Below are 279,894 nucleotides of genomic sequence, written 5' to 3'. Positions count from 1 at the left end.
ACCCGGCGGGCTCTCCTTGCTTCTCTTACTACCGTAGTGCACTCCGGCGTCTAGTATAGTTTAGACTATATCGTTAGTTAGGCAAGCGGAACGTAAAGTGAGGTCGCTTTTCTTATTTCGTCTATCAACCCCTAGACTGCTTCGTCTATCTCGTCTTTACTGTTATATTACTACTACGCGATCTAGACTAGCCTCTTAGAGTCATCGAGGTACGCCTAGATATTAGCCTAGTAGGCCTTTCCCTAGTTTAGCTTAGGGGTTCCCGCTAGTATACGTTATATCTATATCGTAATAGAGGTCCTAACTAGTATGTGGTCTAACGACGCCTCGAGTTTATGTTCGATCCTATAGTAGGTTACCGTATAGTAGTAGCTATCTAAGATCTAGGAGAGGTCGATCGTGCCTTGGAGTCCCCCTCTCTTCTAGGTGCCTAGGTCCTTCGGGGTATTAAGGGCAATTACGTTACTCGCTATTAAGTCGAGTACTTCGTCGGCTATAGGGTGCGGCTATATAAGGCTTTCCTAGGAAGGGTAGTATATGTTGAAGTCTCCTACTACGATGTGGCACCCTTGTCTCTTAAGCGCACTGTCTAGGTGTCTATAGACCCCTAGGTCGCGGCTAGACCTCGAGGCTAGCGGTTGTATATATAGGTTATGTATCTAGGTGCTACCTACGTAGAGGGAGGTAATATCGCCCCCGCCTTCTTCGTCTACGTAGTACACTACCTCCTAGTCGGATTCTAGTATATCCTTGCTGACATAGAAGTACGTACGGGGTCTGCCGTCGCCTCGTAGGTATATCGTATAGCCTAGTAACTTATAGGTCGTTAGTCTCTTATAGTACGGGCTAATCTATAGCTCCTAGATTACTAGGACGTAGTAGACGTACCGGTCCGCCTCGTATAGGAAATGGTTCTAGACTATATCCTTACTATAGTTAATGTTATACTAGATAATACTAAGCGTGTCGAGGCTAGTTATCGTTATCGACAATTATTTCCTCTATAATATTGAATATCCTACTACCTTATACGTCCTAGTCTACGCCTATCGGCTATATACTAAAGGGGAGCCGGGCCTAGTTAGATTCCCTCGCCGTAGCTAGTAGAGTACGTAGCCTCCCGTACACCCTAGGCTACGTATCCTTAATATTATTCTCGGCCCTAGGGCGCTTATACCCGACCGCCGCTAGCTAGTTCCGATATAGACTAGCCTTACGGTCGCCGTAGAATCTTAGGGCGACGGTTCTATTTATAATTGCCTTGTTTTTCGCTAGTTTCCGCTATAGGCATTCCGTACTATACGATAGGTAGTACCCCGGACAGTTCGCGTACCGTCTCGTAGTCGATGTATAGTCCCTAGATATATAGTCTCCTATACAGTTCGAGTAGGCCTGCTTGTTTGTGTACGTATAGGTTTGGTGTCTATACTGTTAGCATTTGAAGTATTAGAGGACACGAAAGGATAAGGAGTGCTTTTCTACTATCTTGAGGCTATATTACTAGACTAGGCCTTGTTCTATTACTAGATCCGCCGCTTTCGCGTCTTATAGCTATACTATTAGCGCCGAGGCCTTCTTGCCTTCTAGCCATTTCCTATAGAGCCAAGTCGCCTTCTAGATTAGAGAGTTAAGAGTGACCGGGTTGTCCTCTTAGAGAGCGCGTAGGTGACCCTAGTTAGTTAGGTCAAACTCCTTAGGCATATCGTGGACTAGGATCGTGAATTGTTTCGTTAAGACCTTCGCTAATACCGTAACCTTAGATGCCTACTATAGCTATACCTCTAGGTGCCTCCTAGTAGTAGTAGAGCTAGTATAGATCTATAGAGTGCCGTTAGACTATTAGTTCACTACGACCACCCCTAGTTAGTTAATTTGTTAGGCGAGCTCCTTGTTTGATAGCTTCGTAACTTCGGCCTAGTCTTCCTTTGCTATAATACGGATCGTAACTATATCGTACGTTAGGCGGGGGCCTAGTATCGATGCCGCGACCGATACCTAGCTATAGGGGTGTTGATTCCGGGTGGCCTTACTAATCGCCTAGGACGTCGTCCTCATTTCTTGTTGCCCTCGGTAATACGATAGTATAAGCGCCGTACGTAGCTAAGTGATTATTACCTATAGAGACCGGTAAGGGAGCTGATCGTTAGTTTCTATACTTTTTACGTCCTCTATAAGTTGCTACTAGTTGTCTTAGGGGGGCTTCGCCTATAGGGCCGTAGGCGCCGTTAGTACCGTAGCCTAGGCTACTATTGCCTAGGAGTTGCCTAATGTAGCTAGGCACCTCCGCGGCGTTTGGAGCTGAAGAAACAGGGTGAAGAGAGCTTCAAGCTGTCCAGATTAAATAAGGTAGAACTCCCTTAGTCCTAGGGGCAGTGGCCTGCTTTATATATCGTTAGAATGGCCTTAATAAGAGCTTTCGAATGTGTCTTGTTTTGGCGTAGAGATCGATAGCACCTATACTTATATATAGATAGATAGATTTGTCATTCCCCTGTTCTAGGACCCTATCCGGCCTATATAGGTATATATCTATTGTTATGTACAAAGGGAAACCCGAATAGGTGAAAACCCTTCCCGCCCCCGACTACTCCTTGTCTAGATTAGCTTTCCCTCTGAACGTACGTAGTCCATGTCACTACCCCGTTAGCCCCCGCTCCTAGCCGGTCTCGTCGCGCTGCGTCGTGTCCTCTCTTCCTGCACTACTCCTACTAGGCGGTACTGTTCTAGCCAGCCCTTCTCTAGTATCTAGTTCGTAATGCGCCGTAGGTCTTCAGCGTTGTTAAGAAGTGCCCTAATCGTCCGGTTCCTCGCCTTTGCCATCTACTCCCCCCTTCCTAGCGACCACCTCGGACAGACGAGGAGTGCGTACCGTACGTTCTAGGAGCGATAGCCGTAGGGGTAGCTAGTATTCGTGTATCCTAGGACCTTCCTCTATGATAGGTACCCCTGGAGGCCGATGTGTTCGCTTCGCAGTTGGGTTGCTATGCTACTCTATGCCCTCGTAAGGCGGTAGTAGATGAGCTTCGGGGGGTGCTTGACCGCGGATTTTGTAGCTGACCATTCCTTAGGTTGTCCCGCTGGCTAAGGGCGTCCACTATGCCCTACAACCTAGTTGTTCCACCTCTCTTTCCATAGTTGCTCTACAAACGATTTCTCACCTTCCTATTGTGTTACTAGCTGTTCGTCCCTTGCCCGGTAGTTCGGCTCGTTTCCGGGTCGAATGCCCTTATACGCTAGTACTGATTCGCGGGCCCTTGCGACTGCACTAGCGATGACCTTCTATACTAGGTACTGTGCCGACTTGCCTAAGTAGGAGGTCCGTAGTCCCTGGATGTATAGGTCGATCGGCGGTATAGCGGTCTCGTGCTTAAGCATCCTCGTTAGTGTCGACTTATATGCCCCGGTGACCTTCCTTAGGCATTGGTTTTTGATCTTCGCTAGCGGCGCGACGAGTCCCTTCGATAGGCAGGCCCTCTCGCCTAAGGACCACACTTGGCTGCTATAGGTAAGGACTGGCCGTACAATAGCCGTATATAGAAGTCGTGACTGCCGGAAGTCCGCCCCCTATATAGACGTAGTGAGCCTCTGGCATAATGCTATATTCTGTTCAGCTTTCCGTAATATTGCCTATACGTACTTCCTCCACCGTAGCGCCGGGTCCACCTATAGTCCGAGGATCCTGAGCTGATTTGCCGGGTTAGTCGTGTGCCCCTATATCTAGATAGAAGCTTGCATATTGTGGAACCGTAGCCGGCGCGTAAAGTGTATCAGATTGTACTTTTCTAGGGCAAACCGAGCCCCGTGCCTCCTAGCCCAGTCCTCGCAGATCTTGTGCTTCTCTTCTAGTAGCCTATAGTTCTCCTCAGTCGAGGAAGACCACGCTAGGATGTTTGTGTCGTCTACGAAGCCGCTCGCAGCGGTGTTCTGGGATTCTAGGGCTAGGAGCAGCGTCGCTATAAAGAAGAGGAACAGAATAGGTGCTAGCGTTGAGCCTTGCGGGATTCTAGTATAGACTGCTTGAAATGGGCTTCTGTACTGGCCGACTAGGATCGACGTACTGCGGTTTTGGAGGTAGGACCGTACGAAGTTGACAAGCCACTTAGGGAGTCCTTTCGACCTTAGGATGTAGAGAAGCCGCGGGTGTGACACGTAGTCGAAGGCTCCCGATATGTCTAGGCTAAGTAAGGAAGCCACCTTGTCCCTATTCTTATACCAGATGGCCTTTACCTGAGAGGTGATAAGTTCCATCGCGGATAGCGTCGATCGCTATAGGCGCGCACCTATCTAGGTGTCCGGGAGTAGGGAGTGTTCCTCTGCCGCCTCGGAGAGTCTCGTTGCAACCAGCTTCTCAAGCGCCTTCCTAAGAGTGTTAAGGAGCGCAATTGGGCGGTACGACTTCACCTGCGTATAGTCTTCCTTCTGCGGCTTGCGTAGGACCACTGTCGTCGATTGTTTAAAAGCTATCGGGTGGTATCCGGTCTGTAGGCAGGCGTTGAAGATCTATACTTATATATACTTAAGCTAGTTAATACAATGTGTGTATATATAGCTTATATAAGTTACGAAAGCGTCTATATCTTACTAGCTAATTTTCTACGTAGCTAGTAGTACGTCTATACGGGTAGGTCTACTAAGAACTTCTATTCTTAGGTTTCTTCCTAAGGTTACGAAGAACGATAACACGCCGGTAGTACTTTTTATATTATTTAAAGCAAACTCCAATATTAGTAGCTAGTCGTACTAGTTGTCTTAGGCGTAATTAATATATATACGTAGGTACTACTCTATAATTTAGTTCGTACGTTTAGACTAACTATCGGTCTAAGGGTACTATACCGTCGACATCTTATACTTAATGCCTAGGCGTTCGTAAAGCGTCTTCTAGAAGCGACTCACCTACTACGAGCCGCGGTCTAAGTAGATAGAGCGGAATAGGCCTTGATCCTTAATAACGTAGCGGATAATTATATCTATAGCTATCTCGGGCTCTATGTCGACGACTAGTATAAGGTACTTACGCTTTATAAGACGATATATTAAGGTAAGGATGTTGTTATACTTAACGCCCTCCGGGCTATAGCTGTCTAGAAGTGCTATAATATAGTCTAGGGCCACTTTGTTACGGTCTGAAAGGTGGGAGAAGCTCATTTGTCAGACAAGCGAAGAACGAGGGGAGATCACTAGGCAGCCAGTGTATTGGAGTCACTTGGGTCACTCGTGAACGAGGTGACTCAGGGTCACTTAGGTCACTCGTGAGCGAGGTGACCGCGCCAAGACATAGTACTATATAGACGACGCTCCTTTGCAAGTAGATAGGAGCCTCGTGCTCAACTCATTTTAAGTATACACCATATACTGTTTGGGACCACTACCTTCTCAACGAGTCAGAGACATCACTGCAAAGATCCAAGCCCGGTTGGGATAACGTACAGCGGTTCCTAACAACTTTGAGCACCACCACCAGGGCCCTTTGCATATGTCTGGGAGAGACGCTACCCGGAGTCCGTCAAGACAAGGAACGCCACAGTCAACTGGCATTACGGAACGAATGAGCGAAATGTCGATTACAGGAAGCAGCAAGAACAACAACGCTCCTATGAGTATGCTGAACTCACAGGACCACCACCGTGCACCTAAGGTGTCTACGCCGGAGACGTTCGACGGGACCAAGGACAAACTGGAGGCTTTTCAACTGCAGGTTCAGTTGTACCTTCACTTCAACGCACACCAGTTTCAAGGCGAGGCCAGCAAGGTCTTGTACGCCGCATCCTTCCTACGAGGAAAAGCAGCTAGAGGATTCCGACCATACCTCAAGGACTGGCTCCACAACCAGGGTGAGGGGGGGACACCGAAGACGGAAACTCGAAAAATTTTCCACGACTACGACGAGTTTGAGACGAAACTCGATGATCTATACGGGATACCGAATGAGGAGGTATACGCCGACCGACATATCCGACAACTTCGACAGACCACTTCTGTAGCGCTGTACGCCTCAGAATTCCAAGGATATGCCGCCGACCTAGAATGGAACGACGCAGCATTGCGATCGCAGTTCTACCTCGGGCTGGAGGACAACGTTAAAGCCGAACTATCCCGAAACGCCAGCGTTGTGACGCTAGGGGCGATGATCAAGGCAGCAAAGGAGATCGACGAAAGGCTCCAGGATTTGAGGTACGACCGACACGTACAGCCTGGATACCAGAGACCCGCCGCGAGCGGAAGAGGGGGCTTCAAGGCCAGAAGTCAGGACCCTAGTTACGGAGACCCAATGGAATTGGACGTAACGGATCGTAGGACAGGAAGGGGGCTGAAGAGCAAAGGTTCCACCTGCTACGTATGTGGCGAGCAAGGCCACTTTGCAAAAAACTGCAAGAAGAAGAATATGGTTAGCCGCGAGTTCAACGCAATAATTCGCGAAGAGAAGACATACCAGGAATGCGAGAACTTCTTCTCGAAATCTGCTTAGCAGAAACGACCTGACGACAAGGCATCAAACAGCGGCTTCTTGATTTGATGACCTAAGGACTAGAAGTCAACACAACGACACGGATAAACGACTACTGGAACACGACTTACGAAGGCGCCTCGGGAGGAGGATCAGAACAAAAACCAGACCAGGAGAAAGGGGACGCTACACCGACGCTTTGGAGGCTCTTCTCCAGCTCGGATGCGGACAGGTGGACGACCCGAGTATCGTCTCCCTCGGCGGCGAGCTCACGATCCAAGCAACGGAGTTTTTCTTCTTCACGGGCACGGTTCTGCTCGAGTACTTGGCGCTTCCTGGTGAGGATCGCCCGGACCTGCTCCAGTTGCTGCAGGAGCGATTCCTGTTGTTGCTCCGCCAGCTCGATTTCTCTTTTTATGGATGCTTCGGTCCGATCTATGGCGGCCCACGACGTACGGACACAGGCGCGACCTCTACGGACACACTCGGAACACCGCGAGTCGGAGCCAGGCATGACGAAACACAGACGCAACTTCGAACAACAGTTCTCGCAGGGGGACTCGGCCAGGTGATTCTGTCGCTCGATGCGGGAGGCACGAAGTTCGCGTTTCTGTGACGAGGAGGAAGACATTTTGGACAAGCTGAGGAATGAAAATGATGGGACATTCGCTTATATCATCATGACACGTGATCGTTGGGACACCGATCCTGGGGAGGGGGATGGTGTTACGGTCTGAAAGGTGGGAGAAGCTCATTTGTCAGACAAGCGAAGAACGAGGGGAGATCACTAGGCAGCCAGTGTATTGGAGTCACTTGGGTCACTCGTGAACGAGGTGACTCAGGGTCACTTAGGTCACTCGTGAGCGAGGTGACCGCGCCAAGACATAGTACTATATAGACGACGCTCCTTTGCAAGTAGATAGGAGCCTCGTGCTCAACTCATTTTAAGTATACACCATATACTGTTTGGGACCACTACCTTCTCAACGAGTCAGAGACATCACTGCAAAGATCCAAGCCCGGTTAGGATAACGTACAGCGGTTCCTAACACACTTCCTCGAATATACCGTTAGGTATTAGGATTTGCTTAAGGTTGCCCTAGTACGTATTATAGAAAGCCTTGGTTCTAGTATATATATAACAGTTCTTTATATATCGTGCGATGTTAGCCTATATACTAGGCTAATAGTACGTACGAGTTATTAGCTTATATATCTTCTCGCGCCCCGGGTAGCCGGCTATAGGGGCATTATAATAAGCGGCTATAAGTTCTTCGCGGATATTACTACTATTAGGTACGTAGAGGCGGCCTTAAATATAAATCAGGTCGTGCTCTAGTTCGTACTCGCTTAGATTAATATACGTATTTAATTTCTACGGTAGCCGACTATCGCTAGCTTATAGGCCTTTCTTAATTACTACTACGAGCTCGTCCTAATCGTAGGCGTTCTAGATCTCTTCCTTAATAGACGCCTCGTTCGCGTTAAGTACGGTAAGCGCAAGCTAACATTAGTCGCGAGCGTTCGTATACGTTATTATTACTAATACTCTAAGAGACTCCTATACTTTAGGGGCGAGGTTGCGTTCCTTTAAGACCGTTTATTATCTGTTCTTAATATCGTCTATTACGTCTATGTCCTAAGTACGGCGTGTTAGGGTATTAGGCTTACCGCCTAGCTTACCTAGTCGGTATTCGATCTAGAAATCGAACCCGGACAAGAATTTACTCTATCGTGCTTATCGGCGATTTAGCTACTTAGTAGTTATAAAGTATTATAGACCGCGGTAATTAGACAACACCCTAGTCTTACTACCTATTAGCTCTAGCCGCTATTCCTTAAAAGCTCGAACGATAGCTATAAGCTCCTTGTCGTAGATCTTATAGTTATACTCGGCTAGATCTATCTTCTACGAATAGTATATAACTAGGTAAAGCTGTCCGTCTTCTCCGATCTATAAAAGAACGCTACCGGTATATCTATTAGAGGCGTCGTATTCGACAACGTAAGGCTTACTTAGGTCAAAGTACTATAGTACTAGTTGCTTCGTAAACTCCGCCTTAAGCCTATTAAAAGCTTACTAGTACTCTAGTATCTAGTTCTAAGTATATTTCGTAGGTCGCTTTGACTTGTCCTTACTACCGACCCCCTTCGTAAGAGTAGTTATAGGTAGTACGATGTTCGAGAAGCCTTCTACGAACCTTCGTTAGAAGTTCGCGAGGCCGAGGAAGGAAAGGACGTCCTTTACGCTTCTAGGTGTCTTATACTCGAGGATCGTCTTAATCTTCTTTAGGTCTATCTTAATACCTTCGGTAGTAATAATTAGACTAAGGTACTTGACTTCCTTCTAGAAAAACTTGCTCTTCGCGATGTCTAATAGTAGTTTAGTATCGATGAAGTAGTCTAGTACCTTAAGTATATATTCTATATACTCCTCTCTTATACTGCTAAAGACGATCGTATTATTAAGGTATACGGTAACGAAGTCGTTAAGGTAAGGCCTTAGGGCTTTATTAATGTAGGCCTAGAAGACGCTAGGAGCGTTATATAATCCGAAGGGCACTACTAGGTACTTAAAGGTCCTATACCGTAAGGTGAATATAGTCTTCTATTCGTCGCCTACTCGGATACGTAGTTCATTAAAGGTAGTAACGATATCGAGTACGGTAAAGTATTAATACCCGCTTATTCGCTATAGTGTCTCTCGACCTACGGGATAGGGTATCGGTTCTTAATCGTAATAGCGTTAACTACTCTATAGTCTACGTAGACGCGTAGTCCACTACCTAGCTTTCTAATAATAATGACTAGCGATATAATACGTGACGTACTTTCTCTAATTTTACCTTTCGTCTTTAAGTCGTCGATATACTTCTTTACGACTTCGAGCTCCTATAGGCTCATTAGATATAGTCGAGCGAAAGGCAGCTTAGTCCCTAGGTCAAAGTCGATAGCGAGGTCGTCTCCTTTACGATAAGGAGGTAAGGTATCGTCTCCTATACGTAGAACGAAGGCCTTACGTCGCGACTTAAATTTACGCGGAAGTGATATATCTAGGTCTACTTCGTCTTTGCCTTTTATATATTATTAGAAGTCGGACGCTACTATAGCGCTGAGCTATACACTAACTTCTTCTATAGCCTCCTCCTTAGTTATAGGTAGCGCGTCGTTATTCTACTCCTAAATTAGGTAGCCTTCTTATAGTTATTAGCCCTCTTTAAGCTAATCTTCTAGACATTCTACGGCCTCCGTAGTACTTATAGACGAGATGTTAATGCCTATAATTGCCGCTACGTCTGTCCGATCGGTACGCTATTACTACCGAGCTTGTTTTTCTAGTTAATAGCGTACCGTCGTTAGTATTCTTTCGTAATAGTCTCTATAGTAAGACGTGAACGTAACGGTGTTCGTCTAGTTCCTAAAGTCTAGTAGGTGCTTCTATACCTACGGTATACTAAGAATAAAGTTATACTTAATGCCGGTAACAAAGTAGTTCAATTCTTCGACGTAACCGTTTAGGTCTAGAGTCGCTTTTACGTACTCCGTAGCTTCGTTCTTCTTAGACGGGTCTACTATACCGATTCTAAATAGAGTAGGTAGCTTTGTCTAATCACAATCCTTTATAAACTTCGTACTACAAAAGATCGACTATACGCCTAGATCTACTAGGCATCTAGTAGGCTTGCCTTTAACGGTACCGTATATAATAAGACGATTACTACGTAGCGGGATATCGACTTTAATTACTCCGACCTTTATAGTCTCGATATCTATAACCTTAGGCATATCTACCTCCGAAGTCTACCGCTATAGTAGGTTGACCTTTTTGTTTCGTTACTAGGGTATCGGCGTAGGTTCTAATATCCTTAGCGGGCCTTTACCTAACGGATATATACTCGGTTCTTCTAATATAAGGTACTCGTAGATATTCTTAGGAGGATCCTTACTAGGCGTAATATTAGGTATAGTAATAATAGCTACACTCTGAACTATACGCCTTAGTCTAGAGTTACCCCGTTTCCCTATTATTAGGGTTTAAAGTCGATAAGGTTCTAGTCGACCGTAGTAGCTACGTTACCTCTAGTATTACCCTTACGGAACTAGAACTATTCGTAAGATCGGTACTACTAGTTATAGTCCGGGCTCTTATATACGTAGTAGAACGTCTTATCCTTCTAGTACGCCGCTTTATCCTTCGTAAGCTTACGATATGTTAAGCCAGTACGCTTAGCGGCTACTATGTCGTACTATTAGTACACCTTCTCGTCTATACGCTCGCTACGCGGCTTACCTATAGGTCCTCGACCGCCGCCGCCGCCTCTAGTACTACCGGAGGAACCTAGTCGCGCGTTGCCTTAGCTACCGGTCTGGCCTCCTCTACTTAGCTTCTTACCGGGTGGTTACTACTACTAGCGCGGTATATCGTCGAGGTCGATCTCGATATTACGGAGAGTATCTTCTATCTCAATTAGGCTCCTAAACTATATACCCGCGATCTTCGCGCGTAGACGTAGAAGAATCTTCTCCTTAAGGTTCTCTATTAGTTCTTCGCGCCCGTCCTTAGTAGTATACTTCCTAAGGTAGTACGTATACTCGGAAAACTTCGTATAGAAGAGGTTAAACTTCTTACCCTACTTCTATTCGAGTTCGTAAAAGGCCTTACGGTAACGACGCTTCTCGAAGTAGTCGCTATACGATAAGTCGAGGATCTCGAGAGCCTTATTCCAATGCTTAATAGTAGGCTTATAAGGTCGAATACGGCCGAGAGCGTTCGTACCTACTAGGCCGTAGAACATAATATACAATTTAGTATCCGATCGATTAGGTTCTATAAGTAGGTACTTACTAACCTTCTTACGCTACTTAATATAGCTGACCTTGTCTTCCTTTAGGTCGGCGTAGAAGACAGGTAGAACCTTAATAGGGTTCTTCTAAGATATATTAATAGACTTTATAGACTACGTACCTAGAGTTAGGGTAGGGGTAAAAGGACGCGCGTATAGATTAGGCGTATTATTAGCGTCGCCGAACCTACCGAGACCCCCTAATATAAACTAGTATAGAGTCGATATACGTATATTACGGATGCTATCGTCGTAAGCGGTCTCGAAGTTATTAATACCTATAAATTCGACTTCTTACCTACGCCCGCCTAGCGCGCTAGCCGTACGTTATAGTAGCGTAGTTCCGAGCCCTCGTAGTAGGACTTTCTCTATATATATATTGACGCGAACACCTAGAGTGTTTCCTACGTCCTTCTTTTATAAATCTAGGAGGGCGCGTAGCTTAGAGGGCTAGCAAGCTAGTGTCGTTAGTCTCTCCGGCTATTACTATTACTTCTAAAGTACTTCGAGCTCCTTAATACGCTACTTTAGACTCTCGACCAATCTACGCTAAGTGTTATTATCCTCTTATAGGCTCTCGATTTCTACTATAGCATCTTCCGTATCGCCGTCCTTAGTCTATACCTTAGCTTCTAGTTCTTAAATTCGCCTATCCTTTTCCTCGTTCTAAACGGTTAGACCTTTAATAATGCCCGCCGCTTCTTCCGAGTCCTCCTTTTCTTACTAAAGGGCTACCTCGAGGTTGACTTTCTTACCCGTTAGGTTAATAACTCGGTCGCGAGAGTTCTTAAGTAAGGCCTTACTATAAGTATATATCTATATCCTAAAGTCGAGGACATTAAGCTAAGCTTTAGGTCTCTTCTTAAGTAACGCCGCTAACTCTTCGTAGGTATATAGCTTGAATGCTTATAGATCGTATCGGAACTAAGCGCCTTTACTATCTTCTATAGGATCTAGGGGTATAGTATACGATAGGTCGAGCGGCGCGTACTAGCCTCCCTACCTATCTACTCTCGACGATGTACCCTATCCTCTATCTTATTAGTAAATACGCTTACGCCGGTCGTACTTAGTCTTAAGAGTCGTATACGTAATTTCCGTCTTCTACTATTAACCCGCCGTCGCTTATCGTATCTAGTAGGTCTAATCTTAGCTATCGACTATAGTCTAACTTCTATTATTCTATTAGGTCTACTACGGTTACGGTTCGTGATTATCGGTAGCTATAGTCGCGGCTATCTTAAATCCTCGACGGTTCGGCGGATATTAATATTAATCCTACGTATCTCGACGAACTCCTACGAAAGTGTCTACGACTAACTATGTCGTATCCTCCTCTTCTATATACTTCCTACGTATATAGGACACCCGATTATACTACTATAATCCGCCTCGAACTCGGGGTCTTGTTCGCTAACTTCTACTAAAGTGTTATAAACCGGTCGGTAATATCGCCGATAATACGCGTACTTACTATAGAGGGATTTAGAGTAGTAGAACTTAATAATACGGGTCTAGGCTACTCTCGGTAGGTAAAAGGGTATCGTAGCTAAGTAATTAAATAAGTTCTACGGAGGAGAGAAGTTCTAGCTAAGGCGCGTATCGAAGATAAGCGCGACGTTCGCCGAGCCGAGGCGTTACGTTATGTTCACGAAGTCACGTGACCCGAAGGCCGTAGGCCGTAGGGCTGTACCGTAATACTAGCGACTACCTCGGATAGACGAGGAGTACGTACCGTACGTTCTAGGAGTAATAGCCGTAGGGGTAGCTAGTATTTATATATTCTAGAACCTTCCTCTCTAATAGGTACCCCTAGAGGCCAATATATTCGCTTCGTAGTTAGGTTACTATACTACTCTATACCCTTATAAGGCGGTAGTAGATAAGCTTCGGGGGTTACTTAACCGCGGATTTCGTAGGTAACTATTCCTTAGGTTGTCCCGCTAGCTAAGGGCGTCTACTATACCCTATAACCTAGTTGATCTGCCTCTCTTTCTATAGTTACTCTATAAACGATTTCTTACCCTCCTATTAAATTACTAGCTATTCGTCCCTTACCCGGTAGTTCGGCTCGTTTCCGGGTCGAATGCCCTTATACGCTAGTACTGATTCGCGGGCCCTTACGACTATACTAGCGATAACCTTCTATACTAGGTACTATACCGACTTGCCTAAGTAGGAGGTCCGTAGTCCCTAGATATATAGGTCGATCGGCGGTATAGCGGTCTCGTACTTAAGTATCCTCGTTAGTATCGACTTATATACCCCGGTAACCTTCCTTAGGCATTAGTTTTAGATCTTCGCTAGCGGCGCGACGAGTCCCTTCGATAGGTAGGCCCTCTCGCCTAAGGACTATACTTGGCTACTATAGGTAAGGACTAGCCGTATAATAGCCGTATATAGAAGTCGTAACTACCGGAGGTCCGCCCCCTATATAGACGTAGTAAGCCTCTAGTATAATACTATATTCTGTTTAGCTTTCCGTAATATTACCTATACGTACTTCCTCTACCGTAGCGCCGGGTCTACCTATAGTACGAGGATCCTAAGCTAATTTGCCGGGTTAGTCGTATACTCCTATATCTAGATAGAAGCTTATATATTATAGAACCGTGGCCGGCGCGTAAAGTATATTAGATTGTACTTTTCTAGGGCAAACCGAGCCCTATACCTCCTAGCCTAGTCCTCGTAGATCTTGTACTTCTCTTCTAGTAGCCTATAGTTCTCCTTAGTCGAGGAAGACTTCGCTAGGATATTCGTATCGTCTACGAAGCCGCTCGTAGCGGTGTTCTAGGATTCTAGGGCTAGGAGTAGCGTCGCTATAAAGAAGAGGAATAGGATAGGTACTAGCGTTAAGCCTTATAGGATTCTAGTATAGACTACTTAAAATAGGCTTATGTACTAACCGACTAGGATCGACGTACTACGGTCTTAGAGGTAGGACTATACGAAGTTAATAAGCTACTTAGGGAGTCCTTTCGACCTTAGGATATAGAGTAGCCGCGGGTATAATACGTAGTCGAAGGCTCCCGATATACCTAGACTAAGTAAGGATACTACCTTGTCCCTATTCTTATACTAGATAGCCTTTACCTAAGAGGTAATAAGTTCTATCGCGGATAGCGTCGATCGCTATAGGCGCGTACCTATCTAGGTGTCCGGGAGTAGGGAGTATTCCTCTACCGCCTCGGAGAGTCTCGTTATAACTAGCTTCTTAAGTGCCTTCCTAAGAGTATTAAAGAGCGCAATTAGGCGGTACGACTTTACCTACGTATAGTCTTCCTTCTACGGCTTACGTAGGACCACTGTCGTCGATTGTTTAAAAGCTATCGGGTAGTACCCGGTCTATAGGTAGGCGTTAAAGATCGCTATAACTGCTAGGGCTAGTTGATCTCTACACTTCTTTAGTAGCTCGTTTAGGATCCTATCCGGCCCCGGGGCTTTCTTCGCCGGCAACTTCCTTAGTATAGCGGTAACTTCTCCCTCGGACACCTCCTATCGGACCGCGATACTAGGGGCTAGGGGAGTAGAGCTGTTTATATCGCTTAGATTAGCCTCGACTAGGGGCGGGAAGAACTTGCTAGCTAGTAGACGCGCCTTAGCCTCGGGGTCGCTAACCGGGCTACTAGGCGATTATAGCGCTAGGATAGAGAAGGAGAGGCCCTATATAGGGTCCTATCGGGCCCATTTCGCTAGCTTCTATATCCTCGCTAGCTTGCTAGCAATTTCTTCTACTATAGCCCTCTAGCCGACTACTTTCTCCCTCCGTATTATAGCTTTCTTCTATTAGTATGCCTCCCTATATACGTTTTAGGCCTCCTCGCTATAGCTGCTCGTCTATACCCGGCGGGCTCTCCTTACTTCTCTTACTACCGTAGTGTACTTCGGCGTCTAGTATAGTTTAGACTATATCGTTAGTTAGGTAAGCGGAACGTAAAGTAAGGTCGCTTTTCTTATTTCGTCTATTAACCCTTAGACTGCCTCGTCTATCTCGTCTTTACTATTGTATTACTACTACGCGATCTAGACTAGCCTCTCGGAGTTATCGAGGTACGCCTAGATATTAGCCTAGTAGGCCTTTCCCTAGTTTAGCTTAGGGATTCTCGCTAGTATACGTTATATCTATATCGTAATAGAGGTCCTAACTAGTATATAGTCTAACGACGCCTCGAGTTTATATTCGATCCTATAGTAGGTTACTATATAGTAGTAGCTATCTAAGATCTAGGAGAGGTCGATCGTGCCTTAGAGTCCCCCTCTCTTCTAGGTACCTAGGTACTTTAGGGTATTAAGGGTAATTACGTTACTCGCTATTAAGTCGATTACTTCGTCGGCTATAGGGTACGGCTATATAAGGCTTTCCTAGAAAGGGTAGTATATATTAAAGTCTCCTACTACGATGTGGTACCCTTGTCTCTTAAGCGTACTATCTAGGTGTCTATAGACCCTAAGGTCGCGGCTAGACCTCGAGGCTAGCGGTTATATATATAGGTTGTGTATCTAGGTACTACCTACGTAGAGGGAGGTAATATCGCCCCCGCCTTCTTCGTCTACGTAGTATACTACCTCCTAGTCGGATCCTAGTATGTCCTTACTAATATAGAAGTACGTACGGGGTCTACCGTCGCCTCGTAGGTATATTATATAGCCTAGTAACTTATAGGTCGTTAGTCTCTTATAGTACGGGTTAATCTATAGCTCCTAGATTACTAGGACGTAGTAGACGTACCGGTCCACCTCGTATAGGAAATGGTTCTAGACTATATCCTTGCTATAGTTAATGTTATACTAGATAATACTAAGCGTGTCGAGGCTAGTTATCGTTATCGACAATTATTTCCTCTATAATATTAAATATCCTACTACCTTATACGTCCTAGTCTACGCCTATCGGCTATATACTAAAGGGGAGCCGGGCCTAGTTAGATTCCCTCGCCGTAGCTAGTAGAGTACGTAGCCTCCCGTACACTCTAGGCTACGTATCCTTAATATTATTCTCGGCCCTAGGGCGCTTATACCTAACCGCCGCTAGCTAGTTCCGATATAGACTAGCCTTACGGTCGCCGTAGAATCTTAGGGCGACGGTTCTATTTATAATTGCCTTGTTTTTCGCTAGTTTCCGCTATAGGCATTCCGCGCTATACGATAGGTAGTACCCCGGATAGTTCGCGTACCGCCTCGTAGCCGATATATAGTCCCTAGATATATAGTCTCCTATATAGTTCTAGTAGGCCTACTTGTTTATATACGTATAGGTTTAGTGTTTATACTATTAGCATTTGAAGTATTAGAGGACACGAGAGGATAGGGAGTACTTTTCTACTATCTTAAGGCTATATTACTAGATTAGGCCTTGTTCTATCGCTAGATCCGCCGCTTTCGCGTCTTATAGCTATACTATTAGCGCCGAGGCCTTCTTACCTTCTAGCCATTTCCTATAGAGCTAAGTCGCCCTCTAGATTAGAGAGTTAAGAGTGACCGGGTTGTCCTCTTAGAGAGCCCGTAGGTGACCTTAGTTAGTTAGGTCGAACTCCTTAGGTATATCGTAGACTAGGATCGTAAATTGCTTCGTTAAGACCTTCGCTAATACCGTAACCTTAGATGCCTACTATAGCTATACCTCTAGGTGCCTCCTAGTAGTAGTAGAGGTAGTATAGATCTATAGAGTACCGTTAGACTATTAGTTTACTACAACTACCCCTAGTTAATTAATTCGCTAGGCGAGCTCCTTATTCGATAGCTTCGTAGCTTCGGCCTAGTCTTCCTTTACTATAATACGGATCGTAACTATATCGTACGTTAGGCGGGGGCCTAGTATCGATACCGCGACCGATACCTAGCTATAGGGGTATTGATTCCGGGTAGCCTTATTAATCGCCTAAGACGTCGTCCTTATTTCTTATTACCCTCGGTAATACGATAGTATAAGCGCCGTACGTAGCTAAGTAATTATTACCTATAGAGACCGGTATAGGAGCTAATCGTTAGTTTCTGTCAAGATATAGTATCTTAAAGGGAGTCAATAATTAGGAAGTAATCTAGTAGCCTAAGGTATCTACGATGACTTAGCTTATAGGGAGATACCTTCTCTCCCCTTTAGCTTAGATAGACATCTAATATAATCAATATATTGGTTCCTAATATATTGCTATATACTCGTACTATTAGTTAGTTAAAGATTGATCTCTTACTCTACTCCGCTACTATCTACCCGTACCTATTTAATAGTTTCTATACTTTTTACGTCCTCTATAAGTTACTACTAGTTGTCTTAGGGGAGCTTCGCCTATAGAGCCGTAGGCGCCGGTAGTACCGTAGCCTAAGCTACTATTACCTAGGAGTTACCTAATGTAGCTAGGCACCTCCGCGGCGTTTAGAGCTAAAGAAATAGGGTAAAGAGAATTTTAAGCTATCTAAATTGAATAAGGTAGAACTCTCTTAATTCTAGGGACAGTAGCCTACTTTATAGATCGTAAGAATAGCCTTAATAAGAGCTTTCGAATATGTCGTGTTTCGAGAGACTTTAGACGATAATATAGACACCGATTCCGAGAATACGAAGGATCTTTAATAGAATATATAGATAAGCGGCGTTATAGCCTCGGGCTAAAGGTAGTACTAGAAAGTCTACTCTAGACAATATTAGTAAGCTAGTATATTTACGATCTTTCTAAAGACCTATAGGCCTATTAATTTATAGAAGCTAGTACTAGATATATTACTATAGATAATCAGGGATTACTACGTTATATTAGATAGGTAAAGTATAAGGAGGTAAAGTTAATATATCGAGAATTATAGAGTCTTAGAAGAGAGATCTAAGATATCTCTTAGTAGCGTCTATACTTAGCGTAGCCTTATAAGTTACGAGCGTATTACGCCCTAACTACTCTCTAGATATTATTAATATTACTACTATTTAACTATCCTTCTCTACTACTATATCTAATACGCTACTTACTAATAGTTCTATTAAGTACCCTTATATTATAATATCTCTTCCTCTAGGGAAGTAGTATAAGCGCGGTTTAACTAGATAATACGATAAATAATAACGTACTTTACTACCGAGCGGGCTATACTACCGAGCGGGCTACTTTTGCTAAGAACTGTACTACTTCTATAGATATAGCTATATAACTACTATTATAGCGTATATTGTCTTTAAACGAGGCCAAACTAACCTTAGCTATCTAGGCCACGAAACGCGACGCGATAATTACGAATCGACTTACTATAAAGGTATACGACGCGTCTCGAACTACACTAGGGTATCGATTGAATAGACAACCTCCTCGGGGTGACTACGAGCCTAGTTCGAAGAAGCTTATAGAGCTAGAAGAGAGGGTGATACTTAAGTATATACTCGAGCTAGATCTTAGAGGGTTCCCGCTATTAAAGGCTAGTATACGAGTAATAGCCGATTTATTACTATAAGAGAAGGGTCTTAAGCCCGCTAGTCTTAATTAGACAGACAGGTTTATTAGGCGGCATCGTGAGCTAAAGGTTCGTATAACACGTAGATACGATCGTTAGCGAGCCCTAATAGAAGATCTAGACGTTATCGAGAGGTAGTTCTTACTTATACGTAATATAAAGGAGAAGTATAGCATCCTTAACTAGGACACCTAGAACTTCAATGAGACAGGGTTTATAATAGGTGTTATTACGTCTTAGAGCGTCGTTACGGGTTTAGAAAGGCGTAGTAGAAAGAGGAAGGTCGTTTAATAGGGTAATAGAGAGGGAGTAGAGAGATAGCGTATTAGATAGCTCTTATACAAAGCGAGATTAGTAAGCTACGTAAGTCTAACGAGGCCCTTATATAGCGGAAAGCACGAAAGGGTAAGTAGATTTAGTCTAGAGGGTCTCTAACCTTCGATAAGGCGTCGTAATTAATACCTCTAGAGGATACTAGGAGGTAGGAAGTGAGTAGAGAGTCGCTAGATAGTGTTCGGCTAGTACTAAGGCTACGACGCTATAAGCGATATAGCGAGTCGGGGTATAACGTACGTACCTATTAAGTAGACTCGCTAGATAGCGAAGAATCTAAAGAGGAATTGTCCTCCTAGTAACGATTCTATAGGATGTCGTCGTGTTAAGATACCGTCGTGATTAAAGTAGAAGTAGTATAGTTCTTAGTAAAAGTAGCCCACTCGGTAGTATAGCCCGCTCGGTAGTAAAGTAAGTTAATATAGATAGATAGATATTTTATTAAGCTATTATAGTGCCCTCTAGCCTATATAGCTATACTATCTTATATATATATAGAGGGGTCGACGATGAGAATCACCTATACGTAGTGTCGGCTACGAACCTCTCGTCTAGCTACGAGAGAGCCAAGTATTCTTACGCTAGAGCGTCGTAGGCGCGACGGGCGCGTAACGTAGGCGAAGCCGTAGCGAATAGAGGACTACTAGTAAAACGGGTATAAAAACTATCCGACGAGCGTGTACTCGTGTCGGGAGCGAGTCCCTCTTCTTTCTACGTATAAGAAGGGCGCGGAACCGTGGCCTATACGCTCGATAGGACACCTCTAGTATAAGTATAGAATTTTTACCTCCGGAGACCATAAACCGAGCGGGCTAAGCGACGAACATTAGACGAGCGGACTACAGAATAATAACTAAGCGGACTATATAACGGCATCGAGCGGACTACGAAACAATCTAGTGTTTACTAGCGGGCAATACGGTAGGTAGGTGGACACGCGACGAAGCCTATAAGGGCCTATTAAACACCCGGTATAGGAACGAGGGTTTTGCCTAAGGCACTACCTATCCCGCTACATAACGTACCTAGTCTAATATAGTAGATTACGACGAGGAAAAGACGATAGCCTAAGCAAGGAAAAGACGGCTATTAGGACGGGGAAAAGACGTATAATACAAGTAGATTAGTTCTATAATCGGGGAGGATCGAGGGTAGGGCGATAAGGAACTTTATATTAGTTAGTAGGTAGAAACGTAAGGAGTACGCTACCCGGCGTAGTGTATGCCCCGAGCAAACCTACGAGGTATAGACGGCCGCTTTCTAGAGATAGGCTACGGTAACGCGAAGGGCGTCAAAACCTAGGGCGTAGTATATACTAGTAGCGACGGCTAACACTATCTATATAGCCCGAGAGGACGGATACGTATATCGGTCAATAGAGAGCACTAAAGGGCTTAGGCCTATAGAGGTGGATATTAGCTTAAGGTACAAATAGGGAGGGAGGGCGTAGAGGGAAGCTTTTGCTCCGGGCTAACCTCTCGAAACGAGGCTATACGGTAGTACTAGATAAGTAGGAAAGCGCGGTTAAGACTTGTTACCTTATCTCGTAGCTAGCTTACTAAATACGATTCCTTCCTTACCGACAGGACCCTATACAGGGCCCCTCCTTCTCTATCCTAGCGCTATAATCGCCTAGTAGCCCGGTTAGCGACCCCGAGGCCAAGGCGCGTCTACTAGCTAGCAAGTTCTTCCCGCCCCTAGTCGAGGCTAATCTAAGCAATATAAATAGCTCTACTCCCCTAGCCCCTAGTATCGCGGTCTAATAGGAGGTGTCCGAGGGAGAAGTTGCCGCTATACTAAGGAAGTTACCGGCGAAGAAAGCCCCGGGGCCGGATAGGATCCTAAACGAGCTACTAAAGAAGTGTAGAGATCAACTAGCCCTAGTAGTTATAGCGATCTTTAACGCCTACCTACAGACCGGATACCACCCGATAGCTTTTAAACAATCGACGATAGTGGTCCTACGTAAGCCGTAGAAGGAAGACTATACGTAGGTGAAGTCGTACCGCCTAATTGCGCTCCTTAATACTCTTAGGAAGGCGCTTAAGAAGCTGGTTATAACGAGACTCTCCGAGGCGGTAGAGGAACACTCCCTACTCCCGGACACCTAGATAGGTGCGCGCCTATAGCGATCGACGCTATCCGCGATAGAACTTATCACCTCTTAGGTAAAGGCTATCTAGTATAAGAATAGGGACAAGGTGGCTTCCTTACTTAGCCTAGATATATCGGGAGCCTTCGACTACGTGTTATACCCGCGGCTACTCTATATCCTAAGGTCGAAAGGACTCCCTAAGTAGCTTGTTAACTTCGTACGGTCCTACCTCTAAAACCGTAGTACGTCGATCCTAGTCGGCTAGTATAGAAGCCTATTTTAAGTAGTCTATACTAGAATCCCGTAAGGCTTAACGCTAGTACCTATTCTATTCCTCTTCTTTATAGCGACGCTACTCCTAGCCCTAGAATCCTAGAACACCGCTACGAGCGGCTTTATAGACGATATAAACATCCTAGCGTAGTCTTCCTCGACTAAGGAGAACTATAGGCTACTAGAAGAGAAGTATAAGATCTACGAGGACTAGGCTAGAAGGCACGGGGCTCGGTTTGCCCTAGAAAAGTACAATCTGATACACTTTACGCGCCGGCCACGGTTCTATAATATACAAGCTTCTATCTAGATATAAGGGTATATAACTAACTCGGCAAATTAGCTTAGGATCCTCGGACTATAGGTGGACCCGGCGCTACGGTAGAGGAAGTACGTATAGGCAATATTACGGAAAGCTGAACAGAATATAGCATTATACTAGAGGCTCACTACGTCTATATAGGGGGCGGACTTCCGGTAGTCACGACTTCTATATACGGCTATTATACGGCTAGTCCTTACCTATAGTAGCTAAGTATAGTCCTTAGGCGAGAGGGCCTACCTATCGAAGGGACTCGTCGCGCCGCTAGCAAAGATCTAAAACTAATGCCTAAGGAAGGTCACCGGGGTATATAAGTCGATACTAACGAGGATACTTAAGTACGAGACCGCTATACCGCCGATCGACCTATATATCTAGGGACTACGGACCTCCTACTTAGGCAAGTCGGCATAGTACCTAGTATAGAAGGTCATCGCTAGTACAGTCGTAAGGGCCCGCGAATTAGTACTAGCGTATAGGGGCATTCGACCCGGAAACGAGCCGAACTACCGGGTAAGGGACGAACAGCTAGTAATATAATAGGAAGGTAAGAAATCATTTGTAGAGCAACTATAGAAAGAGAGGTAGAACAACTAGGTTGTAGGGTATAGTAGACGCCCTTAGCTAGCGGGATAACCTAAGGAATAGTTAGCTACAAAATCCGCGGTTAAGCACCCCCCGAAGCTTATCTACTACCGCCTTACGAGGGCATAGAGTAGTATAGTCACCTAACTACGAAGCGAACACATCGGCCTCTAGGGGTACCTATTATAGAGGAAGGTTCTAGGATATACGAATACTAGCTACCCCTACGGCTATCGCTCCTAGAACGTACGGTATACACTCCTCGTCTATCCGAGGTAGTTACTAGGAAGGGGGGAGTAGATAGTAAAGGCGAGGAACCGGAAGATTAGGGCACTTCTTAACAACGCTAAGGACCTACGGCGTATTACAAACTAGATACTAGAGAAGGGCTGGCTAGAATAGTACCGCCTAGTAGGAGCAGTATAGAAAGAGAGGACACGACGTAGCGCGACGAGACCGGCTAGGAGCGGGGGCTAACGGGGTAGTAATATAGACTACGTACGTTTAGAGGGAAAGCTAATCTAGATAAGGAGAAGTTAGGGGCGGGAAGGGTTTTCACCTATTTGGGTTTCCCTTTATATATAACAATAGATATATACCTATATAGGCCGGATAGGGTCCTAGAATAGGGGAATAACAAATCTATCTATCTATATATATAGAGGGGAAACCGTATTAGTAAAAACCCCTCCTTCTTCCCGCCTATCTTTTCCCCCTCGTTCTCGTCTTAGATTTCCCTTATTAAGAGTACGCTAGTATTATAGGCCTACCCTAAAAACTACCCTCTCTATAGCCCCTCTAGCTTCCGCCTCTTATCTATCTACTCCTCCGTCTTACTAGCTAGGCTAAACTACTAGAGATATCCCTACTATAGTATCTACTAAAAGATTTAGCGAATGTTACCTTTGTCCCTAATAATTGACTTATAGTCTCTCCTCTCCGCTTAGTGCCTCTAACTTTCCCTACTACTCGCCTACTACGGGTATCGTAGTAGTATATATTCTAGGTTTTACGATAGATAGCTATACTAGTAGGCTAGGCTTTAGATATCTAGTACGCGTCTCCTAAATAGGTAGGCCCTTAATCTAATATATTCGGACCTAATTCAGATCGCTATACTTACTTCGGCCCTTATTAGGTCCCTATATAGCTAGTAATTATGTCTCTAGAAGGCTCGGAGTACTATCGGGCCTATTATCTTAGGGGGCTTCCTTTTCTAGTCCTACTCCTATAGGTAGCTTACTATCTATTCCGCTAGGCTTTAGGTCTTAGCCTTACTCCCGTCGGCCTAGCGAGCCCTACGCTCCTCCTCTTTTTATACTAGCTATTAAGTGCTTATTTATACGGCCGTAAAGGTAGTAAGGTTATCCTCTTTTTAACTTATCTAATGTCCGGCCCCTCTCCGGTAGCGGCTTTCTATCTTATTCTTTACCTCCTAGATCGTAGTTTGTACTAGGTAATCTATTGTCTTTACCGCGTATTAAATTCTTATTCCCCGGATATATTAGCCGATTAGTAGTGTTCCCGTCTCTATTTCTACCGTACTTATTAACGTTGTCTTATATATGCCTAGTATCCTACGTAGGTTACCTATCTATATCCTATTTAGGGGTTGCTCTATCCGTTTCGGGATCGGATTACCTACGCCTCCTATTCCCTAAATCTATGCCCTATATAATATAGCTAGTCTAACGATCGCCTTATATATTACTCTTATCTTATCGAATATTACTCCCTATATAGACGCCGTAAGGCTCTTTATCGAGGCTTTATTAACTTACGCTCGACTCTAGGCTTTCTTAATCTATATATTCTAGCTTAGCTTCGGGTCGAGCTAGATCCCTAGTACTCGTAGCTCTACTAATAGCTTAGTCTCGTAGCCTTAGATTCTTACCGCCGCCTTTATATTATAGTATGTTCTCGCTTTACTAAAGTGTATAAGTTAGTACTTTTTAGGGGCGAACCGGGCACTATACTTCTTTGCCTACTCCTCGTATTTCTTGTGCCTATCTTTAAGGAGGCGACAGTTCTCCTCTATCGAGTCTAACTAGGCTAGAATGTTTATATCGTCTACGAATCCCGATACTAAGGTTTACGGAGAGGTAAGTAGGGGTTAAGAAAGGAATCTTATTTAGTAAGCTAGCTACGAGATAAGGTAATAAGTCTTAACCGCGCTTTCCTACTTATCTAGTACTACCGTATAGCCTCGTTTCGAGAGGTTAGCCCGGAGCAAAAGCTTCCCTCTACGCCCTCCCTCCCTATTTACTCCTTAAGCTAATATCTACCTCTATAGGCCTAGGCCCTTTAGTGCTCTCTATTAACCGATATACGTATCCGTCCTCTCGGGCTATATAGATAGTATTAGCCGTCGCTACTAGTATATACTACGCCCTAGGGTTTAACGCCCTTCGCGTTACCGTAGCCTATCTCTAGAAAGCGGCCGTCTATACCTCGTAGGTTTACTCGGGGCATATACTACGCCGGGTAGCATACTCCTTACGTTTCTACCTACTAACTAATATAAAGTTCCTTATTACCCTACCCTCGATCCTCCCTAATTATAGAACTAATCTACTCGTATTATACGTCTTTTCCCCGTCCTAATAGCCGTCTTTTCCTTACTTAGGCTATCATCTTTTCCTCGTTGTAATCTACTATATTAGACTAGGTACGTTATGTAGCGGAATAGGTAGTACCTTAGGTAAAACCCTCGTTCCTATACCGGGTACTTAATAGGCCCTTATAGGCTTCGTCGCGTATCTACCTACCCTCCGTATTACCCGCTAGTAAATACTAGATTGTTTCGTAGTCCGCTCGACGCCGTCGTATAGTCCGCTTAGTTATTATTCTATAGTCCGCTCGTCTAATATTCGTCGCTCGGCCCGCTCGGTTTACGGTCTCCGGAGGTAAAAATTCTATACTTATACTAGAGGTGTCCTATCGAGCGTATAGGCTACGGTTCCGCGCCCTTCTTATACGTAGAAGGAAGAGGGACTTACTAGGAGGTAGGAAGTGAGTAGAGAGTCGCTAGATAGTGTTCGGCTAGTACTAAGGCTACGATACTATAAGCGATATAGTAAGTTAGGGCATAACGTACGTACCTATTAAGTAGACTTACTAGATAGCGAAGAATCTAAAGAGGAATTGTCCTCCTAGTAACGATTCTATAGGATGTCGTCGTGTTAAGATACCGTCGTAATTAAAGTAGAAGTAGTATAGTTCTTAGCAAAAGTAGCCCGCTCGGTAGTATAGCCCGCTCGGTAGTAAAGCAAGTTATAGAATATATAAAGAAGGTCTTTTAGAAGATTTAAGACGCGGGATTATAACTAGACTTCTCTAAGTACGAGTTCTATATATAATCTACGAAGTACCTAGGCCTTATTATTAGTAAGAACGGCGTGTCTATAGACCTAGCTAAAGTATAGGCTATATAAGACTAGGCTACGCCGTAGTCGGCTAAGGATATCCTCGCGTTTAACGGATTCGTAGGCTTTTACCGAAAATTTATTAAGAACTATAGTAAGATCGTCCTACCGCTAGTCAGGCTTACTAAGAAGGACGTAGTGTTTATTTAGTCCCTAGAATGTCAATCCGTATTCGAGGGACTTAAATAGGTACTTACGGACGCCGAAGGTGTCGTATTAGCTATATTTAAACCCGGAAGAGAGATAGTACTCGAAAGTAATATATCTAACTTCGTAACGGCTACTATACTTAGCTAGCGAGATAAAGACGGCGTACTACGGCCTGTCGCTTACCTTTCTAAGAAGATGTCCCCCTAGGAATATAATTATAATATCTACGATAAGGAACTACTTACGATCGTTAAGGCCTTCGAAGAATAGCGACCGGAGCTTATAGCCGGAGATATAGATAGCGAGGAAGGCTACTTTAAGAACCTATAAGATAGCGGCAAGCCGGTACTCGTCTACTCCGACTATAAAAACCTAGAGTAGTTTATAACTACGAAAGAGCTAAACCGACGCTAAGTACGCTAGGCCGAATTCCTCTCCTAGTTCTTCTTTAAGATTATATATCGACCGGGTAAATAAGGTAGAAAGCCCGATAGCCTAATACGACGGATATAGGACCTACCGGAGCGGTATAATACTAATGACCTACGCTAATAACACTAAAACCGCGTACTACTCGGCCCTAAACAATTCCTTAGTATAGCGGGAATAAACGTCTCCGCCTCTAAGGCTCTAAGTCTCTTAGCTAGTAGGATTATATCTATAGCTACGACTATAAATACTAGTATAGTTATCGACTAGGGCCTCGAGACCGATATCCGGAATCTATATAACTAAGACAACGCCTAAGAAGCTCTATAGTAACTCCGCGACAAATAGAAGGTAACTTTACTCCGTAGTAGTAAGCTTAACGACCGCGACGCTATTATTATTAACGATATAATCTATATAAAGAACCGGCTTAGCGGGCTTAGACTATTCGTACTACCGTCCGAAGATAAGTATTATACGGTCTATAGCCGAATTATTAAGTCCTTCTACGATATACCTACTACCGGATATCTAGGAAGAGCTAAGACGTATAAGAAGGTTACCTAATACTACGTATAGCCGAGGATAGCGCGTACCGTTCGTACTTTCTACCGTAGTTATCGAGTATATATAAATACTACGACTTTAACTAAAAAGCTATATAGCCTACTATAACTAATACTAATTCTATTCGATACCTAGGAAGACGTAGCTATAGACTTCGTAGTCGAGCTACCCGAAGGACGCTATACTACCGATAGCTAGACCTATTAGAACGTTCTAATAGTAACTAATAGACTAGGTAAGGAGAGGCACCTAATCCTAGTACTAAGTATAAAGGCCGAGTATATCGCGTATATCTATATTAAGTACGTATTTAGTAGGTACGGGCTACTAAAGTCGATTACGTCTAATCGCGGTCCGTAATAGTTATTAGTATTCTAGTAACGCCTCTACGAGTTACTATAGATTAAGCGAAAGTTATCTACTAGATACTACCCCGAGACCGATAGATAGAGCGAGAACATAAATAATGAAATAGAAAAGTACCTCCGAGCTTTTATTAACTATACCTAGGACGACTAGCCGGATTAGCTACCGCTAGTAGAATTTATAGCTAATAATAGAGTATCTAAAAGTACGGGAGTGTTACTATTTATAGCTAACTACGGTAAACTACCGCGATACGTAGACGTCGAGCTAGACCTTCCGATCTAAGCGATACCCGCTAAGTAGAAGCTTAACGTATAATCGGCCGACGCTTTTATAAAGAGAATAAGCGATATATAGGAGTATCTATACGAAGTAATATATATAGTATAAGACTTATAAGCCGACTTCGCTAATTAATATCGTACGCTAGTACCTACGTACGAGGTAGGCGATAAAGTCTACTTAAGTACCCGTAACTAGCGTATAGCTCGGCTATCTAAGAAGCTTAACTATCGCTACGTAGGCCCCTACGTAATAATAGAAGTACTGCCAAACGATACGTATTACCTAAGCCTACCGCGGTTACTAGGGAACCTATAAAACGGATTCTATACGAACCTCTTACTCCCTATATATAAAGCGTTATCTAGCTAAGTAGAACTAACCCTACCGCCGATCGAGGTAGAGAACGAAGGGGGAATTAATTAGTTCTAGTATATAGACAAGATCCTAAATATACGGAGGAAGTATAGGTAGTATAAGTATCTAGTTAGTTAGGTAGGAGACGACGAGGATCTAATATAGGAGCTAGCGGAGGATATAATAGAGATAGCCGCCGCCTCTATTATAGACTTCTACTATAACAGCCTAAGGAAACTAATACCTACCGGCTTTATAGTACTAGAAGGATAGGTAGTGAATAAAGCGAACCCCTCCGCGTTAGTATTAGTTATAGCTAAAGTAGTAACTATAGGTAGGCACTACCTTTAGGTAGAAACAGCGCCTATAGCTCTCCTATATAAGGTAGATGACTATATTAGTCTAATAGTAATAGTAGCTTTAGACAAAGACCCGTATAGTACGGACCCGAGAAAAGCGACCGATAGTAGGAATACGAGTAATATACGTTAATACGAATAGGAAGCTTCCTATAACTCTATAATCTTAACGGTACCGCTATCTTCGAATAGTATTAGGTCCTATAGCTCTTTAGATACTTATATAATAGCGCCTATAACGGAGGCCTTCGTAGACTTTATAAATCGCTACGACTCTCTCGGTATCCGATATAGCGAGGATAATAATAGTATAGTAAAGCGTAAGAGCGTAGCGATAGACGAATTAACGACTAACAACGAAGACGACGTTATAGAGGACGAAGTAATAGATAATAACGCGATAGATAATAAAGCCGATAATCTAGAGGACGATAGGACCTTCGTATAGGCCTACGTTATAAGGAAGAATAGTACTAAGGACAGGCCGATTTTTGGAGGGGGGGTAGTATTACGGGCCTAGGCGGACGTCTAGTAAATAGTAGTCGGTTACGTAACTCGGTACGGGCCGGCCCGTATACCCCGGCTTATATATTCACTTTCCGTACCTCGTACTTCTCTTAGATAGCCTATCTAACAATTTCGTTATTTACCCTATATTAAGAACGGCTCCCTTATACCTATAACGTAATAACGTAATACCGTAGCGGGTTTAGCTCTTATTATAAGTAGTACTAGACTTTGTCCCTACTTTTGTTTACGTTAAGTTATAACTACTATATAATAGTAATTAGAGTGATTTTCGCCTTATATCGCTAAATACGATATATTCGAAAGCTCTTATTAAGGCTATTCTAACGATCTATAAAGCAGGCCACTACCCCTAGAATTAAGGGAGTTCTACCTTATTTAATTTAGATAGCTTAAAGTTCTCTTTACCCTATTTCTTTAGCTCCGAACGCCGCGGAGGTGCCTAGCTTCATTAGGTAACTCCTAGGTAATAGTAGCCTAGGCTATAGTACTACCGGCGCCTACGGCTCTATAGGCGAAGCTCCCCTAAGATAACTAGTAGTAACTTATAGAAGACGTAAAAAGTATAGAAACTAATAATTAGCTCCTATACCGATCTCTATAGGTAATAATTACTTAGTTACGCACGGCGCTAGTACTATAGTATTACCGAGGGTAATAAGAAATAAGGACGACGTCTTAGGCGATTAATAAGGCTACCCGGAATCAATATCCCTATAGCTAGGTATCGGTCGCGGCTTCGATACTAGGTCCCCGCCTAACGTACGATATAGTTACGATCCGTATTATAGTAAAGGAAGACTAGGCCGAAGCTACGAAGCTATCGAATAAGGAGCTCGCCTAGCGAATTAATTAACTAGGGGTAGTTGTAGTGAACTAATAGTCTAACGGTACTCTATAGATCTATACTAGCTCTACTACTACTAGGAGGCACCTAGAGGTATAGCTATAGTAGGTATCTAAGGTTACGGTATTAGCGAAGGTCTTAACGAAGTAATTTACGATCCTAGTCTACGATATACCTAAAGAGTTCGACCTAACTAACTAAGGTCACCTACGTACTCTCTAAGAGGACAACCCGGTCACTCTTAACTCTCTAATCTAGAAGGCAACTTAGCTCTATAGGAAATAGCTAGAAGGTAAGAAGGCCTCGGCGCTAATAGTATAGCTATAAGACGTAAAAGCGGCGGATCTAGCAATAGAACAAGGCCTAATCTAGTAATATAGCCTTAAGATAGTAGAAAAGTACTCCTTATCCTTTTGTGTCCTCTAATACTTTAAATGCTAATAGTATAGACACTAAACCTATACGTATATAAACAAGTAGGCCTGCTCGAACTATATAGGAGACTATATATCTAGGGACTATATATCGGCTACGAGGCGGTACGCGAACTGTCCGGGGTACTACCTATCGTATAGCGCGGAATTCCTATAGCGGAAACTAGCGAAAAACAAGGCAATTATAAATAGAACCGTCGCCCTAAGATTCTACGGCGACCGTAAGGCTAGTCTATATCGGAACTAGCTAGCGGCGGTCGGGTATAAGCGCCCTAGGGCCGAGAATAATATTAGGGATACGTAGCCTAGGGCGTACGGGAGGCTACGTACTCTACTAGCTACGGCGAGGGAATCTAACTAGGCCCGGCTCCCCTTTAGTATATAGCCGATAGGCGTAGACTAGGACGTATAAGGTAGTAGGATATTTAATATTATAGAGGAAATAATTGTCGATAACGATAACTAGCCTCGACACGCTTAGTATTATCTAGTATAACATTAACTATAGCAAGGATATAGTCTAGAACCATTTCCTATACGAGGTGGACCGGTACGTCTACTACGTCCTAGTAATCTAGGAGCTATAGATTAACCCGTACTATAAGAGACTAACGACCTATAAGTTACTAGGCTATATAATATACCTACGAGGCGACGGTAGACCCCGTACGTACTTCTATATTAGTAAGGACATACTAGGATCCGACTAGGAGGTAGTATACTACGTAGACGAAGAAGGCGGGGGCGATATTACCTCCCTCTACGTAGGTAGTACCTAGATACACAACCTATATATATAACCGCTAGCCTCGAGGTCTAGCCGCGACCTTAGGGTCTATAGACACCTAGATAGTACGCTTAAGAGACAAGGGTACCACATCGTAGTAGGAGACTTTAATATATACTACCCTTTCTAGGAAAGCCTTATATAGCCGTACCCTATAGCCGACGAAGTAATCGACTTAATAGCGAGTAACGTAATTACCCTTAATACCCTAAAGTACCTAGGTACCTAGAAGAGAGGGGGACTCTAAGGCACGATCGACCTCTCCTAGATCTTAGATAGCTACTACTATATAGTAACCTACCTTAGCGGTCTTTATAGCTTAAGGCTATATACGCCCGATAAAAATACGGCGTATTCGATAGCGCGTATTAAGAGTAACTTAGGAACGTATAAAGTAACTGTCCGTACCGGATACCTATCGAGATATATAGCTCTAAAGCTAGTCTGTTTTGAGGTTCTAGTTACCCTATTTCTATAGCTTAGCTACGGCCCTAAGCCCTCTTCTAGACTAGCCGGAACTTAGCTAGAACATCACCTAACTTAGATTATAAGCTATACTAGTAATTTACTACAAACCTACTATATACCCTTAACGTATACAGCTCGCGTAATATATAGAATACTTACAAGACCTTACGCTATAACCTAAACGGCCGCCCGCTAGTCCTCCCGAAAAGGAGAAGGCGAACTAGAGACATAGACTCTAGACTAGAAGCCTAGCTAGCGAGTATTAAGTAACTTATAAGGGAAACCTACGCCTACTAAAAATAGATACAAAATATACTACTACTAAGCTAGTAATAGTATAGCTAGTAACAATAGCTAAACTAGTAATAGCTATAGTAACCGCGACTATAAATATAGAGTAAGCCACCCCTCCGGGTTAACTAAACCTCTATATAGAAGGACCTCTATAAAGAGGCTTAAGAGATACTTGAAGTAGATAAGCGCCTAGCTAGGGTATATAAGAACACGATCGCCTAACTCCTCGGAGCCCTTAAGGTACTCGAATACTAGATCCCGAGAGTAATCTAGTAGACAATATAGAAAGCTACTACCTAGTATACTCCTATATAGACAAACGTAGTAGCTAACTCCCCTAACCTATAGACCTAAAGGACAAACAACGCTATTAGGGTATACGTTACGGACCCGGAGGAGAAGCGAGAGCTAGAGGGCCTAATAAGTAAGGAGCTAGTAGATAGGATTAGCTAGAAGGAGATAGTAGGAGCTAAAATCGAGCCTAGAGGAGTAATACGCCTCTTTATAGTATAGGAGACAGACTAATAAAAGCTCGAGACCCTTAAGGACTAGATAGTTAAGGTAGCAAGGTCGGTAAAGGTCTCTTACTAGTAGTTTACGGTAATAGCCTATAGGGTACTAAGGACCTTTAGGGTAGAGAACGACCTTACCCTACTCTAGATATAGAACTAGAACACCTTACCGGGAGTACGCTTTACTAAAGTAGCGTAGCTAAATAAGAACGTCGAAGCTACTTAGACGTACTCCTCTCTAATTATCTAGATAGCTACCGTAGAATAAGCAAACTAGGTCCTAGAAGGAGGACTATTCTAGTAATATAAACGCCTTAATACGGAGATATACAAGAGTAGCTATAGAGTACTCTAATGCTTTAACTACTAATAATACGGCTATATCGCGCTAAAGTATACCAAGAAGACCCCTAAGTACCTATACTACGTAGGACCGTATTAGGAGAAATAATATCTACGGGAGGAATCGAGGTACGCGTACTACGGCCGTAAATACCCGGTATACTCGAACTAATACCCTATAAGGATAGTAGCGTAAGAAAAGGCCCGCTAGGCTAGGGTAATAACCCTAGCGAGGTACTCTATACTAACGCTCGGTAATTCCTAGTATAGAGGATTCGAGGCCGTAAAGAGGAAAAGGATAGACAAAGCGATACAAAATATATAGTAGAGTACTTACCCGCTACCGGGACGCCTAAGGGGGCTATAGAGGGCGGTAAATAAAGCTAGATAGATACGAATCTTCGGGTACCCCCTAACGACCGAACGCTAACTAAGTAAATAGGATAGCGCGATAAATAAAGGAGCGATATAGCTAACGAGCGCCCTAATAGACCTTATCCTAGCTAGTCCGTAATACTAACATAAGCTAACCTTACTATTATATAGTATAACGTTAATAAAAGTAAGGATAAGGTTTAGCTCTACTTCCTCTAGGAACTCGACGACTAAAGGCATTATATCGTAGCGATATAAGAGCTATAGATAAACCTATATACTCGGAGACCTACTACCTATACCGACCTACGGTACTATATAGCTATCGAGGGAGGTATAGGCTATACCCTAAGGATATATATATACGTTAGTAAAGCATTACGTACGGACGCCTAGAAGGTAATCTCGTATCCGGAAGGGAGTTAAGGAGACATTACGACAATCTAAATCACTACGAGTCAAGGACCTATCTAGATATATAACGTCTATAACCCTCCTCCTTAGGGAAGAACGAGTAGAGACCTCGGTACGCTAGCGCGACTTAACTAGGTACTCGACTAAGGGGATATAAGCTATATCCTCCTAGGCGACTTTAACCTCTACTACCTAACGTAGAGTCTAGAACTCACCCCCCCCTTACGTATATCTAGGGGGTAAGCTCCTAGAGATTACGGAAAGTAGGGATATAGAGCTCGTAACCCTAAAGGGTATAGCGGTTTATAGTCGTATTAATATAGAGTAGCTAGGTACGTAGGAAAGAGGAGCGCGAGGTACGCCGAGGCTATATACAAGCCGAGGTGTTACGCTAGTACGCGCGGTTATATAACCTACGTACTAGCTATCTATTTACTAGGCCTAGGGCCGTAATACTACCCCCCCTCTTAAATCGTACTTAGTCCCTTAAGCTCGTATTATTACCGCTACGAATACGATATTATATTCTATATCGTCCTCTATATCTTCTATCTTATCCGTCTCCTTCGTTAGTCCGGTATATAATTAATTCGCGTAGCCCTCCTATAGTTACTAGGTTAGTCGTAGTTATTAACGAAGCGTTCACGACGTCTTCGGGTATATCCTTATTAGGAATCTACCCTAGTAGCGGCGTAAAGCCGGCTAGCCTATCCTTCGTAGGATAGTTATAGTAGAAGTCCGCGATAGAGGCGGCGGTAGTATCTATTAACTCCTTAGCGGGCTCCTAAGTAGGCTTACTATAACCTACCTATTATACTAGGTATTTATATCTTCGCTCTTTCCTCCTACTACGAGGTACTAGGCCTAGCGGTAGCGAGCTCCTAATGTCTAGTACCTCGTCTAACACCTATTACGCGCTCTTATTACTATTATCGTCCTCTACTTTAATCGGGGTAGGCGGTAACTAAACTCAACTAGAGACTAGCGCGTAGGCTAGTTAGAGTAGATTAGTATAAAACCCGTTATAGAGATTACTAAGGGAGCGTAGTAGGTCTAGACGATACGTATCGTACGGTAGGACTTCTATAATCGCGTATAGCCCTACGTAGCGGTAGTCGAGCTTCTTTAATAGTCGCTTCGTTCGCTAGTTACGCGTACTAAGGTAGACTAGATCGCCGACCTCGTATCGTAGTATAATCGTACGGTAATCGTTAGTATAATCTACCTAGCTTACTTATACTATTTCTATTAAATCCCGAAGTCTATATCTTAGGTTAGTTATATAGCGAGCGAATACGTCGGTAGATTATACGTCGAGCCGTTACTTATATAGTAGTAATACTTATAGTAGGTTAAGTTTAGTATTAGCGTATTGTAGGTTCTTACCGATATTTACTATAAACGGGCTTACTCCTATAGTCTTAGAGACGTAGTCGTTAGCGGTAAACTCTACGAGAGGTAACTAATCTAGCTAATCGTCCTATATATAGCTAATAAATACGCGTAAATACTGTTCTATTATCTTATTCGTATTTTCGCTTTTACTATCGGTCTCCGGATAGTAACCCGTTAAGATCTTACGTTTAATCTATAGTAGCTTATAGAGCCGCCCCTAAAAGGCGGAGATCTACTAAGGCCCGCGGTCTAATATAATTGTCTTCGGTAGGCCGTAGCGTAGAAAGAAATACTTAATATAGATATAGGTAATATATTCGGCTATTATCTCGAGGATAGGAATGTAATATCGCTCCTTCCCTAAGCGGTCCGTAACTATAAGTACGTTCTTATAGATCTAGCTATCTACCGTATACCTCGCTAGGGGTAGATCGACTATAAAGTCTATTACGACATCGTCCTAAGTATCGAATAGAACTAGTAGCGGTATAAGTAGCCCGTATTAAGGTTTATTAATACTATAGCTATTACGGTATATCTAATAGGCGCGTACGAAGGACCTAATAAAACGAGTTATTCGAGACTATATATAGTACCGTAATACTAATCTACTCGAAGTAGTCTTCCCTAGGTATCCCGCTACTAGCGTATCGTAGAAGGCTTTAATAATATATATATAGATAGTGTTCTCTTTATTGTCTATAGGCGGGATAAAAAGGCTATATCCGCTATATCGGTTCTTAATATAGATTATACTATCGATTAGTATTATATATTTGTCGTCGATCTTGTTCTTACGAAGGAGCTTAACGGGCTTACCGGCTACTAGCTAAGTCGTAGCCTCTATTGTATCTTCTTGTTTATATAACTTACTAATATTAGTAGCTAGTTATTTATCTACGACTGCTCCTACTTCTAAGGAAGATAGTTGTTAAGATGTAGTATCTTAAAGGGAGTTAACAATTAGGAAGTGATCTAGTAGCCTAAGGTATCTACGATAACTTAGCTTATAGGGAGATACCTTCTCTCCCCTTTAGCTTAGATAGACATCCAACACAATCAACATATTGGTTCCTAATATATTGCTACATGCTCGTGCTATTAGTTAGTTGAAGATTAATTTCTTACTCCACTCCGCTACTATCCACCCGTACCTATTTAATAGGTTATAAGCCCGGGTTTATATAGGGATAAGAGCAACCTATATCAGTATAGGTTACTTATATCCCTTACTATCGTAGTAGAAAACATCTAGGAATCAGAAGTCTACCCCGTCTATCCTATTAAGGAGCTTAGTTCGATACTAAGTAATAGGTAACCTAGACAAGGACTCTATGCGGCTTACTTAAAGCCAATACCTTGAAGATACTCTATAGGCAGAACTACATCGAGATACTATCAAGAAGGACTTTAAGTAAGTCATTTGAAGCTCTACTAGGAGAGACAGACCTGTGTCCTAGCCCCGAGACCTCATACCGCTCCTTTACTTTACTAAGCGGGCCTTAGTATCCATACCTACGAACTTTCCTATTCTATACTAGAAGCCTCAGCAGGATCTGAGCCACTACTTTGGAACATACACACCTTGTTTTATTACATCCAATTTATTATGGATCTATACTAAGAGAAGACAGAGGAGAAGGGAGGCAAAATCCCAATTTTTGGGAGGGACAATTGGAAGAGATGGTTCAACCTTCAGAGATACAAGATAGAGAGCTAATCAGCATTCTTTGCAATTGATGACCTAATAGAAGTGTCTTTTGACAACATCAAGGGCAAGACTCTGAAACTCTAAGAAGAGGCTACAACCAAAGAGATCCTTAATACGCCAACATAGACAAGACACAATGCAGTATGTAACTTCAGTATCCTTAGTAGGATTACAGAAGAAGATGAATTTGAGCTTAAGGGCTCATGTGAATCTGGAAGAGCTGCTAAGAAGTGGGTGTATCTCTGGAACAAGTATAGCCAGGTGCTACCAACCTATACACATGAGCTCACAAAGCAATTTGTGACCTTTAAGATGAGTGAAGAGTTCACCATCAGATCTGTATAGACACACCTAGTTTCTCTTAGAAAAAGGATTGCTGATGTTGACCTAGAGGGTCAGCATTACAGGAAAGCTGATGTGAGGATGACCTAGCTCTTAAGCTCACTGCCACCTAACTACTATGTAGCCAGGGATACTATCATGGCTCAGCTAAAGATGGATCATGAAAGGACCTTAAAGATCCTTGAAGCTCAAGAAGCCAGGTTGGATCCCTCTAAGGCTGAGTATGGCATAGCAGCCACCTGGGTCAAGCCCTCAGGTCTAGCAAGACCACTCTCCTGCCTTCTCTGTGAGAAGGATCATCTGATCAAGGACTGCCCTAGTTTGCCTGAGGCAAGAAAGGTCCTTAGATCTCATTCCTAACCACCATCTTCCCAGAATACAACACATATCAAGAAGAAGAGAACTCCACCACCCACTTCAAGGAGGACACTAAGAGAGAAGTCCTCTATAGAAGAACTTAAGAAAATGGTGAAGAAACTCAGCTCTGACATGCTGTCACTCTAGAAGAACTAGGCCCAGTCTTATACCTCTAAAGCAAAGAAGACTGGAAAAGGTTTCTCCGCCCAAGAGTCACCATACAGCTCATCCCCAGAGACAATGTCTGATGATGATGAGTATGATGAAGTGGCTCACTCAACTGTAGAAGTCTAAGGCAAGTTCCCCTCGTCAGAGTGGTTACTTGACTCCTGTGCTTCATCCTATATGACTGACCAAAGCTGCCTCTTTAGATCTATGACTCCCTTGACAAGGAAGAAATGGATCAAAGTGGGAGGTGGGTTTTTATTGGCCACTCATATTGGGAATGCAGAGATGAGTAGGAGAGCTGGCAGAAAAGTTGTTTTAGAAGATGTCCTGCTTGTACCTAAGCTAGGAGTGAACCTGGTTTTATGGAACCAGTTTAGCAAGCAGTTTGGTGTGCAACCTCTATCATTTTCTCTTGTTTCCCCCTCTGGTGAGACTGTTGTCTAGACAAAGCTCCTTAGGGGGGTTCTATTCATTGATAAGATTTCTCCTCTCCTACAAGAACGGGCACATTACTCATCATGTGCACCACTAATAGAGAATGCCTTTGTGACTGCTTAATCAGAGACCGACCTGAAGCAGTAGGAGCTTTGGCATAGAAGATTTGCACACTTTAGGAAGAATTTGCTCCAGAATCTTTACAAGGTAATAGACTTGAAAGAACCCATTCCTATCCCTAAGGATAGCTTTCACCAGTGCAGAGTATGCTCAATAGCAAAGATGAAGAAGTACAAAGGCAAAGTTATAGAGAGAAGACCTGAAAGACTTGCCCTTGTATCTATTGACATATGTGGCCCACTACCAATCTCAAGACTAGGATTCAAATACTAGCTTGAGATTGTTGACAACTTCTCTAGGAAGAAGTGGACCTTTCCTCTTAGGAAAAGAGAAGATGCTCCAGTTGCTCTCTAGAACTAGAAGATCAAAGCAGAGAGGAAATCATCAGCGCAGCTGAAAGCAGTAAGACTTGATAATGCAAAAGAACTTATTACATTAGTGAAGCAGTGGGAGAAGGATTTAGGGATTAGGGTCGAGCCGACTGAGGCATACAACTCTCTACAGAATGGACTAGTTAAGAGGTCAATACAAACCTCAGAGGACTCTATAAGGGCAATGCTTGAAGAGGCTAAAATGCCGGTTGAATTTTGGCCTGAAGCACTAGAGGCCCAAACTTATATAAGGAACAAACTGCCAAATGGCCCAGATTACGATAGGTTCAAGGTTTCACTAGATGAGGCTTTTAATGGTATCAAACCGACCATCAACCATTTGAAAGTTTGGGGATGCAAAGCTGTTGTCTATATAGACACAAGATCCTAACCTCAATGGGCAAGAAGTGACAAGCTAATAAATAGGGGTAAAGAAGTAGTGTTTATTAGGTATGTTGAAAACATAGCTAAAGCCTAGCTCTTTTGGGAACTAGACATAAGAGCTGTTAAACAACACATATATGCAGACTTCTTTAAGGACCAGCCTAGAGGTGATATAGGTCTCAATATTCTAACATTGAATCTACTAAGCAGTATACTAGCTAGGAAGCCCTTAGGAAGGCCGAGGAAGAACGTATCCTTAGGACAATCTACCTACTATTTAGGCGTCTATTAGAGCTCCCCCGAAATAGATCAGCCAATTAAGAGCCCTAAAGTCGCTTAGCCGAGAAAGCTGTTTGTACAACTTCCCTAACCTCCGGAGAACGTAGGGGAATTTCAGAAAATCGATCAGCTAATTGAGAGAAGCTCCCTAGATCCCTAGGAAATAGACGTTACTAGGTCATAAGTGACAGTCCCTAAATCATCCCTTAGAAAGGGAAAGGCTGACTATGATATTGAGGGCTATGACATGAAACAGAAAGCCCTAAAATCTATAGTCCCTAAGCCCGAACTAACTACTGAAGTAGGAGAAGCAATAGACCTCTTAGAGAACCTTGCTACTTTTTACTAAGCTTTCTTTATAGCTATATAATCAGTAGACAGTTCAATACTATAGGATAGCGAATTCCTAGAAGAAGTTGAGGAAATGGCCTTTATAGCAACTGTAGAAGCTATTATATATAAGCAAGAGGTCCTAATTCTAAAATCCTATAAGGATGCTGTAAATAATAAGAAATGGGGACATCTTTAGAAGGAAGCAATCCAAAAGGAACTAGATGCTCTATAGAGTAACAATACCTAGGAAAATTCTGTTCTACCAAAAGGAGCAAATCTGGTTATATCAAGATAGGTCTTTGATATTAAGAGAAGCATTAGTAGAGCTATTGAAAAGTTCAAGGCTAGACTAGTTGTAAGGGGCTTCTTACAGAAGTTTGGTGTTGACTTTATAGAGACATTTGCACCTATAGTAAGACAGGACACCCTTAGGGTGTTTATGGCTATTATGTATAAGAAGGATCTTCATCTTCACCAAGTAGATGTGAACAATGTATTCATAGAAAGCACCCTCTATAAAGACATCTTTATGTTACTACTACTAGGAGTTGAGCTTCTACTAAACATAGTGTTCAAAATCCTCAAAAGCTTATATAGACTTAAGTAAGCGGCTAGAGATTGGAATTAACTCTATATATTAAAGCTTAGAGAGATTAGATTCATATAGTCAGAAGTGGATCTATTCCTACTTATCTATAAGAAGAGGGAGATTATAATCCTTATATATAGATAGATAGATTTGTCATTCCCCTATTCTAGGACCCTATCCGGCCTATATAGGTATATATCTATTATTATATATAAAGGGAAACCCGAATAGGTGAAAACCCTTCCCGCCCCCGACTACTCCTTATCTAGATTAGCTTTCCCTCTAAACGTACGTAGTCTATATCACTACCCCGTTAGCCCCCGCTCCTAGCCGGTCTCGTTACGCTACGTCGTGTCCTCTCTTCCTACACTACTCCTACTAGGCGGTACTGTTCTAGCCAGCCCTTCTCTAGTATCTAGTTCGTAATACGCCGTAGGTCCTTAGCGTTATTAAGAAGTGCCCTAATCGTCCGGTTCCTCGCCTTTACTATCTACTCCCCCCTTCCTAGCGACCACCTCGGATAGACGAGGAGTACGTGCCGTACGTTCTAGGAGCGATAGCCGTAGGGGTAGCTAGTGTTCGTGTATCCTAGAACCTTCCTCTATAATAGGTACCCCTAGAGGCCGATATGTTCGCTTTGTAGTTAGGTTGCTATACTACTCTATACCCTCGTAAGGCGGTAGTAGATAAGCTTCGGGGGGTGCTTGACCGCGGATTTCGTAGCTGACTATTCCTTAGGTTGTCCCGCTAGCTAAGGGCGTCTACTATGCCCTACAATCCTTATATATATAGATAACATTCTAATTACTACACTAAAGTCAATAGATGTTCTCTAGTTCAAAAGAGAACTTAGTAAGATCTTTAAGATTAAAGATCTAGGTGAACCTAAAAAGATCCTTAGTATAAGAGTTATAAGGGACAGGAAGAGAGGAATCCTAAAACTTGACTAAGGACACTTTGTTAGGGATAGCCTAGCTAAGATAGGAATGAACTATAAGAAGGTAGCACCTACATACTTACCTATAGATAGCTATAAGGCCCTTAAACCTTTAAGCTATATAGATGAGAGGTATGATAAGGCAGAGTACTAGAGTATTAATAGTACTTAGATGTAGCTAGTAACAATTACAAGGCTAGACATTGCTTTTGCCCTAGGAAGGATGAGCTCATTTGTAAGTAACCTATCTACCTACTATATAAAGGCTTTGAAGAAGATTACTAGGTACCTAAGATTATACCCCGATCTAGGACTTTAGTTCTTAAAGTCTAGAAAAGGACACCTTATTAGATACTATAATTCTAATTATACTATAGACAAAGTAGATAGAGTCTTAATCCTTAGGTATGTCTTCTTCCTCTATAGGGCACCAGTTTCTTAGATAAGTAAGAAGCAAAAGTCTGTAGTAACATCTATAATAGAGGCTGAATATATAGCTATAAATGTATATATAAAGTAGTCCCAATTCCTAGCTTTACTACTAAGAGAAATAGATTGTCTAGAGTTAGTAGGAGACTGTTCCTATTAACTAAGAATTACTAGAAACTAGGAGACTATATCAAATTTGAGACTAGTCTAATTAAGAGGTGACAATCAAGCTGCCCTCACCCTAGTAAAAGATATACATGTTCATAATAAGTCGAAGCACATTGACATTGCCTATAACGCTATTAGGAAACTTTAGTAGAGGAGGCTTATTACTGTTAAGTACACCCTAACCTCTAAGATAGTTATAGACGGGTTTATAAAACTAAAGACTAGTCTATACTTCTAGAGGTTTATAAGCTAGCTTAACCTGTTATAAAAAGGTCTAAGTACTATTGACAGGAAGTGAGTAGACTATAACCTCCTATACGAGATAAGTAGGAGTGTTAAGATGTAGCATCTTAAAGGGAGTCAACAATTAGGAAGTGATCTAGTAGCCTGAGGTATCCACGATGACTCAGCTTATAGGGAGATACCTTCTCTCCCCTTTAGCTTAGATAGACATCCAACATAATCAACATATTAGTTCCTGATATATTGCTATATACTTGTGCTATTAGTTAGTTAAAGATTGATCTCTTACTCTACTCCGCTACTATCCACCCGTACCTATTTAATAATAGTCGAAGAATCGTACTTATAGAGACTAAAAGGAAGTGCTCCAGTTTTAGTAGGATCCGGTCCTATTAAGTATACCTCGGGTCGGACTTATCTTATAGAATTATATCCTAAGAGCGTCGTATAAGACTATCTAGCTTTGCCCCTTATACGCCTAGTCTATACACGATCTTAAAGAAGAATTGTAATAGGAACTCGGCCTATCTCGCTTGTCGACGATTTAGCTATTTCGAACTTATAAAGTACTCGAGGTTCTTATAGTCGCTATATACGAGTATAGGGCGGCCGCTCGGGTCTTATAGGTTTTTGAAGTCGGATTCTTTATCGATGTTACCTACTATAAGCTTAGGTTTCTATTCTTCGAAAGCTTTAATAATAGTAAGTATCTCCTTATTATAGATATCGTAATTATATTCTTACGGGCTTGTTTTCTTAGATAAGTATACGATAGGTCTTAAGATATTATTCTTATCGTATTAAGACAGTACCGCCGTAGTAACGAAGTCGCTAGTATCTGTTTTAAGGACGGTTCTACGCCCTAGAACGAACATTATAAGGACAGTACCTTCTATATTAGTAAACGCTTACTTTAGCCTATCGAAGGCCTTTTAACACTCTTCGGTCTACTACTAAGGTGTATCTTTCTTAGTTAGCTTTACTATAGGTAGTACTATCTTACTATAGTCCTTAATAAAGCGCCGATAAAAACCGGAGAAGCTATTAAATGTAAGGATATCTTTAATATTAGCCGGTATACCCTATTCTCGTATCGCTTATACCTTAGCTAGATCTATTAAGACTCCGTACTTACTAATAATAAGACCTAAGTACTTAGTAGATTAGGTATAAAACTCGTACTTAGTAATGTCGAGTTGTAGGCCGGCCTCGCCGTATTTCTAGAGCACCTTCTTTATATATTCGACATGTTCTTCTAAGGTATCACTAAATATTAAGATGTCGTCGAGGTATACCGAGGCGAAGTTATCTAAGAACTCCCTTAAGGTATCGTTAATATAAGACTAAAACGTCCCTAGGGCGTTATATAGACTAAATGGTATTATAAGGCATTTAAACTACCTATATCTCGTAGTAAAAGCTATTAGCTATTCTAAGCCTTTAGTAATCTATATACGATTAAAGGCTACGATAACATCGAGTTTAGTAAAGTACTTCTTTACTACGATACGGTTAAGAGTATTCTATATAAGGGGAATCGGATATCTTGACTTAATAGTACGTTCGTTTATACTACGATAGTCGATATATACTCGTAGGCCTCTACCGGGTTTCTTGACGATAAGGATTAGTAAAGAGGCATCTACTCTACCTTAGTAACGGCGTATACCCTTCTAGGCAAGCTGTTCGTTGACCTAATAGGCGATGATCTTATCTTCTTAGTTTGATGTACGGTATAGTCTACTAAATAGAGGAGTCGCGCTAGGTTTAAGCTTAATCTCGTAATCTATACCTAGCCGGTAAGGTAGAAGCTCCTTCGCGTCTTGCTTTAAGAAGCAATACGCGAAGTTATAACAGATAGGTAGGAGGTGATCCTTTAGATCGATAACTTCCGCCTTCTTCTCTATAAACCTATCTATATTAGAGCTACGAGTACTAGGGATCTAGCTCGACCCGAAGCTAAGCTAGAACGTATAGATTAAGAAAGCCTAGAGTCGAGCGCAAGTTAACGAAGCCTCGATAAAGAGGCTTACGGCGTCTATATAGGGAGTAATATTCGATAAGGTAAGGGTAAGTATATAAGGCGATCGTTAGACTAGCTATATTATACGGGGCATAGATTTAGGGAATAGGAGGCGTAGGTAAGCCGATCCTAAAACGGATAGCGTAACCCCTAAACAGGACATAGGTAGGTAACCTACGTAGGATACTAGGCATATATAAGACAATGTTAATAAGTACGGTAGAAATAGAGACGGGAATACTACTAATTAGCTAATATATCTAGGGAATAAAAATTTAATACGCGGTAAAGACGATAGATTACCTAGTATAAACTACGATCTAGGAGGTAAAGAATAAGATAGAAAGCCGCTACCGGAGAGGGGCCGGATATAGGACAAGCTAAAAAGAGGATAACCTTACTACCTATAGGAGTAGGACTAGAAAAGGAAGCCCCCTAAGATAATAGGCCCGATAGTACTCCGAGCCTTCTAGAGACATAATTACTAGCTATATAGGGACCTAATAAGGGCCGAAGCAAGTATAGCGATCTAAATTAGGTGCGAATATATTAGATTAAGGTCCTACCTATTTAGGAGACGCGTACTAGATATCTAAAGCCTAGCCTACTAGTATAGCTACCTATCGCAAAACCTAGAATATATACTACTACAATACCCGTAGTAGGCGAGAGGTAGGGGAAATTAGAGGCACTAAGCGGGAAGGAGAGACTATAAGTGAATTATTAGGGACAAAGGTAACATTCGCTGAATCTCTTAGTAGATACTATAGTAGGGATACCTCTAGTAGTTTAGCCTCGCTAGCGAGACGGAGGAGTAGATAGATAAGAGGCGGAAGCTAGGGGGGTTGTAGATAGGGTAGTTATTAGGGCAGGCCTATAACACTAGCGTACCCTTAATAAGGGAAATCTAAGACGATAACTAGGGGGAAAAGATAGGCGAGAAGCAGGAGGGGTTTTTACTAATACGGTTTCCCCTCTATATATACGAAAACAAGATAGTATAGCTATATAGGCCAAAGGGTACTATAACAGCTTAATAAAATATCTATCTATCTATCTATATCGGACTACGTATATATCTTATAGGCGGAAAGTATCGGACTAACGCGCTACGCTACTAGTATAAACGCCGCTATACGTATATCTAGCCGCTTAGTAGTCTTGTTATTAGATAGTATCCTATAGCCGGTATTAGGTATATAGGTTACGACATTACGTATATTCCGAGTACTTATCGTATAAGCTTCTAGAGGGTCTATTATACGTAGATCCCCTAGTTACTAAGGTTTATTCTTATCGAATATAAACATTATATAGGCTTTGGCTCCCTTTCGCTTAGCTATCTTCTCGATCGCTTCCGCGCTAACTTCCTAGATATTAATATCCGGTAGTATCGGTATAGTTACTTTATTAGCGGGTAGCGTAGTCGACGGCGATATTAAGTAAGTACGTAGGCGCGGACGCGGCTTTATAATTGTACCGGAGGTCATTATCTATACTAGATCTCCTTTATTATCTTCCTCTATAGTAGCTCGGAAGGGTAGTCGTACTAGTAATATAGTCTCGAACTTCTACGTAGTAACTATAGGCTCTTATCCTCTATTATTAACACTTTAGGCCTAAAATGGCTTGCTATCCTATAGGTAATATTCCTTATAGTACTTCGAGTTAAGTATTATTATACTAGAGGCAAAGTGGATACCTAGTTAGTATTCGTCGTACTAGGGCCTTCCGAGCACGATATCGTATTTAAGATAAGTTACCTAGAAAGTTCTTATCTCTATATAACCGTTACTAAGTATAAGTTCTAGGTTTATACGGTATTCTATTATTTCTTTAGCTATTAATCTATTTACTAACTCGAGAGTTAGTAAGTTATTAAGCTTAATTAGAGGTAGATTATGTTTTTATATATAGGAGAAGTCGATATATTTATAGTTAGTACTATTATTAAGGAAAGTAAATGTATATTACCTATTAGCTATCCCTAGTATTATAAGGTATAAGCCGATAATAGGGTTATGTTCTATTTCTACTATTCTAAGAATATATAATAATAGCTCAAGCCCTTATAGTAGCTCTACTAGTAGTACTTCCTCGTATCGTATCTTCTCCTCTTTATGTCTACTACTTATTACGCTTAAATAGCGGACTAGGCATTTTCCGCCGGTAGTATAACGGTAGTACCGCTAGCGTTAGTACTAGGACGTACTAGTATCTCGTATTTAAAGAGTTCTTAAGTATGCTACTATAGACGGTAACCGGGCTTACGACATTTCTTATAGAGGTTCTTACGTATATAACGAGTATTCTTAGCTTCGTCTATAGTCTCGCCGAGATTACTCTTAAAAGGTTTAGGACGGGTAGACTAGGCCTTATAGGTTAGCTTATTAGAGTCTAAGCCCGAGCCTAGGCCTACTAGCTTATCGTCCTTATTCTTATTATCCTTCTTATCGTCCTTTAGCTTCTCGGAGCGCGGGTATAGGGCGTCGAGAATCTTGAAGTCTTCGTCTACTTAATAGAGGTTATCGATTATCTAAGTTATCGATAAGGGTCGGAAGTTAAGATACTTATTAAGGTAGCGGACAGTTAGCTTACGTTATAGATTATCTATTACATCTTTACCCTTAAGGCCTAGGATGTTAGCATTCTAGCGCTACTTAGAGAAGAAGGTCTAGAAGCTATCCTTATTATCTATCTTAAGATAGTTTAGGCGGTTACGAGCCCTACCGACTAGGTTACGGTCTCTATATTGCTTAGCAAGTTCCTAAATTAGGACGTTAAGGCCCTTATACGTCTTCTTACTACTAGTTAGGCTTCCTAAGATAGTAGGGATCTTAGGTCTAACTAAATCCTAGGCGTTACCTAGCGAGGCTAGTAAGTCGTATATAAACTTAAGTACTACCTTCTTATTACGGAAGACTATATAGTCGATAATAGTCTCTAACTCAGAGAAGAACTTCTTAAGGGAGGGTCTAGATAGCTTACTATTAATAGTACCGATAAACTTCTTAGGCTTATCTATACTACGCTAAGTCTTAAAGGGCTAGCTAAGGTCCGGATTATACTTAACTAGAGACTCGAAGTCGTAGACTAGCTTCTTCTTAGAAGAGCGGCGATAAGTACGAGTATTACTATCCGACTCCGAGGCCTCCTCTAACTCGTTAGATAATAGATCGGAGTCGTTACTATTATCTAGCTTACGTATAGACTTCTTAGCTTTCTTTCTAGTAGTACGGCGAGCTACCTTATCCTCGTACTTATTACCGCGGTCCTTATTACTAGCTCTACTAGCTCTACTATTATCATTCTTGTCCTTAGATAGGGTCCGGCCGTTTTATAGGGCACGGCGCTATAATATAGCGCGATATAGTAAGGATCGTACTCGAGAGCGGCCTCGGCAATCGTCGAGTTACTTCTTAAGGTTATCTACCTAAGTTTACTACGACTTATTAAGCTACTCGATATCGCTCTAATAGGTCTAGGCTTCTGTCTTATATATATTAAGGAAGACGAGGAGGTTTTTATCCGTTAATTAGGTTTCCTACCTATATAAATAGACCTAAATAGCGAGAGACCTATATAGGCTATAGGGTACTAAAACAGGCGAATAAATAATCTATCTATCTATATATATTAAGGTCAGATTCGAGGGCCTTGATCTTCGAGTCGTTATTAGACAACTACTAAAGTGCCTCCTTCGCTTACTTCTTTAGGGTGTCGTTCTTTATAGTAAGTAACCTAATCTCGGCGGTCATTACTATACTTAAGGATACTCTAGGTTAGGCCTTTAGGTTATCGAGTTCCTACTAGACCTAAGTAAGCTATTACTTAGCCTAATCTATTTCTCCTCGTACCGTACCTAGGTCCTTCTAGAAAGTGTCGCAGTACTTTATAGCATCCTCCTTCTATATCTTCTATATATTGCGATTCTTAACTAGTATATCGTACTCGTTACGTATCTACTAATTGTGACTCTTCTATCTCCTAAGCTCTTACCCTACTTTATCTAATTACTCGTAGAGTATAGTCGCTATTTATACTATATTCCTATACTCTTACTCGGTACGTCGTAGGATAAAGTAGATAGCCGCGGCCCTCTTAGGCTCCTATACGAGCTTAACGAGTCAATCGGTATCGAGTTATAGGAGGTCGTTAACGGGGATTTAGAGGGTCTTCGCGACTTGTTATTATGTCTTACCTTCCTCTCCTTTGCCTTCTTTAGTAGCGCCGTCGTCGTCGTAGTTAACTACCGCCGTAGCTATACTATCGACATTCTAGATCTCGTTATCGGAAAGAAGGTCGTATAGGTTAAACTTAGGCGGTAGTAAAGTAACTAGTCGCTATAAGCTCTCGAGTTTATACTATAAGGCGTTGTCGGTAGTTTACTACTACTACTATATCTATCCTAGAGTCTATATATTATATATAGACTCGCGCTATACTACTAGTCGTATAGCTAGTAGTAAGCCTCGTTATCCTTAAGGGCGTACTACGTTAGGTACTACTTAGCCTAAGATAGTAGTCTCTTATACCGAGTCGTACGTTTTCTCTAACGTACGCTATAATGTCATATTATGGTTATTAATAATCTATATACTTATAGATCCCGTCGTAGCTCTTCTACGGATATAGAGACCTAGCTAAGTATAGCGGTTTATAGCCGTATTAATATAGAGTAGCTAGGTACGTAGGAACGAGGAGCGCGAGGTACGCCGAGGCTATATATAAGCCGATTATATATTACTAGAAAGTAATCAAGACTTCGAATAGATTTTCGCCTTATATCGCTAAACACGACATATTCGAAAGCTCTTATCAAGGCTATTCTAACGATCTATAAAGTAGGCCACTGCCCCTAGAATTAGGGGAGTTCTACCTTATTTAATTTAGATAGCTTAAAGTTCTCTTCACCCTATTTCTTTAGCTCTAAACGCCGCGGAGGTGCCTAGCTACATTAGGTAACTCCTAGGCAATAGTAGCCTAGGCTACGGTACTACCGGCGCCTACGGCTCTATAGGCGAAGCTCCCCTAAGACAACTAGTAGTAACTTATAGAGGACGTAAAAAGTATAGAAACTATTAAATAGGTACGGGTAGATAGTAGCGGAGTAGAGTAAGAGATCAATCTTTAACCAACTAATAGCACGAGTATATAGCAATATATTAGGAACCAATATATTGATTATATTAGATGTCTATCTAAGCTAAAGGGGAGAGAAGGTATCTCCCTATAAGCTAAGTTATCGTAGATACCTTAGGCTACTAGATTACTTCCTAATTATTGACTCCCTTTAAGATACTATATCTTAACAGAAACTAACGATTAGCTCCTATACCGGTCTCTATAGGTAATAATTACTTAGCTACGTACGGCGCTTATACTGTCGTATTATAGAGGGTAATAAGAAATAAGGACGACGTCTTAGGCGATTAATAAGGCTACCCGGAATCAATACCCCTATAGCTAGGTATCGGTCGCGGTATCGATACTAGGCCCCCGCCTAACGTACGATATAGTTACGATCCGTATTATAGTAAAGGAAGACTAGGCCGAAGCTACGAAGCTATCGAATAAGGAGCTCGCCTAGCGAATTAATTAACTAGGGGTAGTTGTAGTGAACTAATAGTCTAACGGTACTCTATAGATCTATACTAGCTCTACTACTACTAGGAGGCACCTAGAGGTATAGCTATAGTAGGCATCTAAGGTTGCGGTATTAGCGAAGGTCTTAACGAAGTAATTTACGATCCTAGTCTACGATATACCTAAAGAGTTCGACCTAACTAACTAAGGTCACCTACGGGCTCTCTAAGAGGACAACCCGGTCACTCTTAACTCTCTAATCTAGAAGGCGACTTAGCTCTATAGGAAATGGCTAGAAGGTAAGAAGGCCTCGGCGCTAATAGTATAGCTATAAGACGCGAAAGCGGCGGATCTAGCGATAGAACAAGGCCTGATCTAGTAATATAGCCTTAAGATAGTAGAAAAGTACTCCCTATCCTTTCGTGTCCTCTAATACTTCAAATGCTAATAGTATAAACACTAAACCTATACGTATATAAACAAGTAGGCCTACTAGAACTATATAGGAGACTATATATCTAGGGACTATATATTGGCTACGAGGCGGTACGCGAACTATCCGGGGTACTACCTATCGTATAGCCCGGAATGCCTATAGCGGAAACTAGCGAAAAACAAGGCAATCATAAATAGAACCGTCGCCCTAAGATTCTACGGCGACCGTAAGGCTAGTCTATATCGGAACTAGCTAGCGGCGGTCGGGTATAAGCGCCCTAGGGCCGAGAATAATATTAAGGATACGTAGCCTAGGGTGTACGGGAGGCTACGTACTCTACTAGCTACGGCGAGGGAATCTAACTAGGCCCGGCTCCCCTTTAGTATATAGCTAATAGGCGTAGACTAGGACGTATAAGGTAGTAGGATATTCAATATTATAGAGGAAATAATTGTTAATAACGATAACTAGCCTCGACACGCTTAGTATTATCTAGTATAACATTAACTATAGCAAGGATATAGTCTAGAACCATTTCCTATACGAGGCGGACCGGTACGTCTACTACGTCCTAGTAATCTAGGAGCTATAGATTAGCCCGTACTATAAGAGACTAACGACCTATAAGTTACTAGGCTATACGATATACCTACGAGGCGACGGTAGACCCCGTACGTACTTCTATATTAGTAAGGACATACTAGGATCCGACTAGGAGGTAGTATACTACGTAGACGAAGAAGGCGGGGGCGATATTACCTCCCTCTACGTAGGTAGTACCTAGATACACAACCTATATATATAACCGCTAGCCTCGAGGTCTAGCCGCGACCTTAGGGTCTATAGACACCTAGATAGTACGCTTAAGAGACAAGGGTACCACATCGTAGTAGGAGACTTTAATATATACTACCCTTTCTAGGAAAGCCTTATATAGCCGTACCCTATAGCCGACGAAGTAATCGACTTAATAGCGAGTAACGTAATTACCCTTAATACCCTAAAGTACCTAGGTACCTAGAAGAGAGGGGGACTCTAAGGCACGATCGACCTCTCCTAGATCTTAGATAGCTACTACTATATAGTAACCTACTATAGGATCGAATATAAACTCGAGGCGTCGTTAGACTATATACTAGTTAGGACCTCTATTACGATATAGATATAACGTATACTAGCGAGAATCCCTAAGCTAAACTAGGGAAAGGCCTACTAGGCTAATATCTAGGCGTACCTCGATAACTCCGAGAGGCTAGTCTAGATTGCGTAGTAGTAATACAATAGTAAAGACGAGATAGACGAGGCAGTCTAAGGGTTAATAGACGAAATAAGAAAAGCGACCTTACTTTACGTTCCGCTTACCTAACTAACGATATAGTCTAAACTATACTAGACGCCGAAGTACACTACGGTAGTAAGAGAAGTAAGGAGAGCCCGCCGGGTATAGACGAGCAGCTATAGCGAGGAGGCCTAAAACGTATATAGGGAGGCATACTAATAGAAGAAAGCTATAATACGGAGGGAGAAAGTAGTCGGCTAGAGGGCTATAGTAGAAGAAATCGCTAGCAAGCTAGCGAGGATATAGAAGCTAGCGAAATGGGCCCGATAGGACCCTATATAGGGCCCCTCCTTCTCTATCCTAGCGCTATAATCGCCTAGTAGTCCGGTTAGCGACCCCGAGGCTAAGGCGCGTCTACTAGCTAGTAAGTTCTTCCCGCCCCTAGTCGAGGCTAATCTAAGCGACATAAACAGCTCTACTCGGCTAGCCCCTAGTATCGCGGTCTAATAGGAGGTGTCCGAGGGAGAAGTTGCCGCTATACTTAGGAAGTTACCGGCGAAGAAACCCCCGGGGCCGGATAGGATCCTAAACGAGCTACTAAAGAAGTATAGAGATCAACTAGCCCTAGTAGTCGTAGCGATCTTTAACGCCTACCTATAGACCGGATACTACCCGATAGTATTTAAACAATCGACGATAGTAGCCCTACGTAAGCCGTAAAAGGAAGACTATACGTAGGTAAAGTCGTACCGCCTAATTACGCTCCTTAATACTCTTAGGAAGGCGCTTTAGAAGCTAGTTATAACGAGACTCTCCGAGGCGGTAGAGGAATACTCCCTACTCCCGGACACCTAGATAGGTACGCGCCTATAGCGATCGACGCTATCCGCGATAGAACTTATTAACTCTTAGGTAAAGGCTATCTAGTATAAGAATAGGGATAAGGTAGTATCCCTACTTAGTCTAGATATATCGGGAGCCTTCGACTACGTATTATACCCGCGGCTACTCTATATCCTAAGGTCGAAAGGACTCCCTAAGTGGCTTATTAACTTCGTACGGTCCTACCTCTAAAACCGTAGCACCTCGATCCTAGTCGGTTAGTATAAAAGCTTATTTCAAGTAGTCTATACTAGAATCCCGTAAGGCTAAACGCTAGTACCTATCCTATTCCTCTTCTTTATAGCGACGCTACTCCTAGCCCTAGAATCCTAGAACACCGCTACGAGCGGCTTCGTAGACGATATAAACATCCTAGCGAAGTCTTTCTCGACTAAGAAGAACTATAGGCTACTAGAAGAGAAGCACAAGATCTACGAGGACTAGGCTAGGAGGTATAGGGCTCGGTTTGCCCTAGAAAAGTACAATCTAATATAGTTTACGCGCCGGCTACGGTTCTATAATATATAAGCTTCTATCTAGATATAGGAGTATACGACTAATCCGGTAAATTAGCTTAGGATCCTCGGACTATAGGTAGACCCGGCGCTACGGTAGAGGAAGTATATATAGGTAATATTACGGAAAGCTAAATAGAATATAGTATTAAATAGATACGAGTTACGTAGTAGTAGAAGACGGCGGATTATACGAAAGACGAAGAAGGACCTAATAGGATAGCGTGTATCTATATATAGTATCGCCGGTATTAGTATAGATAGATGCTAGGTGTCCGGATGTTTACTAGCCTATAGGCTAGTAAACCCTAGTCACGTGATCTAGTTATATAACACACCTACACCTACATACTTGTCCTACGGCCTATATGTTCTTAACACTCCTACTTAGGCTATATAGTCTTCTACAATCCCTTTACGTAAGCTAGAGCTACCTTATAAAGTTTTGAAACTACTAGCTATTAAGGGGCTTTATTAACCTATTAGTAGCTATGTCCTTTATATAGTAGTAGTCCACTACAATCTTCTTCTACTACTAGAGATGTCTAACAAAGTTATATACAACATTAATATGCTTTGACCTTTTATATATATATAGGCATCTTTAATAAGTATTAAAGCGGCTTAGTTATTACCTATAAGCTTGACTAGCCTTAGCTCGTTAATAGTGCCCTTGCTTACCCTTACACTCGGCTAGAAAGAGCTCTTTCCCACTAGTTCTAGGCACCCCATTTCCCTAAGGATAGTAGCAAGAAATTGTGACTGCTTTGCGGCTACGTTTATAGCTATAAACTTAGCTTCTGTTATTAATGTTACAATAGACTTCTACTTCCTACTTATCTAGGACATAGGTGATCTATAAAGGAACTATACGTATCCTAAAATTAAGACTCTATCTACTTTGTCTATAGCGTAGTTAGAGTCCGAGTATCCCTAGAGATTGCCTCCTCCCTTTCTATATATAAGACCTAGGTCTAGGTACGACCGTAGATATCGGGAGAGCTTCTTTAAAGCCTTTATAGACTACTACGAGGGATGAGTAATATATGAGCTAATTCTTCTAAGGGGGAATGCTAAGTCTGGCCTTATTATTATCACTAGCTATATCTAGGTACTATATATCTTAGTGATACCTACTTAACGGATTGAAAAATGGCGACGACGACGGCAGTAGACGACCGAGAGCAAGGGGGAGACGAGTGGAGGACGCTCTGTAAGAAGGCGGAAGAGATGGTAGCGGTAGAAGAAGGGAGGTTTCCGGAGAGAGCACTAAAAGGAGTAATAAGCGAACTGCTCGGGGGACTAAAGGCGCTCAAACGATAAACAAGCACTACGATCAACATAGCAATCGAGGCAGCAATACGAAACGCAAGAAACAACCCTTAAAGAGACCCGAGACAGACCTAGGGCCTAACGACCTAGGTAACAATCGCGAGCCAACCCACCCCCCCTTAAAGTATAGTACTACGAGTCTATATTACGGACCAGAAAGAGAAGGAAGAGATAGGAAAGATGACCGGGAGGGAGATAGTCGAGAAGATCGGAGTAAAGGGAATAGTAGGGGTAAGGGTAGACAACAAAGGGGTCAAGCTGTTTATAGCACACGTATAGGACAAGAAGGCCCTCGAAATAAACAAGGAGTAGACACTGAAGATCGGGAGCACAGCGAAAGTCTCCTATTAACAGTACATAGTAATTGCGTATAGGGTCCTACGAACCTTTAATATATAAAGGGATATACTAAACCTCTAGAGGCAAAACTAGGTAACAGCACTAGGACTACAGATCACAAAGACAGCGTAGGTCAAGAAGAAGATAGAGGAGGGCAAGAGGGCCTCCTCGCTAATCTTATAAGTTGTAACACTAGAGTAAGCGAACAAGGTCTTAGACTAAGGGTTGTACTAGGACTTTAAGAGGCTAGATATAGAAATCTATTAGAGCAACTACAGAATCCTTTAATGTTTTAACTATCAACAGTACGGACATATTGCCCTAAAGTGTAGCAAAGCTACACTAGTCTACTTATACTGTACTAGTAATCACGCGACCTAAGAGTGCCAAAAACGGAAGGAGGACATAAGATGCGTAGTATATAGGAGAAAACACCCGGTATAGTCAAACCAATGCCTAGTTAGACTATCAGCCTAGTGGAGAGCGCGGGAAGCAAGGGTAATAACACTAACTAGGTTCCTAGTAGGTGAACAGAAACAACTAGAGAGAACCACCCACCCGAATAAGAGACCCCGGCCACAAGAGGAGCTATAAATAGTGCTAGTAATAGGGAGACTAACGTTCTTATACAAGGTAGCGTAGAGCAATAGACAAATAAGAATCAACCAAATGATAGGGAGCCAACCCTAAAGGGAAGAACAGGAGGAGGGACGGGAAAACTAACAGCAAGACTAATAGTAAGACTAAACGGACCTAGACACAAACATATCCTAATGCCTCACACTAATAGACTATCAATCATTCAGTATAATGTGAACAGAAGCAAAGACAAGGTCTAAAGGAGCTTTCTATAAGCCTTAGACCCGGAGGAACACCACATTATAGCAATATAGGAACTATAGATCAACCTACACTCTAGGATTCTATTAACTATACGAGACCCGAGATACTACGTAGTAATAAACAGAACCGAGGGAGTCCTACGAACTTGTATCTATGTTAGTAAGAAGGTACTAGTAGAGGACTAGTAGGCCTAGCCGAGAACCGATAGGGATATCACTATAGTATAGCTCAAAACAACTTAAGGCCAAGTCCTAATCTATAGCGTATACAACCCACCTCTAGAGTCCAGAAGCAGCACATAACTATACACGCTAGGAAGGCTCCCGGAAGCAATAGACTAACAAAACTACAACATCGTAATAGGAGATTTCAACCTCTACTACCTAAAGTAGGGATCGGACTTCACCCTAGCACACTACTTCTTAGTAGGGAGGCTTATTAGTTAGATAGAAACAGCCTAAATGGACTTGATCACGCTAAAGGGAACAGAAACTTAGGCTAGAAACAACAGTTCTAGCACGCTAGACCTATACTTTATGTCCTACGCCTTAATACGACGGGTAGAAAGCTGTATAGTTAATGACTAACTAGAGTCCTTATTAGACCACTATCCAATCCAAACCGACATCTAACTCACAATTGAGGAGGAGAGGGAACCTGAGAGGAGGCTCTGCTAGAAGCAGGCCGAGTGGACACTAGTATAGTAGCGGCTAGAAGGCGAACTAGAACAGGTGAACATTGACAATATATATATAACGGAGGGGATTAACTAAGCAGTAGAGCAGCTGATAGAAGCTATACAAAGGGCAGCCTAGGCCTATATACCTGAGAAGAGATAGTCGCTATACCAGAAGCTATACTAGACACTAGAGTACATAGCCAAAGTCAAGGAGGTAAGGAGAGCAAGAAGGAGATAGGAGTAACGACGTACCTAAGCAAACTAGGAAGCCTATAACAACGCGTATAAAGTAAAGAAGGCGTAGATCAGAAGAGACAAGACGTAGGAGTGGAGGTCAACTGTAGGGATGATTATAGAACACCCGGAACAAATCTAGAGACTAGTAGAATGGGCTAGGAAACTAGACGAGGAACAAAACTCCCCGCCCTAGTTTCCCTTAATATAGGACTAAGACGGGGAAACGCAAACCACTCCGATAGGGAAAGCGAAAGCATTCGTAGACTACTTCTTCGGGACTTAGGTAGAGGCAGACCTAAGCAACATCCTAGGAACATACATTCCTCCGCTAAGGGAGGCTAACTAGTAAGTGTCTACTATAGAGATCGGAAATATTATTAAGAAACTGAAGGGTAACAAAGCCCTAGGCCTAGATAAGATCCCTAACTGTTACCTAAAAGCTAGTAGTAGCCTTATTACTCTAGTGCTTACGCCAATCTTTACCTAGTGCATAAAGTAGGGGTATTGCCTAAAGGCCTTTAGGCAATTACTAACTTGCGTCCTAAGGAAACCCTAAAAGGAAGACTATACTAAGTTAAAGTCATACAGACCAATTACGTTGCTAAATATACTAGGGAAGCTCCTAGAGAAGGTCGTGGCTATAAGGCTCACCGGAATAGTAGAAGAACATAACCTCCTCCCGGCAACGTAAATAGGGGGGAGACAAAAGAGATCTACCCTTATAGTAGTCGAACTGATCATAGAGCAAATCAGACATATCTGGCACTATAGTAATAACAAGGTAGCCTCACTGCTTTTACTAGACATATTAGGGGCTTTCGATAATGTGTCCTACGTAAGGCTCCTATATATCCTTAGAATAAAAAGCATCCTAGCCTAGATAGTACACTTTATATAGTCATTCCTTAAGGACAGAACAACCTAGATCCTCCTAGGGTCCTTTAAAGCCCCGTAGACCCTAATTACGAACACGGGCATCCTATAGGGCTCTACACTCTCCCCGATTCTGTTCCTCCTCTTTATAGCCGACCTGACCCTACTCCTAGAAACAGTAAACACCTTAGTATCGGGGTTCGTAGATAACACAAATATCCTAGCGTGGTCGGGGTCTATAGAGGAAAACTGCGCACTCCTAGAGGAGAGACATAGACAATGCGAAAAGTAGGCAAGAGAGCATAGGGCAAAATTCGTACCGGACAAGTACTAACTTATCCATTTTAGTAAGGCAAAGACAAAACATAACTTAGTAGCACTAGTAAAAATCTAGGGGTTCGAGACCTATCCTATAAGGGAACTTAGAGTCCTTAGGATATAGCTAGACCCGAAACTTAGCTAGGGACTATAAGTGAAGAAGGCGTAAGCGAGAGCGGACACTAACAGACAATTAATCGAGAGACTTACTACGTTAACCTAGAGGGCGACCTTTATAAAGGCCTAGACTATGTACAAGGCCATTGTCAAGCCCGTAATACTATATAGAGCAGCAATTTAGGCAGCGGAAAAACACATCCCGAAGAGAATTGAGGACCCCCTTAACAGAGCGTAGGCAGCCTACCTAAAGAGAATACTAGGGGCATACAAGTCAACCCCTTATAGGACAATGGAAATGGAATCAGGTACAGCCCCTATTAGGGAGTACCTCTAGGGTATAAGGTGTCAATACGTAGAGAAGACATCAGCATACCCAGCCTAGGGAACTATCTAAGCAGCTACTCAAAGGATAAGAACCTAGTAGGAGAGGAGGAGAAGACCCAACCGGCCACACATAATCCTATAGAAGGAAGCAGACCTAAAAACATCACAGGAAATCCTAGCAGCCCTTGAACAGAGAGAAGCTCTGAGGGAGCAAGCTAACACAGGGGACAAAGGGAAAAAGAAGCAAAGCCAAGTAGAAAGGATCGTAGGTCACCTATAGGAAACGCGTTAGAACCAAAAACCGGTAAGGCCAGGAGCCCTACTAGCGGCTAGGACCTTCGGGAGGTATAACTACCTTATCTATAAAGACCTGAAGAGGGCGGAAGCAAGCATAGCTATCTAGATTCGCTCTAAGCACATTAGGCTAAGAGCATACTTGCACTAAAGAAGAGTCCTAGGATACGATTCCAAACGTTGCCCCTGTGGCTACCTATCCCAAAACCCGGAGCACATAGTGCTGAACTGTACTAAGTAGGTAAAAGGGAGAAGCCAGTGGAGGGCGAAGGCAAGAGACAGGCAATACTAGGCCATCATCTAGGACAGACAAGATATAAGGAGAGTGACAAGATGGATCCTTAACGAGGACTACCTAGAGCAATTCTCCCTAGCAGTAGAAACGGAAAGGTGGATAGAGAGGAGGGAGAGAGAGAGAAGAGCCGGGGAAACAGAAGGGAGAAAGGGAATCAAGAGGAGGACATTACTAGGGTTACGGGCAAGGTAGTTATAGGGTAACAACTATGACACTAGCGTACCCTAAAGGAAGGAGAACGAAAGGACAAGACAGGAAAGAACGAGGAGGGCAAAGACGAGGAGGTTTTCATCCGTTAATCGGGTTTCCTACCTACACAAATAGACCTAAATAGCGAGAGACCTGCATAGGCCATAGGGCACTAAAACAGGCGAATGAATAATCTATCTATCTATATCTAGGTACTATTATAGCTCTAGTAATCCTGTTGATTACACCTCTTATCTATAGGTACCGTAGGTACTAAATGCTCGTAGCTCTCTATAGGTAAGTAGGTTAGAGTAGCCTTCTCTCTAGCTATGTTCATCTTGGCTAAGTTAGCGTGGACATAGTGTCCTTAATCAAGCTTTAAAGTGCCTTAGGACCTGTCTCTTATAATCCTTATTCTAAGGATCTTCGTAGGTTTACTAAAATCTTTAATCTTAAACACTTTTCTAAGCTTAGCCTTAAACTACTGAATATCTAATAGCTTCGGAGCTATAATAGGTATGTCATCTATATAGGTAAGGACTATAAGGTCTCTATCCGTATAGATAAGTAGGTATAGATCTACTTAGGACTAGGTAAATCTAATCTTCTCTAGCTTTGTAACACAGAGCTTGTTCTAGTCTCTAGCTACTTGCTTAAGCCTATAAAGGCTTCGTAGGACCTTGAACACTATGTTTAGAGGTGCTTTAACTCCTAGGGGTAGGATTATATAGATGTCTTTAAGAAGGCTACTTTAGGTAAAAGCATTATTCATATCTACTAGGTATATCTCGAGATCTCTCTTATACACTACTACTATAAATACTCGGAGAGTATTATGTCTAATAGTAGGTATAAAGGTCTCTTCGAAGTCAACCCTATATTTCTATAAAAACCCTCTTATAACTAGTCTTGCCTTAAACTTCTTAATAGCTTTACTAATCATTCTTTTTATATTAAAGACCTACCTAGAAGTAATTAGATTCGTACCCTTTAGCGGTACAACTACTTCCTAGGTGTTATTGCTTACTAAGGCAATAAGTTCGTTCTCGATTGCCTCTCTCTATATATATCCCTATTCGGGGTCTCCTACGGCTACCTTATAGGACTTTAGGATTAGTACTTCCTACTAATAGGCTATAGCCTGCCTAACAGTAAGGGCTTCCTCCTAATAGGATTATGCTATAGCGCTCGACTCGGCTAGTTAGTAAAGGTGATACCAAGATCTATATCTCCCCCCTTCTTATTCTTAAACTAGTCGACGTGACTATATGCTTTTATAGCTTTTATATCGGGATCCTAGAACAGCTATTGTTTTGTAGTATTTTCTGAGTAGCCTATAAATACGGCTTCTTTTCCTCGGTTTATTCACTTGTCTCTCCTTAAGCCTTAAGGTTAGGCTCTTAGGTCTATATAGACTATAGCTTTATATCCCTAGACGCGGAAATGGTCGACTAACGGTACTTAGCTAGTAAAGGCTTCTTCTAGTAAAAGAGCAATACTATTAATGATCGGACTATTAGGTAGTCTATTTCTGATTATAGTCTATACTTATAAAGCTTCTAGCTAGAACTTAACTAGTATACTAGAGTCTTCAAGTATAGCCCGGACTATGTTCTTAGAGGCTTAAATTGACCTTTCTATAGGTCCATTTTGAAGGGAGTTATAGGCATTAGTTATGTCTATCTAAGTACTAAACTCCTTCTCCTACTCTTTTAGTAAGGCGAGAATTTCCTTTGTACTATTACTACGGATCGTAGACAGAAAGCACCTTAACTACCGATCTGCCTAGACCTTCTAATCCCGTAGGGCTATAGGAGCGTCGCTCCTAGCCTTTAAAGGGATTACCTACTTCTTCCTAGAGAAGTTGTCTATAATCTCAAGCCAATATTTATATCCTAGCTTAGAGACTACGCCCTAAAAAGGCCTATAGATATTAATAGAGATAAGGGCTAGCCTTTCTCCTTTTCTCTCTATAGTAGGTCCCTTAAACTTCCTTATATTAGTAAGGGAGCATACCTTATAACTTAGGTGTTTAGAAGGAATAGGGATAGGATCTTTCTTATTAGTAACTCTATAAAGGTTTCTTAGTAGTCCCTTACTAAGGTGTATATATCTTCTATACTATAGCTCCTACTGATCTTCGGAGTTAGTATTAGCTATAGCGGTGCCGTCACGTTCTTAAGAGAGTATACTAGTATACTATAGCTTAAGAATTTCCGAGATCGAGTAGATAAACGGTACTCCGCCTCGAAGTTTAGTCTAGACAACGGGTTTACTAGACAAGGATTTTAGGGTCAAACTAGGTAGTTAGATAGTAAACTATTAGCTAAACTAATTCTACGAAACAAGACTAACTCTAAGGCTAGGAACAAATAGGACATTTTCTAAGACAATTTACTTTCTAGAAGGACTACCTATTACTACACTTCCTATATATATAGCTTGTAGATAGCCACCCCTAACCTTGATCTACTTCCTCTTTTAAAGAGGCTTTAGTGTCCTAAATAGTGAATCTTAGTTAGTTATATGTAATAAAGCATAAGAGTTAAGCAACCACTCGGACAAGGGGTACTTACCTTTAGCTTCTATAGTAGAATAGGCAACCTTATTAACATCATCATCTTCTAATAGTATCTCAGAGTCTAATACGTCTTCCTAGGTCGTATAGGCCCTTATAGGCTTCTTACTAGAGGAGGCCTTTAGCTTACGGCTCTCCTTTATCTACTTTATAAGGTCCGTTATTACCTTAAGGATATTACGAAGGTTTAGTAATAATGACCTCCTACGAGGTAGTAACGGTTGTCTCTTAGTAGGTTAGGTAACCCTAGCTAGTTTGTCCTTGTTTCTAATAGCCTACTAAGCTATAGAAAGGTGTAGGCACTTGCTTATATAATAGTTACTACCGTAGAGATAGTACGTAAGCTTGCCCTAGAAACCCTTTTTAGCGAACATAGCTATCCCTTAATAAATTATTAATTCTTGCTTCTCCCTAAGAATTACAAGAATGTCTTATAGTAAGAGATTCACCTAGGCATTAATTACATCGCGAATTGAGCCAAATAAGTCTAGTAGAGCTACTAAGAGTTACTAGATCTTTCTGTCCTTAGTCTTAATGTCTTAGAACTAAGGCGAGATTAAAACAGCCCTCCTTATAATTAAGCTAAGCTCCTACTAGGCGTCATCTATTGACTAGTCCTCTGTTATTACGAAATTGGTATATTGCTAAAGCAAACTTCTTCTAGTAGCGAGAAGTCTTCTCTTATATTTAGCTTTAGCCTAATCCTATAACTCCTTCGTAAACCGGATCTCGTATATCATCTCTTAATTATCTGTCGACAGACAGATATACATCTTATATAGGGCCGTTACATTCAGCCGTCTATATAATACCTTCCTTATCGCTTAATCTAAAGGAAGGGATGACTCCGATAATATAGAGGGTGTCGCTATAGATAGGGTTATAGCGGGAATGTCCGTAATAATGTCTTCGAGGACCTAGTCAACCTAGTTTAATACTAGGTGTATTCTTATTAGCTTGAACTATATTTCGTAGTTCTCTCTTATTAGAATAGGTGCTACTCTCTTTCTTATAAACCTAGTCTCGTTCTCTAATTTTTGTAAGTTAAGGGATAGGTTAGCTACCCTTAGGTAAAAGGATATATTCGGCCGTACGCGATCGGATCGAAATAGAATAAACCGAACGCGAGGTTAATAGCAGAGAGGATAGCTATCCGCCGGGAAGAGGAGGAAAGTCGGTCGGTAAGGATCGTATTAGTACTAAGACACTATAGCATAACTCTCTTAGTAGAGGGGGTTTCTAAGACACTACGGCTCTCTTAGAATAAATAGTTAGTCGATACGAACGCGATGTCCGGAGAGCGACTCTTCTTAGTAAGCTCGCCTACTTATCTAAGGTATTAGTATAGGCTCCCTAACTCGGAGTCTAATAGTGCCTTACTAGGCTCTTTTACGTCTTATATATACCTATAGCACGGCTATAGCTTCCTATATAAGGCGGGTACGGCCTCTAGTCTATCTTTCTTTTGTTCTAAAGAGGAATAACTCTAATACGACTTTGTTAAGGGTAAAACACCGAGTTACTAACCCGGGCTTATAACCTATTGAATAGGTACGAGTTACGTAGTAGTAGAAGACGGCGAATTATAGATAGATAGATAGATAGATAGATTTGTTATTCCCCTGTTCTAGGACCCTATCCGGCCTATATAGGTATATATCTATTGTTATATACAAAGGGAAACCCAAATAAGTGAAAACCCTTCCCGCCCCCGACTACCCCTTATCTAGATTAGCTTTCCCCCTGAACGTGCGTAGTCTATGTCACTACCCCGTTAGCCCCCGCTCCGAGCCGGTCTTCTCGCGCTACGTCGTACCCTCTCTTCCTACACTACTCCTACTAGGCGGTACTGTTCTAGCTAGCCCTTCTCTAGTATCTAGTTCGTAATACGTCGTAGGTCCTTAGCGTTATTAAGAAGTGCCCTAATCGTCCGGTTCCTCGCCTTTGCTATCTACTCCCCCCTTCCTAGCGACCACCTCGGACAGACGAGGAGTACGTACCGTACGTTCTAGGAGCGATAGCCGTAGGGGTAGCTAGTATTCGTGTATCCTAGAACCTTCCTCTATAATAGGTACCCCTAGAGGCCGATGTGTTCGCTTTGTAGTTAGGTTGCTATACTACTCTATACCCTCGTAAGGCGGTAGTAGATAAGCTTCGGGGGGTACTTGACCGCGGATTTTATAGCTAACTATTCCTTAGGTTGTCCCGCTAGCTAAGGGCGTCCACTATACCCTACACCCTAGTTGTTCTACCTCTCTTTCTATAGTTGCTCTATAAACGGCTTCTTACCTTCCTACCGTATTACTAGCTATTCGTCCCTTACCCGGTAGTTCGGCGCGTTTCCGGGTCGAATGCCCTTATACGCTAGTACTGATTCGCGGGCCCTTACGACTATACTAGCGATAACCTTCTATACTAGGTACTATGCCGACTTACCTAAGTAGGAGGTCCGTAGTCCCTAGATGTATAGGTCGATCGGCGGTATAGCGGTCTCGTACTTAAGCATCCTTATTAGCGTCGACTTATATGCCCCGGTGACCTTCCTTAGGCATTAGTTTTAGATCTTCGCTAGCGGCGCGACGAGTCCCTTCGATAGGTAGGCCCTCTCGCCTAAGGACTATACTTAGCTACTATAGGTAAGGACTAGCCGTATAATAGCCGTATATAGAAGTCGTAACTACCGGAAGTCCGCCCCCTATATAGACATAGTAAGCCTCTAGCATAATGCTATATTCTGTTTAGCTTTCCGTAATATTGCCTATACGTACTTCCTCTACCGTAGCGCCGGGTCTACCTATAGTCCGAGGATCCTAAGCTAATTTACCGGGTTAGTCGTATACCCCTATATCTAGATAGAAGCTTACATATTATAGAACCGTAGCCGGCGCGTAAAGTGTATTAGATTGTACTTTTCTAGGGCAAACCGAGCCCCGTACCTCTAGGCCTAGTCCTCGTAGATCTTGTGCTTCTCTTCTAGTAGCCTATAGTTCTCCTTAGTCGAGAAAGACTACGCTAGGATATTTATATCGTCTATAAAGCCGCTCGTAGCGGTGTTCTAGGATTCTAGGGCTAGGAGTAGCATCGCTATAAAGAAGAGGAACAGAATAGGTGCTAGCGTTAAGCCTTACGGGATTTTAGTATAGACTACTTAAAATAGGCTTCTATACTAGCCGACTAAGATCGACGTGCTACGGTTTTGGAGGTAGGACCGTACGAAGTTAATAAGCCACTTAGGGAGTCCTTTCGACCTTAGGATATAGAGTAGCCGCGGGTATAATACGTAGTCGAAGGCTCCTAATATGTCTAGGCTAAGCAAGGAAGCTACCTTGTCCCTATTCTTATACTAGATAGCCTTTACCTAAGAGGTAATAAGTTCTATCGCGGATAGCGTCGATCGCTATAGGCGCGTACCTATCTAGGTATCTAGGAGTAGGGAGTATTTCTCTACCGCCTCGGAGAGTCTCGTTATAACTAGCTTCTTAAGCGCCTTCCTAAGAGTATTAAGGAGCGTAATTAGGCGGTACGACTTTACCTACGTATAGTCTTCCTTTTACGGCTTACGTAGGACCACTATCGTCGATTGTTTAAATACTATCGGGTAGTATCCGGTCTATAGGCAGGCTTTAAAGATCGCTATAACTACTAGGGCTAGTTGATCTCTACACTTCTTTAGTAGCTCGTTTGGGATCCTATCCGGCCCCGGGGCTTTCTTCGCCGGTAACTTCCTAAGTATAGCGGCAACTTCTCCCTCGGACACCTCCTATCGGACCGCGATACTAGGGGCTAGGGGAGTAGAGCTGTTTATGTCGCTTAGATTAGCCTCGACTAGGGGCGGGAAGAACTTGCTAGCTAGTAGACGCGCCTTAGCCTCGGGGTCGCTAACCGGACTACTAGGCGATTATAGCGCTAGGATAGAGAAGGAGGGGCCCTATATAGGGTCCTATCGGGCCCATTTCGCTAGCTTCTATATCCTCGCTAGCTTGCTAGCGATTTCTTCTACTATAGCCCTCTAGCCGACTACTTTCTCCCTCCGTATTATAGCTTTCTTCTATTAGTATGCCTCCCTATATACGTTTTAGGCCTCCTCGCTATAGCTGCTCGTCTATACCCGGCGGGCTCTCCTTACTTCTCTTACTACCGTAGTGTACTTCGGCGTCTAGTATAGTTTAGACTATATCGTTAGTTAGGTAAGCGGAACGTAAAGTAAGGTCGCTTTTCTTATTTCGTCTATTAACCCTTAGACTGCCTCGTCTATCTCGTCTTTACTATTGTATTACTACTACGCGATCTAGACTAGCCTCTCGGAGTTATCGAGGTACGCCTAGATATTAGCCTAGTAGGCCTTTCCCTAGTTTAGCTTAGGGATTCTCGCTAGTATACGTTATATCTATATCGTAATAGAGGTCCTAACTAGTATATAGTCTAACGACGCCTCGAGTTTATATTCGATCCTATAGTAGGTTACTATATAGTAGTAGCTATCTAAGATCTAGGAGAGGTCGATCGTGCCTTAGAGTCCCCCTCTCTTCTAGGTACCTAGGTACTTTAGGGTATTAAGGGTAATTACGTTACTCGCTATTAAGTCGATTACTTCGTTGGCTATAGGGTACGGCTATATAAGGCTTTCCTAGAAAGGGTAGTATATATTAAAGTCTCCTACTACGATGTGGTACCCTTGTCTCTTAAGCGTACTATCTAGGTGTCTATAGACCCTAAGGTCGCGGCTAGACCTCGAGGCTAGCGGTTATATATATAGGTTGTATATCTAGGTACTACCTACGTAGAGGGAGGTAATATCGCCCCCGCCTTCTTCGTCTACGTAGTATACTACCTCCTAGTCGGATTCTAGTATGTCCTTACTAATATAGAAGTACGTACGGGGTCTACCGTCGCCTCGTAGGTATATCGTATAGCCTAGTAACTTGTAGGTCGTTAGTCTCTTATAGTACGGGTTAATCTATAGCTCCTAGATTACTAGGACGTAGTAGACGTACGGGTCCGCCTCGTATAGGAAATAGTTCTAGACTATATCCTTGCTATAGTTAACGTTATACTAGATGATACTAAGCGTGTCGAGGCTAGTTATCGGCATCGATAATCATTTCCTCTATAGCGTCCTATGTCCTACTGCCTTATACGTCCTAGTCTACGCCTATCGGCTATATACTAAAGGGGAGCCGGGCCTAGTTAGACTCCCTCGCCGTAGCTAGTAGGGCACGTAGCCTCCCGTACGCCCTAGGTTACGTATCCTTTATATCGTTCTCGGCCCTAGGGCGCTTATACCCGACCGCCGCTAACTAGTTCCGGTATAGGCTAGCCTTATAGTCGCCGTAGAATCTTAGGGCGACGGTTCTGTTTGTGATTGCCTTGTTTTTCGCTAGTTTCCGCTATAGGCATTCCGCGCTATACGATAGGTAGTGCCCCGGACAGTTCGCGTAACGTCTCGTAGCTAATATATAGTCCCTAGATATATAGTCTCCTATATAGTTCGAGCAGGCCTACTTGTTTATATACGTATAGGTTTGGTGTCTATACTATTAGTATTTGAAGTATTAGAGGACACGAAAGAGTAAGGAGTACTTTTCTACTATCTTAAGGCTATATTACTAGATCAGGCCTTGTTCTATCGCTAGATCCGCCGCTTTCGCGTCTTATAGCTATACTATTAGCGCCGAGGCCTTCTTACCTTCTAGCCATTTCCTATAGAGCTAAGTCGCCCTCTAGATTAGAGAGTTAAGAGTGACCGGGTTGTCCTCTAAGAGAGCCCGTAGGTGACCTTAGTTAGTTAGGTCGAACTCCTTAGGTATATCGTAGACTAGGATCGTAAATTGCTTCGTTAAGACCTTCGCTAATACCGCAACCTTAGATGCCTACTATAGCTATACCTCTAGGTGCCTCCTAGTAGTAGTAGAGCTAGTATAGATCTATAGAGTACCGTTAGACTATTAGTTCACTACAACTACCCCTAGTTAATTAATTCGCTAGGCGAGCTCCTTATTCGATAGCTTCGTAGCTTCGGCCTAGTCTTCCTTTACTATAATACGGATCGTAACTATATCGTACGTTAGGCGGGGGCCTAGTATCGATACCGCGACCGATACCTAGCTATAGGGGTATTGATTCCGGGTAGCCTTATTAATCGCCTAAGACGTCGTCCTTATTTCTTATTACCCTCTATAATACGACAGTATAAGCGCCGTACGTAGCTAAGTAATTATTACCTATAGAGACCGGTATAGGAGCTAATCGTTAGTTTCTATCAAGATATAGTATCTTAAAGGGAGTCAATAATTAGGAAGTAATCTAGTAGCCTAAGGTATCTACGATGACTTAGCTTATAGGGAGATACCTTCTCTCCCCTTTAGCTTAGATAGACATCTAATATAATCAATATATTGGTTCCTAATATATTGCTATATACTCGTGCTATTAGTTGGTTAAAGATTGATCTCTTACTCTACTCCGCTACTATCTACCCGTACCTATTTAATAGTTTCTATACTTTTTACGTCCTCTATAAGTTACTACTAGTTGTCTTAGGGGAGCTTCGCCTATAGAGCCGTAGGCGCCGGTAGTACCGTAGCCTAGGCTACTATTGCCTAGGAGTTACCTAATGTAGCTAGGCACCTCCGCGGCGTTTAGAGCTAAAGAAATAGGGTGAAGAGAACTTTAAGCTATCTAAATTAAATAAGGTAGAACTCCCCTAATTCTAGGGGCAGTGGCCTACTTTATAGATCGTTAGAATAGCCTTGATAAGAGCTTTCGAATATGTCGTGTTTAGCGATATAAGGCGAAAATCTATTCGAAGTCTTGATTACTTTCTAGTAATATATAATCGGCTTATATATAGCCTCGGCGTACCTCGCGCTCCTCGTTCCTACGTACCTAGCTACTCTATATTAATACGGCTATAAACCGCTATACTTAGCTAGGTCTCTATATCCGTAGAAGAGCTACGACGGGATCTATAAGTATATAGATTATTAATAACCATAATATGACATTATAGCGTACGTTAGAGAAAACGTACGACTCGGTATAAGAGACTACTATCTTAGGCTAAGTAGTACCTAACGTAGTACGCCCTTAAGGATAACGAGGCTTACTACTAGCTATACGACTAGTAGTATAGCGCGAGTCTATATATAATATATAGACTCTAGGATAGATATAGTAGTAGTAGTAAACTACCGACAACGCCTTATAGTATAAACTCGAGAGCTTATAGCGACTAGTTACTTTACTACCGCCTAAGTTTAACCTATACGACCTTCTTTCCGATAACGAGATCTAGAATGTCGATAGTATAGCTACGGCGGTAGTTAACTACGACGACGACGGCGCTACTAAAGAAGGCAAAGGAGAGGAAGGTAAGACATAATAACAAGTCGCGAAGACCCTCTAAATCCCCGTTAACGACCTCCTATAACTCGATACCGATTGACTCGTTAAGCTCGTATAGGAGCCTAAGAGGGCCGCGGCTATCTACTTTATCCTACGACGTACCGAGTAAGAGTATAGGAATATAGTATAAATAGCGACTATACTCTACGAGTAATTAGATAAAGTAGGGTAAGAGCTTAGGAGATAGAAGAGTCACAATTAGTAGATACGTAACGAGTACGATATACTAGTTAAGAATCGCAATATATAGAAGATATAGAAGGAGGATGCTATAAAGTACTGCGACACTTTCTAGAAGGACCTAGGTACGGTACGAGGAGAAATAGATTAGGCTAAGTAATAGCTTACTTAGGTCTAGTAGGAACTCGATAACCTAAAGGCCTAACCTAGAGTATCCTTAAGTATAGTAATGACCGCCGAGATTAGGTTACTTACTATAAAGAACGACACCCTAAAGAAGTAAGCGAAGGAGGCACTTTAGTAGTTGTCTAATAACGACTCGAAGATCAAGGCCCTCGAATCTGACCTTAATATATATAGATAGATAGATTATTTATTCGCCTGTTTTAGTACCCTATAGCCTATATAGGTCTCTCGCTATTTAGGTCTATTTATATAGGTAGGAAACCTAATTAACGGATAAAAACCTCCTCGTCTTCCTTAATATATATAAGACAGAAGCCTAGACCTATTAGAGCGATATCGAGTAGCTTAATAAGTCGTAGTAAACTTAGGTAGATAACCTTAAGAAGTAACTCGACGATTGCCGAGGCCGCTCTCGAGTACGATCCTTACTATATCGCGCTATATTATAGCGCCGTGCCCTATAAAACGGCCGGACCCTATCTAAGGACAAGAATGATAATAGTAGAGCTAGTAGAGCTAGTAATAAGGACCGCGGTAATAAGTACGAGGATAAGGTAGCTCGCCGTACTACTAGAAAGAAAGCTAAGAAGTCTATACGTAAGCTAGATAATAGTAACGACTCCGATCTATTATCTAACGAGTTAGAGGAGGCCTCGGAGTCGGATAGTAATACTCGTACTTATCGCCGCTCTTCTAAGAAGAAGCTAGTCTACGACTTCGAGTCTCTAGTTAAGTATAATCCGGACCTTAGCTAGCCCTTTAAGACTTAGCGTAGTATAGATAAGCCTAAGAAGTTTATCGGTACTATTAATAGTAAGCTATCTAGACCCTCCCTTAAGAAGTTCTTCTCTGAGTTAGAGACTATTATCGACTATATAGTCTTCCGTAATAAGAAGGTAGTACTTAAGTTTATATACGACTTACTAGCCTCGCTAGGTAACGCCTAGGATTTAGTTAGACCTAAGATCCCTACCTATAGAGACCGGTATAGGAGCTGATCGTTAGTTTCTATACTTTTTACGTCCTCTATAAGTTGCTACTAGTTGTCTTAGGGGAGCTTCGCCTATAGAGCCGTAGGCGCCGTCCGTACCGTAGCCTAGGCTACTATTACCTAGGAGCTGCCTAATATAGCTAGGCACCTCCGCGGCGTTTAGAGCTGAAGAAACAGGGTGAAGAAAACTTCAAGCTGTCCACCCTAATAGTAGGATATAGCCTCGAAGATAGGTACCTTCGGTAGTAGAATAGGTAACTTCCTCGGTCGCGCCGTCGTCGTCTTAACGCGTAATAATAGGAATAGATATTAGTGACGGCGGATTATACGAAAGACGAAGAAGGACGTAATAGAATAGCGTATATCTATATATAGTATCGCTAGTATTAGTATAGGTAGATACTAGGTGTCCGGATGTTTACTAGCCTATAGGCTAGTAAACCCTAGTTACGTAATCTAGTTATATAATATACCTATACCCTTATACTTGACCTACGGCCTAGATGTTCTTAATAGACTAGAAGGAGGTTAATAAGCCCCTAAAGGAACGAATAACGGCCCTCCTACCCCCGGTACCCCTCTACTTAGAGGCGGAATACGACACGGTAGTAGAGAACCTATAGTAGTATATCGCGGGAGTAATCCGGGATAGGATTCCCTAAGCCTAACCCTCTAAGTACGCGTCGCTAGCCTAGTTATAGGAATACGTAGACGTAGTCTACTCTACGGTAGCGGCGAGACGCTAGTAGAAGGAGACGAAATAGGACGCTATATACGCCTAATACTACCGGTTATATAACGAGAAGGGTAGGATTATCCGGCGCTAGAGTAATATCGCGTAGCGCGACGCCGTTAGAGAAGCTATAGGAGAGTAGAGTAAAGTCTAGAAGCTCGCTAAGTAGGCGCGTACGAGAAAGACGGGGACGCCGCCGCTACTACTATAATTCTCGCCTATCTATAATAGATAAGTAATCCTCTAGGAAACCTAGTAAGGTAGAGCCGATATATTACTAGAAGCGTTCTTCTCTCCTCCGGTTACGGCTCGACTCGACGATATCGAGGGCTTCGTATACCTAATAGAGCTCGAGACTAGCTAAGAGGTAATAGAGGCGGAGGTACTAATAGTACTAAAAGTAGCGCTACTAGCTAAGGCCCTTAGACTAGATAAGATCCCGAACCGATTCCTTAAATACTACCGCTAGACGCTCGCCCTATACCTCGCGGGGCTATTTACGATATACCTCCGGTAGTCCTATATACCGACCCCTTTCCGGTACTCGAGTATAGTCGTCCTCCGTAAGGAGGGTAAGGCTAGATACGACGTCGGAAAGGCCTACCGCCCGATAGCTCTACTAAGTATAATCGGGAAGGCGCTAGAGCGTATTACGGCCGACCGTATCTCTAAGCTAGCCGAGGAGTACTAGCTCCTCCCGGCCGAGTAGATAGGAGCCCGGCTAGAGCGGTCTACTACGACGGCCCTAGAACTCGTAACGGAGTAGGTCTATATAATATAGGTAATACGCTAATAATAGGTTACTACCCTACTATTACTCGATATCTTAGAGGCGTTCGATAAGATCTCCTATACTAGACTACTTAATAACCTCCGAGCGAAAGGTATACCTAGTTAGCTCGTCCCGTTCGTCTAGTCCTTCCTTACTAACCAATCTACGAGGCTTATCCTTAGGGAGTAGCGTAAACCCTATATACGGCCTACGGAAACGGGGATCCCGTAGGGCTCTTCGCTCTCCCCGATCCTCTTCCTCTTCCTCGCCTCTATACTCCTACCGCTACTTAGAGGTAGCGCCGGCGGTACTAACTCCTATATAGGCTTTATCGACGATACGAATATCCTAACGTATAGCGACTTAACCGAAACTAACTATCGCTAACTCGAAGTAGCGCTTAAGATATATAACGACTAGGCGGAGAGGAACGGGGCGGTCTTCGTACCCGAAAAGTACTAGATAATCTACCTTACGAGGACCCCGAAAAAGTATAACCTCTAGGCTACTATCGAGGCCGGAACCGGCGGAAGCTAGATTACTCCGTAGCTATCTATCTAGGTCCTAGGATTCTAAGTAGATATATAGCTCCGGTAGTACGCCTATCTAAAGTAACTCTAGTAGCGTAGAGACTAGAATAAGGCCTTAGTTATACGTCTCGCGGCCTCTACGTAGGATATAGCCTTTATAAAGGTACGCTAGCTATATAGCTCTATTGTCCGGCTAGTAATTACCTTTAGGGCGCTAGTCTAGTATCTATCCTACGCGACTAGCTAGCTAAAATAGATCTAAAACGTATAGACCGAATACCTCCGTAAAGTAATAGGGGTATACCGTACTATACCGACGTAGATCCTAGAGGCGGATACGTAGATCGCGCTACTAGACCTCTACCTCTAATAGCTTACTATAAGCTATACGCTAAAGACGGCTAATAGTAAGGTAGAGAGCGATATCCGCGCGGCGTACTAGGTAATTATAATACGCCTTTGACCGGTAGCGCGTAGAGGGAGGGCACGACTATAGCTATAGCTATAGTAGCGGCCCGAAGCGTAATAGACCTCTAGAATCAAGTTCTAGGTATAGGCCCTAGCTAGTAGTATACCCGTAATAGGAGCGGGATAGGGACGTAAAAATCGGAGAGCTATAGTAGACGCGGTTCGCGGATATATATAGGGGATCTAGAATTAGCGCTAGGAAAAAGGCGAAAGGTACCTAAACGGGTAACTACTACGGCGACGAACGTATCGTAGGGAGGACGAGGAAGTAGCAAAGATAGGACTCGTTAGCCGAAATTAAGTAATACTCTTCCGAGCCCTTACCCGCCCGTAGGCTATAGTCGGGATACTACTCCGCTTAGAATATATCGGCTTTAAGGACTACCTATACCGCCGTAAGGTACTAGGTATTAATAGTAATCTATATAAGTACGGACGTATCTAAACGCTAAAATATATCGTACTGTTCTACCCGCGCCTCGTAGAGGCCCGGTAGGTAATACGCCTCGAAACCGGGATAAAAAACTTCTAGTATATAATAAATATAGCGTACGGGATACGAGCGGCGGCGAGGATAGTGATACGGACTAGCCTACTCTAATAGTTCTAAATAGCGAACGAGATAGTAGTAAGGGCGGGAGAGGTAGCCTAGGAGGAAGAACTTGTTACGGCCGCTCCGTAAGTGAAGGATTCAAATCTGATCACGTGACCAAGGGGTCACGTGACCCGGATGACTAAGCTCGGCCCGATGCCGACGTCCGACACCTCGGTCTTTAAGTATAGGCCTCGTCCTTAGACTCTCTTCTCTCTTTAGCTATCGACTTCGTTAATACTATACCCTTATATTCTCGTACTATAGTCTCGTAATAGAACTCTAGGAAGCCTACGAGGGCGTCCGGCCTACTAATTTAGTAGGGCGCCGACAATAGTACTAACGACCCCGCGAGAGAGTAGACTATAGCCCGCGGCGACCCCGACCGCGATAGTAGCTATAAAGGGAGGACTAGCCTAGAGTAACTAACGAGTTAGCGGTTTAGCGACTTAAGTTCCGCCTAACGGGCGACCGGCTAACGGTAGGTAAGTCGGTTAGCTACTAATACTTTCTCTTAGTACTAGGTAGATTAGTACTCCGGGGCGGCTAACCGCTTAAGATCTTACCGCTTCTAGTATAACGGATCGACCGATAAGTAATAGAGAGAACTTACTAACCCCCGAAGAGAGGTTTACTCCGTACGACGGTTTTCCCCTCTCTCTTCCTTAATAGCCCCTAGCCTCGTAGACTATTTAGGAGCTAGATAGGCGCTATAAATTATTATTATTATTATTATATTTTAAGTTTACGGTATCTAGCCTTTATACGACGTAGTATTAGGAACCGCTATACGTTATTATAACTCGGGCTTAGATCTTTATAGGAATGTCTTAATTAGTTATAAAGGTAGTGATTCTAAATTATATATAGTGTTAAACAGGTACGAGTTGCGCAGTAGTGGAAGACGGCGGATCACACTAAAGACGAAGAAGGACCCAATGGGATAGCGTGTATCTACATACAGTATCGCCGGTGTTGGTGTAGGTAGATGCTAGGTGTCCGGATGTTTGCCAGCCTATAGGGGCTGGCAAACCCTAGTCACGTGATCTATCACATGACACACCCACACCTACATGCTTGTCCTGCGGCCTGTATGTTCTCAACACTCCCACTCAGGCCACATGGTCTCCTACAATCCCTTTACGCAAGCTGGAGCTGCCTTACAAAGTTTTGGAACTGCTGGCCATTGAGGGGCTTTGTTAACCCATCAGCAGCCATGTCCTTTGTATGGCAGTAGTCCACTGCAATCTTCTTCTGCCACCAGAGATGTCTGACATAGTTATATGCAACATCAATATGCTTTGACCTTTCATGCACATGGGCATCTTTGACAAGTGTCAAAGCGGCTTGGTTGTCACCCATGAGCTTGACTGGCCTTAGCTCGTCAACAGTGCCCTTGCTTGCCCTTACACTCGGCTGGAAAGAGCTCTTTCCTACCAGTTCTGGGCACCCCATTTCCCTGAGGACAGCAGCAAGAAATTGTGACTGCTTTGCGGCTGCGTTCATAGCCATGAACTCAGCTTCCATTGTTGATGTTGCAACAGACTTCTGCTTCCTACTCATCCAGGACACAGGTGATCCACAAAGGAACCACACGTATCCCAGAATTGAGACTCTATCCACTTTGTCCATAGCGTAGTCAGAGTCCGAGTATCCCTGGAGATTGCCCCCTCCCTTTCTATACATAAGACCTAGGTCTGGGTACGACCGCAGGTATCGGGAGAGCTTCTTCAAAGCCTTCATATGCTGCTGCGAGGGATCAGCAACAAATGAGCTAATTCTTCCAAGGGGGAATGCTAAGTCTGGCCTTGTCATTGTCATTGGCCACATCCAGGTACCATTGTGGCTCTGGTAATCCTGTTTGTTGCACCTCTCATCCATAGGTGCCGTAGGCACTAAATGCTCGTAGCTCTCCATAGGTGAGTGGGTTGGCGTAGCCTTCTCTCTAGCCATGTTCATCTTGGCTAAGTTAGCGTGGACATAGTGTCCTTGATCAAGCTTCAAAGTGCCTTGGGACCTGTCTCTTGTAATCCTCATTCCAAGGATCTTCGTAGGTTCACCAAGATCTTTAATCTTAAACACTTTTCCAAGCTCAGCCTTAAACCACTGAACATCTGACAGCTTCGGAGCTGCAATGGGTATGTCATCCACATGGGTAAGGACCATAAGGTCTCTATCCGTATGGATAAGTAGGCATGGATCTACCTGGGACTGGGTAAATCCAATCTTCTCTAGCTTCGCAACACAGAGCTTGTTCCAGTCTCTAGCTGCTTGCTTAAGCCCATAAAGACTTCGTAGGACCTTGAACACCATGTTTGGAGGTGCTTCAACTCCTGGGGGTGGGATCATATAGATGTCTTCAAGAAGGCTGCTTTGGGTAAAAGCATTATTCACATCCACTAGGTGCATCTCGAGATCTCTCTCACATACTACTGCCATGAATACTCGGAGAGTATCATGTCTAACAGTAGGTGCAAAGGTCTCTTCGAAGTCAACCCCATATTTCTGTGAAAACCCTCTTGCAACTAGTCTTGCCTTGAACTTCTCAATGGCTCCACTAATCATTCTTTTCACATCAAAGACCCACCTAGAAGTAATTAGATTCGCACCCTTTGGCGGTACAACTGCTTCCCAGGTGTTGTTGCTTGCTAAGGCAATAAGTTCGTTCTCGATTGCCTCTCTCCACATATGTCCCCATTCGGGGTCTCCTACGGCTGCCTTATAGGACTTTGGGATTGGCACTTCCTGCTGATAGGCTATGGCCTGCCCAACAGCAGCAAATGCATGTTCTTCCACGTCGTTCAGAATCTCCTCTACCCAGCTCATTGTAGGGTCTAGATGGAACATCTGGGCGATAAGAGCCTTATGGTGTTTAGCCTCATGCTCTTCAGAGTTATCATCTCCGTCCCCCCTTGACCTCTTGTTGCCTGCAACCTGAGGTGGCGCTGGGTGTTCGGATGGGTCGAACTGAACGACATCTTCTTTTTCTTTCATTGGAGTACCCTGATCTCCAAACTTCTGGTATTCCCCAATGTCCTTTGGGGGAGGGGGAAGTTGCACAAACAGCGGTTGCTGTGGTGTTGATGACTTGGGTAGGTTCTGTATAGATCCACCGTTATCGGCCTTCGACAGTGTTGAAACCGCCTCAATATTTTCTCCTGGCCTTCGTAACGGTGTCTCTGATAATCCCCTATCGGAAAATTTCGCCCCAAAGGGCTTCCTCCCAACAGGATTGCGCTGTGGCGCTCGACTCGGCTGGTTAGTGAAGGTGATACCAAGATCCATATCTCCCCCCTTCTCATTCTCAAACCAGTCGACGTGACTATGCGCTTTTATTGCTTTCATGTCGGGATCCCAGAACAGCCATTGTTTTGTGGTGTTTTCTGAGTAGCCCACAAACACGGCTTCTTTTCCTCGGTTCATCAACTTGTCTCTCCTCAAGCCTTGAGGTTGGGCTCTTGGGTCTACATAGACCACAGCTTTGCATCCCCAGACGCGGAAATGGTCGACTGACGGTACTTGGCCAGTAAAGGCTTCTTCTGGTGAAAGAGCAATACCATCAATGATCGGACCATTAGGCAGTCTGTTTCTGATCACAGTCTGTGCTTGCAAAGCTTCTGGCCAGAACTCAACTGGCATGCCAGAGTCTTCAAGCATAGCCCGGACTGTGTTCTCAGAGGCTTGAATTGACCTTTCCACAGGTCCATTTTGAAGAGAGTTGTAGGCATCAGTTGTGTCCATCTGAGTGCCAAACTCCTTCTCCCACTCTTTTAGCAAGGCGAGAATTTCCTTTGCACCATCACTGCGGATCGCAGACAGAAAGCACCTTGACTGCCGTTCTGCCTGGACCTTCCAATCCCGTAGGGCTGCAGGAGCGTCGCTCCTGGCCTTCAAAGGGATTACCCACTTCTTCCTAGAGAAGTTGTCTACAATCTCAAGCCAATATTTGTATCCTAGCCTAGAGACTGCGCCCTGAAAAGGCCCACAGATGTCAATAGAGATGAGGGCCAGCCTCTCCCCTTTCCTCTCTGTGGCAGGTCCTTTGAACTTCCTCATGTTTGCAAGGCAGCAGACCTTGCAATTCTGGTGTTCAGAAGGAACAGGAATGGGATCTTTCTTGTCAGTGACTCTATGCAGGTTTCTTAGCAGTCCCTTGCCAAGGTGTGCACATCTTCTATGCCATAGCTCCCACTGATCTTCGGACTCAGTGTTAGCCATAGCGGTACCGTCACGTTCTTGAGAGAGTATGCCAGCATGCTGTGGCTCAAGAATTTCCGAGATCGAGTGGATAAACGGTACTCCTCCTCGAAGTTTGGTCTGGACAACGGGTTTACCAGACAAGGATTTTAGGGTGAAACTGGGTGGTTGGACAGCAAACTGTTGGCTGAACTGATTCCACGAAACAAGACTAACTCCAAGGCCAGGAACAAACAGGACATTTTCTAAGACAATTTGCTTTCCAGAAGGACCACCCATTACTGCACTTCCCATATGTGTAGCTTGTAGATAGCCACCCCCAACCTTGATCCACTTCCTCTTTTGAAGAGGCTTCAGTGTCCTGAATAGTGAATCTTGGTCAGTCATATGTGATGATGCACAAGAGTCAAGCAACCACTCGGACGAGGGGTACTTGCCTTTGGCTTCCACAGTGGAATGGGCAACCTCATCAACATCATCATCTTCTGATGGTATCTCAGGGTCTGATGCGTCTTCCTGGGTCGCATGGGCCCTTGCAGGCTTACTAGAGGAGGCCTTTGGCTTGCGGCTCTCCTTCATCTGCTTTGCAAGGTCCGTCATCACCTTGAGGACATCACGAAGGTTTGGTGATGATGACCTCCTACGAGGTGGTGACGGTTGTCTCTTAGCAGGGTAGGTAACCCTAGCTAGTTTGTCCTTGTTCCTAACAGCCTGCTGAGCTGCAGAAAGGTGTGGGCACTTGCTCATAAAATGGTCACCACCGCAGAGATGGCACGTGAGCTTGCCCTGGAAACCCTTCTTAGCAAACATGGCTGTTCCTTGATGAATCATTGATTCTTGCTTCTCCCCAAGAATTGCAAGAATGTCTTGTGGTGAGAGATTCACCTGGGCATCAATTGCATCGCGAATTGAGCCAAATGAGTCTGGCAGAGCTGCTAAGAGTTGCTGGATCTTTCTGTCCTCAGTCTTGATGTCTTGGAACTGAGGCGAGATTGAAACAGCCCTCCTTGCAATTGAGCTAAGCTCCTGCCAGGCGTCATCTATAGACTGGTCTTCTGTCATCACGAAATTGGTGTATTGCTGAAGCAAACTTCTTCCAGTAGCGAGAAGTCTTCTCTTATATTTAGCTTCAGCCCATTCCCACAACTCCTTCGCATGCCGGATCTCGTATGTCATCTCTTGGTCATCTGTCGACAGACAGATGTACATCTCATACAGGGCCGTTGCATTGTGCCGTCTGTACGATGCCTTCCTTATCGCTTGATCCAAAGGAAGGGATGACTCCGATGATGCAGAGGGTGTCGCTATAGATGGGGTTGCAGCGGGAATGTCCGTGATGATGTCTTCGAGGACCCAGTCAACCTGCTTTGATACCAGGTGTATTCTCATCAGCTTGAACCATGTTTCGTGGTTCTCTCTTGTCAGAAGAGGTGCTGCTCTCTTTCTTATGAACCCAGTCTCGTTCTCCATTTTTTGTAAGTTGAGGGACAGGTTGGCTGCCCTCAGGTAAAAGGATGTATTCGGTCGTACGCGATCGGATCGAAATGGGATAAACCGAACGCGAGGTTGATAGCGGAGAGGATGGCTATCCGCCGGGAAGAGGAGGAAAGTCGGTCGGTAAGGATCGTGTTAGTGCTGAGACACTGTAGCGTAACTCTCTCAGCAGAGGGGGTTTCTGAGACACTGCGGCTCTCTCAGAATGAACAGTTAGTCGATGCGAACGCGATGTCCGGAGAGCGACTCTTCTCAGTAAGCTCGCCCACTTGTCTGAGGTATTGGCACAGGCTCCCTGACTCGGAGTCTGACAGTGCCTCACTAGGCTCTTTCACGTCTTATATGCACCTACAGCGCGGCTGTAGCTTCCTGTGCAATGCGGGTGCGGCCTCCAGTCTGCCTTCCTTTTGTTCTGAAGAGGAATAACTCCAATACGACTTTGTCGAGGGTGAAACACCGAGTTGCTAACCCGGGCTCATAACCTGTTAAACAGGTACGAGTTGCGCAGCAGTGGAAGACGGCGGATCACACCAAAGACGAAGAAGGACCCAATGGGATAGCGTGTATCTACATACAGTATCGCCGGTGTTGGTGTAGGTAGATGCTAGGTGTCCGGATGTTTGCCAGCCTATAGGGGCTGGCAAACCCTAGTCACGTGATCTATCACATGACACACCCACACCTACATGCTTGTCCTGCGGCCTGTATGTTCTCAACATATAGTATATAACGTACTTCACTACCGAGCGGGCTATACTACCGAGCGGGCCACTTTTACTAAGAACTATACTACTTCTACTTTAATTACGACGGTATCTTAACACGACGATATCCTATAGAATTGTTACTAGGAGGACAATTCCTCTTTAGATTCTTCGCTATCTAGTAAGTCTACTTAATAGGTACGTACGTTATGCCCCGACTCGCTATATCGCTTATAGCGTCGTAGCCTTAGTACTAGCCGAACACTATCTAGCGACTCTCTACTTACTTCCTACCTCCTAGTATTATCTAGAGGTATTAATTGCGACGCCTTATCGAAGGTTAGAGACCCTCTAGACTGAATGTACTTGCGCTTTCGTGCTTTTCGCTATATAAGGGCCTCGTTAGACTTACGTAGCTTACTAATCTCGCTTCGTATAAGAGCTATCTAATACGCTATCTCTCTACTCCCTCTCTATTGCCCTATTAAACGACCTTCCTCTTTCTACTACGCCTTTCTAAACCCGTAACGACGCTCTAAGACGTAATAACACCTATTATAAACCCTATCTCGTCGAAGTTATAGGTGTCCTAGTTAAGGATACTATACTTCTCCTTTATATTACGTATAAGTAAGAACTACTTCTCGATAACGTCTAGATCTTCTATTAGGGCTCGCTAACGATCGTATCTACGTGTTATACGAACCTTTAGCTCACGATGCCGCCTAATAAACCTGTCTGTCTAATTAAGACTAGCGGGCTTAAGACCCTTCTCTTATAGTAATAAATCGGCTATTACTCGTATACTAGCCTTTAATAGCGGGAACCCTCTAAGATCTAGCTCGAGTATATACTTAAGTATCACCCTCTCTTCTAGCTCTATAAGCTTCTTCGAACTAGGCTCGTAGTCACCCCGAGGAGGTTGTCTATTCAATCGATACCCTAGTGTAGTTCGAGACGCGTCGTATACCTTTATAGTAAGTCGATTCGTAATTATCGCGTCGCGTTTCGTGGCCTAGATAGCTAAGGTTAGTTTGGCCTCGTTTAAAGACAATATACGCTATAATAGTAGTTATATAGCTATATCTGTAGAAGTAGTACAGTTCTTAGCAAAAGTAGCCCGCTCGGTAGTATAGCCCGCTCGGTAGTAAAGCACGTTATATATATCTATCTAGAATAGATAAGTATTACTCTTAGAGAGGCTATAGGTAACTAATTAGTTACCTAATTCTTAGCGTGCGTAGCCTTAAGTTTTAATAATAGGCTATTACCTATATATAAGCTCGGATTACGAGAGTAGTAATACCGAGGGTCTAAAGTTACTACTATAGATAGAGGGGTAGTTATAATAGGGTATACGTAATTATATAGGATTAGCTTATTTACTCTAGCGTATAAGCTAAGGGAGTATATCGCGATCTAAGCGTATATATAGGTAATGGCCTATTATTAAAACTTAAGGCTACGTACGCTAAGAATTAGGTAACTAATTAGTTACCTATAGCCTCTTTAAGAGTAATACTTATCTATTCTAGATAGATATATAATATATAGTCTACTTTTGAAACACCCTATATAAGCCCGTATAATAACTTTCTATACTAATAACGTAAAAGCCTTAAGTTTTAATAATAGGCTATTACCTATATATACGCTTAGATCGTAATAAGCGCTAGTAATATCTACCTTAGTATATATACTAGGCTTTATAAGAGAGCTATTAATAAGGAAGCTAGTAAATTAGTAAGAATAAGGCTAAAAGTAGGTTACCGTAACTTTACTAAATTAGATACTAGCTATAGGGCGGAAGTTAGCTTACTATAGCCTACCGTAGAGGACAGTAAGACTAACGGTAAAGTTAGCGATAGTAAGGTATTCTAACTCTCTTAGATAACGCCTATAATGGCGGGATAGATTAGCTGATATTGCAGTAGAGATAAGTGACGTGTCCTAAGGCTGTGGTGCACGCTAAAGTGTTGTCCAACTCAAGGGCTGCTCGTGAACCCAGCTACGTCAAACTTCAACCCGATTCTTCTGTAGCGCGTGCGACCCTTGCAAGAAACCCTAATCCTCGCTACCTCTGCACTGCTTTCGATCTCGTTCTGGGCGCTGTGTAAGCTGTACGAGCATGGCAGTTGGCTTACAGAACATGCGGGCGCGACCGGGCGCATACGACGACGACGATGTGGAATTTGGGTCGGACAATGGCGAGAGTGACATCAGCGATGAAGCCGACGACGATGAGGGTATGAGTGAGCACGAAGACCAACAAAGTGCTGGTGAGGAGGGCTCAGACGTGGAGCAGAAGATCAGCAATGTCTCTTTTGGGGCGCTCAAGCAGGCGCAAGATGCGATCTCGCGAAAACGAAAGCGTGGCTCAGATACCACCGCCGATCAGGAGGACAAGCTTGAGGCGCTGAGGGAAAAGCTTCGCCAGATCAGAGCACAGAGAGAAGGGCATGCACAGCCCAAAAAATCTGATACAAGTGCCGGCAAGTCGTTGTCGAGAACACAGCAGACAGAGGAAGGTGATAGCGAAGACGACTCGGACGATTCAGACTCGGCTCCCTCCGAGGAAGGCGCAGAGAAATCGCGATCCTCGAAGCATGCACCTATGTCACAATCCTCAAAGCACCAAGTGACTCGCAAACGCCTAGTAGTAGATGTGCCCAAGCGGCAAGTGCGCGACCCTCGATTCGATGCAATGCACCAACGGCACGGCCACCCTGGGGACAGCGACAAGGCATATGCTTTTTTGCAGGATTACCAGAAGGCCGAGATCCAAGAGCTCAAAGGCGCAATGAAAAAGACCAAGAGCGAAGACGACAAGGAGATCCTCAAGCGCAAGGTCATCAGCATGGAGAACAAGCTGAAGGCTAAAGCTGCCAAGGAGCGCGAGCAAGAAATTATACGAAAGCACAGGAAGGAAGAACGTGACAAGGTGCAAGAAGGCAAGACGCCATACTACCTCAAGAAAAAGGACATCAAGGAGCGCGCGATCGTGGAGAAGTTCAATGACATGAAGAGCAAAGATCGTGAAAAGCTCATCGAGAAGCGCCGGAAGAAGGAGGGACAGAAGGAGAAGAAGCGCATGCCACAGGCGAGGAGAATGGTGGGATAAGTGTGACTTCCAATTGCTGTCGTGCTATCTGCGTTCTCTGCGTCTTCTGCTGAATATGTAGGAGCTGACTCTTCATTTCACTGGTCTGTGATGGCGGCCATTCGCTGTGCGAGGGCAATGTATCCTTGCTGAAAGAATCAGGCTTGAATTCTTTAAGGACGTTCAACAGTAAGCGAAATTTCCATGTGCTGCCGCTGTGCAACCTTTTCCTTCTCCATGTACACTCAAACCTCCTTACCCAGACCCTTCCTGCAATCGCACCCAGGGACGGCCATCAAAATGGCAGCCACGGTCGGCGCATCGCCCGATCTCAAGATGCAGGGTTTCGGCCCAGATTGCGCAGTTGCCTCAGAAAATGCGCCCGCGCCAGCAGTGGCAGCAGACAAGGCCGACACCAAGCCGAAGACAGATCGACCGCGCAAGCGCCCTCTGTCACCACCGCACTCTTCGTCTTCGTGGCAGGCTTCAGATTCGCAGCCAGCTCCGAAACGTGGTCGTGGGCGCCCCAGAATCCACCCGCTTCACCACACGATCGAGGTCAGAGCCCGGCAAAAAAGAGCAGACATTGCAGACGGCGATATGACAGCTCGTGATGGTGCACGCGCTGCTGTGCGTCACACTGCGCGCCAACCACGGTCGATGTCGGATCCATACAAAGTGCTTGGCCTCAAGTGCTGCGAGACTGATCCAGCCTTGATCCACGCGGCCTACATCAAAGCGCAGATGAGCTGCGGCGATATGCTACCAGGCCCACTTCAGCTGAGCGATGATCCAGGTTGGTGTGATGATCTTTTGGCAGCGGGCGACACGGACTGACATCAAAACAGACTCGGCAGGTCATCAGAGGCTGACCATGGTATCCGACGCGAACGTGATCTTGGAGAGCAGGAGAATGAAAACGTTACTCGACAAGTGGTAAGAGTTGAGTCATGTTATATATGGTCCAGGATCACAGCTAACTCGAGTTCAGCCTCAATCACCACTACAAGAAGCACACAGCCTCCGCCATTGACATCCTCGACATCGCCATTAGTCTTGTGCGATCTCCACCGACTGAGCAGGAAGTCGAGCAGGCTTACATCGACCGCATGGCCGAGTGGAGTGGGCTCGAAAAGGTTGCAGGGGTGGTCATCAGGATGTTCAAGGCCGCGAGGGAGACTGTTCTGAGGGATCTGAAGCAGGCGCAGGAGGAGCAAGAGAAGCAGAGTCGCCGGGCGCTTGTGGAGCGACGTGACTCGGTCATGTCAGATGCAGATGCTTTGGGTGATGAAGTGGGAGAGCTGTGACATGCTGCTGCACATCAAGCTTGAGATGCGAGATCTCGATGACAGCATAATCTGAAGTGTAGGCTGGTGCCGGTGCAAGAGGACGACGGCCATGGTATCCCCGCCAAAGAAGATAGTAATAGACTCTGCTCTGCTCCAGAACGGAACAGACGGCTGCCACACAGCCACGGTGCGACAGCAACGTAGACCCTCGAGGAGTGATTCCAGGACCTCCGACGGCATCAACACGGTCGAAGCATGGCGCGCGTGCAGCTGTGGCCACTACAATTTGTCGTTCTTGCCCAAATGGAGCTCCCATCAACGCTCGAGCTCGAGTCTGCTCGCACAACGCTGACAGGGGTCGAAGACAAACGCAGCAGGAGCGACGCATTGGCTTCAATCTGTGCAACCACGACCCTCGGACTTTCCTCTTGAAAACTTCTGCACCTACCTCAAACAACATAGATCAAGACAACAACATCACCTAACATACACACCCACACGGCATACCATACCACAAGATGCTGCTCAGCAACATCGCCCTGTTGCTGGGGTCATCCCTCATCAATGTGAGAGGCGCGCTGCTACCTACTGACCTCAAGGTCCCTCAGCCAAGCGTCTGTGGCCTCCAGGAGCTCTTCTGCTACCACACCGGAACGCCAGCCAGAAACGCGACTCGAATGGAAGCCGCAATCGACTACGCCTGCTCCGCATGGGACGGCCACCAGTTCCCTAAATCTGAAGGCAAGGAGGGCGTCTCGGAGTACTACTCTCCTCGCACTAACGAGTCCACCGTCTCAATGGTATGACCTTCTCTGTCCTACTCGAGATCGTATGACTGATGGCTGTTAGGTGGTGCGCAAGACCGGCAGATTCAACTCGCTATGCGGCTACAAGGTCCTCAAGGAGACCTGCACATACTGGCTCAGTAAGCCATTCGAGTGTCCGAGCCAACAGGGCGGCAACGTCACCGACCTATGGTGCGGATTAGAGTGGACGATCGATCCAGATGGCCGCACCCTTGAGGACCTCAGCAAAGGCACAGTCCAGAAGATGAACTGCTCTGGAAGCTCCGTCAACGGAAGCGCTGTCGTCGCTCACGACGCTACTACGCCCGACCGCGCTGTCAGTGGCAGTAGTGTGACGTTCTACGACGGACCTCCTCTCGAGAGGCGCCAGGATATCCCAGACGCCGACAGCGCTGCGTTCTCCACAACTGATTTCAACGAGGCGAGATGTTATGACTCTGGTCACACATGGACGGCGGAGTGGATGGTCAAAGGCGCAGACAAGTTCTGCACCTGGGCGTGAGTCCATGCTCTCCACGATTGAGACCATAGCCAAGCTAATCAAGTGTCTGCGCCAGTAACGCCGAGCCAGTTCAAGGAGGTGGTTATCTCAACTACACCCATCACGTTTGCGCCAATGGCAAAGACTATAGACAGTGGTTCTCGTTTGAGAACCCAGATCCCAAGGTGTTCACGCTTAGCTATGCTGCCTGTGAGTCTTTCAGTGGGAAAAGATGCTTGTACTCATTGGAGGGCTAACGCGTCTGCAGGTCGAATCTACACTCAACCATTCATCGACGACTGCGATCACACAGACGATGCACACAAATCTGTCAAGCAAGGTGGATGGGGCGTTAGAAGCGCCGGCATGAATGGCTACGTCGTCGTTGACGGTACGTGTTGGTGTCCTTCCTTTGAAAGCGAGCTGGTAGCATCAGATCCACAGAATGACACACAGATCTCGAAGCATTGAGGAGCATCATGCTGTAACTCTTATACTGACCATCTCCTAGGCGATCCAGACGTGCACAACGCTGGCAAGGCTGAGGCGGCTCTTGGCAACTGCAACGACGAGTCCTGGGTCAAATCCCTCTCGAACTACTACGCCAGCGACGAGCTCTCGCAGGAAGACATGAAGTTCGCCGCCACCCATGGCAAGCAGTAGTTGCGGTTCGAGCAAGAGGAACGAGGAGGGATCTCCCTACGTATCCTACCCGATGAGGAAGGTACAGCTCCGGCTCCATGGTCTACAAGCGATACCGATGATAGATGAATGATACCCACATACTCGGGACCACGCTCACCAAGAGATCGAGCACTCACAAGTATGCGGCAATTGTCAGACAAGGCCGTGCACGATTTTCGAACCACTTTTGCAATATATCCTACGTTTGTCGTACGCGCTAGTAAGGGCTTTACAATCTATCGACTTAGGATTCTACGACTCGATACTCTAAATTCTTCGAAATATCTACGCCTACGGCGTAAAAAAACCGCCGGTAGGCAAACGGGGGTCTACGGGCGTGTCCCCCGTATATACTCGGTAATAGAGGTAATTCCGCCCTCTCGAGAACCTCCGCCGACGACGACGATAATTATAATAAAGTACGCTGAGATACAACGCTAGTAGAGCGCTCGGTATCGTACGTGTATTCTTGCTCGACAACGATTGGATACACCCCTGTCTTTGTCTGACAGCTGCCTACAATCCACTCACAGTCCAACGATCCACATCTTCTCCATCTTTTTCTCTCGCCCGTAAAGCTGAAGTCCAGTCTCGCCAAGTGAAGCAACCGACTTCATCAACACGAGAAGCTTGGCAAGGGTGTAAATTGCGGCACAGCCGAGACGGATTAAACAATAGTCTTGACTCGATGCATGAGAATGGTGAGTGAGCATGAAGTTTGAAGTGCTGTAGATCCTTTCAGAATGTCTCCGCTGCAAACCGCTCTCTTCTCCATGCGGAGAGGGATCATCTAATTCTCCATTGAGTCCCATCCAAACCAGTAGAATATCAACTCGAAACCCGGCTCTTTGGCCGCCATGTGAGGGAATCGCGGCTCAACCCCATGAGCAGATCATTAGTGATGATCTAAACACCGAACACGCCTCGCTTGCGCCCATGATTGTAAACCCGATTCCCGTTTGTCCCCGGCCCTGGCTGTAAGGCGTAGTTGGTTGGTGAAAGTGCTCAATGCGCAAAGTGAAGGGAACAAACAATGTGTTGTAGAGACGTGCTCGCCGCGCCAATTTCGCCAATCGCAGAAAGGCCCAAAGCAGATCTACTACCCATCCTAAGTTGTAGAGTCTGTCCAAAACCAAGCGTCAAAGTCATGTGCTAAGAATGATTTCGATCAAACGTTGCTCGCGCGGAAGAGGGCATTGATCATGAATGAAACAGATCCCAAGCACGTTCGCACAACCTCAAGAACTCCTCCTTCTTCTCGATGCTGCTCATGCCATCTCGCCAATCCCCTTCGCGCTCATCGCCGCGTACGGCGAAAGTTGCTCGCTTAGCAGACTGGTTGAAGCCCGAAGGAGGGCTACCATTGTCACGTTCGTACTCGTCTCGGCCACGTCTTCGTCCGTTCATGGAGGATGTGCGCGATAGGATATCGGGCCTGCGTTCATGCTCGAGTGGGTGGCGAGGGGCATGATGTTGTTGCTGCGCTCCAGGTCCAGACTGACCAGGCATGGGCGATGGTGGCGTTGGTGGTTGCACGCCGCCGTAATGGATGACCTTTGGTAGTAAGTCATCGCGGCCACCAGACATTCCTTGTACTGCTTCTTCGGCAGATCGGAACTCTCTTGAGCGCCCACGAAGTGGCGGATGTTGACTTTGGTTTTGAGTTTGGTAGCCTGGGGACGGCGCTGGAGGCTGTACGTTAGAGTGCGATGAGTGTCCTGGGGAGTTGTTGGTGGGGTATCGTGGAGCGTCCAGCCTGTCATTGGCAAAGACATCTGCTATAGGTGGCAAGCGGTTGTTGGTTTGTGTTGCTGGCACATGGTGAATGTGGCTTGTCTGGCTCAAGCCACTGGGACCGTGCTGTGCATGTCGTGAGTGAGGGTACTCGCCAGGCCGAAGGCCAGTGAATGTTTGGTGCAAGGGCGCAGACTGGATCACTCTATCGTGCTGGAACTGGGCTGCTGAAGGTGCAGCTATCGATAGGCCGGGTGGAGGACCCTTTCTTCTTGATGTGCTCGGCGTCCTTGCGCCTGTTTGAATGCCGAATAAAGTTGTGTCTTGCGTTCGTGGTCCGTCGCCGCTGTCGTGAGCACTTCCCGGCTTTCCTCCCTTCTGCCTTGCTTCAATGATCTGGCGTTGCTGATCTCGGACGTCCAGACTACGCTGTAGCTGCTCCCGCATGGCTGGGTCGTGTGTTGCGAAGCCCGGTGAAAGACACGCAAGCCCGACATCCTGAATGACGAGGCCGGCAGATTCTCGAGATGTTAGTGGGGCAGATGGTCTTCCAGTTTGTGGTCCTCGGTTTGTGGACATGCTCGACGAAAGGTCAAGTCGCTTCGGTCGTGGACGAGACGAGGTAAGAGCGGGCGAGCCTGGCTCCTTCTTCACCTTGATCGTCGGTGGGATCCCGTTTCGTTGTCTACAATACGCAAGTCAGTGTGTCGCTCCCTGCCAATTTGCTATCGGGAAACGCACGAGCTCGGGCTGCTCTTGCCGTTGGAGTGCGGCTGCTCTACATTCTCCGGTGAGCCATTGCTTCTTGCTCTTTGCGTATGCGAACGCTCTTGTGACGCGGCGGGCGGGACCGAAGCACTCGTAGGTATGCTGGAAGGCGCGATCGCTGCAAAGCGTCGCGGGGAGATCTGTCGCTCAACGGAGGGTGGTAGTGTGGTCGCGGGTGCGGCCACGGCGGTGGACATGGTGGGCTGAGGTGTCGAGGTCCGGAGGGTTTGCCTCTAGTCGGCGTGCGCCAGCTGCGGCGGCGGTGGTGGGAAGGAAGCGGGCTCGAAGTGTAGCTCTATGTGGACGTTGCGAGTCGTGCGGGTCAGGCAGACGTCGGCGGGTTACTGGAGCACTCGCTGGATCGGCTCTGCAGGTCTGGTCGTCACTGCTGGACCATCCAGGGCTCGCCGAGGTGCGTCGCTAGCGGAGAGCTGCTGTCCGAATGGGGAAAATGGAATTCTCGTGCATATACAGACAGCAGACAGCAGACGGCAGACGGCAGACGGCAGACGGCAGACAGCAGACCACAGACAGCAGCAGTGTGTGCCGTGCCGTGCTATGTGTGTGTTTGTCGATATAGCAGAAGGTGGGTGGGAGGAGGTGTGTGCGCGCAACGTAGAGTCACGGATTCGCACAGACAACGTTGCGTAGCGTGAGACGAATGTATTGCCCCAGAGCGAGACGTGCCGTGCAGGGCCAGGGAGTGATCAAGTGGATGGCGCGTTAAAAGGTCATCCCTGTGGCCTGCTGTGCCTCGCCCGTCTGCTTCTGCACCCCCACGACCCCCAGCTCACCTGTTAGCCCCGAACGAGAGATAAGTTAGCCGCCTTTGTGAAACACTCATGCATCCCCAAGCCCGCACGGAAATGCCATCAAGGGCCAAGGCGCAGGATCCGGTCTCCCTACCACCTACTAGCACGTCGTAGCTCCCATCCTGCTCATCCACAGCACCAGTATCATGTATGAGCCACTACGAAGCACTGCCAGACACTCCCCTACCGTGCGTGCGTGCGTGCGTGCGTACCTGCCTTCGTACCAGCTCCCCAATGTCTCCATCACCACGACCCCTCGCAACACACACGGCTCACGTCGGACGTTCGAGACCTGAAACATGCCGCTGCTTCAACGCCTGCATCCTCCTAGCCCGCCATGATTTGCTCTCGCGACGTCGTGGCGAACATCCGGCGAACATGGACCTTCTTGCACCAGCAGGCACAGCATCCATCTGCATCCTTTCATCATCCCTCACCAACACCATTTCCACCACCCCATCCTGCCATCATCGTCAGCTGTTGTTCACGAAGTTTCACCGATCAACGGCAGCCCGTAATCTGCTGGCCGCTGGCGCTGGCGTGCTGGCGCGAGCAACGGACAAAAACGATCGCTCATCAGCCCAGCCGTAACACGAGTCGCTTAAGCTCATCGTCAACGTCCAACCAATCACGCCCATCGGAAGACTGAAACGATATTGCGGGACTACCGAAGTGTGCAGATCCATCTCTACGCCAATGGCCACTCATCGTTCACATCGTCAATCAATCAAAGAGAGTCGTGGAGCTGCTGGCCCTCAACGCGTGCCGATCGCGTCTAAACCGTCGTGTGTTCGCGTGTGAAGAAAGATGGTTCTATCCACCTCTCCACTATAGTACAGCTCATCCTCGTCAACGCAACGTCACAGCGACGATAACTCAGTTGCTGGGAGAGCAAGGATAAGATGGCGGAGAGTTTGACGCACGTTTCATGACTCTTCACCTGCCCTGACCGACGTGCACGCGTTCAGGCCAGGGATCTCTGTGGTGTTGGTCGGTCGACTGGACAATTCTCGAGAAACAATAGACACACACTCAAACAGGATCGATCCCTGGGAAGCTTTCCTCACGTTGAAACAGTGCCGTAAACTGGTGAAAATGCCGGATGAGGTAATGCTTCGCATTGCTCTGCGAACGCGAGGGCAGGAAGGAGCTACCGAGCTCTCGGCGCGTGTGTCAAACCACCAGTGGATGGGTGCATGTATGGAAGCATTGCAGAACAAGTACCTTTTGACGCCCGCGCTTAATAGCAGGTGTTGGTGGCGGTTCACAGCGCTTGTATATAGGGTAGCGACTTCCCAACGTGCATTCCATCATCAGGCACAGGCACAGTCAAGCGGTTCTGCACGTCTCCCACGAGGGAGGGTGTACAGCCACAGCGAGGAGAAGTCCCGCTGTTGGAAGAGGTGTTGCTGGCGCGTCTACCTACGACTCACGACGAGCTACGTTCATGCCCAACGGCGAGGAGGCCGAAGAGAAGATACGTCCTCTTCCAGTACTCGTTGGCGCTCTTCCGCAGACGCTCATTTGCACTGGCGTCGAGCTCCAGACGCTGCCTAATCTCCTGCGCTGTTGCCTCAAGCTTGGTTGAAGGAGAACTACTCGTCAGGAGAACACGCTGGAGATACAGTATGTCGAACAACATCTGCGTGAGCTTGTTCTTGACCTGCTCCTTCGAAGAATCTTCGCTCTTCGCTGCAGCATTGTCCGTAGGTTCAGCTTGATCGTCGTCATTAGCATGACCATTACTCATGGACGACTCCAACCCCTCGCAGATCTCGTCAACCTTCAATTGGCCGCCAAGCTCCTGGACTAGGCGGATCTTCAAGATAGACACAGCATCTGGACTCCAAATGTCGTTTCCAGCCTCGGACATTGCATGGTGTAGACCCCTCAGGAAACGATATGCATTTGCAGAAGGCTGCAAAGGCAACGGCGGCGATCCATCCCACAACGTGACCGGAACATGCGACCGAGTCTGCAACCTTTTCGAAAATTGCTTTATTGGATCGTCGCTGGTGTGCGTTGCCACGCGACGATGTAGGGCAGCGACAAACTCTACTGAAGCCTTGGTCGAGGTATGGACTTCCAGATGCTCGCCAAGATTTCGGCGTCGTTGATCAATTTCACGCACTACACGGAGGAGTGTGCGAGGATCTTCACTTGAGTCGAGAGACTTCTCAACATGTCGGTATGAGGCCTCAAAAGCGGAAGTGGCACTCTCTCGCAGCTTTGTCTCCAAGTGTTGCGGATCTTGTTTGCCGAGAACGTCGTGAAGTGAGGCTCCGTCAGGTAGGTCGTCAAGGTCTAGATCAAGATCATTTTTCCATTTCGTGGTTCGTAAGGAGGAGATCATTTCAGCGGATTTGTTCAGTCGTTGCGTCCAGTCATCGAGAGCTGTTGTGACTCGCAGTATGGAAGCGTCCCTGCCATACTGTCGTCGTACCACCGTCTGTCGAAAGCTGAGTGCGCCGCCCTCAAGATCCAGACCATTGTCTGCCAGCGCATACAAGATTGGTGATTCGTCGCCAGCTTTCTCCTGTGGAATGTCGAATATGCGTTCAGGTAACGAAGCAGCGTCGCCCACAAGCTCTTCCAGTCTTGTCAAGAATAAAAGCCGGAGCTTGTTGATCATCTTACCGTGGTCTCCATTTCGTAGCTTGCCGCTCAGTGTCAGATACGTCGACAGGACCTTATGCCGCATGTCGAGAACCACGTCCGCGTCAAAGTGAGCCTGGAGTGCGTCCTGCAATGCTTCTAGTAATATCTCCTGCGCTTGCTTCGTCCACGACGCCAACGCCTCTCCAACATCACCAGACGTCAATTGGTCGTGTCGTACCCAAGGATAAAAGTTCCGTACATCGTCCGAAATCCACTGCTCGTAGATGTCCAGATTGAGCTCAATCGTAGACCTCACACTCTCATCTCGTACCAGCGCCACTTTCGAAAGTTGCGAACTCGCATCTGCGAACCGCCTCGGGAACACCTCCCTCGCGTCCACGAGCGTTTGGCCGTACAGCTCCAACATCTCTGATATCCCAGCCTCCGCCGCACTCTCAACCTTGAGCTCCAATTGCTCGAACCGCACCTGCAAGAAATACCTCAACACATCCCTCGGACTCGAGCTGCTTATCAAGCTATACGCACATAGCGTCCTCACCATCTCCATTCGTTCCACATCAGTCCTCACCAGAATCCTCCCAATATACCCCATTAACCTCTTCCTCATCCCTCCCAATCTCTTCTTCAACCCATCCACCACATCCGAAGGCTCCAGACTCTTGCAGGCCAACCTCCCCAACACCAATACCTTCGCCGCCAGCAGCGCATCCCCTCCCCTCCTCTTCACAATCCTCCCCGCAACATTGACGCACCCCTGCAGAACTCTCGTCTGCGCTAACCTCCTATACCTCTCCTCTTCGCCAGAATTCCGTAAGACTTTCATCCGTTCATGATTCTCTCCGATCCTCTCTATGGAGCGGGAGTTGCACTTCTTGCCGATATCAGACAAGAGATATTCGGCGCTTTGGAGCTGCGAATCCATTTCGATGATGCGCTCAGCGGTGCCTAGAAGGTCGCGGTAGGAGGTGCCGACGAGGGAGCGGAGTTTGTCGCGGTTGGAGGTGAGGGTTGTGCGGAGTTGGGATTCGAGTTTGCGGACGGTAGGGAGGGGGTATTGGAAGGCATCTTCCCAGTTTTGGAGCGTGGCTGCGTCGGGCGGCTGGGACGCCATGGTCGTTTGTGGTGTTGTGGGACGCAATCGACTTTAGACGTTGAGGTTTAAGGTTGCGGACCTGCCCTGCCAAGCTGGCGATCGGCAGCCGCCATCTTCACATGCTTGATTGGAGCCAGGGTCTTCATGCACGGCAAGTTGAAGAGACATACAGGAGCATGTAATCGGATCCTTGTATGTAGCAACACATTACAGTATGTACATCGTTCTATGTGCCCTCTATTCTGGCCACCCGAACACGTCCCCAACACTAACCACACTCCACCTCACACCCACCAATGCTATGACGGCTCCCACAAACTCAACTAGCAGGAGCACCACCACGGCCGTCAACATTCGGGGCATAAACACTCGATACAACATCAAGTGCCTCCTCAACCACGCCGTCTCCGCGACAGTCGCGATAGCGACCGCAACATAAAACAAGACATGTGTGGCCATACTACCTGCTACACGTCCCAGTAGCGCAGGATGTTTCGGCGGTACCTTCCACATTGATATCGCGGGTACCGCAATGGCACACAGTATCTGCGGACCAAAGGTGTTGAGAGTGACGAGGAGTGGACTCCACGGGTACTGTACAGTCTTCAACGGAATGAAAGCTGATTCCCACTGGATCGTGACTAGTGCTGCTTGATGACCGGTCTTGAAGAAGTAGAACTGGCCAAGAAGCGCTAGGAGGATTGGACCGAGAGGCGAGCGGCGGAGGTTGTTCGCATCGATGACTTCTAAGATGTTGAGGATTGAGACCATGCACAGTGCTATTGCGCCTTGGCCCATAGGTTTCTGGACTAGGAGTAGTGCGAGGAGCCACGCGCAGGGTAGCAGGAGGTATCTCGTTCCGTGAGTATTGGCATAGCCGTAAATGATCAGCTTCGAGCGAGGTTCGCGCTTCTCCTTGATAGTGGTGAGGATGGGTGCATTAACGTCGTCGTTGATCGGCTTTGCTGTCGTCTTTGATTTCTCCTCAATCTCTTCTCTCTTGACTGCAAGCAAGGGGGAAGCAAAGAGGTACGTGGCATATCCTGCCGCGAATGCTATAGCAAGCACGACTTGGGCAAGGAGAGTCCTGGTAGTCTTCAGAGTGCCTTTCGACAGCTCTGGCCACCAGTCACCGTCGTCGGCGGCATCCAAAGCCCAGAAACTGGCCACCATGATCAAGCCCAGGCGAAGGGCGATCCCGATCCAGATAACGGCAGATCCATGATAGTTCTTCGTGCGAACGAAGAAGTACTTGATGGCAGATGGTAGCAGAAGGGCAACGGCGAACGGTATCGTCAATTGCCATTTCGCTGACGTGGACGAGGTCGCCGAAGCGTAGTATGAAGACCTGCAATTGGGCATCTGCTCTTCTCGACAGAGTCGCGACAAAGAACTGACCCGTGTAGTGACCAGGAAAGACAAGGAATTCAGCGCTCCCAGGATCTGATCTTGAGGATCGGCTTGGCCGAGTGACGACGCCAGCATCGCCACCGCAAATGTGGAGAGAATGAACAAGAGCTGCTCATCCTCCCAGATCGTGAAAGAGTTGGCTGCGAAGCCGACACAAAGCAGGACCGTGACCAACGTGCACAGCCATCCCCAGAATGTCGTCGGTACCGGGAATTTGAGAAGCTGTCTCGCTGGCCAGAATCCTAGCAGTGTCGCTATGATACCACCCATGGCAGTTCCGAAGGCGACCAGGGTAGGCAAGGCTAGGCCTGGCAGAGCGCCCAACGCGGCTCCAGCGACTCCACCGGCTGCGCTTCCCATTAGTCCCCAGGTGAGCAAAGGCGATGTCAGCGCAGCACGATCACAAGTGTCGTTGACTGCCTGAGCGTACATCACAATGGCAGCGAAAGTGCCGACCAGGGTAATGATACCCATTGCCATGCTGACCAGATCAAAGCGTGCCCACAGAGCTTTGCAAATCGACAGGTTCTCCGTCTGGTAGTCTCCGTAAGCCACATATGTCGCCTCGTTAGTTGACTGCAGTCCAGACTTGCCTCCAAGAGCAATTGTCTCCCACTTCTCGTTCGCGGCTTGCCACAGCTTTTCCGCTTGATGAACTACTGCCTCACCAAGTCCCCGGGCCTTTGCATATTCTCCCTGGTATCGATGGATTTGCGCAGCAGTAAGACGAGCCACTTCCGCAAGATTGCGATTATTTGGCTCTGTGACCTTGCTGGACCCGTGGAACGCTTCTTCAATCGGCGCACCCAAATTGTTGAATGGTACCGGCAATCCCAGCAACAAAGACAGCGTCGGCACAAGATCAATTTGCGCAGTCGGTCGTATCTTCGCATGAGCCGGAGGTTCCAGAGTTGCCTCATTCTTCCTCCCAAACACTCCAGCTTTCGAGTACATCCATAGCGCAGCTTGCACCTCATCATCAGACTCGCCTCCATGATCACCCTTGACATCCATGCCGTGATCTCCCATGACTACGAGCAACGTATCATCATCCAGAGTCTCGATCATTCTGCGGAACACTCCATCCATCTGCTTCAACTTCTCAGCCATGGCAGGATGGTCCGGTCCATATCGATGTCCAGCATGATCCACGCCTAGATAGTGCCCAAAGATTACATCCCAACGTCCTTTCATAGACGGTTGCAAGAGGGGGAAGAGGTGCTCATTCACGCCATTGTCCACAGTATGCAAGTCCCACACGTTGAAAGAATCGTATGCCCGCGTGAGGTTCGGCTCGAAGTACCCTGGGAAAAGGGAGTGCCATGTGTCGTCTCCTAGATGTACGACCTTCTTGCCAGCTTTGAAGAGCTGCTCTACCAGGTTATCCTCGTCAATCGCTGTTCCTGCAAAGTTTGACCCGGCATCTATGAACGTAGGGAGGGTACCAGTCGTAAGTCCTTTCAGTCGCTGGAGGGTTGTAGTCGGCGGGTCGGCGATGAAAGGTCGGAGGAAGGCATTCTGAGGCTCCCTGACCGAGGTCTCGTAGAGAATGGGTAAAGCATCATGGAAGTAGTGCGGTGGATCGTTCGTAGACTTGGGTTGGAAAGGTACAGTGAAATCGTAGCGAAGCGCATCGACGATGATGACTACGGCTTTGTCGAAGGTCTTTGGGTGCCAACATCCCGTCTCTTGCGATCCCGGTGTAAAAGTGCCCACGCTATGGCTGAGGTCGACAGGAGGGATGGCGCATTCGGAGCGGTCTTGGAGGACGAGTCGCGACAGGAGGAAGCCGCTGCAGAAGAGGTAGATTGCGAGCGCGTGGAAGATTCTGCCAAGCATCAGTCGCGTTCACGTTCTAGTCATGTCCCATATGCATACAGTATTAGCAAGAAAAAGGCAACTACAATGCCATGTTGTACACGAAAGTTCAACGAGAGACGCTTGTTTCTTGCCTTGAGATCCGCAGACGCGGTATCAGGCGCGGCATCCACCATGTCAGCTCGGAAGGAAAAGGGTGTCGTCACCGCGACATTGTAAGGTAAGAGACAGAAAAGTTGTCAAGGAGTGTAAGGAGTTGGAGGATCGAGATGAGAAGCTGAAGGAGGACTTGACATGTGCCCGCGATATCCCCACCAATGGACATGAATGGATTGACACGAGTCTGACACACGGTACGTCTTTCACGTTCGCGCTATTGAATCACTCTGGGGACACATTCTACTGACGAGTGGTACAATCGAATCGCGTCAAGGTCCATTTCATTCCATGCTTCTTGCAACCGACCATGCGGCTACCTGCTGAAGCATATACACTACGACTACACTGAGTTTTGAGGAGGGGGCCAAAAAAGAGAACTGAACCACCAAATCACTGTCGCTTCTATGGGAACCTCTTTCATCGCAGGTCCCGTAATCTCGCTAAGAAGAAGAAAGGCTAGCATATGCTGCCTGTAGTAACACATTAAGGAGAAGGAATGCCTTCCATTCTCCATCTGCGCCATAATCCAGCATTCGTCTCGGTCGTGCGGTGATGATGCTCTCAATATATTGATAGGCGCAGAGTATAAGTGCGTGTGGTCGTGTGTTGCATCGAGCAGAGGCCGGGATCTCTACTCTTGCGGTGCTGAAACAAACTTCGAGGCTGGTGCTGCCGTGCTGAATGTAGAACTTGCGCTGGGGAGAAAGAGTTGTTGGTCGTTATCATCGTTACAGCTTCGCACATTCCATTTTGAGGTCAGGGTTTATTCCTTCGAAGGCGCATTTCTGGCCTTCTCAACCAGACCACCGATCCTCTCCAGGTCTAATGACTGGAATCGGTCGCCCTCATTCTGTCGGTATGCCGGCAGTGTATCGTCGACAGGCTCTAGTCCCACGCCAGTATCTCCAACACGCACCACCACAACCCGCCCAGATTTGCGCTTGCCGGCAGCATCAACCTCTTCCGGGAACGTGATATGAATCTCCGGCAGTGGGCTCTGTGGCGGGCTGTCCGAGTTTTCGACCAGACTCTGCTTCTCCTGGTAGACGTAGACTGATTCTGAAGGTCGGACCATCACACGACGGTGTGATGAAAGGGTCGAGGCATTCGATAGTCGCTTCTCGTCGTACTGAGGCAATGCCAGTTGCTTGCGAGCCACTCTCCTGCGATGGCGGAGGAAGAGAAGGCCTGCAACAAGCAAGAGTGCGAAGATCAGTAGTACTAGGAGTACTACCAGCAAGTTGACCATGGTGCGATCCGGTCCTGGCGCAGGATTGTCTCGTGCAATGAGGTTTCGGATCATATCTTAAGCAATGCTCTTGCTCCAGCAGTGCAGTCCTCGCTCGTGGCTTGGACTGTTCGCGAAGGCGGGTCTCGTATCGAAGAGGTCGGTGCAGTGTGGTTGGGTTTCCGGCGATAATGATTGTAAAGACTACGTAGCAGATAAGATCAGTACACGAGACAATAGAGGTGCATGTGTGCTATTGTGCTCAAGGCAATGTGTCCACAGTCGGTTGATCACATGAGCGATTGCACATTCACATACCTGTGATCTCTGCAGACCACGCGGGACCAGCTGCAGTATGAGAAAGGAGTGAATTGCGGACGAGCAGCTGAAAGAATGAAGCTGCTGTCGCGTAGTCGGTAAAAGGAAGGGACGCTCACAAGGGAGCAAGTGCGGTATTATTATCGTCGACGAGACAGGCGTCTTGCAACAGCAGGAGAGAAGAAGAGGTGCGCGACAGACGTTGGCGTCGGTGGCCAGTGCGGCCAGCGGGAGATTGCAGTCGTGGATCTGCTTCGAGCTTCAAGCGAATCAGGACAACACCGCGTCTTGTGCTATGCCACAGCAGGACCAGCGCTTGTCATCTGCAGCCATAACACGCGTCGTGCAACTGCTGCGTGACTTCATCTTCTTGCGTCTTGCGGTCGTTGCCAACCAGAAGAGCTGATGTCAACAGTTGCAACGCTCTTCAACTTCTCCGGCCTCGACCGAAGGCATGCTCACCGTTACATCAACGCTGACCTGCCCGACGATGAAGAGACGTTCAACCCGCCGTGCTCATGGCTTCCGGCCGGGGCGTGGTCGATACAGTATCACTATCTGCATTCTGCACTGGTCGGGAGGGAGAAACAGGGTAGAACGATGCAGGAGGAAGGATGTTGCACGGTTTAGACTCAAGGTACGGATCGGGATTGAGTGATCCCGGCTGGCTTGCTGATACAGTATGCCGATGGCTTCGGTTACGCTGTTCCGCTTACGACAGACACTATGCATGGCGAGCAAGTGCTTCAAGATCGATGGCGACGGCGAAGCGCGAATACGAAGGACTTCATAGTGTACAAGATGGGACGTCGTGGTGACGATAAAATACAGTCGGCTGACAATGCCGTGCGATGGCCCCAAGCTTTGTGGAGACAATTCTATCTTATGCATACCACCCCTGGTATGTCCAACTTGCGAATCGATTACAAAGACGTACCCGTCCTTCAGCGCTTCTGAGCCTTCGTGGTCGGATCATAATGCTTGAAATCACGCTTAGCATAGTCGCTCTGCGCACGCCTCCTTGAGCTTCCCTCTTCCTGCCTCTTCTGCTGAGCAAACGCTGGAATGCCCGCAGAAGGCCCTGATCCATACGATGATCGATGATCACTAGCCGGTGCTATGGCAGGTCCACCAAACTGTCCCAGCGGTCCGGGGCCGGGATGCTGACCCTGGTGCGGTGTTGATGGCTGCGAGACATGTCGAAACGGCGGATGACCAAAAAGATGCCAGTCCCCTGCTCCGCTTGGCACACCTGTCGGCAACATAGGCGGAAGCCCAGGAGGCATACCATATGGGGGAGTATGAGATGGTTCATAGCCGGGCGCTGGCGGCAGAGGCCCTTGGAGGCTTCTTCGATGGTGCCCGCCCCACTCATAGCTACCCGGGTAAGGATACGGGTCTCGACGTAACGATGGGGGTGGCGGTATCGTATGTCCTGGGAAGATTGGGAAACCGCCATAGGAGAGTGGATGGTAGTGCTCGTGGTTAGCCACTTGCGACAGCGCAGCAGTTGGGGTGCTCGTGATGTTTGGTCGAGGAGGAGCCGAGGTTTCTGGAGGACCGTTGAGACGAAAACGCATGATCTGAGGCTTCCCTTCTGGCGGCTCGGCGTTGTTGCTGCGTCGACGTCCGGCATTTTGCTTGCCTTGCTTGAAAGCCTTCCTTGACAGGCCTAGTCGGTCTGTCCTGCTGGTCTTGTGCATGGCTTTTGAACCTTGATTTCTCGACTGGCCCCTTTCGGCATCGCCAACAGTGCTGCTGTCTGCTGTGGCTTCAGTAGTCGTTGACTGACTGACGTCGGATGATGCTCGTGAGCGCGGCCTTTGTAGTAGTTCGTCGATGCTTGCTTTGCGAGGCGACAACACTTCAGCTTGATCCCGACCGATGCGGGAGTCGGATGCACCAGGGATACTGGGCGGATCAAAGGGCACGCGGACTGGAGCAGGCGGCTTGGGAGGCAGCGATGGATGCCGAGCCAGGTCCTCTCGTTTCTGCTCCTTGGAGTGGACTTCCGTGCCCGCATCGTCCTTCGTCTCGGTTGTGTCGACACGAGCAATACTCAGTGGTCCCGACGAGAAGTGATGGACCGGGCGCTCTACAGGCTGCGTGAATCTGGGAGAACGATCCAGGGTCGACGGACGGTGGTACTGCTCCGAGCTCAAGTCTCCCCGACTGTTCGTGTTGGACTGTAATGACTCCTCCTCACGATCGAGTCGACTAGGAGTGAGCTGCACGGATTCCGTGGTGTGTTGGAATGAACCCGCACCGGGCGAAGGAGGAACAGATTCGTGACTGGATAATGCAGGCTCGGCCGGCTTGACTGGGCCACGCGGCGATGGCTCCTCTTTTTGGTATGTGCCTGTTGGCAGAGACAGCAGAAAAGCCAGGTCACCACGAGACGGTTCCGCTTTGTGTCGCGGGCTCTCGCTTGGACGAGTGGGCGTGCGCTCCGCAACTTCATGTGCAAATGTAGCTCGCAGTGATGTTTGAGACTGGGGCTGGTCAAACGAGATCGGTGGCCGCAAGGGCGTCTGCGGTGGGCCCATGCGCTGCGGTTGGAAAGGAGGCCCTAGAGAGTGCTGCGGCGGCTTATTGTACCAAAACGACTGGGGAAATGGCTGGACTGCTGGCCTTGTCGCAAGCTTGGCAAGTAATTGCAAATCGTGTGCCTGCTCGTTCGGTATGACTGGGATGACAGGCAGGTTGTCAAGCCTCTCTTGCTCAGTAGCGGCATCTGCAAGGACTTGTGTGTTTTGGATGCTTTCCTTACGTGCGGTTGCTGCTCGACGGGCTGTGTCATTCATCACTGTGAAGCCAGCAGGAATCCGGGTCTGCTCATCAGCTTTGCGATAGTTGCGTACAGCTTCGAACATCTTGAAGCGGGATTCAAGGTCTTGTATGGAGCGCTCGCCCTCCAGAGCCATCCGGCTTCCAGACTCATACTCCGGGCCAAGCGGACCTGTTCTGACGAACCGGTACTGCATGCCTTGACGAGCTCGTATCACGTTGTCGTCTTCGTCGTCAGTCTCATCACCAAGCTCTCGCGTGCTCATCTGAGCTTTCCGGGCGATCGTTAACATATCGTAGCCCAATCGATCTAGATGTATTTCGCGTAAGTCGTTCACTTTCTGCTCGGTCGTTGCTGTTCGTGCGCTCGTCTCGCCCTCGAGTGTCTTCCGTAGGTTCTGCTTGTTCCATTTGTACTGCGCCTCGATTTGAGCTTTACGCCTAGCAAGGATATCGTCAAGCTGCTTCTGCACGCCGTCGCACTCCTCTGTACCCTGGTATTCAGGAACCTGCTCGTGCAGATGGGGATCGGCATCAAGCTGCTCCGTGGTCTTGAGCGCGATCTCAGCCAGAATTGGCTTCAACGAACGAGTGATAGCTCGAAAAGCAGATTTGATATGCAGTTGCCGCCGCAAAGTCGCTTCGACCCTCGCATCTGGGTGGTCTGCGCGTCGCCTGCCGGCTATACGTCGACGGGGGCCAAGCGTGGCATGATCCTCATCCACATCGTCGCCCTCTTCGATTTCGTCGGCTTCTGCTAGATCTTCAGCATCATCGAGGTCCTCTGCTTCTTCCACGATCGCAGCAGCCTTTGTCACTTTGGCAGTTACTGGCTCAACGACCTTGGCAGGAAACACAATATCTTGCATTGATGTTTCGGAGATTGGAGAGACTGGCTGAGACCCTAGCGGCGTTGCTGCTGGTGTGAGTTCTGTCGACTGTGCAATGCCACCATAGTCTGCAGCAAGCTCATCATCCGATGGCGAACTCTCGCGGGATTCTTCTCTGTCGGAGAGTTGATCCATCGGTATCACTTCGACTACGTCGAGGGGATGGCGGTCCGCGACGTCGTTTCCGGTAAGCATTTCCCCATCACCGCTACCGCTCGGTGTACCTGGAGGCGTTGGCGTTGTCCTCTTCCTTTTCCGGGATGGTGATGTGGCTGCGACAGTTGGCGAGAAAGGATCTGATCGAAATCGCCCCGACTTCTTGCTCGGCGATGACTGCGACTCGAATGATACATTAATTTCAGAAGCATCGTGGGTAGAAGAACCAGACACTCGTCTTGACGCTGCCGGCGTCTGGCTGCCAAGACTGTGTGATGTTGTTGGACGTATATCGTTGAAAGAGCCTCTCCGACTTTCGCTTTCATCTATAGAACCATCGAAGGAATCGGAGCCTTGTGATGGCAGCTTCTGTGCAGCACGTCTTGTGGTCATGTGCAGTGGCATCGAAGGATCAAAGCGGCCGGGTTTGCCAGATGAGCGACGTTGCCCTGTCGTCGTGCTGGTCTGCGAGTGGGGACTCATGACTGCGATATTCTTGTTAGCTGTCGAGCTGGCCATACGAACGTGCTTGCAGAAAATTGTGGTTGTATTGATTTGGCGGTAAAGTCGTGAGGAGCCGAGTTCAGGAAAACATTGCTTCGTGCTTTGCAGCAGGCAGTAGGGCAGAAATGGATCAATGAAGAACACAACAAATATCCTCGGATAAATGCCCGTCCAACAATGTCGCCGTAGTCGAGGATCTTGTGCTTATAGCAGCGACGAAAGCGCTTGTGCTGCTCCACCAGTGGCTGTCGTCCCAGTAGGATTGCGGCGAGCGAGTGAGCATCGAAGTGGACGCAGATGCAAGCGCAGCCGTCGCTTGTCGCCCTTGATGCAAGACTCGAAGGAGAGTGAGGAAACGTACCTGGCTGTCGGAGACTGAAGAGCCCGCAATAGCGAGCCTTCGAGTGATGCTCCGATGTCAACAGTGAAGTCGAACAACGGAGGAGCGTGTGAGGCGGCTGGTTCGCTTGGTCAAATGCAAGAATGACAATCGTTCATTGGCGTCGCACAAAACCGCAGGACGGCAGTTAAGGGTTGCAAAGCAAAACAAGTACAAGTTCCATAGCCCTCTGGAGAGAGCCTACTCGCAAGAGCACGGTGAGGCGTCGTGCAGAGGGCAATACATGAACGTTCATCTTTCCGGGTTGGACTCTGGAGTGCAAAAAGGCGCTATATCCCAAAGAAGCTACGAGCGCTTGCTCCCGTGAACTAGCATAATCCCTGTCGTCGATACATCCGCCGCCGCATTGTCTCCGATGTTTCAACAATACATGTACCCTCACGCAGCATGCATGTGTGATGGCGGCGACACAAGTTGCACAGATGACCGGAACCTACGGTAACGACCAAGCGCTTCGTGCTGTCAATCTAAGTGGCCTTGTCTCCAAATCCGAAGGAGGACCAAGGTTCTATGCGCATGTAGACGATATCCAGCTGAACGCTCTGGAGAGAAAGCGGAACAACGATGGGCTTCGAATAGTCGCGTAGCAGTTCTCGACGACATTGGACAAGCTGAGGCGCACATATATCCTTATACGATGTCTCAGACAGCAACGACGCAATTGAACGACGCGCCCGATGCAACGACACACCACGTTTCACTGACAGGCAAGAGATGAATTCACGGGCGTGGATATCACATAGTACGATAAGCACTCCTCATTGTCGTCTCATTGCATGGCTATGTACAGTTGAGAAGTATGAATTACCCTCCCTTCACCGATAGTCTGAATTGAGACTCCCTATGCCAGCTGAAAGGCACTTGTACTTGCGCCCACCGGTCAGCCACTATGCGGCAGCTCGTTTACGTCGTTGTCATCGTCATTGTGGTCTTATCCCTCGTGCGTGTCGAACGTGCAGTTTCGGTAAGGCCGGATGTTCGGGAGTGGCCGCCTGCTGCTGCTGAGTGCGGAAATATAGCCAATATCGCTCTCCGGCTAGTTCGACTCGTCAGGTTCATCAGGCTGGTCGAAGAGGAAGTTGGCTGCGAGCTCTTCGTTCTTATCGCAGGCGAAGTAGGCCTGGATGACCATGTCTCGCTCAAATCCGAGTCTACAGAGCTGGAAACAAAAGTTAGTGTCAAATTTTACCCATAAGGTCACAAGTGTGGTGACTTACTCTCTCGATGGCCTCCCGCTCCTCCTCAGTAACACTTATTTGCTGGGCGCCGGGAGGAAGTGCAACATCGTCGTCTCCATCCTCCGCCAGTAGCTGCATAAATTGTTCTGGGTTCTGGGTGATGATCTGAGCGAGCTGTGGGTTACCAGCCGCGACTTGCTGAAGAATCGGCTCGAGCATCTGTGGCTGTTGCTGAACGACCTGACGAAGTTGCTGGAACTGGGGGTTGCTTCTTAGAAACTCCAAGTTGGCAGCACCTCCTTGTCCTCCACCTTGACCTCCGCCCTGTCCTCCGCCGAGCGCTGCAGCAAGACCTCCGGCACCTGCACCAGCACCAGCACCAGCGCCAGCGCCACCGCGAGCACCTGCGCCACCTCTGCCTGCCTGTGCGGCCTGCTCGAAGAGGTTGACCGGCTCATCACCGGAAGGAGCTGCAGTCTCTGTCGCCGGCGCTGCTGGAGCAGCAGGTTGTTGTCCCTGATTCGAAGCTGGTCGTGGTGATGCAGCTGCTGGTCGCTCCTCTTGCTGTGCGCTTGCTGGGATACCGTTCAGAAGGTACTCCACAGCACGATCTGGGTTGAAGAAGGCAGCGCGCATCGCCCGGTCGATCTGATCGCGCGGGAAGCCCATGGCCTCCATGCCCGCGATGGCAGCTGTGCGCTGCTCGCCGAGTGCAAGTGCAGACGGGTCATTGAAGTTGGCGGGCTCTGAAGTCGCGGCGGCCGACGCAGGCGCAGGAGATGGGGTCGCTGGCGGTTGCGAAGTGTTTGTAGAGGGCGCGGCCTGTGGAGCGGCTGGTGCTGCTGGGGTCGATACGGGCTTTGCAGGTGTCGATGGCTCTGCTGGTTTTGATGGGGCGACTTTTGGCTGTCTTGTGTTAGCGTGAGTGCAACTATCATGTCGGATAAAAGACCTACCTTGGAGGTCATGCAAACGATGAATCCCTTCTCCTCGATCTTGTACGACTCGATAGTGTTGTCATCTTGCAGAATCTTGCCCGAGTAGATGAGCTTCTGTGTCGAAGGCTCCCATCCTTTCTCTGCGCTGATCTTCTCCTTCACCTGTCCGATCTTCTCGCTCGGGTCGGCCTCGATTGTGAACTTCTGCTGTTTGAGGTCCTTGAAAGTCAACTTCATGATGACTTTGTCGCTGCTTCAGCTGGTGGTGGTTGGTGATGTCAAGCTCGAAGTCGTGGCGCAAGCGGCGTCGGCGATGATCTTTGGAGGGGTAGTTGGAGGTAAGTCTGTCTGGTGTGATGAGATACAGTGTTGTCGGTGGTTATTGCAAGAATGTGCGCGGTGCTCGGCGGTGGTCTTACGTACATGTAGTGGAAGAAGGCAACAACAGTGACGGAGGTATTAGACTACAAGGAAGATGCAGGGTCAGTATCAGGGTGGGGCACTTGCCTGAACCTTGTCCGAGCCGCAATCACACATACAAACATGCATTCACGTCCTTTCGTCATTGACACATGCCTCGCATTCACCCAAAGGACTTTCTGCGAGCTCGCGCCATCGACAAAGCCGTTCACTCACTGCTGCCAGTCTGTCGAGACTTGGCTTCTGCACGCAATGAGCTACGCTGGTTACAGGACCATGCAGTCCACCTCTCTCAGCGCTTAGGACATGCAGACCAACAAGGTCTTCTCGCAGGCTTCGTGTCACGCCGTGCTCGTGGTGAGCCATTGCAGTACATTCTAGGCTCCGAGTTTGTTGGAGATCTTGAGATCAAGTGTCGTCCAGGAGTTTTGATTCCCAGGTGTGGTTGCCAATGAAGCCTCTTGCCAGTACATAGTCTAATCAATGCCATGCTTTCAGACAAGAGACCGCTGCATCAGTATCACATCTCGCAAGACTACTCTCAATACAACGTGATAAATGGGAGCAGAAGATCAAGCCCGTCCGTGTGCTCGATCTATGCACTGGCACTGGCTGCATACCTCTCCTCTTCCACCATGAGTTCTACCAAAACGAAGCTCACGGAGACGTACCTCTAGAGCTTGTCGGTGTAGACATTTCACCACAAGCATTGAGCCTATCTCGCGAGAACTTGCTGCATCAAATAGCAGATCGATCTCGTTCCAAACAACGCGGTCATCTGAGTACCAGATCCCTTCAGAGCATAGCCTTTGTACAAGCCGACATCCTCAAAGATGAGAACTGGTCAAACGAGCCACCATCTATGCCAGAAGCCCTCCGCCGTCTGAGCGGCGACGACGATGACGACGACGAAGAGAACGCAGAACTACCAACGTTTGACATCCTCATCTCCAATCCACCCTACATATCCCCCAAATGCTTCAAAACTACGACCCGTCGATCAGTGCGAGACTACGAACCAAAAACGGCCCTCGTACCTCAGCACTCAAGAACATCGTCACAATCCGACGAGGCCATCGGCGACACCTTCTACCCTCGCCTCCTGCAAATCGCAAACCTCGTCAAAGCCAAGATACTGCTCCTCGAAGTATCAAACATGGACCAAGCACGGCGAGCAGCTAGTGTGGCCATTAATGCTAGGGAGTGGGCCTCGGTGGAGATCTGGCGAGACGATCCAGCTCATGACCAAGCTGTGACCGAGGAAACTGGCTTGGCAGGTACTGCAGTCAGAGTGCGAGGATCAGGCCATGGCAGGTCCGTTTTCGCGTACAAGGCAGAGGCGAACGACTGGCTGAAGGGGTAGCGTGGAGCAAGTAGCTTAGATACCCATAGCCAGCACGAAATCATTGCCAAAAGCTCATCAAGATTCGGATCGGGTATTTACGTATATCTAGTGATCTTCAGCAAAGCGTACCATTCAAATGAAACATCGGGACGTGGGTTCTGGACAAATGAAACGCGTTCGAGATCTACGGTTACAATCGATCCGACCTTGCTCTCCCTGGCGCTTGTATTCTGTACAAGTATGGGCGCTAGAGAGCTTGATCGTTCATCTCCACTCATCGATATCCATCTATGTTGACTTCTCGAGATCTGCCAGAATCTTCTTGCCCTTCGCCTGTGCCTCCTCGAAGTTGCCAACCATGTAGAAAGCACCTTCTGGGAGGTCGTCACCCTCACCCTCCATGATGCGCTTGAACGATGCAATGGTGTCCTTGAGGTCGACAAGCTTGCCCTCGATACCAGTGAAAACCTGGGCGACAGTGAAAGGCTGGCTCAGGAAACGCTGGATCTTACGGGCACGCTCGACAGTGCGCTTGTCCTGCTCAGAAAGTTCGTCCATACCGAGAATAGCAATGATATCCTGGAGCGACTTGTACTCCTGGAGCATTTGCTGCACTCGGAGAGCGGTTCGGTAGTGGTCCTCACCGATGATACGGGCGTCCAACATACGGGAGGCGGAATCCAGAGGGTCGACAGCTGGGTAGATACCCAACTCAGAGATACCACGGGAAAGCACAGTTGTGGCGTCCAAATGGGCGAAGGTGGTGGCGGGCGCAGGATCCGTCAAATCGTCGGCTGGCACGTACACGGCCTGGACGGAGGTGATGGATCCCTTCTTGGTGGTGGTGATACGCTCTTGCATACCACCCATGTCGATGGCTAGGGTTGGCTGGTATCCGACGGCAGATGGAATACGACCGAGAAGAGCAGACACCTCAGCACCGGCTTGAGTGAATCGCTGGGAACAGTCAGTATTGATGAGTGAGGGAAGGGAGCAGATTTTACGAACGAAGATGTTGTCTATGAAGAGGAGCACATCCTGGCCTTCCTCGTCACTGTAAAGATATTAGTTGAGCTCGAAAAATTGTGGCAGTAACTCAGCGTTGTTTCTGAGCAGCCAGGGAGGTGTAGAAACTATACCGGAAATATTCTGCTACGGTCAACCCTAGTAATACGTTAGTACAGGAGTCTCGAGAAAAGCACTTGAAGCCATGCGTAGAACGGATCGCTCCGGCCTCGCAACATGCTCTCCGAGCGTGGGATCACTTACCAGTAAGGGCGACACGGGCACGGGCACCGGGTGGCTCGTTCATCTGACCGAAGACGAGGGCGACCTTGGACTCGCCATCGAGCTGAATGACACCAGTCTCCTGCATTTCGTGGTACAGATCGTTACCCTCACGGGTACGCTCACCGACACCAGTGAAGACGGAGAAACCACCGTGAGCCTTGGCGATGTTGTTCTGGTGCGTGTGTTAGTATATGCTGTTGTGTCTGGGAGCGTGTCGTAACGTACGATGAGCTCCTGAATGAACACAGTCTTTCCGACACCGGCACCTCCGAAGAGACCAATCTTACCACCACGGGCGTATGGGGCGAGAAGGTCGACGACCTTGATACCAGTGACCAAGACCTCGGCGGATGTGGCCTGATCAATGAACTCTGGAGCTTCCTGGTGGATAGGCAGCTTCTTCTCGTGCTTGATGGGGCCACGCTCGTCAATTGGGTCACCAGTGACGTTCATGATGCGACCAAGGACACCTGGGCCGACTGGAATCATGATCGGGTCACCAGAGTCGGTAGCCTTCTGTCCACGAACGAGACCCTCGGTACCGTCCATGGCAATGCATCGCACGACGTTCTCACCCAAATGTTGCTGTTTCTCCGCGTTAGCGCCACGCTATGCCCGAGTGTCCATGTCATCCACGTACTGCGACCTCCAAAACCAGCTTGTTGCCGCCATTGGTAGTCTCGAGGGCGTTGAGAATCGGTGGGAGGGTGTCGGTTGGGACTGGTGCTCGCGTTAGTGTGTTGTTGTAGCTGTTGCCGGCCAGGTGTCTAGCTCGGCAAATCTCTTTCGGGTGGAGGGCGAGGGCGCGTACACTTCACGTCGACGACGGCACCAATGACCTGGTGAACCTTTCCTTCCCTTGCGGCGTCGCTGGAGGCGAATCGCTGTGAGATGGCAGGCGCAAAGGTCTTTGCCTGGAATGCGCTGGTGATGGGAGAGGCCCTCAAGGGCTGGGCGCGCAGCGACCGAGCAATGCCGCTGGAGCGAGTCAGTAGGGGCCCCAATGGCAGTGTCGGCGTGTTCGATGTGATGGGACGTACTTGCGGATCATCTTGACGGCGATGATTTGGTGTTGTGGGAGTGGAGTGAGGTGATGTGCTGCAGTAGAGGAGCTGTCAAGCTTGAAGGGAGAGCAAGTTCGAAAGACTTGGCGGGAGATCCCGAAGACCACTTCCGAGTCGAACCGACGACCACAGCTTCCTCACTTGACAACGCCACTTTGCCGTGCATGAGGCGCGACAACAGCAATAATTCTTGCTGGTTCGTCGTTCGAGCTGCACAATCATCACATGTCTCCTTGACTTCGCTGCTCTTATCAGGCATACACAGACTTGATCGGCATGCTGTCGTGGGGAACTCTGTGGCCATACGGAAGGCACGAAAACTCATCGTCGAGAGCATCGTCAGCAGCAGAACCGACCATGTCATCCAGAGATCTCAACCAGGATAAAATCGAGAAGCTCAACCTGACAATGTCGCCATTCCTACGCCTCCCTGCAGAACTTCGAGAACAAATCTGGCTTCAGACGGTTGCTGATCTTGAAGTGCTGGACATCATCCATCCCACGGTAGGCCCTTCCAAATGACCATCGATACGGGTGCCACAGCCAGCAATAGCGAATGCATGCCGCCAAATACGTCGCGAAGTGATACCACTCTTCTACAGACATAACACATTTCAGCTGCACTGTGCACTCAAGTTCAAAGTCCGGGATGCCCTCGAAAATTTATCCTCAAGATCTAGTCCAGGATGGTTGCTTCGAGATATAGCATCAGAAGTGCAGCTGCTCAGCATTATGCAGTACAGCTACGCTGTGATGGAAAACTTTGAGACTGCTCGAAGGTGGCTTGCAGCCATCGGACCAGAAAACCAGAAGTTCATCGGTAGCATACAGATCTGTTGTTTAGCAGCCGATGAGTGTATTCTGCGAGAGATGGCAACGATGCGCTTCGACTACAAGTCTTTGCAAATACTTGGTGCAGACCAACCTGTTTTAGCAGAATGCTGGGAGTGGAGTGCCGAGGACGAAGGCGACGATGCCGAGCAACGATGTCGAGCTACTGCATGTGCCAATAGGTATATGCCTCACAAGCATTGCCAGATCAGACGCACGGGCTGAACAAGAGTTTGCTCGGTTGTAGTCTGGGGGAGAGGAATATTCGGTGCACAACACACAGACATCGAATTCAAACCCCCAATGTTGATATCAGTACCGATAGAGGTCAGTAGCTCCATGTTCTTATATCTATGGGCCGACACTGTTCTGCCACTGTCGCGCTCTCCGCTGAGACATCCTTCACCCTTGCGAGCATGTCAAGCGCCAGCTTACTGCACGATAGGTGTCAGATCGGAACACGGCCTCAGTCACACACTATCGACAGCCTGCCTCAGCAGTCAACATGGCCTTGTAGTAAGGCGCGAGAGTCTTCATCGATATATCATGACGGACAGATTGTGCAGCCAGACGTGGTCGAGTGGTCTGTAAGACGGAGGATATGCATTGTACCAGCACTGACTGGGAAGTGCGAGCAATTGTATTCACGTTACTCCACGCCGATTGAGATCCAACTGCACAATCCAGATGGGATGGTACGCTATCTCCCTCGTCGTGCGCCTTCATTCGCGGCATTGACAAACAAAGTCTCCTTTCCCCTCTTAATCGGCTCTTGTGCCATGCAGAAGCTCGTTTCATCATACTGCTCCACCTTCTCTTTCTCCAGGGTCGCCAGTACGACTGTCCTTTTATGCTCAATAGCCCTCTCATACGACGGCTTCCTCCATCGATCGAGAACCGCATTCCTCCAAACAACCTTCTCCGCTCCCCAGCTCCGATGCACATATCCAAAACAATGCATCAACGGCTTCGCCCTCGCCACAGCAGCGAACAGGTCCGGGCACCCCGCGTGATTCAACGGGTTGGCGCGGTCCATAATTCCGGCTGGAGGACCGTGGGTTATGGCAATGTCTACATTACTTCGAATAGTCCATTCGTGCTTGTCGTTGTATTGGAAGCCCCATTTTGGGTCCGTTGAGGTTGTAAATGGGCTCGCATAGACACTCAAAGCAGCACCATTCTGAAGGCTGAAGGTATGTGTGCCTTCGTCGAGGAAGACGATGCCAGCTGCTTTGGCCTCTTGGGTGTCGAAGAGGGCTTTCGCATCGCCAGGTTCGCCATGGTCCTGCGTGAAGGTCGCTGCGGCATTGTCAGGGGAGATAGCTTGGTTGCATCTTTTCTGACATGCTTTTTGATATCCTCTCTGATATGCTACTGGGTCGAGGGTCCAGTCGTGGTTACCGGCTATGACAAGCTTCAACGATGCTCTGATCGAATGTAATAGACGTATGGCCGTGTGGTATTCCTCTAGGCCTGAATCGTGGGTCAGGTCGCCGCAGTGGATGGCGACGTCAACTTCAGGCAGGGTTGGGATTTTGAGCCTTTCTGCGTCTGCTCCGTGCGTGTCTGATAACACCAAGAATCGCGTCATGATTGTATTGGCCATGTTCGATTGCAAAGTGTTAGTTCACGGCGATAACTCTAGCTGTGACTGTCTGAAGTAGATGGTTCTGAAGTAGATGGTGGCTCGGGGATGCTTTGCGAGGACACATGTATTTGCCAGCCAACCAGCGTGCTGGGAAAGCTAGATGGAAGAATTTTTAGAAGCTGCTACGTATCAGTTGTCCTCAGTTTCAACACCACATCGTAACACTCACTGCTTCCGACGGCGTTCATGACGGCCATCATCGCAAGCACAACAAAGATCTCTGTCCAAATTCTCGGACCACAGTGCCCTCATGCGCTAGCATATCATGCAGCCAGCGCCGTGCAGCCTCCAGCACTGGCGCGCCGAACTTGACCACAACACAGCCTCTCACAGATGCAGCTGACCACAGCACACCGCCATGCGCCTCTGACCGATGCCTTTCAGCTCGCTTTTCCGCCAAAGGATCAACTTCATCTTCTCCACTGTCGCTGCCGCTGTCCCACTTCCTGCCGCCAATTCGTGGCAGGAGCTTGAACTCGCTCATGAAGTGCTGGCCAAGTGACATGTACAGCTTGCCGTACAGAATCAGAGTCCCGTAGACTGCGAGACCGTCCATGCGATGTGCAACGCTGTCGCCTAGAGTCTGATCGTCGAGCAGCAAATTGTCTCGCAGAAGGAGCTTTCGCTGTCCGTTTGCGTGAGAAAGATACACTTCATTGTGGCTGCCGTAATGATAGAAAGACCAGTTCTCGCCGTTGGCAGGCCGTCCGCTGGAGACCCAGTCAAGGACACACATGCTCGCAGAAGTTGCACTAGTCCATTCAGGCAGGCTTATATTGTACACCTGCCGTTGCCTGAAGTTGCTTTTTTCGAACGGCTGGACCGGATCCGGTAGGTAGCAAAGTGCTGAGCCAGGAGCAAGAGTCACTGTCGTAGATTGCTTGCTCAGGACCTCGCGACCCGGCGACTTGAAGAGTTTCGTGCTCCCTTGTGTCAGGAGGATCAGACGTGTTGCTGATTCGAGGATGACATGAAGGTCGATGGCGTCTCCAGCTACCAGGCCACCTCCATACGTGAGTAAGTAGACAGTGTGAATCAAGTGACTCTGATCGCTCTCTGTCCTTGATGGAGCAGGCGAGACCAACTTCAATGGGTACTGGTAGTTTATGGTACGCAACTTGGGCGTATTGGGAGGAAGCAGGGCCAGATGGATCGTGCCATGGCCTGGTGATGATTTTGGTGCAGCGAATGGGTTGGACTGGGCAGTCCGCACTTCTGGTGTCATCGAAGTATCATTGTCAAAGCACAGAATGAGTGTCTTCGAGGAGGAGAAAGGCCATGTTGTAGAGTTCAGATTTTATCTTGACGAGAAAGATTCAGTAGGGACGCGCAAGGCAGCAATGTTTGCCTGACCACGACGCGTTCACGGCGTTGCGTTTCGATGACCCATGCCCCACTCTCCATACATTCTGTTTCGTTGATTGACATTCATCAGACACCCACACTTCCACACTTCAACTGACATCGCATTGTTCATACGTCCCTTCCGCTCTTAACTTCGTAACGACAGCTCCTGCCACGACATAATGCGCAACTGCTGATTCCAAAATCGCTCCGCCACGCGTACATCGCTACCAAGGAGACGCGACGAGGACAACATTTGTCTGTCGCGAACGATATACGCGTCACTACAACCTCCACGACACAGTCAACATGTCGACATCAACGTCACCGGCACCGGACGCGACGAGCACGGCAAATCGCGCGTCCTCACGCGTTCGAAAACAGCCCGACCACTTCACATGCAGCCCGTTTTCTAGCAGCAAGCGCAAACGAGGTGATGCCGAGGATGCAGACGCTGATGGTGATGTCGATATGGACGACGAGGAAGACGACGAGGCAGACCAGGATCCAGAAGACGACGAGCCCGCAGAGGAAGAGATCCGCGAGAAGGCGAAGCGGGTGCGCAAGCCGAAGAGCAGCGCGCCCAAGAAGCCAGCGTTGAAGAAGCCAAAGGTCAACGGAACGACCACTCTGCCGCTTCGCACCGCAGCGAAGGCTCCAGCTAGGAAACGCGCGTCCAAGAAGGCCAAGATCGCAGACAGCGCAGACGCAGAGGCCGCGGGTGGGCTATATGCAGAGCTCTTTGGACACGGCAAGACCATCGAGGAGGTTGTGGCGGGGTGGCTCCAGGCCTTCCAAGAGCACGAGGCTCGCGCATTGGCAGACGTGATCAACTTCGTTCTGAAGTCGGCCGGCTGCAACAGCAAGCTCAGCGACCACGACATCGAGAACCCGGATAGTGCTGCTGCTAAACTCACAGACCTGCAAGACGAGTACCAAGCGACCGAGCCCTCCGACTACCCGATCATCGCCAAAGGCAAGAACGCCGCATCCTTCAAGGCCAGCATGTGCGGGCTCATGCATGCTTTGATCAAGTCGGTTGGAGCAAGAGGCGAGTTGATGACGGAGCCAGAGCTCATAGAGAACATTCACGTGTGGCTGTCGACGATGAGCTCAGCAAGCAATCGTTCGTTCAGACATACCGGTGCAGTCTGCTGTTTGAGTGTGTTGAGCGCACTCTGCGAAATCACCAAGGACATTGCGCAGAAGTCAGCCGAGAACTCGCGACACGCTGAAAACGAGCGTAAGAAGGGCAAAGGCGTGAACAAGGAGCGAGTGAAGAACATTGAGCAAAAGGCGAGGGATGCACATAAGGAGCTACAATTCGCGGAAGTTTTGCTCAAGGATTGGTTCGACACGGTCTTCATCCACCGCTACCGTGATGTGGACCCAGTCGTTCGACGAGACTGCATCGAAGCTCTTGGGGACTGGATCATTACATATCCAGACCACTTCTTCGATGGCCAACATCTGCGATACATGGGCTGGCTGTTGAGTGACGAGAATTCGGCAGCTCGTAGTGAGGTGGTAAAGACGCTCATCCACTTGTATGGCGAACAGAGCAGGATCGGTGGACTCAAGACCTTTACTGAGCGCTTCCGTGCTCGGCTGGTCGAGATTGCCACTGCAGATACTGACCTGCACATTCAAGTCCTCGGCATAGAACTGATTGAAGTGCTACGCAGGAACGATCTACTGGAGCCTGACGACATTGACGCTGTTGGACGGCTGGTCTTCCACGACAATCCGAAAGTACGGAAAGCCGTGGCCGGGTTCTTTTCTGCCAACGTGGATGACCTCTACACATCAAAACTGGAAGAGCTCGGCGGATCTGAAGCTCTAGAGGAAGTCATGCCCGAAGCCAACGAAGACAACTTCGAGACACCGAGAGTCGAATGGCTGAGGTACAAGTCCTTGGCAGAGATGCTTCATGAGTACGACCAGGATGTCAATTTGCCGAGCAATGTGGAGCGCAGCACTGCAGATGGCACTCTCATACTGCATGCAGCTGGTGTGGACTCGCGCTTTACGCTGGCTGCGGACGTTCTGTACGACAGCATTGATGATCTCAAGGACTGGCAGGCTCTGTCTGGGTACCTCTTGTTCGACCACTCTGCAAATCGTGCCAACGGGGTGGCTAATGACCCTTTGTCGCAGCTCAAGCACGAGTGCACTCTGACCGAGAACGAAGAAATTGTGCTCCTCGAAGTGCTTATTGCGGTAGTAAGGCGTTCCTTGACCGATCTGGCCGAAAAGATCTCCGGACCAAAAACCAAGCTGTCGAAGAAGCAAAAGGAAGATTTACAGGACGATCAAGACGAGGCCGTACGAAACCTGAGCGAGGTCACACCAAAGCTGCTGAAGAAGTTTGGAGACGTGCCCAATACGGCGGGCGCTGTCCTGCGTTTGGGCGGCGTGCTTGCACTGCCTTCACTACAGGGACTACGTCAAGACTCAGCTGACAGCGCGACATTACTGGACGCTCTGCGCAAGCAATTCATGGCACATGGCACCGACGAGGTACTTGGTCCAGCTACTGCCTCAATTCTGCACGCCCTTTCTTACGATGAGCTTGACGAGTCAGCTCTCGAGAAAGTCAACAGTCTGTGGGAGGATGTCGTTGGCAATCTGGCGGAACTGCTCACCGTGGAAAGTGTCATGGTCCGTGGCGCTACATCACACGAAGAATTGCAAGCGCTCAGCAACAATTTGCTGCGCATCGTCAGACTGGCAACAGTGTCGAATTGCACTCAAGCACTGGAAGATGACAGCGTGTCAGGGACTTATGAAGCCATCGACAAGACGTACAGTGGCGCGATCGACTTCATCATTGATCTAATACTGCGCGCGACTCCACCAAGCAACTCGGCCGATGTCGATGCTGAAGATGCTGCATTGGAAGACTTGGTCGCTTCCCGTGCGGCCGAAGCTGCGCTGTGGTACTTCAGATGGAATATTGCAAGCGTGATGACTGCCGTGGAGGGTGGTAACGCCGAGGATACTGACATCGCTGCTCTCGAACCGCTGGCAACACGACACACCGCGTACTCTGAGAATCTCGTCACTGTGATGCAGTCGCGGCGTGCCACAGAACCTGTTTGCCATGCAATGACAGTCTGTCTGCTCGAGCTGTACACAAACTCTGCTGTCTTACGGACTGTCAATGCGGCGCCGAACGTCAGTGATACCTATACCGTACTCATTCTCGACATGACCGCAGAGCATGAGAAGGCGATCATGAAGGTCTTTGTCACAGCGGAGAAGGAATTCGCTAAGCTCAGCGGCAAGAAGCTAGAAGTGCCAGTCGCGGAAGCTGTAAATGATGTTGAAGATGATGATGTCGATGTTGACGCCGATCCTGTCGATGACGACCCTCTATCTGACGACGATGACGAGGATGAGACGCAGCCACAGACTCAAGCATCGCAGCAGAAGCGAGACGAGAAGCTCATCAAGCCCATCCTCGCGGAGCAACGTCTATGTGTGTTGACATCTCGACTGGTCCATGCCATCGCAGGCGGTGTCATCAACGACACAGTAACACGAAAGAGAGTAGAGCGCAACAAGACCAAGCTTGGGCCCAACTTCAAGGAAGTGCTCGCCTACCTCGAGAACGATAGTCTCATCAAGAAGGCGACCAAGGCAAAGCCGAAGCCCAGGGCAAAGCCACAAGCCCCGGCTGTCACGAATGGCACATCAAAGAAGACCAAAGCGAACCCAAAGAGCAACGCCATCGTCGCTGATGATGAGATGAGCGACGACATCGAAGACGAAGAACAAGAGGAGGCAGCACGGCAAGAGCGTGAGCTGGAGGACGACAACGAGCGTGAACCAGAGGAGGATGAAGAGGTGGTCAACGGCGCGCCGACGGAAGAGGAGAGTGTCCTAGGCGACTAGATGGAGTTGCTGGCTGGCTCTTATGTTTCACGATACCCTTCTGCGAGTTTCCTGCATTGCTAGCACACTTTACATCATGACTTTGCTTCCACGGGCCATTAGAGGAACAGCATACGGCGCAATGAGATAAAACGCGGATGTGTGATACTTTACTTCTCAGTCTTTTCATGATGAGATCGTCGTCTTTACACGTAATCTATCAATCTGCCTCATTCATCATGTGGGTATCACTGTGCAGATTCTAAATGCCCCGCCTGCTCAAGTCTCCAAACATGCCGCATGCTTCCTCACTTCATAGAACTTCATAGCCGCAGAGCTCGCTCCTCCGTCGTGATTATTGTCTCTTCTCCCTGGCTAATACTCTACCAGAACCCATGCGTCCTCGCCTTCCAATTCTCGACCGCTGCACCTCTCAGATCATCCACATTCAACATATCCGCGCCCTCTTCCATGAGCACATGCCAAACATGATTCCTCAAGCCTACCGGCCAGCTTGGCGTATCCCAATACCTCGCTTTCAGACCTCGTCTCTGCGCACCGTGGATCTGTCCCCGGATGATGTTCATCTGCGACGAAGACAATCTTCCTCTCCAGACGAAACCCACGGCGTGCATAAACGAGACGGAGGCGTAGTAGGAATTGCCGGGATTGAAGTCGGAGGATGAGGACGTCCCGACGGTGCCTTGGGAGGATTTCTGTGGGAGGGATGGGGCGGAGAAATGTTCTTTGGGGTTCTCGAAGAGCTTGTCGAGCGGTGCATCGAAGAAAATGTCGCGGTAGGTTTCGTTTTTGGTCACAAGGTCGAAGGGGGTGTTGCCGGTTCCTACGACTGTTACGGCGCGGGAATGGGTCTGGTTGCCGTCCCAGTATGTGAGGTAGTCTTTTTCGCGGAGTGCTTCGAGTTGCTTCGAGACGAAGGGCCAGGTGTCGCGGCCGTTGGTTTTGAAGTCGATGAGGAGGATGAGAGATTGGTTGGGGTCCTCATCGAAGACGCCGTGGCCGGTCGTGTTGGCGAAGGTGGTGTTTTGGTTCATCTTGTCGAGGAGGTCTACGAGGGGGTTGACGTAGAGGTTTCGGAATGTTCGATTTCTTGTGAGTGATGCGGTGTTGTGACCAACGTAGAGCTCCTCATCGAAGAGCCAGACATCCGCCTCGACGCCTGTACATCCCCAGTGGATGGCGTCGAATAGAGGTACTCTTCTCCAGTAATCGTTGTGCGAGTGGCAGCGAATTGGTATCACGTCTCGTGTAGCGTCTGTTGGGTAGTCTTTCAAGCCAGCTCCAACATGGCCTGGCTTGCCCCAGTCAGGCCAATATCCATCGTAGGTGTCCACGTCCCATAACAACTGGGCTCGTCCAACTACGGCTTGTAGAATGTGCAATACGCCACTATCACAGCGGTCAGCTTTCCAACCTTCACCAAAGGAGATACAAGACTAACAACGCCAGCAAAACCACCAGGGGCAGAGCTATCAACGCTCTCTTGAGGACTCCAGCGACATATGACCTTCGACATCTTCGCAGCTCTCGTGGCGGCGAATGCCTCTTCAGCAAGCCTTCAGGTAGGTGATTCTGCTCGAAGTAGTCATATGATGCCTTCCGCCGCCGCACCGTCATCCCCAATGCACCAAGCAGCCTCGCAAGAACACCACTCCGTGACTGCTCGAGAACAGCACTCGACAGATCCTCGTCATCTTCGAAGCTGTCCCGGTACGGCGCGGCAACGGTAGACCCTTCGCTCATGGACGTCCGCGAGTCGAGAGCGTGAGAATCCGAGGACGCGGCCTTGATTCCGCCGTTGCTCGACATCGAAAAACCACCTGTATATAGTACTTCTAGTTGCTCGCACGCGATGAAGGTGGGAGGAGTGCGAAAAGGGAGTGAACATGATCGCCTGGCGCGCCTGACCAGACGGTCTGTACATTAATCCCGCCGCACATGAGCGTCCGCAGGCAGACTCCAGTTGAGGTGCAGGAGTCGGGTGCATGTCGAGGAAGCCGGAACTCATTGGTCCATGCAGGTCATGACCCGTTTCGAGCAGCTTGTATCCCGCGACACGTGGTAGGGCCCAATTGATGACACTTGCGCAACCGTCACAGCTCGCGATAGCAAGCAGCTACTGTACTCCTGATCATCCATTCAGTGTTGTGCCAGAGGCTGTGTTCCTACCAGTTCTGGAAGCCATAGCACTGATGAGAGGTAGGATCGTATATGCGCTGCCAGTGCAGCACTTTACAGTAAGGCTGTACAGGTCGTTCACATCAATGATTGGTTTGCAAAGCCGGCTCCTTGTCTGCAGCGTTCAATAGTAGCAATGCAGCTTCGACGACACAGACGAACGAACACGCAATCCCATGGTCCAGGAAACAGCATCCTCCCTGCTATGCCAGGGCTTGCATATTCGTATCTAACCCGCCAGCGGATGTTGGCCAAACTGACTACGTTCGCCCATCACGACACCAGCCTTCTGCAACCTAGCAGCAAACCCCAAGACTGCCGAGTTGTACTCTTGCTTGGTCATACCACCGCCGTACAGCTTACCAAGCTGCAGTGCATCGAAGGCTGCCTGTCCCGTAGAGGCAGCAGTATGAGGTCTGAAGCCTGCCAAAGCATCGCCAACTAGCAGAACCTTCCCATCAAAGAAGCTATTCTCAGGACTGATCACATCCGTGATGGCTTGGATGAACGGCTGCTCCGTCTTCGCCACTGCTTCGGCGTATTGGGGAGGTAGCGCCTTCGCAGCGTGGGCTTTTTGCTTCTCCCAGACTTGCGGCTGCATCAAACCTACCGGCAGAGTGATGGCATGCCGCTTGCCATTGGTGTCCGTCATGAGTTCTTCCAGCTCCTCGCTGACTTCTTGGTAGTTGACATACCACACCCAATTGAATAGCCGCCGCCCAGGCCCCATCGTCCCATCTTTGCCAGGTATGAGATAGCCCAAAGTCTGCGTGCCGGTGCCATAATAGAAGGTGAACTTCTCCACAAACACTTCTTTCGCCTCATCCGATAGCTGACGTTCAGGAACAGTACCTCGCCACGCAACATACCCAGCATACTTCCTCTCCACCTCCGGTCTCAGCAACTTTCGTACCGTCGACGAAGCCCCATCCGCAGCTATAACCAGATCCACCACTTCACTACTCTCTCCGGCGTCCTTCTGCTGCCATGTAATTTCCACACCATCCTTTCCTGCATCCTCAACCCCGGTCACAGTACATCCATTCACATACTCTGCCTTAGGCCTCTCATCTCCCTTCAAGCCCTTTACATACTCACTCCTCAACCCCTCGACTCTCCATCGTAACAAGTGATAGAGTAAGTCCCAACTCGTCATTCGCTGCTCTCTCCTCTCCACACTCTCGGGGATCACGGTCCCATCCTTCTTGAGGTAATGCCTGAGTTTGCTGGCAATAGCGATCTCCCCGCCGGCTCGGACATACTCGGAGAAGAACTGCTGTACTTCAGGACCAGCTACAATGCCAGCTCCTTGGTTGTGGAGTAGATTCGTTGGAGATCGCTCGAGAATTGTGATTTTGTCTGGCGAATTGGGGAGGGAGAGGAGTACTAGGGCGTGCATGAGACCGGCCAGGGAGCCGCCTATGATCAAGACGTTCTTTGGAGTACTGGTAGACGCCATGATGGCACAGTGTGTCGATAGTTCGATTGTGGCAGTATACCGTAAGAAGTGTTTGACGTGGGAGTCAAGATAGAGATGTGATGTACTTACCGTTCATTAGCCTATGTCCATAGCAGAACTTGTCAATGTGGATCTATACCGATACGTTACTATGTCGTCTTACTTATGCTCTGCATCCGAGCAATACTGTCAATGATGCGCATCACATGCCTGCGACAAGGGTACATGTACAGTACGCCGAAGCTCGGCCCTGCAGCTGCCCCGCGATGAAGCTTCTTAGAGTCGAGCGGTCAGCGAGGGGCGGCTTTGGCGCTTAGTAGATAGCCCAAGGCAGCGAAGTGATGCGTGTAGAGGGCTGGGAGTATTGTAAATCAGAAAGGCACGCTGCATCGAGCGGTGCGTTGTTGGTTGCTGGCATGCGCAAGATAATCATCTGACGCTCGTGCCCTGATCACCTACGTCACAATCCATGTCGCAGTCGCAATCCGCGAGCCGCGCGAGGGATGACAGAATGGGAGAACTCAACAAGCAGAGAAGAACTGACAGATGAGATAGCGCGACTACATGGAGAAAAGGGCTAGTTACTTCTGCTCTACAGCCGTACTGCTCCCTTTCGTTGTTGGTATTGTCATGTTCGCGTACTGCTTATCATCATGCTCCTCGTATACCTGGCGTCGGTAGTGTCGGTAGCCCTTTGTGTCTGCCCATCATCAAATTGCAATAACGCCCGTGTTGTGAGAAACCAAGGAGAACGTTCTTGTCGTGGGCATGTTCGGGACGTCGTTCGTAAGATTCCGTATCGTGGTCGTGGGGTGGGAGGGGTGTATGGTTCGGGTTGGTCGCTTATGCGGCCTCGCCGAAGGTGTTCTCGCCGGAGTAGCTGGATGGTATTGTCAGTGTCTGTACGTTAAACGGGATGAAGAGTGGTGTGATCTTACGTGATGTAAAGGAATCCATCCTCGTCCTTGTGCTCCTCATAGATCGAGCTCATAAGTGCGGCAGTAGGAGGAAGGACCTCATCGACGAAGATGAAGATGGCCTTCTCCGGGCTCAACTTAATGCGCTTGCGGATCACGTACACGAACTGGCCGACGGTGAGGTCGGCTGGAACGAGGTACTTCTTCTTGTCGATGGTCGCAATGTCCGACTTCTCGACCTTCTCGCAGATAACCTGCCGATGCTGTCAGTAACGCTCTCACATCTAGAGTATGTACCGAACGAGTATGACAGCGCCAATGCGACACTACCAACTGTCTTTGTGGCGTGGAGGCGACTCACAGGAATGCGATCAGCGTACTTCTGGCGGATGCGCTCAGCTTCGGCCTTGCGCTTCTCGAACGGGTGCTCGTCCTTGAACTTGGAGCGCATGATGGCGGTGGTTGTGGTTGGTAAGTCTGCTGGTCTGGTTGTTGGTCCGAGTAGTTCGCACAGCGTTGGTCGATGTTGTTGTTGTCGTAGGTTGGTGGGTGTAGAAGAGCAAGAGCGTGGAGAGTGTTAAGAGGCAGCAGGCGGTCGGTGGGGCTGGCTTAGCGCGCTCGTGACTACTGATGCGCGAGGCTTTGCAGCCGCGAGAGTTCACTTCGCAGATTGAGGCACAAGATGATCTGAGTCGGGTGATGAATGTCGCATATGCAATAGCTACTGATGCGATCATGAACATCGCTCAGCAATAAAGAAGTCCTTTCCGGGTCTTTGTCTGCCCGTCATTCAGCCTTCGCCGCACCCCAGCCTCAAGACTGCCCTTACACCGGTCAACAACGGGCGGCTCGTGTCCATACAAGATGCTCCGTAACGCCATGCCTTTGCGTGTAGCACCCATATGCCAACCCATCGCTCGCTAAATCAGGTATCATGTGACACAAAGGAAGTCATTATAATGTTGCAGTCGGAAAGTAGAACTGATCCCAGAGGAAGTCGTAGTCCTCCATGAAGGTGCCGATCATGTCCAGGACAGGCTTATTCTTCAGCTTCCCAGCAAAGCCGTTGATTATGCCTCGAGTGACATTCTCGTAGAAGGCGCCGCGCATCGTCCACCACGCCAGTGACCAGCCGCGCTTCTTGAGCTCTTCCCGCTCGAGCTGCGTAAGTCCTCTTGCGCCGCCGGGTCGTCTTCGCTCTAGATCGTGCTTCGCGATTTGTCGTGCGCCGTACTCGATGCTCAAGCCGAGTAGCCAGGGCCGCCAGTCTGCTTTGCCCTTGCCGTTCTCTCGTTGTGACCAATAAGCCATGGCCATGGCATATATGACGGGGCGCAAGATGAACATGACTTCTGCAATTTCTCCGAATCCAGAAGTCCGGTGCACGAGAGCCTTGGGAGGTTTGATGTCGTCCGCTGTTAGCACTTTCGAGAGCAGATAAGACGATATGTCATCCGGGTTTGGCAGTGGCGGAAGTGTCAAAGATGTCCTCGGCATAGTCCACCGTTCGCTGCCTGCTGTCATGTCCGATAGTTCGCTTGGTGTGCTGGCCAGTTCCTCGTCGTCGGTGTTCTTCTCCTCCACCACAACTTCGCGCTCCGGCAAGGGAGGAGACAAAAGCGGCCGGGAATTCGTCAGTCGCATGATTATCAGTCTGCACACAGCCTTCACTGCCTCCAATAGCATTACGAGCCTCCATCTTGTCTTCTCGCCCCGCTTCTTCGCCATCATCTCAAGCAATAGTTCAGTATACTGCACGATCTGCAATGTCGTTGCAGTCCTCCGGTATGTAGGGCTCTTCTGGCAGTAGAACCTTGTATATCGATTGTGCGGGCTTTGATGTCGCGGTGCTCGAAGTTGTTGCGCCAGCGCTCGGGACAGGAGGTTATCGTGATATAAGGAGAGCAGTTGCACGCCAGAGTTGAGGGATTCGGTCGATGTGTCGGACATCTTCAGTCCGCCTGCGATACGGTGAGATCCTGCAGACCAATAGCTCATCGATTCTTGACGTACCAGGGACAAGATATGTCAACGATCGCAATGCGCCCTCGACCTGACCGACTGCGCCAGCGTTCTTGGTAATGAAGTCGCCATACATGCTGACCCATTTCGACGGCAGCTTTAACACGACCTTGGTCTGCTCGGTGGCAGATTTGACGCGCTCCATGGCGTCGTGATGTCGTGTTTGTGAGCACAATGCGAGTGCGTTGGAACAGAGGAGAGGGCGCGAGATCGCGGACTGGATGATGCGCTAGTAGATCTCCGTGTTGCCGAGGCTTCCTGGATGGCCCGGATTTGATGGAGAAGCCTCATCAAAGCTTGCTTACCTCTCCATCAACTTAATCTTCACATGTCAAACAGAGCTCTTCCTTCCAACAACCACACCTCCAACGCGACATCGTCTTTCTGGACCGTGTAACCCTGGACCGATACGATGTCTGCACCCTACTTGATCTCGAGGTAAGCTCTCTGCTCAATGCTGTCATTATCCAGCAGCGGCTAACCTTCAAACAGAGTCATTGATCCCATCTTCGCTGTCAGCGTAGGCATCATCGCAGCCGTGGTTCGCATCAATCGGGAAGAGAAAGAGAAAGGCAGAACGACCGAACAGACCATTGAGAGTCTCAGGCGAAGGATTACCATGGTGTTCGACAGCGACGCACCGGAAAGGCCAGCAACGGAGAAGTCTGACTAATGCCAAAAGCAAGGCACCATAACACACTGCTTGAGCTAAGGACTGAACATGGGAAATGGTATCAGGATCTTGTAATCGACTGCATAGAACGGAGGTCAATCATGACCTACCAGCAGCAAAGCTGCTTGTACGCGACCTGGGGTCAATGTTAACCAGCCTGCCCGGAACAGGACCTCTACTCGGAGGTATGCTCGCAGAGAACACGACGGTCGACGCTTGCCTCATGACACAGCCTCGCGACAAAGGAAGCGAGGTTCACAGCTGGCTCACGCCACGTCCCATTCGGTGTGGTTCTGGCAGTCGACATCACTTCCAGAGTGGTTTGGGCCAGAGATTGCGGTCGCCCACCATGCCGCAATGAGTCAAGTGGACCGACGGCGATACTCCAAGATAGTAGCAGCAGCCGTATGTTGGAGGGGCGGTTTATTTGGGCTCAATGCACATTAGATAGACTGATGGTGGTACTATTGAAGCTTGATGGAGACATGCTCCAAGGATCACATGCCCGTTTTCTATCACACGTACCGCATCTCAGCGCTTTTGATCTCACCTTTCTCATCATATGCTTTCGCTCATCACATGCATCGGCATATATCGTTGCTGCTCACATGTTGCAGTGATGTCGGCGGCACCTTCCGCGTTTCGAGCACTCTACGCGTTCCCCCGCGTCGACCTTCACTTTGCAATAACTTTCGCGTTGCTGTCGAGACATCCTTCAGGTGAGCTTTGCTGGCTCAACAGCTTCGCCGTACAACTTCTCTTCTCCTTCTGCATACATGGCGCTCATTGCTCACCTTCTGATCCGAATTGCGATGCTGCACGAGTTTCATGCCAGCGCCAGCGGAACAACATGTCGGTCATAGACTTGTGCTCCAGCGACGAAGACGATGAGCCATCACCACCAAAGTCGGCATTGAGTAGCTTTGCACCACGTAAGGAGAAATTCACCGGTACTGGAAGCACGAGCGGTCAAAATGGCAGCGTTGGGAAGGCCGATGGACCTCAGCGACCTCAGCAGAGCCATTCCAACAACGGTACACCACGAGCCCAGCAGGCACAGCCGAATGTCTTCCTGCCAGCGAGAGCCAATGGCCACAGTGTGGGCTTCGTAAATGGATCCGTCGGGGACAGCAGTTATAATGTGTCGCACATACCACGAGCCAGCGAAGAGACGCGACAGAACAATTCAAATGGCGAGAGAAGAGGTTCACACCACAACGGCTCACCAGGAGGAGCTTCGCTGGCTGCACTGCTAGCGGGAGTCGCAGCGAACGACAATGCTAGCCTCGAACAATTGCGCTCCAGCATGGGCAAGCGAGGCTTTGGGTCTCCGCAGGCAGAGCAGCGAAGCAGTGGTGGAATCGACAAAGATCAGCGGTACAAAGATCGCCGGGTGTCACAAGTGCCTGTTAGGGAGAACGCAGTTCATAAGGCACAACCAAGGAAGTCCGACGCGCAGGTCGTGTTGAAGCAGCCACTTCAGCGATCTGCTGCAGCTGGCCCAGGTTCTGGCGACACATCTGGCAGACCATGGTCAGGTAGCAATCCATCCCCCATTTCAGCTGGGAAGCCGGCATCAATACCTCAACGACCGGATTTTATACCGCGGGCCAACACTTCCAACGAGGATTCGTACTCCGGTGCTGGTCTGATGACCGTAGCCGCAGCGCCTGGAGTTACAGGCGTTCAACAAAACTTCAAACGGACTGTCGCATCAATTGACCCTTACCAAGCTATTGAGGCTGCTATCAAGCGTCGCAGGACCGACGATGGTGCCAATGCGGCTCAGAAGAGTTTCAAAGTTACAGACATCGACCCAAAGACTCGACCAAGCTCAGTCGACAAGACTGATCCCTTCGGCGAAAGAGTCTCATACTCTGACGAGCCGGATCTGCCTGCCCCTAGGCCATTCCAACGCACCGTCACGAGCATCCCACGGTCTGCAGCGGACCTCCCACGAGCTGTTAGCACGGTGGCTAAATCCTCCTTGGATAAAGAACTGGAAGCACAAATTGCCATTAACGCGGCCACCCTGAGGACGTCTGACTCGGATCATAGTTTATCAACGACCAGAGATGATGCCCCAGTGGTGTCCCCCGCCGGGCTCGTCACAGCGGCCACTGGTAAACGCAATGCACCTTACACGATTGAGGACCGGAGACTGTTGAAGCGTCTGAAGGAGGTGGATGGTCTTTCATGGGACGAGATTATCTCCTACTTTCCGGGACGGTCTCTAGGCTCTGTTCAAGTCCATTACTCTACGAAAGTAAAGGGACAACGACTAGAACCTGCTCAGAACGTTCCTACACGACCTCAAAGGATCGCTCCTCCTGTGGTCAGACCGACTGTGCCCAAGCAGAACATCAGAAAACCTTCGCCGGAGCAGCGTGCAGCACCTGTTCGCAAGCGAGGCGCTAGGGTCGGAGGCCCCTCTGCCATCGATGGACTTGTCTCCTGGGCCTCTGTACGCAATGCTGGCCGGGAGATCATAGAATCAGCAGCGACTGCTATGAAGGACGGCGACATGTCTCATCCCAATTACTTGCTCAAACAAGACCTGATCCATCCAAATTCAGCGTCTCGTGCATTGCGGATGCGTGAGCTTGGCCTTACCGGTATGCGTGCTTGGGGTACATCGGTGCGAGGGGTTACTGAGGAGCTGAAGAACCACGTCGTGAAGTCTCATAGCATCCAGAAGCAATATCACGGCACGTCCGGTGACGTTGTGGCATTGTCATGGTCGGCCAACGATGATCGTTTCGTGGCGGGTTCCATCGCCATATCTGATGCCACGAGTATGCAATACAACATGTCAAGGAACCTCCTCATCGGCGATGCAAAGGGTGGCGAGCTGCGTGAACTTGTGGAACACCATGTACATCGCCCACTCGTTGACAACGAGAAGAATGTGAACGGCCTACACGCGATGCGAGAGACGCAGGATCCTAGGCTGTTCCTCACAGTGACGGCTGCTGGTTTCTCTCCAAAGGGCGACAGACTGTACACGGCCGGCACCGACCAACATCTCAGGATGTATGCTACAAAGAAGGATCTGTCAGGAGTCACCTGCAAGTATGCAGTCCCGCACACTGCATCTGTGGACTTGTTGTCCGTGCGCGCTAATAGCGCGGTGGCTACAGGATGTCATGCAGCGTCCAGTTGTGTCAAAGTCTTCAACTGCTCCAGATGGGATTTCAGCGAACGCATATCATTCTCGCCATCGCGCAGCAACTTGGATGTCTCGGTGCCGATCTACCCTTCTGCTCTGAAATGGGGACAAGCACATCACCACAGCAATTACCTCTTAGCAGGCTTTGCGGGCGATGAGGAAAAGGCCCACGCCGGTGAAACTTGTCTGTGGGACGTGACGACAGGTCAGTCGGTGGATCTGCGAACAGCTACCCGCAACGTCTTCGATGTGGCCTGGAATCCATTCCCAAGTTCTGCTTCGGTCGCTTTCGCTGTGGCCGCTTTGTCGACTGGAACTCAAGTTAGCAAAGGAACCCGAGGCGTAGTGCATCTGTTTGCACCTAACCAACAGTATGCGAGGAGGGTGAAGACGCTCGAGTGCAGAGCACGTGATCTCAATGATGTTGTGTTCTGTCCGCACGATGATAAACTGGTGGCTACTGGATCTGCAGATGGAACAGTCTACATCTGGGATCTACGAGCATCGGTGGACGTACCATTGCATACTTTGAATCATGGCAGTTCCGTGCTCGTGGAGGACTCTCCTGATACTGGCGTTCGGTTCCTCTCGTGGGGTGCTACTGCCAGCCGACTCTACTCTGGTTCGTCAGACGGCATCGTGAAGGTATGGAACCCATACCGTTCATCAGACAACACCCACATTGAAGACATCGCGGCTCCTTCGCACCAACGTTCTGCTGTTATGTCGGCGGCTTTCAACTCCGACTACCGAGAACTGCTGGTGGGCACGGAGAATGGCCGTATCGATCTCTTCAGTATCGGTGGCCAGACCAGAGCTAAGCCGCAGCATTTCAAGCTCCACACTGCACCTCCACCTAGACAAAAGCGACAGGAGCCGTTTGAAGCTGCTCGCTCACTGTTGGCGACCGGACAGATCGAGCTACGGCCTTGTGGCTCGATGCCGTTTCGGCAGGCAGTGCAGGGGCCAAACTACAGTGGACCTTTTCTGGCGCCACCTGCGGACGAGACAATGCAGGCGGAGGCGACGTACCAAGATGCTCTGACCGCACAACACGAAGCAAGCATGAAGTCAGCCGCCCGAATGGCCGATCCAGGTGACGATGAGGATCTTTTGAAAGCTAGCAAGAAAGTCCACGAAGCTCAGAGGACCATTGACGATCTCCAAGAGCGGCTTGAGCATTTCACCTTTGCACAACCGAAAGCCGAGCAGTTCCAACGTTCCTTACTGAGAGCAGAGGAAGCGCACAACGTGTTGACGGCCCTAGCCCACGATACTGCTCCATGCAGTCTTGAGTGCAATTTCCTGCCCTCCGCGGATGAACGCGAAGATTCTGGTCGCTCAGAGCTTCGCATTCCTGGTACACTCCGCGCCATGGACCTCAACGCGGCTCGTGCCAAGGACGAAGAGCTAGATGATGCTTGTGCAATGTGTTTTCCAAGAAATGTCCTCGTCATGAACAAGCATCCGGTGCGAATCCACTGCGCCTCCTGCTCGTTGAAGAGAGCCAACTTGAATACAACATGCAGTCGATGCTCTGCGCCAGCTCGCGCGGAGATTGACAAGACGAAGCCCACGCTGTGTGAGCGATGCTCCTTTCCTTGCTTCCGATGTGGTCAGACAGCGAATCTTGAGACCAATCCAGATGGCGTGAACGTCGTCACGTGTCCGCACTGTGCTCTTGTTTGGGAGGCAGATGTTCTGGGCTACAAGCTTGTCTCATCGACTGGTAGAGGGCAAATACGGCGTCGCTTGTCACCTGAGGGCTTTCCTGATAGAATTGGCAGGCACTGGGATGGTTTCGCAGATGATGAGCGTGAGCATTATGCTTCCTTGTGGGAGGAAACACCACAGGATCAGTGGCTGTAGCAAAAGGAAGCCACTTCATAGAATATGAGCGTATAAAAGCTTGTTGAATGCATTTGTCCAATGCCGTACACTATATATACTGCTACAGTGCCAGAGCCTTTCTTGTCTGCGCAGTCCGCACTCACGCACTTGTGCCACACAAACTAACGCCCTCTATTCTTTCCAAATCCGCCCCAGATATATGTGCCTCACGAAGCAAGCAACGCTCAGAACGCTGTCGACATCATGCACCATAATTCTCCATCCTCTTTCATCGTTCATCCTCCTGCCCAACCCTTCTATATCTCCCACTCCCTCCACCCTGACTCCCACCATTGGCCCCCTCGCCCTTCGCCCTCTTCACAACATTACTGATCCAACCCCCGACACCTTCTCCTTGCTCCTCATCCTTACTCAGCATGGGCTTTCCATCCTGGATTTCCACCTCAGGAGGCTGGAGGTCCATATCGGGAATATTGGCATCTTGAGGCCCGGAGCCGTCGAGGCCGCCGAAGGAGGGAACGGGACTGCGGTTGCCTGAGAAGATGGACTCGGCTTCTGCTAGGGTTTCTGGAGTGTGGGCGATGGTTGTGGCGTCGCCGAAGATGGAGTTCATGTCTTCGAGGCGGACGTTGGCGGTTTCAGGGTAGATGAACCAGACTATGAGGGATGTTGGTGGGAAATTAGGGAGTGGGGGGTGGATGATGACTTACCGACGACGAAACTGACGGCGCAGAAGAAGGCGTGAAGCAGGTATAGACGCCACTTGATGGCTTCTTGGAGTATGGGTGTCATTTCTCCCACTAGCCAATTGAAGGCCCAATTCGTGGCAGTCGACAAACTTGCTCCCTTGGCTCGAATCGTCAATGGTAGAATCTCTGGTGGGTACAGCCATGGTATTGGTCCCCATGAGTATCCGAACGCCGCGTTGTAGATCATCACGAAGACAACTACGGCGGTAGGTGTCCAGTGTATGTCGATGTAGATGAAGTAGGAGATGGCTGACAGCGAGAAAACCATCATCAGCGCACCTGATAAAAGAATGAAACGCCGTCCCCAGCTGTCCACGATGTACCAGGGCGGGATTGTCGATAGTAGGTATGTGACTCCGTTGATGCCGGTCATGAGAATCGCATCTCGTCCAACCCATCCAGCTTGTTCGAAGACCAGTGGTGCGTAGTACGATATCACGTTGATGCCGTTCAGTTGGGCCAGCGCCTGTGCGGACATGGCGATGAACACACGCTTGTAATAGCGCTTGAACATGTCCGCATAAGATCGCTCGCCTTCTTGTCGTTCCAGGAGCACATTCATCTTGATCTCGCGGTACTCGTCCCTGGCCTTCGGATTGTGAATATCGCCCTTCCCGTAAAGATTCGCAATGACCACGATCCCCTCCTCATCGTGATCGTTGTCCAGTAGCCACCTCGGACTCTCCACGATTAGAAAACTGCCCACGGCAAGCAGTCCTCCCATTGCAACCTGCAGCAGCAAAGGCACGCGCCATGCCCAGTCTCCGTGGATGTAACTGCAAAAGTAATCCACCCACACGCTGCACATGTACCCGAAGATATTTCCCGAGAACTCAATACACGCCAACTTGCCGCGATTGTGCGGAGGACTGATCTCACTCTGGTAGACTGGCACGATGGTTGACAATGCGCCGACGCCCAGACCCGCGATAAACCTGCCCAACATCATCATTGGCATGCCCGTAGTAAACGTCTGAATCGCGCCTCCCACCACGAATATCAAGGCTCCGTACAGAATCGTCTTCTTCCGCCCCAGCATATCACCTATTCTTCCCACTGATAGAGATGAAACGAACGCTCCTACTTCTAAGATCGCGACCATTGTCCCGATCTCAGCGGCGGAGGGCTGGTTGAAGTAGTCCTTGAAATAAGGGCCTGTGATGATTCCGGACATGACACCCTGATCATAGCCAAAGAGGAATACTCCCAACGACACGAAGATGGACAAGAAGTAGATCAACTTCTTGCCATGCAGGCCGTGCATCCTCGAGGGACCATCGCCGGGCGCCATGGTTCTTGCTAGCAGGCGCTGTCCCCAATTCAGTGGCCTACGCTGCGGTGTAGGGACTTCGATCTCTTCTTTCCTCTTGATTACGCCAGCGTGTCCTCCGCGTCCGTATGTACCTCTATCTCGATCTTTCTCGTTGTGGTTCGAGTGGCTCGCGTACCGTACCCGTTGCGGCTTTCGATCTCGTCCTCGTCGTGACTCTCCAGCTTCCAGGTGATCCTGCCGTAGTCGTGCTGCAAGGGGGTCCTCCTCGTCCGCAAGCTGATCAACCAGGTCCCCCGTATCGCTCCAAAGCGAGAAATCTGACTCGTCGTCCTCCTCACTGCCAAAACTCCCAGACCTCCTTTGGCCCGTCAGCCTCTTCTCCTCTCCGCCGTCGTAGCTACTACTCCGTCTCCTTCCACTGGTGGAGCTGAGGGTATGCAGGGGGATGTTGGCAGGCTTCCTTGCACTGCTTGCGGTATTGAACGGAATTGTGAATATGCACGAGGGCTGGCTTGGAGCAGCCCTGGAAGTCCGGTAGGGGGAAAGAAGAGAGTTTTATGGGAAGCTTCACGAGGAATGCTGCGGTGGTGGTGCTCTGGGCTGCACGAGGTGCTGCACGCTGTCGTCAAGTGTCCACAAGGTCGGGTGCTACGACCAAGCGACAGGCGAGACGAGTTCGGCCGCTCTTTCGGTACGACTGGGAAGCGTTGCGAGCGTGAGACCGAGGGCAGGGCACGTGATGGCTTTCGTTGGAGAGATCGGGGAGAGTTTGGTGGGCGATGAGGATGTTCAATGGGTTCATTGATATTGTATGGAGGTTGTCTACATAATGTTTCCATACACTCCTGCCATCACCGCCATGATTGGCAGCTGAAGAAAAGGGTCTCATTATTTTTGGGCCAGAGTTCTGCTCAACATGTACATCACCTCAACTACATGTACTGCGATGCTTTCTTTGTTCTCAATAGCACAACGGCATCTTCACTATTGCTGCCGTGTACTCCCCCGATCGTCACCTCCACGATCTCCATCGCCCCATTGTGGACAGCGGTGAAGCCGTTCGTCAAGCTGCATCGGCAGATCTAAGGCCTTCTTCAGGACACCCTTGCTAGTCGCTACCACGACTGCAAAGGTACGTATCGTGATCATCAAGAGAAGCAAGACTTTCAATTCATCCATCACGAATGACATACAAGCTCAGCATCTCCGCCATCGTCGGCATCGATATCATCAAACACCAGCAGGCCGTCAAGTGAAAACGCGAGCCGCGTTCGTCAGAAGTATTTTCAAGCAAGCCCACCAACACCGTACCCGCCCGTCTTCTCTGGTGTATCTGCTCGTTGTCCTTATGAAACGCCCTGTTATGCAAAGTGTGGACCATCGCCGGCTCGCCCATCAAAAGTCGTAGCCAAGTGCTGTGTCCAAGTTCTTCAATCAATCCTTCGACTCCCGCTATTCTTCTCGTTGAGCAGGAAGCAGACTCTAATACGTCTCGCCGACCTCGCCATCGTCTGTCCAGCCGGCTTCACTGCCTTCGACCCAGTTGCTTTCTTCCACAATCGCTTGCTCGCGGACTTTCTTCACGGCTCCGACGAGACCTGAAGCTGTGCCCGGTCGCTTGTGTTGGGCTGCCATACGTTGTTGCGATGCCTTGACCTTGGCGTAGTATGCGTCGGTAGCATCGTCTTCGTCGGCATCAGAATTGTCAGTGTAAGTTTCCCAGTTCTCGCTCCCGCTGACTTGCGAACCAGACATGATCGAGGAGGTGTTCGAAGTTGCTCGAGAGAATGCAGGTGCCATGGGGTAGTCGGTTCGGCTCATGGGCCGCGAGGCTTGAGAAGAAGCGAAAGAGTGGCCAGATCGGTTCGAAGAGGCGTGGCTGGACGCGGAGTGCATGCTCGAATACTGGTCGTTCCGGCGGTACCTACTACCATCATCGTACGGGTCGTCTGGCTGCATGTGTCGGATAACGCTGTTGCTGCGCTCAAGATCAAGCCCATTCTCCTTGTTATTGTTGACCGGCGTGGGCGTGGGTGGTATGAAAAGGTCCTGCATCTTTGGTGGCGGTGCCCGTGGTGGTCCCATATTTCCTGGATGTCCTCGAATTGTGCCTCTGAGGTTGGGCTCTGACTGTTGCTCGCTCGGTGCGGTCCTGCCCTGCAATCTGCGCTCGGGCGAGTTGTTGCCATCGCGAAGTGCACTCATAGGCAATCGCGAGGCCGACGCGCCGGGTATCTTCGACGGACTCATCTTCGAAGATCCCATCATGGAAGCACCAAGCATTGATGCCCCCATTGTGGAAGAACCCATCACACTGCGACCAAGATTTGCCGTGGGTGTCTTGCTTCGTGGCGGTGGTGCTCCTCGCATCGTGCCAGCACTCCTACTGTGCGACAGAGCTGCTTTGTCTCTGCCAGCGCTCTTCGGAGCATCTCTCGTGCCAGACAACGCATTCGGTGTCTTGCTTCGTGGTGGCGGAGCTTTCGGCTCGGCAGCATCGAGCTCGTCCAGGTATCGCTGGCCATGCACGCAGAAAGGTCGACCATATTCGTCTTCCCACGACTCCAGAGTCCGTCGGAGATCGGCTTCCACCTTGGGCAGCTCTTTCGTGATCCGCTTGCGCATCTTCTCCTCGCGAAGGAGCTTACCCGGGTCCCGCTTCTCACCCTTGATCGTGCCCTTCGACATGAGTCTAGAGGCATCCTGGCTGCTCTTCTCCAGATCTTCTCGGTCCTGAATGAGACTGCGGTGGCGCTCAACAGCAGCAAGGATCGGCATGCGCTGTTCCTTCAGGGCTTCCAGGCGGGCGATTTCTTGTTCGTGCGCAGACAGCAACGCGTCCGAGTAGACATCCGAGAAAGCAGGCGCGAAGTCCAGCATTTCCTCCTCGGAGAAGTATAATGTATCCCATAGCTGTTGCAGCTTCACCCGAGCGTCCTCCACGAAGATGTGCAGATTCTGTCTCTTGAGCTCGTTGAGACGTGCCAGCTCGTCCTCGAATTCGTTGATCTGGCGGAGTCCGCAACCACGGTTGTTAGCCAGGAATTGCTTTCGCTCGCTGTCATCCACGCCTAGTCGGTCCCAGAGCCCTTCGACGGTCGCCTTCAGCTCCTTAAGCTTCCTCTCGCGCTGCTGCTTCTCTGCTACGAGCTTCTCGCGCCGTGCAGACAGACGCTTGAGGTCATCTTGATGCAGACCCAGCTGCTCCGGTGACTCTCGCCAATGCTGCACAATCTGGCTATCGACCTGCGCTTGTGGTGTCCCAAGCTCCGACCAGAGGTTGACTATGCTCTCAGCTGTCTGTGCGACTGTCGCGACTCGTTGGTTGTATTCGTTGTACACTCTCGTAAACTCGTTGTCCAGTTTTGCAACATAAGTAGCGGACATGTCGAAGTTGGGCGCGACATCGCCATTCTTTGGTGGGAGCTTGATGTTGATAAAGGATGGTTCGAGATGCGATGCGTATGATTCGAGGGCCTCGACCAGCTTCTTGACCTGTTCGAAGCGTTCGCGATGCAGCTTGGCGATCGTGTGGTGTTTCTGCTTCAGGCGCTCGATGCAGTTGAGAAGAGGAAGTGTGATTTTGAGGCCGTCCTGCTCGGATTCGTAGTCGTCCTTCGGCCTCGTGTCGTCTAGTGATCGCTCCATCTGGCGGATGGTCTTGATGAGGCGCTTAGCCTCTTCTGTAAGATCATGTTTCTCCTTTGCGACAGAGTTGAGCTGGTTGTGTAGTGTCTCAGAGAGTGCCGAGAAGAGCTGCGCGTGTCATGTTAGTGGACGCCAATTTACGTGTGTGGAAGCAGTTGCATACCTCAGACTCTCTCGAGTCGCGCTCATGGCTGGGCACGCCAATCTCGTCGAAGAAGCCATGTAGTCGCTCGATGATGGTGGTGACCTGCTGGGAAAGGTATGAAGTGTCCATGATGCGATCGTCGCTGCCAGCAGCTACATATGATGCAGGCCTATGAGCGGACCATGCAGACCATGTGTGGGTACCGACAGCTCCCGCTGGAATGCAGCGCGAATTGGATGATGTGCTGGAGCGATGCGCGTAGAATTCGTCAGTCGCAGGGCAAGGATGGATGGCAGCCTGAGAAGACACGCTCCAACGGCGACGGCAGATGTGCGGTAACGAGTGTGGTAGGCGAAGTTGGGACGATGAAATGTCTCTTGTGCTTCTCCAGCCAGCAGTTTGTGTTCACGTTCGTCTCCCCAGCAACGGCCTGAAACGATCGGCGACGACACTTTTCGTGACAAGGCCGCGTGATAGCATCATTCACTGCCAGCACTTCTCTGTGTCGCCTACACAAGTCACGACTGCAAGTATGGTTCGAGAAGGCACCCCTGCGCTGTCACTCGTGCATCATGCATGGCAGCAGCCCTGTGACTGCGTCGCCTACATGTACACCCCTTTAAGAGCCTAGCAATCGCTTCCACTATTCGACCTTCTCCCTCGCCTTCGCCGCCACTACCACCAGCCATGACTTCTATCCCACCGAGTGCAACCTTACCAGGACGAATCAATACTGCCACACGGAAGCAGCATACCGAGCTCAACCGACTCCTCATCAACCGACTTCCGCTGGCACTTCCGCCGAATGTAGCCACGCCTTTGCTTTATGCGAAGGGTATTGTACCCTTTGCTCGGATATTTATACTCTTCGAGATCGAGTGGGAACTCGTCACGCGACATGTGCAGAGCAAATCGACAGCAGGACAGACACAGCATGACTTGGACGTACGGCAGTGGCTCGCGAATCTGCGGCCACACGGTTTGGCAAGGTCGCATCGTCTGAAGAATGATTTGCAGCATCTCAGGCTCGTTGGTGGGAGGAACATCTACAGTACACCAGAGCTAGGGGACAAGTGGACGAAGAATATGCGGGATCTCATGCGACAGAAGCCACACGTCTGTGTGGCATTTGCATGGGTGTTCTACATGGCAGTCTTCAGCGGAGGCAGATGGATCAGACAACAACTTGCGAACGCTGGACCCGAGTTCTGGGAAGGAAAGTCACCGTTGACGCCCTCCACTGCAGCAGCAGAGAAGGTTGCGACGTCATCGCGTGAGGATATCGATCAGCCCGTGCCCCTCGATATTTCTGGCTACAGCTTTCTCTCCTTCGACTCGGACAACGACGGTGAAGAACTCAAAGCCCTTTTCAAAACACGCCTCGCCCTAGCCGAAGACCTTCTAACGCCAGACGAGAAACAGGATATCATCAATGTTGCAGAGCAACTGTTCGACAAGTCAATCTTTCTCGTCACTGAGCTGGATGCGAAGGTTCGTCGAGAGAAGATCCTGAGCTCGATGCGGAGTCTTGCTTTCCCAGCGGTACTGTGTGCGCTTCTTCTTCTGGTATTGCTGCGGGTGCCTTGGCTTCTTCGCCTGCTCTAACGACAGGGTAATGCTTTTCTGGGATATCTGCATTTGCATTGTCACTTGGGTGACTATCGGCGCATCAGCATATGGCACTGGCGTTTGGGGATAGACGGGGGGGTTGGACATACCCTATTTTTTCGTCTGCGTGACTCTTCTGCTTTCTTGGGATAGGCAGAGCATCGACAGCAGCAAGAGCTGCGCATCTGAGCGACGGCATGACGGCGTTTGAGAGCTCGGATGAGCAGAATACGGTCAAGAATAGATGGAACACACGCAGTAGGTGTAGCTTCTCTTATCTCGTACTTATGAATGATGGACTCGGCCCTGCTGATCTGCCACGCCTCCTCACGCGAACTTCACGTCTACTTACATGCCCGAGAGCTCCGTACAGCCTATAGAAACAGGTCGCTCCTTCCTTTTTTATGACGCGCAAGCTCTTGGCAAGTTTAATCGCGTCTTGGATTGCAGGGATTAGGTTGAACGCACGTCTGCTGCGAAGCACTTTACATGCATGTCTTGCATTTCTGCTCACAATCCAACCAGACTTGATACAAACGGCTCGACTACGGCCACTCCTGTCGCACCACGATCAAACTGGTCCACTGTCACCACCCGCATACTGTCACCACAACGACAGCATTAACAACACCTATCAGCGGCCTCGAATCGGCACAACACCAATATGGATGCCTCGCCGTTCAACAAATTGCCGGCCGAATTGCGCAACAACATCTACGAGTTCGCGCTCACTATGCCGCGTGACATTGAGCTCAGATGCGTCGATCGCGAGGAAGACCAGTCCAGCGTTCTGCAACTGGGCACAAGCGATGCACGAGACCATCTTCGCCTCTTGAGCACGTGCAAGCAAATTCGACAAGAGGCTCTGCCGCTTTTCTTCTTCTGCAACTGTATCAAGATCCATACCGACCTGTTTTGCACCTTCAACCAGGCACTAAATGAAGCTGCCATGCATAAGGCATCCAAAGCCTTGAAAGATTTGCTAGTCTCACTTGCAAGCGGTGCCAATCACATCAGAAAGGTGTCGCTGCTTCCTTCCGACTCTTTGTACCCTTACGATGAGCTAGACGACTTTGTGGTGTCATATCTACCGAAGGTCCTGAAGGGCTTCAACCCCCTCTTTCCAAATGATCGCACCATGTTAGGCATCGAGACGAACATGGATTGGACCGGCGCTTTTCAAGACGACGCTGCACTGTTCAGGACCTCGTTAATCATCGGCAACAACGACGAAGCGCGCAAGGCGTTGGATCAAGCCCTCCAAGATCCTGGCAAGATCATCAAGGAATCGCTGACGAAGGATCCATTGTTATCCGGCATATCCAATGAAGAAATACATGGAGACTTGCGTCGAGCTCGGGAGATGATAGGTAAGCTGCTCGATGCGCTCGAGAAGGAGTCTGCTGTGTCATACTGAGCAGCCGTGGCGCAGCATTATGCACCGAGGGTTGCAATGCAGCTGATCTAGAGATGCTCACGCACTTGATCGAGCAAACCATCCACCTGGTTGCACAAGGAGAGGGAGGCTCATCCGGTCGATAGGTCTGCTCCTAGTCTGGCTGATGGGGCTGGGAGGCTCAAGAGATTGCCGGAGATACAGGTCGATGGATTGAAGAGGGCGGTCACGATTTTCCCTGAGAAGTTGGAGGCTTAACGGAACGTCGTGGCAAAGATTAGAAATACTCGCAATGCTGAACTTGCTACACTGAATAATATGGTATCTCCGCTCCCAAATCGCTACGCTCGAACAATGCTCACTTGCAATCAAAAGACCCCAGTCTCCACCTCTTCATGACTCATTTCTTCATCAAAATGTCTTAGCAATCTTATTCTCCCTCTTGACCCTCTTAAACCAAGTCCACCTATTATTCGAGTACAAAATCTGATCCGCTAATCCCTCTTGATCATGCAACAGCAACTTCTCCTCATACCCTCCCTCGGCGAAGATATCCTCCTTCATAATCCCATCAGGATTACACGTCTTGTCAGTACCAGTATACTCCCAATGGACTTGCTTAATACCGCCGGGACTCATGTCAATCTCCATGTTCGCTTCGGCGTGCGATGCATGGCCGTCCACAAGTTTCCAGCCTTCGAGTGGACCACCGCGGGTGAGGTAGCCGGCCAGGAGCTTCTTGCGTTGAGGTCGGTAAGTCAAGACGTAGGGTTGCCAGGTGATGGTTCGCCAGATGTAGCGGGCGAGCTTTTGATACCACTCTTGAGGTTCCACCTCCCGACCTGCGAGATCCATACGTGCCCGTGTCGAAGAGTGGATATACTCCCGTGTGTTCTCGAGCATCTTCGTCTCGCTGTACCGACCCGTCTCCCAGTCGGTCTGCGGATAACGACCTGGCATGCGAGTCGTTGCGCCAGTCAAGGACTGTGGAAATGTGTTTGAGTTGTAGACTTTGCCCATGGCCCAGCCTTTGTATTCTTCGCCTTGGGGGCCGAGTTTGTTGTAGTAGCGGGTATTCTGGGTGAAGCAGAGCTCTATGAAGTCGTCGTCGAATTGGATCCAGTCAACTGGGTGGAAGGTCTTGCTGGGGTCTCGGCTGTTGCCTGATAGCTGGTCCATCATCCAGGCGAGGGTTATGTTGGCCATGCTTCGAGACTGTTAGCTAAATCTTGCCGCTGAGCCCCTTTCACTTTACATAACTTACCCATAATCTTCGTATGACCCGCCACAATTCGAGTGCGCGCCAGGAAACCACACTTGCTTCAGGTTGGTGGTGCTACCCTTGTCGAGCTCCCACACTGCTGGCGAGAAAGGAAAGCGATGCTCGTCCAGTGCTAGTGCATGGAAAGCATTCTCTGTTCGATTGCTGAGTCTTGTATCGTACCACTTCATCTCCTTGATGAAGGCAGGCATATGTGCAATGCGTTGAAATAACGGGTTCACAGGAATGCCTAGCGCGCCAACAGTATCCCAGACACCGATCGCCTTGATATTGGCTTCTTGCGTTAGGCCGAAGGCTAGTAAGTGTCGAAAGTATGACTCCATGTATGTGTCGATTCGATTCTCGTCTGCTTTGTGTGGTGGCTTGAGTACTGGCATGTTGTCTAGCACGGTCTTGTCGTTTGACCCCTCGGCATAGGCTTTGAAGAACTGTGGCTCGTAACCTTCAGATCCCGCATTCTCCCAGTCGCGGAAGAGGTCGTAAAAGTATGGCATCGCTTTGCGGGTGAGGATACCGACGGCTGCGATGAGGCCGCCCAAGCTGCGTGCAGTATAGGCACCACGTGAGAAGCCGAGAAGGAAGATCGAATCAGGTGGGCTAAAGTCGTCCTTAGGCGAGTAGTTGGAAGCCAGGAACGCGTACGATTCTCTCACGTTCTCAGACAATCCCAGACCAGTCCCGCCTCCAAGAAGTTGCTCGTACATGCCAAGGCCTGTGCCAATTCCTGCTTGGTAGTAGACAATCTGGGGACGTTTTGCATCGTCTTCGGCCAGCATGGCTCGGGCTATTCTGGTTACATTCGATGGACTCTGTATCTTGCCAGACTTGTAGCCGTTGTCGCGGTCCATCCAGGTACCTAGAAGCGATCAGTAAAAGAGTTGATGTGGCAACGGAGATCAGCTCTACCATCACAGCAAACTATCAGCTTCTTTGGCAGTCTGATCTGGTGTCTTGACTGCTCATCAGCAACAGAATGGTGTCGGCCCTCCATGATGGGCACTTTGCTGGAGTAAGGCTGCCTCGCGAATGTGGAAGTAGACTCGACCCGGCGATGGAAGCTTTCGACATGCGAAGTTATAGAAGGAAGTCGCCAGGCAATACCTACATGTACAGCAAGAAGCACACGTCTTCGCGTATGACTGATGCGGCCTTCTGATGCTGACAATCCTTTGTGCTCGAACAGTCGATCCTCACCTTCCGAATAGACACAGGGCTGAAGACTAGAGGGCGGCTCGCGCTCAGCCGCCGTGGAGCACTGCATCAATTGGGGCCAAAGGTGATCGTCCTTCGCGAGACAGCTCGCCTACCCCGGGCAGATGTGGAAAGCGCATGGCCGATTCGATGCCTTTGATGGAGAGGCTGTCAGACGACCGCAACGAGATCATACATCGGTGAGAACAAACAGCTGATGAATGCAGACCGGGCGTGTTGCTGTCCACAGAGTTCGCGACGGACGATGCAAGATGCAGAAGCGCTCCATCCTGCTGCTGCTGCTGCTGTTGTTGAAGCTGGCAAGCTGGCAAGCTGGCAAGCTGGATCCGGATCGGCTTGGCCCCGGGTAGACTAGACTAGTTCTACCCGGGCTGCGCCGAGCTCAGCCGCAAGCCGCAAGCCGCAAGCCGCAACCTCACTTTCACAGCTGGCACTTCAGCTCAGCAACAACAACCACAACAACCCTATGCAGCGTACCTTCGTCTCGCAACATACGTCATCTCTGAATCCTCCAGCCCTTGCAAGCTCGAAGACAAGACCGCCGCGGTTCCAGAAGTGATGTTCGAGAGATTTGAGGTGTGACTCGACCTTCATGTCACGCAACTCGGTGATCCTGTCGGTGTTGCCCTGGACTCGATACTCAAGCACGGAAATGCGCTCCTCCTGGTCTGATAGCTTGTCGCTGTTTTCCTCGAGAACAGATACACGCTTCTCCAGACCTGTCATGTCAACATTGCCGTCGCCATCTTCGACCCAACCCAAGCCAATATAGCCGGACTGGTCCTCGACAGAAGTCTTCGACGATGGCGGCAACTTCTGCTTCTTCAGGTTGCAATGTCCCGCTGCAGCGCATCGAGTGTCTCGTGCTGCTGATCTTGTCGCGAGATGGCCTTTGCCTGCACGGCCTTGATGTTCTGGTCAGACTGCTTGCAACTGCCCTCCACTTTCTCGATCTGGTCCTTCAGCGAATCGCTGTACATTCTCTCCTGGTCGAGGTCGGCTTGAAGAGTATTGACAGTGCCCTGAAGCTGCTGAAGTTGGCGCATGATGGCCTCGAGAGCGGAAGGTGAAGCTATTGGATGTGAATCGGCTGGAGCTGGTGAGGAAGTTGTGGCGACAGCCTGCGAAGCGCTCCGGTCCTCCCGCTTCGCAGTCGCCTCGCTGTAGGTATCGCTGGGAAGATAGAAGCCACGGACTGCAGGTTGGCGCTTGAGGCGATCGCACAAGCAGCTGCGAAGCGCCATCTGGGAAGTGCTGATCTTGTTGATCTGTCCCAGTATTGCACCTGCTTACAGTCGTGCTAGGAGCCCAGTATCAACGCGTTACCGTGGAATATAACTGAACGTGATCCGGCTGCTATCGCGGCGGGTCACTGGTTCGTCGCTCCACTCGTGAGAAGAAAACGTCCTTCTGAAGATCGCGAATTTGCGTCCTACAAGACGGGGGCACAGATCTACGACCGTGAAGACGTAAGACAGCTCTACTCATTATCTTACTTACTTCCATGTGCTGAGAACAGCAGACTCTTATATGGGGCACGCGAGACCAGCCGATGCCACAAGTGCAAGGATTCGAGCCTGTGAATGTTAACGGCGAGCAGCAGCTCACATTGGTTGTCCAGTCATCGACGCAGGACTTTGATCCACGAGGACCGCAAGATACTATAGGCATCATTTTGAACCATCGTTTTGAAGAAATTAAACGGGTATCGACCCAGGGCGAAAACGTTCAGCAAGACTTCCATAAATGTAACCTAGATACTGCAGGCAAAACGGTGATCTTGGCAGCGAGGTTTTCGGAAGAGGGCGAGTCGTCTAGGAGTAGTAATTGTGGTTTCCAGGAGATAGATTTGGCAACCGGAAATGTTACGTTCCAATAGGATGCTCGGTCGGCGAACATTGGGCTGGACAAGAGTCTAGTCCCAGAGCAGCAGCGATTGCGCGCTAATACCACCCCCGACTATCATCTCAACTCGTTGACAAGGACTCTGCCGGGAAGTTCTGGTGTCTGGACGCCACGTCAGTACTGTCTATAAGATCTCTAGTAGAGATGGTTCGCTCTTATGGAGACTAGGTGGTCAAAAATCTGACTTCAAACTGGACGAGGGCGCAGACTTCCATTGGCAACACGATGCTCGAATTCGCTACGAGAATGCGACTCACACGATCATATCTATCCTTGACAACGCCTCCAGTCCATACTTAGGTCAAGCTGGCGGACAGCAAACACGAGCCGTTAGCTCTGGAAAGATCATTGCTCTGAACACTGAGACTATGACCGCAACCCTCGTTCGACATTTTCCCCGACCACAAGGCCTTCCTAGCCGGAAGATGGGCAATCTGCAAACACTTGGTGAAAATCCCATACAATCAAACATTCTAGTCAATTGGGCAAGTCCCGGTGGCATAAGCGAGTTCGACTCCAAGAACAAGCTCGTTCTAGGGGCCTCCCTGTGGGCAGGTACGGTGACGTCGTACCGAGTCCCCAAACAACAATTTGTTGGGCTACCTCTTCATCCGCCTATTGTGACTATCCTACCGGCTGTAAGAGGTCCAAGCGGTGACGAGGTCAGTGCGATCTTCTACATGCGCTGGAATGGAGCCAAGGAAATTCGATCTTGGAAGATTTGGGTTTCCACGGAAATCTGATCTGGGAGAAGAGAGAGAAGGAGTAGGGTCCTTCGAGCTTGTGGCTGAGATCACAAAGCGAGGGTTCGAGACTGCTTGGAGTTTGGAGGGTTGTCAAAGTGGCCTCGCATTCGTGGAGGCTATTGATGCTAATGGTGAAGTTCTGGGGGAATCTAAGATGACCTTGATACCTGATTTGCGTGCGGCCAAGGAAGAGAGCGATCAAAAGCGAGCGCAAAAGGTTGGAGAAGAGGGCAAGACCGAACATGCCATACATGCTATGGGCATCACAGTCGCTGATATGTGTAAGCGCACTGTATGGTCTGTACACTGCTTTGTACAAGCTGTTGCTCGCCTACAAGCGAGTGCGTTGGCGGTATGGCAGGTATAGGTCCCTACAATACATGAATAGCGAGAAATAGCGCGCCTTGAGGACCGCTGTCATGTTCTGCATATTCCGTACCGCTCGGCTCCAGATGCATCCCTCGTCTTTGACACAACGGAAGGCGGGAACTTGACATCGCTTGTGCCCGCTTCATTGTGGGGTTGACCACTCGGATGTCGCTGATTATGTGTAACAAGCAGAAAGCGAAGTCGCAGAGGCGTCTCTGAAGCGCGACCGCAGACGGCGGTAGCCTAGTGTTTTTCTTGATAGGTCGAAGTGAAAAAGATATGCTTCACAGACTGGCGTGCCAATGCAGAGTCAGCTCAACTTTTACCTAGGGCTATAGATTGGTTATGATACTAGATATTTCCGAAGACTCAGGCATCGTGTCCCAGATCAAGACCCAAAGAGCCTGCTAGAATGACTAGAGCCCTCGTCCTCAGTCTTGATTCGCCGAACACGCTCGATGAATTTTTGCCGATTCTCCTCTTGCCTGTCGCGCCGTGCTTGATTGTCCTCAATATACTGGACGTACTCTTCGGGGAGTGCTGTGGGTAACGTGTTCAGACTGGGCGGGATAGAGTGCTGGAGCTCGACACTGTCACCATCCAGCTTCGGCGACTCTGCCGGACGTTGCCGTCGGCGTCGGCGTCGCCAGAACAGGACCTGGTAGAGATGTTAGTATCACCTGCGGCAGATCACGATTAGGCACTTACCGCAAAGATCGCCGCGAGAACCAGAACGGCGAGGATAGTGATGGTAGCGATGCCAGCTCCAGTCTGCGGGAAGCTTTTACTGTGTTGTCCTAGTACATCAGACTCATTCGATGAGTTTGTGGGGTCCGGAATAGTGCTCGCCGTGGAGCTGAGTATGTTGGTCGTGCTAGACTGAGCCAAGTTGTCTGAACTCGGTGTAGTGGACAAGGATGATTCTGCGGACGATGCTGAGGAGGTGGTGGTCGAAAAACTATTAGGAATGACCGGACCAGGTCCTTGAGAAAGAGGTGTTTCAGAGTCGATGGCAGGTAGCGAAATCGTAGTGGAAACTGTCACACTGCTCGGCAGGGTCACTGTTATGGACGTGACCGCTTTGTCCCGTGTTGCTGTGGCCGCCGGTATCCCGAGAGGCAGGCAAGATGACCAGCCCTGCCAGGAGAGAGTGTTCCCTAGGTCTGATCCAGAGACGGACATGGGTTCTGGAGTACAACCCACTGGACACCTCGCGCCATCTTTGACCACTGCTGGGTTGCAGATCACGGCGGTTGAGACTACCTCGCTGACGGTCGTGACAGTCCTCTTGGCCACTCGCGGCGCCTTCTCGGTCATGTGTTGCACTTTTGATCGCATACTGGCGCTAGAGCTCGCTTTACATGATGTCGCTGCTGTGGCTTGATGGCGTGTTGAAAAACGCAGTGTATTACTGCCAGAGTCGGTCGTCGTGGTAAATGCGCAGAAGTAGCACTCGAAGTGCCTCAGAAGATGCTGATGACGGCTTCGAGTATTCCATGTCGGCGGCTTGCGGCATAGGCTTTATGGTATAGCACATGTGCAGATCTCGTTGCATTATGCGATGAGCACAAGCCACGGCTCTACATAGAGGCTAATGTAATGCCCTTGTTCACGACAGGTCCGGAAGTATATCTGCCGTGCCCAATGGTTGTTGATTTGCATGAGATTAGCAGCAGCCTCTTCCATGTATGATACTACCGTGTCATACTGTTCCGCGCCATGTCCGACCATCTAGTTTGAGAAAATCGATGCAGTGAGCTGTCACATAGTCAAGTCTCGAGCCCACCGCATTGAACACAGCAGATTGCCTCTAGCTCATTAGCCCACAAAGCGCAAAGACTGTCACCTTGTGACCAGCCTTCGTCATGTGCACGCTTCCTTGACTCATTGACAACATAGCCAGAGGCCGGTCTAGCCACTCGTCATAGCTTCATGCACATAGTGCCGAATGCGAGTCAGCGCCCAAACATCCGCAAATGGCATATGCCACATTTGGTGTCAACGAACGCTTTCCGCTGGGTGAGCAAGACTGTCCAGCCATGTCTTTTTGCAAAGGTCGCCGGTTTGGGATATTCGTGGTTTAAGGCACCCAACAGGACCATAAAGTTCTCAATCCCCAGTCGTTAGTACGTCCAGCTGGAAAGGCTGAGATCCCAAGTTGCGGAACGAGCGAGGGCTCGAGGGCCGAAGGGCTGAAATGCCAAAGCTTGGTAGGTATATATGGAGCATAATGCTTCCCTGCTTCGCGGCATTCTCTTCACCAGGATATCGTCTACGAGAAGATAACATGACTCCAGAAGAGATCAAGAACAAGTCCTTCGACTTCGTCATTTGTGGTAGGCAACCAACGTTTGTCACACGTCGTCCCAGTATTGACGTGTGATGCAGGTGGTGGAACAGCTGGTCTAGTGCTTGCCTCCAGATTGACAGAAGATCCCAAGTTCAATGTCCTAGTCGTCGAGGCTGGCTCTGACAGGCGAAATGACCCGCTCGTAGACACACCCGGTCTCTTCTTGCAACTCTACGGCAAAGAGAAGTACGACTGGGACTTTCATACAGTCCCGCAGGAGAACGAGCATGGTGCGGTCCATGCCTGGCCTCGCGGCAGAGGACTCGGAGGGAGTTCGATGATCAACTTCGGAATGTACAGTCACTGCTCCAAATCAGACCTCAATATATGGCGCGACCTGGGCAACGAAGGCTGGGGCTGGGACGACATCATCCCTTATTTCCAGAAGGTGGAGCACATGCACATTCCCAGCGATGAGACGCGCGAGGCGTTGAACACGGAGTACATCCAGCCAGGACTGCGCGGCACTTCCGGAATGATCCAGACCAGTTTCCCCAAAGACTCGTTCACCTGGCTGCAAGACGCATGGACGAAGACCTCGAAGTCGATGGGGTACCCGACTGTGAATGATCCGAGGACTGGTACATCGCTTGGTCTGTTCAATCAGCTCAATACTGTTGATCCGAAAACTAGCAAGCGTAGTTATGCTGCGAGCACGTACCTCGCAGCTGCTGAAGGTAGACCAAATCTTTTTGTAGTGACAGAGACCTTCGTGAAACAGATTTTGTGGAGTGCTGTTAGGCAAGGAGGCACAGTTCGAGCAAGCGGCGTCGAGCTGGAGAGCGGCGGCGACTCCTTCGTTGTCGAAGCAACGAAAGAAGTCCTCATCACAGCCGGATCTGTACAGTCCCCTCAGATTCTCGAGCTCTCCGGCATCGGTCAGCGTAAAGTGCTTGAGAAACACGGTATCGAAGTTGTCGTTGAGAATCACAACGTCGGCGAGAACCTGCAAGATCATCCAATGGTCATTATGCCATTCAGAGCCAAAGAAGGAGTGGCCACTCTTGAAGCCCTTCGTGAGCACCCCGAGCTGGCTGCTCAGTTCATGGACATGTATGTGAAGACAGGCACCGGACCATTTGCTGCCACGCCTACATGCACTGGCTTTTTGTCCAAACAGATGGTGGCACCAGAAGTTGACCTGTCGCACCTCATGAAGGCCGGTCACGGCCTGCCAGAGAGACAGCTTCAGCTCCTCAAAGCCCAGATCGAGGACTCGAAAGAAGCTGAATATCAAGCAGCGGTGATGGCTGCAGGAATCGATGCAACCAAACGAGCTGCTCAGACCGGAATGTGGAATCATACTGAGCCTGGAGGATATGTCGGTCTTGGCTTCGGACTCATGCACGCGTTCTCTCGTGGAAGCGTACACATCGCGAGCATCGACATCACTAAGCATCCAGATGTGGACCCTCGCTACCTCAGTCATCCCATGGACCTCGAATTGCTCGCACACGCCACATTCCATGCGAAGAAGATCGCAGCTACATCGCCAATGGCTGATAGTATAGCAGATGATCCAGAGACTGGCGAGAAGGCCCTTGGTTTCGGCGTCGAGCCATGCAGAACGATGGAAGAAGCCAAAGAGCATGTCAAAAAGCGCCAGGTCACGATGTATCATTCTACCGGGACGTGTTCCATGTTGCCCCGAGAGGAAGGTGGAGTTGTGGACACAAGCCTACGGGTGTACGATGCCGAGAACGTGAGGATCGTTGATGCGTCCATCTTTCCGATGAACGTCCAAGGCAACACCGTGAGCTTGGTGTATGCGGTGGCAGAGAAGGCGGCGGATATCGTCAGGGCGGAGTACCAATTTCCGGGAAGGACTGATGGGGTCAATGGTGAGCATTGAGATTGTTATTTCAAAACGAATACATGTGGCGAATCCATGCTCCACCCCGTTGATACTCATTGGCGGATTTGTTGTGCTCCTGTGATTACGTTCCGACCGAAGCCTCCCTTGACGACAAGACTCACGCCAGTGCGTAATACTTGTGCCACATAGTTCCGGACTGGCTGACCGAGCACTGCGGACATTTGTAGAACGGATAGCCCGCCTTGATGTCAGGATCCTGGAAGATAGCTCTGCATGCTTTTTGGGGGCATTGGAAGACGGGGCCCTGACCATTCACTGGCGTGAGCCCACGTGCATACTTTTTGGTTGTTGCTCTGACGACTTCGATGGCCAGGTTAGGATGTGATTGCATGGCTTCAAGTAGCGCTTTATTCCCTGGCACATCGTCCAGGAAACTGAAGCGCTCGGCTAGAAGTTGGACCATGCTGTCGCGGATATCTGCGGTAGCACCATAGAAACCGTAAGCTATCTCGATTGCACCGACTAGCTCATTCGAAGCCTTGACGTTCAAGATGGTGTCCTTGAACTTGCCCACAGTGAGCTGGCGCAGAGGCGTGATATCGTACTACGCTAGTCAGCTACCATACAGTCGTGGCAATCGGTTCATTTGGGTAGTACCTTGTCCGCAATGCAGCACATGCTTACGTGGAGTAACAGATGCTCACGAACCTCCTTCCCCTCAACAGTATAGTCGAAAGTGTAGAGGTACTTGATGAGTGCCTCAACCTCGTTCTTGCCATAGCTTGAAAGATCGTACTTCATGTCTTTGGCCTCTGCCAACTGTCCGTCGCAGGCTTTCGCGAACACTGCCGAATGGAGCGAGAGGACTAGTCGGTGCACTTCCCACTGCTTGTCGTTGCAAACGATCGTGTAGTCGGACAGTGCGGCGTTATCGAGATACCGCGCGAGACCGCCACAGAGTGCCGCCTTCTGCATGACACCTGCCATCATCGTGATATGGCGTGGGTTTGGTAATGTTGTGGAGGGTTAGAAGTGCGCTGCAAGTGAAGGGGATGTCCCGGGACTGCACTTCGTTTCGCGACTGCCTTCATGTAGGCCGTATGTGCTTCCCGCTAGCGCCGCCGAACGACATGCAGCGTCGCAGGACGGAAAGAACATGACCAGGCAGGCGCCATGGCTGAGGATCAATGCTTCCAAGTCGAGTCTGGGTATCATGGTCTATCATCTACATGTGTTTTCAATAGCTCGCAAGCTGCCATCACCCAAGTGTTACCAACGCTGGATTGTCACCGTCCTTGATGTACACCTCACCAGCCACCAACTCTGGTCGAGCAGGAGAGCTGTCACCGCCGCCACTGTCACGACCGCCGGACCCTGAACCAGCATCTGTCTGTGTGCTGCTTGTCTTCTGCCGCGATTTGCGTTTCGCATCTTGCTCCTGCTGATATGCTGCATTGCTCTGCAGTCTCAAAGCGAGAATGATCGTGACAACCACAACGAACAGCGCAGCACCAGCACGGCGCGTCAGTGCCCAGCGTACAGACTCTACCGCTGAACCGCCGTCAGCCTTTAGATCGACAGTGATTTTGTAGTTCAGTCGTTGCACGCTCGACTCCATCGATCGCTGTTCGTTCCTCACGGACATCTTGCGGTCGTCAAACATGCCCTTCAGCTCATCCTTGAGCACTGCACTTTCTTGGCCGATCCTCTGCGACAGAATGTCCACCTCATGCTGCAGTTGTGTGCGCTCTGTCCTCATCTTCTCTTGCTCTGCTCTTCGATTCGTGGTGACCTCCGTCTTGAGCTCGGCGCATGCTGCTCGGAATAGATACGTCTCGTTTTCGACTTGAGACTTGCTAACCAGGGCGTCTCGTGCCATGTCCATATTGTCTGCCAGCTCGATCCTGACTCCTTTCATGATCGTAATTGCTTGGGCTTCGGACCAGCCTGCATCGACGAGACTTCGAACAAGACCATAGGTGTCGAAATGATGCACGTGTCGAGGCGTGTCAATGTGTGGTGCTTTAGCGGAGGGGGTATGTTCATCGAACGAAACGTCTGGATTCTGCTCTTCCGGCGCTGCTTTCGTGCCCGACTCCTCTGCGTGTTTGCTAGGATCTGGAACTTGATCCAGGAGAGAGTCCAGCGGCTTGATTGGAGGCACATCTACAGACGCTGGCCTGTCCGTGGATGGCCGCGCATCTGCTGAGTCCAGCATAGGGTCCACCGTAGTCGGCTGTGTCTTGTCTGTTGCGTTGCTTTGCGACTCTAGTGTTTCTGACTGGACCTTCACCTCTGCCTCCCCGACTCGCTGAAGTCGCTCACCAATCTTAGGTAACTTGGTCTGCTCCGTGGTCTCCTGCGAGGTCGAAGGCGGCAACTTCTTGCCCCCACCAAGGTGAGCCGGCGGTTCGTTTGCGGTCCCATATCGTGGCTGCTGAGGGACTGCCTCAGGTCGTCGACGAGGAGAGGAGGAATGCAGTGCTCGAATGCGCGCAGCAGCTTTCGCTGATCTGACTGCCGGGTTCGATGCCTCAATGCTTTTGGCCAGCATCGGCCATAGGAATGGGAGTCGCGGTGCCGCCATGTCGGCGCATCGATAGGGAGTGATTTTGGGAGCAACACGAAATGTTGTTTGACATTCAGTCATCCTGCCCGCAATCCACCGATCCCTGCCGAAGATCGTGTCGACCCACGTGGCAGCATCACCCGTCCACCTTGCTGATCCTTCCTCGACGCGACATCGTTCTTCTTCATCACCCTCCACGCTACAGTCTGTGAGACATAATATGCCATAGCGATGACTTCGGCAGCCCGCGGACCTTCGACGACGCGTTCATGGCCTTTAGCGTAGGTAAGATGGCGTTGCTGATCATTGGCAGGTATCAAGCTTCCCACGAGCCATTGTTTCAACAGAATGGTCCAGCTGTGACTGGCCATGCCCCTCAAATGTAAACATCAACGACAGGAACATCTCCGCTTCACGTGTGTTGCACGGCTCGATGTCTGGAAGTCCTTAAATGTGACTGGCGTCGCCAGTGGAAACATTTCGATGCCACGCCTGACTCCACGGGACCACTCCCGGGATGGAAAACTCACCACTCTGCAGGCTGCCAATTGAGTTAAGAAACACAATTGTTGAGTACAGCCTTTACCAGGAGCGACCAATCGACGTTGCCTGCGTTGGAGGCAAATGGAAGGGCAAATGGATGACGGAACGCTCAAACAGTCAGCAAAAGGCTTTTACTTCGTGGACAAGAGATCTCGTCACACGAGTCCTGGTACGAATCGATCGTCGGAAGAATAAGCAATCGCCACTTGCGCTTCTGTTTGTCTGCAAACAGCTGTATGAAGATTATGCACTGCTCTTCTACAGCATCAACACCTTCAGGCTACACTGTATACCCCATGGCGTCCACGCAACGACCCATCATTTCACCAAAAGTGTGGGGAACATGAATGCCTCTGCTATTCGTCATGTCATCGCCGTACGATACTCTGGCACATACGATGTGCAAGTTGGGCGTCGGATCCACGTAGCGTCATGCGTTGACGAGTTCTGCATTGGATACTGTGCAACGCTTTGTGAGGGACCTGCATCTATGGCCCACTCTGTAGGCGCCCATCCCGACAACTCTTTCGAGGTCGAGACAAGGATGCGTTTATGGGCAAATAGGAAGAAGGCTGTGGTATGGGTGCGTATACAGCTGATTGGATCCTGGGAACATCTGCGCTTTCAGTACAAAGAGGTGCGCATCCTGACCCCCGGGGGGACACGACCGACCGTGGCCATGCTAGACTTCGTGCATGAGGTCCAGAGGATGGTCAGAGTATGGTGCGGGACGTATTCTTACTGCCAAACGTGCTGTGGGCTGTTCAAGAATGCGGCAGGACTACACCGCTGTCCCGAGGCTCGTAACCTACAGAAACGTTTGGATCAACTAAAACTTCTTTGAAGTTTTTGAGCGCGAAGACAGAACTTTGGACACTGTCAAGGCCAGGAAGTGGAGGACGCGCTCGGATGCGCCTTTCTTTATTGTCTGATACCAAATTGCGAGAACTTTTGGCACCAGAAGTTGGACTCAAGATATTGCGATTTGGAGGCCTCAGAGACTCGTCAGTGTGAGCCATGATGCCGCAGAGACGCTTGCCATGGACGGTATGGAGAGCACACTGTGGTGGGCTGCACTACTCTCGTAAGCACGGTTGACTAAGTCTGCTGTAACATCAACATGCAACATCTTTGGCGAGGTGGCTTATGCATGGAATCGCAGCCTGTCAACATCTTCAGCAGGGCTACATTCTGCAAATTCGGGCCCGCGCAACAAGTTGCACTGCAGTGCAGTCCCTGAAAGCGACCTATCCAAGCCAAGCGAGGTCTGATTCTCTGGTCAAAGGCGGCCTACGGAAAAGAGATGCCGGAGAGCTCGTCACCTGGAGGAATGTGGCTTGCACGAGACACCCCTCCTCTCGATCCTCCGCATTTCAGCTTATAGGGCCGCCCTCACCGCTGAACAAAGCGGAACCCTTCTTCTGTATCGTTGCTTGTGCAAAGCTTGGCCAAAGTCTGGACCATTTTGTCTCCATTGCGACGGTACTCATACTTGTACCTATTGCAAACGACATAAGGCACACTTTGCTTCCGATCAACGACCGAGAAGATGGGCGCAGCAGCGTGGGCGACGCCTGTTGGTGTTCTTGCTGGACTTGCGGTGGCGATGTTTGTGTTCATATGGTGGTGGTTCCCACGGCATTACAGGAAGGGCATTCAGGACGATATGGACAGAGTTGATGAGGCGAAGAGACAGCGCGAGCTTGCTGTTGCAGAGGCTGAAGCACGAGGCGAGCACATCGATTTGGAAGCTCAGCCGAAGCAAGCACCGAGGGCATACATCGCACCAGTTACGGCTTATTGAGTGAGAAGCGACTATACAAGGCTTCTGGACTGGCAGCTCTCGACGACTCGGTACATGGCATCTCATTGCTACGGCTCGCCACACATAAGCCTGAAACACCAAAGGAGCGACGATTGTCCCACCATGGACATAACAATGCATGCCTAGCTTGACCCCAAACCACCCCGGCAGATCTCCTCACGCCCCGGTAGCAACAATCCGCTATTGCTTCGACCGACAACAAGGAACCGGTCCCCAATCATGTGGGACGTTCTCTTTCGACCACGAATGCACATCGACCGATGTCTTCGCCATGGCGCCGAGCAAGGAGTACGATATGTGTCTCCCCCATCAGCGTCCGTGCGCTACGATGACGAGCACTTATTATACATTCCACATGGTTGTGGCTGGACACAGCTTGTCAACTGGTGGACAAAGATGCACGCAGGTGCACCTGGTATCAAGCAACTACAACGATCTGGATTTCTAAACTTGATATGGCTTCCTTTTGTTGGCGGTCAGGTGAGCCGTTATATGGACGAGGACTTAATTGAAGACGCTTGCCGAGGCACCGCATTCACAGTATTGCTTTCGAGGAACGCAACCTATTGCACTCGTGTGCACAAGCCATTGAAGAGCGACTGAGCTGCACTTGGCAGAAGATCCAATGAGGACACATATTCTGAACATACACATTTTACCTATGCGGCTCATCTGTCGATCAGTGCCTTCCCTTTCTGGTAATCTTGAGCTGCCACTCCCAACTGATCAACGAAGCATCCATACGGACTTATCGATGAATATGCAGTGCCACTGCTCATTACACGTCACGTTACTGAGACTGTGCCGCATCCTTGAGCGTCGTCACGAAAGGCGCTACTGCAACTCGTGGGCTTTGCAGTGGTCTGACCGCCGCTTCCCTTGGCACTTTCGATCCTGTCAACCTTGCTTTGTTGGCAGTAGCGGGTGTCAGGTCATCGATTGCGGCTCAACTCTATTCCACCTTGTTCATTTGGAAGTGTGGCGACAGGTTTCGTCTGTTCTCTAGACATCATCGTCAGTGGAAGTCACCATGAAGATGTCGCAACACCACATACATCAACACCACAACCTCCATCCCCACATAAACCCATGCTGACACAACACTCGATCGTGCTGACTCCCATTCCCGCTCCTAGCAAAGTTCACATTGCAGCGATGCCACACGCATCCCCGACCAGGGATCCCCATAGTTCCCCAGCCGTGGACCATCCTTGTCGTCGTGCTTAGCAAGCATGCTTATTAACTTCGACGGCTTCGCGCCAGCGCAGACTTCCGTTAGTGAGCACTCACAAAGCAGCCAGTTGTCAGGCTCACACAACAGCGTCAGAGGGGTCTTACCATGCTGCTGGGAAATGTAGCGAGTTGTAGCAGGTTAGCAACGACGTTAGCGAAGGGCTTTCGGCAGGCAGGACCATGGATGCCGCTTCCTGCAGGTTTTCGGCTAGTTTCGGCCGCTCCGTACCGTGATGCTGAGGCGGGCCGAGTCGATGCTCGGGACTGTTGGGCGGGATGAGGCTCTGGACTTGGAGACCTTGATAACCTTCCACGTTTGAATGACATTGATGAATCCGCTACGATATTGCCCAACATTATGCCCTTACAAAGGGCCTGAAGGACTATGTGAGAGGTGCGCGCGGCGATGGAGTCTCTGTTGGCCGAATGGCGTGCCCGATCCTGCCGGGCTCCCTAGAGAGTGGTCCCGAATCAGGGCGATGTGGCGCGACTTCTTGCTAGTCGTACCCAAATCACAACATCGAGCAGCGCCCTCATCAGCATACCGTGCTTCGCGCATGCATGCATGGCTCAGGCACGAACATCACATTGACACACATACCTGAGTATTCGTGCCGTTGAAACGACCGGAGAAGGAAGCACGCTGATTATGAGTCCTGTTCTTCTGCAATATGTCCAGACTTTGCTCGCTAATGTACACATAAGAGAAATAGTACGCCTGTGAAGGCCGCATCACATTCGCTCTGCTGACAGCTCGCTAGGGTCTGCCCTTCCCGCCGCCAGCTCGGATCTACCTGACCCTTTGTACATCGCCTGAGGCGGATATCCAGAAAACTGCTCTGCCATCTGTCGTTTGTTGTCCGTCCGACCATGGTATTGTAAGGGATCGACTTCCACTGGCGGCCAGGGAGCTTTTAGATGTGCTGCGGACTTCTGCCGCCTATGCCATAAGAACCATACGATAGCGGCAATCAGCAAAGCGCCAGCAGCAGCTCCGACTGCGATACCAGCGATAGCGCCAGTACCTAAGGACGGAGCATTCTGTGGATTTTCCATGCCTTGAGCAGCAGCTGCAGTGCCTGTTGGGTTCATCGACAGTGTGCTTCCAGAGGATGTGCTTGAGGGCGTGCTCTCGGACGACGTGCTATCAGAGGTTGTGCTCCCCAAGGACCGAGTGACAGTTGAAGTGACTGATAAGGTCGATCTCGAGGTCAGGGTCGACGTCACGGGCGCCGAGGCTTCGGTGACTGCTGCACCCGATACACTGGTCGTCCCAAGCGCGGCAAGAGCTGTCTGTCTGATGTTACATCGTGCCCACCGATTTCTGGCATTGTATCCTGGGCAGGTCAGTGACTACCAGTAGATTGACGTTGGCTCAGCAGGGGGACTGACCAGGTGCGCAGACAGTGTTCTGCGGACAGCAAGCTTGACTGACTCCTGCTGCCGTCTGAGTGCAGCTCACAGCGCCAGGCTGACCGCAAGCCGATGCCACATCAGCGTAGCACCCTCCGTCTTCAGTGCAACACCAGCCCAAGTTCAAGAACTGACTGCACTGAGGAAGATCTTGACTGGGATTAACACCTGGATCATGGTCAGTGGTCTACCAAGGGTCCCGAACAGAGCACCTACAACACAGTGTGGCCCCTGGCGTGCAAGTATTCGACACCCATCCTTCACCAAATGCGACAGTGCATGCGTCTTGTTGACGCTTGAACATCTCGGCCGTGCCGACGAAGCCAAACCTCATATCGTCTGCCGGTAGATGCGGATGCAGATGCGGTCGAGGGATTCCTGCTCCTGTAAGGTCTTGCAATGTCGCGTTCGCTGGCGTGCCAGCTGTCACGGTGCCCATCGTGGCGAGCACCACAACCAACATCGTAATGACAGTGAAAAAGAGTGAAGACTCGAAGATGGATATGCACCGGTCTTGCGATAGAACGGAAGAAGAGAGAGGAACACAAATGGGCCCGTGGCCAAAACTCCAAAGCTACTGTCTCTCCCAGTGGGCTCGGTTCGTTGAATGCTTCTTTCATAACGCAGGTGGGGACTGGTCCTTCTGCAGCGCTAACTCAGCGCCTCGCAGACTTGCAGATGTACTGGACTGAGCTCCTGTGCCGTTACCTGGCCGCCCGACTATCGAGGTTCCAATCGGTTTATATCGTAGCACTACACCCGACAGACAAGGGAGGCAGGATCATACACACCGTGTGCGAACAGTCATTCTACCTGGCAACACAATGTCAGAAGTCGCTATCTGTTGAAGAGCATTTGTCCTTCACTTGGTGATCTGCTTGCATAAGTGGATGCAGGTTCTAATAATGTCGCGGCACAGCAAGCTCGAGCACTCTATCGGCGCTACGTTATATGCGGCCAGGGCCACTTCTTCTCCAAGTATCTTCGAGAATCAGGAGGATGCCATCGACTGTAGCAAAAACGTTCGTCCTCGTTACCTTTCCAGAATACTGGCATGATCGGCATCAGCGCTGGCCCGCCAACTGAAGAAGCAGTCACATCATGGTGAGTCTCTGCGCGCATGAAGCTGGTGCCAAGCATATTCAATTGTCCCAAGCAGTACCGGTGAAGGCTCGCCGAACTACAGCGACCATCGAAAAATGCGACTGCGATGTTCCGAGCGGTGGGTCTCTCCAATGACAATGCTGAAAGAAGCGATGCAAGCATCAAAGTTCTGCATTCGACTGCAAAAACAACGAAAAATGTGCTGTTGGCGGTTGTGAACCTCCAAAGGTAAGCGTAGCGGAGTGGAGCTCTCTACCAACCCTTCTAGACTGCAAAGTAGCGTGCGATCCACGCTACCGCTACCCGACGTACAGTGCTTATTATACGACGACATAGGCGTTAGCGACGAGTATATGTTTGCGAGTTCGCCAACAGGCACAGTGCGGTAGGTCACGTGACCCTAAGACTTGAAAGTTGACCAATCAAAGCGGGCGCCAAGGCTAGTTGAGGGCTGGTATAGAGCTTCACTCCCTCGCTGACGCCTCACCTACGTACTCGCAAGCTCGTACTCCGGTGTGGCTAGCGCTCGGTCGCTACGCTTAATCATGTTGTCTTGCTTGACGATATCAGCCGCGAGCCAATCGCGGCTCGAAGCGCTGGCACTTCCGTTGTGGCCCGCTCTTCCTGTGGTGCCAACCGACTCTAGCTACAGTTCGCAACTCTTTTCGAAACGTTGCGGACGAACATGTGAGTGCTGCGGCGCAGCAGAGGTCGCATGCACGATGACTTCATCAAACATCCCATACGCACGTCGCTTCAGCCTGATTATCACGTCTTCTGCTCAATGTGAGCTAACTCGAAGCGAATTTTCACTGCGCAAGCCTGTCGCTTTCCATGTCTCCAAGTCCTTTGTTGACAGAGAAAGGTGACATGCAGAGCTGGCCGTATCCTTTCGATAGGCACTCTCGACGTGTACGACACTACTGGCTGATTGTGCTTTGCTTCTGCACTGGATGCGTGCTCACATGGATTCTGGTCGATCAATGGACCACGCCCTCGCCCGTAGACGCGGTGCCCATACATCAGGGACCTACAAAAGAGAGCAACAAGCCGCCGGCTCCTGCAATAGCCATAGCCGTGGCGAGCCAACGAGGCGATAATACGTCTTGGCTGAACTTCTTCTCCAAATGGCCGAAAACAGTCTATGTCACCGACGACCCTGCTGCGAACTTGACAGTGCCGGCAAACAAGGGTCGTGAGGGCATGGTGTATTTAACGTGGGTATCATACGCATGGTATGCACCATCTTCACTAACTCAAATTAGATACATCATCGACAACTACGACAACCTGCCAGAGACTATTATCTTCTCACACTCGAAAAGATTCCAGTGGCATAACGACGACCCTCTCTACGATGGCCAAGCAGTCCTAGAAAGATTGAATATCCCTTATGTCCAGTCCGAGGGATACGTCAACCTCCGATGCGTGTGGAATCTAGGATGCCCAGCAGAAATACGACCATTAGTTGAAGCTGAAGCGCCGTTCCCTGCCTCTGATCCGCACTCTGAAGGGGCGCGGGCGGGGTCATTCTACAAGGAGACCTTCGAGGAGCTCTTTCCAAACGTGACTGTCCCGGAACAGGTTGGCTTATCTTGCTGCGCACAATTCGCAGCCACAGCGAAGAAGATCAGAGAAAGACCGAAGAGTGACTATCTGCGATATCGAGATTGGTTGATCCGGACGCCTCTGAAAGACCATCTTAGTGGTAGGATTCTAGAGTATTCATGGCATAGTAAGTCTCGCAGACGTGGTTTCTGGATGCATGGCAGCTGACATGTGACAGTCATTTTCGGCAAAGATGCCGTGTTCTGCCCAGTGGCAAGCGAGTGTTATTGCAAACTTTTCGGGCTATGCGGGCTCAAATGCGAGGAAGAGGGCGCATGTCGCGATGCATACACGTTACCACCAGTTGCGACACTTCCAGAGAGCTGGCCGGATCGTGATTGGGACGACAATTGGCGCAATGCCACGCAGGTCCGGCATAAGTTCGTAGAGGATAATATGCGAAGTCGACCGAGCCCCGATCCACTGCGAGGTTGATGTGACAATAATGGGATCGGTACATCGTTGTATGCCTGCATGTCAGCGTTCCCGCGTTCCAGCGAGTACCGCGAAATAGTGCTTGTTTCCACAGGAGTCCACATAGAGTTTGTTGTGTGGCGAGATGCTGTCCGACCGTGGCTGCCACCCTGTGGAACAGGTAGAGCACGGCTATATGTTTCCAACGATTGGGCAGATGTTTCTTGCATTGACGATAGCCACGTTCAGCAAGAAACAGGGATGCAATCAGCGCAACGATTACGAAGACAACCTAACATATACCAGGAAAGTGCCAAAGGCATTAGCAGCTCAACCACAACAATTTTGTATGGCTTCGATGTTTCTCCCACTGAGGACGACCCCATTTTTTCTGACAAGAATCCCGCCATTCTATTGAGGACAGCCTCGATCCCTTCAAATATGCAAGCATTTCCTATCCATCATTAGCAAGTTCCACACCAACAGACCAAAGCACCAGTCCCAGATCACGACTCAACGACCACACCAAAAGGAAATCTCAACCAAAACCATGCCAATCTACAACACGCTCGAGGAAGCCCTCGCAGACCAACCCGCAATGCGCTACTCCCTGCTCCCACCATCCTACACACCCAGCAGGTCCGACAGCGCCGTCAGCCTAGACAAGCAGCGCCGCATCACGATGCCCTTGAACATGCCGCGCCCCTCCCTCAATACGAACTGCTGTGGCGGCTCGGGGAGTATTCATGACTTGTCGCCGCTGTTCGAGGAGGAGAATCCGATGGAGAGTATCGGGATGGATGACTTGCAGCCTGCTGATCACCCGGAGGCCGGGAGGAAGGTGCAGCCACAGGAGGGAGATGGGGAGAAGGCGAAGAACGGAAAGAAGTCGATTTGGGGACCGGCGCAGGTGTGGTTCACTGGCTATGCCAAGAATGAGCCCCAGTGCGAGATGGGGGCGGAGCGACAGTCTTGGGTGCTGAAGTGCGGTGGGAAGCGATCGGGTATGCCAACGAGGAAAGACTGAAGTCGATGGCGGTCTGGTGTCGGCTAAAGTTCTCAGATATTGGAGTCTGGTCCCCAAAAGTTCCACTAGAGCTGTTAGATGCAGGCCGCATTCGTCCGTTGCCGCGAAAGGACATCTCCATGAGACGAGATCGAGAGTTCGAAGAGCTTATTTGCGAAAAGTTGAGTAGAGCTGTGGTTTGCAAGCTGTATCTGTACAGTAGTCGCGATCGCGCATCGTAGCACATCCTATTAACACGTGAATGCACTGCTCAGTAACGCATACCTTCGAAAGTGGCCTTCTAGTACATCTTCAATCAGTCCCTCAACGCTGCGCGCTTCCTGCCTACCATGTCCTTATTCTAGATGCTCCTCAACTCCATTAGAATGATGCACATTTCGTTTTTACATCATCTTGTTGAAGGCTGGGATGAGAGTCTGCGCCAGCCAGAAGGAGAAGGTGAGCTTTGGTCCAGTCATGAGGAGCTTTGGCACCAGTCCCTTGAAGAATGCAGTCATGCCCTCGTATCGTGCCATGTCGGTGATGATCTTCATGCCGGACTTCTTGACCTCGAAGTTCTGGTTTTGAATACGAGTCTTGACGACATCGAGCGGTGCTGAGACGATGAGTGATGCACTTGATCCAGCAATCGATGCGACGAAGTTCTGAAACCAAGTTGCTGAGTTGTAGTCTTCAAGCGCGAAGAGGTATTGCTTGGCCGCAGCAGAACCACCAAAGAGTGCGAATGATCCTGGCGCGTTACGGGCAGCTGTCCATCCCCATCCACGGTATAGACCAAAGCCCTCATCTGCCACGATTCTCATAACACCTCGGCCACGGAATGCCTCTGGGTTTGTCTGCCTCTTGATCTTGAGCACGTCCAATGGGAGCAGAACAATCTCTCCAATACCAATCAACGAACCAGCAGTAGCGTGCATGATCGCCTTGCCATTGCCCTTGCCGAAAGTGTTATCGAAAACTTGGCCGTGGTTTTGCGATAGGTAGTCCCGAACGAATGGCTGACCACCGTACTTGTATATTCTCTGCAGGACCTTGTATGCCGCAGCGTATCCGAGACCTGGGAAGAGGGAGAAGAATCGTTTGACGGCTGTTTCTGAGGCGGTCTTTCTGAAGATGACTTCGTTGAGTTGTTTTGCGCCCTGGATCTTGCCCTGGTTGGACATGAGACGTTTCGCGATAGTGTCGACGGGGTGGAAGACGATGAGTTCGGCGATACCGGCGGAGCCTGATCGATACTATGTCAATGACAACTTCCACTACTCGGGTCACTGGTGTCTCATCATACCGGCTCCCAATATTCTGGCAGCAGTCGACTCTCTCTGGTTGTCCTTCGCGGAGCCGACCTTCGCGGCTGGGATTGAGGGCGACATGATGGACGGATGTGGGTTTGACCGTGACAACACTCGTTAGGATAATCGGTGAACGAGTGACTGTGGCAGTTGAGAGGTGAAGTGAGTGAACCGGGGGGGGGGGAGGATAGCACGACGCGATGGAACTTTTTTGGCCGGTCTCGCGGAAGATGTCGCAACTCCACGCCGACTGGGGTGAGACTGGAAAGCTTGTTGGGAGCTCGTGCATGGGCCATGCACATGAAACGTTGATCAACCAACACGAACTCATTCACTTCTTCACGCTCTCTTTGCGGAAGGTGCGCATGTGACGTTATTCTGCTGCCTTGTGTTGGAGTTGGCATGGTCTGACAGTGCTTTCAATCTTCCATCGACCATCTCTCCAACAAACACGTCGACCACCACAGTACATGCCACTACTCTCACGCATCACCTCCAAGATGTCGACCACCACACCACTTTCCGAGATCCCAACCCTCACCCTCCTCTACAAACTCAACAAACTCACGCCCTCCACCTCACCCAAATCCTCCGCAACCTCCCGCTTCAACGACAAAATCTCCCTCATCCGCACCGACATCACCAAACTCGAAACAGACTCCATCGTCAATGCCGCAAATGAATCCCTCCTTGGCGGCGGCGGTGTCGACGGCGCTATCCACCGTGCAGCAGGCCCCGGCTTGTTAGACGAATGCTCTGACCTCGACGGCTGCGACACCGGCGATGCAAAGATCACTGATGCCTACGAACTCCCATGCAAGAAAGTGATTCATGCGGTGGGACCAGTGTATTACTCGACGAAGCGGAAAGGAATGCATACGGCTCTCCTGCAGAGCTGTTACACGAAGAGCTTGGAGCTGGCGGTGGAGAATGGGTGTAAGAGTGTTGCGTTCAGTGCCCTTTCTACCGGAGTCTATGGATATCCTAGCAGGGAGGCGGCGGAGACTGCGATTCAGGCGGTGAAGGGGTGGTTAGAAGAGGATGAGGAGCGGGCGGGGAAGATAGACAGGGTGGTGTTTTGCCAATTCATGGAGAAGGATGAGAGGGCTTATGAGAACTATATACCGTAAGTGGAACGTGACGAAGGTCGTGTCGATGGAAGTGCTGACTTTTTGATTTTAGACAGTACTTCGTCCCAGCAGATGAGGCCGCTCAGGAGGACAAGAAGGACGACACAGCCGAAGTCGAGGAGAAGACTGTGGAGGCAGACAAGGACGGATCTACAGATCAGCCCGCGGCACCAAAGGAGGAAGAGACCGCAGCACAAGCTGAAGTCGAGGCAGAGAAGATCCCAGAACTGCCAGACGTGCCAACTGAGGAGCCCAAGGACGCCGACCAGCCTGCGATTAAGAAGCTCAAGCTGGATGAGGACGCCAAGGTTTGAGTTGGGACGGTCCTGGCAAAGAAATGCTTTGATGCTGATGTACGAGACGAATGATGAGAAGCACGATCGCATAGCTGGGGAAAGGCGTTTTGATACTTTGCTCCTGCATAGATACCCTTGAGCGCTGGCTGAGCACGGTTACGAGGATAGCTGTGTGAATGGCCAATGAAACTTGGATTGTTGCAACATTGCCATTGCTGCATCTCCAATATGACACCTATTTCTGAGCCGGCCTGAGCTGAGACTAGATATCACAACAGTGACTCGATACAGTGACTACCCAAAGCTACCTAGGAACGCAGCAAAACGGAACGCCAGCTGTAAGGACAGTGTCCCTTGACCAAATCAGACCGATGACAGGCCACGAAGGAGACGTCGACCGTTAAGTTCATTCTGGACCTCTTCTTGACGCCGCAATGGCTTGCTCGATGCGACCTTACTTGAGATCGTCGAAGACCGGATGAGACGCAAAAGCCGGGTAGAGTCGCAAGATCTGTCCTCGAACGGGATAAAGCTCTGTGGTGACTTCTTGCTCGTCGCGAAGCAAACCGAGGTGGTGTTTATTTGGACAGCCGTGTCTGAAAGCTTCGACCTCTTCGCCGCAATTAGGACAAGTTTTCAGTGTGTTGGGCTTCCAGGAACAGCACGGCCATGCTTGCCAGGCAGTGTACTCTCTCCACTTTGGTCCGAGTGGGCTGACATTGGCACGAACATGCTCCTGCCACTGGTGGTAGTGATCAATGGCATGAGCGCCTTGCGTCAAGAGATGGTGGTCAGTCAAGTGTTCAGCAAACGCTGCATGATCTGAGGACAGAGCACCACAAAGCAGAACAGGACAAGCGATCGAAACGCCAATGACAGTAGTCCCGTTGCGCGCGATGAGATATCCTTCCGAGGACAGCTCAGCTTCCATAGCATCCAGATGGGCTCCAGCATGGTCCAGAAGATGTGGCATCAGCGTGGCGAGGTCCAATTTCTCTTTGCAGGACCACAGCGGGCATTTGCGATATTTGGTGTTACCTCCATTGATGATAGCCTTGAGATGATTTCTTGTTTGTAGCTGCTGCTGCCAAGCGGCCTCGCCATAACGTGCAACGTAGTCTTTCTCTGTCCATATCCGCAAGAAGTCTTGATTTTTTTCCTCGTGTGCCTGTCTGATATGTATGGCCAAGAAGTCACTGGACAGTGCCTGCTTGACACAACATTCGTGCGGACATGCTGCGAGTGCTGCGTCGTGCACGTCTCTGATATGCTGTGTGAGCTTGTCACTGCGCACGAAGCTCGTAGCTACAGTACCCTTGAAGCAACCAGAGACTGTACAGAAGAATGATTTCTTCTGCTTGTGATGCTTCGAGCTTACATGACGCTGTAGCTCCCATAGCCTTGAAAATGTCCCGGTATGAGAGCAGCCTGGCTCTGAGCAGTTCAGACCTTCTGAGGTGGTTGTTCTGGCATGCTTTTGTGGCCTGTGTCAACTCGCGCTGCGCTTGGCATGCGCGAGGCACCGTTCTGTGTAACAGTGTTTTCCAGAGTAGTTGGTGCCTCGCGAAGCGGAAATCCCGGACTAAAGGTTGGACATGCGATCGCCGGTGATACCTCTTGCACAACGGGGAGCAGAGCCGCATTGCAGACCCTTGAGTCGCTTTGCGCTTCTATTAGCATGTCTCTTTTTCTTCTTTTTTTGGACTTAGCTGTCCTGGGCAATAGCGCCTTCTGCGCTACCCCAGTCGTAGGTATTGTCAAGGAAGCTCCAGTCGATGCTGTTCCAACCAAGGTCTTGGAAGAAGGACAGCTGATCATCGGGGCTGGTTTGGTCGGACATCGTTGGCTGTGGTAGCTGCAAGTCTGCCTTGTTGCGAGCCGCAGGAAGTTAGGAAGGCGGGCGGGCGGTAAGAAGAGGGCACTGTTGTGGCTGGATACTGCAGCTCGATCGAAGATCTGTGGTCGGAAGAACGTATTTCCGGCTGAGGTGGACTACATGTACTCCAGGAATGCGGTCCTGAAACGCACTAGTTCGGCATCTGAGGCACGCCAAAGCGCCCTGGCTCGCAGAGTCGCAGGGGTTAGTTCTACCAAGGCACGCAAGGTCGAGCGACGAGCACGTCGTCCTACACTTTTGGTTGGCCGTCAAGGAGGACACCACATGCACTTTCACTTTCACCACACTCACCACATCACCACACACTGTCCGGACACACGCACCTTCGCACAATCTGGCTGACCCGGCGCGCACAACATCGACCCAAATACACCCACATAATACATTCGGCCGTGTCGATCATCCAGCCGAACGTTCAGCCACTCAATTATTCTTCGAGCCTCGACGGCGCACCTCCCGACACTCTCATTGCGACACTCTGACACGCACCACGACACGCCATCCATACGGCGAAACAGCGGCAGCCATCCTTCCCGGCCATGCAAACGAACTATCTGCCCGACTCCCTGTAGCAGCGCCGTCACATTGGACGCTGCTGTGACGCCGCCGAATACCGCAGTCGTGCCAGGAAGTCACACAAGCAGGAATCATGACGAGGCCCAACATTATGAGGGCTGACACCCTCGACCTCCAAGACCACGACAGTCCGACTGCTGCTGAACACGCCAAACACCCCACAGCGAAAGACGGCAACGCGCCTCACGTAGCGGCACAGGTACACCAAGTGCTCGAGGAACGGCATTCGGAAGAGCAAGCCCTGGCAGACGCATGGAACATCTCCTCCAGTATCGCCGACGACCCGGCTGCCATTGACCAAGCCCAGTCCGCCACTGGCACCGACAATGTGACCGCGAACGGCACCGCGCAAAAGGGCGAGGAGGCAGGCGAAGGTGGAGAGGCAGAGGGAGAGGCGGACGATGACATGATGGACAGGATATCGAGCTCGCCCAGCATAGACGATGGTCAGTATACACCACACTCTTTACGCACGACAGTACCGCGGCACATCTGGTCGACACGATCGCTCAGTCTGTCGGCGCGGTCCACTCCAACATCAACTCGCGACTCTTTCAACCACATCGCAGACGACACGCCCCCATCGTCGCCATTCTGGCAGACTCCGCAGCACCTACCATTGCGGCGTTCCAACATGGCGGGAGTCGAGCATTCGCCGCTTGTGTATCAAGTGGAGAGCTGCTCTTCTCCGTTCGATGAAGTGTCCCAGCATACACATTTTACGCCCACTCAAGGAAGTGGGCTTTTGTTCGACCCGTCAAAGCATCATCAGCTGGGTAGGTATGACCAGGAGCCACATCAAGGACCAGAGACGACATTCCATCCGGGCGACGGGCAGGGTGAGTCTCCGGAGCAAGAGTCGGATAAGGAGCAGGTAAAGTACGCCAATGAAGAACTCACCACGCCCAGGCTGAACCACGGCTTTGAGATTTCTTCAGACCCGAGACCGATTGAGAGCCCTTTTCGCAGGCACTCATTCTTCCACAGCTTGCCAGACTTGAGCCGGCCTTCTCTCGAGCCATCACCCAGCCTGACCAGCATACAAAGTGTGGACATGGACGGCTTGCTTTTACCAGTCGATGACCCTCTGTTGGACATGCCGGTGTCATCTCCAACGGCTTCGTGGGAAAGCACCTCCGAGACCAACTCCGCCGGTTCAGACGACGATGCAGATTCTGATGATGCTGAAGACTCTTTCATTGATCTTGACGAACGATTCATCGACTCTGGTTGGGGAGGCGAGTGCTTACGTGAAACAGAGGACATCGATTTCGAGTTTGTGTATGCTCTGCATACATTCGTCGCAACCGTCGAAGGCCAAGCAAACGCTACCAAAGGTGACACCATGGTGTTGCTTGACGACAGCAACAGCTATTGGTGGCTCGTGCGGGTGGTGAAGGATAGCAGCATTGGTACGTTACGCATGGCAGCATGCCTATGAGCATCTATCTGACATTTCCAGGCTACCTACCAGCCGAGCATATTGAAACGCCCACGGAACGACTTGCCCGTCTCAATAAACACAGAAATATCGATGTATGTATCATAATCCTGGCCCTCCAAGTGACCACGACTAATGCAAACATGTAGCTCTCCGCGACCATGCTCAGTGATAACTCCGAGAAATCTCGAAATCCATTAAAAAAGGCAATGCGGCGTCGAAACGCAAAGACAGTACAGTTTGCTGCGCCTACTTATGTGGAGGCTTCCGACTATGACTACGACACAGAGGACGAAGAGGCACAGATGATCGATCCGTACGCGAACGCGCAGCAGTCGGACGCCACAACAACAGACGAGCCGGACGAGATCGAGCCTGCAGAACCGAAGGGAGAGATCAAACACCCAGAAGCGGAGGGGCGCTCAAGCACTTCATCACAACGAGCATCCTTTGATCGAGAGCAGGCAGCAACAGCAGCACAAGCTCTGGCAGCAGCCGGCGTGACTGGCGACGATCCCTCTGCACCTAAGCTTGTGGACAAGACAGGTGAGTACGAAAGATTTGGAGTCGATGCTGGCAGCACACCAACGGTCTCGGTAGAAGCCGCACCGCTCAAGTCGAAGAGGAAGAATACCGATTCCTTCCTTAAAGATGATGGTGTCGAAACTCGGAAGATCACACTCACTCCTGGACTGTTGCGGGATGATTCAGTATCGCGCAAGTCGTCTGCAGCTGCAGAAAGCCCACGCAGCACTACCAGCAGTATGGAGCCAATGGTGAAGACCAGCTCACCCACTGAACAAACCGATAAGAAGAAGGATAGCAAAGACAAGAAGAAGGAGAAAGAGCTAAAGAAAGGCGGCATGCTCAGTGGTTTATTCAAGAGCAAGAAGAAGGACAAGAAGAATGTGGAGACATCAAGCGAGAAGCCTTCTATAGAGCTGCAGCGAGAGTCGCCGAGCCCAGGTCCGAGAGGAGCATTATCACCAGTCGGCAAGGATGTCGGTGGTCAGCAAAATGCAGCCGCAGGCAGTTTGCTCAGCTCTACATCAACGGAAGAAAGCCGCGACACCTCTCACGATTCCGGACCTGGCAACGCATTCGTCGCAGAACTGGAGGGATCCACTGTGGCACATGAGATGGCTGCTGGCGATGACGACAGTCATGAGCTGCAGAAGCGCGTCGATGTTGATGCAACTCCACAAGAGACAGTCAGCGAGTCTGAACAGCCCGAGAAGAGCAAAGGGATCATCAGCAATACGCTTTCGCCAGTCACGAATGCAATCACGAATATGGTCAAGACGAGCGATGACAACGATAAGCCGAAGAAGGCGAAGCGATCGAAGCAACGCGTTGAGCTTGATGACTTCGACTCGCCGCAAGACGAGAAGCAGGATCAGCTTGACCAGAATCCATTCAGCGACCCTGAGGACGACGAGCATGATGGCGAACGACTATCGGAGAGCCCTGTGGAGATTACATCGCATGCCTTTATGAACGGCACTGATTCTGTGCACATCCCAATGCCTTCGCAGGTGGAGGAAGAAGAAGACGACTCACCAGGCAGCCTCACAAGCTCGCCGAGCATTATTGAACACCCTGCAGAACCTGCGGAAGAAGAGACGGCTGAGCATGTCTCTGAAGATAGCGACCCTACGCCAACGGCACAATCACCTCAGCCTGTCGAGGCCGATCGAAAGCCAAAGATACCCCCGAACAGAGGTCTGTCAACAGACAGCAATGAGTCGACGCGGCTATCGCCTCCGGCTCCTGTCTCACGACAGACTTGGAGTGACGAAAGCTTCCGCGCGTGGCTGGAAGATGGCAGTGAAGTACGTGACATGCTAGTCATGATTCACGACAAGACCGGTGTGACAGCTGCGCCCGCAGACCACCCACTAATGACCGGACTATTCACCGAGCAACGCAAGGGCGTACAGACCATGATGGGCGAGCTCGATGGTTTGCTCGGCTCATACCTGCAGAGAAAAGGCGTTCGGTTTTAAACGTCCGTGTACGACTTTCTTTTCGTTTGATACGACCATGACGCTGGCAGCATGTTACGACGGGAATGGGCACTGGCTGATATATGTATATACCCCCGCGGCACCAATGCATTGTACGTTTTCGCGGAGGAGTTGTGGTGGGGAAGAGGCCATACAGGGAGGGTCTGCATGCCGGTAGGGGTATACTGTTGTATAGTAGATAGATTACGGTACCTTTGAATACCGTCCGGTACTCTTTGACCACATCCCCCCCCCCCCTTCAAACTGATACAAGGGGAAGAGCCGATATCGGAGGGCTCTCTTAACGCGAGCATGACACGACTTTCCGTACGCGACTTCCACTTCATCGTGTACTTCACCGTTGCCCACCGGCAGCAACGCTGGCCTAGCTATCTTTTCATCTCTCGGATGCACAGAAGAGCGGAAGAGCAGACGAGTATTAGATGGTCCGTTCAAATTGCAGCTGTGTTCGCTCTCGCACCAGTCCATCCCCGCAGCGGCTCACTTTCTGCCGTGAAAGATCATCGTCACCAGTCGCTTCCTTCGTCCATGTAAGCACAGCATCTTATGTACGAGAGGGAAGCGGAGTATGGCTCGTTTACTCTCAAGCTCTTCTGCTCAACGATTCTATACATTGATCACATATGGCATGATGGGACTAGGTCTGGGATGCGTCGTCTACTTTTTGCTCTTCAACACACCGTCGACGGCGGTGCGTACAGCGTCGTCATATCATGATGATGCTGGGGTATTGCGATATGTCAATCCCAAGATCGGGACGTATGGCGTTACACCGAATGGCAATGGAGGCATGATCCCGAGTGTCTCTACGCCTTTTGGCATGACGAGATGGACACCTCAAACGAGAGAAGTACAATCCAGCTTACATCTTTGGAGCATTACTTTGTACTGACGTTTCTAGAACTTCATATCCCAATGCCCCTACGATGACCTCGACTCTCATATCCATGGATTCCAAGCCACTCACCAACCTGCTATTTGGATGGGCGAATCCGGCCAAGTCGTCCTCTCTCCAGGCGTCGGTCAAGTCCAGCCACTCTTCACAGATCGCGCCCATCGCTTCAGCAAGAGTGATGAGCGCAGCACGCCGTATGTCTACGAAGTTACCATGGAAGCGGCTACGATTGAAGCAGATCATAATTTGACTGAGAGTATTTACTCCCCCGTCCCTGGCGGCGCACAATCAGTTCCGGATGTTGTGAGGGAGGGTGCGAATGGACGGACGAAGCGGAGTGCGGAGCCTACAGCTGCCGCGGTGCCGGAGTTTTCCGTTCTGCCGAGTGGGGATGTGGCGGCGAGTATGAGGAGGAATGAGATCAAAGTTGCTATGACTGCGTCAGCGCATGTGGGGCATTTGAGGTTCGATTTCGATGAGAGACAGGATCCGTATGTGTTTGTGCAGGCTACGAGGAAGAATTGGACGGGGCATGTGGAGATTGATCCTGCGAGGAGGGAGGTGAGTGGAAGTAACAGTCAGAGGCAGGATTATCTGCTGGGGCCATTGGAGGCGGCCGGGTTTCGTGGGTATTTTGTGAGTAGGTTTTCGGAGGGGTTTGAGACGTATGGGATTGCGAGGGGAGCGGAGTTGGAGAAGGGAGCGGTGCAGGGTGAGGGAGAAGAGCTGGGAGCGTATGTGACGTTCAAGGGGTGTAAGAGGGTGGAGGTGAGGACGGGTGTGAGTTTCGTGAGTGTTGAACAAGCGAGGCGGAATCTGGATATTGAGGCGCCGAAGTCTTCGAGTTTCGATCAGGCGGTGGAAAATGTGAAGGAGGCGTGGCTGGAGAAGCTGGGCCGTGTCACGATTGAAGGTGTCAACAAGACTGATGCAGACCATGATCCGAGGACGATATTCTACACGGGCCTGTTCCATGCTCTGCAGTATCCGTCCGACTTCTCAGAACCCATGACCGAGGACCCAGATGGTCTACGTACCTACTACAGTGGCTACACAGACAACGTGCATGCCTCCAAAGACTCCTACTACCAATCCTGGTCCATTTGGGACACCTTCCGCGCCGAACACAGCCTCCTAACCATGTTCGCTCCAGAACGAGTCAATGGCATGATGCGCTCCCTCCTGCAAATCTACGACTGGGCAGGCCGCCTCCCAATGTGGGCAAACATGGTTGAAACCAACATCATGATCGGCACACACGTCGACGCAGTCCTGGCCAATGCTCTATCGCGCAACTTCACGTCCTTCAATATCTCGAAGGCCTGGGAGGCAGTCGAGAAAAATGCCTACGAACCACCCATAGACGACACAAAACTCCTCTACTACGACCGTCAAGGCCATAACCTCCCTGACGAAGTCCGTGCCGGTCTCACGACATACCTAGAAAAAGGCTACGTCGCGAATGATCGCTGGTCTGAATCCGCCTCCAGAACTCTAGACTACGCCTTCGACGACCACGCAGCCGCTATTGTCGCCACGCATGCTGGTGACATCACTGCATCAGTCGAGCTCCGCACCCGTAGCAAGAACTACCACACCCTCTACAACCACAACACAACTTTCATGGAAGCCCGTAACGACAATGGCACCTGGGCCGGTCGAGACCAAGGTTGGGCTGAGGGAGATGATTGGATCTATACCTTCGCGGTCCCTCATGATCCACAAGGGCTTGCGGAACTGATGGGTGGGAGGGAGAAAATGAAAACGAAGCTGGACGAGTACTTTGATGGTGGGTATAATGATCATTCGAATGAGCCATCCCATCACGCACCGTACATGTACGCCGCAATCGGCTATCCTGCCGCCACGCAGAAGTTAGTGCGGGAGATTGCGTGGAAGGAATATAACGCCACCTCCGCAGGTCTCAGTGGAAACGAGGATTTGGGACAAATGAGTGCGTGGTATATTTTCACCGCCTTAGGTTTCTATCCCGTTGACCCAGCCGGCGATGAGTATATCATCGGGAGCCCTTTCTTCGAGAAGGTGACAATCAAATTTCCTAAAGGCGCTGGGACGGGAGGTATTGGCGGGAAGGAGAGGACCTTGGTTATTGAGGCGCCGGGCGCAACTACGAAGCCGTATGTGAAGGGGGTAAGGGTGGACGGGAAGCTTTTGGACAAGCCATTGTTGAGGCATGGGGAGATTGTTGGGGCGGGGAGCATTGTGCTTGTCATGAGTGACAGGCCTCAGGAATGGGGAGGGGTGTAGGTGGTATGATTGTTTGCTGCATCATGGTTGCTCGCCGGGATGCTCGCCTCTCGAGGTTACGGAGTATGCTGCTGGATGCTGTTACCACTGGATGTCGGAATGTGGATCGCTCGTGCCGTGGACTCGTCGAGTCTAAAGTCCGCATGCTTACAGTCTCCGCCACCTGGCTCTCGAGTCTGGAGACGATGGCCTGCATGATGATTATAAGCCGAGGTGGGCACCGTATGGCCCACACGCATATAGCTTAGATGTAGTGAGAATAGTAAAGGCGACTTCCCGCATCGGCATGCGCGATTGGAGGTCTGGGGAGGTCTGGGGACGATTGCACGCATCAACTCGGACGGTAGACGTTCCATCAGTGAATCGCTCAGCCATGGCGAGACGGAGGACACACAAACGGCCCACCTCTGGGTGGTGTGCGCTGAACAAGACGTGCCTCCGAACAGAGCATGTCACCAATACAACAGCTCTGGCCGTCTATCTTGCGGATGGTGCCACGTACGTCGATTATGATGTGCGCTTCGCATGGTGACATCAGGAGTTGTGGAGGTGGTCGGCGCGATGCGTTGTTGGGTGGTATTTGGTGATGCAACCTGACTCGAGAAGTTCAAATAATGACGCTAGTATAGACTTGCACAACGTCGAGTGAATGTGAGCTCCATCTCACCCTTTGATATGTCTCTTTTTACTCTTCCTCAACGTTGGCCTGACGCCACATAGTAAGATTTGCTGCAAGTCTCAGCCTTGCTGCAAGTCTGGTGTGATGCCGGTGTGTGTCGAGCTTGTAGTCTTGGGTCGTGGTCGTCCACCTCACCAAACCCGTCTCCAGCTGGAAGAGATGAGGTTGCGGTCGTGGGAACACGCGTTAGCGCCGCCTTGAAGCTCGCCAACCACAGGCTCCGAAGCCTTGCCTCGCCCTCACCACAACTTTCACGACATCCAGAACACATTCGCAGAGCGTTGACGTGCTGTTGAAGATGCAGGTGGCTGCTGGAGACAAAGTTTGACATTGGCAGGAGCAGCCGAACGCCGAACGCCGACATCGCCTCGAACAGTTCGGCTGACAGTGAGGCAGGATCAGCACGAACATCACAGCCTCACGTCTTCTACATGTCATCAGAGTGTGTACGATAGCAGCGTCCTGTCCCTGTCAATATTTGAGTAGCGTTGTATCAACTCTTTCGCCGTTCTTTGCACCTCTTTCCGTCAAATCACAGCATCAATCTGTCGCCAGCACAATGTCCGAACACAAAGCTGCAGAACCACCACACAGCCTAGTACCACACCTGCGCACGATCCTCAACGACCTGCAGAAAGAGCAGTACCCAGATCTGCCCAATCCCGAAGGCCTAAAGCGCAGAGCCTCTGTAGCATTCATCATTCGCGTCAATCCATCCTATGCGCATTGGCCCGAGTCTCAGACACAGAAGCACGATGATCTTGAGTCTTACTTTGGCCAAGCATGGGTACAGCACGGCGAGCCCGAAGTCTTGTTCATCAAGCGTGCATCACGGAAGGGAGACAGGTGGACATCACACATTGCCCTTCCAGGAGGAAAGCGCGATCCTGAAGACGCAGACGATAAGGCAGCAGCAGTAAGAGAAGCATGGGAGGAGGTGGGCGTAGATCTGGACAAGTATGCTGTCGAGTGTGGCAATCTGCCTCAGAGACTTGTGACGACACATTGGGGCAAGAAGCCTTTGTTGGTGCTGTGCCCGTACGTCTTCCTGGTGACGCAGCATGAGATACCACCACTCAAGCTCCAGCCAACTGAGGTCGCGAGCACGCATTGGGTGCCCTTGCGATCTTTGCTTTCTCCATCACAACGTACCATAGCCTTTGAGGATGTGTCGAGCCGAATCGCGAACCAGGAGACTGGTGTAAAGAAATGGATGCTCAGCATGATCTTGGGCAAGATGATGTTCGCAGCTATCAACCTGGAGCCGACAGAGTCTCTACACAGTGTCGAATCGCCTGCACAAGATACTTTGCAGGACAATAGACATGCGCGGCTTGGTCGCATCGATCAGCTCAACGAGCTTGGAAGCAGGTTATGGCGGAGCGATCTCTTCAACCAGTTCCCTCCGCCGAAGAACGATGGTCCTCTCCTGCTCTGGGGTTTGACACTAGGTGTCGTGAGCGACTTCCTCGACCTTGTGCCACCGCATAATGCCCTCGAGCTATGGACGTACCCTAGCTTCACGCCTCTTGACGTGCGCTTCGCAGTGTGGCTCCTGACCTACAACTTCAAGAACCGAAAACGTGCCGAGCTACAATCAGGCGCAGAGTTCAAAGCCATGAAGCCATCCTTCGGCGGCGCATCAGAAAGTGGTGTAGGCGTTGCAAGCGCTGGGGCAAGTGGTTACGCAACACCTGCTGGGGCTGGAGCAACGTTTCCAGAAGACCCCAGCGTTTCTTCCACAGTCCTCGTTGAGCGACCGAATGAGCTTCTACGGAAAGCGCTGCAGCCGGATGAGACTGGGTTCCACGGTCTCGGAAGCGGCGTTGGCGCAGGAGAGGTGAAGGAAAAGAAAGCTGCGGTACAGACAATACTTGAAGGGTTCGTGGAACGTGTCGCGAAACTTGCGCTGCCAGAAATCTCTAACCGCGGCAGATACTATGTGATTATACGACGAGCCGTGGCGATGGCGTTGGTTGGGAGGGCGAGCGTGGCTGTCGTTCTGGCCGTGCTGCTGTGGAAGCGGTTTCCGAAAATGTGGCCGGCGAGGATAAAGCGACTCCTGCAGCGGTGAGGCAATGCATCGGAAGTCGGCATGCGACACAGTATGTCTTGCGGTATATGGAATTTTCTGCTGTCCATATGCTGCAAGAGACGTTGAGGAAAGAGCGTCACTGTGCGCTGAAACTGTAGCGCGGAAAGCCAGCGAAGTGAAAGCAGGGGGAAGGGGTGTGGCGGCAGTGAGGAGAATTGCGGGGCGACAGTGGTATGAGGCAGTGACACTTCAGCGGGATAGGGCAGCGAAATGCGACAACAACAACAACAACAACAACAACAACAACAACAACAACAACAACAACAACAACAACAACAACAACAACAACAACAACAACAACAACAACAACAACAACACACACACACCCAGATCCGATCGCAAAGAAAAACGTGGAGAAGCCGACCGGGGACGGCACGATGCAAAAAAGACGCAAAGCGACAGCGACAGCGACATCAGGTTTCACGACAACGATCACGCCGAGAGCGACGACATGTACGACCGACTAGGCAAGGGACGACATGACAGCACGACAGGGACAAAGGACGGCGAGACTCCTTCTCCAGGCGCCAGCACGAAGCTGACGGACTGATGAAAAAGATGCACATGGAGAAGGTGGGACTTGAACACCACATCTCGTGAGTTGAATGGTACTGGCGGACGATTGTCACCCGTCGCATGTCAAAAGAATGAGACAGCTAGGGCCCCTCACGTATCCTGCCGTTGGACGACCTCCCCGAAAAGAGTGATTTGCCACGAAGGGCAAAGGTGATTGACCTCAAAACAGGCGAATGGCGATGGAGGGAGTCGAACACCTCGTTTCTCAGCTTAATGGTACTGGCATGAATGAGGCTGCCACCTTCGCATGTCGAATGAATGAGACAGCTAGGGCCCACTGAGTGTCCTAACCGTTGGACGACATCACCTGAACAGGTTTGATGATCTGTGATGATGCAGTCAGCCGACGGCGAGGGGAAGGGGAGACCTACTCGAAGGTGATACTGCAAACAGTGACGATTGTCGACAAGGACAACGCCGAAGCCATGAAGGCTGCTGAAGAAGGTGGGAATCGAACACCACATTTCATGAGTTGAATAGTACCGGCATAAAGAATCTGCCACCCGTCGCATGTCAAAAGAGTCGACAGCTAGGGCCCCTCATGCGTCCTTCCGTTGGACGACCTCCTCGAAAAGGTTGATGCTGCAAGCAGCGGATAGACCACATTTCAGGAGTTTGGAATGGTACCGGCATGAATGAGGCTGCCACCCGTCGCATGTCAAGAATGAGACAGCTAGGGCCCCTCATGTGTCCTAACCATTGGACGACCCCCCCCCCCTTTGATGAGCCAAAGGCAAGAGAGTCTGATAGAGAAGAAGGTCAGCCAAGACGGAAAGGGAAGGAGGACTTACCAAAGTCTGAGTGGAGGGGCTTGGTCATGTGACGGCGGTTCTTGAATGGTCGTGTTGGATGTTGAGAAAGGAAAGATGGAGGAAAGAGAAAGAGAGCGCCAGGTCATTCTCGCGAACCTGAGCATCGACCACCAGTACCAGACTACGAGCTGTGCTGTGGAGCACTCGCCGATGACCAGCAATTGCTGAGCAGCTATGATCTGGCCAGTGGTATGCGACGGGTTGCTGAGCAGCCTCCTGTCTAGCCAGTGGCATGCGAGGCAAATCGGGATAGACTTCAGACATTCGGCTTCGGCATGCCGAAGTCGCTGCCATGCTCCGGGCCGTGAACGTGAGGGTGCATGGTTGACGCATGACTTCCACGAGATAACGTACCAAGGCTGACGCCGAGGTCAGGTCGAGATGGAAGAGCACAACGCTATTATCCGTCCTCGCCGCAAGGCCTTCGCTGGAGGAGACAGGACAAGGGTTACACACTGCCACGACAGAGCTTCGACCGCTTGGACACAATGATTCTGAGTCATGAGGGTCCACAGCTGCTCTTTGGAGCTCGGACAAGTCATCCTAAAACCAACCAGCGAGAGCGACGGTGATGAAGTCTCTGATTGCTGCGCTGCCGAAAATAGCATGCTGTTCGATGCGAGCTTCTTCGGCGGACAACGAGCTGCAAAGCTACAGACCGTGTGAAATCTTCTGGGCAAGCAGCTGTGCCCATGTGACCTTGACTCGGTCGTGGAAACGGCAATCAATCAGGCAGCAAGGAGTCTCTGCGGCGTGTGGTGATTCACGAGAGAAGAGACTGTCCTTCCGGCATGGAACAGTGACCGGCGATGTTCCCTGATCGAACAAATTTTCTCGCGTTCCATGTAGCATGCTCATGTTGTGAGGCGTCAGAAGCTTGCTACCGCTACACCTCGTCATCAGGAGTATACATTTGTCGCGAACATATGCATCCATATACATCCTACATACATACTCTACAGCCTCGCCTTAACCTGCCGATCCAACCTCTCAAGCCCACTCGGTCCATCCCAGATATCCCTCTCCACAGCCCTCGCATTGACATGCTGCGGTCCCAATTCACCGACCTTCTCCACGCCCAACAGCCTCATACACGTTTCCGTCTCAGCTTTAAGGATCTCAAGCACTCGCTCCACGCCCTTCTGACCAAAGGCTCCGTTGCCGTACAGAGGCGCGCGGCCAAGCCCCACACCCTTCGCACCAAGTGCCAGAGCTTTGACAATGTCTGTACCACGCTTAATACCGCCATCTACCCAAACATCGATGCGGTCAAAGACCTCTGGGCAGTGCTTCCGGATCTCGAGGAGGGTGTGAATCGCGGGTGGTGCTGTGTCGAGGGCGCGACCGCCGTGGTTGGAGAGAATTATGCCGCGGATTTGAGGTGCGTGTAGGGAGGCTAGGTAGGCATCTTCATGCGTTTGGAGACCCTTGAGCACGATTGGAAGCTTTGTGTGTTTTGCCAGCCAGGGTAGAGTCGTCTTCCAGGTGAGATCTGGTGCTGTGCCAGCGAACAACGCTTTGCCCACTCCACCGTCCCCACTCACGTTGATTCCGCTGTTGTCTGTGATCGGACGTTCCGACGTCTTGGAGGCACTCCCCTCCTGCACCGAAGACCGCACAGGCAAATTACTAGCCACATTCTTCTGCCTTTCATCATGTTCTCTCTTACCCGGCACCGGCGCATCCAGTGTCAAGCAAATAAACTTGATGCAAGGCAGGGCATGTATCCTCTTCAGCACATCCTCGCTCTTCTTCCTCTCCGTCTGCACATACAACTGCCACCCAAAGACCTGCCCCGGCTTCGCATCTGCGACAATCTGCTCGGGTGTCTGTGATGCATTGTTCGAGATGATCTGCATTGCTCCGTAGTTCGCGCATGCCTGCGCCATTCCGTGCTCGCCGTCAGGATGACCGAGTCGTGCCATTGCGGCGGGAGATATGAAGAATGGTAGGTTTACTTTGTGGCCGAAGAAAGAGGTGGACGTGTCGCAGTTTGTGCAGTCAACGAAGACTCGAGGTCGGAGGAGGATTGATTTGTAGACTGCACCGTTGAGGTTCTTGGAGATCAGGTCGTCGCCGGCTGAGAAGTAGTAGCCCCATGCTTTGCCATTGAGTCTCTGCGTTGCTGTCTTTTCGATATCGTCGATGTTGAGGCATTCGTCAAGGCTGAGGATCTCCTCTTCCGAAGCCACTGAGCCCGTTTCTTGTGGCGTCTTTTCAGTCGCTGGCAGAGTGCTCGTGTCAAAAGATCCGAGTCTGGCAGATGCTGGGAGACGTTCTTCGAGGGTGCCGGGTGGGTGTATGGGATCATACTCTTCTGTCGCGTCTGTGCCGGCGAGCTGGAGGATGATCTTGCTACCGCCTGGATGACCTGGGAGAAATGACGTGACATCGTAGACATTGCCATACAGCACAACCCAGCAAGACTCTGCCGAGCGATGCTGCTGCACCTCTTCGTATGTGAAAGTCTTTGCCATGTTTCAAGAGGCTCGTGAACGTACGGTACGATGCTATGGATCAGCGACAACGAGAGCAAAGCGAGACCAAGAACGGACGCCTTACGCTCGAGAACAGAGAACAGATGCTGGACTACAGAAGATGCACGCGACTAGGGAAACATGGCGATTGATGACACTGTTGGGATGGCGAGGCGACCACTCTTCGGCAGGAGATAGGCCGAGCGAATGAGAAGCTTAGTCTTATCGGCGTTTGGACAATGGTCGGCATTTTTGGAGAGTGCAGGTGGCAGAGAACATCACAGTTGAGATGTCGAGCAGGGCACTATCCGTTCATTGAAGGTTCTCACACTGGTATTACCAAGCATAAACAAAGGCAGTGTTCGGTCATTCCATCTTTGTGGCTTGTAGAGGTTGATGAATACTACTTTCATGCAAGGCAAGACTTCCCGATAGCCTCAATGTGGCAGCGGTTCCCGGGCTACGGTTCGCTCATATGCTTGCCTTTTAGTTCGCACACCACTCGATACCACAGAGTCTCCAGGGCGTATGCCCTCGCGACTTGTCAGTCTCGCGAATGCAATAGCGGCCAAGAGGTATATGATTCTGACACATGTCCCTCCACATTGCTTATACGTGTTGCGACAGAGGCCCATGACTCTGGAGCTGCACAACTAAGGCCACGGCAATAGTGGATGTTGTCTGCCATTTCAACACAGGACCCCGGAAACTGACGCTTACACATGCGCCTCCGCATTGTAAGGACAAGTTCCCGGCGCTGCCCCACGAGTCAATGATTGCAGCATGTCGACAACGGGAAGCTGTGGCCACACCGAGACCGCCACGGCCAGATAGACACGCGACGGTTGTCAAAGCTTTGGCTCCGGAGCAGCAGCGACGAATGTCGGGCATGCGAGCAAGAAGATGGTGGTAGTCTTCATGGTGATGCTCCGAAAGGGAGTCCTGGGGGTGAAGACCAGTGACTGATCGCGCAAAGCAAGGGCGTCAATGCTCCGGGCACCACGACTTGTAACGGAAGCGATTTTGTCCACAGTGGGACATCTGAACTTGCTCGGCACAATTATTGGACAGCTACGTTGTTGTAGCGTCGCATGTCAAACTGCCTCGCGGCTGTGTGCTGGCAAGTATCGCCCATAGCTACAGTATGCCAAGAGGCTTTCACGTGGCATCCCGCAACGTTCTGGCCTCCATCCGGAGATTTGTGAATGGCACTTGGTCAAGCGGCTATCCATGACAGTCATGAGGCACTCACGTAGACGTGCCGTTCGTTGCCTCAACTCCTGGCAGGTGCGCAGTACTCATGCACCCAGGACAATTGTGAATCACCTCATGTGCAGCCACATCGCAGTCAATGCAGAAGTGGTTCTGACATGTCTCGCATTCATATCTGCTCGATTCCGAGGCACCTTCTGCTCGCTTGCGCCGCGGTTGCTCCTGAACCTCCACTTGTGTCGTGTCGTGAGCCGCCGGGACTTGTGGAAATCCTGACAGACAGCCATAGCACTGCACACTTCCTTTCTGGCGTGCTCGCTTCCATGACACCTCTGCCCAGTTCTGGAGCGGGAAAAGGTGATGGTATGATCGCGCCAGATGGGTAGACAAGATCAACGTCAAGTCGCAGGTCGGGCAGGTCGCCGGGAGGCTGCAGACTTTCGCTCCACATCTACTGCAGAGGTAGCCTCCACGCGTCAATTGCCCATGGCAAGCGCAGAGTGTTGCCTTCTCCTCGACAATTCGCGAGGGAAAGCCCATCATGAGAAGATTCGCCTGGTTCCGCCTTAGCGCTTCGGCATCTGTGGACCTCATGACTGGTGGTGTGGTTGACTTCATCAACTGCTCTCTGAAGTCCACATCGTCAGTCGCGACATTATAGCACGTTTCGTCTCCCTGGTTCGTCTTGCGGCAAATCTCGGCACATATGTGCATTTGTGCTGCGAGGCCGATGATGCTGACGCGGATGTGGTCTTTGATGCATGCTTTGATCGTGTCGTAAATGTCGCCTGGATCTGAGGTGAGAAGGGCACCCATGATGACTACAACTTCTCTTGTTCCGTGGGAAGGCGTGTGGTAGAGGGCTGCACGAGCCATATCCAGGCCATTCTGAAGAGAAGGATTGCCTTTCGGCTCCTTCTTCGCATATTCTCCCAGTATGGCGATGTGATCTTCTGGGTTGCCCGACATGTCACTGACTCGAATTGCTAGGCCATCTTTCATGCCTACTATGCCAAGCTGCGAGATTGGGTTCTGCTCGATGAATTCTCTCACGAAGAATTTGGCGTACGTAAGCATGAGGAGATACCTCGTAGGTCGAAGATCTTTCTCCATCATGGCTTCTGAAAAGTCCAAGAGCAATATGACGTGGCGTATGATTCCGCGTTGAAGAGGCGTTGTGTCTTTAGTGAGTCGCTTCCGTTTGGCTGCTTCCTCTCTGCCACCCAGCACATCTTCTATGCTGCCGCCGGCGGCTTCCTGGTACGCCAATTTCGAGTTGGCTGAGGCTTCCCATCTGGCCTTTTCGCGGCCCTTTGGTCGAGACGCCATCTGCGTCCCTGTGGATGGACCATTCTCCTCGTCGTACTCAGGATCTGAGTCTGCCATGATTGATGGTCCACGTGTCTATTCTTTCTGCCGGTCTGGAGATGCGTTCATCATCGCCACGTTCCCAGTATCCGACTGCCAGACACGACCAGTTCAAAGAACGGCGCCAGTTGTCCTGTGGTCCTGACGATATTCGGGGGTGATCGGCTGGACGGTCGGTCGTGGCGTTGCCAGAGGGAAACAGCGATATCGAGCTTCGGAATGTGCTCCAAGGGCCTTCGACAGAACCCTTCTTGTCGAAGCACCGCACGCGCCTCGCTTCTACTTCCTCAGCGATTGCTACGCGACTGACTTACGCTGGCGTTGTATCGCTTCCGGTGAGGCCGAGTATTCGTCAACACGGTCATCTATTTTGTGGCTGACGCGAAAGTGATTCGCTATCACGTGTAAGTACCACTAGGCCTGATGTGGCTGGCGACCGTTCTTATCCATAATCCCACACGATCGGACCCTTGATGCTGGTCCCAAAGCACACTACCACATCTCCCCCAAGTCCACCGCCGCTGCCGAACAGGCGACAACATATTCACCACCGCGCCGAACACATCGCCTCTCCGTGTCAGTGACTCGCTCCAAGCGACCGTGTCACTCGCCCACCGATCAAGTGCGAACAGCAAACGGGAACGCCACAAGCGCATACTTCAATCGAGCCCCTCAGTGCACTCCGTCCCTTGAACACATCTATCAGCGACAAAGAAAAAGCGCGACAACATGGCGAACGACGAGTAAGTGACATTGCAGGAAGCCATGGCTTGAGACACTGGAGAGCACTCCGGGCACCATGGCTGCTCTCCTTCTTTCGGGGACACTCCTTGCTAACACATCTCACCTGCTAGATACGACTTTCTCTTCAAGGTCGTCCTGATCGGAGACTCAGGCGTCGGGTATGTACGCCCCATAAATAACTCCGTAAGGCATTCAGCTGACGGCATCGAAGCAAATCCAACCTCCTCTCTCGATTCACCCGCAACGAGTTCAACCTCGATTCGAAGTCCACGATCGGTGTCGAGTTCGCTACTAGGAGCATTCAGGTGGATAACAAGACCATCAAGGCGCAGATCTGGGACACCGCGGGCCAGGAGCGTTACCGTGCGATTACATCTGCCTACTATCGTGGAGCCGTGGGCGCGTTGCTCGTATACGACATCTCCAAGCACAACACATACGAGAATGTTACCCGGTGGTTGAAAGAGCTGAGGTACGTAGTGCATGGGCGCCTCGCGCGATGGCTGCTACGACGTGGCGGTGTGATTTCGATACTGGCTAACACGCCTGGGCTGCAGAGATCATGCGGATACGAACATTGTGATCATGTTGGTGGGAAACAAGAGCGATCTGGTAAGACAGACTGAGATATGCTGGAAAGAGAGGTGCTAATAATGGACAGCGTCACCTCCGAGCAGTCCCTACAGAGGAGGCTAAGCAGTTCGCATCCGAGAACGGCCTCAGCTTCATCGAGACCTCAGCTCTTGACGCATCGAACGTTGAGCTTGCCTTCCAGAACGAACTCACCGAGATCTACCGGATCGTGAGCTCCAAAGCACTGGACCAGGGTGAACAGACAGCTGGGCCTTCACAAGGAAGCGCGATTCCACTCTCGAGCAGCACACCACCGGGCGATGCCACGAAGAAGTAAGTTGGCCTATCAAAAGAGTCCGTGTTTTGAGAAGCAGTACTGACGTTCGACCTCAGGGGCCAGTGTTGCTAGACGCATCAGTAGGAGCGTCAGCCATTACCTAATTTCATGACTCGAGAGTAGGGCAGGCGTCTGAGGCAGCGATGTTGCTGTGGCGGGACCCAGGGGCATCTGATCAGTGGGGAACGACACATGGCTGAGGTGGCGTTCGGCGTAATAGGCAGCCCGCGCGAGCTTGAGATAATGCCTTGCAATGAATGAAATGCTTGAAACTTGCACCGAGTTCGCATACTGGTACCCTCTCTGTTGACCTATGTAAAGGCAGTCCAACTCCTCGTCGTATCGTACAGTAGATGTCGTCGCAGTGCTAGCACTACTTCTTGCCCTTGGCAAGGCTACCACTGGACTTCTTCGGCTTGGAGGCCTCGGTCTTGACCTTCTTCGCCTTCGGCTGCTCATCCTCGACCTTGATCTTCTTCTTACCCTTCTTACCAGCATTCTTTTTCTCCTCTTCCTCCTCCGCTTTCTTTCGTGCCGCCTCCAACTTGTCGAATTCCTTGGCCTGCTCCATTGCGACATACTTTGCCTTGATCTTGTTGAGATCCTTCTTCAGCTGCTCGAACTCGGTGTTGGCCTTGTCCAGGAAAGGACGGAGCTGGTCACGAGCCATTCTCTCGTCTGGGTTGAGAGCTCCTTCGGTGATCATGCCATCGAAGTAGTTGTAGACGTCCTCGTGAATCTCCATGAACTGCTGGAGCAGCGATCCTGCCTTCTTCTCGGCGGTGTGGTTCAGGGTCATGGCTAGAGTCTTGGCGGCCTCGTCGAAGGGGGAGTCCTCGTCTTCGCCAGTGAGACGGCCAGTCATATATCCGACGGAGCGCTTGACGCATCCCTCGCCTACGAAAGTGTTAGTGAGTAGTCAGGACATTGAGGACTCAGCACATCACGAACCTTCTTCATCCTTGCAGCGATCGTACGTTGACTGTAAAGCCATGGAAAAGAAGCCAGTGTGGCGATCCTGGCGTGCCTGGGTAGCGTCAAGCTTGAGATTCCTGAGAGTAGGTTAGCTAGGTCCAAGGGTTTGAGAGGCGGGAATCTTACTGGAGCTCTTGTTGGAAGACTTCCTGATGTTTGGCGACCGCCGCCTTGACACCGACGGTCGCGCCCCTGAACACGGCGTGAAACCCGCTCATCTCGAGTGCAGTGCAGGCTGGTTCTTGATCGAGCGTCTCCTTGATCACGTCGACGTCGCGGCAGATACGGAGAGACTGGTACTCCAGAAGGGCATCCTGAGCCTTTTTGACTTTTGGCCAGTGCATACCAATCTGCTTGATAGCTGGCTCGTAAAATTGCTCTGTCCATACCTCCTTCGAGCAAAGCTTGGACTCATGCTTGCCATCCTTGCGTAGGAAAGCCCTTATGGTGGCCCAGTGCTTCTGCTGTTGCTTCTGCTCGAACAGGGCGATAGCGGCCTTGGAGAACTTCGGAGAACGTTGCTGAAGAGGTTCGGTGAGGTGCTCATGAACGGCCTGGCTGAGCTCGTCAAGGTAGAGAGCCAACTTACTGTCGAGGCCGTGCTTCGGCTGTCCGACGATTGCCTTGAGAGCCTTGGCGCCTTGAACATACTCACGGATGACCCAAAGGTAGACTCCCTCGAAGAAGACGGTGAATTGGTGGTGGGTATAGTCCTCAAGGGATCGTAGGAGCCCCGGAGCGGCAAGACCCAAAGCGTAGCGTCGAAGACTTGGGATGCCAGTAGCTTCGGCGTCAAGTTGGAATTTGCCAGCCTCTTCCACGCCTTTCAGAGTCGAGTAGTGCTGGTTAGAAACAAAGAACATGGGTAGCTGTTGGCCTTCGGGAAGGTGTCCTTTCAGGGCATCCTGTAGCTTGACGGTGACATCGTCGTTGCGAGTCTTGACCACGGCGTACCAGCGTGCGTTGTCGATGTCGCTCTTCTCATCTATGGCTTCCTGCAGGTCACTGTTCAGCTTGCTGAGCTTTGCAGCACGCTTGGGCGTATCCTGTGCCTGCTTGCGAGAAGTAATCTTTGTCTTCAGCAAGGAAATCTGATTCTGGAGCTGGACCGACCGTGGGGTCAGTCGTTCGTATGTCTTGATCGGCCGCTCTTTGTCCTTGTAGTCTTTGGCAAGTGCTGGGGCAACGTTGTGGTCTGAGTTGGTCGCGATGATCGCCAATCTGCCTTCAAATCGCTCGCCATATCTCGCGACCAAACGATCAACAGTGGTGTCACTGGCGATACGACTGATCGGGGACACGATCCAGAGGCTCTGACACTCCCTCAGATAATCGTTGGTGGCATTGACCTTCACCCGGTTGGTGTCGCTGATGCCTGCAAGGAGTCAGCAACCTAGCTATCGAGAAATGAGCTGTGTTCATGCCTGGGAGATCAGTAATCATTATGTTCTGGAGAAGGCGCGAATCTCAAATGCCGATCCTATGCCAGGTCAGTCTCAGTTCCGGTCCCATGTCCTGCTCGAAGACATACCGAACGTGTTTGTTTGACCAGCGGCCACATGCTGGGCTCATCCCCCTTTGGAGGTAGAGTCGATCAGTGGATCGATGAGGGCTCGGTACTCAGCTTTGGTCTCCGCCACGAGACTCAGAGTCAAGTCGTCGTTCCCACTGAATACGTCAGTGTAGCATGCTGCGCACCAGGTGTGTAAGATATCAACGGCTTTGTTGCCGAAAGTGTGGTTGGAATAGAGGAATTTCCGTGCAGCCTCCTCGGACGCAAACTCCTTGCGCTGGCAGAACAGACTCCGAAACGTCGCTAGGGCTGTGCCTGCATTCTGCTTGTTGCGTACCTTCTCATCCTCATCCCACTTTTGTCGAACTTGTAGGTATGCAGTACAAAGGCGTCGAAATGTTCTTTGAGTAATTTCTTGACCGTGTCCAGGTCAAGGTATTCTACATCTGCCGCAAACTTCTTCTCCTGGCCGGGAAGGGGCCCAGAGTACTCGGTGACAACACTGGTACAGCTTTCTCCTGCGGCAAGCTATAGACCACATTAGCCATGGTATACGTGCCTGCGCATAAGAGATTACGTACTGCTCTAGCCAGGTCTGGAATGTCAATAAGATAATTGAGAAGCGACGACTTTCCAACTCCTGGATTTCCCACGAGGGCTATCTTGATGACTGCAGGTTCTGGGATCTTGAACAGACCCTTGCCCTTCTCGCTGAAATTGGCCATGTGGCTGCTTCCGCAAGGGTGCTGCTCTACGATCTTGCAGACGTCCCGGACTATGCCTGTGAGTCGCTCTCTGATCCGTGGGATTTCTTGGTCGTAAGCTGGGAAGTCTGGCAACTTCTCCATGCGTTCGTTGCAGGTGGCGTCGTAATTGACCTCCACGTCATCGCCACCATCGCTGGAATCGTCGGAATCGCTTGAGTTATCGGAGGAATCGAGACACTCCACCTCTTCGGCGGGGGGTTCCGGTTCGTCAGATGTACTGTCACGATCTTGCTTCACGTCTTCGTCGTCTTCAGAGAGAAGCATTTCGGCACTAGAGTTGGCCTCATCGTGGCCGGCGTCTTCAATGTCCTCGCTGAACTTCCTTTTGCTCAAGATTTCGGCAGGGTCGAGCGGAGAGAGTACATCGTCCATGGTCGCAGGTGAGTTTGGAAGAGCTGCCGTGCCCTCGGGCTCTGCTGCTGTGGTAGGGCTGATGGTCTCAGACATGATTGTGTGAGAGTTCTGAAGTGTGTGAGTAGTGTGAGTAGTGTGAGGTCAAGGTCGGTGTTGTGGTGTGGGGTGGCAAGAGTTCGATGAGAAAGAGCACTATAAGTATCCTGCCAGTGGCCGATGCTTCTCTTGTGAGAGCGCGAAAGGCGCAATGAAGCCCACAATGAAGACATCTTGCCACTTGCATGTGAGGAGAGGCAGGAACGTGAAGCGGGTTCGAGGCTGTAAGTGAAGGCTAAGCGAAGTCGGCTCTGGGACTGTGTTCCAACTCCCAGGATGCGTACAAGTGCAGAGTGAGAAACGAATGCTAGAATTCGGGACACTGTAATGCCGACATCAGCATGCACTCAGAAAGACTCCAGCGCCTTGCGACGACCAAGAGCCGGTCCTCACAGACGACAGTACTACCACGGCGTCCTCTTGATAATCATCCATTGATTCTGTAAGACGCGATATATAGATGACGTTGCATGGGTGTCCAGCCTGGTGTCTTGTTCTGATGAATATGTGGCATGACGGGCAGCAACTACTTGTCTGTTATCGTTTTGGCTTGATGGAAAATTCCGATGATAGGCAATATCTTGGTACTGATACATACCAATGCTGTCCAGAAGGAAAGTGGGAAAGAGTGCAGAGTGATGTCTGATCAGTGAGCCTCGGAGGTGCAGTTCCGAATCACCCCTGCAGGACCCTGACCAAGCCGAATCGTCATGCCCGCTGCATTCACTCAAACATTCGCGAGCACGCGACAACAATATTTGGCAGTTTACAACCTCTTCTTGACGACATGAGGTAACGCACATCTCCGTCCGACCAAGTCAGCACGATGTTCTGCCTCAGATCTTGGGTGCTGGTAAGTCCCGCCGTCTCCCATGCTTTACCATCACCATGCTAACCTGTTACCAGCTTCTCGTGTGTCTCATCAACCAAAGCCCTCTGTACATCTTGCTCTTCCTGTCCGCGAACTATGTGCTACAGCGGCCCTGCGTGTATTGCTCTGTGAGTACCAATGGGTGGCGCCCAGACCGGCGAGCATCGGCTAATACTTCCTAGATCCTCCTCTTCGTCCTCGTCTTCTCCCTCTTCGACTTCAGCGCCGACATCTTCGAGCCGCGATGGAATGAGAACGCTTTCACGACGATGTCGAAGACCGCGACATCAGTACTTGGAGGAAATGCGACCTTCACAGAAGCAGTGCTAGAGACAGCCAGTCTTGCACTCTCGGCAGTCAACGGGACGGGCGGCAGCATAGCGAGCGCAACGATCGACGGTCTACGGCAAAGACTCATGGCTGAGGCTGCTCCAGTCGTCAGTGCGACGGCTTCGAGTACTATGAACGGAACGAACGGCTTTGTGTGGCTGCGTACTTTGACGGACAAATTTCAGTTCAGAATACCGTGCTTGGACGTCGTAGTACGGTTATGACGGCATACATTGGTTCGGCAGGCATAAAGGAGGCGCAACAGAGGACATGATGGGTTACGACAGCATGGAAGGCGTTCTGGGTAGGCTCGTGAACTGAAAGAGTGGATACCCTACATTGAGCAGGAGAACATGGATACAGACTGGACCGAGGACAAAGGTTCATATGCATGCTGTATAGAAGCTATCGTTCGTCGAAATCGGTCACGTGACTGATGCTGCGAATCTCAAGTTCCAGGTTACAAGGCATTGCGCACCGAACATCGTACATCGTCCTTCATTGCGGCCCATCGTCAACAGCTCGTTCTCCCGGCCTACGTTGCATACGCATGCGATCGTCGCTCGGGTTGCAGCGGCTTGTTGCAGGTCCCACTTTGGTACGATCAGGTGGGGTGTTTGCTGCATGCCGCCATCGAACGACCTGCTGCCTGTCTAGGCCACTCTCTCTCCCTGCACAAGCAAGGGACCAGACATTCACACCTCCGAATCCTCGTCGATCAGCACATACCCTTGTCCCAAAAGCGCGTGATAGAAGAGTTGCCCGTCGGACAGCTTACGACATACCACAACAATACCAAAGCATACGATACTGTAGCAGCGAAGCTTCGAGCTTGCTAGTAAAGATGGCCTCGGACAGGGACGTCTTGCCAGAAGAGTAGGTCTTTTCATGATGTCAAATAAGCACAAGGCCTGACCTATGCTTGCAGTGTCAAGCCCATCAACTATGCCATCTCCCTCAAGGACCTCAAGGCAGGCGAGCCATGGACCTACCAAGGAACAGTTGACATCACCATAGACATCAGAAACGCTACAAAAGAGATTGTGCTCAACACACATCAGCTCAAAGTGCACTCTGCAGAGGTTGTCACAGACTCCGGCAAGCAGTCATCGTCAGTACAAGCCTCCAGCATTAGTTTCGATGAGAAGTCCCAACGATGCATTCTTTTGTTCGACCAAGCGCTGGAAAAGTCGCCCAAGGCATTGCTTGCCATAAGCTTCGAGGGTGTTATGAACGACTCAATGGCTGGATTCTACCGATCGAAGTACCAACCTACGGTGGAGGCGTCGAAAGGTGTAGCCAGGGACGACAAGAACCACTACATGTTCTCGACGCAGTTCGAGAGCTCCGACGCTCGCAGAGCATTTCCCTGCTTCGACGAGCCAAACCTCAAGGCGACCTTCGACTTCGAGATTGAGATCCCAGACGACCTCGTGGCATTGAGCAACATGCAAGAGAAGAATACTAGGAAGAGCAAGGACGGACACAAGATGGTGAGCTTCGACAGGACCCCAATCATGTCGACATACCTACTTGCGTGGGCATTCGGCGACTTTGAGTACATCGAGGACTTCACGAGGAGGAAGTACAATGGACAAAGCTTGCCCGTGCGTGTGTACACGACCAAAGGATTGAAGTCACAGGGCAAGCTAGCATTGGAGAGCGCCCATCAGATAGTCGATTACTTCTCAGAGGTGAGCTGCTGTCGGATTGTGAAAGCGTGACGATCGAGAGACTGACATCTTGAAGATCTTCCAGATCGATTACCCACTACCGAAAGTGGACCTGCTTGCAGTACATGAGTTCGTAAGTGTCAATGTTCGTTTCCTTAAGTGTTGGAGCACAGACTGACATACATTCGATAGTCGCACGGAGCCATGGAGAACTGGGGTTTGATCACATACCGTACCACAGCTGTACTCTACGATGAGGTCAGCTCTGATCAGAAGTACAAAAACCGAGTGGTGTATGTTGTCGCCCACGAGCTGGCTCACCAATGGTTCGGGAACCTGGTTACGATGGACTGGTGGAACGAGCTCTGGCTAAACGAAGGTAAGCAGACCTAGTGATGAGAATAGGGAACGCACTCTGACAATCTCTCAGGCTTCGCCACTTGGGTCGGCTGGTACGCTGTGGACCACTTGCATCCAGATTGGAATGTCTGGGGACAGTTCGTCACCGAGGGCATGCAGCAAGCTTTCTCGCTCGACGGCCTTCGCACAAGTCACCCTATCGAAGTCCCTGTCAGTAACGCGCTTGAGGTCGATCAGATTTTCGACGCCATAAGCTACCTCAAGGGAAGTTCGGTCATTCGTATGCTGGCAGCACATCTCGGAGTGAAGACGTTCTTGCAAGGCGTCGCGGATTATCTCAAGGCCCACACTTACTCTAACGCCACTACAAGCGATCTCTTCTCTGCGCTGAGTAAAGCTTCTGGCCAGGATGTGAACACTTTCATGGAGCCGTGGATTCGAAAGATTGGTTTCCCCGTGGTTACAGTGGCTGAAGAACCTGGCCAGCTCAGCTTTAGGCAGTCAAGATTCTTGACCGCCGGTGAGGTCGAGGCAAAAGAGGATGAGACTGTCTGGTGGATACCACTGGGCCTCAAGACTGGACCACAAGCCACCGACGCTCAGCGTGAGCCTCTCACGACGAAAGAGGACACTTACCGCGACATCGACACTGACTTCTACAAGGTCAACGCTAACCAGACTGGCTTCTATCGCACTAACCTGCCTCCTCAGAGATTAGCTGCACTTGGTAAGGGTCTCGACAAGCTGTCTGTTGAAGACAAGATCGGACTCATTGGAGATGCAGGCGCTCTTGCAGTCGCAGGCGAAGGCACAACGCCCGCTGTCTTGTCACTGCTCGAAAGCTTCGAGAACGAGTCCAGCTATCTGGTCTGGAGTCAAGTGCTCTCCAGCCTGGGCAAGATCCGCTCCACTCTCGCATCCGACAAGCAGGTTTCAGAAGCTCTCAAAGCTTTCACTCTCAAGCTTATATCACCAGCAGTAGAGAAGATCGGATGGGAGTTCAAATCAGGCGACGACTTCCTGACAGGCCAGCTTCGTACACTTCTTATCACACAGGCTGGATTGGTAGGTCATGAGAAGGTTGTTGCGGAAGCTCAGAGACAGTTCAAGGCCTTCACCGGTGGCGATCAGAAAGCCATTCACCCTTCGCTCAGATCTGCCGTGTTCGTCACAGCCATCAGGGCTGGTGGTACAGATACATACGAAGCTCTGAAGAGTGAGTATCAGACGACCAAGTCTGTGGATGGCAAGGAGATTACGCTAAAGGCCATGGGCTCGGTACAAGAGGAACAGCTCGCCTTGGACTACCTAAACTGGGCGCTCAACGGTGGCACCGCTATCCAGGACATCCACAACGTGGGCATGCCTCTTGGAAGCAACTCGAAGGTGCGACACGTGGTATGGGAGTTTGTGAAGTCGAACTGGCCTACCCTCAGAGAAAAGCTCGGTGCGAACATGGTTGTACTGGAGCGCTTCCTCCGCGTTAGCTTGATGCAGATCACGGAGGAGAACATTCGCCAAGACATTGAGAAGTTCTTCGCCGACAAGGATAACAAGGGATACGACAGAGGACTCGCGGTCGTCAACGATACTATCCTGGGCAATGCGAAGTACAAGGAGCGCGCACTCGAAGGGACACGCGAGTGGCTGAACGCTCATGGGTACATCAAGTAGCAGTGTGTGGAGGATAAGGTGTATAACGAAGTATCGTCTTGAGCGATGCCGCGCCTGGCTATGATATTGCGGTCACCATGGAGCTCGTTGGAGCATGGTACCGAGCGCGAATGCCATCGAAAGAAGCGTGCGCCCAGCGCCCAGATGGGCGTTCACTGCTGGCCGATGGTGGGCGTCGCGTAGCGAAAAGTGATGCTCTTGACCATCTGAGTCATTGCTCGACTGAGATACAGTGAACAAGAGCATCTCGAGACATGCAAGAAACTGAGAGCAGGCCGTAAACTCCGCCTGCAAACGCCACCGAGCTGTACGTATGTTCCCCTGCTTTCGTGATGCTCGTGCCAGTATCGCTACTCGACCATCTGCAGCCTATGAAGCGATGCGCAACTGTGACATTGCATCGCGATGAACGGTAGAGAAGTTAGTCGCCTCGCTAAGCGCGAAAGTGATTGCCTTGCTAAGTGAGTGAAGACGCAGGGACAATAACAATCGCCCCTCGTCACGCGCTTGCCATTGTCGACCACGAGGACTGGCTATAACTACCACGAGCACCTCACATCTTTCCTTCCTTGCACATCAATCTTGACGACCACCACCAACTTGCATTTACCAGCTGCCGCAACATCGCACCTTCCCCTCCTTCATCGCTTGGGCTGCACGACTCGGTGCATCCGCTCCTGCTCGACGGCAACTACCACGCGACACCTGCCATTGACGCGACCGCAACATCTTCAACCTCGATCTGCAACCACGCGAGAACATCGCACATCACCGATCAACACCACCACCGCGACCGCAACCTGTCGACCATTGTGCATCTTAACCACCACGCGACCGGCATACTCTTGCAGGGTCAGCGACTTAGTGCCACTAATACCCGCCACCCTTTCATCGCAACTTCAGCACATCACACACAGTCATGGAGTGGACCGGATCTCCAACCAAGAAGGCTTCAGCCTCCTTCAGCATCTACGACGAGAACACTCACAGCCAGGTTGGTGCATTCATTCACTCGAATCCTTTCCCGAAAGTCTGCTGACCACTCCCGCTTCTCAGATGGGCCTGAAGCGCACCTCGAGTGCACTTCCGTTGCCACTAACGACGGCTAAATTCGTCAACCGCATGGGACCTCCGCCAAAGGTAAGTCACGCGCTGAACGCCAAACTTCCACGAGACACCCCCTCGACTGGCTTAAAACAAACACCACATACACACCAAACTTCATCCTTACTTTTGCTCTTCTTGCTTTGACTAACGCCAGACAGCACCACAACATGCCGGGCCCGGTCGACGAGCTCCTCGCCAAACTCACCAACCAACAAGAGCTACTCGCACGTCAGAAGCGTGAGCTCGAGGACGCGGAGAACCGCAGCAGCCACTCATCTGCCACCGACCCAAACGCAAACACACCACCCACCGACAGCTTCTCGTCTGATGGTCGCCCAGACGCCGCCGAGGTGATGCGCCTCAAGAAGGAACTTGCGCTGGCCAATGAGCGCATGTCGCAGATGGATCTCCAGATCACCCAGTCCCGCATTGTTCAGCACACCATGGAGGAAGCCATTGGCTCGCCCTTCCCGACCGCACAACACCTGGCCGCGAGCATGCCCGTTCATAACATGATGTCGGCCGCTCAATCCAACCCATACGCACGCGTCGACAGCCCGTTCGAGCGCGGCAGCTTCAACATGCCGCAGCAGCAGCAGTCGTATGTGCAGCCAAGGAACCCCCTTGCGCCACCACTAACGATTCGCAGCTTCGACTCGATGCAAGGTCTCTCACGCCAGTATGGTGGCTACAACAACCAGCCAAAATACACTCCGCCAATCACACCTGCCCCGTTCCAAGCACCGTACGCCATGCCGAATGGTGTCGGCAACCACCAGCTGCCACCAGTCGGCACCAAGCTCTCCCCTACTGCTGCAGAGTTTGGTGTCGGCCGTGGCCAATGGTCGATGCAGGCACCACCAGCATACGCTTCTGCCACTGAGCCTCTCAACTACCGCCGCCTGCTGGATCGTAACATGAGCTGCAACTGGAAGTACATTGTCGACAAGATCGTCTGCAACAACGATCAACAGGCGTCCATCTTCCTACAGCAGAAGCTCAAGGTCGGCACTGCCGACCAGAAGTTTGAGATCGTGCAAGCCATCATCGACCAAGCATATCCGCTCATGGTCAACCGCTTCGGCAACTTCCTGGTCCAGCGCTGCTTCGAGCATGGCACCCCAGAGCAAATCATCTCCATCGCTCAGAGCATCCGTGGCAATACTCTCAACCTCAGCATGGACGCTTTCGGCTGCCACGTCGTGCAGAAGGCGTTCGACTGCGTGCCAGAAGAGTACAAGGCAATCATGATTCACGAGCTGCTCCGTCGCATCCCAGAAACTGTCATCCACCGCTACGCCTGCCACGTCTGGCAGAAGCTCTTCGAACTCCGCTGGAGCGACTCACCACCACAGATCATGAAGTACGTCAACGAGGCCCTTCACGGTATGTGGCACGAGGTTGCTTTGGGCGAGACTGGCAGTCTGGTAGTCCAGAACATCTTCGAGAACTGTCTGGAGGAAGACAAGCGCCCGTGCATCGACGAGGTCCTGGCAAGCATCGACGTCGTTGCTCACGGCCAGTTCGGCAATTGGTGCATCCAGCACATCTGCGAGCACGGCTCTATCCCCGACCGCACTCGTGCCACCGAGCACGTCCTCCGCTATGCGACTGAGTACAGCATGGACCAGTTCGCCTCCAAGGTGGTCGAAAAGTGCCTCAAGATCGGTGGCGGTGACTTCCTCGACCGTTACCTCGACCGTGTTTGCGAAGCTCGTCCTGACCGCCCCCGCATCCCACTCATCGACATCTCTGGCGATCAGTTCGGCAACTACCTCATCCAGTACATCCTCACCAACGGCGACCCTGAGCGTCGCGAGATTGTGGCTGCTCAGATCCGCAAGCACATGGTGTCTCTCCGCGGCTCCAAGTATGGCTCTCGCGTTGCCATGCTCTGCTGCAATCCAGCCTTCACTACTCGTCCAGGTCCACCAGCTGGCCTTCCACTCGCTCGCAACAACAGCGGGGGTGGCTTCGGTGGCGAGCGCTTCGGAGGTGATTACAACCGCTCCTTCCAGGGCCCATCCGACCGTGGCTACGGCGGTATGGGTCGTGGCGGCTATGGCGGTGGTGCATACCGCTAAGCTATCTTGCAATCTATGGCGATACTGGACGAAAGACGATCTTCTGTCCACCCACGCCACCACGTACATGCACAACATACCGGACATCAAGCATGACGCCCGCTCGAATCTACTGCTGCCGCATGCTTGCTTGTCTGCTCGCTTTCTACGCTGAAAGACGCTTGGGATCTTATCACCCTCGCTTATTGGATGCGTGAGGCATTGTTATCAAGAGTGCTTTATCTTGACAGCACTGTCTCCTCATGAGCAGCAAGACAGGCTGGACCGGCTTGCATTACTTTCTTCATCTTAGCCATCTGCAGGCGATGTCTTCCTTGTTCTCGGACACAACACAAATGATACTGTAATCGGAGGCGAATGGTGCTGCAGATGGGACTCGCTGGTATGGTATCTTGGGCGTTCTAAAAGATGGGCGCGATGTAATGATACTGCGTAATAATTAGCGCTAGAGTTTAGTGTCTTCGTAATGATATGTTTGCTTAATACATGTGTCGGTCGCCAGTGTTGTGCAGTGTGCCGGCTCACTTCAGAGGCTCCAGCGTTTGCACTTTCACACGTCAAAGCTCCACATCCTTGTCACTTTCTCGGCTGCTTCCCGCCGCTCTGAGCTCTCTTGAAAAGTCATCGCAGTCTCCAACCTTTCCTTTCCACAACAACACCATCAACAACGACCCCGATTGCCTTGCCTGCCGGATTAAGGGCCCGGCATGGCGCCAGAGGTAATCGAGGAGCTCGAAAGCATCGCGAAAATGCTCCAAAGAACGGCACGTAAGGAGCCAGTGAGGACAGACCTGCAAATTCGGAGCAACAGGACCAGCAATGTCGTCCAAATTCTGTAGACTGCCACGGAGGCAGCAACCAAGAAAGCTTGTGAGGAAGATATTGATACGCAGAAGCATGCCGGCATGTGCACCGCCCTGCCGTCCAGAAGCGGTGAAATACTCCCATGTCCCTCATTGTGTCGGAAAATACCGCCGTGTCACTTTATTATAAAAGCGTACTGCTATGTCCCTTTATTGTGTCAAGAAAGCACTCCTATGACCCCTATTATGTTGAGAAATACTGCTATAACCCCGGCATATTTCCAAACTCGCCATTTTTAGGTATTTTTGAAATATCCTTCTTATATATATAATCTATATACAACAAAACATATATGCATATATATTTGCTATATAGTACGATATATAAAAAGCTCGGAATCTGAAAAATTCAGATCTTGAAATTTTAAGGTTTGAGCATCTACCGGTAAGTGAATACACGACAACGTTGGATTTTGAGTATATTACTATATACTTTTCTAACTTTTACCCGTTGCAAAACCTCTGAAACGTGCATTCTATAAAAGGACTAACTTTACGCGCGACGTTACGACTACTATATAGCAACGAGGGACACCGCAGTATGTTGCAACAATGCGAGGGCTACGGGAGAAACTTTTTTGACACAAGAGGACATGGCGGTATTTACCGACACAATGAGGAACATGGGAGTATTTCACCGCGTCCAGAAGTGTCCGCTGACCGTATGCAGACACAAGCGCAACTGTTCCGACCGCGCCACGCGCAATGCGCTCCACGCCAGTGTTAGATACCGGCGCATTCGGTCAGCCGCCCTCTGGTCAAGCTGGTAGCAGTTCGCGCGCTGCCACTGGCGACCCGCGTCTCCGTACCATCGAGGGTGTGAAGCCAGAGAAGCGAAAGTCGAGCGAACAGCCCGACGGTCGTTCAACCAAGCGGATCCGGCAGCACCAGCACGATGCTCGCAGCTTGATCTGCAATGATTGTCACCGTGATAACAAGACTTGCGATGGCCGCGGACAGTGCTCTGAGTGCATCAGCAACAGACGTACCTGCGAGTACCGACGATGCGGCTACAGTCCCTGCAGCAAGCAGGACTGCGGACGTTATCACAGTGGTCAGATAGCGGCCGGACGTAGCGGCTACGAGATCCCGGATCCTCGCCAGTCGCACTCCAAGACCGAAAAGACTTTGAAGGTAAGACGATCGTGCCTCCCTCGGGCAGTCAGCCATGACGCTAACGTCAGGCAGGAGAAGCAGTACGTTGGAAGCTCTCGTAAGCTACAGCAGATGTGCAAGCAGCAGAAGTCGGCAAGCACAGCATACTTCGACCAGGACGCTTTGCCCGTTGTGCATCCACCAACACTTCTGAAGTATGAGGATTGAGGCACATTGAGCTGGGCACCGTCGGATGACAAGTACCGGAAGGACAGAGAGGATGCTTTACCTTGCGAAGCCAGCTGTCTCGTGGTACAGCGCTAAATGCTCTTCACTTATACCAGCTGCCAAGACTGGTGAGGTAGTTGTACTGGACTAGAAGGCGCGGGCGATGTAGCATTATAGCTTCATGTCGGCATCCACATTGTACTTGTTGTGCTCACATGTTACCAAGGCCACACCGTCCCTCTCTCGCTTCATCGTCGCCCTCAACAACGCTATCCGCTTGCCAACATGCACAGTCTACCAGCATCAGTGAGAGCTCGACATGCGCAGTGATCACCACAAGACACTCACCTCACACTCCATCAACAGCACCTCTCCCTGCACAGCCGGCCTCAAATAAGTAGACGCAATCGTCCTACAGATCCGCAGACTCTTCCAGAAACCCGGCTTTGCGATCGGATACAACGCCCACGTCGTGGCACATTCGAAGAACGCTGATGTAGCTCCAGTGTGTAGAGTGCCCATGGGAAGGTTGCTTTGCACATGGCGTCTGAGATCTTCTCTGCGTGAACGATTTCGCCGATGTCTAGCCGGGTAGCAAGACATGTTAGCTGTGATTGATATAGGGGATGAAGTGGCTTCGCCGTGGAGCAGGACCTTCGTCATCTCGTCAGCGAGGGAGGAAGCGTTGTTGTAAGTGTTGGCCATTGTATAGCTACGTCAGTAATGTATGTTCAAACAATGCAACAATGTCATGGATTTCTTTGTCGATGACGAACAGACCCGCCAACAATGTGCTTTGACCGTCTTTTGGATCTTTGCTCCTGCGCAGAAGGAACATCAGGAACGAAGTGGCCTTCAGTAGACAGTTCTGTGCAGCCACGCCCGGTCCCCTCCATCTTACGCTGGAAATGCCAATGCAGGTGGCTGGGATCAGGGAACGCGAAAGGCAGACGCGACGTGCCAAAACAACGCTAGCTGAGACGCGTTCTTTCGGGCACCTACATGTACTTTACCTGCACGTCTTCTTTGTTTCTACACACATCATCACCACCCTTTTACGCCCTCGACTTTGCCGCCGCCATTGCCCAGCTTCTTCACTTGCATCAATCGCAGCATACATAGCACCACACATCATGAGCGTCGACACAACGCCCTCAAAGAAGGTTCGGGATGACGTTCTCGCCACGACCTCGACATCGCTAACTCGAATTTGCAGGCTGCCTCTGCCCTCGAGGGTTTCCACATGGAGTCGCCCGTCAAGAAGCTGGGTCTGCAGTCCGAGGCCAACAAGGAGAACATGGACGAGCGATACGCGTCGGACGAGGTCGCTGTCCCGATCAAGGGCATTCCAGACATCGTCGAGCCAGTTGTTGCAGCGAAGCCTACGGTGGCAGAAGGCATCAAGGAAGAGGAGGCTGTAGAACCCATACTACAAGAGAACCCAGGGCGGTTCGTGCTGTTCCCAATCAAGTACCACGAGGTATGTTCGCGTTTCAGGCAACGCGCCGAGACGCGTAAATTGCGTGCACGAATCACGCGCTGACACTTCGATGCAGATATGGCAAATGTACAAGAAGGCCGAAGCATCATTCTGGACTGCTGAGGAGATTGATCTGTCCAAAGACCTTCACGACTGGAACAAGCGACTCAATGACGACGAGCGCTTCTTCATCTCACACGTCCTCGCCTTTTTCGCAGCTTCCGATGGCATTGTCAATGAGAACCTTGTCGAGCGCTTTAGCTCTGAGGTCCAAATCCCCGAGGCACGATGCTTCTACGGTTTCCAGATCATGATGGAGAACATCCACTCCGAAACATACTCCCTCCTCATCGACACATATATCAGCGAGCCAAAGCAGCGGACTTACCTGTTCAATGCCATCGACAACATCCCATGCATCCGTAAGAAGGCCGACTGGGCGTTGCGATGGATCTCGGACAAGAACTCCACTTTCGCCCTTCGCCTGATCGCATTCGCCGCAGTAGAGGGTATCTTCTTCTCTGGCTCTTTCGCCGCCATCTTCTGGCTGAAGAAGCGTGGTCTCATGGCCGGTCTTACATTCTCGAACGAGCTCATCTCCCGTGATGAGGGCATGCACACGGACTTCGCCTGCCTTTTGTTCTCGCACTTGAAGAACAAGCCAGACCAGGCACTCGTGCAGAGCATCATCGTCGAAGCTGTTGCCATCGAGCAAGAATTCCTGACAGATGCACTTCCGTGCAAGCTTCTCGGCATGAACGCTGGCCTCATGTCACAATACATCGAGTTCGTGGCCGATCGACTACTGTTGGCACTTGGCAACAAGAAGTTCTACAACGCAACCAACCCATTCGACTTCATGGAGAACATCTCGCTAGGCGGCAAGACCAACTTCTTCGAGAAGCGTGTCGGCGAGTACCAGAAGGCCGGTGTCATGGAGGGTTACAAGAAGCAAAAAGACAAGAAGGACTCGACTGGCGCACCAGTGGAAGCGCCTGTAATGAACGGCGATTTTGCTTTTGACGAAGATTTTTAGATGATGTACACGGCACTGGCGTTGAATATGATGGACATGGGCATGGGAACGGCGTTATGAGGCATCGTGTTTGGGAGACTAAGATACCTTCCTCGCTTCTCAGATTGACGGCAAGGAACAAAGATGCGTGGATAGACGCAGCAGAAGATAGCCTGTACCAGATGTGAACAATTGCATAGGAAGTAAACTCAAAGATGTGCCTTTCGCTTGGCTGGCTGAACAACGACAACATTCTGCAGGTATCGATCTTTCACCCCTGCCATGCATGCTCGTGTCCGTCGTTCGCAGTGAGAACGAGCACCATGTGCGACATACATTAGTGTCTCGCGTGGGCCAGACTGTCGGGCATGGTCACGAAGATGGAATCGCGCGGACGAGAATGACGTTGGTCGCTCCTTCGGGGACTGGGAGGATGTCGCGCATGCAATTGCACGCTGCTCTGCAAGACTTCCAGCTTCTCCTTGCCAGTACACGCTCTGGGGCTCCAGGCTCCCTGCAGTACACCTATCTACATCTTTAACCATCTCGTTCAGCACGGACGCCCTTGGTCTGTTGGTGTTGGAATCGTACAACTTTTCTGGCAGCAATCTGAACTCTGCCAAGTTCCGGGCTGCGACTCGCGATTCTTGCGCAAGCGGGTGCAGTCTTGCAGAGCTATTGGAGGAGGGTGGTCTTGGAGAGGGAATGCCCGTGGTGGTTGGAGCGCTGTACGAGAGCTTATAAGGACCATGTGAAACTGGCCGGAGGGACTGTGCGGACATGGACATGGCAGATCTTCCTGCGATCACGCTCACGGAGCCCACCAACCACAACCAGCTTCCATCGCCAGCACAGTCGCCCATCAAGGAATCGAGCCATGGAGACCTCAACGCGCGATTTGCGACAGGGCGTCCTGCGACGGGAAACAAGAGTTCGCATGGTAGGCCAGCACTGCAATCAGGACTCGTGGGAGGACGGGCCACGCTGTGGAATGTACGACGCTGATACCGGTAGCAGGGCGGACAGACTCGCAGACGAGCGCGTGGCCATCGCCAGGCCGACTGATCAGGACTCTGTCGTCAAACAACAGCGCTGCACCAGCTGCAGGCGGTGCATCCATCCAAGACACCCATGGCAAACAGGAAGCAGCAGCGCAGCAACCCGTAATCGATCCCTTATCGCAAGTACGCATCCTCCCTCCACCTGCTGATATCATCCTGAGATACGACCAAGCGAGTTCCGATGCTGACTGCGTTGCCACAACAGCATATCTTTAGGCGTACTAACACTCCTCTCAACATACCCGCGAATGGTTCTCCTCGACCGCGAACGTCAGATGGCGGCAATGCGCAAAGGGAAGATAAGCAGCAACAACGAGAGCAACGTCCTACGCCGCCAGTCCAGAACGTGTTGTCTCGAACAGACCCTTTGGAGAGCACTGCGCCTACGAACAAGGACTTGAGGAAAGGAGTGAAGGCTGTCTCGTTCATAAGTCGGCTCATGGGTGGCTCGAAAAAGAAGGATGTTGAAGAAGACGCCATGGACGATGAGGCCAGCACGAGCGAAGAACGACCTGAGGGCAACGATGCAGAGCTGTTCACGCAGAAGGTAGACAACATGGGCTTCCAGCCACGTCATCCACAACCACCGGCCTACATCAAAGTCCGAGGAAAGTACAAGAAGGATCGCGACTTCGATCGACTGTTCCTGGCGCAAGAACTGGACCCCAACAAAGGCCCCCGAATGGAGCGAAGAGGCAGCGCGAACAAGCTGCAGAGAAGGAACTCGGCCAACCCGAACGAGGGCAATCCTATATGGGCAATGGAGTTCAGTAGAGACGGGAAGTATCTTGCAGCTGCGGGCGCGGACATGATTGTCAGAGTGTGGGCAGTGTTGGGTAGCTCGGAGGACAGACAAAAGCACGAAAGGCAAGAGTCAAATGAAAGTCAAGCAAACGGCATCGATGCCCATGCGCAACATCTGAGCGCACCAGTCTTTCAGAGTCAACCGCTACGGGAATACGAAGGCCATGCATCAACGATTCTGGACCTTAGTTGGAGCAAGAACAACTTTCTGCTGTCCTCATCGATGGATAAGACCGTGCGGTTATGGCACGTCAGCCGATCAGAGTGCCTTTGCACATTCAAGCACAATGATTTCGTGCCTTCAATTTGTTTCCACCCCAAGGACGATCGCTTCTTTCTGGCAGGCTCTCTAGACTCCAGACTACGACTGTGGAGTATACCCGACAAAAGTGTGGCCTATGCGGCACAAATACCGGATATGATTACCGCAGTCGCTTTTACACCAGACGGCAAATTCGCAATGGCAGGATGCCTAAGTGGACTTTGTATGTTCTACGAAACCGAAGGCTTAAAGTACCAGACGCAGATACATGTAAGATCGACAAGAGGACAGAATGCCAAAGGCAGCAAGATCACTGGCATCCAGGCTCAGTATGGACCCAGTGGCGATATTAAAGTACTTATCACGAGCAACGACTCTCGAGTGCGGCTGTACAACTTTCGCGACAAAAGTCTTGAGCTTAAGTTCAAAGGCAATGAGAACAATTTCAGCCAGATTCGAGCGATGTTCAGTGATGATGGGAGATACGTTGTATGTGGAAGCGAAGACCGGAAGGCCTACATCTGGAGTCTGCATCAGTCGTCTGGCGAGAAGCGCGACAGGACACCCATGGAGACTTTCGACGCGCACGACTCAATAACAACGGCGGTCTGCATCGCGCCGACCAAGACACGGCAACATCTCAGCAAATCCGAGGATCCGTTGTACGACCTTTGCAACCCGCCGCCAATCACACTACTCAGCCATGCCGAACGAGCAGAATCACAAGCCTCAACCCGACCGCCGACTCTGTATGGTAGCGAACGAGGCAGCATACAAGCAACGCCGGCAGATCTCGAAGGCAAGTTCGAGCGTCCGAAGGAGACACCGGCATACGTTGCTCGTACTGCGCACAAAGAAGGCAACATCATTGTGACTGCTGATTATGCCGGCAAGATCAAAGTCTTTCGCCAGGACTGTGCATGGGCGAAGCGAAACCGTGACGATGCTGACAAGGCTTCGCTGTTCTCTAAGCGCGGCAGCAAAGCAAGTCGCAACGCCTCCGTCGCTACCAGGAGAAGCGAAAAGAATCTTAGGGATACTTCGCGCAGCTCAATCTCCCCTCAAGCTCCTTCCGATCGGATACTGTCCTGGCGACAAGGCATTGCCAGCACGCCTAGCATCGCTGAGAGTAGAAATGGATATTCCAAAGACACGAGTCGTAGTATGTCACCACGAAAATCGCTTGATCAACGTGGGAGGTCAGCCAACACATACCCACCCGCCAAGGCCTCCAGTGTACGATCATCACATCCTCTAGCAGCTGACTCTCTGGTGAGATCGCCCTCGCCAATCAAGAGAGATGCTGTAGCTGGCGCACAGCACGGTTCGCCGGACTCGCCCCGATCTTCCATACACAAGGATAGTGAAGAGAAAGACAACGCCCTCAACCTGCAAGGCGGCCGGTCGTACATGTTTTGGGATACAGATGTATGGAAGAACCATGCCGAGCGTATCCACAACATGGCTCAGGAGCATGAACACGGCAACGTCCCGCACGACTCTCGGGATGGAAGTGCGAAAGATGGCGATCACCTTGCAGTGCAGCCAAATCTGCATAAGATCCCTTCCTATGTCTCGGAACTCAGCGATGAACATAGTAGTGTTGAGGAGTTCGATGACGCAAGGGAAGAAGTTGAGATGAAGTGCTCAAGGTGTGGTAGTTTGAGCTTCTCGGGTAGGAAAGAGAAGGATGGGGGCATGAGGTTGGTTTGTATGAAGTGTGGGAATCCTGCTTCGTGAGAGTTGTATTGGTCGTTGTACTTTTAATATGGCGACCGAGATGGTGATAGGGTATACCACACGTTTGAAAGGCTGAGAGAGAGGCCGGGTTGTATAGATGAGAGCTCCCACGAGCGAGCATGAATTTACGAGCATCGTGACCTACCAGGCTTTCGTCTCTCCCAGCCAACAAGACACGACCCTTGGACTGATCTGCCCGGATGTCTTTCGATGCCGTCTCCGTAAGACCTCCACAGACGATCCCATACAGCGGCTCCTCAAAAGGCATCGAAGCCACCTCGACCGAGCCAGCACAGCCCGCTCGGAGATATCCCACACGCATACCATCGGCAAGCAACATCTGCCGACACATGGCCCAGACGTCAAACAAGGTTTCTCCATCGTGTATGCTAGTCTAGCGTCTCAGGGCTCCGGCACGATGTCATCCGAGGCCCTTCCACCTTGCCCTTTGCCTCCTGGACTCGTCCACTCGGAACCGATATATTGGTGGTCGCGACCCTGCTTCAGTGATGGCGACCTTTGTAGCACGTCTCTGTCTTACGCGTTATTATCAACACTACTCACGAACGCTGTACGATGGCTAGCACAAACGGCACAAACGGCACCCACTCCCTCCTGAAAGCAACAGACCTCCCGCCTGGCAAGCCTGGAATTCCATACGTTATTTCTACGCAAGATGGCGAGATTATATACATTCCACTCTCAAAGTCTGCGACGAGGCTACTGGTGACGGGCAAGGAGAGCGAGAATGCGTTCGCAGTGGTAGGGAGCAGTGGGAGCCAGAGTGATCCTATTGGGTTCCATTACCATCGGGAGGCACATGATGTGTTTCTGTGTTTGAAGGGCAAGGTGAATGTGTGGGCGAATGACAAGTGTAGGACTTGTGAGGCTGGAGATTTCGCTAGTGTCCCACCGGTAAGTGTCTCTGTTCCCTCTGACTTGTGATCTCGACGATATGGATATTGACGATGCGTAGGGGACTGTGCATCAGTATCAAATTCTGGGGAATCATTCTGAGATGGTTGGACTGATTGTTCCCGGCGGGTGGGAGGAGTTCTTCAGGTTCATTGGAGAGCCGTACAATGGACCGGCGTGGCCACTGGATGATCAAAGGAATGTGTTTGAGGCACTGATTCCGAAGTTGAAGGCTGCGGCGGAGAAGTTTGATATGGTGCCTCAGCCTCATCTCAAGCAGTTTGGACCGCAGCCTTGGGAGGAGGGTGAGAATACGCTGCCCGGGAAGCTGGAGCCGTACTTTCTGAAGAGTGGCAGCGGACCTGCGTACTTGGCTGGCGGCACAGTGGTTCGGCCACTCATTGCCACTGCGGAGTCGAATGGCAAGTTCGTGATTGGCAGCATCGAAGGATCCTCCCACCACCACGAACACGACCTCTTCAACGAGGGCCGGAAATTGAAGTTCGACAGCACACATCACGCGTTCCAGGTCGTCGAAGGTGCAGTCGAGTTCACTATTGGATCGTCAACACCATCCTTCTTACACGCCGGCGAGCTAATCTACGTGCCTGCCGGAGTTGAGCTCAACATTCGACTCCGATCGAGGTTCGCAAAGTTTTATTCCTTCTCGAGTGGAAAGGGCCTGGTTGAGCTATTGATGAAGATCGGCAAGCCGTATTCTGCACCTATACCTCCGGAGAAGGCGGATAGAGCTGATCATGGTGCTCTTGATGGATTGAGAGCAGAGCATGGATTTAGTGTTCATCAGTAATCATTAGAGGATATCCTGCAGGACATTGGAACATTGTTCCAGCGCCTGTGTGTTCCGGTCGAGGACTGTATCGCAACGTCCGTATATCATACTCGTGGAGATCCGTCACATTCTTCCAGTACCGTATAGAGAGAAGGGCACTGGCGCATGACTCGTCCTTGCAGATGGCATGGAGCGGAGAGGTAGGTCTCCGACACTTGAGGAAGCATATGTAGTGTGAACAATCATCCACGACCTGGATGATCCAGCAATGGATTCCGCTGCAACATGCGTACAGGTGGATAGCAACGGAAAGGGCGATACCCATCAGGAGTCCTACTGGGCACTGCGCTGCCGCAAATGTGTTTCATGTTTGATGGTCATGTTCATGTTGTTTGAAGGAAGATGAAGATGATCTGACATCATCAGAATCGCAGCAACCCCTGTAACCAAAACGTTCAATTGCTCTGTAACAGTATCCTTGGCTTGGCTGTGAGGATCGTCCTGCTTACACTCAAGTACTTCCTCCTCCTCTGCTCCAAGCAGATCAGCTCTCCTTCACTTCCAGTCACTCCTTACCACCAACATGTCGTCGCGATCCAAACCCGAGGCATTTCCCGACCTTCCGCAACAGGCATTTGCCGCGGTACCCAGCTCAAACAACACGAACGGGAGCACGCGACGGCCCAGAAAGAGCTCCAACCTGGGAGCAGATCCACGCGGAGACACTGGCGGCAACTCGATAGCAACGTCCCTGCAGAGCCAGCAGTCTGTACCAACCAAATACACACGGGGAGGAGGAAAGCGCAAGAAAGCAAAGAGCTTGTTCAACAGATGGAAGCGCATGTCTTTGAAGCACACCTGGGTCAACCCTCTGGTTCTGGTGCTCATCATCCTCGGCGCCTACTTTGTCAGTCCAGGCGAACATAACCCTCTCCACCATGCCATCTTCCTCTCCTACGCGAACCCTCCACTGCACGAACGGACGAACCCGCTCCCCGCAGAGATCGGAAACGTCACGCAGTATGGCAAGGGCAAGCTGGACTTTGCGTTTGTCGCCTTCTACACGGTTGTCCTGTCCTTCACGCGCGAGTTCCTGATGCAGCGAATGATCCGACCCATCGCGCTTTGGTATGGGATCAGGGCCAGGGGAAAGCAGAGCCGCTTCATGGAACAGTTCTACACCGCAATCTACTTTGGCATATTTGGGCCGTTTGGACTGTATGTCATGAGTAGGACGCCCGTGTGGTACTTCAATACTGCGGGCATGTACGAGGGATTCCCGCACAGGTCGCACGAGGCTGTCTTCAAGGCGTACTACCTCCTTCAGGCTTCGTACTGGGCACAGCAAGGTATTGTGCTGATGTTGCAGCTGGAGAAGCCACGAAAGGACTTCAAGGAGCTTGTGCTGCACCACATCATCACTCTGTCGTTGATTGGGTTGAGCTACCGTTTCCACTTTACGTACATGGGCATTGCTGTGTACATCACGCACGACATCTCGGACTTCTTTTTGGCGGTACGTCCAACAAACACGACTGTAAAGACTCAACTGACTTGCTGCGTAGACATCGAAAATCCTCAACTACATCGACTCGTCTATTACAGCTCCCTACTTCACCATGTTCATGGTTATCTGGGCTTACTTGCGACACTACTTGAACCTCCGGATCCTCAAGTCGCTCCTACCAGGAGGTGAGTTCAAGACGATCGGTCCTTACGAGCTCAACTGGGATACACAACAATACAAGTGCTGGATCTCGCAAGTCATCACATTTCCTCTGCTTGCGGCGCTGCAGGCAGTGAACATTTTCTGGTTCATCCTGATCCTCAGAATTCTGTGGCGAGTGCTTTCGACCGGCGAAGAGAAGGATGAGCGAAGTGATAATGAGGAGGAGGAAGATGAGATTGATGAAGGAAAGAGCTACGCAGACGCTGTGAAGGAGAATGGCGAGACAACGAAGCCGCAGGTCATGCTGAATGGGAAGCCAATGAGCTCGGCTGGTGTGGAGACGAGAGCTGCCGCAAAGAGGCGGTCATGATGAGAGTGTATGGATAGGGATTTGGTTTGGACATCACTGCAGCGTTCAAGCATGATCATTGAAGGACAAAGAGGCACGCTACGGCGGCCGTGTCGTTTGCTTTGAAGTGAGCGAGCATGAGAAAGAGGTATGTAATGACAATGTAGCACTAATAACCCGATCGCAGTGTAATGATGCCTTATCGGACATTTCGTTCCATGGCCCAAGAGTCCTAGATCATCTTGAGACACAGGCCGATTCGGCAATGGCACCTGTACTATTGGAGCAAAAAGACAGCCACCTTACGAGATGACAGGCCAGCTGAGTGACCCAGGAGTCAACGGATGGAATGGACTTTCCATCGGCATGTCCTTGTGAGGACCGAGCCTCAAACGATGGCAGGCCAATTTCTGGCGCGGTACTACTGCGACACCTCGACAAAGACGACTGTCGAAGACCCCGGGGAAGTTGCGATACTATGTACCTACCCTCACGGGAGGCGAATGGATTTCGAGGACACGCTGCTGGTGATCGGTCATGAAGATCAGCCATGACGCAAAGTGGATGACTTTCGTGGAACGCCACAAGTCACGACACATCACGCTTAAGATTTTGTTTCCACGAGCACATTTCGCAATTTCTGCTACCACCTCCGTGCTACGCTCTGCGTGCCAAAATCCTTACTCATACTCTCATCGCGTTACGTTGAGAAGACAACATCATGGATGTCGGACGAGGACAGAGGAGGTACCCAACGGGTCCAGGTCACCCAAGTCCGGGTGATGCTCATCGCGAGTGGCTTCGGAACCACGTCGTTCCTGAAGTGCCACCCATACCGAGAGGTGCGCTTGATGGTGAGCTCGGTGTGGCTTCTTGGCCGCGATGTGTTACACGAGAAGAGAGGCGGGCGTTCGAGGCTATGGGCCGCTATGTCCCATTACGTCAGGAGACGAAGAGGGAATCGAGCGATCACGGAGCTGCGCAACAGCAAAGCATCAACAGAATGACGTTAGCCTGCCGTCCGAGACCTGCTCAACTGAAGAGAAAGCGCGAGCCGGACGAAGTCGAGGTGGACCGGAATGATACTCAGATCAAGAAGCAAAAAGCTGAACCGAAGTCACAGTCTGACACGGAAAAGCTGCTCTCCGAGGCATGGACGGCGGCGCTGCTGCATGCAGATGCGATCCTACTTCTGGTCGAGGTTGACGACACTGGGGGTGGGTACAAACGGTTCATCGCGAAATGGCTCGCGGAGCACGAGTGGGCGGCAGAGTTGGACAAGATCAAACAAGCATACCTCCAAGCTCGAGAGGAGAGCGGTGTTGCTCTGGCCGGACCTCTTCATGCGTTGCTTGATCATCTCGAGCGGGCCTGGAAAGTTATTGATGATGCTACGGAGGACCACCCTACGATGTGGACCGATGACCCTGACGTCGAGGAGCTGAAGTACCTCAAAGGGCTAGTGAAACACAGCCATTGGGTTAAGCTAGCGTACGACTTCGGCCCCGAACGCAATCAAATGGTTCTGGCGCACGGCAACTATTGCGCTGCTCGAGACACAAAACACCTTCTCCTCACTAAGGACTATAGAGCTCAGACGATCGAGCGTCTATCAGCCTTGCCCGATGGCCTCCCGACTGAACGCGATGCGGCGCCAGAATCCAGGAGTCGGAAAGGATGGGATGAGCATGACGAGTTTGACGAAGTACGATATTTCGACGATAAGAAAGTTGCAGTGGACGAGATCAGGAAGTGGATTATCTGGAAGGAGAAGTTCATGATTGCCTCAGCAGAGCAAGGCAGTGACACGGGGAAGCTCGATCGGGGTGCTCTTGTGGAGGCGAGGCTCGCTTTGAGGAATTCGATTCTACCTTCATGGAAAAGAGGGTCGAAGGTCAGAGCGACTCTGAGCGTCGTGCTGCTATGCTGAAAGAGGTGGGGAGATTGAGGGACCGTTGGTATCATGTGGACGAGCCGTGCGAGGAGTAGGGGCAGACACTGCCTTATTTTTGCATGTGATAGAGCTCAATCCGACGCAAGTGAAGCGCAAAATCTTTGCTTTCTTGTAATTTTGACATCTCAGACCCAACAACAACTGCCCCAGAACACCGCGGCGGTAAGGAGTGCCCCCAGAGGCAAGTGTCTGAGAAGGAAGAAGGCGATATGTTTCCGCGACGCACTAAGACGACTCGAGCATGGTCCTTGAGTACACAAACGTGGCTCGTTCCGTCGTAGATCCCGAACATAGCTCCAAATCATTAAGTCAGAACGGTACATAAGCGAAGCTCGAGATCATGGGCGTAGGGATCGGCTTGCATGTGATTGACAAGTTCCGGGCTCTTGGCGGGCAAGACGATCAAACGACAGTTCAATTTGGATGGTCCGGCTTGCGACTCGAGACTTACATCGAAACCTCTTTACTCGCAAGCGGTCGGATATCCACCATTGACGACGACATCATGTCTTCAGGCTTGACCCCAGCACAAGCAAGCAAGGCAAGTGGATCAGCACTTCCGGTGGCAGGTGTTGAGATGCTAACATACCTCAGCCGCTCCGCCTCATTGACTTACCAGACGAGCTATGGAGCAAGATCGGGAAGATGATCATCGACGACGGGCCTATGGTCAGCAGCTTGCCATTGGCGGCCAACACGCCTGCCATCACTCGCACATGCAATGCACTCCGCCAAGAGCTGCTGCCGTACTACTACAGGAGCAAAGTCGATCTTGACGTAAGACCCGGCGAAGCTTTCCAAATCGCTGGAAAGTGGCTCAACGCCATCGGAGCTGAGAGCAGGCGTATGATCCGAGGATTGGAGCTGCGTACCCGCGATGCTTGCCCTACGAAAATAAAATTCGAAAGGTCCGCGGACTTTTGGTGGGAGCTTGAGCTTGTCTTGAAGTTCAAGGAGGTCTCATATCGGAATCGCTCTCCGCAATTGACCGTATGGGATATAGAGATGGTGTGATAGCATGGGGCAACGGCCTCACCTCACTGCTAGTACGGCCGTCCGCCAGTTGACAGACAGTGGCTGCTGTACGGCCAAAGGTGCGGGGGTGATCCTCGTTGTTGCCATCTTTGAGCTCTATGTTTTCGCGGGTGGGCTCGACCAGACACTCCATGGCTCACGTAGGAGTCTGTGGGTATGTCAAGTATATGACAGGTGCGAACTGCTGAGCCGCGACATAGCGATCTTCCGTAGCCCAGAAGTGTTGTAGATCATGGTTCGAGTCGCGATGATCTTGCTCCTGTTCAGTGTACACGTACATATATCTTTCAACAGCAAACGAGACGTGCATGTGACCTTCTAGGCAGGTGGGCTTGTTGCGCTAATGCACATTGCCGAACATCCTTGCACCTTCCGCACTGCATCAACACTTCGCACTTGCTTACCACGACGTGACTTCAAACTCACGACGCTTGCTCATCATGGCCGCAGGTGACGAGCGCCACTTCGGCCAAGACGTCGACAAGGACGAGGACAAGGACAACCGCTACGACGACCTATGGAAGGACGTCGACCGCCGTGGTCGCTTTGCCACCGTTGAGGCGAAGACCTTCACCTCCACGCAACTGAGGCGCATCGGCGAGGTGTGCAGCAAGCGCCTGCCACCAGCCAGCGCAGTACAGGCGATGTTCATGTATGAGCTTCAGCGGGAGTCCGAGGTCGAGTCACTTTTCCACGACCACATGTTTCGCCTGGCGAAGCAAGACGACAAGTCCGCCGAGCAGGAGAAGCGTATCGCAGCACTGGAGACTCGTCTCACACAAGTCGAGAGAGCAGCTGCCAGCAAGGACATCGAGGAGCGTCTGGCCACATCCAAGGTCACTATGAAGGTGCAGCAAGGAAAGATCGATAGCTGCACCGGGCAGGTCAAGGACTTGGAGACGAAGCTGTCCGATGTCCAGAAGGAGCTCGAGACGCTTCGCAGCAAGCAGGAGGAAGCCACCACTCAGCGCGTCGATGACCAGGCGGCTGCGCGTCCAGACACGCAGACCATGGCAGACGAGATCAGTGAGTTACGCTCAAAGCCACTTCACCTTCTGCCTTTCGCTAACAAGTGTCTAGACGTATTGTTCGACGATCGCGATGGCATCCTCGAAATGATCACCGAGGTGAAGAGCCGCCTGGTCACCCTCGAGGACAACATCCGCGCCCTCACCATTCAAGGTACCTCCATCAAGACCCCATCCGTGTCCCCGCAGCTTATCCCAGTGCAGAACGGTAACGGCCAGGTGGTACACGATCTCGAGATCCCCAAGGGCAGAGCACACGTGAGCATGAAAGAGAATCGGAAGCCGTCAAGCATTCGCAGCTTCAGTCCTGGCAAGCAGTGGGCAGCTTAGGGAGGTGCTTGGCGCTGTCGAGACCTGAATGAGGGTCGGCCATTGAGCAGATAGCGTCTTCTCGCGATGGGTACTGCTCAAGCGTTGGTGATACTTTGTAGTATCGAAACAAGTCCATGGGCATAGTGCTTTGGCGCGCAGAAGCGATAGGGCAGAAGCTATAAAAAGGCTTCATCTCCTACTCAGCGAACTCATTGGTGAAGATCTTCTCCTCGGTCACCGGTGAATCCTCAATCAGCATCTCACGGTCCCTCAACCATTTCAACCAAGCTGTCCACTTCGCTGCTTCCATGGAACCTAGCTTGCCCTTCCCATCAGAATAGTAATGGTTGATGCTCTCCTGGCTCTTCCTCAAGAACTCTTCGCTCCTCTTCGGCACGCACACCTCCCTCAACACTTCCACCACATCCTCCGGATGCTTCATAGCATGTTCATACCCCTGCCTCGTCGCCTGCACGAAGGCCCTCAGCACGTCATCCGAAGGGCTCTTGCCCGCATTCCTCGCAATGACAGGACTGTACCCATACGGTATCCCATAATCCTCCAGCCTGAAATTCTTCGCCTTCACACCTTCAAGCTCCGCCTCAACTCCTTCCCACGGCACGAAAATCCAGGTAGCATCGATCTTCCCAGACTTCACAGCCTCAAACATGTTCAACTTGCCCTCACTTCTCTCAATCTCGATGCCTTGATCATTCCCGCCGTCTTGTTTCACCATCTCAGCCACGATGGCGTCTTCATACCGCGCGTTATAGCTTCCATACTTCTTCCCCTGTCCCGGATCTCCTATCCTGTTCAAGTTGTTCTCCAGCCCTACGATGGCTGCTGCGTCCTCTTGAAGTATTGCGTAGATGGCTTGGAGTTGAAGTGCGCCGGACTCGTTGTAGGCTATGCAGGATTCGGAGGGACAGATGGCGAGGTCTACTTCACTGCCTGCGAGGCGTTTGGCGGGTGTCTTGGTGTATTGGGCATCGGGTGGGAGGAGTTCGACGGAGAGGTTGTGCTTTTGGTAGTAGCCGTGATGAAGCGCGAGGTAGAGGCCGCTGTGGAGGGTGTTGGGGGTCCAGTCTAGGGCTATGCGGAAGGTTGTTTGTTGTGGCATGGTGTCTGCGGTTTGGTCAGGTTGCTGTAAGTTTTGCTTACCTTCGCTCTGCTGCAATATGGGAGCTCATGTTTTGAGTTTGACATGTGGTGCGACAGCTCCACTGTTGATGACGATGTTGCTTCCCACATCATCGTTATTACGAGTATTACTCTCGCTATGACACTCAAGGGCACGACTCATTTGCGAGGTCGTTTTTGACGAGGAGATGGCTGTCGACGCGCTGGCATCGTGAGCGAGAAGTTGATGAGGACGTGCGCTGTTGACATGGATGCCGAACGAACGTGAATCACATCTCTGAACCTCATGTCTGCTGTCCACTCTCTGAACGCCACAGCATTGGCATTGCGCATCTTCATAGGCAACCGTGTTGACAGGAGCGCTCGACGACCACGAATATGTTCCGCTCCCGTTGGGAGGGAACAAAGGATGCGAAACATCTCAGGCTGACGGCTTCACCTGCTATATTATTGAGTAGGCTACTTCTATAGCATAGAGAAGCAGTCTTAGGTCTCAAATCACAGGATAATAAACAATATGACCACCTTCAACATCGCAGTCTACACAGACACAATCTGCCCCTGGGTATGTCAAGCCTTCCCACCTCACCAAGCCCTCTCACCAACAGACCACAGTGCTACATCGCCCACAAATCTCTCGACCAAGCCATTTCTCTGTACCAAAAGACCTATCCCGGCGGCCGCCATGATGCCTTCAATTTCACCTTCTTGCCCTACTACTTAGACGCCACCGCGCCCTCCAAAGGCATTCCTTGGGAAGAACGGGTGGCACAGAAGAACGGCCAAGATGCCGTGAACGCCATCCGAACACGACTTGAACGCGTGGGCAGGGCGAATGGCATTGCCTTTGGCTTCAACAGCAGGATTGGGAAGACTAAGGACTCGCATCGGCTGTTAAAGTGGGCGAGGGACAAGGGTGGTGAAGGGGATCAGCAGAAGCGGTTACTCGAGACGATCTTCGAGTGGCATTTCGAGAGAGATGGGGACATCACTGACAGGCAAGGTCTGGTCACTGCCGTAATAGCAAGTAATCTCCCAGAAGCCGAAGCACTCCAGCTTCTCGAGAGCGACGACTGTGGAGCTTAGTGTGACGATGAAGCAGCGAGAGCAAGAGCCAATGGTGTCAACTCTGTTCCAACAATTGAGATCAATGGCAGGAGAATTGAGGTCGAGGGTGCCGGCGACCTGAGCGAGTTCCTAGAAGTTCTTATCAACGCGCGTGAGCGCAGCTACAAGCTTCGTGCGGACGGCTCCCAGTAGCATAGACGCTGCAAAAGTGCGTGAAGCGCCCAACGCGCCATTCCCGAGCGTATCTCATCATTCCGTTATGCGTAGTTCCACCTAGTATGCGCGGCGCGCGCGTGCTTCGAGCTGTTAGCTTGCTTCTATGGTACTGGAAGTGCCACGCGTACCTTCTCAGTCCTCCGCATCGGATACCTCCTCGTCGGAATCCTCATCCTTTCTGCCAAAACAGCTCCACTTCCATCCCCAGCGCTTCGCCTTCTCCTATCACCAAAAGTCAGCAAGCATCTACACCACCGAAAGGACTCCCAAACTTACATCCGGCTCCTCCTCCGCCACTAGAACACGCAGATCGTATGTGGTATAGGTATCCATAACCCGTGCAATCTCTGCCCGCAAGCTTCTCTCATTTGCCTCCACAGCCCTGCGCCTGATGTTTGACTGCCTCTCCGAAACGAGCCTCGGCCGATCGTCGCGTGCCATGAACTCATCGGTGCTTAGAATGTTGCCACTTGGAGATCGTATGTGACCGTTGTTGCGAACGGCTTCGCTCAATTCGTAGATCTCGTCCACATTGGAGCTTGGCACGTGGGCTACTGGACGGGCGACGTCGGAATGTCCTTCTTGTGGGTCGATGTAGGTTGGTGTAGCCGGTGGCTGCTCAGTGGTCTGAACTAGCTCATTTCTGCGGAGAGCCGGGTGAGCGTAGTTGGCTGGTGGTTGCTCAGCGGTCTGGGCTCCCTCGTTCATGTAGAGAGCCGGGTGACCGTAGTCGGCTGGTGGCAACATTCTCGAGATGCGGCGCATGCGCTTCTTCTCGGCTTGGATTTCCTCCTCTGTGCCCTGATCGGCAGCGGCAGTGACCTCGCCAATGGCCTGATGTGGAAAGATCGCTTCGGTTTCTTCCAGAATATCCAAGCGGCTGATCCGCTTTTGAGCGTGCGTGGGGCCAGTCAGTGGCTCGGTCATTGATAGATCCCTAGCGATCGCTCGCATCTCCTCCAGCTCAATGTCATCCTCCGCGCCATTGCCATTGCCATTACCATTGCCATTGCTCATGCTCATTCTTCTGCTCTGCTCGCGGTGATACATGACGCCACCGAAATACATCTTCAATTGCCCAAGAGCTGCTCGCCGGGCGCCTGTCAGTATTAGTTCTTACTCACCCTCAATGGTCTTGCAAGTAGCAAGGTCGTGCGCTTCTGCTTCGAGTTGTGGTGTCAAAATTTGGTAGGTGCTGAAAAGTGCGGGCTTCTTATGCGGCGCTGGCGAGGTGAGGTTGGCAGGATGAAGCGCGTCCTTCACATACAGCTTCACATCCGGGTTTCAGGCGGGTGATCTTCGAGTGAGCAAACGCTGCAAATGCCATCTTCGGGATATGCCGGAGCGTTGGAGCTTCGCGGGGGTATACATGATCGAGGTGAAGTTGAGATGATGGAGACACTGGAGAAGAGGATTAGCTTTCTGTAGATGATATGGCGAGATGCAAGAACACACTCCATACGGGTGATGTGTACCCGCATTGTACGGGCTTGTAGGACTGCGGTCTGACTGAGATGTCGTTGCTGTCCAAGTCAATGCCGTGTTCCGCGGGAGATCTGCAAGCCGTTGGACATCTTCGCGCCTGCTGACAAGGATGTCTGGCGAGGTCAGGGCCGCGAGACACATGAGAGCGAGCAGATGCCGCACATGAAGGGTGGAAGGAACAAAATGGGCGTGTGCTGATCATGAAGGCTGTATCTGTCTGCCAGAAAATCACTCCGCTGGCCGACCAGCAGAGCTCCGAGTGACCACGACCACCACCTAGAATCGAGTGAAGGGAAGCCTGGAAAAAGTCAGTATACCACTCCATTATCACCGACAACCGCAGCCTAAGCACTGCATTCACATACCATTTGCCCCTCAATGTGATCTTGACCCACTCCCCCTTATCATCCACCTCCTTCTCCACCTTCGTCGAAAACGAAATGGCACTCATAATCCCATCACCAAACTTCTCGTTGATCACCGCCTTATACGCATACCCATAATTCTGCACAATCTCGTACAAGCGATAAATCAACGGCTCTCTGGGCGGCATATCCACGCTCTTGCCTCGGTCGGGGAGACCAATGATCTCAGTCTCGCGGAGGATGTTCTCATTAATGTCGAGGACGGAAGCGAGTTTGGAGATGTTTTCGTCTGAAGCCTTTGCTTGGCCGTAGAAGATTGCGGCGACGGCAACTTCGTCGCGGCCGAGGGCTTGGGCGATGGTTTCGAATGAGAGGTTTTTGGTTTTCTTTTGGGCGAAGAGGAGGGAGCTGTGGGCCGGGAGTTTGGGGGCGAGGTCTGCCTGTGAGGAGGGTGTGGTTAGCCAATGAGGTTTATGGGTGGGTTTGGAGGTGTTCGTACTGTCAAGACGGTGATGGGGTGCCCGCTGGAGGTTCCTTGTGCTGCCATGTTGGATGTGTTGTTGCTCGCGTCTGTCGTGAGGTCAATTGGAGCGGTAGTAATCTTCGACGCTGCTGCGAGGTCAATGGAGTACACAGACGCGTCAACATGATCTCAGAAGATCTCCAACAAGCAAGAGAGCTCCGATAAGCACTTATCTTGCTACAAGCATGCAGCTACCCACCTTGTGCTGCAGGTGGAGTTGGAGAGCTGGCAGGGAGCAGGCGTCTTGCCGCGATTGCGGATGACCATGTTCTTCCTGGACCACACATCATCCACAGCCAAGGCTGTTGACCATTCCAGCAGCGTCTTTGAGGTCATAGGTAACCGCGAGGTCTTTGATGTTGATGGTGGAAGAGCGCCTGCGTTCTCCTCGGCGACAAGATTCACGTCGCACGAATTGCCAGAAACGGCATGGCGCGGCTTCTCGCTTTGAGTTTCCAGCAGGAAGGAACATCCGCTCGAGCGGTATCGTGCTCGAGCGGCCAGGAAACGTAACAACGCACGATAAGGCTATGGTATGCCAGCGATGGCTTGCTACACGCTTTGGTAGGCGCGTTCTATCTGCGTTATGATCTATCGCCAAGCTGACGACACTGCGATGGTACTCTGGGCAATGCATGTCGGTCTCCTATCAGCTTGCCAAAGCATGAGATGTCTAGATCACCTCTGGCATATCTTTAAACAGCTCAGCGACCTCCTGCTTGTACCGTTCAGCGACTGCCCGGGCTTCCCACTCATCGTACTTTCGCGATCTACGCCAGAGCAATGCCCAGCCTTGGGCCATTCTGTCCAACTGCTCGAGCATGTCCTCCTTCGAGCCAAGAACGAAGGTTGCCGAACCGTTACCATCAAGGTAGAATCGTATCTTGACCCTCCCTTGCGGCGAGAAGAGAGTTCGGATCATTTTCATGTGATTCCAGTCGATCACCAGGGGTATTGTCGAACCACCCTTCAACGATGAAAGGCTGACCGTGACATCCCGGATCTCTCTCGCTTGCTCCAGCCCGATGCGCTGCACCCACTCCATCAGACGCTCCATAATGCGATCTTTGTGCTTGCTATTGAGGTAGTCTGTCTCACAGTAGAAGCTGTTGAGGTGGTAATATAATCGTAATGATTCCTTTCGTATGGCTTTCGATGTAAAGGGGAGACCGGTAACCCGCAGTGGCTCTAGTGGGTGGGCGAAACCCGTTCGTGCTTCGTTCATGACTCTACATCGATGGAAGGGGCAGTCGAACCAGCCTTGCTCAAGATCGATTGATTCTTGCTTTTCGCTGCCTTCTTGCAAGGCATACTCGTAGATGCGGTTACGCAGTTCGCCCGATAGCTTCGCGAAGCTGGAGGTGTCCATGGTGATAGAGCCTTGGTATCCAGCAGTGCGGTCTGGCATGGTCGCGACGAGAGTCGCTCTGGCGAGAACGATTGTGATGCGTGACCTTCAGGTCATGAGGTCGCCAACAAGCAAACGGGTAGTGGTTCAGTCGTCGATGATAAGATACATGTTAGCTGGAGTATTGTTCAGACTCACGAGTTCAACTGCACAAGTAAGAGAACGCATGATCAGAAATCTCTATACAGCAAAGGGTTGAGTGATCTCTCAATGGATGTCTCCTGAGAGGGTGTTCGTGAAAGTATGTCGCAAACCATCCCTGTACCGGCAGTCTCGCGCGCCATGTCACGCGCCCATAGTTAGACGAGGCTTTGCGGTTCTGGCGATCAGCGAAACTCCTGCGTTCGTTGATGAGCTGATGGGGTTCATGACTGGGGAAATGCATGTTGAAGGATTGTAGGTCTAGAAGGATTGCACTCGGAGATCTGGGGCTCGTTCGATAGCTCAATATCGTGTCTCGATATCGTGTCCAATATCGTCGTCGTTAGCGTGCTCAATATCAATGTGTCGTTAACGCTATTCTTACACCATATTAAGGTGTGTTCGATAACTCAATATCATAGTCCAATATCGTGTATTAGCGGCTCGGTAGTAGGTCCTTATCGTACCTTCTAAACGCGTTTATTCTAAAGGTATTATTACTACTACTACGCTATAGATATAAGTAGGCTACTATTAATACTACTAGATATAACTTCTCACACGATGATAGCGATCGCAGGAAACGACCAGGGGCAGGAGAGTAACGAGTGGAAGGAGGTCTGCAGGAAGGCAGAAACAATGGCAATGGCAGGAGATGGCGAGCACCCAGAAAGAGCACTTAAGGGGATGATTTTGGAGCTCCTTGGAGGGCTAAAGGCACTAAGGAGCCAAACAGGACAGATCATTAACAGGACAGTAGCAGCAGCAGCAAAGAAGAGGACACAGGAAGGCCAGAAACTAAGCCAACCAACCTGGGCAGCAGTTGCATCCCAAAACCCTCCCCCCAGAAAACAGCTATCAAGGTCTACATTTCCGACCAGCAAGAGCAGAAAGAGATTGAGGGCCTGTCAGGCAAGGAGATCATACAGAAGATTGGGATACAAGGCATCATTGGAGCCAGGAAAGAGAAGGGAGGTGTCCTTAAGCTGTTCACAGCACAGGAGCAAGACAGGAAGAGGCTAGAGACACGGAAGGAGTGGACAGTCAAACTAGGCAAGACGGCTAAGGTCTCACACCAACAAAATATGGTTATTGCCCATGGGATGACCACAAAGTTTGACATTGAAGGAGACCTTAAGAGGCTGCAGGACCAGAACCAGGCTGTATGCCCAGGGCTACAGATCACAAAAGCAGCATGGGTCAACAGAAAGACAAAGGACACAAAGAGAGAGTCTTCTCTAGTGCTCTGGATAGGCACTGTAGAACAGGCAAACACCGTGCTTGACAAGGGCATCTTCTGGGAATGCGAAAGAATGGACACAGAAATCCATAGAAGCACCCACAGACTACTGCAATGCTTCAAGTGCCAACAGTATGGTCATATCTCTACTAGATGCCCAAGCCAAAAGGACACTTGTTCCCACTGTGCTGGTAGCCACAAAGTACAGAATTGCACTGCCCCAAAGAGTGAAGCCAGATGTGCATGCTGTGGAAAGAAACACCCTTCCTGGTCCCAAGACTGCACAGCTAGGATTGAGGCAAAGAGGAGGGCAAGAGAAGCCAGGATCAACACCCCTATCAGATTCCAGACAGGGACAATCACCCAAGAACCCCTAAGGACTGTCTACAACCCTCTGAAAAGAGGCAGAACAGAAGAGACCACACAGGCCCAAGGCCACCCTGCTATGGGTAGACCAAAATCAATTGTGGTTGCAGGAAGAGACCCGTCACAAAGCAGGCTCAACCTTACCACAATCCCAAATAGCAGCCAGCAGCAGGAAGCACGAGAAGACCAGCAGGAGACCAGCATGGATGAGTCATGATTGAGACACCTAATCTTACCACTATCCAGTACAACGTCAACAAAAGCCAGCACAAGGTCTAGAGAAGCTTTCTCCAAGCACTGGACCCAAAGAAACACCTAGTTATTGCAGTCCAGGAACCTTGGATCAACAGCAAATCTAACAGACCATCTACTGCTAACGACCCAAGGTATCACACACTCCTAGCCAAACAAGGCACCCCTAGAACATGCATGTACATCAGCAAAGAGATGGCAACAGACAGCTGGGAACAAATCCAACAGGAAGGGGGAGACATCACCTCAGTCAGACTCAACACCAACTAAGGCAGCATCCACATCCACAGTGTATACAACCCACCCCCCAGCTCCAGAAGCAGCACCCAGCTGGGCACACTACAACAGCTGCCAGACATCCTGCAGAGTGACTCCCAACACATCGTGCTGGGAGACTTCAACTTGCACCATCCTACATGGGGATCAGACTTTGCACCTGCCCATCACTTCCTAGCTAACAGACTCCTCTCCACTACCCAAAGCAACAACATGCACCTAGTTACCCCAAAGGGCCTAAATACCTGGTCACAGAGAGCAAGCTCAAGCACCATTGACCTGTGCTTTGCATCACATGACCTGCAGCAGAAGGTCACCAGATGCTGGGTTAACCAGGACTTGGAGTCCTCATCAGATCACCTCCCAATTCAGGTGGAGTTTGAAACACAGACACAGCAGGAAGGAGACCTAGAACCTCAGCTGGCCTGGAAGGCAGCCAACTGGGAACAGATCAGACAAGACCTGGAACAGAAGCTAGCTGGACTAGAGACCAGGAGACTGGAAACAGCCTTAGACATAGACCAAGCAGTGGCAGAACTGGTTAGAACAATGCAGGAAACTGCAGCAGCCCACACTAGAGAAAAGAAACAGTCACTGTACCAGAAGCCATTCTGGACAAAGGAATGCTCAGAGAAGGTCAAGGCAGCCAGGCAGGCCAGGAGAGCCCTTACCCAGAGTCACTCCCAGGAAGCATGGGACAGATACAACCAGGCAACCAGAGACAAGAAGGCCCAGATCAAGAGGGACAAGATGCTGGAGTGGAGGTCAACAGTTGGATCCATTACCCAGAATCCTGAGAAGATGTGGAAACTAGCAAAGTGGGCAAGACAACCTACACAGGACAGAAACATACTGCCCCAGTTTCCAAACATTGAAGACCAGGAAGGAGTAATCTAACACACTCCCCTAGGAAAGGCACAGGCATTGGGGAAACATTTCTTTGGCACACAGGTAGAAGCTGACCTGCAGGATCTGGAGGGCAGTGTGTATCCAACACCACTAGAGCAATCCTGCATAGTGGGAGAGGGAGAGATCAAGAGCATCATTAAGAGACTCTGAGGAAACAAGGCCCCAGGACCAGATGGGATTACAAACTTGTTCATCAAGACATGCAAGGACTAGATCTCCCCTGCACTGTCAAACATCTTTTCACAGTGTATGGCCCAAGGACACTGCCCTAAACACTTCAAGGAGTCACTGACTGTGGTCTTGAGAAAACCACAGAAAGAGGACTACACAAAGCTAAAGGCATACAGACCTATTGCCTTGCTCAACACACTAGGCAAGCTCCTGGAAAAGATCATAGCAGAAAGGCTGACAAACCTAGCTGAAGAACATGGAATCCTTCCTGAAGAACAGATGGGAGGCAGGAAACAAAGATCAACACTAACAGCTGTGGAACTTATCACAGAGCAGATCAAGACCCTATGGCACTTTGGGAACAACAAAGCAGCCACACTCCTCTCACTAGACATATCAGGAGCCTTTGACAATGTCTCACACCAGGGGCTGATCCACATCCTGAAACAGAAGGCTATCCCTAACTGGACAGTCCAGTTTATCCAGTCCTTCCTCAGAGGCAGAACCACAAGACTAAGACTGGGCAGATACAAATCTGACAGCATGCCTACAGAGACAGGAATCCCACAGGGATCAACAATGTCTCCAATCCTGTTTCTCCTCTTTATGGCAGACCTGCCAGCAAAGCTAAACTCCAGAAACACATCAGCCTCAGGGTTTGTAGATGACACAAACATCCTAGCCTGGTCAGACAGCACAGAAGAGAACTGTAGAATCTTGCAGAAGAAACACAAGGAATGTGAGGAATGGGCCAGGAAACATGGAGCCAGATTTGCCCCAGAGAAGTATCAACTCATCCACTTCAGTAGAGCCAGAAACAGACACAATATGCAAGCCCCAATCACTATTCAGGGACACATAACAGAACCCTCAAGTGAATTAAGGGTGCTAGGAATATGGCTGGATCCAAAGCTTAGCTGGGGACCACAGGTCAAGAAAGCACAGGCAAGAGCAGACAACAACAGGCAATCAATTGACAGGCTTACAGCCTCCACATAGGGAGCCACATTTGCGAAAGCAAAGGTTATGTACAAGGCCATTGTGAAGCCAGCCATGCTATATGGAGCCCAGATCTGGTCAGCCCAAGACAAGATCCCAAAGAGAATTGCAGATCCTATCAGCAGAGCCCAAGCCTCCTGTCTGAAAAAGGTGCTTGGAGCATATAAGTCAACTCCAACAAGGGTGGTCGAAATGGAGTCTGGCTCCCCACCAGCCAAGCTCTACCTTCAAGGGTTGAGATACCAGTATGCAGAAAAGACGTCTGCATACCCAGCCCAGCTAGTGATCCAGAAGGCAGTCAACAAAATCAGGAGCCAGTGCACAAGAAGGCACAGACAAGCAAGACCCAATCCAGCCCCATAGAAGCAGCAGGACCTGCAGAAGTTCAAAGAACTAACAGAACAGCTGCACCTAGCCCAGCAGGAACAGGACAGAAGGGCTCAAGGGAGAGGATCAGCAGCCAGCCAAGGGAAGAAGCAACAGTCTCTAGCTGAAAGGATGGCAGGACTCCTCTGGAAGACTGAATGGACAAGAACCCCACAGAGGCCAGGAACCCCAAAGGCACTCCAACAGTTTGGTAGCCACAACTACCTACTGTACTCAGACCTGACCAGGTCAGAAGCAAGCATAGCAATACAAATCCGCTCTGAACACATCGGAGTCAGGGCATACCTGCATCAGAGAAAAGTCCCAGGTATCGAAGACAAGAGTTGCCTATGCGGCTACCTGTCCCAGAATGTCGAACATAGACTTCTGGTTTGCAAAGAATGGAGTATAGGGAGAGGTGAATGGAGGGCAAGGGCAAGGAACAGAAACTTCCAAGCCATGATCAGCAATAAGGGAGACCTCTAGAGAATTACAAGGTGGATCATCCACCAAGGATTTTTGGAGCAGTTCTCTCTTACTAAGGAAACAGAGAGATGGATTGAGGAGAGAAAGAAGGAGGAGGAGAGCAGGAAGAGGGGGACAACTCCAGGGTTGCAGACAAGGTAGTCAGAGGCTAACCACCATGACACTAGTGCACCCTAATGGAAGGAAAACTGAGAACTCATGGCAAGGAAGCTATTAGAGAAGGAGAGGAGGTTTTTACCTAGGAATAGGTTTCCTACCTTATGCAGTAACATATATAGACATAAACCCGCATAGGCGGGAGGGCACCATAACGGGTAAATGAATCATCTATCTATCTATCTATTAATACTACTAGTTACTACTACTACGGTACCGGTAGACGATACTACTATCCTTAACTTACTATCCTTAAATATAGAGGCGTTATTATTAGACGCGTAGTATTAGTAGTAGTTTAACTTTAGTTAGTATAGCGACTTAGTTATTAATACGCCCTCGAAGTAGTAGTATTAACTCTTTATAGTAGTAGGCGTAGCGGTACTATATTTACCTAGTTACCGGAGCCCTCGTCGACGATTACGCTCCCCCTTAGTATTACTATTAGTAGTCTTTCTACTACCTTATAATCCTTTAAAGATACAAGCGGAGATAAATACCGTAAGTTAAATAAGGCCGGTCGAGTAAGTAGTAGTACTATTAGCTCTAGTATACCGGATCCTTCGAGTAAGATACTAACGTAGGAGTAATACCTAGAGATAATTACTATACTAAATAACGTACTACTCTACGCTTAGAAGATAGCTTAGTATAATAGTAAGGGCTTATTTAAGCCTATAGTATAGGAGTATACTATTAAGGCCGTCTAGAAGGCTATACCTAAATACCTTAAGATATGTTACGGGTAGCCCGCGACCCCTTACTATAGCTACGTCGGCCCGGGTGAACCGCGGACCTTCCGTATCGGGTTAGCGCGGCTTAGCTTTACTTTATAACTTCGCCGCGCCTCGCGCTCCTCTTTCGTAGCTTTGTAGAACAATAACTCTCTTATTCGGACCCTATAGTACGCGCGCCCTTATAGTTTGTTCTACTACCCTACCTAGATCGCGGATCTAGGTAAGGGACGCGTAATAATAGGAATAGACAGAACTATAGAACTCGAAGAACGCGTATAGTCGTATTAGAATATAGAACACGGTAAGGCGTATAGCGCGTAAATGCCTAGAGAACGTAACGCGGCGACATTATTAGTAGGTAGTCGCGCGCTCGTAGATAGTTAGGAAATAGGTATCGTTACGCCTCCCCCGAACCTAGACAATATAACTTTATAGATAAACGGCGGTATACTACCGCTACTAAAGCCTAAGGGTAAAGGTAAGTAGCGTATATCTCTTTTCCCCGACCTCTCCTCTTTTCCTCGGAGTTAGATATAGGACGATAACCGGCGGGTTATAGTAGATACCGGTGTCGCGCTATAATAGGAAATTGATAAAGCTTACTAGAAAGCCTTCGAGCGAGAAGAAGGTAGTAAGATTGACTTTATAGAACTATTCGAGTTCAAGCTCGAAGAGAACCTAGGCGGCGACCTAGACGAGGTATACCTATTACTCGACGAGGTAGAGTATATTCTCGTATCCGAATACTAGAATTTTATACTAAACAAACTTACGACCCTCGTATCCTAGTACCCGAAGACTCCCTACGACTTCGTACTATAGGTAGTAAATATAGCGATTACTAAAGGTAGACAACTCGATATAATAGAGCGAGCTAACAACCTCTAGAACACCTAGTATACTACGCTATATACCGAGTATGACCGTATCTATAAGATGCTACGAAGCGAGGAAGCTATAATATAGAAGATAGCCGTAGACCTAAAGAGTAAGAAGGATTATGACCTAGTAAAGTTATAAGAGGTAGAGAAGAAGTATAGGGAGGCTAATAACCTATATAAGTAATTTAGCGAGATTTACGAAAAGGAGAAGAAGAAGGTATAGGATGCCGAAGCTAAGAACTAGGCTCTATAGAAGGAGGTTAACGATCTAAAGACTCGACTCTAAGCTACTAAAGACACTATATAGAATAGAGGTAAGGGCCGCTCTAGTCGCCGACCCTCCTATTTACCTCCGCGCGAGACTTCACTCGAGTAGCTAATACGTAAGTATCGTAAAGCTACTAGTAGAGGCGGCGGCGGCGGAGGTAGTAGTAACGATAATAACGGTAATAGTAATAACGACCGAGGACGTAATAGAAACCGTCTACGACCTAATAATAATAACGGTCGCGACTCTCGAGCGCGTAACACCCGTATATAGACTCCCCTAACCGAACTTCTAGAACGCCTATTTACTATTAACCGTACTCTAATACGCGGTATCGAGGTTAGTAAGGGCGTGCCTAACCCGAAGCACTTTAAGAACGATAACGACCCTAACTTCGATAGTTAGTATAGTAGCGTACTTCTTAAGCTAACTATAACTACTTCCCGCTCCGAGGTAGACGGCCTACGTTTTATATATAGATAGACATAGGGTAACCCTTAGAGAAGTATTAAGCCGAGGATCCCCGTACCTAGATAATAATCATTTAATAAGTTTAAGACTAGTAAAGAACTACTAGATTAGATAACGCGCTAGTACGGTGCCCGTAACGAAGGAACTAAGGCTATAGTTAATATCGCTACCTATAAGTAGGAGTAGGGCGAGACCTTTGTTACCTTTTACGCTCGCTACTCGAAGCTACGTACTTAGATAGAGTAGACCGACGAGACTAAGCTAATGCTATTTCGTAACCGCCTAAACCGTAAGTACTTTCTTAAGACTTTCGGCGATAGGGAAGTAGATAGACGCTTATATAATATATAGGATGTTATTAAGGAATATACGGTATTAGATAAGAGCTTCTACGAGACCGACCGACTATATCTATAGAAGGAGCGCCTACGTAGCAACCCTAATTCGAACAATAATAGCGTATAGGGCGGTAGTAATACCGTAGGCGCCGTAGCTACTAGTACGACCGCTATAATCGTCTAGCGACTACTATAATACGTAGGTACGAAGAAGAAGGAGGACCTACTAGTTTACTTATAGAACCTACCTTTATTAAACCGTAAGTAGCGGGAGGACCTTAAGAAGTAGGGTAAGTACTACCGCTACCGTATAGGCTCGTACGTATTAACGAACCCCGAATGCCCGATATATAGTTACGACGGCGACTACTACCCTCTACGCCTACGAAACAACGCGAACCTTAGCTCCCTTACTACCGACCTATAGTAATAGGGAAATAGTACGACCGCTACCTAAGCGTAGTAGATAGCGGTTAGTAACCGAACTTTCTAAGATAGAAAGAGTATAAGATTAAGAGATATAGAATATAAGAGACGGACTATAGTAAGGAGCTTAAGATATTAGTATATATACTAGATAAACAATAACTAGCTATACACCCTCATATAGTATTACCCGTAATAATATAATATAAAAAGGCTCGCGGCCTTATAGATTCTACCTCTACCTCTCTCTTTCTTAATTAGAAATTTATACGTAAATATATAACCCCCTTAATCCCTTTGACGAAGAATAGACGATCAATACTAGGAGATAGATCGGCTATAGCGCGTTAGATCATATATATAGCCCTTATAGACGTAGTTATCGGCGGTCATTACGAGTAAATACTATAATACGTTACTAACCTCGAATACGACATCGTCTTTAGACTACCGTAGCTCTCCGCGTATAACCCGAACATCTTCTAGGAAACTAGCGAGGTAGCGTTTAGATCTAACTACTACTTCGGTCACTATCTATATAACAAGACATCGATAATAGTATAATCTCTAAACTATATCGGTAGAACCTAGTAAACGAAATATAGACTAAAGCCCTTTACTAGCGAATTAGTAGGATTTATAGCCGGAGGGGCGGAGCTGAATATATCCGCTCTAGAGGTAGATTAAGAGGTAGATTACTAGGAAGTCTCGTAGCGCGTATAGGAGATATACGCGTACCGGCCTAGGGCCGAGTACTTCTATATTATACCTACGGGGCGCGAGGATAACGATAATAACGATAATAGCCTCAAACTAAGCGCGATAGTAGCTAATAACCTAGATCAGTTCTTAAATAAGTAGTTTAACTATAATCCTAAAGAGAAGCTCCCGCCTATATACTACGATATTATAGATACTTTCTTAGTAAAGGACTATAAGAGACTCCTACCTTACTAACTAGGCATCGACTACGAGATTTATATCAAACCCGGTAGACCTTAAGAACCGCTATATCGAAAGCTATACGGACTAGCCGAGAAGGAGAATAAAGCCGTTAAGAAATAGTTACTCGAATAGACTTTAGAAGGTAAGGTACGTAAGGCCGGTTAGAGAACAAGCTAGTCACCGGCACCGGTATTAGTAGTAAGAAAGCCTAGAGGAGGGCTACGAGTATATATTAACTACCGTAGGCTAAACGCTATTACTATTAAGAATCGCTATCCTATTCTGTTAATATAGGAAACGCTTAACCGTATATACGGAAAGAAGTACTTTATAAAACTAGATATTATAGTAGCCTTTGACAAGTTATATATCGCGGAAGGGCACGAGTAGCTAATAGCTTTCGTAATACGCTACGGTATATACGAATACCTCGTATTACCGTTCGGCCTCTATAACGGACCCGTAACCTTTTAGTTATATATTAATAAGGTTCTATAGGAACATCTAGATAACTTTATATTAGTATATCTAGATAACGTCCTTATCTTTAGCGACACTCTAGAGGAACACGTCGAATACGTACGAAAGGTATTAATTAAGCTACGAGATACCGGGCTTACTATTATTATCGATAAGTCTGAGTTCTACTAGGAACGTATAAAATATCTAGGCCTTATTATTATACCCTAGGGAATCGAGATAGACCCGGAGAAATTGGAATGTATATAGACCTAGGAAGTACTAACTAATCTTAAGGATGTCTAAGCCTTCCTAGGATTCGCGAACTTCTACCGTAGGTTTATCGAGGCCTTCTCTCGTATTACATCCCTATTAACTAACCTAACGAAGTGAGATAGGCCTAGTAATTATAAGAACCGTAGAATCAACTAGACTAATAATTGCTAGAGGGCATTCGAGGCGTTGAAATTAGCGTTTAGTAAGGCGGGTATACTAGTATACTATATACCGGGTAGGTAGACCGTCGTCGAGACTAACTCCTTAGACTTTGTTAATATAGGTATGCTCTTACAATACAACGAGTAGGGAGTGTTATATCCTATAGCTTTCTATTCGAAGAAGCTGAGCCCCTAGGAGTATAATTACGAGATCTATAATAAGGAACTCCTCGCGATTATTAAAGTATTCGAAGAGTAGCGCCCGGAGCTTACTTATAAAGTAGACGAGGACGGCGATCTAGTCAAAGTGTTTATAGACTATAAGAACCTCGAATATTTTATAACTACGAAGTAGCTAAATCGCCGATAAGCGCGATAGACAGAATTTTCATTACAATTTAACTTCTAGATTATATACCGCCTAGGTATATAAGGAACGAATCTAGATAGCCTAACGAGACGTAGCTAGGACCTTCCGTAGGGGGTAGACGATCCGAGAAATTAGTACTAGTATTAGACATTACTTCTACTAGAGCGATTCCTTAAGATCGACTCTATACGAGCTACTATCAAAGATACGCCTAAAGAAGAAGAGACGACTCCCCTATATCCTAAAGCAATCGAGTTCATTCTAGAACTAGAATAGGTACTATAAACATAGCTAGTACTAGCTTAGGAAGTATAGACTACGAATAAAGCCGAAGTCGAAGCTAAACTCGAGTACCGTATAACGACTACTTACGCCCTAGACTAAGAACTTAAGGCGGTAATTAAGATACTACGGAAAGATAGTACTATCCCTCTACTCTTATAGAAGGCGAAGATATACCCTACGTACTATAAGGTAGATAGTAATATGTTATATATACGAAACTAGTACAATAGTTAGAGCCTATAGGTATCTAATAACTAGGCCCTACGGACTCGGCTTATTAGAATAAATCATAACGCTCTAGTAGTAGGACATCTAGGACGAGCTCGAACCTATAAACTCGTAGTACGAGAATTCTATTAGCCTAGCTTAGTAAGATTAGTACGTAGATATACCGCGAATTACCGTATATACCGTACGACGAAATCTCTATACTCCTAGCCACCTAGATTATTATACCTACTTTTAGTACCGGACCGACCTAAGAGGTATATCGCGGTAGACTTGTAGTCGGACTTCCTAATAGCACCCTCGATAGTATAACCTATAACAATATTATGACCGTAATAGATAGGCTAATAAAGGAAGTCGAGCTAATTCCGATCGGAGCGATAACTATATAGAATGCGGTCAAGAGCATCATTAAGAGACTCTTAGGAAACAAGGCCCCAGGACCAGATGGGATTCCAAACTTGTTCATCAAGACATGCAAGGACCAGATCTCCCCTGCACTGTCAAACATCTTTTCACAGTGCATGGCCTAAGGACACTGCCCTAAACACTTCAAGGAGTCACTGACTGTGGTCTTGAGAAAACCACAGAAAGAGGACTACACAAAGCTAAAGGCATACAGACCTATTGCCTTGCTCAACACACTAGGCAAACTCCTGGAAAAGATCATAGCAGAAAGGCTGACAAACCTAGCTGAAGAACATAGAATCCTTCCTGAAGAACAGATAGGAGGCAGGAAACAAAGATCAACACTAACAGCTGTAGAACTTATCACAGAGCAGATCAAGACCCTGTGGCACTTTGGGAACAACAAAGCAGCCACACTCCTCTCACTGGACATATCAGGAGCCTTTGACAATGTCTCACACCAGAGGCTGATCCACATCCTGAAACAGAAGGCTATCCCTAACTGGACAGTCCAGTTCATCCAGTCCTTCCTTAGAGGCAGAACCACAAGACTAAGACTGGGCAGATACAAATCTGACAGCATGCCTACAGAGACAGGAATCCCACAAGGATCAACAATGTCTCCAATCCTGTTTCTCCTCTTTATGGCAGACCTGCTAGCAAAGCTAAACTCTAGAAACACATCAGCCTCAGGGTTTGTGGATGACACAAACATCCTAGCCTGGTCAGACAGCACAGAAGAGAACTGTAGAATCTTGCAGAAGAAACACAAGGAATGTGAGGAATGGGCCAGGAAACATGGAGCCAGATTTGCCCCAGAGAAGTATCAACTCATCCACTTCAGTAGAGCCAGAAACAGACACAATATGCAAGCCCCAATCACTATTCAGGGACACATAACAGAACCCTCAAGTGAATTAAGGGTGCTAGGAATATGGCTGGATCCAAAGCTTAGCTGGGGACCACAGGTCAAGAAAGCACAGGCAAGAGCAGACAACAACAGGCAATCAATTGACAGGCTTACAGCCTCCACATAGGGAGCCACATTTGCGAAAGCAAAGGTTATGTACAAGGCCATTGTGAAGCCAGCCATGCTATATGGAGCCCAGATCTGGTCAGCCCAAGACAAGATCCCAAAGAGAATTGCAGATCCTATCAGCAGAGCCCAAGCCTCCTGTCTGAAAAAGGTGCTTGGAGCATATAAGTCAACTCCAACAAGGGTGGTCGAAATGGAGTCTGGCTCCCCACCAGCCAAGCTCTACCTTCAAGGGTTGAGATACCAGTATGCAGAAAAGACGTCTGCATACCCAGCCCAGCTAGTGATCCAGAAGGCAGTCAACAAAATCAGGAGCCAGTGCACAAGAAGGCACAGACAAGCAAGACCCAATCCAGCCCCATAGAAGCAGCAGGACCTGCAGAAGTTCAAAGAACTAACAGAACAGCTGCACCTAGCCCAGCAGGAACAGGACAGAAGGGCTCAAGGGAGAGGATCAGCAGCCAGCCAAGGGAAGAAGCAACAGTCTCTAGCTGAAAGGATGGCAGGACTCCTCTGGAAGACTGAATGGACAAGAACCCCACAGAGGCCAGGAACCCCAAAGGCACTCCAACAGTTTGGTAGCCACAACTACCTACTGTACTCAGACCTGACCAGGTCAGAAGCAAGCATAGCAATACAAATCCGCTCTGAACACATCGGAGTCAGGGCATACCTGCATCAGAGAAAAGTCCCAGGTATCGAAGACAAGAGTTGCCTATGCGGCTACCTGTCCCAGAATGTCGAACATAGACTTCTGGTTTGCAAAGAATGGAGTATAGGGAGAGGTGAATGGAGGGCAAGGGCAAGGAACAGAAACTTCCAAGCCATGATCAGCAATAAGGGAGACCTCTAGAGAATTACAAGGTGGATCATCCACCAAGGATTTTTGGAGCAGTTCTCTCTTACTAAGGAAACAGAGAGATGGATTGAGGAGAGAAAGAAGGAGGAGGAGAGCAGGAAGAGGGGGACAACTCCAGGGTTGCAGACAAGGTAGTCAGAGGCTAACCACCATGACACTAGTGCACCCTAATGGAAGGAAAACTGAGAACTCATGGCAAGGAAGCTATTAGAGAAGGAGAGGAGGTTTTTACCTAGGAATAGGTTTCCTACCTTATGCAGTAACATATATAGACATAAACCCGCATAGGCCGGAGGGCACTACAACGGGTAAATGAATCATCTATCTATCTATCTATATAGAATGTAGCAAGACTTTTCCTTAAGTATATATTCTCCCGACGCGGATTTCCTAACACTATTACTTTAGACCGCGGTAAGTAATAGGTTGCTACCTTCTAGAAGAAACTTTATAAGATACCTCGTATAAGTCGTAAGCTAAGTTCTTTATACTACCTAGAAACTAATAGACAGTCGGAACGTACTACTAAGTAATAGAATAGTATCTCCGTATATTTACTAACGAGGCATAAGATAACTAGGCAGAATAGCTTTGTCTAGCTTAGTTCGCGATTAACAACTACCTTTCTAAAACTACTAGTATATCGCTATTCTACGCTACTTTAGGCTATAACCCTAAGTCTATAGAGCGCGTAGACCTAAGCGCTAGAAAAGAGGGAGGACTGACTACTCTCTAGCGACTAGATACGCGATCGGCTAAAGCCTTTATACGCCGGATTTACGACCTTTATAAGTACCTTTAAGAAAATATACGGATATTATAAGCTCTCTAAGCTAAAGTAGTAAACCGCTACCGAAGTATCCCGCTAGACTATAAAGTAGGCGACTAGGTATATCTAAGTACTAAGAATATCCGTACGACTTAATTATCTAAGAAGCTCGATAGAAGATACGCTAGCCCGTACTAGATTATAGAAGTTATGCTAGCTAAGCTCTTATATAAACTAAGATTATCGGACGCTATAGTAGGACTCGATAACTACTTTTATACTTCGTTACTTTAGCGAGCCGATCATCCCGACTTCCTACTACTCGAAGGCTAGTATCTAGTACTACTACCGCCGATAACTATCGAGCCCGACACTATAGAAGCCGATATAGTCGCTAATATAGTAGTAATACCTATATATATATATATAAGGTAGAGAGGATCTTAGACATATATACCCGTAAGCGAGTAGGTAAAGTAAAGAAGGGGTAGAAGCGTAAAGTAGACACTTAGTATAAGGTGAAATAGCTTAGATATTAGAATGAGGAGGATAGTAAGACCTAGTAACCGGCTAAGAACATATTTAAACACGCGGCCGCCGCTATTATAGACTTTTACTATAACCGGCCGGAGTTGTCTACGCCTATAGGCTTCGTAGCTCTATCTAATTAGGTCCTCCTAAGTAATAAGGTCCTCGGGCTTAATACGATTAGAGTTAATAGTAATATTGTTACGAATAAGTTGTCTCGAGCTATACCTCTAATAGAATCTACTTAGTATATATTTACTATATACCGCTATACTAGCTAGGTTACGGGAAAGCCTACTATCTTAACTAAGGACTCCGGTGTCACCTACTACCCTTAGCTCTATAATAGTACCGGTAGTTATACCGATACTCGAGTAAAACCTATAGAGCCTATAATAATACCTAACCTTAGCTATAAGGATTATACGCGAGTACTAGCCGAAGATAGACTTAGGTCTAGGGTAAACTAGCTAACTAGGTAGTATATTTCTTGAAGGGAGCCGGTCGCGGATAGGCTAGTTATAGATAGACAGGATATAGATATATTACTAGATAATAATAAGGCATTAGAGGATAATTAGACTTTCGTACGGTTATAGAGTAGTACGGGCAAGTGGCCGTATAAGATAGATAACGCTTAGAGAACTAAGACGTATTTTAAGAGGGGGGTAACTATTAAGGGCAGCCCGCGACCCCTTACTATAGCTACGTCGGCCCGGCTGAACCGCGGACCTTCCGTATCGGGTTAGCGCGGCTTAGCTTTACTTTATAACTTCGCCGCGCCTCGCGCTCCTCTTTCGTAGCTTCGTAGAACAATAACTCTCTTATTCGGACCCTATAGTACGCGCGCCCTTATAAGATAGTAGTCTATAAAGAGAATGTTTAAGGCCGCGTAAATATAGATTACGCTAATCTAAAGAGCTAGTATTTTCTAAAGAACCTCTCTAGTTAGAGTATTAATCTAAATATAGGGCTATTAATAGCCGATCGAAAGAGTTATAATACCTTCTTTAGTAATAAGAAGAATAGGCGGAAGTATAGTAAGTTTAGATCTAAGGTATTAGTAAATAAAGACGTTCTTATATTACATTATTTATATAGTATTACGGGCGAGAGTACTATAATAGGGTCGGGCAAAGATATATATAGTTACGCGAGCTATCTAAGAGAGCGCGAGTGTCACGGGCAGCCCGCGACCCCCTACTATAGCTACGTCGGCCCGGCTAAACCGCGGACCTTTCGTATCGGGTTAGCGCGGCTTAGCTTTGCTTTATAACTTCGCCGCGCCTCGCGCTCCTCTTTCGTAGCTTCGTAGAATAACAACTATCTCGTTCGGACCCTATAATACGCGCGCCCTTATAGTTTGTTCTACTACCCTACCTAGATTGCGGATCTAGGTAAGAGACGCGTAATAATAGGAGAATAGATAGAACCGTAGAACTCGAGAACTCGTAGAGTCGTATTAGAATATAGAACACGGTAAGGCGTATAGCGCGTAGATGCCTAGAGAACGTAACGTAGCGACATTATTAGTAGGTAGTCGCGCGCTCGTAGACAGTTAGGATATAGGCACCGTTACGCCTCCCCCGAACCTAGACAATATGACTTTATAAATAGCGAACGGCGGCATGCTACCGCTACCTAAGCCTAAGGGTAAAGGTAAGTAGCGTATATCTCTTTTCCCCGACCTCTCCTCTTTCCCTTAGAGTTAGATATAGGACGACAACCGGCGGGTCATAATAGACACCGGTGTCGCGCTATAATAAGAGATTAATAAAGCTTACTAGAAGGCCTTCGAGCGAGAAGAAGGTAGTAAGATTGACTTTATAGAACTGTTCGAGTTCAAGCTCGAAGAGAACCTAGGCGGCGACCTAGACGAGGTGTATCTATTACTCGACGAGGTAGAACATATTCTCCTATCCGAATACTAGAATGTCACCCTAGATAACCTTACGACCCTTACATCCTAACACCCGAAGACCACCTACGACTTCGTACTATAAGTAGTCAATACGGCAATTACTAAGGGCAGACAACTCGATATAATAGAGCGAGCTAACGACCTCTAGAACACCTAGTATACTACGCTATATACCGAATACGACCGTATCTATAAGATGCTACGAAGTAAAGAGCTTGTTATATAGAAAATAGTAGTAGATCTTGAGAGCAAGAAGGATTACGACCTAGCTAAGTTATAAGAGCTAGAGAAGAAATATAAGGAAGCTAACAACCTATATAAGCAGTTTAGCGAGATCTACGAGAAGGAGAAGAAGAAGGCATAAGATGCTAAGGCGAAGAACTAGGCCCTATAATAAGAAGTCGATGACCTAAAGGCTCGGCTTAAGGTAGGAGACACTATATAGAACGGAGGTAGGGGCCGCTTAGGCCGCCGACCCTCTCGTTCCCGCCTACGCGAGACCTTACTCGAGTAGCTATTACGTAGGTATCGCGAAGCTACTAGTAGAGGTGGCGGTGGCGGTAGTAGTAATAACGATAGAGACGACTATAACCGTAGTAATAATAGCCGAGGACGTAATAACGACCGTCCGCGACTAGGACCTAATAATAGTCGTGACTCGAGAATACGTAATACCCGTACCTAGACACTACTAGTTGACCTTCTAGAACGTCTCTTTACTATTAACCGTACCCTTACTCGCGGTATAGAGATCGGTAAGGGTGTGCCTAACCCTAAGTACTTTAAGAACGATAATGACCCTAATTTCGATAGCTAGTATAGTAGTGTTCTCCTAAAGCTAACTATAGTAACCTTCCGTACTAAGGTAGATAGTCTACGCTTCGTATATAGGTAGACGTAAGGTGATCCTTAGCAAAGCATTAAGCCGAGGATCCCTATGCCTAGATAGTAGTCCTTTAATGAGTTTAAGACTAGAGAAGAGTTATTAGATTAGATAATACGCTAATATAGTATACGTAATAAAGGAACTAAGGCTATAGTTAATAGTACTACCTATAAGCAAGAACAAGGCGAAACCTTTATAGCCTTCTATATACGCTACTCGAAGTTACGCGCCTAGATGTTATAGACCGATAAGACCGAGCTTATACTATTCCGTAACCGACTAAACCGTAAGTACTTTATTAAGACCTTCGGCGACCGCGAAGTCGACCGCCGCCTATATAGTATATAAGACGTTATTAAGGAGTATACCGTACTAGACGAGAGCTTCTACGAGACAGATCGACTATACCCGTAGAAGGAGCGCCCCCCGTAGTAATAGTAACTCGAACGGTAATAGCGGCTAGAATAACTAGAATAACGGTAACGTAGTTACTAGTACCGCTACCGGTATAGTAGGTGCCTTAGTATAGCGCCTACTATAGTACGCTAGTACTAAGAAGAAGGAGGATCTACCGATATATCTATAGAACCTACCTACGCTTAACCGTAAGTAGCGCGAAGACCTTAAGAAGTAGGGTAAGTACTACCGCTACCGTATAGGTTCTTACGTATCGACTAACCCTAAATGCCTAATATATAGGTACGATAGCGACTATCGCCTACCGCGTCTACGTAATACTACGCCGAATCCGAACGCGAACCTTAGTTCCCTAGCCGCCGATCCGTAGTAGGGAAATAGTACGACCGCTACCTAAGCGTAGTAGATAGCGGTCACCCGAACTTCCTAGGATAGAAAGAGCATAAGATTAAGAGACACGGAATGTAAGAGACGGTAATAGACTATAGTCAGGAGCTTAAGATATCGGCGTACGTACTAGATAAATAATAGCTAGCTATATACCCTTATATAGTATTACCCGTAATAATATAATATAGAAAGGCTCGAGGCCTTATAGATTCTACTTCTACCTCTCTCTTTCTTAACTAGAAATTTATACGTAAATACATAATACCCCTAATCCCTTTAACGTAAAGCCGACGACTAATACTAGGAGATAGAACGGCTACTATACGGTAGATTATATATACGGCCCTTATAGACGTAGTTATCGGCGATTATTACGAGCAAATATTATACTACGTCACCGACCTCGAATATAATATCGTCTTTAGCCTACCGTAGCTTATAGCGTATAACCTAAACATCTTCTAGGAGACAGGCGAGGTGGCATTTAGATCGGATTACTACTTTGGTCACTATCTATAGAATAAGATATCGATAATAGTACAATCCCTAAACTATTACGAGAAGAAGAAGTAGGCACTAGTACGGTACGGACTAGAGCCCTTTACTAGAGAAGTAGCGAGCTTTATAGTAGGAGGGGCGGAGCTAAACGTCTTATTATATGACCTAGAAGACATAGACAATAAAGAAGTAGACTACTAGGGCGTTTCTTAACGCGCGTAGGGAATGTACGCGTACCGGCCTAGGGCTAAGTGCTTCTATATCATACCTACTAGGCGTAAGAGCGACGACGGAGAGCTTAAGCTAAGTGTAATAGCTACTAATAATCTAGACTAATTCTTGAACAAGCAGTTCAATCACAACCCGAAGGAGAAGTTACCGCCGATATACTACGATATTACGGACGCTTTCTTAGCTAAGGATTATAAAGGACTCCTACCTTACCGACTAGGCGTAGATCATGAGATTCATATTAAGCCTAATAGTCTATAAGAGCTACTATACCGTAAGCCCTACGGCCTAGCTAAGAAGGAGAACGAGGTAGTTAAGAAATGGCTAGACGAGTAAATATCTAAAGGGAAGGTACGGAAAGTAGGGCAAAAGACGAGCTAGTCTCCTATACTAGTACTACTAGTACGTAAGCCTAGAGGTAGGCTACGTATTTATATCGACTATAGAGGATTGAATACGATCACTATTAAGAACCGGTATCCGATTCCCTTAATATAAGAGACGCTTAACCGTATATACGGCAAGAAGTACTTTACGAAGCTAGACATTATAGTAGCCTTTAATAAGTTACGGATAGCTAAAGGGCACGAGTAGTTGACGGCGTTTGCGATATAATACGGTATCTACGAGTGTCTAGTACTACTATTCGGCTTATATAACGGACTAGCATCGTTCTAATTATATATTAATAAGGTCTTATAAGAACACCTAGACGACTTTATATCGGCCTACCTAGATAATGTACTTATCTTTAGTAATACCTTAGAGGAGCACATTAAACACGTACGGAAGGTTCTTACTAAGCTACGCGATATAGGACTTATAGTAGATATCGACAAAAGCGAATTCTACTAATAGAAGGTAAAGTATCTTAGGCTAATTATAACCCCTAACGGTATCGAGATAGACCCCGAGAAACTCGAATATATTCAGACATAGGAAGCTCCTAAGAACCTAAAGGATGCCTAGGCCTTCCTTAGATTCACTAACTTCTATAGGCGGTTTATCGAAGCATTTTCGCGTATAGCTACTCCTCTTATAAACCTGACCAAGTCGGACGGACTAAGCAATCATAAGAACAGAAGGATTCAATAGTCACTAGATTGCTAACGAGCCTTTAACAATTTGACAGCTACGTTTAGTAAAGCCGGTATGCTCGTATATTATATACTAGGTAGGGAAACGGTAGTAGAGACAGATTCTTTAGATTTTATAAACGCCGGCGTGCTTTCGTAGTATAACGAGAATAGTATACTACATCCTATAGCCTTCTACTCGAAGAAGTTAAGTCTATAGGAGTGCAATTATGAAATCTATAATCAGGAACTATTAGCTATTATTAAGGCTTTTAAGGAATAGAGACCCGAGCTCGCCTACAAAGTAGATAATAAGGACTTATAGCTAGTCAAGATTTATACCGACTATAAGAAACTAGAATACTTTATAAAGACAAAGTAGCTGAATCGGCGACAAGCACGTTAGGCTAAGTTCTTGTTATAGTTCAACTTCAAGATAATATACCGTCTAGGACTTTAAGGTATAAAGCTAGACAGCCTAACGAGACGTAGCTAGGACCTTCCGTAGGGGGTAAACGACCCTCGGAACTAGTATTAGCATCAGACATTGCTACCTCCTAAGCGATTCCTTAAGATCGCCTTACTATAGGCAATAGTAGAAGATGCGCCGGAAGAAGAGGAACTAGTATAGCTAGACCCTAAAGCTGAAGAGTTCATACCTATAGAACGAGATGCGCCTACTAAACAACTAGCGACGCGTAAAAGTTAGCGGGAAGTCGAACTCGAGTATCGAATGTCGACGGCGTACGTAACCAATAACGAGCTTAAGACCGCGATTAAGGACCTATAGAAAGACCGTACTCCTATACTACTATAGAGAGCGAAGATTTACCTAGTACACTATAAAGTAGATAGCGACCTACTATATATTCGAAATCAATACGACGGCTAGAGCTTATAGGTACTAAATGACTAAGCCTTATAGACTAGGATAAGTAAGACAAACTATAACGCTCTAGTAGTAGGCTATCTAGGACGAGCTCGTACTTATAAACTCGTAGCACGTAAATTCTACTAGCCTAGATTAGCGAGATCCGTACGTAGATATACCGCGAATTGCCGTACCTACCGTATAACAAAATCTCTATACTCCTAGCCACTAGGGTTATTATAGCTACTTCCTGTTCTAGATCGGCCTTAGAAACATATTATAGTCGACTTCGTTATCGGACTCCTAGATAGCACTCTTAACGGTATAGTCTATAACAACATTATGACCGTTACTAATAGGCTTACTAAGGAAGTCGAGCTGATCCCTATTAGCGTAATAATAGCACAGAATACGGTAAGGCTTTTCCTTAAATATATGTTCTATCGGCGCGGGTTTCCTAACACTATTATATCAGACCGTAGTAAGTAGTAGGTTGCTACCTTCTAGAAGAAACACTATAAGATACTCCGTACAAATCGTAAGCTAAGTTCTTCGTATTACCTAGAAACTAATAGACAGTCAGAACGTACTAACTAGGCGATAGAATAGTATCTTCGTATGTTTACTAATAAGGTATAGGATGACTAGGTAGAATAGCTATGCCTTACTTAGTTTGCGATCAATAATCACCTGTCCGAGACTACTAGTATGTCGCCGTTCTACGCTACCTTAGGCTATAACCCTAAGTTTATAGAGCGAGTTGACCTAAACGCTAGAAAGGAGGGAGGACTAACTACTCTCTAGCGACTAGATACGCGATTAGTAGAAACCTTTATACGTCGGATTTGCGAGCTTTATAAGCACCTTTAAGAGAATATACGAATGTTATAAGCTCTCTAAGTAGAAGTAGCAAACCGCTACCGAAGTATTCCTCTAGACTATAAGGTAGGTAATTAGGTATATCTTAGTACTAGTACGCCTTTACTATATTCGGACCCGATATATACGGTCGGCGCCAAAACACGACACATTCGAAAGCTCTTATCAAGGCCATTCTAACGATATATAAAGCAGGCCACTACCCCTAGGACTAAGGGAGTTCTACCTCATTTAATCTAGATAGCTTAAAGCTCTCTTCACCCTATTTCTTTAGCTCCAAACGCCGCGGAGGTGCCTAGCTACATAAGGTAACTCCTAGGCAATAGTAGCCTAGGCTACGGCACTAACGGCGCCTACGGCCCTATAGGCAAAGCCCCCCTAAGACAACTAGTAGTAACTTATAGAGGACGTAAAAAGTATAGAAACTAACGATTAGCTCCCTTACCGGTCTCTATAGGTAATAATCACTTAGCTACGTACGGCGCTTATACTGTCGTATTACCGAGGGTAATAAGAAATAAGGACGACGTCCTAGGCGATTAGTAAGGCCACCCGGAATCAATACCCCTATAGCTAGGTATCGGCCGCGGCATCGATACTAGGCCCCCGCCTAACGTACGATATAGTTACGATCCGTATTATAGCAAAGGAAGACTAGGCCGAAGTTACGAAGCTATCGAATAAGGAGCTCGCCTAACGAATTAACTAACTAGGGGTAGTCGTAGTGAACTAATAGTCTAACGGTACTCTATAGATCTATACTAGCTCTACTACTACTAGGAGGCACCTAGAGGCATAGCTATAGTAGGCATCTAAGGTTACGGCATTAGCGAAGGTCTTAACGAAACAATTTACGATCCTAGTCTACGATATACCTAAGGAGTTTGACCTAACTAACTAGGGTCACCTACGCGCTCTCTAGGAGGACAACCCGGTCACTCTTAACTCTCTAATCTAGAAGGCGACTTGGCTCTATAGGAAATGGCTAGAAGGCAAGAAGGCCTCGGCGCTAATAGTATAGCTATAAGACGCGAAAGCGGCGGATCTAGCGATAGAATAAGGCCTAGTCTAGCAATATAGCCTTAAGATAGTAGAAAAGTACTCCTTATCCTTTCGTGTCCTCTAATACTTCAAATGCTAATAGTATAGACACCAAACCTATACGTATATAAACAAGTAGGCCTACTCGAACTATATAGGAGACTATATATCTAGGGACTGTATATCGACTACGAGACGGTACGCGAACTGTCCGGGGCACTACCTATCGTATAATACGGAATGCCTATAGCGGAAACTAGCGAAAAACAAGGCAATTATAAACAGAACCGTCGCCCTAAGATTCTACGGCGACCGTAAGGCTAGCCTATACCGGAACTAACTAGCGGCGGTCGGGTATAAGCGCCCTAGGGCCGAGAACGATATAAAGGATACGTAACCTAGGGCGTACGGGAGGCCACGTGCTCTACTAGCTACGGCGAGGGAATCTAACTAGGCCCGGCTCCCCTTTAGTATATAGCCGATAGGCGTAGACTAGGACGTATAAGGTAGTAGGACATAGGACGATATAGAGGAAATGATTGTCGATACCGATAACTAGCCTCGATACGCTTAGTATTATCTAGTATAACGTCAACTATAGCAAGGATATAGTCTAGAACTATTTCCTATACGAGGCGGACCCGCGCGTCTACTACGTCCTTATAATCTAGGAGCTATAGATTAACCCGTACTATAAGAGACTAACGACCTACAAGTTACTAGGCTATATAACATGCCTACGAGGCGACGGGAGACCCCGTACGTACTTCTATGTTAGTAAGGACATACTAGAATCCGACTAGGAGGTAGTGTACTACGTAGACGAAGAAGGCGGGGGCGATATTACCTCCCTCTACGTAGGTAGTACCTAGATACACAACCTATATATATAACCGCTAGCCTCGAGGTCTAGCCGCGACCTAGGGGTCTGTAGACACCTAGACAGTACGCTTAAGAGACAAGGGTGCTATATCGTAGTAGGAGACTTCAATATACACTACCCTTCCTAGGAAAGCCTTATATAGCCGCACCCTATAGCCGACGAAGTACTCGACTTGATGGCGAGTAACGCAATTGCCCTTAATACCCCGAAGAACCTAGGCACCTAGAAGAGAGGGGGACTATAAGGCACGATCGACCTCTCCTAGATCTTAGATAGCTACTACTATATAGTAACCTACTATAGGATCGAATATAAACTCGAGGCGTCGTTAGACTATATACTAGTTAGGACTTCTATTACGATATAGATATAACGTATACTAGCGAGAACCCCTAAGCTAAACTAGGGAAAGGCCTACTAGGCTAATATCTAGGCGTACCTCGATAACTCCGAAAGGCTAGTCTAGATTGCGTAGTAGTAATACAATAGTAAAGACGAGATAGACGAGGTAGTCTAAGGGTTAATAGACGAAATAAGAAAAGCGACCTTACTTTACGTTCCGCTTACCTAACTAACGACATAGTCTAAACTATACTAGACGCCGAAGTGTACTACGGTAGTAAGAGAAGCAAGGAGAGCCCGCCGGGTATAGACGAGTAGCTATAGTAAGGAGGCCTAGAACGTATATAGGGAGGCATACTAATAGAAGAAAGCTATAATACGGAGGGAGAAAGTAGTCGGCTAGAGGGCTATAGTAGAAGAAATCGCCGGTAAGCTAGAGAGGATATAGAAGCTAGCGAAATGGGCCCGATAGGACCCTATATAGGGCCCCTCCTTCTCTATCCTAGCGCTATAATCGCCTAGTAGCCAGGTTAGCGACCCCGAGGCTAAGGCGCGTCTACTAGCTAGCAAGTTCTTCCCGCCCCTAGTCGAGGCTAATCTAAGCGACATAAACAGCTCTACTCCCCTAGCCCCTAGTATCGGGGTCTAATAGGAGGTGTCCGAGGGAGAAGTAGCCGCTATACTAAGGAAGTTACCGGCGAAGAAAGCCCCGGGGCCGGATAGGATCCTAAACGAGCTACTAAAGAAGTATAGAGATTAACTAGCCCTAGTAGTTATAGCGATCTTTAACGCCTGCCTATAGACCGGATACTACCCGATAGCTTTTAAATAATCGACGATAGTAGTCCTACGTAAGCCGTAGAAGGAAGACTATACGTAGGTGAAGTCGTACCGCCTAATTACGCTCCTTAACACTCTTAGGAAGGCGCTTAAGAAGCTAGTTATAACGAGACTCTCCGAGGCGGTAGAGGAACACTCCCTACTCCCGAACGCCTAGATGAGTACGCGCCTATAGCGATCGACGCTATCCGCGAAAGAACTTATTACCTCTTAGGTAAAGGCTATCTAGTATAAGAATAGGGACAAGGTAGCTTCCTTACTTAGCCTAGACATATCGGGAGCCTTCGACTACGTGTTATACCCGCGGCTACTCTATATCCTAAGGTCGAAAGGACTCCCTAAGTAGCTTGTCAACTTCGTACGGTCCTACCTCTAAAACCGTAGTACGTCGATCCTAGTCGGCTAGTATAGAAGCCTATTTTAAGTAGTCTATACTAGAATCCCGTAAGGCTTAACGCTAGTACCTATTCTGTTCCTCTTCTTTATAGCGACGCTACTCCTAGCCCTAGAATCCTAGAACACCGCTACGAGCGGCTTCGTAGACGACATAAACATCCTAGCGTAGTCTTCCTCGACTAAGGAGAACTATAGGCTACTAGAAGAGAAGCACAAGATCTACGAGGACTAGGCTAGGAGGCACGGGGCTCGGTTTGCCCTAGAAAAGTACAATCTAATACACTTTACGCGCCGGCCACGGTTCTATAATATATAAGCTTCTATCTAGATATAGGGGTATACGACTAACCCGGCAAATTAGCTTAGGATCCTCGGACTATAGGTAGACCCGGCGCTACGGTAGAGGAAGTACGTATAGGCAATATTACGGAAAGCTAAACAGAATATAGCATTATACTAGAGGCTTACTACGTCTATATAGGGGGCGGACTTCCGGTAGTTACGACTTCTATATACGGCTATTATACGGCCAGTCCTTACCTATAGTAGCTAAGTGTAGTCCTTAGGTAAGAGGGCCTACCTATCGAAGGGACTCGTCGCGCCGCTAGCGAAGATCTAAAACTAATGCCTAAGGAAGGTCACCGGGGTATATAAGTCGATACTAACGAGGATACTTAAGTACGAGACCGCTATACCGCCGATCGACCTATATATCTAGGGACGACGGACCTCCTACTTAGGCAAGTCGGTATAGTACCTAGTATAGAAGGTCATCGCTAGTATAGTCGTAAGGGCCCGCGAATCAGTACTAGCGTATAAGGGCATTCGACCCGGAAACGAGACGAACTACCGGGTAAGGGACGAATAGCTAGTAATATAATAGGAAGGTAAGAAATCGTTTATAGAGTAACTATAGAAAGAGAGGTGGAACAACTAGGTTATAGGGCATAGTGGACGCCCTTAGCTAGCGGGACAACCTAAGGAATAGTCGGCTACAAAATCCGCGGTTAAGTACCCCCCGAAGCTTATCTACTACCGCCTTACGAGGGTATAGAGTAGTATAGCAACCTAACTACGAAGCGAACACATCGGCCTCTAGGGGTACCTATTATAGAGGAAGGTTCTAGGATATACGAATAGTAGCTACCCCTACGGCTATCGCTCCTAGAACGTACGGCACGTACTCCTCGTCTGTCCGAGGTGGTCGCTAGGAAGGGGGGAGTAGATAGTAAAGGCGAGGAACCGGACGATTAGGGCACTTCTTAACAACGCTAAGGACCTACGGCGTATTACGAACTAGATACTAGAGAAGGGCTAGCTAGAATAGTACCGCCTAGTAGGAGTAGTGTAGGAAGAGAGGATACGACGTAGCGCTACGAGACCGGCTAGGAGCGGGGGCTAACGGGGTAGTGATATAGACTACGTACGTTTAGAGGGAAAGCTAATCTAGATAAGGAGTAGTCGGGGGCGGGAAGGGTTTTTACCTATTCGGGTTTCCCTTATATATAACAATAGATATATACCTATATAGGCCGGATAGGGTCCTAGAACAGGGGAATAACAAATCTATCTATCTATATCTTAGTACTAAGAACATCCGTACTACTCGACTATCTAAGAAGCTAGATAGGAAATATGCCGGCCCTTACTAGATCACGGAAGTTATACCGGCTAGACTCTCTTATCGACTAAAACTATTAGACGCTCTAGTAGGACTTAATAACTGCTTCTACACCTTACTACTATAACGAGCCGACCACCCCGATTTCCTACTACTTCAAGGGTAGTATCTAGCGCCGCTACTACCGATAACTATCGAACCTAATACTACCGAGGCTAATATAGTAGCCGATATAGTAGTAGTACCTACGTATATATACGAGGTAGGAAAGATCCTTAATATATATACCCGTAAGCGGGTAGGTAAGGTAAAGAAGGGGTATAAGCGTAAGGTAGATATATAGTATAAGGTGAAATAGGCTAGATATTAGAACGAGGAGGATAGTGAGACCTAGTAACCTATAGAGGATATACTTAAACACGTAGCCGCCGCTATTATAGACTTTTACTATAACCGGCCGGAGTTATCTATACCTATAGGCTTCGTAGCTCTATCTAACTAGTTCCTACTAGCTACTAAGGTACTCGGGCTTAACACGATTAGGGTTATTCCGAAAGACACCGTTACGAATAAGTCGCCTCGAGCCTTACCTCTAATAGAATCTGCTCCGTATATATTCGATACTCGAGTAGAGCCTATAGAGCCTATAATAATACCTAACTTTAGTTATAAGGATTATACGCGAGTGCTAGCCGAAGACAGACTTAGGTCTAGGGCAAGCTAGCTAACTAGGCAATATGTTTCTCGAAGGAAGCTAGTCGAGGATAGTCTTAATAGAGCGAATGCGATGTTATTAGATAACGATAGGGCACTAGAGGATAATTAGGCGTTCGCGCGATTATAGAGCTCGATAGGCAAGTGGCCTTATAAGGTAGATAACGCTTAGAGGACTAAGGCGGGTTTTAGGAGGGGGGGGGGTACTATTACGGGTAGCCCGCGACCCCCTACTATAGCTACGTCGGCCCGGCTAAACCGCGGACCTTCCGTATCGGGTTAGCGCGGCTTAGCTTTGCTTTATAACTTCGCCGCGCCTCGCGCTCCTCTTTCGTAGCTTTATAGAACAATAACTATCTCGTTCGGACCCTATAATACGCGCGCCCTTATAGCGAGAAGCGCGAGGAGATAAAGTCGCGCGAACCGAGCTAGCGGGCACTAGCGGCTACTAGCGCGCGGGCGTACGGCCGACGATACTATATTACGAGGCAGTTCGTAAAAAAGGCTATCTCGTAATAGTACCCCCCCTCCTTAAATAAGGAGCCCCTACGACGTTTCTACGTTTAATACTCGGAGCGTATAGAGGGCTATTACTAGTACTAATACCGGTACTAGTTTCGAGAGCTTTATCGAGGAAGCTATAGTTATACTACGTTTATATATACGGTCCGAGGATTAGCGCTAGCCCGTATTAAGTTACCGGCTAATCGAGTCCGTCGAAGGTAGGCTTAGGTTTATCTAGGTATCGCTAGTAGAAAGCGATTACGAGTTCTTTATATCTAGGTAGTACGACTAACTACTTAGTCTAGCTCGGCGTACAATCCTTCTAAATAACTATATACTATATATCGTTATACCTAATCTTAGAATCTACTAGATCCTCTACTTCGTGTTCCTCCGATACCTAGCCTTCGCGTTCGACGATTACGGGCGCTAGTAGTAGTCTACGTTATCTAGGCATCCCTTCGGTTACTACGCGGCGTAACTTACTCGTATAGAATACGTTATAGATTTGTATCCTATCGCTAAGTTCGAGTTCGTACGAGCGTCTACCTACGGCCCTAACGACTCGAAACGGTCTAAGGGACTTATAATCGAGTTTCTTACTTAGGCGTATAGTCGTAATGTTACGGGCATCTAGTAGATCTATATCGTTAGGCTAGTAGGTAGGCGCTAGCGCTCGCCGAGTATTTACGGCGTCGGCTATTCGTACTTACGTAAAAGTATATACGTCGCGTAGCTCGTCTAGGCGGTCGTAGCGTATAGACTCGAGCACCCGCCGTATTTATGCTTAAGTGTCTTATATATTATTAACTAACGCGTTAGCGGCCTCGACGTTAGGTACTTCCCGAGCTATAACTTATAGTTTAGCTAGGCTACTAAACTCTATCCGCGGGTAGCGGCTAGAGTCGGCGAAGAATAGAGTTATTCCGGTACTTATAGACTCGTAATTATTAAAGGCGAACTTGGCGTTAGGTAGTAACTCGACCTAGTTGTCTTATTAATAGTTAGTATAGGCGCGGATATACTTTTCGAGTACTTAGTTTATACGTTCTAATTGCCTATCCGTTTCTAGATAGAAGGCTATAGAAAGATTTTAGTAGATACTAAGCCTTACGTAGAGTCTACGGAAGAGCGCGCTAATAAATTACGTACCTCTATCGCTTACGACTACCTCCGGTAGGCCGTATACGGGAAATATATACTTATAGAACAAGGTAGCGGCGTGCTTAGCGTTCAAGTTAGTAGGGAGTAGCTATACGCGTTTAGTTAGTATATCGGTAACTATTATAACGTGTTTATAGATTAGTCTAGTATCGGGATCTTTACTAGCGGGTAGGTCGATAATAAAGTCTACGGCGATATACTTCTATTCGTAACCGGGCGTATAGTATAAGGATAGGGTGCCTTGCTTTATTAGTCTTAATAGAGTCGAGCGCCTATATATTAGGTAGTATCGTACGTATCTTACGACGTTACTTACTATACTAGGCTAGAAGAGGTTTTGCCTCTATAGTAGATTAAAAGTCCTTACTATACCTTAGTTACTAGCTACTCTACTATTATAGTATTTACGCACTATCCGGGTACGGAGGTTCTAAAAGGCTAGGATATATAAGGCTTTATTAACGTATAGTCGATCCGCGATAATTTCGTAATCTAATACGGCGATCTTCTATTATTATAGCTATACGTTAGCAATCCCTTACTAGAGATCGAACTTTAGTTTAAGTATACGTATCGTTATAGACCGGCTATTATATACTTCTTTATATAGTTCTTCTTTATATAACTCCGTTTACTCCCGTTCCTCTAGTAGCGTAGGTTCGTCTAACGGCTCTATACTTCCTTCGACAGGTTGCTCGTTACTAGGCGTCTCTTCGACTAGGACTCTACTATCTAGTTCCGAGTCGACGTTACTACCTACCTCGGCGTCGTTTAGTTCGAGTAACGGCTATATTACGTCTCGCTAGGCGAGGCGGGTTAATCGCCGGGGGGTAGCGATATCGCTAGTATAGTAGTCTTCTTCTTTATCGTCCGAGTCGTAAATTGATAGTACTTAATAGATAGATAGATTTGTTATTCCCCTATTCTAGGACCCTATCCGGCCTATATAGGTATATATCTATTGTTATGTACAAAGAGAAACCCGAATAGGTGAAAACTCTTCCCGCCCCCGACTACTCCTTATCTAGTTTAGCTTTCCCTCTAAACGTACGTAGTCTATATCACTACCCCGTTAGCCCCCGCTCCTAGCCGGTCTCGTAGCGCTACGTCGTATCCTCTCTTCCTATACTACTCCTACTAGGCGGTACTGTTCTAGCTAGCCCTTCTCTAGTATCTAGTTCGTAATACGCCGTAGGTCCTTAGCGTTGTTAAGAAGTGCCCTAATCGTCCGGTTCCTCGCCTTTACTATCTACTCCCCCCTTCCTAGCGACCACCTCGGACAGACGAGGAGTACGTACCGTACGTTCTAGGAGCGATAGCCGTAGGGGTAGCTACTATTCGTATATCCTAGAACCTTCCTCTATAATAGGTACCCCTAGAGGCCGATATATTCGCTTCGTAGTTAGGTTGCTATACTACTCTATGCCCTCGTAAGGCGGTAGTAGATAAGCTTCGGGGGGTGCTTGACCGTAGATTTTGTAGCTAACTATTCCTTAGGTTATCCCGCTAGCTAAGGGCGTCTACTATGCCCTACAACCTAGTTGTTCCACCTCTCTTTCTATAGTTGCTCTATAAACGATTTCTTACCTTCCTATTATATTACTAGCTATTCGTCCCTTACCCGGTAGTTCGGCTTATTTCCGGGTCGAATGCCCCTATACGCTGGTACTAATTCGCGGGCCCTTACGACTATACTAGCGATGACCTTCTATACTAGGTACTATACCGACTTGCCTAAGTAGGAGGTCCGTAGTCCCTAGATGTATAGGTCGATCGGCGGTATAGCGGTCTCGTACTTAAGTATCCTCGTTAGTATCGACTTATATACCCCGGTGACCTTCCTTAGGCATTGGTTTTAGATCTTCGCTAGCGGCGCGACGAGTCCCTTCGATAGGCAGGCCCTCTTACCTAAGGACTACACTTAGCTACTATAGGTAAGGACTGGCCGTATAATAGCCGTATATAGAAGTCGTAACTACCGGAAGTCCGCCCCCTATATAGACGTAGTGAGCCTCTAGTATAATGCTATATTCTGTTTAGCTTTCCGTAATATTGCCTATACGTACTTCCTCTACCGTAGCGCCGGGTCCACCTATAGTCCGAGGATCCTAAGCTGATTTGCCGGGTTAGTCGTATGCCCCTATATCTAGATAGAAGCTTATATATTATAGAACCGTAGCCGGCGCGTAAAGTGTATTAGATTGTACTTTTCTAGGGTAAACCGAGCCCCGTGCCTCCTAGCCTAGTCCTCGTAGATCTTGTACTTCTCTTCTAGTAGCCTATAGTTCTCCTTAGTCGAGGAAGACTACGCTAGGATGTTTATGTCGTCTACGAAGCCGCTCGTAGCGGTGTTCTAGGATTCTAGGGCTAGGAGTAGCGTCGCTATAAAGAAGAGGAATAGAATAGGTACTAGCGTTAAGCCTTACGGGATTCTAGTATAGACTGCTTAAAATAGGCTTCTATACTAGCCGACTAGGATCGACGTACTACGGTTTTAGAGGTAGGACCGTACGAAGTTGACAAGCTACTTAGGGAGTCCTTTCGACCTTAGGATATAGAGTAGCCGCGGGTATAACATATAGTCAAAGGCTCCCGATATATCTAGGCTAAGTAAGGAAGCCACCTTGTCCCTATTCTTATACTAGATAGCCTTTACCTAAGAGGTAATAAGTTCTATCGCGGATAGCGTCGATCGCTATAGGCGCGTACCTATCTAGGTGTCCGGGAGTAGGGAGTATTCCTCTATCGCCTCGGAGAGTCTCGTTATAACTAGCTTCTTAAGCGCCTTCCTAAGAGTGTTAAGGAGCGTAATTAGGCGGTACGACTTCACCTACGTATAGTCTTCCTTCTACGGCTTACGTAGGACCACTGTCGTCGATTGTTTAAAAGCTATCGGGTAGTACCCGGTCTGTAGGTAGGCGTTAAAGATCGCTATAACTACTAGGGCTAGTTGATCTCTACACTTCTTTAGTAGCTCGTTTAGGATCCTATCCGGCCCCGGGGCTTTCTTCGCCGGTAACTTCCTTAGTATAGCGGCAACTTCTCCCTCGGACACCTCCTATTAGACCGCGATACTAGGGGCTAGGGGAGTAGAGCTGTTTATGTCGCTTAGATTAGCCTCGACTAGGGGCGGGAAGAACTTGCTAGCTAGTAGACGCGCCTTAGCCTCGGGGTCGCTAACCAGGCTACTAGGCGATTATAGCGCTAGGATAGAGAAGGAGGGGTCCTATATAGGGTCCTATCGGGCCCATTTCGCTAGCTTCTACATCCTCTCTAGCTTGCCGGCGATTTCTTCTACTATAGCCCTCTAGCCGACTACTTTCTCCCTTCGTATTATAGCTTTCTTCTATTAGTATGCCTCCCTATATACGTTCTAGGCCTCCTCGCTATAGCTACTCGTCTACACCCGGCGGGCTCTCCTTGCTTCTCTTACTACCGTAGTGCACTCCGGCGTCTAGTATAGTTTAGACTATATTGTTAGTTAGGCAAGCGGAACGTAAAGTAAGGTCGCTTTTCTTATTTCGTCTATTAACCCCTAGACTACTTCGTCTATCTCGTCTTTACTGTTGTATTGCTACTACGCGATCTAGACTAGCCTCTTAGAGTCATTAAGGTACGCCTAGATGTTAGCCTAGTAGGCCTTTCCCTAGTTTGGCTTAGGGGTTCTCGCTAGTATACATTATATCTATATCGTAATAGAGGTCCTAACTAGTATATAGTCTGACGACGCCTCGAGTTTATGTTCGATCCTATAGTAGGTTACCGTGTAGTAGTGGCTATCTAAGATCTAGGAGAGGTCGATCGTGCCTTAGAGTCCCCCTCTCTTCTAGGTGCCTAGGTCCTTCGGGGTATTAAGGGCAATTGCGTTGCTCGCTATCAAGTCGAGTACTTCGTCGGCTATAGGGTGCGGCTATATAAGGCTTTCCTAGGAAGGGTAGTATATATTAAAGTCTCCTACTACGATGTGGCACCCTTGTCTCTTAAGCGCACTGTCTAGGTGTCTATAGACCCCTAGGTCGCGGCTAGACCTCGAGGCTAGCGGTTATATATATAGGTTGTGTATCTAGGTACTACCTACGTAGAGGGAGGTAATATCGCCCCCGCCTTCTTCGTCTACGTAGTACACTACCTCCTAGTCGGATTCTAGTATGTCCTTACTAATATAGAAGCACGTACGGGGTCTCCCGTCGCCTCGTAGGCATGTTATATAGCCTAGTAACTTATAGGTCGTTAGTCTCTTATAGTACGGGTTAATCTATAGCTCCTAGATTATAAGGACGTAGTGGACGCGCGGGTCCGCCTCGTATAGGAAATAGTTCTAGACTATATCCTTGCTATAGTTGACGTTATACTAGATAATACTAAGCGTATCGAGGCTAGTTATCGGTATCGACAATCATTTCCTCTATATCGTCCTATGTCCTACTACCTTATACGTCCTAGTCTACGCCTATCGGCTATATACTAAAGGGGAGCCGGGCCTAGTTAGATTCCCTCGCCGTAGCTAGTAGAGCACGTGGCCTCCCGTACGCCCTAGGTTACGTATCCTTTATATCGTTCTCGGCCCTAGGGCGCTTATACCCGACCGCCGCTAGTTAGTTCCGGTATAGGCTAGCCTTACGGTCGCCGTAGAATCTTAGGGCGACGGTTCTGTTTATAATTGCCTTGTTTTTCGCTAGTTTCCGCTATAGGCATTCCGTATTATACGATAGGTAGTGCCCCGGACAGTTCGCGTACCGTCTCGTAGTCGATATATAGTCCCTAGATATATAGTCTCCTATATAGTTCGAGTAGGCCTACTTGTTTATGTACGTATAGGTTTGGTGTCTATACTATTAGCATTTGAAGCATTAGAGGACACGAAAGGATAAGGAGTACTTTTCTACTATCTTAAGGCTATATTGCTAGACTAGGCCTTATTCTATCGCTAGATCCGCCGCTTTCGCGTCTTATAGCTATACTATTAGCGCCGAGGCCTTCTTGCCTTCTAGCCATTTCCTATAGAGCCAAGTCGCCTTCTGGATTAGAGAGTTAAGAGTGACCGGGTTGTCCTCTTAGAGAGCGCGTAGGTGACCCTAGTTAGTTAGGTCAAACTCCTTAGGCATGTCGTAGACTAGGATCGTAAATTGTTTCGTTAAGACCTTCGCTAATACCGTAACCTTAGATGCCCACTATAGCTATGCCTCTAGGTGCCTCCTAGTAGTAGTAGAGCTAGTATAGATCTATAGAGTACCGTTAGACTGTTAGTTCACTACGACCACTCCTAGTTAGTTGATTCGTTAGGCGAGCTCCTTGTTCGATAGCTTCGTAACTTCGGCCTAGTCTTCCTTTACTATAATACGGATCGTAACTATATCGTGCGTTAGGCGGGGGCCTAGTATCGATGCCGCGGCCGATACCTAGCTATAGGGGTATTGATTCCGGGTGGCCTTACTAATCGCCTAGGACGTCGTCCTTATTTCTTATTGCCCTTAGTAATACGACAGTATAAGCGCCGTACGTAGCTAAGTAATCATTACCTATAGAGACCGGTAAGGGAGCTAATCGTTAGTTTCTATACTTTTTACGTCCTCTATAAGTTGCTACTAGTTGTCTTAGGGGGGCTTTGCCTATAGGGCCGTAGGCGCCGTTAGTGCCGTAGCCTAGGCTACTATTGCCTAGGAGTTGCCTAATGTAGCTAGGCACCTCCGCGGCGTTTAGAGCTAAAGAAATAGGGTGAAGAGGGCTTCAAGCTATCTAGATTGAATAAGGTAGAACTCCCTTAGTCCTAGGGGCAGTGGCCTGCTTTATATATCGTTAGAATGGCCTTAATTAGAGCTTTCGAATATGTCTTGTTTTGGCGTAGAGATCGATAAGCGTTAGCAAGATATATAATAGTACTTAATAGTTTATTAGTAGGTCGTCCTATACTTATATAGCGAACTAAGTGACGATGTCTAGGTTATAGGGTTTTAGAATAGTCTATTATTAATACTACGTTCTAGTATCGTCTACCCCTACCGGTATGGCCTAAGAGCGACGGGTAAGACTATCTAGTTTCGTTACTTAGGCGCCCGGACGATAGGTAATCTTAAAGTTAAACTAGGACAGGAACTTAGCCTCGCGTACCTAGCGCCGGTTAAGCTACTTAGTAGTTATAAAGTACTTAAGATTACGGTAATCGGTAAGTACCCGAACTAGCTTATCGTCTATAGCGCCGATAAGTTCCGGTTACTATTCCTTAAACGCCTTGGCGATAGCTAGTAGCTCTTTATCGTAAATGTCGTAGTTATATTCTTACGGACTAAGCTTCTTCGAGTAGAATACTACGGGTCTAAGGACGCCGTTAATTACCTATAACAGTACCCCTATATTGACCTAGTCGCTAGAGTCTATTTCTACCTAAATCTGCTCGCCTAGTTAATAATAGGCTAGTACACCTACTTAGCTAAAGCGCTACTTAAGTTCCTTAAAGGCTATATCGTACTATTAGGTCTATATAAAGAGTAGCTTCTTAACTACCTTACCGTCGACTTTGCTCTTTTTACTTGTCTTCGTAAGGTCTATAAGGTACGCGGTTACTTTAGAGAAGGCGTAGATAAACTTCCTATAGAATCTAGTAAAGCTAAGGAACGTAAGAACGTTCTTAACGTTATAAGGCACCTCCTAGTTTATAATAGCTTCAATCTTTATAGGGTCTATCTTGACGCCCTCTGTCGTAATGATAAGGCCTAGGTATTTAATTCGTTTAACGTAGAATTTATACTTATCGATATCTACTAGTAGCCCTATATTCCGTAGTATATATAGGACCTTTCGTACGTAAGCTCTATAATTATCTAAGGAGCCGTCCGTATAAATTAGGACATTATTGAGGTATACTATAGTAAAGTCGTCTAGGAATTCTCGGAGGATGTCGTTAATCTTACGCTACTAACTACTAGGGCTATTATAGAGGCCGAACGGAAGGACCTTAAACTAGTATAATCTATACCTAGTAATAAAGGCGGTCATCTATTCGTCCCCCTTACGGATACGTATATTATTAAATACGGCGACGATGTTAAGCTTAGTAAACTACTTGGCCTTAGAAACTCGCTTAAGTGTCTCCCTTAATAGAGGTATTAGGTATCGGTCCTTGACTATAATAGTATTTAGGGCGCGGTAGTCGACGTAGACGCGGAGTCCGCCTCCTAGCTTTTTAATAATTAATACGGGGGACGATATGTCTGATTTAGATAGTTCGACCGTGCCGTTAGCTATACTATTATTAATGAATTTCTTAACGACTACTAGCTAATCCGGGTTTATACTAAAGGCCTTCTTATAGGGTCGCTACGCTTCTAATCCTAGTTTCAAGTTGATCGTATAGTCGGACGGGCTATACTTAGGTAGCTTAAACTCGCTCTTATACCTAAAGGCATCGGCTAGGTCGTAATATTCGGGCGGTAGCTTGACCTTAGGGTCCTATACCTTATTCTTATTTATAAAGATTTCTAAATTATCTAGCGATATAGCGAAGGTAGAGGTATACTCCTCGTCGTCGAAATCCTCCGGCTATAGTACGAAGAGCTTATCGGCGTCTAGCTAGTCTTATCGCTTCTAGGCTCGCTTTACTATACGATAATAGGCGTCCGCGCTAATAAAATAGATATCGGGTTCTAGCTCGGGTAATACTAGTTTCGGCGCCTTAGGCTTACTATTATCGGCTTCTATTATAATTGTATAAGGCATGCCGTTCTAGTAATAATATTAGTAGTAGGTAGGCTTGTCGAAGCTAAGTATCTTATACGCTAAGGCGGCGGTATTTGACGATATATCTACTAAACTCCTAGCCGTACTTCTACTTTAGCTAGTATAGGTCGCGTCTAGCCTTAAGCTTAATATCTCGAGGATTCTTACCGAAGTTGTCCTCTAACTCGTCCTATATATCCTCGAGGCTTACCTAATCGTCGTTCTCGATAGCCGTACGGATAATATCCCTAGGGGTACCGAGAGTATAACGCTTAACGTAGTTAAAGATATTAAGGTAAAGTGTTTATATAGTATATCGTACCGCGATAGAGTCCTTATAGCTCTCTTTCTAGTCGATATAGGAGAGCTCGCCTAAGTTGTCGAACTCTTTAGGATAGGGGAAACGTTAGTCGGTCTAGGCGGCGAATATTGTAGTATTATTAGTACGGGCTACTAAGGGTACGAGAGAACCGGCGCGGGTAGTACGGTTATAGGTACGGGCCCGATAGCCGCTATCTACTAGAGTCTAAGAACGACGGGTACCGGCTTATAGGAATCCTTCTAGACTAGTAGTCTACTATTCTTACTACTACGACTATTACTAGGGTCGTAACTACTTAGGAAAAGTGAGCGGGCGGTCTCGCTCGCTTAGTAAGGCGGTAAGCTAGGCTTATATCTTAAGTTACGAGGTCTTAGTATCCTACTATATAATCTTGGCCTTAAGTTAGTCAACTTCGTCCTCTACTTACTCGAGATAGCTATTAGTAGTATTAATACGGCCTACTAGCTTATCGGTAATCTTCTAATAGTGTTCCTTAGTTACGGCGTCGTCTAAGGCTATTTATAGTGTCTAGATACGGGCCTTAGTATCTTCCTAGGATATTTAATATATTATAGTATCGGCTTATATCTTATCTCGCTCGGTCGCTATATCCTATCGGTCTTCGAAGACGACATTATATTCTTCTTAGAGCTTCGCGAGTTTAGTATCGACTTGATCGCGTTCCTCGTAATAGCGTCGTACCTAGGCTCGCGAGTAGTCGAGTATGACCTTCTAGTAGGCGTACCTATCTATAGTACTCTTAACCTTAAGATATATAGTATTAGGCCGTAAGGTAACTACCCTCTTAAATACTTCGGTATCGGCGATCTTATAGTTTATTATATCGTACTCGAAGTCTATATCGTCGAAGTCGATCTAGTCTATACGAGGAGGCGATATACTATTAATAAACTATATAAAGTCGATGCCTTTACTATTGTCCTCGTAAGACGAGAGACGAGTATCTTCGACATCTAGTCGTACTAGCTTCTTGCCTTCTACTCTACTACCCTCGTATCGTATTAAAGACTAAGGCGTATTATTAGTTATAGGAATTTGACTTATAGATACCTACGCGGAAGGAAGAATCGGCGCTATCGCTAAACACGATATATTCGAAAGCCCTTATTAAGGCTATTCTAACGATCTATAAAGCAGGCTACTACCCCTAGGATTAAGGGAGTTCTACCTTATTTAAGTTAGATAGCTTAAAGTTCTCTTTACCCTATTTCTTTAGCTCTATAGCCCTAAACGCCGCGGAGGTGCCTAGCTATATTAGGTAACTCCTAGGTAATAGTAGCCTAGGCTACGGTACTACCGGCGCCTACGGCTCTATAGGCGAAGCTCCCCTAAGATAACTAGTAGTAACTTATAGAGGACGTAAAAAGTATAGAGACTAACGATTAGCTCCTATACCGGTCTCTATAGGTAATGATCACTTAGCTACGTACGGCGCTAGTACTATCGTAATACCGAGGGTAATAAGAAATAAGGACGACGTCTTAGGCAATTAATAAGGCCACCCGGAATCAACACCCCTATAGCTAGGTATCGGTCGCGGCATCGATACTAGGCCCCCGCCTAACGCACGATATAGTTACGATCCGTATTGTAGTAAAGGAAGACTAGGCCGAAGTTGCGAAGCTATCGAACAAGGAGCTCGCCTAACGAATTAACTAACTAGGGGTGGTCGTAGTGAACTAATAGTCTAACGGTACTCTATAGATCTATACTAGCTCTACTACTACTAGGAGGCACCTAGAGGCATAGCTATAGTAGGCATCTAAGGTTACGGCATTAGCGAAGGTCTTAACGAAACAATTTACGATCCTAGTCTACGATATGCCTAAGGAGTTTGACCTAACTAACTAGGGTTACCTACGCGCTCTCTAAGAGGACAACCCGGTCACTCTTAACTCTCTAATCTAGAAGGCGACTTGGCTCTATAGGAAATAGCTAGAAGGTAAGAAGGCCTCGGCGCTAATCGTATAGCTATAAGACGCGAAAGCGGCGAATCTAGTAATAGAACAAGGCCTGATCTAGTAATATAGCCTTAAGATAGTAGAAAAGTACTCCTTATCCTTTCGTATCCTCTAATACTTCAAAGACTAATAGTATAGACACTAAACCTATACGTATATAAACAAGTAGGCCTACTCGAACTATATAGGAGACTATATATCTAGGGACTATATATCGACTACGAGACGGTACGTAAACTGTCCGGGGCACTACCTATCGTATAGTACGGAATGCCCGTAGCGGAAACTAGCGAAAAACAAGGCAATTATAAACAGAACCGTCGCCCTAATATTCTACGGCGACCGTAAGGCTAGCCTATACCGGAACTAACTAGCGGCGGTCGGGTATAAGCGCCCTAGGGCCGAGAACGATATAAAGGATACGTAACCTAGGGCGTACGGGAGGCCACGTGCTCTACTAGCTACGGCGAGGGAATCTAACTAGGCCCGGCTCCCCTTTAGTATATAGCCGATAGGCGTAGACTAGGACGCGCTAGGTAATAGGACATAGGACATTATAGAGGAAATGAATATCGATAACAATAACTAGCCTCGATACGCTTAGTATTATCTAGTATAACGTCAACTATAGCAAGGATATAGTATAGAACCATTTCCTATACAAGGCGGACCCGTACGTCTACTACGTCCTAGTAATCTAGGAGCTATAGATTAATCCGTACTATAAGAGACTAACGACCTATAAGTTACTAGGCTATACGATATACCTACGAAGCGACGGTAGACCCCGTACGTACTTCGATATTAGTAAGGACATACTAGAATCCGAATAGGAGGTAGTGTACTATATAGACGAAGAAGGCGGGGGAGATATTACCTCTCTCTACGTAGGTAGTACTTAGATACACAATATATATATATAACCGCTAGCCTCGAGGTCTAGCCGCGACCTTAGGGTCTATAGATACCTAGATAGTACGCTTAAGAGACAAGGCTACTACATCGTAGTAGGAGACTTTAATATATACTACCCTTCTAGGAAAGCCTTATATAGCCGTACCCTATAGCCGACGAAGTAATCGACTTGATAGCGAGTAACGTAATTGCCCTTAATACCCCGAAGGACCTAGGCACCTAGAAGAGAGGGGGACTCTAAGGCACGATCGACCTCTCCTAGATCTTAGATAGCTACTACTATATAGTAACCTACTATAGGATCGAACATAAACTCGAGGCGTCGTTAGACTATATACTAGTTAGGACCTCTATTACAATATAGATATAATATATACTAGCGAGAACCCCTAAGCTAAACTAGGGAAAGGCCTACTAGACTAATATCTAGGTATACCTCGACGACTCCGAGAGGCTAGTCTAGATCGCATAGTAGTAATACAATAGTAAAGACGAGATAGACGAGGCAGTCTAAGGGTTAATAGACGAAATAAGAAAAGCGACCTTACTCTACGTTCCGCTTACCTAACTAACGATATAGTCTAAACTATACTAGACGCCGAAGTGTACTACGATAGTAAGAGAAGTAAGGAGAGCCCGCCGGGTATAGACGAGTAGCTATAGCGAGGAGGCCTAGAACGTATATAGGGAGGTATACTAATAGAAGAAAGCTACGATACGGAGGGAGAAAGTAGTCGGCTAGAGAGCTATAGTAGAAGAAATCGCCGACAAGCTAGTAAGGATATAGAAGCTAGCGAAATGGGCCCGACAGGACCCTATATAGGGCCCCTCCTTCTCTATCCTAGCGCTATAATCGCCTAGTAGCCCGGTTAGCGACCCCGAGGCTAAGGCGCGTCTACTAGCTAGCAAGTTCTTCCCGCCCCTAGTCGAGGCTAATCTAAGCGATATAAACAGCTCTACTCCCGTAGCCCCTAGTATAGCGGTCTAATAGAATATGTCCGAGGGAGAAGTTGCCGCTATACTAAGGAAGTTACCGGCGAAGAAAGCCCCGGGGCCGGATAGGATCCCAAACGAGCTACTAAAGAAGTATAGAGATCAACTAGCCCTAGTAGTCGTAGCGATCTATAACGCCTACCTATAGACCGGATACTACCCGATAGCATTTAAACAATCGACGATAGTAGTCCTACGTAAGCCGTAAAAGGAAGACTATACGTAGGTAAAGTCGTACCGCCTAATTGCGCTCCTTAATACTCTTAGGAGGGCGCTTAAGAAGCTAGTTATAACGAGACTCTCCGAGGCGATAGAGGAATACTCCCTACTCCCGGACACCTAGATAGGTACGCGCCTATAGCGATCGACGCTATCCGCGATAGAACTTATTACCTCTTAGGTAAAGGCTATCTAGTATAAGAATAGGGACAAGGTAGTATCCTTACTTAGTCTAGACATATCGGGAGCCTTCGACTACGTGTTATACCCGCGGCTACTCTATATCCTAAGGTCGAAAGGACTCCCTAAGTAGCTTATTAACTTCGTACGGTCCTACCTCTAAAACCGTAGCACGTCGATCCTAGTCGGCTAGTATAAAAGCCTATTTTAAGTAGTCTATACTAGAATCCCGTAAGGCTTAACGCTATTACCTATTCTATTCCTCTTCTTTATAGCGACGCTACTCCTAGCCCTAGAATCCTAGAACACCGCTACGAGCGGCTTTGTAGACGAGACGAACACCCTAGCGTAGTCTTCCTCGACTAAGGAGAACTATAGGCTACTAGAAGAGAAGCACAAGATCTACGAGGACTAGGCTAGGAGGTATAGGGCTCGGTTTGCCCTAGAAAAGTACAATCTGATACACTTTACGCGCCGGCTACGGTTCTATAATATATATACTTCTATCTAGATATAGGGGTATACGACTAACCCGGCAAATCAGCTTAGTATCCTCGGACTATAGGTAGACCCGGCGCTACGGTAAAGGAAGTATATATAGGTAATATTACGAAAAGCTAAACAGAATATAGCATTATACTAGAGGCTTACTACGTCTATATAGGGGGCGGACTTTCGGTAGTTACGACTTCTATATATAGCTATTATACGGCTAGTCCTTACCTATAGTAGCTAAGTATAGTCCTTAGGCGAGAGGGCCTACCTATTAAAGGGACTCGTCGCGCTATTAGCGAAGATCTAAAACTAATGCCTAAGGAAGGTCACCGGGGTATATAAGTCGATACTAATAAGGATGCTTAAGTACTAGACCGCTATACCGCCGATCGACCTATATATCTAGGGACTACGGACCTCCTACTTAGGTAAGTCGGCATAGTACCTAGTATAGAAGGTCATCGCTAGTATAGTCGTAAGGGCCCGCGAATTAGTACTAGCGTATAAGGGTATTCGACCCGGAAACGAGCCGAACTACCGGGTAAGGGACGAATAGCTAGTAATATAATAGGAGGGTAAGAAGATGTTTATAGAGTAACTATAGAAGGAAAGGTAGAATAACTAGGTTATAGGGTATAGTAGACGCCCTTAGCTAGCGGGACAATCTAAGGAATAGTTAGCTACGAAATCCGCGGTTAAGTACCCCCTAAAGCTTATCTACTACCGCCTTACGAGGGTATAGAGTAGTATAGTAACCTAACTACAAAGCAAACATATCGGCCTCTAGGGGTACCTATTATAGAGGAAGGCTCTAGAATATACTAATACTAGCTACCCCTACGGCTATTACTCCTAGAATATACGGTACGTACTCCTCGTCTACCCTAGGTAGTCGCTAGGAAGGGGAGAGTAGATAGTAAAGGCGAGGAACCGGACGATTAGGGCACTTCTTAATAACGTTAAGGACCTACGGCGTATTACGAACTAGATACTAGAGAAGGGCTAGCTAGAATAGTACCGCCTAGTAGGAGTAGTATAGGAAGAGAGGATACGGCGTAGCGCGACGAGACCGGCTAGGAGCGGGGGCTAACGGGGTAGTAATATAGACCACGTACGTTTAGAGGGAAAGCTAATCTAGATAAGGAGAAGTCGGGGGCGGGAAGAGTTTTCACCTATTCGGGTTTCCCTTTATATATAACAATAGATATATACCTATATAGGCCGAGTAGGGTCCTAGAATAGGGGAATAACAAATCTATCTATCTATCTATCTATCTAGTTATAGGAATTTATAACTCGGGTATATAAAGATAAGAGAGAGTAGACCTATCTGTTCTGTTTCCTTACTTATACTATATCCTACTTACGCGGTCCGGATATATACTACCGCTAAGGATCGAGTTGAGCTAGTTCTAAAGTTCTAGGTTCTAAGGGTCTCCGGTTAGTAACTCGGCTAAGATAGAGGGCGTACAATATAGGTGTTACTATCGCTAAATAGTATCGCTAGGTCGTATACTTAAAGGTCGTAGGGGAGGGCGTCGAGAGGTCTCGTCGGCGTTCTCTATTATCGCGAATTGATTATACGGTCTAGTACTATCGTACTATCTTAGGCGGTCTCGGTGTCGTACGTAGAGGTTAGCTCTCTACTTATAGGTAAGCGTAACTAACTATTACGGGCGAGAGTGCTATAATAGGGTCGGGTAAAGACACGTATAGTTACGCGAGCTATCTAAGAGAGTACGAGAAGCGCGAGGAGATAAAGTCGCGCGAATCGAGCTAGCGGGTACTAGCGGCCGCTAGCGCGCGGGCGTACGGCCGACGATACTATATTACGAGGCAGTTCGTAAAAAGGCTATCTCGTAATATATAGAAAGATATTATACGGGCTTATATAGGGTATTTTAAAAGTAGAGTAACGTACTTTACTACCGAGCGGGCTATACTACCGAGCGGACTACTTTTACTAAGAACTATACTACTTCTACTTTAGTTACGACGGTATCTTAATACGACGACATCCTATAGAATCGTTACTAGGAGGACAATTCCTCTTTAGATTCTTCGCTATCTAGCGAGTCTACTTAATAGGTACGTACGCTATACCCCGACTCGCTATATCGCTTATAGCGTCGTAGCCTTAGTACTAGCCAAACACTATCTAGCGACTCTCTACTCACTTCCTACCTCCTAGTATCCTCTAGAGGTATTAATTACGACGCCTTATCGAAGGTTAGAGACCCTCTAGACTAAATATACTTGCGCTTTCGTACTTCCCGCTATATAAGGGCCTCGTTAGACTTACGTAGCTTACTAATCTCGCTTTATATAAGAGCTATCTAATACGCTATCTCTCTACTCCCTTTTATAAGCTAATACACCCCTTTCTATAATAAGTTTAGCGATAAACCTACCCGGACACGCCTTTTGTTTGTTACTAGTGTCGATTAAGAGTCGAATTCTTTTATAGTTCGTAGTGTCTTCGACTCCTAAGGGGTAGAGTCCGGAGCTAGAGGGGTTAGTATACGTAGCTTAATATTAAGCTTGTCTATTACTACCTATAGATTAAATAGAACTTAACTAGCGCCTCTAAAGCTTAATAGGATATTCCCCTATCTAAATATAGCGTTATAGGCTACCCGTAAGGCGCGTAGGAACTCTACTTTATCGATATAAGTAATGCGCTAGCGTACTAAGCCCGAGAGCTAAGTACCGTATACCTTCTTTAAAGGCGAATAGCAACCTATATCTAATAGCTAGAGTAAGTACGAGGCGTGCGATAGTATATATAGGGCTAAGATCTTATATTCCTTATATAGATTCTAGAATGCCTTCGAGTTATAGCTCTCGTAGCTATCGATAATAAGTAGTCTCTATACCCTAGTCGTACGAGCTATAGTATACTTCTAGAAATGCTCTAGCTACCGTATACCGAACTGATTATTAGTCTAGCCATTCTCTATTAGCCCGATTGTCTAGTCTAGACCTAAGTCGCCGTCTTGGTACTAGGTACTAATATACTGTTTACCTATAAGAATAACGTAGGGTAGGAGCGCTATTTCGTCTATATAGATAGTCTTAATCACTATTACCTATTCTCTATTACCCTATTAAACGACCTTTCTCTTTCAACTACGCCTTTTCAAACCCGTAACGACGCTCTGAGACGTAATAATACCTATTATAAACCCTATCCCGTCGAAATTATAGGTGTCCTAGTTAAGGATACTATACTTCTCCTTTATATTACCTATAAGTAAGAACTACTTCTCGATAACGTCTAGATCTTCTATTAGGGCTCGCTAACGATCGTATCTACGTGTTATACGAACCTTTAGCTCACGATACCGCCTAATAAACCTATCTATCTAATTAAGACTAGCGGGCTTAAGACCCTTCTCTTATAGTAATAAATTGGCCATTACTCGTATACTAGCCTTTAATAGCGGGAAACCTCTAAGATCTAGCTCGAGTATATACTCAAGTATTACCCTCTCTTCTAGCTCTATAAGCTTCTTCGAATTAGGCTCGTAGTCACCCCGAGGAGGTCGTCTATCTAATCGATACCCTAGTATAGTTCGAGATGCGTCGTATACCTTTATAGTAAGTCGATTCGTAATTGTCGCGTCGCGTTTCGTAGCCTAGACAGCTAAGGTCAGTTTGGCCTCGTTTAAAGATAATATACGCTATAATAGTAGTTATATAGCTATATCTATAGAAGTAGTATAGTTCTTAGTAAAAGTGGCCCACTCGGTAGTATAGCCCGCTCGGTAGTAAAGTACGTTATATATTATATATATCTATCTAGAATAGATAAGTATTACTCTTTAAGAGGCTATAGGTAACTAATTAGTTACCTAATTCTTAGCGTACGTAGCCTTAAGTTTTAATAATAGGCTATTACCTATTAATACGAGTCTAGGCTACTCTCGGTAGGTAAAAGGGTATCGTAGCTAAGTAATCGAATAAGTTCTACGGAGAAGAGAAGTTCTAGCTAAGGCGCGTATCGAAGATAAGCGCGACGTTCGCCGAGCCGAGGCGTTACGTTATGTTTATAAAGTTACGTGACCCGAAGGCCGTAGGCCGTAGGGCTATACCGTAACACTACCCCCCTTCTCAAATCTCCTTAAGCGCCTACGAGGCGGTATCTATTAATTCAAAATAAGCAACGCTCTATAGGGTATATCTATCTAACTCTATAATCTAAAACTCCGGTATATATAAAGATACGACTATAGACGAGCCTAAGCTACGAGTAAAGCGACGTTACTAGCGGTAGCGAGTCCTAGGCGTAGATCATAGAAACGAAGTGACTGTTTATTATGCCTTAGTACGCCTTAGGTTGTATCGTGACTAGTACTTAGCGTCGGCGGTACCGGTCGCGTCGTTATTAGTATCGCTAGTACTGTCTACCGAGTCTATTAGCTCGGTTATATTAGGCTCTAGTACTTACTATCCGCGTAGAGGTCCTAGAGCGCGAGGGTTCTTATAATAGTAGTCTACTATAAGTTCGTCTATAGTGCCTTTTAAGTTAATATAAGGTTTTTTAGTATATAACCTATCTACCTATTTAATAGTATAGCTAACACTCTTCTTTACTTTTCTAGTCTAGCGACTGTCTACTACTACTACGGTATCGTACTATTCCTTAACTTCGCTATCGACTTCGGTAAGCGTAGGTTCGTACGTCTATAAAGGGAACGGGTCTTCGGCGGATAGTCGTAGTAGGTCGGTATAGAATACGTAGTATATTCTTATACTCGTAGGCAGGTCGAGTTCGTAGACATCGGTCGCTACTTTCTTTATAATCGTAAAGGGGCCTACGTTCTTGTAATTAAGCTTCTTCGCTAGTCGTTTAGTACAAATATTACGTAAATTGAGCTAAACCTTATCTCCTACCTTATATAACCGCGTAGGTCTCCGGCTATATTTCTAATAGTCGGTTTTAAGCTAGGCTTATATATACTTAAGCTAGGCTTATATATACTTAAGCTAGGCTTATATATACTTAAGCTAGTTGATACAATATATGTATATACGGCTTATATAAGTTGCGAAAGCGTCTATATCTTACTAGCTAATTTTCTACGTAGCTAGTAGTACGTCCGTACGGGTAGGTCTACTAAGAACTTCTATTCTTAGGTTTCTTCCTAAGGTTACGAAGAACGGTAATACGCCGGCAGTGCTTTTTATATTATTTAAAGCAAACTCCGCTATTAGTAGCTAGTCGTACTAGTTATCTTAGGCGTAATTAATATATATACGTAGGTACTGCTCTATAACTTAGTTCGTACGTTCAGACTAACTATCGGTCTAAGGGTGCTATGCCGTCGACATCTTATACTTAATGCCTAGGCGTTCGCAAAGCGTCTTCTAGAAGCGACTCACCTACTACGAGCCGCGGTCTAAGTAGATAGAGCGGAACAGGCCTTGATCCTTAATAACGTAGCGGATAATTATATCTATAGCTATCTCGGGCTCTATATCGACGACTAGTATAAGGTACTTACGCTTTATAAGACGACATATCAAGGTAAGGATGTTGTTATACTTGACGCCCTCCGGGCTATAGCTGTCTAGAAGTACTACAATATAGTCTAGGGCTACTTCCTCAAATATACCGTTAGGTATTAGGATTTACTTAAGGTTGCCCTAGTACGTATTATAGAAAGCCTTAGTTCTAGTATATATATAACAGTTCTTTATATATCGTACGATATTAGCCTATATACTAGGCTAATAGTACGTACGAGTCATTAGCTCGTATATCTTCTCGCGCCCCGGGTAGCCGGCTATAGGGGCATTATAACAAGCGGCTATAAGTTCTTTACGGATGTTACTACTATTAGGTACGTAGAGGCGGCCTTGAATATAAATTAGGTCGTACTCTAGTTCGTACTCGCTAAGATTGATATACGTGTTCAATTTCTACGGTTGCCGACTATCGCTAGCTTATAGGCCTTTCTTAATTGCTACTACGAGCTCGTCCTAATCGTAGGCGTTCTAGATCTCTTCCTTAATAGACGCCTCGTTTACGTTAAGTACGGTAAGCGCGAGCTAATATTAATTACGAGCGTTCTGATATATTGTTATTACTAATACTCTAAGAGACTCCTATACTTTAGGGGCGAGGTTACGTTCTTTTAAGACCGTTTGTTATCTATTCTTAATATCGTCTATTACGTCTATGTCCTAAGTACGGCGTATTAGGGCATTAGGCTTACCGCCTAGCTTACCTAGTCGGTATTCGATCTAGAAATCGAACCCGGACAAGAATTTACTCTATTGTACTTGTCGGCGATTTAGCTACTTAGTAGTTATAAAGTATTATAGACCGCGGTAATTAGACAACACCCTAGTCTTACTACCTATTAGCTCTAGCCGCTATTCCTTAAAAGCTCGAACGATAGCTATAAGCTCCTTGTTATAGATCTTATAGTTATACTCGGCTAGATCTATCTTCTACGAATAGTATATAACTAGGTAGATATAAGCGCTAGAGCTCTAAACGCCGCGGAGGTGCCTAGCTATATTAGGCAACTGAAGTACAACGAATTGAAAAATGGCGACGACGACGGCAGTAGACGACCGAGAGCAAGGGGGAGACGAGTGGAGGACGCTCTGTAAGAAGGCGGAAGAGATGGTAGCGGCAGAAGAAGGGAGGTTTCCGGAGAGAGCACTAAAAGGAGTAATAAGCGAACTGCTCGGGGGACTGAAGGCGCTTAAACGACAAACAAGCACTACGATCAACATGGCAATCGAGGCAGCAACACGAAACGCAAGAAACAACCCTCAAAGAGACCCGAGACAGACCTAGGGCCTAACGACCTAGGCAACAATCGCGAGCCAACCCACCCCCCCTCAAAGTACAGTACTACGAGTCTATATTACGGACCAGAAAGAGAAGGAAGAGATAGGAAAGATGACCGGGAGGGAGATAGTCGAGAAGATCGGAGTAAAGGGAATAGTAGGGGCAAGGGCAGACAACAAAGGGGTCAAGCTGTTTATAGCACACGTACAGGACAAGAAGGCCCTCGAAATAAACAAGGAGTAGACACTGAAGATCGGGAGCACAGCGAAAGTCTCCTATCAACAGTACATAGTAATTGCGTATAGGGTCCTACGAACCTTTGATACACAAAGGGATACACCAAACCTCTAGAGGCAAAACCAGGTAACAGCACCAGGACTACAGATCACAAAGACAGCGTGGGTCAAGAAGAAGATAGAGGAGGGCAAGAGGGCCTCCTCGCTGATCTTATAGGTTGCAACACTAGAACAAGCGAACAAGGTCTTAGACCAAGGGTTGTACTAGGACTTTGAGAGGCTGGATGTAGAAATCCATCAGAGTAACCACAGAATCCTTCAATGTTTTAACTGTCAACAGTACGGACATATTGCCCCAAAGTGTAGCAAAGCCACACTAGTCTACTCACACTGTGCTGGTGATCACGCGACCCAAGAGTGCCAAAAACGGAAGGAGGACACAAGATGCGTAGCATGTAGGAGAAAACACCCGGCATGGTCAAACCAATGCCTAGTTAGACTATCAGCCTAGTGGAGAGCGCGGGAAGCAAGGGTAACAACACCAACCAGGTTCCTAGTAGGTGAACAGAAACAACCAGAGAGAACCACCCACCCGAATAAGAGACCCCGGCCACAAGAGGAGCCACAAATAGTGCTAGTAATAGGGAGACCAACGTTCTTGTACAAGGCAGCGCAGAGCAATGGACAAATGAGAATCAACCAAATGATAGGGAGCCAACCCCAAAGGGAAGAACAGGAGGAGGGACGGGAAAACCAACAGCAAGACCAACAGCAAGACCAAACGGACCCAGACACAAACATGTCCTAATGCCTCACACTAACAGACTATCAATCATTCAGTATAATGTGAACAGAAGCAAAGACAAGGTCCAAAGGAGCTTTCTACAAGCCTTAGACCCGGAGGAACACCACATTATAGCAATACAGGAACCATAGATCAACCCACACTCTAGGATTCTATTAACTGTGCGAGACCCGAGATACTACGTAGTAATAAACAGAACCGAGGGAGTCCTACGAACTTGTATCTATGTCAGTAAGAAGGTACTAGCAGAGGACTAGCAGGCCTAGCCGAGTACCGACAGGGATATCACTACAGTGCAGCTCAAAACAACTTAAGGCCAAGTCCTGATCTATAGCGTATACAACCCACCTCTAGAGTCCAGAAGCAGCACACAACTACACACGCTAGGAAGGCTCCCGGAAGCAATGAACCAACAAAACCACAACATCGTGATAGGAGATTTCAACCTCTACCACCCAAAGTGGGGATCGGACTTCACCCTAGCACACCACTTCTTAGTAGGGAGGCTCATTAGTCAGATGGAAACAGCCCAAATGGACTTGATCACGCCAAAGGGAACAGAAACTTGGGCTAGAAACAACAGTTCTAGCACGCTAGACCTATGCTTCATGTCCTACGCCTTAACACGACGGGTAGAAAGCTGCATAGTCAATGACCAACTAGAGTCCTCATCAGACCACTATCCAATCCAAACCGACATCCAACTCATAGTTGAGGAGGAGAGGGAACCTAAGAGGAGGCTCTGCTAGAAGCAGGCCGAGTGGACACTAGTACAGCAGCGGCTAGAAGGCGAACTAGAATAGGTGAACATTGACAACATACACACAACGGAGGGGATTGACCAAGCAGTGGAGCAGCTGATAGAAGCTATGCAAAGGGTAGCCCAGGCCTATATACCTAAGAAGAGATGGTCGCTATACCAGAAGCTATACTAGACACTAGAGTGCACAGTCAAAGTCAAGGAGGCAAGGAGAGCAAGAAGGAGATAGGAGCAACGACGCACCTAAGCAAACTAGGAAGCCTATAACAACGCGTGCAAAGCAAAGAAGGCGCAGATCAGAAGAGACAAGACGTAGGAGTGGAGGTCAACTGTAGGGATGATCACAGAACACCCGGAACAAATCTAGAGACTAGCAGAATGGGCTAGGAAACTAGACGAGGAACGAAACTCCCCGCCCCAGTTTCCCTCAATACAGGACCAAGACGGGGAAACGCAAACCACTCCGATAGGGAAAGCGAAAGCATTCGTAGACCACTTCTTCGGGACTTAGGTAGAGGCAGACCTAAGCAACATCCTAGGAACACACATTCCTCCGCTAAGGGAGGCTAACTAGCAAGTGTCTGCTATAGAGATCGGAAACATTATTAAGAAACTGAAGGGCAACAAAGCCCTAGGCCTAGACAAGATCCCTAACTGTTACCTAAAAGCTAGCAGCAGCCTTATTACTCCAGTGCTTGCGCCAATCTTTACCTAGTACATAAAGCAGGGGTATTACCCAAAGGCCTTTAGGCAATCACTGACTTGCGTCCTAAGGAAACCCCAAAAGGAAGACTATACCAAGTTGAAGTCATATAGACCAATTGCGTTGCTGAACATACTAGGGAAGCTCCTAGAGAAGGTCGTAGCTATAAGGCTCACCGGAATAGTAGAAGAACACAACCTCCTCCCGGCAACGTAAATGGGGGGGAGACAAAAGAGATCTACCCTCACAGCAGTCGAACTGATCACAGAGCAAATCAGACACATCTGGCACTATAGTAACAACAAGGTAGCCTCACTACTTTCACTAGACATATCAGGGGCTTTCGACAATATGTCCTACGCAAGGCTCCTACACATCCTTAGAATGAAAAGCATCCTAGCCTAGATAGTACACTTTGTACAGTCATTCCTTAAGGACAGAACAACCCAGATCCTCCTAGGGTCCTTCAAAGCCCCGCAGACCCCAATTGCGAACACGGGCATCCTATAGGGCTCTACACTCTCCCCAATTCTGTTCCTCCTCTTTATGGCCGACCTGACCCTACTCCTAGAAACAGCAAACACCTTAGTATCGGGGTTCGTGGATAACACAAATATCCTAGCGTGGTCGGGGTCTATAGAGGAAAACTGCGTACTCCTAGAGGAGAGACATAGACAATGCGAAAAGTGGGCAAGAGAGCATAGGGCAAAATTCGTACCGGACAAGTACCAACTTATCCATTTTAGTAAGGCAAAGACAAAACACAACTTGGTAGCACTAGTAAAAATCTAGGGGTTCGAGACCCATCCTACAAGGGAACTCAGAGTCCTTAGGATATGGCTAGACCCGAAACTCAGCTAGGGACCACAAGTGAAGAAGGCGCAAGCGAGAGCGGACACTAACAGACAATCAATCGAGAGACTCACTGCGTCAACCTAGGGGGCGACCTTCACAAAGGCCCAGACCATGTACAAGGCCATTGTCAAGCCCGCAATGCTATATAGAGCAGCAATTTGGGCAGCGGAAAAACACATCCCGAAGAGAATTGAGGACCCCCTTAACAGAGCGTAGGCAGCCTGCCTAAAGAGAGTACTAGGGGCATACAAGTCAACCCCTCACAGGACAATGGAAATGGAATCAGGTACAGCCCCTATCAGGGAGTACCTCCAGGGCATGAGGTGTCAATACGTAGAGAAGACATCAGCATACCTAGCCTAGGGAACCATCTAAGCAGCTACTCAAAGGATAAGAACCTAGTGGGAGAGGAGGAGAAGACCCAACCGGCCACACATGATCCCACAGAAGGAAGCAGACCTAAAAACATCATAGGAAATCCTAGCAGCCCTTAAACAGAGAGAAGCTCTGAGGGAGCAAGCTAACACAGGGGACAAAGGGAAAAAGAAGCAAAGCCAAGCAGAAAGGATCGTAGGTCACCTATAGGAAACGCGTTAGAACCAAAAACCGGTGAGGCTAGGAGCCCCACTAGCGGCCAGGACCTTCGGGAGGTATAACTACCTTATCTATAAAGACCTGAAGAGGGCGGAAGCAAGCATAGCTATCCAGATTCGCTCTGAGCACATTGGGCTAAGAGCATACTTGCACTAAAGAAGAGTCCTAGGATACGATTCCAAACGTTGCCCCTATGGCTACCTATCCCAAAACCCGGAGCACATAGTGCTAAACTGTACTAAGTGGGTAAAAGGGAGAAGCCAGTGGAGGGCGAAGGCAAGAGACAGGCAATACCAGGCCATCATCTAGGACAGACAAGATATAAGGAGAGTGACGATATGGATCCTTAACGAGGACTACCTAGAGCAATTCTCCCTAGCAGTAGAAACGGAAAGGTGGATAGAGAGGAGGGAGAGAGAGAGAAGAGCCGGGGAAACAGAAGGGAGAAAGGGAATCGAGAGGAGGACATCACTAGGGTTACGGGCAAGGTAGTTATAGGGTAACAACCATAACACTAGCGTACCCTGAAGGAAGGAGAACGAAAGGACAAGACAGGAAAGAACGAGGAGGGCAAAGACGAGGAGGTTTTTATCCGTTAATCGGGTTTCCTACCTACATAAATAGACCTAAATAGCGAGAGACCTGTATAGGCTATAGGGCACTAAAACAGGCGAATGAATAATCTATCTATCTATCTATATAACTAGGTAAAGCTGTCCGTCTTCTCCGATCTATAAAAGAACGCTACCGGTGTATCTATTAGAGGCGTCGTATTCGATAACGTAAGGCTTGCTTAGGTCAAAGTGCTATAGCACTAGTTGCTTCGTAAACTCCGCCTTAAGCCTATTAAAAGCTTGCTAGTACTCTAGTGTCTAGTTCCAAGTGTATTTCGTAGGTCGCTTTGACTTGTCCTTACTACCGACCCCCTTCGTAAGAGTAGTTATAGGTAGTACGATATTCGAGAAGCCTTCTACGAACCTTCGATAGAAGTTTACGAGGCCGAGGAAGGAAAGGACGTCCTTTACGCTTCTAGGTGTCTCCTACTCGAGGATCGTCTTAATCTTCTTTAGGTCTATCTTAATACCTTCGGTAGTAATAATTAGACTAAGGTACTTAAATTCCTTCTAGAAAAACTTGCTCTTCGCGATGTCTAATAGTAGTTTAGTATCGATAAAGCAGTCTAGTACCTTAAGTATATGTTCTATATACTCCTCTCTTATACTACTAAAGACGATCTTATTATTAAGGTATACGGTAACTAAGTCGTTAAGGTAAGGCCTTAGGGCTTTATTAATATAGGCCTAGAAGACGCTAGGAGCGTTATCTAATCCGAAGGGCACTACTAGGTACTTAAAGGTCCTATACTATGAGGTAAATATAGTCTTCTATTCGTCGCCTACTCGGATACGTAGTTCATTAAAGGTAGTAACGATATCGAGTACGGTAAAGTATTAATACCCGCTTATTCGCTATAGTGTCTCTCGAACCTACGGGATAGGGTATCGGTTCTTAATCGTAATAGCGTTGACTACTCTATAGTCTACGTAGACGCGTAGTCTACTACCTAGCTTTCTAATAATAATGACTAGCGATATAATACGTAAGGTGCTTTCTCTGATTTTGCCTTTCGTCTTTAAGTCGTCGATATACTTCTTTACGACTTCGAGCTCCTATAGGCTTATTAGATATAGTCGAGCGAAAGGCAGCTTAGTACCTAGGTCAAAGTTAATAGCGAGGTCGTCTCCTTTACGATAAGGAGGTAAGGTATTATCTCCTATACGTAGAACGAAGGCCTTACGTCGCGACTTGAATTTACGCGGAAGCGATATATCTAGGTCTACTTCGTCTTTGCCTTTTATATATTATTAGAAGTCGGACGCTGCTATAGCGCTAAGCTATATACTAACTTCTTCTATAGCCTCCTCCTTAGTTATAGGTAGCGCGTCGTTATTCTACTCCTAAATCAGGTAGCCTTCTTATAGTTATTAGCCCTCTTTAAGCTAATCTTCTAGACATTCTACGGCCTCCGTAGTACTTATAGACGAGATGTCAATGCCTATGATTACCGCTACGTCTGTCCGATCGGCACGCTATTACTACCGAGCTTGTTTTTCTAGTTAATAGCGTACCGTCGTTAGTATTCTTTCGTAATAGTCTCCGTAGTAAGACGTAAACGTAACGGTATTCGTCTAGTTCCCGAAGTCTAGTAGGTGTTTCTATACCTATAGTATACTAAGAATAAAGTTATACTTAATACCGGTAACAAAGTAGTTCAATTCTTCGACGTGACCGTTTAGGTCTAGAGTCGCTTTTACGTACTCCGTAGCTTCGTTCTTCTTAGACGGATCTACTATACCGATTCTAAATAGAGTAGGTAGCTTTATACGATCATAATCCTTTATAAACTTCGTACTATAAAAGATCGACTATACGCCTAGATCTACTAGGCATCTAGTAGGCTTACCTTTAACGGTGCCGTATATAATAAGACGATTACTACGTAGCGGGATATCGACTTTGATTACTCCGACCTTTATAGTCTCGATATCTATAACCTTAGGTATGTCTACCTCCGAAGTCTACCGCTATAGTAGGTTAACCTTTTTGTTTTGTTACTAGGGTATCGGCGTAGGTTCTAACATCCTTAGCGGGCCTTTGCCTAACGGATATATACTTAGTTCTTCTAACGTAAGGTACTTATAGATGTTCTTAGGAGGATCCTTACTAGGCGTAATGTTAGCTATAGTAATAATAGCTATACTCTAAACTATACGCCATAGTCTAGAGTTACCCCGTTTCCCTATTATTAGGGTTCGAAGTTAATAAGGTTCTAGTCGACCGTAGTAGCTACGTTACCTCTAGTATTACCCTTACGGAACTAGAACTATTCGTAAGATCGGTACTACTAGTTATAGTCCGGGCTCTTATATACGTAGTAGAACGTCTTGTCCTTCTAGTACGCCGCTTTATCCTTCGTAAGCTTGCGATATGTTAAGCTAGTACGCTTAGCGGCTACTATGTCGTACTATTAGTATACCTTCTCGTCTATACGCTCGCTACGCGGCTTACCTATAGGTCCTCGACCGCCGCCGCCGCCGCCGCCTCTAGTACTACCGGAGGAACCTAGTCGCGCGTTACCTTAGCTACCGGTCTAGCCTCCTCTACTTAGCTTCTTACCGGGTAGTTACTACTACTAGCGCGGTATATCGTCGAGGTCGATCTCGATATTACGGAGAGTATCTTCTATCTCGGTTAGGCTCCTAAACCGTATACCCGCGATCTTCGCGCGTAGACGTAGAAGAATCTTCTCCTTAAGGTTCTCTATTAGTTCTTCGCGCCCGTCCTTAGTAGTATGCTTCCTAAGGTAGTGCGTATACTCGGAAAACTTCGTATAGAAGAGGTTAAACTTCTTACCCTACTTCTATTCGAGTTCGTAAAAGGCCTTACGGTGACGACGCTTCTCGAAGTAGTCGCTATATAATAAGTCGAGGATCTCGAGAGCCTCATTCCAATGCTTAATAGTGGGCTTATAAGGTCGAACACGGCCGAGAGCGTTCGTACCTACTAGGCCGTAGAATATAATATATAATTTAGTATCCGATCGATTAGGTTCTATAAGTAGGTACTCGCTAACCTTCTTACGCTACTTAATATAGCTGACCTTGTCTTCCTTTAGGTCGGCGTAGAAGACAGGTAGGACCTTAATAGGGTTCTTCTAAGATATGTTAATAGACTTTATAGACTACGTACCTAGAGTTAGGGTAGGGGTAAAAGGACGCGCGTATAAATTAGGCGTATTATTAGCGTCGCCGAACCTACCGAGACCCCCTAATATAAACTAGTATAGAGTCGATATACGTATATTACGGATGCTATTGTCGTAAGCGGTCTCGAAGTTATTAATACCTATAAATTCGACTTCTTGCCTACGCCCGCCTAGCGCGCTAGCCGTACGTTATAGTAGCGTAGTTCCGAGCCCTCGTAGTAGGACTTTCTCTATATACGTATTGACGCGAATACCTAGAGTGTTTCCTACGTCCTTCTTTCGTAAATCTAGGAGGGCGCGTAGCTTAGAGGGCTAGCGAGCTAGTGTCGTTAGTCTCTCCGGCTATTACTATTACTTCTAAAGTGCTTCGAGCTCCTTAATACGCTACTTTAGACTCTCGACTAACCTACGCTAAGTGTTGTTATCCTCTTATAGGCTCTCGATTTCTACTATAGCATCTTCCGTATCGCCGTCCTTAGTCTATACCTTAGCTTCTAGTTCTTAAATTCGCCTATCCTTTTCCTCGTTCTAAACGGTCAGACCTTTAATAATACCCGCCGCTTCTTCCGAGTCCTCCTTTTCTTGCTAAAGGGCTGCCTCGAGGTTAACTTTCTTACCCGTTAGGTTAACAACTCGGTCGCGAGAGTTCTTAAGTAAGGCCTTACTATAAGTATATATCTATATCCTAAAGTCGAGGACATTAAGCCAAGCTTTAGGTCTCTTTATAACTAACGCCGCCAACTCTTCGTAGGTATATAGCTTAAATACTTATAGATCGTATCGGAACTAAGCGCCTTTACTATCTTCTATAGGATCTAGGGGTATAGTATACGATAGGTCGAGCGGCGCGTACTAGCCTCCCTACCTATCTACTCTCGACGATATACCCTGTCCTCTATCTTATTAGTAAATACGCTCACGCCGGTCGTACTTAGTCTTAAGAGTCGTATACGTAATTTCCGTCTTCTACTATTAACCCGCCGTCGCTTATCGTATCTAGTAGGTCTGATCTTAGCTATCGACTATAGCCTAACTTCTATTATTCTATTAGGTCTACTACGGTTACGGTTCGTAATTATCGGTAGCTATAGTCGCGGCTGTCTCGAATCCTCGACGGTTCGGCGGATGTTAATATTAATCCTACGTGTCTCGACGAACTCCTACGAAAGTGTCTACGACTAACTATATCGTATCCTCCTCTTCTATACACTTCCTACGTATATAGGACACCCGATTATACTACTAGAATCCGCCTCGAACTCGGGGTCTTGTTCGCTAACTCCTACTAAAGTGTCGTAAACCGGTCGGTAATGTCGCCGATAATACGCGTACTTACTATAGAGGGATTTAGAGTAGTAGAACTTAATAATACGGGTCTAGGCTACTCTCGGTAGGTAAAAGGGTGTCGTAGCTAAGTAATCGAATAAGTTCTACGGAGAAGAGAAGTTCTAGCTAAGGCGCGTATCGAAGATAAGCGCGACGTTCGCCGAGCCGAGGCGTTACGTTATGTTTACGAAGTTACGTAACCCGAAGGCCGTAGGCCGTAGGGCTATACCGTAATATCTATATATACGCTTAGATTACGATATACTCTCTTAGCTCGTACGCTAGAGTAAATGCGCTAATTCCTATATAATCGCGTATACCCTATTATAACTACCCCCCTTACCTATAGTAGTAACGTTAGGCCCTCGGTATTACTATTACTATAGTAAGGATAAGTTAGCTATTTTAAGTAAAGTAAGCTAAGGTAAGCTTTATACTCCTTCTTTATTCCTTACTTTTACTATTACTATTATTACCTATAGATCTATATTATATATACTAGCCTCGAAGACAAAAATGGCGACGACGACGGTAGTAGACGACCGAGAGCAAGGGGGAGACGAGTAGAGGACGCTCTATAAGAAGGCGGAAGAGATATTAGCGGTAGAGGAAGGGAGGTTTCCGGAGAGAGTACTAAAAGGAGTAATAAGCGAACTACTCGGGGGACTAAAGGCGCTTAAACGACAAACAAGCACTACGATCAACATAGCAATCGAGGTAGTAATACGAAACGTAAGAAACAACCCTTAAAGAGACCCGAGATAGACCTAGGGCCTAACGACCTAGGTAACAATCGCGAGCTAACCTACCCCCCCTTAAAGTATAGTACTACGAGTCTATATTACGGACTGAGAAGAGAAGGAAGAGATAGGAAAGATGACCGGGAGGGAGATAGTCGAGAAGATCGGAGTAAAGGGAATAGTAGGGGCAAGGGTAGACAATAAAGGGGTCAAGCTGTTTATAGTATACGTATAGGACAAGAAGGCCCTCGAAATAAATAAGGAGTAGACACTAAAGATCGGGAGCATAGCGAAAGTCTCCTATTAATAGTATATAGTAATTACGTATAGGGTCCTACGAACCTTTAATATACAAAGGGATATACTAAACCTCTAGAGGTAAAACTGGGTAATAGTACTAGGACTATAGATCACAAAGACAGCGTAGGTCAAGAAGAAGATAGAGGAGGGTAAGAGGGCCTCCTCGCTAATCTTATAGGTTATAATACTAGAGCAAGCGAATAAGGTCTTAGACTAAGGGTTGTACTAGGACTTTAAGAGGCTAGATATAGAAATATATTAGAGCAACTATAGAATCCTTTAATATTTTAACTATTAACAGTACGGACATATTGGCCTAAAGTGTAGCAAAGCTATACTAGTCTACTCTTACTATACTAGTAATTACGCGACCTAAGAGTGCTAAAAACGGAAGGAGGACATAAGATACGTAGTATATAGGAGAAAACACCCGGCATAGTCAAACTAATACCTAGTTAGACTATTAGCCTAGTAGAGAGCGCGGGAAGTAAGGGTAATAATACTAACTAGGTTCCTAGTAGGTAAATAGAAACAACTAGAGAGAACTACCTACCCGAATAAGAGACCCCGGCTATAAGAGGAGCTACAAATAGTGCTAGTAATAGGGAGACTAACGTTCTTATATAAGGTAGCGCAGAGCAATAGACAAATAAGAATTAACTAAATGATAGGGAGCTAACCCTAAAGGGAAGAATAGGAGGAGGGACGGGAAAACTAATAGCAAGACTAATAGTAAGACTAAACGGACCTAGATATAAACATGTCCTAATACCTCATACTAATAGACTATCAATCATTTAGTATAATATGAACAGAAGTAAAGACAAGGTCTAAAGGAACTTTCTATAAACCTTAGACCCGGAGGAACACTACATTATAGCAATATAAGAACTATAGATCAACCTATACTCTAGGATTCTATTAACTATACGAGACCCGAGATACTACGTAGTAATAAACAGAACCGAGGGAGTCCTACGAACTTGTATCTATGTTAGTAAGAAGGTACTAGTAGAGGACTAGTAGGCCTAGCCGAGAACCGATAGGGATATTACTATAGTATAGCTTAAAACAACTTAAGGCTAGGTCCTAATCTATAGCGTATATAACCCACCTCTAGAGTCTAGAAGTAGTACATAACTACATACGCTAGGAAGGCTCCCGGAAGTAATAGACTAACAAAACCATAACATCGTAATAGGAGATTTTAACCTCTACTACCTAAAGTAGGGATTGGACTTCACCCTAGTACACTACTTCTTAGTAAGGAGGCTTATTAGTCAGATAGAAACAGCCTAAATGGACTTGATCACGCTAAAGGTAATAGAAACTTAGGCTAGAAACAACACTTCTAGTACGCTAGACCTATACTTTATGTCCTACGCCTTAACACGACGGGTAGAAAGCTATATAGTCAATAACTAACTAGAGTCCTTATTAGACTACTATCTAATCCAAACCGACATCTAACTTATAGTTAAGGAGGAGAGGGAACCTAAGAGGAGGCTCTACTAGAAGTAGGCCGAGTAGATACTAGTATAGTAGCGGCTAGAAGGCGAACTAGAACAGGTGAACATTAATAATATATATATAACGGAGGGGATTGACTAAGCAGTAGAGTAGCTAATAGAAGCTATATAAAGGGCAGCCTAGGCCTATATACCTAAGAAGAGATGGTCGCTATACTAGAAGCTATACTAGATACTAGAGTATATAGCTAAAGTCAAGGAGGTAAGGAGAGCAAGAAGGAGATAGGAGTAACGACGTACCTAAGTAAACTAGGAAGCCTATAACAACGCGTATAAAGTAAAGAAGGCGTAGATTAGAAGAGACAAGACGTAGGAGTAGAGGTCAACTATAGAGATAATTATAGAACACCCGGAACAGATCTAGAGACTAGTAGAATAGGCTAGGAAACTAGACGAGGAACGAAACTCCCCGCCCTAGTTTCCCTTAATATAGGACTAAGACGGGGAAACGCAAACCACTCCGATAGGGAAAGCGAAAGTATTCGTAGACCACTTCTTCGGGACTTAGGTAGAGGCAGACCTAAGCAACATCCTAGGAATACACATTCCTCCGCTAAGGGAGGCTAACTAGTAAGTATCTACTATAGAGATCGGAAACATTATTAAGAAACTAAAGGGCAACAAAGCCCTAGGCCTAGACAAGATCCCTAACTATTACCTAAAAGCTAGTAGTAGCCTTATTACTCTAGTACTTACGCTAATCTTTACCTAGTGTATAAAGTAGGGGTATTGCCTAAAGGCCTTTAGGTAATTACTAACTTACGTCCTAAGGAAACCCTAAAAGGAAGACTATACTAAGTTGAAGTTATATTGACTAATTGCGTTACTAAAAATACTAGGGAAGCTCCTAGAGGAGGTCGTAGCTATAAGGCTTACCGGAATAGTAGAAGAACACAACCTCCTCCCGGCAACGCAAATAGGGGGGAGATAAAAGAGATCTACCCTCATAGTAGTCGAACTGATCATAGAGCAAATCAGACATATCTAGCACTATAGTAATAACAAGGTAGCCTTACTACTTTTACTAGACATATTAGGGGCTTTTGATAACGTGTCCTACGTAAGGCTCCTATATATCCTTAGAATAAAAAGCATCCTAGCCTAGATAGTATACTTTATATAGTTATTCCTTAAGGACAGAACAACCTAGATCCTCCTAGGGTCCTTTAAAGCCCCGTAGACCCTAATTGCGAACACGGGCATCCTATAGGGCTCTACACTCTCCCCAATTCTGTTCCTCCTCTTTATAGCCGACCTGACCCTACTCCTAGAAATAGTAAACACCTTAGTATCGGGGTTCGTAGATAACACAAATATCCTAGCGTAGTCGGGGTCTATAGAGGAAAACTACGTACTCCTAGAGGAGAGACATAGACAATACGAAAAGTAGGCAAGAGAGTATAGGGCAAAATTCGTACCGGATAAGTACTAACTTATCCATTTTAGTAAGGCAAAGACAAAACATAACTTAGTAGTACTAGTAAAAATCTAGGGGTTCGAGACCTATCCTATAAGGGAACTTAGAGTCCTTAGGATATAGCTAGACCCGAAACTTAGCTAGGGACTACAAGTGAAGAAGGCGTAAGCGAGAGCGGATACTAATAGACAATTAATCGAGAGACTTACTACGTCAACCTAGGGGGCGACCTTCATAAAGGCCTAGACTATATATAAGGCTATTATTAAGCCCGTAATGCTATATAGAGCAGCAATTTAGGCAGCGGAAAAACATATCCCAAAGAGAATTAAGGACCCCCTTAATAGAGCGTAGGCAGCCTACCTAAAGAGAGTACTAGGGGTATATAAGTCAACCCCTTATAGAACAATAGAAATGGAATCAGGTATAGCCCCTATTAGGGAGTACCTCTAGGGTATAAGGTGTCAATACGTAGAGAAGACATTAGTATACCTAGCCTAGGGAACTATCTAAGTAGCTACTTAAAGGATAAGAACCTAGTAGGAGAGGAGGAGAGGACCTAACCGGCTATATATAATCCTATAGAAGGAAGTAGACCTAAAAACATTATAGGAAATCCTAGTAGCCCTTAAACAGAGAGAAGCTCTAAGGGAGCAAGCTAATATAGGGGACAAAGGGAAAAAGAAGCAAAGCCAAGTAGAAAGGATCGTAGGTCACCTATAGGAAACGCGTTAGAACTAAAAACCGGTAAGGCTAGGAGCCCTACTAGCGGCTAGGACCTTCGGGAGGTATAACTACCTTATCTACAAGGACCTAAAGAGGGCGGAAGCAAGTATAGCTATCTAGATTCGCTCTAAGCACATTAGGCTAAGAGTATACTTGTACTAAAGAAGAGTCCTAGGATACGATTCTAAACGTTACCTCTATAGCTACCTATCCTAAAACCCGGAGCACATAGTACTAAACTGTACTAAGTGGGTAAAAGGGAGAAGCCAGTAGAGGGCGAAGGCAAGAGACAGGCAATACTAGGCCATCATCTAGGACAGACAAGATATAAGGAGAGTGACGAGATAGATCCTTAACGAGGACTACCTAGAGCAATTCTCCCTAGCAGTAGAAACGGAAAGGTGGATAGAGAGGAGGGAGAGAGAGAGAAGAGCCGGGGAAACAGAAGGGAGAAAGGGAATCGAGAGGAGGACATCACTAGGGTTACGGGCAAGGTAGTTATAGGGTAACAACCATAACACTAGCGTACCCTAAAGGAAGGAGAACGAAAGGACAAGACAGGAAAGAACGAGGAGGGCAAAGACGAGGAGGTTTTTATCCGTTAATCGGGTTTCCTACCTACACAAATAGACCTAAATAGCGAGAGACCTACATAGGCTATAGGGCACTAAAATAGGCGAATGAATAATCTATCTATCTATCTATTATTACCTATAACGTACTTTACTACCGAGCGGGCTATACTACTAAGCGGGCTACTTTTACTAAGAACTATACTACTTCTACTTTAATTACGACGGTATCTTAATACGACGACATCCTATAGAATCGTTACTAGGAGGATAATTCCTCTTTAGATTCTCCGCTATCTAGTAAGTCTACTTAATAGGTACGTACGTTATACCCTAACTTATAACGGTTTATAGTCGTATTAATATAAAGTAGCTAGGTACGTAGGAAAGAGGAGCGCGAGGTATACCGAGGCTATATATAAGCCGAGGTACTACGCTAGTACGCGCGGTCACGTGACCTACGTACTAGCTAGACATTTACTAGGCCTAGGGCCGTGACACTACCCCCCCTTCAAAATCGCGCTTAGTCCCTTAAGCTCGTAGTATAGCCGCTATAAACGCGGCGTTATCCTATATATTATCCTCTATATTATCTATCTTATCTATCTCCGTTAGTCCGGTATCGTATTTATTAATCTTAGTATTATCGTATCCTCCGCGGTAGCTAACCTAGCCTATACGAGTCGTAATTTCGTTTCTATCGTAGCGATA

At 48.4% G+C, this 279,894-nt stretch overlaps 61 protein-coding genes across 61 annotated transcripts; 30 read left to right on the top strand and 31 right to left on the bottom strand.

Annotated features, from left to right (window-relative positions):
• Positions 1-81,055: 81,055 nt before the first annotated feature.
• Positions 81,056-82,048, top strand: CLAFUR5_03321 (rRNA biogenesis protein RRP36; the record flags this gene model as incomplete). The annotated part of the gene is made up of 1 exon (XM_047902469.1): positions 81,056-82,048. One exon carries the CDS (start codon positions 81,056-81,058, stop codon positions 82,046-82,048), a length of 993 nt encoding a protein of 330 aa, XP_047758079.1.
• Positions 82,049-82,231: 183 nt separating this feature from the next.
• Positions 82,232-83,334, top strand: CLAFUR5_03320 (uncharacterized protein; the record flags this gene model as incomplete). Its single annotated transcript, XM_047902468.1, has 3 exons — positions 82,232-82,823; positions 82,876-82,963; positions 83,019-83,334. 3 exons carry the CDS (start codon positions 82,232-82,234, stop codon positions 83,332-83,334), a joined length of 996 nt encoding a protein of 331 aa, XP_047758078.1.
• A 500-nt stretch (positions 83,335-83,834) lies between these two features.
• On the top strand, positions 83,835-85,266 carry CLAFUR5_03319 (uncharacterized protein; the record flags this gene model as incomplete). The annotated part of the gene is made up of 5 exons (XM_047902467.1): positions 83,835-84,116; positions 84,166-84,620; positions 84,680-84,813; positions 84,872-84,994; positions 85,115-85,266. The coding sequence occupies 5 exons, from the start codon at positions 83,835-83,837 to the stop codon at positions 85,264-85,266; spliced, it is 1,146 nt and encodes a 381-aa protein (XP_047758263.1).
• Positions 85,267-86,487: 1,221 nt separating this feature from the next.
• Positions 86,488-87,986, bottom strand: CLAFUR5_03318 (uncharacterized protein; the record flags this gene model as incomplete). Its single annotated transcript, XM_047902466.1, has 2 exons — positions 86,488-87,706; positions 87,763-87,986. 2 exons carry the CDS (start codon positions 87,984-87,986, stop codon positions 86,488-86,490), a joined length of 1,443 nt encoding a protein of 480 aa, XP_047758264.1.
• Positions 87,987-90,030: 2,044 nt separating this feature from the next.
• CLAFUR5_03317 (uncharacterized protein) lies at positions 90,031-92,331 on the bottom strand (the record flags this gene model as incomplete). Its single annotated transcript, XM_047902465.1, has 1 exon — positions 90,031-92,331. One exon carries the CDS (start codon positions 92,329-92,331, stop codon positions 90,031-90,033), a length of 2,301 nt encoding a protein of 766 aa, XP_047758268.1.
• A 219-nt stretch (positions 92,332-92,550) lies between these two features.
• CLAFUR5_03316 (GPI ethanolamine phosphate transferase 3) lies at positions 92,551-95,717 on the bottom strand (the record flags this gene model as incomplete). Its single annotated transcript, XM_047902464.1, has 2 exons — positions 92,551-95,551; positions 95,602-95,717. The coding sequence occupies 2 exons, from the start codon at positions 95,715-95,717 to the stop codon at positions 92,551-92,553; spliced, it is 3,117 nt and encodes a 1,038-aa protein (XP_047758269.1).
• Positions 95,718-96,463: 746 nt separating this feature from the next.
• On the bottom strand, positions 96,464-96,949 carry CLAFUR5_03315 (uncharacterized protein; the record flags this gene model as incomplete). Its single annotated transcript, XM_047902463.1, has 1 exon — positions 96,464-96,949. The coding sequence occupies one exon, from the start codon at positions 96,947-96,949 to the stop codon at positions 96,464-96,466; it is 486 nt and encodes a 161-aa protein (XP_047758270.1).
• Positions 96,950-98,190: 1,241 nt separating this feature from the next.
• On the bottom strand, positions 98,191-101,562 carry CLAFUR5_03314 (uncharacterized protein; the record flags this gene model as incomplete). The annotated part of the gene is made up of 1 exon (XM_047902462.1): positions 98,191-101,562. One exon carries the CDS (start codon positions 101,560-101,562, stop codon positions 98,191-98,193), a length of 3,372 nt encoding a protein of 1,123 aa, XP_047758271.1.
• A 1,457-nt stretch (positions 101,563-103,019) lies between these two features.
• Positions 103,020-104,336, bottom strand: CLAFUR5_03313 (UV excision repair protein rhp23; the record flags this gene model as incomplete). The annotated part of the gene is made up of 3 exons (XM_047902461.1): positions 103,020-103,142; positions 103,201-104,067; positions 104,118-104,336. The coding sequence occupies 3 exons, from the start codon at positions 104,334-104,336 to the stop codon at positions 103,020-103,022; spliced, it is 1,209 nt and encodes a 402-aa protein (XP_047758265.1).
• A 335-nt stretch (positions 104,337-104,671) lies between these two features.
• Positions 104,672-105,882, top strand: CLAFUR5_03312 (putative MRF1 mitochondrial N(5)-glutamine methyltransferase mtq1; the record flags this gene model as incomplete). The annotated part of the gene is made up of 2 exons (XM_047902460.1): positions 104,672-104,958; positions 105,018-105,882. The coding sequence occupies 2 exons, from the start codon at positions 104,672-104,674 to the stop codon at positions 105,880-105,882; spliced, it is 1,152 nt and encodes a 383-aa protein (XP_047758266.1).
• Positions 105,883-106,152: 270 nt separating this feature from the next.
• Positions 106,153-108,205, bottom strand: CLAFUR5_03311 (ATP synthase subunit beta, mitochondrial; the record flags this gene model as incomplete). Its single annotated transcript, XM_047902459.1, has 8 exons — positions 106,153-106,821; positions 106,873-106,918; positions 107,004-107,028; positions 107,134-107,326; positions 107,380-107,739; positions 107,795-107,874; positions 107,966-108,132; positions 108,195-108,205. The coding sequence occupies 8 exons, from the start codon at positions 108,203-108,205 to the stop codon at positions 106,153-106,155; spliced, it is 1,551 nt and encodes a 516-aa protein (XP_047758267.1).
• A 1,544-nt stretch (positions 108,206-109,749) lies between these two features.
• Positions 109,750-110,655, bottom strand: CLAFUR5_03310 (putative rhamnogalacturonate lyase C; the record flags this gene model as incomplete). The annotated part of the gene is made up of 1 exon (XM_047902458.1): positions 109,750-110,655. The coding sequence occupies one exon, from the start codon at positions 110,653-110,655 to the stop codon at positions 109,750-109,752; it is 906 nt and encodes a 301-aa protein (XP_047758893.1).
• Positions 110,656-110,893: 238 nt separating this feature from the next.
• On the bottom strand, positions 110,894-111,922 carry CLAFUR5_03309 (uncharacterized protein; the record flags this gene model as incomplete). The annotated part of the gene is made up of 1 exon (XM_047902457.1): positions 110,894-111,922. The coding sequence occupies one exon, from the start codon at positions 111,920-111,922 to the stop codon at positions 110,894-110,896; it is 1,029 nt and encodes a 342-aa protein (XP_047758409.1).
• Positions 111,923-112,350: 428 nt separating this feature from the next.
• On the top strand, positions 112,351-115,938 carry CLAFUR5_03308 (Cohesin subunit psc3; the record flags this gene model as incomplete). The annotated part of the gene is made up of 1 exon (XM_047902456.1): positions 112,351-115,938. The coding sequence occupies one exon, from the start codon at positions 112,351-112,353 to the stop codon at positions 115,936-115,938; it is 3,588 nt and encodes a 1,195-aa protein (XP_047758408.1).
• Positions 115,939-116,300: 362 nt separating this feature from the next.
• CLAFUR5_03307 (Altered inheritance of mitochondria protein 6) lies at positions 116,301-117,747 on the bottom strand (the record flags this gene model as incomplete). Its single annotated transcript, XM_047902455.1, has 2 exons — positions 116,301-117,327; positions 117,380-117,747. The coding sequence occupies 2 exons, from the start codon at positions 117,745-117,747 to the stop codon at positions 116,301-116,303; spliced, it is 1,395 nt and encodes a 464-aa protein (XP_047758404.1).
• A 598-nt stretch (positions 117,748-118,345) lies between these two features.
• On the bottom strand, positions 118,346-119,993 carry CLAFUR5_03306 (2,6-dihydroxypyridine 3-monooxygenase; the record flags this gene model as incomplete). The annotated part of the gene is made up of 2 exons (XM_047902454.1): positions 118,346-119,660; positions 119,911-119,993. 2 exons carry the CDS (start codon positions 119,991-119,993, stop codon positions 118,346-118,348), a joined length of 1,398 nt encoding a protein of 465 aa, XP_047758403.1.
• A 425-nt stretch (positions 119,994-120,418) lies between these two features.
• CLAFUR5_03305 (Autophagy-related protein 8) lies at positions 120,419-120,943 on the bottom strand (the record flags this gene model as incomplete). Its single annotated transcript, XM_047902453.1, has 3 exons — positions 120,419-120,455; positions 120,514-120,746; positions 120,854-120,943. 3 exons carry the CDS (start codon positions 120,941-120,943, stop codon positions 120,419-120,421), a joined length of 360 nt encoding a protein of 119 aa, XP_047758402.1.
• A 503-nt stretch (positions 120,944-121,446) lies between these two features.
• CLAFUR5_03304 (Peroxisomal membrane protein PEX16) lies at positions 121,447-122,659 on the bottom strand (the record flags this gene model as incomplete). The annotated part of the gene is made up of 2 exons (XM_047902452.1): positions 121,447-122,453; positions 122,506-122,659. The coding sequence occupies 2 exons, from the start codon at positions 122,657-122,659 to the stop codon at positions 121,447-121,449; spliced, it is 1,161 nt and encodes a 386-aa protein (XP_047758401.1).
• Positions 122,660-122,926: 267 nt separating this feature from the next.
• On the top strand, positions 122,927-123,187 carry CLAFUR5_03303 (uncharacterized protein; the record flags this gene model as incomplete). The annotated part of the gene is made up of 2 exons (XM_047902451.1): positions 122,927-122,952; positions 123,007-123,187. The coding sequence occupies 2 exons, from the start codon at positions 122,927-122,929 to the stop codon at positions 123,185-123,187; spliced, it is 207 nt and encodes a 68-aa protein (XP_047758407.1).
• An 850-nt stretch (positions 123,188-124,037) lies between these two features.
• On the top strand, positions 124,038-128,225 carry CLAFUR5_03302 (Rik1-associated factor 1; the record flags this gene model as incomplete). Its single annotated transcript, XM_047902450.1, has 1 exon — positions 124,038-128,225. One exon carries the CDS (start codon positions 124,038-124,040, stop codon positions 128,223-128,225), a length of 4,188 nt encoding a protein of 1,395 aa, XP_047758406.1.
• A 250-nt stretch (positions 128,226-128,475) lies between these two features.
• CLAFUR5_03301 (High-affinity glucose transporter) lies at positions 128,476-130,247 on the bottom strand (the record flags this gene model as incomplete). Its single annotated transcript, XM_047902449.1, has 2 exons — positions 128,476-128,864; positions 128,918-130,247. 2 exons carry the CDS (start codon positions 130,245-130,247, stop codon positions 128,476-128,478), a joined length of 1,719 nt encoding a protein of 572 aa, XP_047758405.1.
• Positions 130,248-131,711: 1,464 nt separating this feature from the next.
• On the bottom strand, positions 131,712-134,151 carry CLAFUR5_03300 (Anaphase spindle elongation protein 1; the record flags this gene model as incomplete). The annotated part of the gene is made up of 2 exons (XM_047902448.1): positions 131,712-133,985; positions 134,041-134,151. The coding sequence occupies 2 exons, from the start codon at positions 134,149-134,151 to the stop codon at positions 131,712-131,714; spliced, it is 2,385 nt and encodes a 794-aa protein (XP_047758721.1).
• Positions 134,152-134,709: 558 nt separating this feature from the next.
• Positions 134,710-135,627, top strand: CLAFUR5_03299 (uncharacterized protein; the record flags this gene model as incomplete). The annotated part of the gene is made up of 1 exon (XM_047902447.1): positions 134,710-135,627. The coding sequence occupies one exon, from the start codon at positions 134,710-134,712 to the stop codon at positions 135,625-135,627; it is 918 nt and encodes a 305-aa protein (XP_047758789.1).
• Positions 135,628-136,294: 667 nt separating this feature from the next.
• Positions 136,295-137,047, top strand: CLAFUR5_03298 (uncharacterized protein; the record flags this gene model as incomplete). Its single annotated transcript, XM_047902446.1, has 1 exon — positions 136,295-137,047. One exon carries the CDS (start codon positions 136,295-136,297, stop codon positions 137,045-137,047), a length of 753 nt encoding a protein of 250 aa, XP_047758788.1.
• Positions 137,048-137,437: 390 nt separating this feature from the next.
• Positions 137,438-139,569, bottom strand: CLAFUR5_03297 (uncharacterized protein; the record flags this gene model as incomplete). The annotated part of the gene is made up of 3 exons (XM_047902445.1): positions 137,438-138,233; positions 138,291-139,164; positions 139,215-139,569. The coding sequence occupies 3 exons, from the start codon at positions 139,567-139,569 to the stop codon at positions 137,438-137,440; spliced, it is 2,025 nt and encodes a 674-aa protein (XP_047757731.1).
• Positions 139,570-140,344: 775 nt separating this feature from the next.
• Positions 140,345-140,764, bottom strand: CLAFUR5_03296 (uncharacterized protein; the record flags this gene model as incomplete). Its single annotated transcript, XM_047902444.1, has 1 exon — positions 140,345-140,764. The coding sequence occupies one exon, from the start codon at positions 140,762-140,764 to the stop codon at positions 140,345-140,347; it is 420 nt and encodes a 139-aa protein (XP_047757730.1).
• A 2,164-nt stretch (positions 140,765-142,928) lies between these two features.
• CLAFUR5_03295 (uncharacterized protein) lies at positions 142,929-143,878 on the bottom strand (the record flags this gene model as incomplete). Its single annotated transcript, XM_047902443.1, has 2 exons — positions 142,929-143,198; positions 143,249-143,878. The coding sequence occupies 2 exons, from the start codon at positions 143,876-143,878 to the stop codon at positions 142,929-142,931; spliced, it is 900 nt and encodes a 299-aa protein (XP_047758784.1).
• Positions 143,879-145,167: 1,289 nt separating this feature from the next.
• Positions 145,168-146,742, top strand: CLAFUR5_03294 (Dehydrogenase citC; the record flags this gene model as incomplete). Its single annotated transcript, XM_047902442.1, has 1 exon — positions 145,168-146,742. The coding sequence occupies one exon, from the start codon at positions 145,168-145,170 to the stop codon at positions 146,740-146,742; it is 1,575 nt and encodes a 524-aa protein (XP_047758783.1).
• Positions 146,743-146,863: 121 nt separating this feature from the next.
• CLAFUR5_03293 (uncharacterized protein) lies at positions 146,864-147,696 on the bottom strand (the record flags this gene model as incomplete). Its single annotated transcript, XM_047902441.1, has 2 exons — positions 146,864-147,310; positions 147,364-147,696. The coding sequence occupies 2 exons, from the start codon at positions 147,694-147,696 to the stop codon at positions 146,864-146,866; spliced, it is 780 nt and encodes a 259-aa protein (XP_047758785.1).
• Positions 147,697-147,964: 268 nt separating this feature from the next.
• On the bottom strand, positions 147,965-149,293 carry CLAFUR5_03292 (uncharacterized protein; the record flags this gene model as incomplete). Its single annotated transcript, XM_047902440.1, has 1 exon — positions 147,965-149,293. The coding sequence occupies one exon, from the start codon at positions 149,291-149,293 to the stop codon at positions 147,965-147,967; it is 1,329 nt and encodes a 442-aa protein (XP_047757732.1).
• A 2,074-nt stretch (positions 149,294-151,367) lies between these two features.
• On the top strand, positions 151,368-151,622 carry CLAFUR5_03291 (uncharacterized protein; the record flags this gene model as incomplete). Its single annotated transcript, XM_047902439.1, has 1 exon — positions 151,368-151,622. The coding sequence occupies one exon, from the start codon at positions 151,368-151,370 to the stop codon at positions 151,620-151,622; it is 255 nt and encodes an 84-aa protein (XP_047758787.1).
• Positions 151,623-153,608: 1,986 nt separating this feature from the next.
• On the bottom strand, positions 153,609-154,728 carry CLAFUR5_20154 (uncharacterized protein; the record flags this gene model as incomplete). Its single annotated transcript, XM_059462991.1, has 3 exons — positions 153,609-154,213; positions 154,269-154,457; positions 154,506-154,728. 3 exons carry the CDS (start codon positions 154,726-154,728, stop codon positions 153,609-153,611), a joined length of 1,017 nt encoding a protein of 338 aa, XP_059318898.1.
• A 1,499-nt stretch (positions 154,729-156,227) lies between these two features.
• CLAFUR5_03290 (uncharacterized protein) lies at positions 156,228-157,436 on the top strand (the record flags this gene model as incomplete). The annotated part of the gene is made up of 3 exons (XM_047902438.1): positions 156,228-156,610; positions 156,659-157,128; positions 157,180-157,436. 3 exons carry the CDS (start codon positions 156,228-156,230, stop codon positions 157,434-157,436), a joined length of 1,110 nt encoding a protein of 369 aa, XP_047758786.1.
• Positions 157,437-157,965: 529 nt separating this feature from the next.
• CLAFUR5_20153 (uncharacterized protein) lies at positions 157,966-158,442 on the top strand (the record flags this gene model as incomplete). The annotated part of the gene is made up of 1 exon (XM_059462990.1): positions 157,966-158,442. The coding sequence occupies one exon, from the start codon at positions 157,966-157,968 to the stop codon at positions 158,440-158,442; it is 477 nt and encodes a 158-aa protein (XP_059318897.1).
• Positions 158,443-158,825: 383 nt separating this feature from the next.
• On the bottom strand, positions 158,826-159,812 carry CLAFUR5_03289 (uncharacterized protein; the record flags this gene model as incomplete). The annotated part of the gene is made up of 2 exons (XM_047902437.1): positions 158,826-159,667; positions 159,728-159,812. The coding sequence occupies 2 exons, from the start codon at positions 159,810-159,812 to the stop codon at positions 158,826-158,828; spliced, it is 927 nt and encodes a 308-aa protein (XP_047757951.1).
• Positions 159,813-160,201: 389 nt separating this feature from the next.
• Positions 160,202-161,175, top strand: CLAFUR5_03288 (ADP-ribose glycohydrolase MACROD1; the record flags this gene model as incomplete). Its single annotated transcript, XM_047902436.1, has 2 exons — positions 160,202-160,857; positions 160,914-161,175. 2 exons carry the CDS (start codon positions 160,202-160,204, stop codon positions 161,173-161,175), a joined length of 918 nt encoding a protein of 305 aa, XP_047757586.1.
• Positions 161,176-163,703: 2,528 nt separating this feature from the next.
• Positions 163,704-167,077, top strand: CLAFUR5_03287 (Tip elongation aberrant protein Tea4; the record flags this gene model as incomplete). Its single annotated transcript, XM_047902435.1, has 3 exons — positions 163,704-165,042; positions 165,093-165,166; positions 165,221-167,077. The coding sequence occupies 3 exons, from the start codon at positions 163,704-163,706 to the stop codon at positions 167,075-167,077; spliced, it is 3,270 nt and encodes a 1,089-aa protein (XP_047757577.1).
• A 589-nt stretch (positions 167,078-167,666) lies between these two features.
• CLAFUR5_03286 (uncharacterized protein) lies at positions 167,667-170,261 on the top strand (the record flags this gene model as incomplete). Its single annotated transcript, XM_047902434.1, has 2 exons — positions 167,667-167,948; positions 168,000-170,261. 2 exons carry the CDS (start codon positions 167,667-167,669, stop codon positions 170,259-170,261), a joined length of 2,544 nt encoding a protein of 847 aa, XP_047757578.1.
• Positions 170,262-171,499: 1,238 nt separating this feature from the next.
• Positions 171,500-173,014, top strand: CLAFUR5_03285 (uncharacterized protein; the record flags this gene model as incomplete). The annotated part of the gene is made up of 1 exon (XM_047902433.1): positions 171,500-173,014. One exon carries the CDS (start codon positions 171,500-171,502, stop codon positions 173,012-173,014), a length of 1,515 nt encoding a protein of 504 aa, XP_047757945.1.
• Positions 173,015-175,379: 2,365 nt separating this feature from the next.
• On the bottom strand, positions 175,380-176,900 carry CLAFUR5_03284 (Cytochrome b2, mitochondrial; the record flags this gene model as incomplete). The annotated part of the gene is made up of 1 exon (XM_047902432.1): positions 175,380-176,900. One exon carries the CDS (start codon positions 176,898-176,900, stop codon positions 175,380-175,382), a length of 1,521 nt encoding a protein of 506 aa, XP_047757946.1.
• A 1,248-nt stretch (positions 176,901-178,148) lies between these two features.
• CLAFUR5_03283 (General transcription and DNA repair factor IIH subunit ssl1) lies at positions 178,149-179,498 on the bottom strand (the record flags this gene model as incomplete). Its single annotated transcript, XM_047902431.1, has 1 exon — positions 178,149-179,498. One exon carries the CDS (start codon positions 179,496-179,498, stop codon positions 178,149-178,151), a length of 1,350 nt encoding a protein of 449 aa, XP_047757949.1.
• A 711-nt stretch (positions 179,499-180,209) lies between these two features.
• CLAFUR5_03282 (Ras-related protein Rab-11A) lies at positions 180,210-181,206 on the top strand (the record flags this gene model as incomplete). The annotated part of the gene is made up of 6 exons (XM_047902430.1): positions 180,210-180,223; positions 180,335-180,382; positions 180,436-180,696; positions 180,782-180,836; positions 180,886-181,130; positions 181,191-181,206. 6 exons carry the CDS (start codon positions 180,210-180,212, stop codon positions 181,204-181,206), a joined length of 639 nt encoding a protein of 212 aa, XP_047757950.1.
• A 301-nt stretch (positions 181,207-181,507) lies between these two features.
• Positions 181,508-183,670, bottom strand: CLAFUR5_03281 (uncharacterized protein; the record flags this gene model as incomplete). Its single annotated transcript, XM_047902429.1, has 4 exons — positions 181,508-182,031; positions 182,086-182,186; positions 182,236-183,458; positions 183,641-183,670. The coding sequence occupies 4 exons, from the start codon at positions 183,668-183,670 to the stop codon at positions 181,508-181,510; spliced, it is 1,878 nt and encodes a 625-aa protein (XP_047757947.1).
• A 7-nt stretch (positions 183,671-183,677) lies between these two features.
• On the bottom strand, positions 183,678-184,836 carry CLAFUR5_03280 (uncharacterized protein; the record flags this gene model as incomplete). The annotated part of the gene is made up of 3 exons (XM_047902428.1): positions 183,678-183,937; positions 183,979-184,150; positions 184,204-184,836. The coding sequence occupies 3 exons, from the start codon at positions 184,834-184,836 to the stop codon at positions 183,678-183,680; spliced, it is 1,065 nt and encodes a 354-aa protein (XP_047757948.1).
• An 829-nt stretch (positions 184,837-185,665) lies between these two features.
• On the top strand, positions 185,666-186,264 carry CLAFUR5_03279 (uncharacterized protein; the record flags this gene model as incomplete). Its single annotated transcript, XM_047902427.1, has 3 exons — positions 185,666-185,692; positions 185,746-185,838; positions 185,893-186,264. The coding sequence occupies 3 exons, from the start codon at positions 185,666-185,668 to the stop codon at positions 186,262-186,264; spliced, it is 492 nt and encodes a 163-aa protein (XP_047758726.1).
• Positions 186,265-186,476: 212 nt separating this feature from the next.
• Positions 186,477-189,747, top strand: CLAFUR5_03278 (Aminopeptidase 2, mitochondrial; the record flags this gene model as incomplete). Its single annotated transcript, XM_047902426.1, has 5 exons — positions 186,477-186,916; positions 186,969-187,734; positions 187,790-187,846; positions 187,906-188,092; positions 188,144-189,747. The coding sequence occupies 5 exons, from the start codon at positions 186,477-186,479 to the stop codon at positions 189,745-189,747; spliced, it is 3,054 nt and encodes a 1,017-aa protein (XP_047758725.1).
• Positions 189,748-190,666: 919 nt separating this feature from the next.
• CLAFUR5_03277 (Meiotic coiled-coil protein 2) lies at positions 190,667-192,938 on the top strand (the record flags this gene model as incomplete). The annotated part of the gene is made up of 4 exons (XM_047902425.1): positions 190,667-190,741; positions 190,804-190,887; positions 191,013-191,455; positions 191,504-192,938. 4 exons carry the CDS (start codon positions 190,667-190,669, stop codon positions 192,936-192,938), a joined length of 2,037 nt encoding a protein of 678 aa, XP_047757955.1.
• A 1,568-nt stretch (positions 192,939-194,506) lies between these two features.
• On the top strand, positions 194,507-195,124 carry CLAFUR5_03276 (uncharacterized protein; the record flags this gene model as incomplete). The annotated part of the gene is made up of 2 exons (XM_047902424.1): positions 194,507-194,935; positions 194,990-195,124. 2 exons carry the CDS (start codon positions 194,507-194,509, stop codon positions 195,122-195,124), a joined length of 564 nt encoding a protein of 187 aa, XP_047757954.1.
• Positions 195,125-195,295: 171 nt separating this feature from the next.
• CLAFUR5_03275 (uncharacterized protein) lies at positions 195,296-195,829 on the bottom strand (the record flags this gene model as incomplete). The annotated part of the gene is made up of 2 exons (XM_047902423.1): positions 195,296-195,418; positions 195,473-195,829. 2 exons carry the CDS (start codon positions 195,827-195,829, stop codon positions 195,296-195,298), a joined length of 480 nt encoding a protein of 159 aa, XP_047757434.1.
• A 428-nt stretch (positions 195,830-196,257) lies between these two features.
• CLAFUR5_03274 (Ribonucleoside-diphosphate reductase small chain) lies at positions 196,258-197,640 on the top strand (the record flags this gene model as incomplete). Its single annotated transcript, XM_047902422.1, has 3 exons — positions 196,258-196,287; positions 196,341-196,604; positions 196,681-197,640. 3 exons carry the CDS (start codon positions 196,258-196,260, stop codon positions 197,638-197,640), a joined length of 1,254 nt encoding a protein of 417 aa, XP_047757953.1.
• Positions 197,641-198,399: 759 nt separating this feature from the next.
• On the top strand, positions 198,400-201,486 carry CLAFUR5_03273 (uncharacterized protein; the record flags this gene model as incomplete). The annotated part of the gene is made up of 3 exons (XM_047902421.1): positions 198,400-198,559; positions 198,637-198,803; positions 198,886-201,486. The coding sequence occupies 3 exons, from the start codon at positions 198,400-198,402 to the stop codon at positions 201,484-201,486; spliced, it is 2,928 nt and encodes a 975-aa protein (XP_047758729.1).
• A 576-nt stretch (positions 201,487-202,062) lies between these two features.
• Positions 202,063-203,212, top strand: CLAFUR5_03272 (Quercetin 2,3-dioxygenase; the record flags this gene model as incomplete). Its single annotated transcript, XM_047902420.1, has 2 exons — positions 202,063-202,401; positions 202,463-203,212. 2 exons carry the CDS (start codon positions 202,063-202,065, stop codon positions 203,210-203,212), a joined length of 1,089 nt encoding a protein of 362 aa, XP_047757952.1.
• A 565-nt stretch (positions 203,213-203,777) lies between these two features.
• On the top strand, positions 203,778-205,233 carry CLAFUR5_03271 (Sphingosine N-acyltransferase-like protein FUM17; the record flags this gene model as incomplete). Its single annotated transcript, XM_047902419.1, has 2 exons — positions 203,778-204,710; positions 204,760-205,233. The coding sequence occupies 2 exons, from the start codon at positions 203,778-203,780 to the stop codon at positions 205,231-205,233; spliced, it is 1,407 nt and encodes a 468-aa protein (XP_047758728.1).
• A 700-nt stretch (positions 205,234-205,933) lies between these two features.
• Positions 205,934-207,142, top strand: CLAFUR5_03270 (uncharacterized protein; the record flags this gene model as incomplete). Its single annotated transcript, XM_047902418.1, has 1 exon — positions 205,934-207,142. One exon carries the CDS (start codon positions 205,934-205,936, stop codon positions 207,140-207,142), a length of 1,209 nt encoding a protein of 402 aa, XP_047757944.1.
• Positions 207,143-207,671: 529 nt separating this feature from the next.
• Positions 207,672-208,180, top strand: CLAFUR5_03269 (uncharacterized protein; the record flags this gene model as incomplete). Its single annotated transcript, XM_047902417.1, has 2 exons — positions 207,672-207,707; positions 207,761-208,180. The coding sequence occupies 2 exons, from the start codon at positions 207,672-207,674 to the stop codon at positions 208,178-208,180; spliced, it is 456 nt and encodes a 151-aa protein (XP_047757886.1).
• Positions 208,181-208,641: 461 nt separating this feature from the next.
• CLAFUR5_03268 (uncharacterized protein) lies at positions 208,642-209,559 on the top strand (the record flags this gene model as incomplete). The annotated part of the gene is made up of 2 exons (XM_047902416.1): positions 208,642-209,227; positions 209,282-209,559. The coding sequence occupies 2 exons, from the start codon at positions 208,642-208,644 to the stop codon at positions 209,557-209,559; spliced, it is 864 nt and encodes a 287-aa protein (XP_047758843.1).
• Positions 209,560-209,737: 178 nt separating this feature from the next.
• On the bottom strand, positions 209,738-210,661 carry CLAFUR5_03267 (Formylaminopyrimidine-binding protein; the record flags this gene model as incomplete). Its single annotated transcript, XM_047902415.1, has 1 exon — positions 209,738-210,661. One exon carries the CDS (start codon positions 210,659-210,661, stop codon positions 209,738-209,740), a length of 924 nt encoding a protein of 307 aa, XP_047758845.1.
• A 537-nt stretch (positions 210,662-211,198) lies between these two features.
• Positions 211,199-211,767, top strand: CLAFUR5_03266 (uncharacterized protein; the record flags this gene model as incomplete). The annotated part of the gene is made up of 2 exons (XM_047902414.1): positions 211,199-211,246; positions 211,297-211,767. 2 exons carry the CDS (start codon positions 211,199-211,201, stop codon positions 211,765-211,767), a joined length of 519 nt encoding a protein of 172 aa, XP_047757887.1.
• A 330-nt stretch (positions 211,768-212,097) lies between these two features.
• On the bottom strand, positions 212,098-213,033 carry CLAFUR5_03265 (uncharacterized protein; the record flags this gene model as incomplete). Its single annotated transcript, XM_047902413.1, has 2 exons — positions 212,098-212,187; positions 212,242-213,033. The coding sequence occupies 2 exons, from the start codon at positions 213,031-213,033 to the stop codon at positions 212,098-212,100; spliced, it is 882 nt and encodes a 293-aa protein (XP_047758847.1).
• Positions 213,034-213,726: 693 nt separating this feature from the next.
• On the bottom strand, positions 213,727-214,628 carry CLAFUR5_03264 (Cyanate hydratase; the record flags this gene model as incomplete). The annotated part of the gene is made up of 4 exons (XM_047902412.1): positions 213,727-213,748; positions 213,816-214,255; positions 214,315-214,424; positions 214,538-214,628. The coding sequence occupies 4 exons, from the start codon at positions 214,626-214,628 to the stop codon at positions 213,727-213,729; spliced, it is 663 nt and encodes a 220-aa protein (XP_047757888.1).
• Positions 214,629-215,011: 383 nt separating this feature from the next.
• Positions 215,012-215,746, bottom strand: CLAFUR5_03263 (uncharacterized protein; the record flags this gene model as incomplete). Its single annotated transcript, XM_047902411.1, has 1 exon — positions 215,012-215,746. The coding sequence occupies one exon, from the start codon at positions 215,744-215,746 to the stop codon at positions 215,012-215,014; it is 735 nt and encodes a 244-aa protein (XP_047758855.1).
• Positions 215,747-279,894: the final 64,148 nt, after the last annotated feature.

This window comes from Fulvia fulva, chromosome 2 (assembly GCF_020509005.1).
Source record: "Fulvia fulva chromosome 2, complete sequence".
Classification (NCBI taxonomy): domain Eukaryota; kingdom Fungi; phylum Ascomycota; class Dothideomycetes; order Mycosphaerellales; family Mycosphaerellaceae; genus Fulvia; species Fulvia fulva.
This window is presented reverse-complemented; position numbering and strand designations above follow the sequence as displayed.